The 248,333-nt window shown below is 42.5% G+C and overlaps 1 protein-coding gene across 14 annotated transcripts; it reads right to left on the reverse strand.

Annotated features, from left to right (window-relative positions):
• Nucleotides 1–21,562: 21,562 nt before the first annotated feature.
• On the reverse strand, nucleotides 21,563–234,968 carry UNC13B (unc-13 homolog B). Of its 14 annotated transcripts, XM_048290569.1 has the most exons (45): nucleotides 234,864–234,968; nucleotides 208,626–208,655; nucleotides 198,568–198,667; nucleotides 194,601–194,718; nucleotides 193,536–193,659; nucleotides 185,657–185,727; nucleotides 182,460–182,517; nucleotides 171,725–171,760; nucleotides 165,308–165,530; nucleotides 152,111–160,885; nucleotides 150,150–150,476; nucleotides 148,132–148,222; nucleotides 106,554–106,600; nucleotides 102,177–102,255; nucleotides 101,402–101,407; nucleotides 100,381–100,455; nucleotides 99,510–99,729; nucleotides 91,410–91,637; nucleotides 90,960–91,101; nucleotides 82,118–82,287; nucleotides 81,124–81,239; nucleotides 79,136–79,299; nucleotides 76,988–77,138; nucleotides 75,900–75,968; nucleotides 73,586–73,675; nucleotides 72,015–72,149; nucleotides 71,085–71,218; nucleotides 70,085–70,170; nucleotides 67,130–67,165; nucleotides 65,060–65,101; nucleotides 62,500–62,626; nucleotides 57,792–57,888; nucleotides 56,842–56,985; nucleotides 56,618–56,695; nucleotides 56,008–56,085; nucleotides 48,917–49,005; nucleotides 45,673–45,825; nucleotides 43,629–43,752; nucleotides 37,096–37,152; nucleotides 32,539–32,619; nucleotides 31,998–32,145; nucleotides 28,569–28,625; nucleotides 25,972–26,064; nucleotides 24,741–24,900; nucleotides 21,563–23,573 (listed from the first exon to the last, which is right to left on the reverse strand). In XM_048290569.1, exons 1-45 carry the CDS (start codon nucleotides 234,883–234,885, stop codon nucleotides 23,288–23,290), a joined length of 13,737 nt encoding a protein of 4,578 aa, XP_048146526.1. In that variant the 5' UTR covers nucleotides 234,886–234,968; the 3' UTR covers nucleotides 21,563–23,287. The 14 variants fall into 14 exon arrangements, with proteins under 14 accessions (XP_048146526.1, XP_048146528.1, XP_048146527.1 ...); XM_048290571.1 differs by lacking the exon at nucleotides 171,725–171,760; XM_048290570.1 differs by lacking the exon at nucleotides 101,402–101,407.
• Nucleotides 234,969–248,333: the final 13,365 nt, after the last annotated feature.

A 248,333-nucleotide genomic window follows, 5' to 3' on the forward strand; every position in this document is an offset into this window, starting at 1 on the left:
GTTCTTGGTTAATGAAAAGAAATTCATCAGTACCACTGTTCCCTGCAGCCTTTTTCAAACGAAATCTATTCTTTGGCTTTCAGTGCAGCAGATGGGACTGCAAACATAGCAGTGAAAGCTTACGATTTTATTTAAAGATCTCCCAGTAGATAATGGGCCGTGGTTATGACTAATAGGGTCATGTGGACACGACCTAAAGAAGGAAGGATAACAGCCCGAGCAACACTGAAATGAGACTCAAATCCCCTCTCACATCTGTGACAGATCCTGGATGAGTCAATAAATGCTGCTGTGCTTCTCTTTCCTTATTCATAAAAGGGAATAATAATTCTTCACATCATCAAGAGACCAAGTAGGAGACATTGGCAACTACAAGGTGTTTAGAGACACACCGGTGACGCCTCAGAACATGAGAATTTCTAAGTCTCTTTCATGTAACAAAGGCAGAGGCTGTCCCAAAGTCCTGTTAAACACACTTTTATTCCCCACCCCCCCACTCCAAAATGGGAATAATCACATTTCTGTGGGGCACAAATAAATAAGATCCTTTTCTATTTACTTTCCAGTTCTTGTGTTGGTTCATGATACTTTTATTGAAACAGAAGGTCTTAAGGGAAAAAGGTGTCACATAGTGCAGCAGAAATATGACAGCCTCCCCTTTTAGCGTTTTGCCTCCAAGCACTACAGCTATGAGTCAGCGAGCTGATAGGAAGACTTTTACATAGCACTCAGAATTAGTCTTGGAGGATACACGAAATTACAATTCTTTCCTGTCTTTGCTGTGTTGGTCACTAAAGTAAAAATAACTTCAAATTAACAATGGTTGACAGTCTGGAGCTGAGAGTACAACTTTAGATTAAAGTTTGTGTAGCATGAGAACTCCCTTCGTTTGGAGTTAAAAAACTACTGTTTAAGAATGATGCAATTTTTAAGGGAAAAAGAAAGACGTGCTGCTGCCTGATAAAAAGCCATGTTGCAAGAACTGCTTACAATATCTGCTCTTCCCTTAATGACGCTCAGCACTTTTCCAGAAGATTTCTTCCAGAGGAGTTCTTTCAAAAGTCGTTGTCCCCTTTGCAAAATACAATGTTTTGGGGAGCATTTCCCCTTTCTCCCATCTTGTGGACTGTGGGTCGCACCAATAACCTCTTTTTCTCGTGCTGTGTGAATTCAGTGTGTGTTTGTTCAGAGCTACTGAGGGAGTTTCTTCACCCTCAGTTTCTGCCTTAAAAATATCCTGCTGTGCTGTGGCTTCCTCACGTAGCTGTCATGTGCTGGGAAAGAGGAACGGCAACGGACAGACCTCTCTTGATTTCTTATGGACATTGATCCTGCCAGCGATAAGCACACCAGACATCCTCGAATACGAAAATTTAGAATGACACTGTGACAGTGAGTTACATCTTAGTTAGCCAGGAGTTTTGTGGCTCTAAAAATTTTGTAGTGAACTATGTTTAATTAGTTAAGGAATGTTTGACTGTGATTTTAGCTGCTTTTGTTTTAAATCTGTGTTGGCTGAGTGTCAGAAAATCCTGAGAAATTACCTCACTTCACCTGCAGAAAGGAACTCCATGGATCCATGCCTCTTAGAGAACTTAATAAATAGCTGAACAAAATTCAATAAAGAATTGTTTAATGGTTATCATATAACTAGAAATTAATTAATTAGATGTCATAGAACAAGAAAGATACCTTGAGAAAGTTAAGGAGTCAAAGGCCTATACCCCCCAGAAAACTTGATTAATACACTGCAGGTGCATTAAGGGACCCACTTCATGGGCTTATACACCTCAGAAAACTTAATCAACGGTAATGGTCTAGCCAGGACAGCAAATTTAATGAAGCACTGTTTAGCTGGATAAAACTTGGGTTATTCATTAAACAAAGATAGATGAGATATTGTGGTAGTAATTAAAGAAACAAAACACCTATACCATGATGCAATAAATTGGGCAGACTTTTGAGAGTGTCTATAAAAAAATCTTGGATGTTACAGTGTATATAGGTGCCTGAAAATTATTGTTTCTTTGAACATGTCTAAAGCAAATAAATTCCCAATATGTTCCAAATTTTGACTCAAAATTGTTATTAGGAATATTTATCCAACAGGTTTTTTTGCTGTTAGATTTAAAACTTTTTGTTTCAACTGATACATGAAGCAGCAGGTATTTGGGTTTGGCCCTTCTGCATATCCAAAAAGAAGGATAAAATCTAACAGAAGAACAGGTCCTGAAACACAGATGCATTCATCAGCCATACCATTTCATTCATTTTGGACAAGGACTGTCCCTATTTCCTTTTCTAGGTCTTGCCATGCACGCCACAGAGACCATACAGGTCATCAGATATACGTAACTGAGTCTCTAAGAATGTGTATTGGTTGGGCGTGAAGAAAAATGGACACTTTGATTTATGGCCACAAAACCTCAGATGAGTTTGGCACACAACTTCCTGCAAACGTTAAAAGAGAGGTTCCTCCAAACCATCAGGGCAGTTGCATGGGGCATCCACTTTAACACAAAACCCACCCCCAGAAGCTTATGTTTGCCCCCATCATCAGACTGGAAGCTGATCTGGGAAAAAAGAAAAAAAGATGTAAAAAAAAAAAAAAAAAAAAAAAAGAAGTACATTTTTATTAGATCATTTCCCTTGTGGTATTCCCCTTAAACACCAGGAAATTATCTCACGGGAATTAAGGGGCGTTGCCCTAGGAAGGTGACATCGCTGACAGCCCAGCTGAGGTGCCTTTACAGCAATGCACACAGCCTGGGCAACCAACAGGACGAGGTGGAAGCCACTGTGGTGTTGGAAAACTATGACCTTGTTGCCATTACTGAAACTTGGTGGGACAAATTCCATGACTGGAGTGCAACTATGAACGGCTGCAGGCTGTTCAGAAAGGACAGGGCAGGAAAGAGAGGCAGGGGGGTTGCCCTCTGCATCAAGAGGTGGATTGAGCGTGAAGAGCTGCCTTTGAAGAACAGTCATGAGCAAGCTGAAAGCCTGTGGGTAAGAATCAGGGACAGAGGAAACAAAGGGAACCTTGTGGCTGGTGTTTACTACAGGCCCTGATCAGGAGGAGCCTGTTGCGAAGCCTTCTTGCTGCAGCTACAGGAGGCATCACACTTGTAGGCTTTTGTCCTACTGGGGGTCTTCAACCTCCCCAGCATGTGCTGGGAAAGTAGCGCAGGGAGCTGTAGACATTCCAGGAGACTCCTGGAATGGAGGATAACTTCTTGAATATACAGTCCTACCAGAGGGGCTGTGATAGTGGATCTGTTGGTCACCAATGCAAACTAGATAACTGGGGACATCAAGTCTGGAAGCAGTCTGGGCTGCAGTGACCATCTTTGATGGAGTTTTAGTCCAGAGGGATGTGACTAGGTAAGGAGTAAAGTTAGGCTCCTGAACTTCAGGAAAGCAGAGTTCCAGCTCTTCAGGGAGATCCCCTGGACACTGCCCACAGGGACAAGGTATTGGAACAGAGCTGTCAGATCTTTAAGAGCATCTCCCACAAAGCACAAGAGCTAGCCATCGCCAGGAGCATGAAGTCAGGCAACAAAGGCAAGAGACTGGCATGGCTGAGTAAGGAAATGCTGGTCAAACTAAAGGGAAAGCAAATGCACAAGCAGTAGAAGCAAGGGCAGGTGAGCTGGCAAGAGTATGGAGACAAAGTACAGTTTTGCAGGGATGGGGTAAGGAAGGCCAAGGCAAAGCTGGAACTGAACATGTCAAGGCATGCAAAGAATAGCAGGAAGAGCTTCTACAGGTGTGTTAACCAGAAAAGAAAAGTCAAAGAAGGTGCAACCCCCCTGATGTTCCATATCCCCCCTTGACCTGGACAAGCTTGAAGAGTGGGTCCATGGGAACATCATAAAGTTCAAGACCAAGTCCTGGTGCTGCACCTGGGTCAGGGCAACCCCCGGTATCAGCACAGGCTGGGCATGAACAGACCCAGAGCAGCCCTGCCCAGAAGGACTTGGGGGTGCTGGGGGTGAGAGGCTGGACATGCCCCGGCCATGGCACTCACAGCCCAGAGAGCCAAACGTGTCCTGGGCTGCACCCAGAGCCCCGTGGGCAGCAGGGGAGGGAGGGGATTGTGCCCCTCTGCTCCGCTCTGCTGAGACCCACCTGGAGCACTGCATCCAGCTCTGGGGTGCCAGCACAGGAGGGACAGGGACCTGCTGGAGCCACTCCAGAGGAGGCCACCAAGATGATTAGAGGGCTGGAGCATCTCTCCTATGAGGAAAGCCTGAGATAGTGGGGGTTGTTCAGCCTGGAAAAGAGAAGGCCCCAGGGTGACCTAGTTGTGGCCTTCCAGTATCTGAAGGGAGCCTGCAAGAAAGATGGAGAGACTTTTTGCAAGGGCATGTAGTAACAAGGGGAAAAAGGGGGAATGGCTTCAAACTGGAAGAGAGTAGGCTGAGATTAAACATCAGGAAGAAATTCTTAACTGTGAGGGTGGTGAGGCACTGGCACAGGTTGCCCAGAGAAGCTGTGGATGCCCCATCCTGGCAGCATTCAAGGCCAGGCTGGATGGGGCTCTAAGCAACCTGGTCTAGTGGAAGGTGTCCCTGCCCATGGCAGAGGAATTGGAACAGGATGATCTTTAAGGTCGCTTCCAACCCAAACCATTCTATGAGTCTATGATCTGACTCACTGGCATTAAAGCAATGTCTGCACAATGTAATGACAACTGGTGAGGTCTGGTTATGTCTGCATGAAGTTATTGCCAAAAAAATCAGACACAAAGGCTTTCAAATTTTCTTTCCTTCTTTTTTTTTAAAAAATACATCTTTCCAGCCACTGAGTTCAAAACAGAGTCTCATAAAGGCTTGCACCATTACAGTCCACATCAGAGGAACTGTGGTGCTGGGGTTAGGTAGAAGTTAACTCCTTAAACCAGCATTATGACTGAAACCAGTGTCTCAGGGGAGTGTGACTTCACACATGGCAGAAATAACAGAAATAGCAATCTCCTAGTGGTGCCTACAACATGGGCCAGAGAGTGGATGTTACTGAAATGAGGGAAGAACAAAATATCTGCTGTCGAATATTCAGCCTGACCCTTTGCTGAGAACCCTATTTCATGAAGAATATTTGCAATAAGGCAGCATTAACTTGCCTTCAAAGACATGACTTAAATCTCTGGAGGGAACTCCCATGTATATTCAGGACAGCTACCCAAACTCACTTGCAGAATTTAGAAGTCTCCTACTGAGAAATATGCCAGCAGATGCTTCCTGACATTTAATGCTAAACATGTTACAATGGGGCTATAAACAACCTTTCACTCTGAAACATATGAAGGAATAGCATAAGACCCCAGGGAGGGACAGCTCTGTAGAAATGGGTTTGTTGTTCCTGATTAGGATTCAGACAGCCCTCCCTGGTGTTGTTAGTACTGGTTTGATTTGTTCTAAGGCATGTCAGATGTTTGTTGCACAAACAGACTCCCTGGTGCTTTCATCATGATGGAAAATTAAAAATAAGAGGTGTTAAGTAAAGAACGAGTGCCACAATATGAGTCTAAAAGCAGCACATGGTCATGTAGTCACTACAACCCACTGCTGTCATGAGAACTCCTGACCAAGGTTTCCATTTTAACTTTTGCTATAGTGTGGTTGTCACTTTCCAGTGAATTTCAAGACTATTCATGTTCCTGCTTCCCTTCGGCTGCTGTGAAAAGTCTCAGTTTCCCAGCAGCTTGTGAGAATATCAGTGACATAACCTTCAAAGCAACAATTTCTAAGGCTTCAAGAAAAACTGAGATTTTTCAGTCATGGCTGAATACCTGAAGCGAAACCTTTTGGCTCTCTGACCAGCAGTTAAATGTAGAGAACATTACAAGAAAAGGACATTAAAAGTCATGAGAGGCATCTATATAAAATAGCAGCTAGAGAACAGTAACAGAATAAAATCTGGCCCCAGTGAAGGTGAAACTCAACATCACTTAGGGGTCAACAATGTTCAGAGCTCATTTTGTGAGAGGTAGGTCAAGTCTTGTGCAAGGTTTCTGCTCAGCTTCATCTCACTTTTTCTGCAATTGAAATAAACATGATCCACATTTAACAATTAAATGTGGTTCATAGGTAACATCATTAATGTGATAGGACTTTGAATTTACAACAGGATCATAGATTAGAATTTGACCCTACGTGCCTAACTGTGCAAACAAGCAAAAGATCACAACACGTGTTAAACTTGGACTTGTTCAACACACATGAACTTCTACAATGAAAACATTTAAAATATTATTGCAAGTGATTGCTGACATATGTCTGTCTGGCATCATCCACCCTGAACTGGTCAGGGAGCTCTAAAACATCACAAAATACTTTTATTTAACATACCCCATATTCAGTCACAACAGTGCTCATTAAGAACAACACAGTGCGTAGAGTTTTAATCCCCACAAAAGCAGACTCAGATATACCAATACCCATTCTGCCCGAGGAGAAATTTTGGTGAAGGACTTCCAGAAACATAATGGCTGACAGGTTTATAATAAAATATTAAAGTTAAAACACTCCCTCAGCATGACAGGCAAAGCAGAATACATGAGACTCAGTTTCCCCTTGCGGAATGAGTTACTAAGGGCCATTTTCTGTCCCAGCTTAAGTCAGAAATTAAGCTAACATACTGTGTGCTAACTGAGGATTGGCCCAAGCTTTTGTATTTTCCAGGCCAGGTGGTTGTTTCCTGCCTGCACTATTAGGCAGTCAGTGCCAAGGGCCCTCAGTGAAACTGACCTACAGCATCCACCAGATGAGAATACATCCCACTGCTCAAATTTCCCAAATTTGCTTTACTGAAAACCTTATGCAGATTTTGGCTTTTCATTATTTGATTTGTCCCAAGAGGTGCTTGAAGGTGCCAAGATTCTGGAAAGGCTTGGGGAGGAAAAACTAGGCAGGAATTATATTTTTCTAAGATTCTCACATATTCCCATATTCTGAGAATGTGAAGAGCTTTCCATCTCCTCCCTGGAGAATTTGAGTTAAGGCAATATCACAGCCATACCTAAAGGCTTCTGTTTAACCCAGCAATATTATTTAGGCTTTTGAAAAAGGCATCTGACAAATAAGAACAAGAAAAATAATTTCAACAGTGGTAACCCCAAGTAGAGTTTAAACTGTCAGGGGAGTAAGTTAAACAAAGATATTACCTTGTTAGCATTGTTTCCCCTTTTTCCCTACATGTTTCTGAGTGCCTGAGTTTGTTCCTTGCATGCTGGGGACATCAGATGTTGAGAGATGCAAATTCAAAACCACTGTGAAAACGTCTGATATCCCCCAGCTACAGAAATAAAATTTTGGTCTAGGTTTGCAAAATCATCAAACTTCCTGCTCTCTCCCGTCTCCTCTCAAGAAAAGATAAATGCTTGCTATAATAGGTGCCCTACTTACCTAAGGCTTTGATCTCTCTCAACTCTCTGTTCACAGATTTCTGGAGGAGCCCCAGCGTACGTGAATTTACAACGCAGCGAGCTGCTGTGCTTTCCAAGAGGGCTGGTTTCAGCACTGTGTCTGCAAGACTTCAAAGGAGAGGGGAAAGTTATTTTTCTACTTATCACTCCAATTTCCCTCTCCACTGCCTCTGGACACTGTCAGTCCTAGGAGATCATAGAATGGCTTGGGTTGGATGTGATGTTTTTCAGGACAGGCTCTATGCTGAACTTCAATGAACCATATCCAAGGAGAAATACTCTCGTGAGATGCTTTGGGGTATTTTTTTATTTCCTTGCAGGAGTCAGAGTGTGAAATACTATCACTAGATATACTGCCCTTTGCTTCAGACACACAAACACACATTTATGTGTTACCTTTCACTTTGAAACAGCTACCTGAGCCAGTAGGCAAGCCCATGACTAAGCCAGCACTCTCCTGCAATCTCATGGGGAAGGTGCTTAGACCTTGGCAAAGTATGGAGAATATTTTGAGGGCTTGGATTCCTGCCCCCTCATTTAACTACAGCGGCCAGTTCACAAAGATTATGTCAATTGGTCACCTGAGAGCCTTTCCAGGTCTCCAGTCATAAACTGTGGCTGCATACCAGCTCCTGCACTGCTGGGTATTGCCCTCACCTGTAATCTCTCACCACCCTGAGAAACCATGGATGGTTCACGCCTGGAAATGTTCAAGGCCAGGCTCGGTGGGGCTCTGAGTAACCTGGTCTAGTGGAACGTGTCCCTGCTCATGGCAGGGGGGTTGGAACAGGATGGTCTTTAAGGCCCCTTCCAGCCCAAACCATGCTGTGATTCTGTGATGACAGAGCTGCCCTTCCAGTTGTGTCTTCAGTTCTGGTGGTTGATTTCATGCCAGGCATTCAACACATTCAACACAGGGATACACGCTGTGATTGCACAGCCTTTGGCACCACTACAGGCTGTCATGAAGAGCCAGAAAAATCAGCTTGCCCGACAGAGTGAAAATTAAGCAAAGTTTGTGTTATTCTTCTGTTAAAATAGCATTTAATGCTATTTTAACAATGATTATATATATGTAGCATGCTCTATCTTTCTATTTAAAGTATTTTTTTCCCAGACAATTGTGATTTCTCATGATTTTCACCATGTGTCATGAGCCTTTGTTCCAAGTTCTGTGTTAATGAACTCATTGTGCTATACTGGAGCAATACCCTGCCAGACCTAGGTCCAAAGAAAAGCAATACAATTAACCTGGCAGGGAGAAGCCTGTGGCTGGCTGGAGTGGCAGTGGACCAGCAAAACCACAACACTTGCAGGATCTCATCCCTGTATGTCTGCACAGTCCTGGGTTGTGCAGTATCAGCCTGCCCAGGGCAGTATCCTAAGGGAGGCAGGACCTTAAGCAGTGGTGAAGGATGTGTTAGTCCTGGCTGAAGGCCCACGAGCAGACCAGGACTCAGGCATGCTGGAGCAGCAGGTATGTGGGAATTCTGCTTACGCTGCCATGCTGTAAAGAAAACAAGGTTTGCTTTCCTGACATTGGGCAAGAAAATGTTATCTTCACCAAATACCAAATGTCAGTGTTTCTAGTCCTGCAAAGTGGTCCATTACCTAATTGCAAAATACCTACACCATGCAAGTGACAAACCTGGGAGGCTATGGGGCTTCCAAAGGCTTCCCAGAGACCTGTGTAGTCTGGGTAAGAAACCCACCCAGATCAACTCCATTCTTCAAAAGTGACAAGTTAGGAAAGAAATGGAAGCAAAATCTCTGCTGGAGGAAGTTTTGCTTCCCAGATTTGTAGACCAGTAACAATTTTTTTCTGTTTGGGAACACTTGAAAAAAGAGAAAATTAAAGAATTTTTGCCTAGGTTTCCTGTTCTGCAGAACTCTCTAGTCAGATCAGATGGTCTGAGGAACAGGCTGGATGTAGATGAGAAGGTGATAAGAACCCAAACCACTAATTGACAAAAATACCTCAGTCCTCAGAGGGCTGACTTGCTCATTACAGGCAGTGAGATTAATTGAGAGGCCTCCCACAGGCAAGGCCTTTTCATGGAGAAAGCTTTACCTGGGACAGGAATGCCAAAGGAGCTTGGAAAGTTACTTGAAGATGAGCTGGGTGGAAATCCCTTGAATCTCCAGTTAACATGACCTGAAAGAATACTTCTGCTTGATCCCAAATCCATTAACCAGCAGGACCCTGGGAATCTGAGTGAGATGCTTGGTCCTGGTTCCAGCCGGGATCAGAGGGAGGGAGCATGGCCAAAACATTGTGGAATTCGATACCTCCTCACATCATTGCCAGGGATGAGGAAAAGGGACACTCACTTCCAGGAAGAAGGATGTTCCTTTCCAGTCAGGAGGAGGCCTGGGGTGGTGGGGAAGACATGGTCAGTATTTTGCCATGGGCTTTCTGTGTATATTGTTTCTTTGTCCCATACCTTTTGTTATTATTGTCACTGTTACTGTTCATTTTCTTATCTCGTTGCTGTTTCCAGTAAATTGTTGTTATCTCTTTGTATTTTGTGTTTTCTGGAGGGGGAGTGGAAATGAGTGGGAGTGTGGTTTTTGTTGGTGTTTGGTTTTTTGGTTGTTTTTTTTTTTTTTTTTTTTGCAGGACTACTAAATTGTGTAATACCATTCCTAAACCATGACATGCAGCAACCAAACACTTAAGAAAAGGGAAGCTTTGAGGTGCCCATAAACCATGGAGGACTGTGTAAGATCAATCTCTGGTGCTTTACAGGAAAGATAGGAGAAGGAAACTTGTATTTATTTTTAGCTTATTTCTAACCAGTGTTCAGTGAGATGGAGAAGATGGGATACTACCTGATCCTTCCAGGAGGCTTCTGAAATACCAAAATACATGACCTGGCAATGGTGTGTTATCTGGCATTTCTTTCTTCTTTGTTCTGGACCGATTGAAACATGTGGGTTCATTTCAGCAACTAATTCTGCTCTGGTAAACCTGCAGATAGACAACACCAGTTAAACCCCCCACTTATTTGCTCTAAACACCTGACCTTCTGTCACAAATGTGTAATAAAGAAAGAACCAGTGTCTGGAAATCTTAAACCAAGTAAATGAGTATTAGAAAACTAAAAACTCCCAAACCATTAACCAACAGGGCAAAATGCCAACAGCTGATCTCAATTTCTTAGAGTTTCAGCAGCAAGATAAAGAATATTTTTCTGGTGGAGTTGGCAAATGCATCCAAAGCCACTGAGCTCAATACAAACTTCACAGGTGGTGCACTGTGGCCTGGGCAGTGCAGTAGATGAGGTGAAATGATGTGCTGGTCCTTCCCTGGCTCTGATTATATGGATGTTACACAGAGAGTCATAGAATCACAGAATGGTTTGGGTTGGAAGGGCCCTTAAAGATCACCTCTTTCCAACTCCCCTGCTGTGGGCAGGGATGCCACGTGCTAGGCCAGGCCCTGAACATCTCCAGGGATGGGACATCCTGCAGTCGTCATTGCTTTGGTGAATGTAAGAAAAGTCTGCAGTGAGCTGGGCAGATGGTGGGGTGGTAAATGACGAGAGAAGTGGTGGGCTCTTCTCTCACAGAAGTTGATCGCCTTTATTAAAACTCATGCTAGCAATGTCTTCTGCCAAGTCCCACTTCTCTGTCAGTGTTCTCAAACCACATTACATACTAAAGATGAAACCTACAGCATGGACAAAATTGGCTGCAGCATCATTTGCTCTTGCTTTACTGATGCTCGTTATGGTGGTGCTCTGCAGAACAGATGTGAGCTCTTACCAAGGGTGAGCTGCTTCTGCTTTGGCACCAGGATGGCACCAGACAGACACTGGAGACTGAGATGTATCAGTGTCAAGAGGCAAAACATATCTCTTTATTTCCCATTTCATCATCCCACACCATGCAGGGAAGACTAAAGGTGGATATCCCCAAGCCATGTTACCTTCTTGTTCCTGCTTCCCTTTGGTTCAATCCTCATGCATATTAGGTAAAAATTTTGAAACCTCAGCAAAATGACTGATTGCTACAGTTAGTCCGGATAGCACGGAAGAATCCTGCACGCTTTTTGACATCAAAATGAAAAGACTGAACACAGGTACAACTCACTTTGGCTATCTGGGCAAGAAAAAATGTTGTGACATACAAGATAAAGCCAGTAAATGACTAGTCAAGGATGGAGAGGAAAAAGACTTCCCAGGCAAAATGTATCAGTTTCTGTATTGTTTATTGCTATTTTTAGTGGAAAAGCATTACTTGCCATCACTAGAACTATGAAATTTAAGGGTTGTATATTGCTTAAAGAGGCATCTTTTGATTGTGATAGGGACCAAATCTGACTAGGGAAGGGTGATCACCAAGTGCCATCATGCCAGTTATCAGATGGCTCCTGGGAAGTGTGACTTGTACCTGCTGGCTTACGGGAATATGTGCTTTTGCTGGCACTGAAATGTAGGAACCATTTGAGCATATGAGGCTGTGAGCTGACCCAGTGGGAGGGCTTTGGTTTGTTATCCTGGAGTTGACACACTCATGTTTTCTATTTTTCAAGAGTGCTCCCCCCCAAAAAAAGTCCTAGGGCTACAAATCTGTGAAGCAAAACTTCCTCTGACAGAGATTTTGCTTTAATTTCTTTCATAACTTGTCGCTTTCAGGTTTGATGGTGTGCAGCACTCACCCAGTGACCAAAGCCTTCACAACCTCCTTCATTTGGGGAATAATGGCAGGAGTTTAGTTAATTTGGGCTCCAGCTGAAAGAACAAGGTATTGTTTTTCCTGCTTCTAGTGTCTAGGCTGGAGTACAAGCTCTCCTCTGCAGAAAAATGTGTGGGGGTTTCTCTGTAGTGCTGTCAGGTGTTGTCAGGAAAAGGTGGCTTGCAGGAATCAGCTGTAATACAATAGCTTCATATCCAGCATTGGCCATGGTGTCCCACTTCTGCTCATGGCTGTTTTGCTACTTCCAGTGGGGGGAGAAAGGAGAGGAGGAAAATGCCCCAAAAATTTCACATCTGTAGCACATGGGGATTGAGGGTTTTTGTAAAAAACTGCGTGGGTTTGTTGGAAAGTGTTTCAAAACTGAGCAAGAAACTTTCCTGAAACACAGAGGGTATTTATGGCTTCAAACTACACACACAAAAACATACACACAGGGGAATAAGTTATTGCTGCTGCCAAGCTTTGAGAGAAAACCTTGGTTTCTATTGTGTTTTTATTGAATCTGTGATGGTCATCCTCAGAAACTTCCTCCTTTGATGAAACTGATGACCTAGGCTTGACTCCAGGCACATGAAAATAATTCCAAATAAGGACCTGCAGTCTGACAAGCTGCTGTGCTCCAGAGAAGGATAAACCGACCATGTTTATCAGCAACTTGAATTAAAGGAGGCTGTTTGACTTCATCACATCTTCCAGCTGCCAAAGCCATATACCTCTCTGCACCTCTAACTGTGATTAGGAAGGAGGCAAACCACTGTAAATTGTATTTTCTGCTTCTGGAGATGCTGACAGACAAGGCTTATGTTCCTTAGTTTGCTAAACACCAGAGGGTTATGAGACAGCCTTGAGAAAGAGCGTCTCAAGGGCAGAGGGCAGGGGGGGAAGAGAAAAAAAGATTCTCAGTAGGCAGTGAGAGCACTTCTTTCTTTGCAGAATTCAGTTAATTCAGGTTCATTCACAGAGTTGGTGTTCTCACTCTGAATTATGGAAAATAGATGAAAATTCTTTTGGCTGACAGTTGTCATTACAGGAAAACAGTATCTCAGCAATTGGTGAATAGCTTCTATTAATCAAGGCACTACCAGATATGACAGGTTTTGGTCACTACACAGTCACAGAGATGATAAGAGGAGGTGTTATTCTGGGTTTACTTCCAATAAGAAGCAAAAATACTAGAAAGAGTAACTTATAAAAGCACTATTGTCCAGTGAATAGTTACCTGTAGTTTATATTTAAGGATAAATAAAGGGTTTTTGATTTCTGAAACAACAACAAAAGACTTCACAAAGCAAAATCAAGTCAAGATAAATAAGATCAGGTTAAAGTTCATCTGAGTTAATCTTGACAAGGAAATAGAGGAAAATATAAAGGTTCTTTGAGGCACATTGAGAGTACTGAGCACTATGTACTTTATCGTGACAGAACTTGAGGCTAATGCCTTTGTCTCAAAGTGAAACTATTAGTGGACTGGAAGAAGTCTTGTGTGAGTTTGTGATGAGTACTGCAGGCCTGTGGACATGCCAAGTGCTTAGAGGTCCAAATTTCATGTGGTATTCATTGAACTTTCAATATGCTTACATTATTTGTCACACAGTGTTTTATATTGTACTGAAATAACCAATGTTACACTTCCAGACTTCTCCTTGTCACCTGCAGGCTGCCAAAAATCATCAATCTTCTTTCCCAGTGCACTTCTCTGATTCTCAGTGTCTTTTGCAACACACAAAATGTGCAAAGGAATCAGCTCAGGCACCTCACAAACTTGCTGTTGCTCAGTGTTAAGCAGGATTGTTGTGCTAGAGGTCCCCAGGTGAGACTGACAGATGTCATCAGAATCTGGATTAGAGAGGCACAGTTCACCTACCTGCTCTTCTGCCCCTCTTTGACTTGCACACATTTAGGAGAGAGGAATTTGCAAAGGTGGTTTGCAGTGCTGTGGATCTGGTTTGCTCTCTCCTCATAAGTCATTGTGGTTTCTTGAGATTTTGAGCTTGTTGGTGTGATGCTGGAGGGTTTCCTTGGTGTTTTGGTGTGAGGCAGTTCCTGGGGACTCTGCTGAGTCTAAAGCCTATTTCATGGTCATGGTGTCTTCAAAAGAGGCCTGGTCTCCTTTCTGTCATATGCTTTTGTCTTGGTTTGAAAGACCAAGGCAGGAGCCTCCCTTGGAAGGCAAAATGTAACCCCTCTGCCCTCCGAGTTATTATAATTTTGAAATCAAGGGGCTTTTAGGCAAAGATGTGGGAAATAGGAATAACAGTTCTTTACTATTATATATCTATATGTGTATAACCAGTCAAACAAACAACAACAACTATGGCAGTAACAGCAATCACAAACCCAGTGCCAGCCTTCTCGGCTGTCAGGCCCTTTCCCCTCGGGTGCAGTTCCGCTCGCAGCCGGCAGGGGCGCTGGCGGCTCCCGGTGAGCAGGGCAGGTGCGATGGTTCCCCCGCGGCTGCAGGGGGCGCTCCGGAGCGAGCTCGGGGAGCACGCGGCACCGGTGCCCTGGGATCCCGGGAAGGGATGGGACAAAGGCTTCACAAACCCCTGGGCAGCCGATCCCGGTGTCCGGCCAGACCCCTGGGAACAGCAGGCTGGAACGGCAGGCTGGAACGGCAGGGACGAGCACAAATCCCAGGTGGCAGACAAGATGTATCGAACTCCAGAACTGCAGTGGGAACCCCAGGACCTCTGGGCAGGCAGGGGGTGCAGAGCTGCAGTGTGGCGAAGGCTCGGAGCAGCAGCAAAGGAACGGCGGGGGCAGAGCGGCCGTGGCCCGGCTCCCAGCGGGGCAGGGAAAGGCGGGCTCGGGATCCCGGGGTTTTTCCCCTGAGGCACCTGAGCAGATGGTGAAAAGTCCCTCTTTTAGTGAGGTAGGGTGTTAAATAGGGTCCCAATGAAACATCCGCTCCAACGAGCAAGCTCCACTCATGGTAGAAGGAAGGAAGCAGAAGGCAGAACCCCGCAGTGGTGATGAATTCTCCCCACAGCCACCGCAGCTTCTCTCCCCTCCGAATGCCGAGAGAACAAGAGGGCTAGGGGCTCCACCCAGCTCCTTTTCCCCAGAATCTTGTGGCATGTCTGCCCTACATGAGAAAACCCCAGGTAAGAGAGAGTAGCCAGCTGGACTCCTCCCCTGAGCTGTGGCCGGGTCTTTTGGCTCTCTTTAAGTATCCAGTCGTTATTGTCTCGTAGCAACATGTATGGGGTAAAGTTCCTTAAGAGGAAAAAAAAACCAAAAGGAGAACTCCTAAAGCCCCAACAGCTTTTTGTCAGGGAAGGTGGGCAAGGACAGGCAGATGAAAAATGTACCACAAAAGGACTTCACCTCAGATATCACCCACAGGGAAAGAAACTGCCCAAAACAGAAAACAAGGAAATAGACTATACTGTGCTATGGTCACTAGAAGTTCAGAGGGCTCAAATTCCCCTGATCTCCAGGAAAGGATCACTTCCATGCTACACTTCTGGTAACACACGTGGAACTGAAGGAAGAGGGGGTCTATTAATCTGTGAAGGTGGAGCTCTTGTCCCAAATATGTGCCATATCCAAGTGACTTGTGAGTGTTGCAGCTGACCTGAGCAGCATTCAAGGTTTTAGAAGTCTTGAAGAACAGAAAAAGGAAGGATTGAAAGAGAAGTGAGATGCAACATGGATTAGGCAGAGCTAGAATGCGCAGAACCAGCTTAATCCTGGCTGGGGAATTAGAGATTTCCCAACTCTGACCTGTTCAAGGTGTACATTTCTGAAAGTTTGTCCATTGCTTCTGAGATGACGTGGAAGCAGTGGCCGCTTGCAGGAATAAATACATGATAGTAAGAGGCATTCAGTACCATTTGTGAGCCAGCTGAATCTTCCCACAGGTTGTAGGTGGGCAAACTTAATTTCTAGGTACATATCTGAAAGCTCAAATCTAGGTGGACTCAAAAAAACCCCTCATTGAATACAATGTGAGATGGGAATTCCTGGTGAAAGGACTCTGGGGTGACATAATAGAAATGGGCAGAGAAATATGAGAAGGGACTGATAATGAGAAGTACTTCTTAAAGCTAGGGGAAAGTGATGCTAGAGAGGCTGTACATCAGAGAGAAACAAAAACAAGTTATGCACGTGGGACTGGAAATGGAGAGCACTGCTTATGAGCAAAAACCCAGCTCTTGCCTGGTGTAGCAGAACAAAGTTTAGTTAAGATGACAATGTTATCCAAGCACCAGGAGACTTTACTGTGATAAAAAACACTGGTGCAAGAACAAATATTTCTACATTGGACATAAATCTCAGGCAACAACTGAGAAGATAAAATACCAGACAAATGAGATCCTGAAAAAAATCCTCCAGCATCCACACTCCTAGTTTACAAGAGTCTGAGGGATTATATACCACAACCCCCAGGGAGGGCTCAGACCCACAGTGAATGTCCCACCAAGCTCCAGGCAATACTGCCAGCCTCATTAGGCTGTTGCAGATGTTCATAGAGCCACGTCCAGAGATTTCTCTAGAAGGGAGGAAATGAGAGCATAAGAGCAGAAAAGGAGGAAGATGACATGTCTGGAGGAAATCCCATGAACAGCCTGACCTACTCCACTGCCACAACACTGCCTACTCCCTCCCTGATGCTGTCCAGAAACCAAATCCCACATTTCAAGTGCCATCTGCCTTCTCAGTGTCTATGCTAGTCACTCCCAGTCTTCTCATCTCCATCCATCAACTTGCTAATCTCTTCCAGGAAGGCTGATAAACCACCCTTCCTACTCCTGCCCTTGGGTCTCTGCTCTCATCCATCACACACCCAGAAACACAACATCCTTTCCCATATGGACCTTTTATTCCCACCCTGTGCACACAAGCACACATCATCCCTTTGAGTCCAGCTATCTCATCCCACCAGCAAAGTTTTCTGATGATGTCATGGACCCAAGTTGGCCACAGCTTTGAAGGTGATTTCCCAAAGATCAAAAAGTCTCTGAAGTCCAAAAACCAGACTTGTTCTCCTTCTCTCTATTCCTACAAAATTAATTAATATTTTTAAATATTAGAAGTCTAGAAATGAAAGGATTGTCAGAAGGTCTCAACCACCCACCAATTCTCATCAGGGTGACTTCTTTTGTTCTCTGGGTGACTTCCCAAGTTGCAGCAACCCCTTGAACTTCCCCTTTTGGGATCCTACAAAAGGCTTCTGTGGTTTGGCACCATGTCTGCTCCTCCCAGCAGCCTTCCAGCATGCTCTGAAGAAAAACAAGGGTTTTTTTAATTACTGACCATTGCTCTTAAGATTAGGAGCAAAGAGCAAACTCTTATCCTCAAACAGCTTCCTCCTGGAGGCTGGTCCACATTTGGAATGCTGGATGCTGTTCTGGTCCTCATATTCCTGGTCCTCACAGCTCAGAAATGATCCACTTAAATGGGAAAGGTTCAAAGAAGAACAAAGACGATCAAAGGTTTGGGGAAAAAGAAACCAAGACACTGCCACCCCACAGAGCAGGATAGGGTGGGATAAGACAGAGGTCTACAGTATCTCCATTGCCAGGAGGGCAGCACTTCAGCATCTCTTTGAAAAAATAATGGAGGGTGTCAAATTAATTAGCTGGAATCATGTTTAAAATAAAAGAAGATATTAATATTCTAGAAGCACTTGTAAATCCATGGAACTACACAGAATTTATTAGAGAAATCATGGAGTCAGGAACAGCCCTCAAGTTAAAAATCACCAGCACCACAAAGAGCATCAGAAGGAAGCATCATGAAGTTTACCTTGTTCTGACTCTTCTCTGGACAGCTGCTTTAACCACTCTTGGAGGCAAGATTTGTGGTCTGAAACCAGTCTGCTGTTCCCATAGACCTCACCGAAAGTTCCTGGGCAAGAACTGTGAGAACACTGGCAGAATTGACCCACCTGCTTCCAGCATGCAGCTCTCACCTCCCTCCTGTGCTGCTCTAAGTTGGTGTCACTGCGTTCCGCAGATGATTCTTGAATGGGACAGCAGGCCACTTACCACTCCCTGCTGCTTGTCATCTTTGCCACAATGTTCTTGGAACAGTCTTTTCCAATTCAAGACAACCCTTTCCACCCCAGGTAGACCAGCATACAGATATTTGTAAAATAAGTATTCTATTTGTTCATTTATTATTACATATATAATAAATACATTTACAGTGCATATCCTACATCCAGCTGTTATTTTGAGGAATATTCGACTAAAGACATTCATGAGCACGCCACAGTATTGCTGCCATAGGTACCAGCAGAAACATGAATGTTCATAGCTCGGATCTGCAAGGTTTTTCAGGCAGAAAGGAAAATTTCAAAGCATCACAATTACTGTAAACCCAAGAAATGAAGCAAGATGGGCAAACAGTTTTAGGCAAACATGTTACAAAGTAACGCTTGTGGAAACCGATGTTGTGATTAAAAAGCTCACAAGCTTGGATGGCAAGAGAAGTGCTAAACTAGTGGATAAGCAATACCTTCAGCAGAGTTGGGTTCCTGGCTCTGTTGTAAAAGCCAGACCTCTTGCCCTGCCCAAGCCTCTTCACCATGGTTACAGGCAACACTTTTTTCGTTGAATTGCTCTGTATTGGTTTCTCTTCTCTGCAGCACTTGCTGAAGCCATGACAAGCAGGAATTCTGATGAGTGAAAAACCTGTGAACCACCTGACCAGGTACTGAACTGGGGCTTTAAAGTCATGCTTTAAGCTACACACCATGCAGTATATGCCACCAACTTCCCCATGACGAAGCCAGGACTTTGAGTTGTACTTGAGTTACCGGAGTTACTCACATAAGAATTGCAGAACTATAGAACCATTTAAGTTCGAAAAGACCTCTAAGATCATCAAGTCCAACCATTAACCCAGCATTGCCAACTCCACCATGTCTCTGGACAGCCCTGTTCCAGTATTTGACAACCCTTTCAGTGACCAAATTTTTTCTTAGCATCCAACCTAAACCTTCTCTGGGGCAACTTGAGGCGATTTCCTCTTGTCACTTGTTCACGTGGGAGAAGAGACCGACTCCCACCTGGCTACAGCCTCCTATCAGGTCACTGTAGAGAGTGATCAGGTCCACACTGAGCGTCCTTTTCTCCAGGATAAACACCTCCAGCTCCCTCAGCTGCTCCTCACAGGACTTGTGTTCCAGATCCTTCCCCAGCTCTGTTCCCTTCTCTGGACACGCTCCAGCACCTCAGTGTCTTTCCTGTAGAAAGTGGCCCAAAACTGAGCCCAGGATTTGGGGTGTGGCCTCACCAGTGCCCAGCACAGGGGGACAGTCACTGCCCTGGTTCTGCTGGCCACACCATTGCTGATACATTCAGGATGTCCTTGGCCTTCTTGGCCACCTGGGCACACTCCAGCTCATGTTCAGCCACTGTTGACCAGCACCCCCAGGTCCTTTCCCCCTGGGCAGCTTTCCAGCCACTCTGTCCCAGCCTGGAGCTGCAGGAGGTTGTTGTGACCCAAGGGCAGGACCTGGCACTTGGCCTGGTTGAATCTCACACAACTGGCCTCAGCCTATGGATTCAGCCTGTGCAGATCCCTCTGCAGAGCCTTCCTGCCCTCCAGCAGATCAGCACCCCCACCCAACTTGGTGCCATCTGCAAACTGACTGAGGGTGTTCTCAATCCTCTCATCCAGATCATCAATAAAGATAAACAGGATGGGGCCCAACACTGACCTCTGGGGGACATGTCTAGTGACAGGCCACCAACTGGATGCAGCACCCTTCAGCAGCACTCCCTGGGCTTGGCCATCCAGAGAGTTTTCACCCAGTGAACAGTGCACCCATCCAAGCCATAAGCAGCCAGTTTCTCCAGGAGATGCTGTGGGAAACAGTGACAAAGGCTTTGCTGAAGTCCAAGTAGACACATGCCCAGCCTTTCCCTCATCCACTACATGGGTCACCTTGTCACAGAAGGTCAGGTGGGTCAAGCAGGACCTGCCTTTCATAAACCCACGCTGGCTGGGCCTGATCCCGTGGTTTCCTGTATGTGTCCATGATGGCACTCAGGATGATCTGCTCCATGACCTTCCAGGGCACTGAGGTCAGGCTGCTAGACCTGAAGTTCCCTGGATCTTTCTTTTGGCCCTCCTTGTAGATGGGCATTGTTTTTGCCAATCTCCAGTCAGCTGGAACCTCCCTGATGAGCCAGGGCTGCTGGTAAATGATGGAAAGTGGTCTGGTGAGCACTTCCACCAGCTCCTTCAGTGCCCTTGGGTGGATCCCATAGAACCTGTGTGCACCCAAGTGGTGCAGCAGGTCCCTTATCATTTCCCCTTGGATCATGGCAGCTTCATTCTGCTCCCCATCCCTGTCTTACAGCTAATCAGGCTGAGAGCAACTGGTCTTACTGTTACAGACCGAGGCAAAGAAAGCATGAAGTACCTCAGCCTTTCCTTCTCCTTTGTCACTTTGTTTCCCACCACACCCAATAAGGGACAGAGATTGTCCTTAGCCCTCCTTTTGTTGCTGATGTACTTACAGAAACTGTTTTATATGGCAGTAGCCAGGTTAAGTTCTAGTTGGGCTCTGGCCCTTTCAGTGTTCTCCCTGCATAATCCCACAACGTCCTTGTAGTCCTCCCAAGTTGCCCCTTCTTCCAGAAGTCAGAAACTTCCCTTTCTTCCCCAAGTTCCAGCCCAAGCTCTCTGTTCAGCCAGGCTGGCCTTCTTTCCTGCTGGCTTATCTTTCGGCACATGGAGATGCCCTCCTCCTGTGCCTTGTGCCTTTAAGATTTCATTATTGAAGAATATCCAATGTTCCCTGATTCCTTTGCCCTTCAGGACTGCCTCCCAAGTGACTATGTTGCTAAGCATATGTTAACCAAGGAAAAAATGGCATTTCAGATCACAGAAATTCAGATACCCACATTATCATGAAATATGAGTCTCTGAGTTATCTGACCTGGAAATTGGCAGAATCCCCAAAAAATGGAGAGGGGGAGTAGTTTTTTTGCCATCCAGAAGGCTTATTCTTTCATCTCTTGTGCATACCATCTACAGAGAATTAATGTTTGTAAGAGGCTGAAAGTTATGAATCAAGCTTGGTATGTAATTATTTTTCTTCATCTGTTATCTGCGAAGTATCCAGCTGCCTTGGTTGAGTCTTTCCATTCAGCACCTTCAGGAGACTACCCTGAGTACAAAGGAAATGTGGCTTAAAGGCCAGACAGGAGAAAAAAATGTCAATAAGCTATTCTTTATGCTTTTCCGTGATGTCTCAGAGTGTTATCAGAAGCCAAGGACTTCAGGGATAGATGTCCCAGACAGAGGCACCATGGAGGAGGGGGAAACTGACTCATACTCCTTGCCAGGCATCTAAAGCACTAAAGAAAACTACATACTGAACCTGAATAATTTCCGAAGATGCAGCAGTGATTCTGTCCTCCATGGTTTAGGAAACCCAGTCACAGTTACGCTCCAAAAGACAGCTCCAAATGCTGCTAAAAGAGTTTATTAAAGACCATACTAACAGTTCTCGTAACAATGGCACGTACAATGATTCAAAATCATGACAAATAGCATGGAGTTTTGAAGAGCATTATTACATCATGGACAAGAACAAAGCAGATGTGCTGTCTCAGAACTCTACAAGCAGGCCCATGAAATACAGGAGTCACATCATACAGCTGCACAAGTGTCAGAGAAAATAGAAAGAAAAAAAAAAAAAAAAGTCATTCAATATGCAGTCCTTGAATTTATTGACAGTATTACAGTACTTTATGGGCAAGGACTGGCTTGTTCCAGCTGCACTTTCCAGAGCACAAGGGCAGCTGGAAAAGCAAAAATATCCCCAATAAAAACCCTCCAACAAACATGCCTCAGGTGCAATCACCACTCCAGACCTTCCTTCTTGCGAATTTTCAGTCAGAAATTCTGACCTCCCTGCAATTACTTTGCTCAGGACAGTGTTTTGTTTTTTAAGAAAACAAAAGCAGGACGCTTCTTTAAGACAGTGCAAAAATATTTCAATGGTATTGTCAATGGTATTATAAGATTAATGACAATCAGCATGGGTCAATCACAGCACGGCCAACAGCATCTCCAAGATCAGAAGCGAATGGACGTGCTGCCCCTTGACCAGCACTCCAGACTGAGGGCTTGCAGAGGGGAGGTGTGCTCCTCTCTTCCAAGCAAGCCGTCATTTCTGGGTTCATAGTGAGGAATGGTCTTAGCTACTCCAGGGTAATAAAATGCTACAGAAAGCCTGCGATATTAAATTATCCAATCTTCTGTCAAACACTAACAAAAGAATATTGAAGTGGAAAAAGCACATAGCAGCCATGTGATTCGCCATGGCTCTAACTCTACGATTCTAACGCTGATCCCTTCCCGACCGTGTCGGTCACGGCAGCCCGAGCGTGCCTTACGGAGCTGAGCAGCTTACAGCACCCCCACGGCCATCAGGGACTCCCAGCAGCACGTGGGGATTTGTACTCTCCGAGACACACCAGCTAATTACAGTGGCAGGGCAGCTGCAGCCTGCTCCTGGTGTGCTGCCTTATGCAGCTTTTGGCTACGACATCTCAGGCCCCACCCCGGGCTCGTGGCCCTGGTCTTGCCCGCGCTCACAGCAGCACATCCGTGGACATACATTCATTCGGTGTGCATCTTCAGAGCCATCTGCAACCTCTTTTTTAAGCAGATGTTGAGGTGTCTGTATATCACGTTGGCATAATCTGTGTCAGAAGATCCCCAGGCAGCTCCACAGTACGTGAATTCAATGAGAGATAACTGTGCTTTGTCAACCCCTCCAAATCATCTCCTCCCAATTTCCACACAGTTGTGTGTTTGCATCGTAGTGTGATTATGCAGAACCTTTTTAATGCCTGCCAAATTCAGAGGATAAAATCACAGTGCTGCATATCAACAAAACCCAGCAACTCCAGCCTCCAATATAAAATAATTTATATACACAAAGCAGAATTTACATGTTAAATAAGAAGAGATTGTCTCATTCTCTACGGTGTCTTACCCAGCTACTAAAAAATAAATAATTCACATCAGATTGATGGATTTGTTTCCTATACAGCACACGTGCGCTATCGGAGCTGACAAAGACAACATGAAAAAAACCTTTTGCAATTAATAAAAGAGAATTGTTGAACACTTGCACATATTGGCACAAGGCAGAAGAGGAAAGGGAACATTACACAGCTCAGCTCAGGTGCCTTCCTCTGTGGAGCGGGACTCAGATTTCAGCTTCACAAATTCCTTGGCAACTTCATCATTGGTTCTCTGAGAGAGAATCCTCAGGATTGTGAGTCCAGTCTCATCCATGTGAATCCTGCGCCCGAGGGGGCACCAGCAAGCACAGCTTCCTTTGTCTGCTATATCTCTGAGCTGCATCACTGCTATCCCCAGAACCCGGTCCTCCCGGGCAAAGCAGTAATCCTTCACACAGACTTGGAGCTCGTAGGCATCGGGGCCATCTTCATTCCCCAGGATGCTGGAAAACACACACAAGTTCATTTACAGTGTCTCGAGTGCAAAACAAAGGTGCCAGCAGCTGACTGGAGGGCTCTGGTAAGTCACAGAAAACTCCTTTCTACAGAAAACCCTGGTCAGAAAGAGAGAAGTAAAACCTACAGCATGTGGGCATTTTTTCCGATTTACAGCAGATAAAGTAAACCTGGTTACTCAAGAAGAAAAAATGAACAACCCCTTTCAAGCTGCCTTTGCAACTTGCGTGTGTGTGTTAAACTGTGAAATGAGAGGAGCGGGAAGCATTAAAGCCATGCTAATAGATTTTCAACTCAGATGACTTTAAACATTTCTGCTTCTGCTAAGGGTTGCTTCATTTCAGAATTACTATTTTAATTAGATGAAGTCTTTGTTAAAGATTCAGGACCTTCCATTAATGCAAAAGCTAATAAAAAAAATCCCCAGCCCTTCTGATGTTTCTAAAATTAAAAGAATAAAAGGAACAGTATCTCTTCACTTAGAGGGAGCCTGCCTTTCCTCACAGAACAGAACAATTATATGAACACTCCCTTCTCCCCCAGACATTTACAGCCTTTTGCTGGTCAGTTCTGCTCATCTCATTTTTATATGTACAGCTGAGAGAGCTCAAGCCTGCAGCTCCCTCTGTTAAGCCTCCCAAGAAGGAATATGTCCTTATAATAATGAAAGAAAATGAAATAAGAAGAGATCAATACTCAATGCTGAGAAACACTGCAATTTTAGCAGAGCAACTTACTACCAATTCCAAGGGCTGTATCCTTGGAAACAAGTTCCAAAAGCATGTCCTACAGGTCAAGTTGGGATAAAAACACACATTAAGAAATAAATAAACTTTTATCCTCAACTCTACCAATAAAAAATACAAAATTCATTAAAATGACAGAGCACAGTAAAATACGTTCACAGGACACACAGAGTATTTCAGAAAGAAGCCGAAGGACACTGCTGGTATAGAACAGACCTCAGCAACCCACCCGCAGCAAAAACTTCCATAATCCAGCTTTTCTGCAAAGACACCAAAGACAGGACCAAGCTACTGGTTCATGTACTCTTCTGGGCCCTGAGCAGGCTGTCTGGGGACACTGGAAAACCCTAACTGTCCTCTGCATCTGCACTTGCCACACCAGATACCCAGGATATTTTTCACACTTACAAATGAAAGGTTTCGTTGTATTTTGGAGCCCAGTTGTTGCTCTTCGACTTGGTTGTGAACTTCCTCTTCTTGTCACTCTGGTGGGGCCCAATCATGGTGATTTCAACAAATGGACGGAACATGCCAGATGTCTGCCACTTCAGGTCGTTGGCTGCCACAACTGGAAGAGAGAGTCACAACCTTGTTTACAGTAAATACTCATTTGTGCTCATTGCTCTGGACATCCTTCAACTCTGCTCTGCTTTCAGTTTCTTGTTTCTAACCTGAAACATGACAGTGTCACAACACACATGAGCAGGACTTTTTTGTAATGCAAGGATTTGCTTTTTTGATCTAGTTTAAGTTCTGTGAAGGGAATTTAATGTTTGGGACACCATGTAGCTTCTGCCATATGGATTGTCAAGAAATAAGCCCAAGAAAACAGGCACTCCTGCAGCTCCAGGCAGGTTGCCCTGACAGTTCCATGCTTACATCATCACTATGTGTGGGATAAGAAAAAAAAGGGGCATTTTGGAGGCCAATATTTAGGTATCTGTTGAAAAGGGAAAATGGGACTGCAGGTAAGACAAACAAAGCTGTGGGTGGTTCCAGGATCCAGACTTACTAGCTTTTAATTCTCATTCTATCTCAGGTCACTGCAGGGAACAGACCGAAGCAGAGGAAATAGCTCTGAAAATCAGCTTTTGCACTTCCATGTAGATTTAACCAGAAGAGAGGCCTGAAGAACTGTTTACATAAATCTTCAGAGGAAATTAAAGTAGTTAAGTATGCTGTATTCAAGCGAAGGAGATGAAGGAGGAAAAGGAACCCTGGGATGAATCACTGCTTTGGTTATTTTCAGAGTGGCTGTTCAGGGACCAACATGGCCTTCAGGACGGGGGAGAGGAGCCTCTGAACTCTCAGTGGCTCTGTGATGTCCGGGTGCACACTGAGCAGTTTCGCAAGATCAGCCTGCCCTGTTCTCTGCAGCACAGACTAAACTGTGGCGCCTGGCGAGAGCCATCATCTGATTTCTGTTTACTTGCATAAATCGCTGCCAATAAACAACTGGGCTGTGCACTGCCATGTCACTGGCTGCACAAGCTCATTTGCTGTTTCTCTTCGTGTCCCTGATGTGAAACAGAGAAAACAATTCTGGCCTGAGATCCCATGAGCTAACACAGAAACATCCTGACTGCCAGCTGGAGATTTGCCCCGGCGAGCCTGAGCAGCAGCATGTGCTTTGCCATACCTTTCACCGTGACCTTGTGCTCCCCAGTTCCTGGGTGGGTGTACAGGTCAATCTGGATGGACACTTCTCCCACGGGATCATCAACACCAGAGCCTGTGGGAAGAAAATCAACACCCCCCGCCACGCACACATGGATTACTTGTTATTGGCCTAAGTCTTTATGGCCTCAGGAAGACAATGTGGTGTTTTCACAGCACACCTCCCAGAGCCAGCTTCTCAGTCAGCACCGAGAATGTCACGGTAGTGCAAGATAACATCAGGCTCACATGCCCAACACACATAAACACCAGCACTTCTTCCACTCCACTCAAGACTGCATCCTATTGAGGACACCAGTGAGGATTTTAAAAGAATTTAAAAGACCTAATGCTCAACAGTGGACCTTCACAGGGAGCAAGAATTTTTCAGAGGTTCCTGCCAAGCTGCTGTGTGTACATGCAGGCATTCCAGTGATGGGCATTGGCATTCTTGTCTGCTCAGGGAAGAAGGGAGGACAAAAAACTCAACAACAACAGAAAAAGGAGGAGAGGACATCACACAACAGAGGAAATTTAGGGGGAAAAAAAGATATAGGTATTAGTGATTTGCACGGAGCCATAGTGCAGTCTCACCCTCCAAGAACCTTTCTGCATGTTGTAACATCACTTAAAAGTTGTCATCTTGACTGCCTATCTGCTTCTCTTTGGAGCACAATGAGAACCCCCCTTCTTTGTTGTGCATCAAAAATGTTGAGAGAGAAGCACTCACAATTTGCATACTTATTTCCCTTTATCAATTAGCCATGGAGAAAATAAGATGTAACTTCAGAAAGGAAAGACAGTATGTTGGTATCAGAGGGAGCTTTCATGAACCTTACAATTATGACTTTTTTCAACTTTTTAACTGTTAATCACAATTATCATCATGTAGTATATGGAAATGACATTTCTCTGGGTAATACAATTAAGATGTCACGTAAATTACAGAAAATGACTGCTGTGCAAAATGAAGATCAAGTTTTGATAAGAGAGTGAGATTGATTTGACTTTCTCTTTGATAACTGCCTGACCTCAGTTTGACAATTAGCAATGCTGTTGTAATCGAGATACTTAGAGGGTAATTGAGTACCTATGAACAGCATTTTTTTTGTCAAATCTGAGGGTAAGATACATTACTAAGTGAAAAACTGGTCTGTTTGAAATTCTAGATAAGGAGCTTGAAGGATATCATTAAACAAACATTTTGAGTAGACTGATCTAACAAGTTAACTTCCACAAGAATGGTCTGCAGGCAGCAAAACCACTCATTTAAAAACCAAGAGGTTGAGAGCCATGACACTGTGCAATTCTCTGAGGCAAATTACATGCCACAGAACTGTAGGCAGTGAAAGTCACATTAATATACAAGTATCTGAGCAACCAAAACACAACCTCAAATTATTACCTCAGGGTAGGTTCTCATTCTTGACCTTTAGGCTGTAACAAATATAATCTTGAAGGTACTGTTTCCTCCCTGGTTAGAAGTGCAATGCTGCTTTTTTTTCTGTATATAAGCACAGAGCTTTAAAATTGGTAGGCTTAATTATTGACCTGACCCATTTGATGGTGTGGATCTGTCACTTACACTGTTGGCATTTTCCACAGAAACAAACAGAATTACCAACAGTATGGCCACAATCCACAGAAACATTAGCCAACAAACACTCAGGTCTTCACTTTATTGATCCTTAGTGTAATTAATCGGTTATAAAGGAGATGCTGATGCCTCAGAAGAATGGCAGCAGAATCATTCCATTACCTTTGAAGAAGACAAAATTTACACTACAGTTTTTCCTGCCTTCATTCTTGTCTTTCTACACAAAAATCTTGTTCTATGAACTGAAAATTTCAGAGACAAAAAAGCAATCTGAAGACAGCCAACAAAAAAATATTCTGAGCATGTACAACTGTGTGCATACACATACTTGTACATTTAGTGACAAGCAGATTTAATTCTTGACATGAAGGCCTCATTGGTATTGCAATACTGAAAGGTGAAACTGCAGAACTGAGCTCGTGCAATGGGTTATAGATGTGTTTCACCTGATATAAGAAAAAGACTTTGGACAGCAAAAAATAAATTAAGAGATGAAACACTGCAAGACTTAATATATAGGGGTCTCCAGAGCATCCAGACCTTTAGCTAACCCTGCTTCAAGCCAGATGGTTCAAGCTTGGCCATAGCCTTGAGTGCGTATCAGACATTCCCATGTATTACAGTAGCCCTTCTCAGCAGACCACACACATGCAAGTTCAGGACTTGAAACACACACCTCATGGTAAAGGGTAGGGAACAAGTCTGCAGCTTCTTCCAAAACCCAGTCCATTTTCAAGACAACTTTCACATCCCATGAATAAATCTCAAGCTTGGGAACAGGCTCTCAGGCAAGGTACAGACTTCCAAACCACACCACTTGTGGCTCAGTCTGTGGGATGCAAGCATTCGGTGGAAGTTCACTTCTACAAGGGAACTACAGGGAACAGGACTCTGGAAAAGGTTTCTGAGCATGGGCAAGATGACTTCAAAAGCAAGGCAGTTGGGTAATGTTGTTATGGTAACAACATTAATCTTGAACATACCCTTATCAGGAAGAACGTCCTCATTAGTGGTAAACCTTATACCTTTCCCATCATGCACTGAGACATGAATTCAAAAGGCAAGAAAGCAAGCAGGATAAAGAGAGAAGAGTATGAATTACAACACAATTAGCAATGTCACTTAAACACAAGGCAAATATTCTAGCTCTTAACAGACAAAATATCCTCCTAGATCTTCTGCACCAGGCTTTGGAGAGCAAGGCTGTCTGCAAGTAAGGCATAGTCTGGGTTAAAACAGAACAGAATTTGTGCTGGCATAACTGAACTGCAGCCCTGATCCTGCAGAGCAAACATTTAGCAGCAATAGAGGTAGTGCAATAGAAGTCTACTCAGTAATGAAATGAAAGCAGTAGGTACTTCACAAACTGGAAGGTGCAACCACTGAGCACAGAAGTAAGAGAAGCAAACAGCATTTAAATGATTCTGCATGAAGCCATGTCCTCCCATGGCTCATGGGACTTATGCAAAGGGAAACCTCAATCACAGAGCTCTGGTAAGCAGATGTCAGCTGTAAACAGTGGTGCTGCCCCTTCTGTCCCTTCAACCTGTGTGCAGCTCTCCAAACCCATATACCAGCCGTGGTTAATAAGAAGGGTAAGAAAATATCCTTCTTTAGCCCCAGTCCTGGGACAGAGTCACAGAATCACACAATATGCTGAGTTGGAAGTGACCCACAAGAGACATTGAGTCCAGCTCCTGGCCCTGCACAGGACCACCCCAAGAGTCACACCTTGTACCTGAGAGCATTGTTCAAACAGCTCTTGAACTGTCAGGCTGGTGCAGTGACCACTTCCCTGGGGAGCCTGTTCAGTGCCCAACCACCGTCTGAGTGAAGAACCTTTCCCGACTATCCAACCTAACCCTCCCCTGACACAACTTCAGGCCATTCCCTCAGGTCCTGTCACTGGTCACCACAGAGAAGAGATCAGAGTCATGCCTTTCTCAGAGATGTCCTAGCACTGATTCTGCAGATATTAGGTGGCATAGCTCAGATCTTTTATTCCACAAACAGGGTCCAAAATTCTCAAACCTACTAACATACAAGATGCTGATTTGTACCAGTGGCCTACCATGCCCAGTGTTCCCCACAGTGCCTTAGACTAAGTCACAAAAAAATGTCATCAGTCAGCTATGAGATTTAATTGATGATCTCACAACGTGTGCATATTATGCCCTAACGCCAGAGCTTCATTCTTTCTAAGCTTCTTAAAAAATACATAAATACCCAGGCACCCACTTCTGTGGGAGCCCTGTATATTTCTGCTTCTGAGAGATAATGACAATGTTCCATTATCTTTGTGTTTCTGCTAAATACTTGCCCTCAGCGAAGCTTTACAGCCAAATCATGCATTGCATGAAGCTGCTTTTTCATATCAGCTTTGAATTTGTCAGTTTTGTGACTTCAGTGGAGCACTTTCTTTCTGTAGTTTTAAGTACTCCTGACTGTAGCATGGACTGCAGAACATCAGTGCTGCCACACTTCCTTGTATCTTAGTTCATCATGACAGTTTAACAGGATCCACACAAAAAACTAGCGTCAGTTCATGGTTTGGATATATAACGGGAAATATGTGCACAGGACAGCAAAGACTGTAAGCACTCAAGTGTGCACTCAAGTTCCCCGTTAAAAAGTGGTTTGCGTAAGTGATGGCAACAGCCAGGTTCCTGGAGTCCCTAGTGGATGTAGCAGTCTTTGACCCGTCTGGCCACTGGATGTCATCGTTGCTCTGCTGGGACACAGCGACAGGACCATTCTCTCAAAGGTACTGATTTTTTATTTAATGCAGTATGTTTCAACATAAGGAAGACTAGACTGTGCTGCTAAAGGCAGGGATCATAGAATCACAGAACCATCACAGTTGGAAGAGACCTGCAAGGTCATCTAGTCCAACTGTCAACCCAGCACCATCAAAATCATCCCTAAACTATGTCCCCAAATGCCACATCCAGACACCTCTTATACACTTCCAGAGATGGTGACTCCACCACCTCCCTGGGCAATTTATTCCAGTGTCTAGCCACCTTTTCAATGAAAAAATAAATTCTACTATCTAACCTGAACCTCCCCTGGCACAACTTCAGGCCATTTCCTCTCATCCTTTCACTTGAGACATGGCAAAAAACACTAACTTGCACCTCACTACAACCTCCTTTCAGGTAGTTTCAGATCCCCTCTGAGGCTCCTCTTCTGATGATTCAACCATCCAAAACTAAACCAAACTTTTCTCTCTAGAAACAAACCTTGTTTTGTTCACGAAATCTCTGAACTTTCCACACTCCTAGGGGAATGCCAGTATCAAGCAGCCTCATTGGCACACAAGGGAAAGTGTGCAAATGGAGTGCTTTCCCCTTGATCCTGAGGCTCGGTGTGATGGCATGCTGGCAGAGTTAGTACAGTATGTGGGGTCGCCAGCTCTCTTAGGCTTGGAAGGAGTAAAAGAAAAAGGATTCCATGCAAACAGATGGCAGAAGGACACGCCCATGGAGTTGTATAACTTTGCATCTGGGATGAAGTAGCTTAATGGCAAGGCTTTTAATTAAACAGCCTGAAAACTTAAAAATACCAGTTTTGGTTTAGACCCAACCCCTAACAGCATCTGTCTCCTCTTACTGCAAATAGTGAGATTCACAGTCAGCCAGTGAAGGTCCTTGACTAGAGACCAAATTTTTTCAGTACAATAATATGGAGATGTTCACATGAAAGAGATGAAATTAACTGTTTATCCCTCCAAAATCAATGAAACAGCACTACTGAGCCATAAGGCTTCTCAGAGAGTCACCAAACACTTTGGTGACCCATCCCAGCAGCTTATTAATATGTTGTGGTGATCTGTAATCATCTAGCTCCCACATACCCTGTACTGGCTTGCAGACAAAACAGTGTATTTGTTGCTCTCCTGAGAGATTTCTCCCTTTACAGGAAGCCTGTAGCTCCATAACTCATCAAATTGCTGTCACTCAGCCTTAGTCAGGGCCACATGGGCTGTGCCAGCAGCTGGTCTGTGACCCAGGCACAGGCCACACACGTTAACCACTGGTTTCTGCAGTGGTGTCTTGCTGAAATGGTACCTCACACCACTGTGCAAGTCTCAGTACAGTAACTTCAAATTTCACTTAAGCCACCCACCCACATTAATTCATGAAACGTGACTGTTAAGTGAGGATTGCAGAGAAAAAAAGACCACAAACACCCCAAGCCTTATGTTTCACAGAGTTCTGCTCTCTCAAAATGTAGTCAATAGAGTGGGAAATAACCCCCTTTCCCTCCTTTCCAGTTTCAAAAGCTCTGAACTGTCACGCTTTCAGAAATGTTACTGCCAAAAGCACTCTACAAACTGGCAGTACCAGGGAGAGAAATTATGAACAGATCCAAGAGCTCCATTGAACTCTGCCAATACAAAAGAGTCTTACCCTGAGCTGTCTGAGATTGGACAAACGTTTTGATGAGAGTGTCCGTGGTCTGAGTGTAGAGGGAGAGAGCATATCGAAGTGACTGCAGGTCTGGGCTCTTCTCCAAGAAGGTTTTCTTCAGACCGTTGCCACCAGCATGGAAATATTGCTGAGAGTGAAAAGAAATGGGAAAGGTACTGAGCAAGAATTGCAACCAGCAACCAACAGGTATGTGCAATTGTATGTACGGATAGGAAACAGCTGGAAAAATTCACAAAACAGCTTCTGTACTGGAAACCCAGCCCTAATACCAGCTGACACCAACTGCTCATGGCATTCCTGTTCCAAAGCACTTAAATATGAATATGCTGACTCCCAGCATACCAGTCCCCTGAACCTCTTCAGGTGTAGACAAACATGGCAGTATTCCCTTAGAGCCTTTATCACTGTGGCAGTAGGGACAGACTCCTGCCATCTCCTAAACCAGGACAGGCACTGTCCTCCCAAAACGGATTTGAAGATGGAGTTAGAGAACAGCAGAGACAGAAATGGAATCACTTACTTTGATTGTATCCAGTGCCAGGTCCAGGACAGCACACTGCTTTGGAGTGAGGCTCCTGGTTTCTTCTCTCACCATATGATCCTGCAAACAACCATTGTATTTGACATGAGCATGCTGTCAGAGGCTAAAGGAAAAGGAGTCCCCAGTATCATCATTTTCTCTGGATTCACGCTGTATCTATGTGGTGACAGCATTAATTCAGCTGTTCGAGTAATGTTTAATGGAGTCTCTCAGAATCATTTATTACAGCTTAACTTGAAAATAAACTAATTTTCTCTCTTTCTTGCAGGCACAGAAGACATAAATAAGGAAAGAACTGGACAAAGGTAAGTGACAATTTAAAATCACAGTTTGTCTCTCAAGAAAACCCAAACAGAAGTCTGCCTGCCACCACTGTCATTCTAGAGCAGCCACAACAAAACTCTCCAAATACCACCTTAATCAAGGAATTCTGAGGACCAGACATTAGTCAAAGTCGTTTTATGTCATTTATGGATTTTTTTAACTCTTCCAACTACAAAGGTCACTAATTCATTCCATCATTTGCGTAAAAGAAGAAAAACAAAAGAAAACACGTTTGCTAAAAGAAGACATTGTTCCCATTGAGACCCACCAACTCTAATAGCAAAAAGCCAGGAATCACTTGGGAAAGAATTCCCTTTCCTGCAGTGGAAGCACATTCCTGTTAGACTCCTGCCTGACTACAGGGATGTGCCATCCTTTGTCATTTCACTAAGCTCTTTCTCTCTGATGCTTAGTCTGGGTCTCAGGGGAAAACAGCGTATTTTAGAAGTCAAAGCTTTGCACAAACACATATTCTAACTGAGCTGCTGAAGGTCAGGCCAGTTGACTTCAGGTTGGGTCCTAAAGCATTCATTAAAAAGCTGCAGGCCAATCAGGCAAAGGCTGTTTATCCCTACTCTAAACATGTCACAGCCCCCCTAGACACTTTCCAGGAGACATGCCTGCTAAATTGCCTCTGCGTAAAACACACCTAGTGTGTGGCATCATGTGCATGTTTCACAGGGACAGACCTGCTGGCTATTTTGCAGCTTGCTGATTCTCCACACTGCCTGGTGCTGTCCCCATCCATTATCCATTGCAATCCATCTCCTGCCTGACAGAGACAGGACTCTCTGCAGTCTAGGGCCAGCACAAGGCATTTGCTACACTTCTCACAGACATCTAGCCATCAACTTTACACAGTGCAGCCTTGAACTCCACAGAAGATGCCTCTCAAGTTGTCAAGTTTCTCAGACAAGTTCACACCCTGCTTTCTTGAGTAGCAGAGCTGTGCCTCGACACGCCTCTTCCCCCACACAGGATGTCCCTGGTCTGGGGACTGTGTGCAGGGGCACAGTACTTGGTGAGCTGCAGCGTGTCTTCTGTTGTGATATGCTGTCCTGAGGGAAGCAATAGCCCTCCTCCCTCTTCTTTGTGAGCTGGGGGTAATTCCGTTGAAGATGATGTGGCTTCACACTTCAGTACACAGACACTTCAGCACACAGAGGGTAAAGCATTCTTTTCTCTGTCTGACAGTCAGATTAAGTGCACAATCAGCCGGAGCCCAGGGCCATGTTCATGGGAGACGCCAATTTAGTCAGGATAGCTGTGTTCCCGAGGCAGAGCAACTTTCACTCTGCTAAAATGACTTTCTAGGCCTGCTTGCCAGATTCCCCAAACTGCCACAGAAACCAGGTGGTCAACACTTTTCTCTCAAACACCTACAGAGCTTTTCAGCCCCCTGAGCGGTCACTCCACCTGTGCCCATGCTGTCAATGCACAGCAACACATCACTGCTTTCTCCGAGTTTCCCAGTGTCAGTTTCTTCAACACATTATGTAAAAATAACCCAGAGACTGGACTGGTAATATTTGCACCTACTCAGAGAGGAGCCCACGACTGCCATTCCTGTGCATACCTGCCCTCTGCAAATCCCACGCTGTTCCTATAAAGAACTGTACACGTGCTACCTTGCATTTCCCAGACTGCCAGCCAGGAGCAAGAAACAAATATTTACATCAAATAATTATGCAAGTTCAAGCAGAAGAAGTAAAAAAAAAAAAACAAAACAAAAACTAACCAAACCAACCCAACAAACTTTTCATGATCTCTCAGACTCATCCTTGTGTTCTCCATAGGTATTCTCAGAAGAAACTCTGTGGTCAGAGTTTCTGGCTGTTTACTCTGGGGGCAGCACAAGGGAGAGGAGGCAGCTGCTCCCTGCACCAGTTGCTGGCTATTAAGGAAACTGAACAGAAAGAGTTTGATAGTAAGTGGGAGGCAGGTATGTGGCACCAAGGAGCCAGATTTATGGTTGGTTTTCTGAGCATTTTAAAATACACTGTGAAATTGATTTGTCATCAGGATGAGAGCCTGTGCTTGTCAGGTCTGTCAATCTCAGTTTTCAGCTGAGTTATCTGATTCACTAGGGCTCTGTTCTCCCTGGTCTATTTAAGACCAATAAAGCTTAAAATCCATCCCATAATTTTCCCAGGTTTTTAGTGGAACTGCAAAATGCAGAGGAGGAGGGCTCTGAAGAACCATGCCTTCCTTCCCTGTTAGCTTGTATGTGCCTGCAAAAACAAAAGGACAAAAACTGTAATATCCACACTTCTTACAGGGACTCAAACAATTTACACTCTTGTAACACTCCTATTCTTCTGGAAATTTTTGGACACAGTGCCATTTCCCTTATGGTCTCCAAAATTCCGGTGCTTTCACACTTGAGCACGACTGTCTTGCCACATAAAAAATCCTGTGCACCTGTATTGCTGCTGTTCTATAGGTGGATATGCAAATAAAGACCTGAACACACACCAGGGCTTGCCTGATTTGCATGATTATGTGCATTTCTAAAATTGCAGTCCAGAGTCACCAAAGCTAAGCTCTACAGTAACGGCACTGAAGACAGGCTGCTGCTGAGGGACGGCATTCACCTGACCAGTGCAAATGGAAACCAGCAAAGCTTCCAAAACATTCTCAGCAGAATGTGCCCTGTACATGCTCAGAAATTCCAGTAATGAGAAAATATGGAACAAGTAAAAGATAACAGTGAATTTCAGTGGCCATGCCCAAGAATGCAAGCAAACCACAGGAACTCACAGACTGTCCTTGTGACCTGGGGGAAGAAACAGCAAATTCAGAGCTCTGCCCTCAGACACCAGGAGTACATGTAAAAGGCAGGGATGGCTTCTCTTCCTCCACTTGATGAGTCCTTGCTGATGTTTTTGCAAGGAAAAGGGGAAATTCACAGGAAACAGGAGTCACGTTTGGATGCTGCGGTTCTGCTGCCACTCTCCCAGGCTGGCTACAAAGCTCCTTTCTCCCCATTTTTCCCATGGAAGTGACACACAGCATTGCAAGCACAGGAAGCAGGGAAGGAAACAATCCTCATGAGCCACCATGTCACCAGGGATAACAGCCTGACTGTGGTACTGCATAAGGCCATCACTCAGCACAAGTGACAGCTTGGGAGCCACACTTGGAGTTTATGCTAGGTGACTATTAACTGCTATTTTACAGCCTCAAAATGTAGCTGGAGAACAGGAGCATGTCTAATGACACACCTGCATGCCATGATCACTTGCTAGGACTGCTAATAAGCGCTGCCTTAAATGAGCTGTGTACTGGCCACATAAGCGTGTATGGAAAACGTATCTGGTGGGCAAGGGTCATAGGTATATGAAGACAGCTGTATTAAGTATGCAATACAAACTCAAAAATCAACAGGAAGGGACAAATCCATTTTGAAACGGCACTAGTCACTTAGAATAATGTCCTTTGCACTGGGAAGATTTCCTTGATCACGCTCTGAGACAGAGTTCAGGTCCAGCTCCATCTCCCTCACAGCAGACTGTGCACTGTGACACTTCAGATTTAGACCTCCTCCTCCTCCTGCACCATACCTGTCTTGTAGCACAAGACCAACCACAGCACAGTGCAATCTGAGTGCTGTAAGGCATCACTATTTTCATACCATTGCTGTCGTGATCAGTGAATTAGTGTTTGATTCGCTTATGATGAGGTGGCGTGCACTTCATAATGCTCATGTCATGCACTGTCAAAACACATCAACAGAGCCTTCATGCTAAATGCCAGCTTGCCTGTGAAGGGAGCCCACGCAGAAGGAATTTACAGACACAGGCTCTCTTCCATAAGCAACAGTTATTTTTGTAACAGTCCATGTAATTCATCCATATCTAGCACAAGTGTCTTTCCAACCATTAGGGACTCCCTTTTATAAATGGGGATACGGAGGAGCTGGCCAGATATTGAGGAGTCTACTTTTTTTCATTTTAAATCGATGTACCAGACTTATCACCATGTATACAGAAGAGAAAAACTACACTGATGATTAAACCCACAATAAGATTTAATCTTAAGTACTATGCTAATGTTAGTAGAATGCATTTAAAAGCACATTTAATGCATTTAAAGGCATTTCTCTACAAATGCATTCAGCAACAAACCACTGCAAGCACAAGACATGCTATGCACTACCACACTTCCATGCTTACACACAGGGACATTAACACAAGCCATGCAGGACAATACCTTCAACTTTGACAAGTGTCCCAGTTCCTTAGCAGCACTGAAAATCAACTGTGTGCCCTATGGTTGCAAAAGTTAGAAAAGAAAGGAGGGGGGAAAAAAAAGGTTATAAACAAACTTCACATATTTCTTCTTTGAGCAAGTCAAGTCAGTTCACAGCAACTTTACATAACCACCCCAAGGCCAGGTACAACAACTGGACTCCTCGCCAGTTTATTACCTAGTATAAACACTGGCATTTCTGTGGATACTACATCAAGAGCTACTTCAGAGCACAATGTCTTGCTAACCAGTTCACTCTTGCTTACAGCAGCCACTCACACACGATGAACCTTCAAATGGATTGCACAGGCTTGGGGTACAGGCCATCTCCAAACACTCCTTTAGATTTCAGGTCTAAATACACATGAAGACAGCAAAGACTGGCCAAAGCAAAAGATCACACAACCCCAAGATGATGAGAATCCCTCTACAGAGGCTCCGTCATCAGGGTGGGGGTAAGCACAGATCAGATCAGAAACAAAACTGGACCTCAGCTGTTTAGGCCTGAGAGATTGCCAGTCCAGTGAATACTACAGCATTGCCTTCAAATGTCCTAGAGCTTGGTCAATGGCTCTTCTCCCCCATTGTGCCTTCCTGAAGCTGTATAACCAATGAAGAAACATAAAGGGAAGATGAACTCCAGTGACAGGAAATCTTGCTTCAAGTCACTTCACCACTCTCATTGTAAAAAAGTCTTCCTTTTATCTAGCCTAAATCTACCCTCTTCTGGTTTAAAAGCATGCTAGCTACATACCTAGGTACCAATTGATTATTTAGGCATTTGGAAAATAAATTTTACACGTAAAATGTGTTTCAACCAAATCAGGTTGCTCAGAGTCCCATCTAACCTGGCCTTGAATCTAGGGATGGGGCGTCTTGTATGAGGACTGTTGGTTTCACAAACTAAACGTCTCCAGTAAATCCAATTCTTCCTCCCTCTTCTTTACTATCCTTTCTTATCTTAGCAGTCTTTAACCCTCCCACTTCACCACAGCAGCCATGACCACTCCCCACCCCAAAATACCTCAAACTGTAATGAAGCAAGATGTAAACCCACAATTATTACACTGCCCTTTGCCCCTGCCTATGTCACTCAGCTTTCCTTTGCTGCCTTCTCTGGTATTTGTTCATTTGTTCCCTGACTATTTGTTCATAGCCAGCCTTGAACTGGCTACTGCTGCAAAGATCACTGCTGAAATAACTCTTTTTTTTAAGGATTAAAATGAACATCAGCCCCTCTAAAAGTCTGCCCTCAGCATAAAGTCTCTTTATACCTGTTGCTTGGGGTAGCAGAAGAAAAACAAGCAGTTTATAGATACAACACTGGAAAACCTGAGACTTGCTCTAGGGCAACTGGACACTCTCTGCCCATTAGAACAGCAGCCTAGAACTGAATTTTTAAGGTGAGGGGGCCTTTTCTTTAGTTTTTCCAGCTTTGGAAATTTATTCAAGCTGAAAAGCTGTGACCTGAAACCACAGATCACCTCTTGACTTTCTCTACTTGTAACCACCAGCTAACCCTCACTGTTTCTCAGCCTTTTATGTTTGCTGAATACAAACTGACACAGAATGAACATTATTGATTTTGTAGCTAAACAGAAGCTCTTGATAAATGATTAAATTCACAACTTTTGGCAGGGGTGGAGGGGAAAGTGCAGGCAGCACAATGAATCCACAAAGGAAAGCTTCTGAAATGAGACTGAGAGCTTAACCTGTTGTCAGTTTCCAATGGGTAGTGTTGAAGAGTACAGCTCTCTAATCTGAAAGAGCACAAATTTCCATGTGTTTCCAGCAAGGAGGGTTGAACATGACTGCACACCAGCAGCAACAGAGAGATTTCAATGTGGGCCATGCCAAATAACCCACCAGAATAAAGGGTTTCACCAGCCTCTGTTACCCAATGGATGTGCCTGCTGTTCTGTATGATTTGCCACGAAATTTTGTTGACTTACAGATCTTAAAATTTAAGGGTTTTCAGTCTATTGACCAAGCAGGAAACAAAAACCAAAACATTTTTATACCCAGAATTTTGAAAAAGGGAGTAGTCCCAAAACACGGTAATATCAACATTTCTTAATTCAGTATTTTCAGCATTCACTGGACACTTTTTTATGTATACATTTGAACAACATTAACCAGCCCAGGCATGTAGTCTTGCTGCCTCAGGCTTCTAAGGAGGGCAGGTCAGTAACACTGAGCAATACCCAGTGACTGGATACGCTCCGTGGAACAAAGCTGCTCAGATAACTCCCAGTTCTTGCACGCTAAGAAAATCCTCATCCATCAGTGACAATCTCTGTCAATGCATCTGCAAGGAGAGATTATTTTGCTGTTACACTGAGTTTGTCATCAATGCTGGTAACATCTAATGAAAATCTGGACAGCTCCCCTGCCAAATGGCATTCTTGTAAACAAGATGCCATACTCCTCAGAAAAGTTATTTATGCATGGAAAACATACCACAAAGCTCTACAGACAGCACTTATTCCAGTTGTGCCAGGGAGTGAAAACATCTAAACTTAAATTATCAGGTAGCTTTGAGAAAAGCTGCCCACAATGGATTTGATTAAAATGTCAAGGATAGAGTATGAGGACAAATTAAATTCTTATCATGAATCATGCCTAGCTCTGTGGCAAACGCAGCTGGAAAGGGGATGGTCCTTCATGCTGGTTTTTCTGGCTCTTCCCGTAATACTAGTTTTACTTTCCTAAACTCCTTAGAAACAAGAAACACATCTATAGTCCACAACACAGAGATTTTCAATTCCTTGTTAATGGTCTGATGCTTTTTTGTCCCTTCAGTGAAAGCATTTAGAGAAGGATCATCAGCTCACTGAAGTCTAATTGTTGGAAGCCAACAGAACTGCACTGATTTATACTCCAAGTGACTCAAATCCTTAAAGCTTAACTGTCCCACTGCTCAGCTGACAAAGTTAGGAAACAAAAGCCTGCTGCAAGTTTTTTGGATTCCAATCCTTTTTTGGAAACCATATTATTAGCGATGCTTATTTTTCTGAGACATAACAGTGAAAGGAAGTTTCATCTGGTATTGTACATTCTTTTCCCATATTTTTTTAGTTCCTGTGTTCAATAACAATGAGATCTGGTAATTTAACTTAGCATTTAAGTTCATTTAAAAAACTCAATCATATCTGGTAATGTTTGTTAGCACACATAAAAAAACTGTTTTTTAGTTGTTGTCGTGTATTAAACCACAAAAATTGACAAAATAGGCTTAAAAGTGGGATGAAAAGAGGAAAATAATTACTTGTCAGTACAGAGAACTAGGCACATATGCAGTTCACAGACCATAATTTTATTCAACTCTAAGAAAGTTTTTTCTCCTCATCACAGAGGCAGCCTTGAACTTTTCTGCTCCAAGCTAGCACAAGGAAGAGGATTCATTTAAACTAACAGAAGTTAAGAAAGGTTTCAGAAAACCTTTTGAAGCCACACTCTCCTCCACCACAGAGTAGGTCTGGAGCAGCACAGGCAGATGAGCCTGAAAAACAGTCTGGAAGTCACATGCAAATTCTGTCCTCAGCTTGAAGAAAATTTAGTTCTTATCCTGTTCTCATTTAGTGAAGAGAAGTCTGACAAGTAGAAAAAAAGCACAGCAGAAGCAAGCACAAACAGAACCTTATGTGAATGGCTGCAGTGTACTGTGTGAAATAAATAAAGGAGAGACTCTAGAGGAATCACCTGGGTGTAAACTGAGCACCTCTTCTCTCACCTGACTAGTCACTGATGGCACGGTACAGTTTCATCCTAAGCAGCAGAGAAAGAGATGGATAACTAAACTGTTAATATCCCCACGTGTTGTGCACTGAACCCCAAAGTAAGGATTCCCAGAGTGTATATCCACTTAGCCATGATAGAAGGTGTTTAATTACATGCTGGATCTTAAAATTAGTGAGGTGTGAATTACTTAATGAGTTACTGGAGACCACATTGCTGCTAATCTTACAAGCCACAGGCAGAGAGTGCTCAGAGAAGTTGAAGTCACCCATCTGAAAGTCATGAAGGACCAGCAGCTCAGGTCCTCAGAGTGGGAGGTTGTGAAACTGCCCTGTCCCCACTGGATTCCTCACAGAGTTAACACTTTCTCACCTGAGCCCCACACAGCAGAATCTTCCAGAAGCTAATTTAAGTGGAATTGTTAAGTCTGGAGAGAGGCATTTAAGCACTATGCAGTGGCAGGGCCACACAAGTGACAGGCGAGGCAAACTGCAGTGTGATGGGAACCTTCTACCCGAGTATGCTTTCCATGCTCTCCATCAAAAAAAAGACTTCTGCACCTCCAACAATTTTGCAGAAAGAAGAGAAAATATTTCATAAAAGAGATTCTTTTCTGCCATGAATATCCTCTACTTCTTAAGGGCTGCACATGAATTTTAGGACAGAAATTCCCATCAGTGGTCGTTCAAACACGGAGAGGCACCACCAGGGCTTTCTGTTCCTGAGGGCTGGGAGGAAAGCATGTTACAGTGCCTGAGGCTATTTGTGTCTGATGTGCTTTCAAAAGAAAAGAAAAAAGCAAGAAAATAAAAAGCCAAATTAGATAAGAGCTGCTTGGCACAGAAGTAGAATACCAAAGAGAAAGTACTGCTTCTGTCCATGCTGGCAACCTTGTTCTGCCTTGCCCTGCTGGCCTTCACTGCTGGGAACGATGAAAATCTGGTGGTGACAGAATAAACTGCTATGCCCCAGAGAACAGTGGAAGCAGCTCTTCGTCCTTGCAGCTCATCCAGCCTCACCACAGGTTCCCTGCTCAAGGACTGCAGACAAGGCCATTTTAATCATTGCATTGTTCCTAACTGTCCTTCTGGAACAGCAACTCTTTTCCAGTTTAGACTAGTTCAGCCTCCTTGCTACCATACAACTAATTAGACACCAAGAAATCCAGCTATGAGCATTTTGCATTATCTCAGACAAGTGAGTATGTGCTTCAATTTGCTTCATAATTTGAAACTGAGATGATGGCAACAAGAAACTATGAAAAAAACTTGAAGTGGCTTATAGCAACATCCTGCAGGTTGCAAGAATTGGCTGATCACAGTTATTGCCTCTTTCACAATACAAGTACTGAATCACTCTCCTACTCTGCCTTTGAAATCCAAAACTAGCAAGCATAAAGCTCAAGCAGCTCCTCCCTAGTTCTCTCTAAGGCCCTTGATCTCACTGATTCCATTCCAAATGGGTCATGTTAATGCTGCTCCTACATGATGATTTTAGCACCTGTCCCCAAAGACTCCTTTTTAAAAGCAATTCAACCAAGACAAAGAAATTTTGTCTTCCTAAATTTATTTTCTTTTTCTTCTTTACGAATCACGAAGGCAACTAGAAATGATTATTCCAAATCTGAGCTCAGAGAAAGCAGTCTTTAGCAAATTATGCCTCACGGTAATTTTATGGTTGTAGGTATGACAGCACACTTCCTCTCAACAGTTTTATTTAAAGTCATCATCATCAATGCCAGGGACAAAGGGCCCTCCCTCTCAGAGCAAGAAACACCTACAGCAGGAGGCAGGTTTGAATCACTTCCCTGGACACTGCAACCCAGGAAGCCCAGTCCAAATATGTGAGGGAACTGCTGAATAGTGAAAACCACTATTGTTCTACTCACCACTGGGAAAAAAGTAAGGCTACATAAATGAGCTACAGACTGCAAGTTTACTCTTAACAGCAAGAAGAAAAGAAGTTCTGGATCATCTGCAAATAATGAGGTTACAGACCAAACTTCACACTGCCTCCAACTGAGTGTCATCCCCCAGAGCAGCTGGGCATGCATGACTGACATTTAATCAGTTTCTGTGGTTTCTCAAAACTGGAGAAGAGTTAATCTTCCATTGTTAAAAGCATCACTACATTCATGACACAGATTCATCCAGCATGTCCACACAGCTGAACAATTATACAAAACCCTGCCTTTGAAGGAAAACTATCTGGACACGCTTCCAACTCCCCAGCATCACAAAGAGAGAAATCCTGCCAGCCAATGCTGGTGTTAAAGACTTCTGGGAGGGTTAAATTGGGGAATGGGTGATTAAAAATCACGCTCAAATTAACCACGTCTAATTGTGAGAGAGACACTCTGGCTAATAAATAATCAGGCAAAAGTGGCTACAGATCATGACCTAAGCCCATGAAGCCTACCTGTTCCATAATCCCCCCCCACACAGAGCTCTCCTGAGAGGATTGCAAAGCCCTAATCAGTGCAAACTGATACACTGGACAGAAATTCCTTTTGGATCATGGATTTTGAATTGTGGTTTTTTTTCTAGAGCGTGCTCTGTATCTTGCAACCCTACCATAAATAGAGATGCTCTCTTTCTTTACCAAGTTTATGTCTTACCAGACATGTTTTTCCATCCTCAGGCAGGCTACAAGCAGACAATTTTACCTGTATGGATGACTCACTAGGTCAGGGGGATGAGTTACACAGGCAATGGCAACACTTTCTGGTATGAGTCAGGAAGGAGAAAATGCTTTACCGTATGGTCTGTAAGAGGAGGCAGCACAATCAGCTTCTCCATGGTGTTCATTACCACCCTCCAGAGCTCTTTCAGCACCCGTTTCAACACTGTCTTTTCACACACAGTCGCAAACAATGTCAGGCTGCAGGGAGAGAGCAAGAACTGAGTAAGTACAGCGAGCACAATATGCAATGAAAGAAAAGGAGCTGCATATGGAAGATTCAGTGCCCTATCCAAAGCAGTTTGTCATAACAATTGCTTTAAGGGTAAAAATCTTCCCTTTTCGTAAAGCAGAGCCTGTGTTCACCCTTGGAGTTCTAGCACTAAAAACACTGGCGAAAATGGATGATTGACATTTCTGACCCAAATAATTTCTATATATTGACCTGGGGATTACAGAAGTTATCGCTTGGTGATAGGTGGTTGGGAATAATATATATAATCCAAGTAAGTGCAGGTACCATTGAACAGGATCCCTTTAAGATGTGTCTGGTTTACAGATTATATAGAAAAAAACTACAAATATAGAATAATTGGTTTTAAGCTTCAAGGGGTTACTCTAATGATTTTTGATGGATACCTAAATTAATACTTCCCAGAGTGCTGTGCAGAAATTCCTGCACAGCTTCTGATAGCTGCTGAAGTATCTAAATCTTTCACCTCTAAAATCACCCCAAAGTATTTCTTGGACAACTCCATATTTTGTTGTGATTGCATTCACCAATCACCTGCCATGTGTTTATCTGCTTTAACACAAAGAGCTTTATCTCCCTAGCTTTTCTTCCTTTTTTATTGTCCAGGCTATGAAAAAGGCCAAGAACTGTTAGAACCTCCTTTGAAACATTTGTTGAACTTCGGGATTTACCAATCACACTGTGAGAGCTACAGAACAGGAACTCTGTGGCCAGCAGCACTCAGACAGCTGACTCTTCTCCATTACGCACCATCTTCTCCCAACCTCCCTTCTTCCCACAGCTGGTTAGACAGTAAATGAACAAAACCAAACAGGGACAAGACTGATGTGGGTGGGATGCAGGAAGCATTAAAAAATACTCTCCTTCTGTAAAGGAGGAAAGAAAATAAACCAGACATGCATTATCATAATCAAATTACTCGCTCCACAGCTGGATGGCAAGCCTGTAGCATACAAAGCTCTCGGTGGTACAAAGGAATCTGGCTTTTCAGGATTCATGACGGCATGCATGGAAGATGATCAAATGAGAAGGCTTCTAGATGTAATGACTGCTGCAGAGTCACTTAGTACACAGTGACCCAAGAGCAAGATGGGATAATCAACACTAAGTGCAACCAACCCCCCTATATTTTAAACTTGTAAAGCTTCACATCTCTTGCAGCATTTATTATGAAAATTGCTGGCCATTCCTTACTAAATTAAGAACTGATGTAAAGCAGCATTAAGTTTAACTACTACAAGGATTAAAAACCATTTCTATTTGCAGTTCAAGACTTGACTTACAAAAATTATGTCCAGTAGCCACATTTAGCTGTCCCTGACCAGCTGAATCATGCTGCATGGTATTAATGCAATGGTTAATTAAAGCAATGGATCAACCTTGGGCACATTCCATGGTTCAGAAGCTTATTTGCTAGTCAGAACAGCAGCAGGTATGACTAGAACACACATTTGACACGACTGTGATACTGAGTAGAATATGTACATAAGCAGTACATAAGCACTGTTTGCAATATGCTTGCAAATTGTCTACAGTAAAATCTCTATAGGACAAAAACCCACAGCTAGAAAATTCAGAATTTCAGTCTTTTTCACTGCTTGATCAGCAGTGTGTTTTGCTGATTGCTATAATTACTGGAGGTAGATGAAGAACTGTGAGTGTGCTTTGGCTCTGAATGAAGGCTAAAGAGCCTATTCATGGCTTGTGAGAGGCAGATAAGGGAAGAAAAGGTATTAATTCATCTTGAAAATTTGGAGACTGAAAATCTCAGTAACAATTCAAGAACAGAGAGCTATTTTCCCCTCTGCCTCATTCTTGTTCCAATCCAATGAACCGTATGTATAGCATATATTTGAACACTCCCTTACTTTCCATCCAGGAAGTCCATCAGTGGTCTCAGGACATTATCTGCATCTTGTGCAACTGTGTTTCTGGCATTAGCAGCAGAATTTGCTGTCCCTTTCACTTGACAGAGGATATCAGACATTTGCTTGACACACTCATCAATCCGAGTCTGAAAGCTGCACAGATAGGAGAGAGGCAAAACCCAAGATTATTAGTGGCAGAAACACAAGGTAAAAAATTTCAAGTTCACTCAGTTTCACCCTCTCCTTTCACAAGACTTGCTGTTCTTTTCCTTACTGTATTTGTTACCAAGGGGCATGCTCTCCAGCTCCTTATGCCCACCACCCACACACCTGTGAACATGAGACATGAGCACATTTGAGAGGAGTTTGTTCATTCATCTTGCAGCAAGAAATGATCCTTTCCTGACTTCAAGAAATGCTGTTAGTCTTAGCTCAAAGCACTCTGCTCTACCCTTTGCTTTCTCCACCACAGAGACTGGGATATCACACAAAGCAATGACACAATGCATGCCCCACTCTAAGCACCCAGGAGCCCATCAGCAGAAATCCAGTTATGACCCATCATAGGCTAATTCTTTAAAATAATGGAGACAGCCTGAAGGCAGGCACCAGCTTAAACCAGTTCACTGCCATACAGTCCACACCAAGTCTCAAACTGGGATGTGGGGCTCAGCTGCAAAGTGCAGTGTCCCTGTAACGAAGTGACACACAAGGCATTAAAGCACAATTACTTTTCCACCTCTTCCTGCTAAGAGGCGGTTCAAAATTAAATAATGCAGTGATTAAAAATTATGAACAGATCAGCAGAGCTGACAACAAATCAATTCAGCAAATAAAGGAAAATGCTTTGACATTTAAAAGAACAGTTACTAACAATAGGCACTACAAGTGACATTTAACTATCCATTAATGGCACAGAGGTTTGAAAACAGGAAGAGAAGCCAGTGTTAGGAGCTAGGGTAAAGATTTAAAAGCAGGTACAAAAGTTTGGAAGTCAGCTTTACAGCTGCAAAAAGGCCCTGAACTTCTGATGTGCGAGCCACTGGGGACACCTGTGGGTTGGGTGTGAGTGTGCAACTTCTCTGCCCCATGGCTCTCATCCTCTTTCTCCACCTGGTCACCTTTCCTGCTCTGCCAGCCTCATGGCCCCTCTTCCTCAATTCTAGCCTGCCTCTCACTGGAAAAATTCCAGAGCTGTCTCCCACCTGCCCTGTTTCTAGCAGAAAGAGTCCTGCAGCAGTCAGTTGTGGCTGCAATGTCAGTTTAACCAGAGACCTAAGCCACATCAAGTAAAAGAGCATAAAAAATTTCCTGTGCCATTAACAGTCCCTGTTCTGCCACAGACCAATCCCACCCCACAGTTCTCCCATCACTACATCAATTGCAGGACCATGCTTCAAGATGCTTTAAACCCCCCAGTCAGGGATGGAAAATAACAATGCCTTCATAGATAAAAAGTAATACAAGCCAAAATGGTTACCTATTTTATGAAAAATAATAGATCAGTTACTGTGGCAACAGGTTCACCTGAAAGTGAAGCTTGTGTAGATGTACAGCCAACAGGAACCCTTGGCAGCAGCAAGCTAAAAAACACTTCACCTATGCTGTCAGACAGGGCCTGCTGCTCCTTAATTCCTCCAGGAATTCCTTCCTTCTCTCCTACAGCCTCCAAGAACAAAACATCAGTTAGCCTTGCATGAAGGATAAACCCTTCCAAGACTCCTCTCAAAGTAGAAAATGCTTCTGTGTCCGGACAAAATCCTCTCTCAGCACAAAGGTGGTGAGTCTCTCAGGACATGTGCTGCCTTCTCAGCAAATGCAATTATCTCACATAGATGAAGAAGAGTTAAGATCTGCACTGTCAGGTGTGCGCAGTGTTGAAGGAGCAACTGTTTACAGACTCAGCACAGAATCTTTTGGATATCGGTCTTATCTCCCCAGTTTATATCCTTTAGGACATCATGCTTATATAGTACACTGCAGCTCTGCTTTTCACTCTCTGAGACTGTTAAGGAATAAATGAAGCACCTGAACCATCTGACTGCCTAAATCTCTGGCTGGGTCATCTCTCTAAAACACTCCCCAGTATGTATGCTGATACTGGATAATCTCTTTAATCATATTTGCAAATGCTAAGATTGTCCCCTAATTGTTTTGTAGCAGTGACACCATGGAGAAAATACTCAGATTAAAAAAAAATTCACCTCCCTAATCATTATTTCTCAGTCACCCTTCATCTAATTATGAACTTCATTGATTCCATTCAGTTACAGTCTGAGTCTTTCCATTTCTTGCTGTAGCATCTATTACTGGCAATAGGAACAGCTCACTTATCTCCCTGTTTAGCTTTGTGTGTTGAAATCCAGTCATTGACAAATCCCACCATGATTTTTTAGCCATAAGAACTGCGTAAGTCAACCCTGGGAGGCCAACTTGGTACAATTTGCTCTGCCTTAACCATGTTCAAGCTACACTACGGCTCATGCCTGCACTAATCCTGTTATGCAGCACAACATGAAATGAATGGGGTTTGTAGTGACAAGTGGTTGTTTTCGAAGAACATTCAAGAGTTCTGTATTTTTAGATTTCGCTTAATTGACATCCTTTATAGTTCACTACAGAAGTCTTATAAAGTTAAGCACGTTTTTATCCTCAGGTAAATGGTAACATGATTTCCACGTCAACATGCAAAACCTAATTGCCATCAATTACTTCAGCAATACTTTAAAGAGCTCCTTGAAACACTAGGTAACATTTGCAGCAGTATTAGAACAAGTCAATCTCAAATTCCAAACCTGTTTCCTTCTTATTCCAGTATTCATTTAACAATCAGAAATCAGTCAGCTGTTTCATATATTTAGAGCACAATGTTTAAACAAGAATGTTGCTTCATAAACACTAAGCTGGAAACAGCTTTGCGAGCAGTAAAGGAGCAGGCAATTCTGTTACTGACAAGCACTACTTACTGAAAAAAAAAAATCACTCTGTGTAATTCAAATACATTTCACAGTTGAGGGATCTCCATGTTACATTTCCAAGCAGAGAAATACAGAAGAGAAAAATGTTAATATTAAAAATGTTTCTCACTTCCCTAGATGGTCTCTGTATTTGAAAGGCCATGAATTAAGGACAAAAAGAAAAATATAATGCAGTTCACAGGAGTTTCTTTTCTTTCTTAACCTGACTGAATGAGGTTAGACAAAAGAAAGGAATGCACCAAGGACAAGGACCTTGTAATACTCACCTGTTACCAAACACTGCACTGAGCTCATCCAAAACATTGTTCAGCTTCACCTGGAGCTCTTTGAGATGGTCACTTGCTTCTGCATCCAACTGTGGATGAAAAAAAAAGCATTTAGTTTGAATCCAGAGGGCAGTCTACTGTCCTTTGCAGTGCTTCTCTTCACTGTTGAGGCTACACTTAATAAGCAGGTGAACTATGCCCACTGGACCCTGCCAGGTAGGATGCTCTCCTCCACTGCCTGCTGCTGCTGCTACAGAAGCTGTGAAATCATCAACAGGTACTTGCTTAAAAAGCAGCAAGTAATTTCCCCAGGCTCCTATCCCTTTCAATATTGTTCCCGATGTTTGTAAAGTTGAGCAAGAAAGGGAATGTGAACTCCCTGTGGCCAAGAGTGTATCTAGGCTGAGAATCCATCAAGTAGTGGGCATTACCCTGGGCTCACAGGTAATTTCACCCCTCTGAGTCTAGAAGGACACAGGGCTTTTCAGACTGGTTGTTACTACTCATGCATTTCTCCGTGCACGATCTTGAATGAAGCTGTTTTGCCTTTCACCCTGCTGTCAAATACTCCAGCTGAAGATTGACCCAGACACTGCTCTCAGAAGGTTGGGCCCCAGCTATTTTGAAAATCCGGCCACAGTATCATGGCAGGAGCTGTTTCGATCTTTTGTGGATCATTTTTGGAAAGTAAAATCTCAGCTACTGGTATTGAGCAAATGTAGCTCTACTCTCACATGGAACCAGACAGCTTTTTGTATGCAAGTGTTCAGAGGAAAACAAAAAACAAGTGCCCCAAGCACTACATGAATGCTGCTGACACCTTGGCAAGTTCTGCAAGAAAGTGCTTCCTCCATTCTTATCAGTCCAAATCCACCTGTTTTAAATGGAACATGATTTATACTGTCTTGTATTCCAGATGCAGCCACCCCTCCAGCCTCAAAAAAGCCACTTCTGAGCAGCATACCTGTGTGTACACATAGCAGCACTGAATGAATGCTTTCAGATCATTTGCTCATAAAAAGTAACTTGTAGAACAGATTTGCCTGTGTATGCAGGCAGACAAGATGTTTGTAAAACAAAAAGCTTCCTCTAAGGCAGAGCATCTATTTAGGAATGCAGTGAGCCAGGTACCAGTACAGTGGTTAAAAATCAGTTCAGATTTTTATGGTATATCCATCTATACAGGATTTGAACACGACAGGAGCCCCCACTTCTAAAATCAGTGCTGAAGCCCTCTTCATATTCCTTCAGCATCTGGCAGAGAAAGCCAAGCCTTAGGGGATTTGGAATCTGATCCGTTCATTTTCCTGTTGTAAGCTGGCATGGAAAATTGACTCTATTACACATTTGAACCTGTGCTAATGAAACTTCTGGATCAGAATTTTAAAAGTAATTAAAGTAAGAACCAACAACCAAGCAAATGATGATTACTTAGGCCTTGTAACTTTAAGCATTGCTGCCTCCGATTATTTTTCCCTTATTAAAGTAAATTTCTTTTCCTATTATCTTTACAACACCTCTTGCTCTATGACAGCAGAAGGAAGCTAATGTCATGCCAATCAGCATTCATTCTACCTACAAGCCAAGCGTATAGGTAACAAAATAAAAACAGCATTTGGTGTTGGTGGTTTCTCTTGCCCCTATACTAATCCTTCCCTCCTACTGCGTAAAGGCACAATGAGTCACAAGCTGTCTGATTTGCTCTCTACAATTAATGGTACTGAATTGCCCTCTGATTTCAGTCATTTCTGACAGATTTGAGGTAGGACCAGTTCATGACTCATGAAAACATTCCAACTAACTTCTTTTCCAGTCAGGAAAAAAAAAAAAGACAGAAGAATTTCGCACAAGACAATTATTCTTTACAATTTACTTCTACTTCTTTGTAAGTTATCAGATGCACAGTCTAGAGGATATTTGAGGTCAGGAGCAACAACTTGTTGGCCTGGTTCATGAATGATGCAACCAGTGATTTATTTTACTGTGAGGTGGCCTGGAGAGCTCACTGGTTACCTCTAAGCTTTCCCTCACTGCTGTATTTTACTGCGAACTGATCTTCCTCATAGCAGACGCACTGCTGTCCCACTACTGCAAGAAGAGACAGCTGGAACAATGCTTTGCCAGGGGGATGAGCTCCATTATCTGTGGTAAGGAACTCTCACTCCTCCAGAACATCAGCTCACAACTCTCTAGATACAACTGGCAAGACAGCTGCCCAGGCTTAACTTTGAGGTGCCCAGCCTCATCCTCAGGAAGCCAAACCCTGGTGGTAAGCATTCTGGTTCAGCATCCCCAAAGCCCCTTGTCACACTAGAAAAGCTGTTGTTTTCTGAGCAACTGCTATGAGGGAAGAAGGACTCCACATAACACATTACTGATGGTTAATACTTAGGTATTGGCCTGCTCTGGCTCGAAAGCAAGTTTTGGGGAATTACCTGAGTGTGATTTAAGTTCATTAGGAAGGTGCTGGTAGGTGTGTACTGCCATTTCCCACGCATAAATCACATGCCAGTAACAGAGTACTGCAGCATCTGGTATTAACTGCAAATGTGGCCAGTGTGGTGAAGCACTGATAAGAGTGCTCAAATGAACCCACAACGGTGTTGCTGTTGCTGCTCACTCAATGAATTTTAAGCGTATCAGCTATCACTGATAGCAGGAAATGCTACTTGGACTGCACGATAAATTTGGCTGGTATAGCAGAAAACAGGATTAGACAGCTGGGTCACTGCCACATGTCACATCCACACCATTTCTCTCAGCAGGCTTATGATCTCCATTCTGTGGGTGTATCAGAGATAATTCAGAGGAAGAATGAAAAGTTCTCTGTGCAAAACATGGGACAGTGAAGTGGCTTCTGATCTCTGAGCAAATGTTCCAATTCCAGAGGAAATAATGGCTGGCACAGACACAGTTCTGTGTCTGAGGCTTAATGTGTGATGCTGAAAACTGAGGTGCAAAGAGGGAAAGCTAATCCCATATTTAAATTTCAGGGGAGAAATCAAGTCTCTGTTAATTTTCTGAAAATATTTGGGACTTGGCATTTGAAAGAATCTCAGCCTCAAAGTCTCATCTAGGGGTTCCATTTAGGGCTGGAACCTCAAATTCTCTGCTAATCTGAATGGTGGCATTTATACAGAAGTGCTATTAACTTGAATTTAGGATGATCTTCTCCTCCTTTCCTCATGCATGAAACAGAACCCCCGACTCCAAGAATCCAAGTTTTCCAAGAGACTTAATTAGTTCTTCTTTGGTTTCCACACACAGTGGTGAAGCATGAGTGGCCAGAACTGGAAGGCTTTTCTGTAGGTGGTGTAGGTGGAGAGACATGACTCTTGCCTTCTAGAAAGCTCAAGATGTTAACCAATTCACACCTAAAAGGCAGAGACACTGTGAAATCATCAGGTCTGATCTGGCATATCAGTAGCTAAAGAATTATGCCCTGATACTATATTTTAGCTTTATGAAAGTTATGGAGTTCATCTGACTCTAGTTTGAAGCTGCTGGCTTTTGTTGTGCCTCCCTCTACCAGCCCCTGGGAGCTCAGCAGATCCAACCCCCCTTTAAGGACTCACTTGCACTGAATTTTCGGGCATCTCCCCACTTTCCTACAGGATTCAAGAGTAAGGAACATGGAGCACTGAATCCAAACAATAGCTGCCAACTTCCCAAATACTAGGGTGGCCTTAGCTCCGGCATGTGGGATGCTAAAGAGCAGCAAACAGTAGATACCACAAATCCTTTGAGAACATTCCTATTTAAGTCTTGGCTGTTTCTAAGCTGTCCTGCAATTTGTTATTCAGGTGGCTAACTTAGGATTTAAAATGTGGGCTAACCCTGGCTAAGCATTAAGAGGAGAGTTTCCTGAAGCTTTAATTGTGCAGATTAGCTTGAAACCGAAGGCATGAAAATTGTATGATGACAATACGCTGCTACTCAGCAGCTAATTCCTTGGGTTCCCTAGGCAGTGCTCGTCTTTGGTACTCACCTCACATGCTTCCCTTGGGGAAAAAAGGTATAGAAATGTTTTAAACTACTCTTCCACACTACATCTAGATTCCAGAAGTGTGCAATGCAGTATAGCACCTTTTAATTTCACTCCCATGAGTTCATTACTCGTGAAAAGCTAAGCAAAATAATGGATTGCAGGCTGAAGTCTGCTGGAAAACCACAGAGGTGGGTAGAAAATACAAGTCATGTTTGGTTTTATTAGGAAAAGTAATGAATGAACAAATAGGGCTAAATTCAGGCAAACACTAGCACTGAATGTGTGTAGTTCACCCTAGCAGAGAGCTAAATTATAATCTCCATTCTGCTGGTGTAATGGAGATGATTCAGAGGAATCAAATGTTTCAAAAGGTATTCATGTACCCAGTTTTTATCCAGGACTCACCCCCCCATTTCACTGTTCATTATACTTTTAATGCTATCTGCCACTTCATAAACACTGCCCTTCCAAAACATGCTTTAGGGATGTCTGAGAATACGCCTGGGTCATGATGAAGCTGTTTTGATCCCATGAGATCAATACAGCTTAGAAGGGAAATAAAAGTATTAATTATATTCCTAAAAATTATTTAAGGTATTTTTCTCTGCGTATGCATGTGTGTTTATGTATTTGTGTGTATATATATGTTTGCCCTGAGTTCTCAAGCACAGACCCAAGGGAATCCCTCCAGAGCTCTCTAAAGCTCATTGTTTCTAACTAGTAATATTCAGAGACCACATGATGTTGACACATTAAACTCAGAGATGCTGGGCAATTTTTGCCCTGTTTTGAGTACTACAGTTCAGAAAATAATACGAAAAGTGAGGGGAAAAGACACCATAACTCACTGGGGGCAGTGGGTGGAGGAGAAAGTAAAGAAAGGCACTATATCCAGGAGCCCAATCTCAATAAATAGTACTGGGCAAGCACTTCTGCTCCATGTTATGCCACTATACTGCAGGGTGACCACAGGTGAGCCCTGTCCGTTCATTTCCCTTGCTGCAAAAGGGAATAAATGACCTGGATTTCCCTAGGGATGTGCTCTGGACCCACTGGCAAAGACCACCAGGTAGCAGCAGTATTTCAGAGCTTTCCAGAGCTGTGCAGTGCTACAGCTACAGCTGTAGATGGAGATGGATCTGGGAATCAGAAGCAGATGAAGCCACAAGCACACATTAACTGAAACCAGTCCCTGAGGTCTGGCTGCATATATGCCACAAGTAACAATGCCACAGGAACAATGGAATATTTGGTACCTGGCTCTCAAAAACACCTTTAAGAACACAAGAAGTTGAACAGTTCAAGACCAGGGCATACCACTGTGCTAGTTTCTTACATTCCCAAGGAGGCAGTTCCTTTGTCGATAGTCAGGATAATGCTTACTTTTGTGCAAGCTTCCGTGTCATGTATAGATGAATATAGAACAAATCTGCCACAGAAAGTAAGAACTGTCCCTCCCAAAGGAGGATAAACCCCACAGATGCATTTCCAGGAAGTTCTATTTTCAAAGCTGTTGTCTCACCTATTTGTTACTCAATAGTCAGGTTTGATCTGCAGCAGAAAGACTACTCAAACTAGGACAAGACCTTGTTTACTCTAGCAAAACAGGGAACCTGGCAGGTTTCGAGTCAAGAAGCAATGTACTACACAGTCACCAAGTGGGAAACCCCTGGGGACAGCAGATAATGCAAGCACCTAACACAACACTTATTTCTGGTGATCAGTGGCAGCCCTATGAAGTGCAGTAAGGAGCATTTGAAAAGAAAATGAAAAAAAAATCACTTCCAAAAACCAGCTTCCTAGTGTGCTTGTCACACTTCTTCCTGTGTGTTTTACTACTCACTGCCTGGGTTTCTCTCCCCTTTCAGTCTTTTGTTTCCACAGTACAGGGGAAATAGTGGGTTCATTACCCCATTTTTACCTTAGTTACACCTCCCGTGGAAGGTTTTAAAGGGCAAAATGCAGAGAAGAGATCTAGGCTAGGGAAAGTAGCCAACAACCTCAAGAAACACCTTTTTTCTCCACTTATTTCAGTATCAGGGGATATTTTCAATTTGAAACATAGGGAAACCCTACTTAATAGCTACCACTATGGAAAACAGTAGCAAATTGATTCCTTAAGGGAAATGAAATGCACAGGCATTAAAGTTTTATACGCCACTTCACAAACATTTCATCACAAGTTTATTTTTTCCCAAAAATGAGCATTTAGCTACTGCTGCTATTACAGCAGAAAGCATATAATGCTAGTTCTTGATGCAGGGCTCAGAAACTAGGATTACTGAGGTGACATGCGAAAGAATGACAGCAGTTTTCCTTGCCTCATGGGGCAAATCTATTTGTCAAGATTTCTGTCACTTCATAGAGTTCTGCCACTGAGCAAAAGCAAGATTTAGAAAAGCAATACAGGCAAAAACTGAGCTGTCCATCAGCAAAGCTGACTTTCCTCTTGGCATACAGGTCATAGCACAGGTTCTATCACAACACAACCAAAGAAAATGCACTTGAAAATAATTTTTTCCTAACATCAGCATCATCAGGCTTTTCTTCATCTTCCTGAATCTTGAAAAGCAATGAAAAAAGAAGAGAAAAAAAAAAAAAAGAAGATACATATATTACATCAGAACAGACAAAGTGATCTGGAGGAGTAAAACATTATTTCTGTAAAAATTACCATCTCATAACAAATGGACACATCTTAATATCCCTCGAAACATGACTAGAGAACTCATTTGCATGTCTGTAATCTATTAGATATTGGACATTTCATGCTAAAGGCACTGCTCCACATTTATATGCCATATAAAATGATTCAATGTCCACAGCTCTGAGAACTCCACCAGCCATGCCCACATGAGCACAACAGGCAATCCTTCCTTTACTTTCCTATGCTATTCTGTGCTCCAAAACATTTCCTCCTGCTTTTTATGAGAGATTTATCTGGGAAGCCTTCAGTCATGGCTGTCTCCTCCCACTTACAGTGCCAGGTGTCACAAGGCTCTCCTCATGACTGCAGTCTTCAAGAACCAGTATGATGCAAACAACCCAGTAACAACAGTGCAGGAGGAATGAGGAATAACACTCATTCTCTGAGCTCTCTTACCTCTTTACCACCCATAGCTTCAAACATCTTCTCCAGCTGCACCCGCAGTTGTTGGATGTTGTTCATCAGGATGCAGGGCTGAAGGGACAAAAGCAGGTTATTGTTACTGCTCAGGATGCCAACACATTGTCACCAGTGGGAGACCTTGCATCTCAACACCCTTCCCAAGCACCACCAGATTCGAGAGTTACAAAGGAGGCAGAGAATGTACATATTTCAGCATTCAAACATTAAAAAAGGTCAGTTTTTCTCCAGCTTGAAATGGTATGGTCAGTTGCCAGTTCCAGAACACCCAGATGAGCAGATCTCTCTAAGTACCAGATCTACAGAGTAATCTGGACCCACTCTTATTATTTTAAATCACACAACACAGGCAGTGTGGAAGTTAATTTCAAGGGGACCTGGTAGCATATCATCTGCATATCATCCTCAGGACCTATTCTTATTTTAGGTCCAATCCAGAATTCAAACTGCAAAAGCATACAAATGATGATAAAAACAATACTGACAACATTTACATCATCACCACGGTCAGGTGCAATGTGAGACTGGTTTCATCAGGACAAATATGTGATTCTTTGAGGGAAAAGAGAAGCTCAGCGTAACTCACCAGTTTCTCCTTGGAACAGTAGGACTCAAAGCTCTTGGAGAGTATGTCAGCATACTGCATCAGCACTTTACCAATAGTCTGTGAAGACAAGATGTGAGCACTGTTACTTCCTCTGTTACTGTCCTCTACCACTGCAGGAGAACTCCAGGAAACAGAACAAAAATAATCATACTGTTTTACACCCTATTAAGAAAAGATAAATATCTGGATGCTGAGGGTATTACCTTAGCAAACCTCCTATTGTAGTGAGCAACAATGACAGGGTCTGGGCACTCCAGCTTCTTAATGATCTCAAAGCTCTGGTTGAGCTGGGTGAACACATCCACCACTGAGCAAGAGAACAGAGCGTGCTCCGATGTTTGCTGGAACTAAAACAGAAGTACAAAGAGTCACTGTCAAATGGAAAGATCTGAAATATAGCCACATTGCATGGGTGTTTCCATCATCTGTCGCGTTGAAGGCAGGGTAACTTTACCAAAACCTACATCTTCCTCAGAATTAGTCAAAAACTCTTCAAAAGCCCTAGAGGAGCTAAATAGCCTTTTTTGGTTGGATTATAAATTTACTGTCCTTCACTAACTATGATCGTGACAAGCACCAGGGAAATGTACCATGATGTTGAGATCCTTAATGCAGTGCATGGTTTGCCTGTCAGCTAATGAGGAAAGAAGGAGAGAGTAAAGAGCTATTTTAATTTCTTTTTAGATTTAGCTGTTAAAGAGAATGTTTGCATGAGTATCACAGTCTACAGTGCCAACAGTCACTGAATAACAGGAAAGCTCTTCCCTCCATTGGCAATACTCAGCAAATTAAGAGTAAGATTGGTCTCTCACTGGATTAAGGTCACATTCTCACTGCATGACTAAGTACATGCAAAGTGCCTCAATTTTCAATTTCAATTACTACTCCCAAACAGAGACAGCTGAGAGAGCACCAAGCCACTGGCCGACAGATTAACAGCAGCAAAACATACAAAAATGAATGATATGCACCTTGCTGTTAAAAAGTTCTCTGTGACCTATAAAGTACTAAAATAAACGAGTTTCCCAAGTGTTTAGCAAGCAAGAAGGACCACATCCTCCATTTGTATGACAGCTGAATTTATAGTGTTTTATTTGGTTCTGTGCACTGAATGATGCAGCACCAAGCTGTGCATTCAGAGTGGCCTACATACCCCATCTTTCTTATCTCTCTCCAGAGCACCATGCAGGAAATCTAAGGAAACATCTTCATTTTCATCCAGCCACTGCATCACAAACTGCTCAAACCACCTGCAGGGGAGGAAAGACAGCAAGTTACAGCAGGAAGAGGAGCACCCTAACCCCAGCAAGCCTTGTGAAAGCTGTCAGATGTCTGAATGCTGCTGTCTGTGTGCGCAGTCAAAGTTCCCAAATATACTTGCACCTGTACATAAGCTACAGGTGCACAGGGCCTGTACCATCACCTGGGCTGGTTCTGAGCTGTTCTTGTCCCTCTTCCTGTCTTTTCTCTTCTTGGTACCTTCCCCTTTCCCCGCCCTTGAGAGCCACCTTGAACTTTGCTTCACCTCAAAGCACTTTGTAGTTTCTTTCCCTTCCATCTGCGTGCCAGAGAGCACAAGGGAGGCCTCCACACCCACAGGCACCTGTCCTGCCGCTCAGCTGGGTGTACCAAATAGGCAGTGTGAGAATAGGCAAGCTGAGAAGCAGCTTCAGTGATGGGATCTGACAGCTGGTCCCTCTGTCCTCTTCTGTGAGGGACACACACAGTACAAAAGGGGGGGTGGTGTTTTCACCGCCTGTGTTTAATCAATAACATAGCACTTACAGCCTTATTTAAATGTCTGTCTAGGCTTTGTTGCATGCAAGTGCCAACACAGCACAGCTGAAGCAAATCTTAATTTCAAATATTACTAAACAGCATTCACAAACAAGAGAAAGAAGTGTCCATGTGTAATTTAGTCCATACAAAAGATTATTATATGAGCAGTACAGAGTACAGCTTTCTCTACACAGGCAGCTGTGTTCATAGAGATTGTGCTAATTGTGGGCTGAGTTTGCAAAGAACATGAAAGCATGTGCCAGACATGAGAGGGAGATCAAGAGCAAATTCACAGGCAGAGCATACTAGATAGCCTTAAATAATCTCTACACTTTGAAATATAAAGCACATCAGTGCTAATATTGGAAACTGTAACTGACACAGTGTTAAAATGCCAAAAGCAACCTGTCCATGCAGCCCTATTTATTATAGACAGCAGCAGTGGAACACTGTCACAGACATATGGACTTCCTGTATTCTAGAAGAATTCCTTTTGAATGGCACTTCAGGCTCCTAAAAGTCAGCATATGTTGAAGTCTGCTGCAAGTTTCTCAAGCTTTCAACGTTTTCTTTTAAGCTGCAATAGTGTATTTTAAACAGCTCAAGCCTTAGAAAGGAACTCAGGCAGTTAACAGGGAAGCAACTATACATCTTCCACCTGTTTCACAGTTACCAGGCTGTGAGTTGCTGACTGCTTCACATGTCACAGGTCAGCATGCAGGGAGGATTACTTGTTCGTGCTAGAAGACACAGTTTTCACTCTGAGAAGCAGAGCAACTTCCTGATTATCATTCACCCTTAGTTATTGCACCACATTCGCAAGAAAGGGCCATTTGCTGTTGAGAACACTGCCCATTTTTATGGATACCGTATGTTGCTACACGAAATCAAGTGCCTAGGTATACCTAACTGTCTTGCCAAATTGTCTAAGCAAAGGGGGAAAAGAAAACGGCACTGCTGGGCGGGTGGGAGTGGTGTATTTGTTCTCCCTCTCATAAAAAAAAGCACTACCTTCAGGAAGAAGTTTACTATGAGTGTTGAATGAACGACTTAGTTCAGGAAATTACGCAAGTACATCTGCAGAGCCAGCCTCAATTTTGTCCTTTGGCTGACAAAAAAAACCTGAGAGATGCAAATAACTTACAAATACTTCCAGTCCATGTGTACATTCAGGGCCAAACTATGCTTTGAGCTGTAACACAAACCTAAGCTATCTTAGGCCAAAAACCCCTGACAGTGTTTTACTATCAGGTCTTGGACTGCCGAGCAAGTCAGGGGGACTCTGAGGACTACAAAGGCAACAAATCCAGAACAATATGCAAAATTATTTAGCACAGAAACGAACAAAAATAATCTGATTTCATAGGGAAATAGCTTCAAAATGTTGTTATATGGCAAATATCTTCTCCCTCATCTGCTTCAATTATCTGTCAGGAAGCAAACTCTGCAATGACTCACACACCAGCACACACGGCAGTGGCTCACGGTGCTGCTTCAGAGACGTTCTGTGCTCACAGGGGTCAGCACGGCCTGGCTCCAGACAGCACAGCCAGACTCTCCAAACAAGGTCTGCACAGAATACACTTCAGTCCTGCCTGCTGGGAAAGGCAGTGGTGCTTCAGGACTACCTATAAGTTCACCTCTGTTGGCTGCACAACAATGAGGTAACACAAAAGGCTACCGTTTCAGCTTGGCCATGAGCCTGGCTCCCTCAGGGTCACACTTTGCAGGTGGATTAATCTTGTTCATTTCCTGTCAGTATCTAAGGAACAATCTCTGGGCCTTGGCAAAAGCTGAGGCAAGAAGGCAGGCGGGGTTCCAATGAGTAAAAGAATAAATACCGTGTTCGATGAAGAGAGCCAGAATATGCCAACAGGATCTCAAAGGAAGGAGTATCTTCCCCCACCAGAGAGGACACAGGCTCCAGTTCAGCTACATTGCTAGCTGCATGCTAAGATCAGTACTTAAACAAAACATAGAACACCTATTTACACACCTAAAAAGCTGGGTTTTTTCAGGAACTGTCACTTCACAGCTTTTAGCTGGCAGAGAGGATGTTTTGAAGATTCACTCCCAGTTACATAGCTACTTCCATTTCAGAAAATGCTTCTGAGTTTCAGAAAATAAAGGGAGTATAAAAACTTCAGCTTCAATACTTTGGACCCTGCACTTTGTTCAATTACATCTCAAGGCTACCAGGAACACGGTTTCTCATAGTTTATAAACAGGAAAAGTGAGTTTGTGGATAGCCTTCTGTCTGATAAGTAGACAGACAACCCAACCGCTGTCTGGACAGCAGCAATTTAGCTTCACCTAATGAGTTTACCAATGTGCAAATCTGATGCGGTGACTCCTTTGTTTAAGGAAGTTTTGAGGCTAAAAATACTGGTGATGAAGCAAATCAAAGGACAATTCATATCAAGGGAGTATTTTGTGACAGGTGAAGGTTACGGTTGAGATAATCATCACCTATGTCTGACAATGTGGCTTTTGTACTGAAACACAAGGGTGAACTAACAAAGCCAGTGGCTGCAAATGCACATGAGCACTGAAGCTCTACCACAAAGGCCAGCAGAGCAGAACAGACTGCAGAACAAAACTGAGCATCATTATCCTGATTACACAGGAGAAGAAGAGAAATTAAGAATATCTGATGGCTTGCATGAGACTGCCCTGACTCAGAGGCGCAGCAAAGAGAACGGGGCTTCTGAGACTGTCACTGCACAGCACCCTGCTCACTGAGTTTATGCCTCTTGCTGACCTGATTTGTTAATCAAGGCCCACAGCTCACACCGAGCAATTATGCCCAACTGCCTCAAGTCCCATTAGTATGCAGCTAGCACCAGGCTTGAGGGACTGCATGCATGACAGCATGGCAAGAGAATTCAAAGTACCAAACTGGAAACAGAGTCCAGGAAAAATGTGTTTGTCAAGAGGGGCACAGTGCTGCTTTTAGACAGCACTGAACAGTCATGTACAGGGTGGGAACAGCAGCATGGGACACAATGCTGAGGGTGCCTGCAGACTGACCAGTGGCCCACTGGAAGCATCCCCTGTCAGCAATATCTCTGAATAGAAGAAAAAAAAAGAGGTTGCTGTCAACACAGCACATGAGAGCTGCAGCACAGCCTGCAATGCAAGGCATGGTTTAGATGAAACATCAATATTTAAGGCCAAGTATTCTATGACACAAATCATTTGGAAAGAGGTGAGTAAACCTCACTTAGATGGAAAGCTAGGAACAAACAAGAACCAGCAGAAAGCCACGAAGAGACACAAGCAAAGCATTTTACTCTTGCAAAGCAGGAACAATTTATTCTCTATGCGCAGCCTATAACAAGCTCAAACTGAAGCAAGAAAGATTTGGAGGGGGTGAAAAGGAGAGTGCATGTTAAATCTCCAAAACCTAGTGGAGGGTTAACAGTGAAGCACATGAAAAAAGGAGCTGTGCAGCAACCATCACTGAAAGCTTTGGAAAACCAGTTAAAGCACTGGTCAGACCCAGGATACCTGTTCCTGCATGAGGCAAGTGTGGGACTCTAGCTACAGCATTATCTCCAGGTTGCTCAGACAACCTTTTGGTCTCATACATCTTCTCCAGGTCTGAAATCTATCGTTGCTCTTTTACAGTTAAAAGTTGCAAACAATTGCTTAGAGCTCAAGAGCGACAGCTTATCTCATGCTTCCAACTAAACCACCCAGTCTTACTAAGAAAGAGAAAACATTATCTTTACTTACAAATCCTGTAATGTATATACGCATTAAGCATATCTGTAGGCATACATCATCTATTCAAGAACTGCTCACACTGCAGGCACAGAGTAGCTTAAAGTCTGTCCATGCTATTGCTAAGGCTTTCGAAATGTTGGGAGGTATTGTGCAATAATGGACTGACTTGGGTGAAGGGCAGTGTCACAGAACACTAGAGGGGACAAACATGCACATAAAGACAGAAAATCAGGAGGTAAGAAAGGATGTATCTCAAAGGCAGCCACAGGAGAACCAAATGGCCCACCCTAACCCCAAGGTAACAGAAGGAGGCAAATAGTGGAGATTTACTACAGGAGGCATAAAACACTCACGCTGGATATTCAGGCACTTTTCCCTTGAAGGCAGGCAGATCACAAACGTATTCATTGTACAGCCACTTCACTTTGAAGTGTAAATTCATATAGTCTGCACTTTTACACAGTCTGTGTTTCTCATGCTCTGTAAGGAAGGGAAAAATAGCAGTTAGGTCTGAATTCACCACTGTCACCACACCAGGCACAGGAAGAACTTCTAAAGCATGACTGCAGAGTGTAAGGGTGTTGAGGATGAAGCACCTATAGAGACACAAAATATTCACAACACAGGATTTTGGCAGCAGGCAGGAGCTCTTGGAGATTGGGACCACTGGGGCTCTGGAGTTTTTTCTGTAGCTCCAATTAATGCTTCCATTTGTTGAACATTTTTTTCTTGTCAAAGCAATAAAAACAGAGCAATCTCTCATGGCCTTTTCATTTAATATATCACAGTTGAGACTCCATCTTTGCAGGAGAAAAATCAAAGCGAGCAAATCTGTTCATTCTTGGATATAAACAAAGGCAATACCAACATGTTACACTACATCCCCTATCAGACAAGAGTAGAAAGCACCAAGAGCTTGACAGTGTGACTCAAGCAAGATCAAATGAGCTACATAGGAACTGGAGCCTTCCCTGCTCCCATTTGAAGAAATTAATGATATTTCTCGGGAGACAAGGCAGGGTCTGCTGCTGAGCTTCTTCCTCCTGCCAGGATTCCTTATGTTTTTATACCCAAGCAACGCTGGGAAAATGCAGTTTGTCCCTGTATAATGCCAATACCTCCCTCCACAACACAACTGTTCCCACACACCTACACCACTAAAGCACTGGCCATAATCAGACTGGTGTTTCCGCAGAGAATCATCTCCACAGACCACTGTTCCCCTTCCTTATCAGGAGAAATGTACAGTCCATGTCTTCACCCTCAAGGCCCTCCACAGCCTATATCCACACTACCATCTTTCAGCAATTGACTCCCACCTCTGATCAGCCCACAATTCTATATTTAAAATACTTGTTAAGTTCTCCCAAAAGCAGCTCAACGCTTTCTCCCAAGCCACGCCTTGTGCTTACACAGGCAGCTCCTTCTACTGCACTGCTTTTCTTCAAAATCCTCCTTGAAGAGATTAAAATTAATGCCTTTTTCACAATATGAGGACTCAGCAGCTGGCTTTTGCCTGCACTGTGACCCTGCATTATCAGGTTATCAATTCTGCACTGCCGCTCCCCAGTGCCTCCTGTCTGTATCCAGCTTTCTACTGCCAAGCTTCACAGCAGGAATACACTTTGTGCCAAGCTTCTTTGTTCACCCTAGCTCCACAGCAAGCTGCTAGCCCATGACTACAATGTGAGATATTATACTAAAACATACATGATTTTGGCTTAGACTCAGGTTTTTATCCCAGTATTTGACTTTGGACTCTTCTTTCTACCTTTGATGTGGAAACCTCATCACTGATGTAACTTTCCAAGGGCACCACTGCTGATGTGCAAAGAGGTTTCAGCTATGTTAAAAAGTGGGAGTCTTTTTCTCAATTTTGAATGGCTTATTAACTGATAGGCATGCTTATCTTACAACATTACCTATTTTCAAGTAAATGTCAATTCTTGCAACTAATTGAAAATATGGAGAAACTTCCACATCTCGCCTGAAGCTTCATTAACATGCACAAGAATAAAGTCCAAATCAAGTGTGAATTATCCAACTGAAAATACAAAATCCAGAGTAATGTTCATGCAAAATTTTTCCATAAACCTTGTCAACTGCCAAGCAGTTGAATGTTCCAGTGATTTGCCGGCAAGCTTTTGTGACAGTGTAATACAGACTTCCTTCTAGTTCACATGTCACAGATCCACACAGATACAATCTCAAAAAAAAAAAAAGAGAAAGAAACCCAATCTTTGTTTAAAAGAAATTAAAATGCCCAATATCTGAGAGACATAATCCTCAGGGGTGATGGTTCAATGGACAAGTTACATGTTCTATGGTCCATTTCACTCCACAGGGAGCTGTGTAAAGTCCATTCCTGCTTTATATTAATAATCTCATATCTTTCTTGAGCACTAAGAAAGCAGGAGTATACTCAGCATCTGAACTGCTGACCCTCTGCTATCCCTCAAGCAACGGTAGAAGAAAATGAGAACTCCCTCTGCAGACCTAAAACTGGAAACAAATAAAGCAATAACTGTGCCTGCTCTGCTCCCTGTGAGTGAGGAAACCGATGGACAATTATAACTTCATTAACTCGGATGTGTGCTGCCGCCAGTTGCTGCTCCCGCGTGTGGAAAATGCTATTCCTGCTGAGGAAAGGTCTGACTTGGATGTAAAAAGGACTTAAATCAGATTTAGTTCCTCAAAATTAAACAATGCACTAAAAGCAAGCAATTCGAGCCTTTTCCTGTTCTCTATGACATCTGAAATACTTCTAAGTTGCAGAAGAAGATGCAAAGCAGCCACAGAAGCATAAACCCAAGTACAGCTACTAGGACTACCTGGCCATCTAGGCACTAAAGGAGACACTTGACACTAAGGGAAAAATCACATGAAACTAAAAGAAAGAAGGAGAGGTCTTACCACCATAAAAGAGAACTTTACGTATTCGAAAGAAAGGAGGGGCTTGTGATAGAGAAAAGACAAGAATGAACAGCTCAAACATTCTGGAAAACCAAGAAAGCCAACAAAAACCCAAACCCCCCTCATCCCCAGTTTGCACCATCTGCCTTTCCCCATTTAATGGACCCCGCACAGTTTTGATCAGTTGCTTCCTTTGTAAGTGGAAATGTTTAAGACCACCTGAAGGTGACATGGAAACACATCAGTCAGAGGCATACATTGAAAACCCATTTTAGAAAAAGTAAAGTGAAGATCTTGGCAGCCATCAGTCTTAGAACATTTCTGTTCTGCTTTATAACCTGCTGGCTTTTAAAGAGCTTAGCAGCAGCAGCAGCTGCAGAACAGCACACAGATTTGTACAGCAACTGCTGTGTTTTATCCTGAAAAGACCACAGAGTTCTCTAAGTCTCCCACACTTCCTTAGCAGATTTCAGCTGCAAACAGCCTCCTACAGAGAAAAGCTTTTAGAGTCACCAAGGCCATATTATTAATGCATTAATAGGGAACTGCTCCCTAGCAGCACACTTTCTAGTGTTATGTCCAGTTCTACTTTTCAGGCAGACACTCTTTAATCACAGATTTTTTTCTTGATTGTAAAGCTACTTTTCATGGGTTAATTTCTAGCAAATAATGCCAAGTTTCTGTAAAGAAACTCTAACAGGTACCAAGGCTGTTGAAGCGCCAACACTTTAGATAGCTGGCATCTGTGTGTGCCTCTGATCCCCTTCTTATTAGAAGTGAGAAAGTGGCAGAATGATTTATTTCAATCCTGCCTGCCAAGTCTACTCAGTCTCTCTTCCTATCAGAGGTGTTTCCAATTTGCAGCTCTCCTAATACTGATGTGTCCAAACTAAGATGAAACGTTGCTGTCAAGGATGATGTTGGTTTTCTATTACTGTCTTTTAAGGTGTTCCTAGCAAAGGAAGAGCAGAAGCCTCTTTACTTGGGGCGTTTGTGCTTTCCGGGTGACAGAGGTTTCAGAAAGGACAGTAAGAAAACTACTAACTACAGTTAGTGTGCTAACAGAGAGGCTATCCAGCTGCTTGAGCACCAGGCAGTGTCCTGGGGTGGAGCCAACTGTATGGCTTGGAAAATCATCCTCTACCCTACACGGACTCCAGGGTAACATGAGCCTTCCAGCCAAGTCTGGGACATGTGTATCTGACCTATTTTACTCTTGGGCTGATGGGGAACAAGGGACACTTCTCAAAGACCCAGCAAACAGGGAAGTGCTGGGTCTGTTGTGCATGGTGCCTTGAGCAGTCACTGCTTTAGAAGAGAGAGAAAACAAGTGGGGTAGATACTGGAGCTTCTGCTCTGTCTCAGACACCGAGTCTCCTTAGGACAGTCAAAGGAATAAGATCCAGCAGTCAAACACACCGCTGTCATGACTACTGCTACCAGTCGCTGAACATATCTTATACAGAGAATAGGCGTTTCATTTTTATGACTCAACATTTTACACATTAGCAATCTAACTCTTCAGAAGGTGCCCAAAGGACACATTGCTGCAGCATCCACAGGCTGGCACGAGTTCTGGATCTGAAGCCCTTAATATTTCAGGTGTAAATTAGGATTTATGCATTGTCCTGCACAGGCTGCATGGTGCATATGGGGTTAAGCTCCAGCTGGGAGAGGCACAATGGGGAAAAAGGAAAACAACTCAGTCAGCCAGGCACCGATCTCCAGCTCAGAGAAGCCATCTCCCACGTGAGCCTCCCAACTCTCTTGCACACTGCCTACTAGAGAGCAGTGTGGAAGCATCAGGCTGGAAGGAGGAAGGGGGCCATTTCATACAGCCAGGTCTGCACTCTTTCTAATCCAGAGCCTCCTTAGAGCACATACCCTCCATTTCTACAGCAGCAGTATAGTCTTTCAAGTCTTCTTTGCAGATCTGTTTATTGCTGGCATAAAAACTACTGAACATTAAAGCTAGTGTTACACACGACATCCAAAGTGCTAAAACTACGGTTAACAGATGAAAGTCTTTGTCTACTCACAGCTACGCTCCACCAAGGAACATGAACTTACCACTTGGTGAGGTGAATGAGCTCATGTTATCCAGAACTTAGGAACAGAACATAAGGGAAAACACCATGAGGAAAGTTCGGGGCAAGTGTTATACTCTGTGTTCATGTGCACATATCTCAAAAAAAATAGATTAGCTTTTGTTGCAGAGAGCTCCTGATGCACACAGATCTCGAAGCAGACAAGAAATGTACCCAGGGATTATGCCACAGACTGGGAAAAAGAATATAAAACTCTTGGTGCAGGTTAACTGGTAGAAAAACCAGCAACTGAACCTGAGAAATGACAGAGCCAAGAGCTGAGGCTGGCAAATCTAATTATCATTCCACACATCATTTAATCAGTTTCATTTAATCCCTTTTTCCCTAGTTTAAAAAAAAATGCAGTGAGCTAATCCAATCATCTGTATTTAAAATATATGTAGTAAGACCTGTAATTGAATTATTGTAGAGCTTGTTTTAAAGGTTATCTTCACAAGTTTCTGAAGAGCAAAGCAGTGAGGAATCACACTTGCCTCAAATAGAATTCTGCACCCTAAGCATTTCTTGAATATATATTTGGAAAAGACACATCCTAACACAGACTCTATCACTGTTCAACTCTCCTGTAGAACTTCTACAGTTAAGACTACAAATAAATTACCATGCAGTTTTTAAATTTTTGTTCAAAATGCAAAATCCCTGTCCACCAGCTGCATTGGTATGAACATTCATCACTAATAAATATTTTGAAGAGGGATGGTCTTTTCATCAAGTATTTGGTATGCACTGAGGAACTCATGAGTGATACCAATGGTTGTTTTAAGAAGCTCACAAGTAACCAGAAGGATGTCAGGAAAAGGTAAACTAAGCCCAGAGTCATCAGTGGGGTCATGGTATGAGACACCAACAGAGAAAACCTGGGAGACCGAGCTAATCTGGGCACTGGCAACCAAATAAAGCAAATAAAAAACCCAGAAAAACATTCAAATTCATGTCCCCTTTGACAGTCATGCAATCTGTAACCTTTTTACAGCTGCATTTTGGATGCAACAGGGAAAGGGAGTCTTAGGGAGGTGAGCAACCAGATCTGGAGACATCCAATTCTCATGGCTGCAGACAAAGGAGGAAGTTAGGGTGCTTTCAACATGCAGAAGTGCAAATTCCATTATAAACTCCTGAAGGTGAGCATACAAGAGTAAAAGGAACCGTAGATCGGCTTCAGTTGCAAGAGACTGTAAAGCTCATCTCATTTCAAACCCACTGCCATAGGCAGGGACACCTTCCACCAGACCAGGTTGCTCAGAGCCCCATCCCACCTGGCCTTTAACACTGCCAGGGATGGGGCAAAACCAGCTTCTCTGGGCAACCTGTGACAGTGCCTCACCACCCTCATCAGGAAGAACTTTTTCCTAATACCGAATTTCAACCTATTATCTTTCAGTTTGAAGGCATTCCTCCTTGTCCTGGCACTACAAGCTCTTGTAAAAAGTCCTCTCCATTGTTCTTGTGGGCTCCCCTTCAGGTATCCCAGTTAGATCACCCTGAACATTAAACAAACCCAATTCTCTCACTTTTTCTTCACAGGAGAGGATCTCCATCCCTCCTATATAAATAAGGACAAAATTGAAAGGGGAGCTAAAATGGTCTGCAGGAGCAAACAGTTTCTAGGGAAAGAGAACATGAAATTATCACCATTGCCTTATCTCTAACACATGAGCAAGTAGCGACAGTCACTATAAAAGAGACTCCTCAACATAGTAGGTCACAGTCCTTCTTCCCACTGCCTGTTCTTACATGAGCTTGACCTCACAAGACAAAGGCACTGTGGGGTACAAGCATATATAAAAAGTTCCTAATACAGAAGTGAGAACATTTCATCCAGCCCTGCAGCCTGTCAGATTCAAGCCTACAGCTGGCAAAGAGTGTCCCCCCCACAGCACAGTTTCTACATCTGTTGCACTGACAGAGATTAATAAAATAAATGGAGTAAATCTTTTTCACCTACAGAGCAACCCCACAGACTGTTTCCAAAGAACAAAATGCAGGCAGCTCTCTTGCTGGCAGCATTTTTTTCCTACCAATCTGAAGAGTCTAATTGGCTGTCACTCCTATAAGTGAGCTCAGATCAAAGTGGGGACAAGTGGATTGAGCAAAATTTTTTGAGTGCCCAGAAGCAGTAGCTTGACTTGGGTTTGGAATGTAAATACAGCTAGCATGCTGCAGACAGCAGAGGCATTTCTGTTTTATCACAGTATCACCTTATGAATGATCATAAAGCCCAACCCTGCAGAGACAGTGCGAGCCGGATGCTCTCTGAAATTTTTGAAAAGTTGGTGAGATTGTGAAAATCAATGTACAGAACTAAAATCAAGTTCAGAAACCCACCATCAGAACAGTACTGCAAGTAGCAGAATTCCCTTCTGGAAGTTTCCTGGGTTTTGCACGCCTAACTCATCTTCAGAAACAGTAAAATTTCTTCCTTACTAGGAGGTGGAATTACGCAAAGACTAATTCGAAATGAAGATGTCTGCAGCAGGAATTGTTCGAACAGCATCTTTCTGCTGATGGCATAGACAATCAGTGCTGTATTATCCAGGTAACTGGAGCCATGGCACAACCCAGAGTCCACCAACTTCTCCAACCATTTCTACCACAGTACAATGAAAAATAAAGCTGCTGCTGGCTGCTGATCCAAGCCATCATATCATCAGGCCAAAGAGAACTTCTGATTTCAAACCAGCTGGGATGTCAATAAACAGCCTGCAACACAGCCTGACGTGCAGGCCTACGCCTCATGTAGATCTCAGCCTCAGTTCTGACCCATAAAGCAGCTGTGCACAGACAAACAAACCACTAGAAATCCCTGCTCCGGTCAGTGGTGCTACTCATGAGCTTAAGCCTCATTTTCACCAAATGGATGGAGAACAAGAGATCAGCAAAAAGTCAGCTGGCAGCAGTGAGACATTCATTCTCTTACCTTCCATGGCATATTTCATATCCTGGGCAAAAAGACTCCACATGACCTCTGCACTGATCTTCCCAACTGCAAGCTCCTGAGGAAACCTGAGGGGACATTTAGAAAAGGCTTTGGCACACATCAAAGCAAAGGGCTCTTTTTTATTTAGCTCTGAGCTACACTACAAGCTGAAAAGCTCAACATTATAGATGCTTCCTTCACCCTAGATAAAGCACCAGATGAAAATTGGAGATCATGGACTGTACTCTGTGGCATAGATCAAGTAACCTGAAAAACTGGTTTTAACTCAGAAAGACAGGACCTGGATTCTTCTTTCCTAGAAGAGGTGTACACAGTCATTCTGGGAATGTGATCTCAATGCCCTTGCACCTTTTTCCTCTTCCTTGTCCATTTTTTTTTTCTTTCTCCTTTTAGAGGGTTAGTAGGCTGACAGGTGATTGCTATTCATGCTAAATCAAAGATGATTAGGGCATAATCCAGGTCTTTGTGTGTAGTACATTGTAGGATCTCTGTCCCTTTCTGCCCTGTGGGACTGTAGGAGGGGTATCCACCGGTTAAGCAGACCTATTTCAGAGTCCTTTCCAATGCTGTGCTGACTCCACCCAATGCAATCTCCCAGTGCTGCGCTGAACGCCACATTCCTAAACCACATTGTAAGACACCTCAGCACCACTATGTGCATTAATGTGCACCCCTGACTGCTCAACATCAGAAAAAACCAAAAGAACTCTCACCCCAGTTTCAGGTGCCTCCCTGAGTTCAGGATTGTAATAACCAGGGTTTGTGCTCGAACGCCATCGTAACTGAACCTTTTGAAACTCTTCCATCCCAATCAAAAAGTTATTTATATAGACAGAGACAGATAAGACAGAAAGACAGACAGACAAGATAAGTACTTCTATAAATGCACAAGTGACAGAAGAGATAGAAAGCAGTTTAACAAATAAAGCAGAGCACACACAGACTAGCAATAGTCATACATGACATGGAGGATTCTTACTGATTCAGGACTGGGGTATAAGAGTTCTTATCCTCTTCTATGATGGAAACTATCAAAGTGATGAGCTTGGGCCAGAAATCAAGGTTCCTTATGCTGGGGCCCTGTTCCTCGGGAGGAAGGTCCTGAGTTTTGTTCTGGGAAGGAAGCAATTGGAAAACCAGCATAAAATTTAAGGGGAAAAAAAAAAGCTGGCAGATGCAGATGACGATGCGAACACTAGTCACCTGTGGACCCTTTCTTCCAAAGAGCTTAACATTATTAATGACTGCTGGCAACTTGTCTGATCTAATGCAAAACACGGTAACATGCCAAACCATGTTGCTAGCTGGTAGCCTCAAACCCAACTAATCCCTGTTCTGTCATCTACCATGCCAAGACCAGGCCAGGCTCCAGGAGACCAGCTGAGACATCATTTGCCCTAAGCCTATTCCAAATACTTGCTCTTTAGGTACCTGGCTGGTGACTATATCCCCGCTGACATGCTGTGTGTGCATTACTACAGAGGCCAGTGGTGCTTTCACGCATTTGAGAAGAGTTTGTGTCTAGAGGCACCTCCTAAACCCAGTGCAGGATACTGGGTTCCTGAAAACAAGGTAAAATCTCACTGCTTGAGGTTTACATATGCTAATGACAGTTTCCTTGATCAGCCTACATTTGCTGTAATTGGCTTTTGCTCGCTCAAAGCTACATCAAACCTTCTCTTCACAAATAACTGCTGAGGCTGGCAAAATGCATTGTAATTAGTGTAAAACAGTTATCATCCTCCCCTTACTAATTAGTGCTCATTAATTGATTACAAATTTTGTGCACTCAGAAGATAAAAAGTCACGCAACTTTGTTTGTGCTGGCTTTTTGTATCAATTAGTATTCTTGCTATTATCTTAAGAAAATCAGAAAAATTGCATTTCTGCTTGCTTATCAGCTACTCACAGGATCTGTCTGGTACTCCCGACTATACAGCTCATGACAGTTGTTGAAAATGTACTCGTAGGTGGAGTTGAGGCAAGCCTTTACACAGTCCTTCACTACCTGGCTGGCTCGGGGTGGACTCTGCAGCTCTTGGACCTGGCAAGGGTATAACAAAGAGTGTCAAAGCAAGCACGGTTCATAAAACAAACAGGGAAAGAACACATCGCCATTTTGGAAACCACTCGGGGCTTGGTGGATCTCCTTCCAGCAACTTGTGACCTGAAACCACAAATGGGTCACTCCCCCCAGGCATAAAAAAGCAATAACAACACTTATCTCCCCACAGGACCACTTGAAGCATGAAAGAGATTTTGATGTGCCAAGGAAGATTCCCCAGAACAGACAGATCATGTGGCTTGATATGTATATAATCTGAACCAAACACACAATTTCTGCTGAATTTATAGGACTTTGTTACAAAGCCAGCGGGCAATCTTCCCCAGCATTGGAAGAATGTGCAACAGACCAGTGGAGCAGTTTACATCTGATCTGGAAAGTCTTGCTGAAGACCACTTGTCTGCCTTTAAATACAGAAAACTTGCATTAAGTACATCTTTCATCACAAACTTTATTAAATTTTAAAGCAACCAGAATCCTTAGGGACATGCCAACTGATACGCCTTGCAACAGCAGCTGTTTTCATTATTTCATTGTTACGTTGTTTTAGAAAAATGCTGCAGGGGTACTTTAAACTAAACAGACAGGCAATCATCACCCTGCAAATACAACTATAACCTAAAAATTTTGGTATTTTCAGTACCTCTAAACTTTTCAGAGTATTTCTATAAAGCAAACTTCCAACACAGACAGACTGTCTGAATTAATACTCTTAAAATAAAGTTCTAAATCATCATTTACCCTAGGGCTTAGGAGTAAAATTTTAAGCACTTCCTGAAGTAGCTCAAATTAAACACTTGCTTTGTTTTTGGTAAGACAAAAATTTTTAAGTGACATGTACTAACTGATAATGTAAGGTTGTAAACTTTTAAAAAAGTTTAGAAGCCAACAATCAGGAATATAAAATAATCTCATTACACACTGCTAGGACAATAAACTTAACTACGAAACCAGCACATTAGCATTCATAACAACTCTCCTGGATCTCTACTGAGAGATATTATCCCATTTCAGTATCTTATCCTCCACGAGAGAAACTCTAAAATATTTACTAGATAAAGGTAGTGAAAAACCTTCCTAAAGTTATTAAAAAAGCAAATTATCTTCCTGAAACTAGACAATTTCCTTTATTTCTCCTCCTCCTGGTTTTTTTTCTTTTTTTTTGGGGGGTGGCGAGAGGGTTGTACCGTCTTTATGACTCGAGAACAATAGGGAAAAACAATTTACATCCTCATAATGCAAAATACACAGAGGTAAAGACAAAATGTGGATGTTTATACATGGTCAGCAGATGATTTCCATTTTCCTTAAGTGTCTAAAGCACAGAAACATGAAACAATGGTTTGAAAATAGGAATCAACTCCTGGGGGAAAAAACTGCAGAGATGCCATTCCCATCCCCACCCATATCCCTACCTTCATCCTGAAAAAAGTGATGCTGGTGAGCAAATCCACTGTAGACTTCAGGTCCTGCAGCCGTTCACGGCTGCTGGCTGGGAAGTTATTCTGTTGACAGAAAAGGGAAATCCTGTTGGAAAGCACAGTCAGATCCATGCAAGGCTTCAAGCATGTGCTAAATAAGGAAACTGTCTTGGAAACATTTCCTGCTCAAGAAGCTTGCACCAGTCAAAACAATGCTCAATAAATAAGGCCTTTTTGCTGCAGGAGCTTATCTGTTTGCTTAATTAAACAGCTTCTCATACAAATAAACGTAAAGTCTGTGGATGCCAGGAGACTGACAGCCCTTGGTGGCAGGAAATCTCTCCTTGGCTGTAGAAAGAGCAGGCTGGGAACAGCCTCACCACTGGCAGACCTGGCCTTTTGCCTGAGATTGTGTGAGCACTTTCCTTTCTGCACTCAGTGCTTGGTTTTTTGGCTTCTCTTCTGAAAGGCCAAGGGGTGTGGTGTATTCAACACCTCTCCAGAGAAGCAAACAAGACCAAGAAAGAAAAATTAACACTGATCCCCTAAGAAGGTATTGGAACTAGCCAGAACCCTGTGAGATCCCATATGTAAATACATATGCTGAATGCAGCTAGCTTTGCTTCTTGCACAAAACTCTTCCCTTTCCGACCTCAGGCACTGTGCCCTTTCCTACATTCCCACTGTCTCCGACCTGTGTCCTTTAACAGCATTCATGTTCCTCAGCATGTCCTTACATTCAAGCTGATGTGAATGGTTTTGCTGCAAGTAAAACAGCAGGGGCAACCTTCTCTTGGACAGACTCTTCACATCTGCACTTTCAAAAATTATTAGATATGAAGGTGAAAAGGGTGGAGAGGAAAAAGTTTTAACTTTTTACTGAGGACTTGTAGAAAAATATGCTGTCTCTTGACAGTAGTAACTGAATATTACTGCAGTTCAGCTAACCACTGCAGGCAATTTGATGCTCTTTGCAGTCATTTGTAGATGTCCTTCTGAGACAACTCTCCTTTTAGAGTTAAGGTCTCCACACACGTACTCTCTGGAACTTAGGGTATTTATCGAAATCGAAGACTTCCATGGGTCAAGACCTAAATACAAACCATCTGACGAATGTAAATTGCCATCTCCTGTCTGGAAAGCTGCAAACTAACAACTTTTCTTACAGAATTTAACTTGCCCTATAGGGGTCTTAAAATAATTACTAAGTGCTCCCGTAATGCTTCAGCCATTTCTCTAAATATAATGGCAATTAGATTACACCTGAATTATTTAAACTACACAAATCTTTCCTGGTCCTTTATGTAAGATCTTACTTTTTTGTGCACAATCCAGTTGCATTAGCCACCAAAAACCAGCTTTTACTGAATACCAAGCAAACAAAAAAGGCAGCACAGCTACAGATCCCTATTGCCATGGGTTGGTAATTTTCTCTCTGCTACTCAGTGGATCAGCACTCTATTTAGACCTTCTCTTATTAGTAATGTAGCTTTAGAATAGCTCTTCCCACAATACTCCTTTTATCTTCTTTTGCACCTTGCCCCTTTTCCTTTTTGTTTTGTCTTCCTAATGCACTTCTCTTAATCTCCTTGTGTTTTTCTCCTCTGTATGTTTTTCTGTGTTTCAGGTAAATGCTGAAATCAGAAGTGGATAACTAAATAAAATCAAAGCTCATATTTGGCCACCATTTTCAAAATTTTCAATGAATTAGTCACCAATTGAAATAACATAGCAAGGAATTTAAGGGAAAAAAACCAGCCAGGTCACATGATAAGACAATGCTGACTCTGGAACAGCAAAGAAAGAAAGTGGAGGTTTCATGAAGCCTGTTGGACTAATGTCAACATTTGAAATTAATCTGCTGAAGTGGGGGGGATCTCAAATCTGACAATACATCACGATTCGAGTTTGCCAAACCTAAAGTAAGTGACAACATGGTCCTCTAAAATATTTCTGTCCTACCATAGAACAACTCTATTTTCCCTTTTTAGATAATACCTGAAGTAGCAGATAAGAGTAATTCAAATTATTTAATCCAATCCAATTTCTGGGAAAATAGCAGAGATAAGCACAGTTCACAATCCTCAAATTATTTCAGAAGTCTCGAGGAATTATAATGGAAGAAAAAAACAAGGTGTAAGTTCTATCCACGAGGAAAACAAAATGGTACATTTGAACAACAAGCTTGTCATGACAATTCCTTAAGACACAAACTGTGCAACAAGTTAGAAATGCAAGAGAAATCCAAATGGTGTGTTTCCCCATGCCCACTGGAATACCTGTAAGGATTCTTTTTATTCCCACTCACCCTGTACATTGAGAGATCAATCCGAAGTGAATTATGAAGCTGGTCCAGAAGCTTCACAAATCGTTCTTTCTGTTGAGCAGAAAACACCAATAAACATTCACATATCACCACTGTCCAATCCCAATTCAGAGTAAGCAGCAGGGTATCAGGTAATCAGTGTTACATCTCATGAGAGCAGGAGGAAGCAGTATGGATACACAGCACTGTGCAAACAGTACTTTCATTCGATTCTTGGATTTACTTTTAAACTGTAATTATTTCTGAAGTCTGTGAAACATCAGAATTGTCAGAAAAAACATTCCATTATCACTCTGAAGTTAGAGGCAGAACAGAAACCTCTTTGATTTTCTATCTGCAATTTACACTGAATTCGTATTTGAGAGAAAATGCTTATTCAGAGATTAATAAAGTACCAGCAGAAATGGGTCTAATTCAGAGCAATGACACAGCTCCATGATCTTATCTGTATCAGTGACCAGTACTACAGGCTTCTTGTGACATAACTTCTTGAGGTCAGGTCTCTCCACTGAAGAGGTCAGGTCTCTCCACTGAATTCTGATTTGGCATTGTGAACACCTCTTCAATCTATTTATAAATTCTCAATCTGATGGGAAGTATTAGCTTTTCCAAATACTTTTCCAGCATGCTCAACTCCTCCACAAGTTATATACAAAACATTTTAACCATTAGGAGGACAGACTTCTTTTGTGGTGGTGGTGATTTTTTTCTTAAAGCAGTTGCTGTTTTTAAAAACAAAGTTCTGAAATTACCAGATCACACAGTGTATTTTACCAACAGCACTAACATGCAGAGTTAGTATTGTTTGCTCATTCCATACCATCTGTGCTCCACTGCAATGTGAACACAAAGAATAAACATCACAATGCATTACACTGATTGATATCTGAAATGTGTGATGATCAAGACAATAAACCCATGCTCTTTGTCTGGTGTAAAAGAGTTCCACTGCTTCCAACTCCTCACAGATTTAATGTTCCTTAACAGAACAAGTTATTTACTGAAGGGTGAAAGCCCTGTAGGCAAATGAAAGAATGCCAATTGCAACACTACCAAACACACAAACCTACCCCAAAATTGGAGGCTGCAAAGCGGTCCGAAGCAGACACATTTGTGGAGGCAGTGGTGTGTGCATAATAAGCATTGATATTGGCAAGTAAGGTGCTCATCACAGCTGGCACGCCTGGACACATGTATTTAGAGGAGAGACACGCAAAATGCCTGCAAAAGGACAGCAATATAAGTCATTCTGGTCTCTTTTGTGCAGCAGACTTGACTTTATCCCTTTAATAGACCCCTTTTGCTGCTGGTGGGCACCATGAACAGATGGAAGTTACGTTTCATCCCTTTATAGAACTCCAGTATCTCAGAGCTTTTTTCAGAAAGATGCCATCTAGACAACAGCTCAAAACAAAGAGAAATCCCTTCACTGCAGCCATTTCCAGATCATAAAACAGCTTCTCAACCATTTGTTGCCAGCAGTACATGGCTTAGTGATGCCCCGGGTCCTGATGCCAATTCCTAGAACCAAGCCTGACACAAGGAAATTTACACAATTTGCTGCTGCTTGAGGCAGACACAGGTTGTGAGGGGTCATGAGGCAGCAGCAACTGGAAAGCATTAATGCCCAGTGAGAGTACACATTAGTATTTCTGTGCTGCACTTTTTATGGCTAACCCATTCAGCCTCCAAGAAGCATGCACATTGATTTGCATTTTCCCATTCTCTCATTAAATGCAAGGAACCCTCCTCCAGGAAATCTCAAAATTATGCTAGGAGCATCCAGGCTTGTGAAATGATTAAAAATTTTTTTTAAAAGTCTGTTAGACCTTAAAAAAAAAAAAAATTAGAGCTTAAGAGGTCTTATATCATGGGAAATGGCAAGTAAAGTTCATTCCAAGAGGCAGAAGAGATGGGCCATTTTTATGCAGAAATACTCACTAAATTCCCAGATTAAATCCAGGAGCTATTTTCCAAATGTAACTTTCTCCCTAAGGGACTCATAGAATCATAGAATAGTTTGGGTTGGAGGGGACTTTTAAAGGTCATCTAGTCCAACCTCTTCAGTGATCAGGGACCCCTTTCACCACATCGAGTTGCTCAAAATCCTATTCAACATGATCTTGAACACTTCCAGGGATAGGACATCTACCACCTCTCTGGGCAGCCTAGCCTATCCATCCACTGTTTCACCACGCTCATGGTAAAATATTTCTTCCTTTTATCTATCCTAAATCTAACCTCTTCAAGTTTAAAACCATGCTTGCTGCATGACACTTATGTACCAGTTGGTCATTTAGGTACTGGGTAAATATAAGCACATGAAATGGCTTGGTTTAGCTTTGAGAAGAGAAGCCATGAGGACTGGGGATCTAATCAGAGAGGCAGTAGACCTTCATCCTTGGAAATTTTCCACACCCTTGAGCAGCCTAGTCCAACTTTCAAGTTAGCCCTGCTATAAGCAGTGACTAGACTTCCAGAGAAATCTGCCAATTCTTTTCTATTTTGGCTTAAACCAATAGGCAGAAAAGCTGCTTGCAAGGTGACATAAGTACAGCTCATAACTCATCTAAGGACCCGTAACCCAAAACTTTCAGCTTCTATGTGAAAAAGTTCACTTTTGTCTGCTACATTTTATATTACATTTGAAAAAAGAAATGAGCTAAGCATAGCAATACTAGTCTTTAAGAGGAAGAATGACTAATCCCAAATCCAAGCAAAAGTATACAGACAAGGAAAAGGTTCTTTGAAGATACAGCACTGCATTAGCCTAGCTCCGAAGAGGACAAATCAGTGGCACCATTACTCAAACTTTCTTCAAATGCTTTCAGCAGCACCTGGGAGATCAGTCACTTCAAAGGACTGTAACACTTGCCACAACAGACACATAGGACAAATACTTCCACAAAACCTCATCCCTTCTCATATCATCAGAAATCTCCAGTGGGAACCTTGAGCAACACCTTTTTAACAGAAGAATTCTCAAACAGGGATTTGAGAGTCTCAAAACAGAAATGGCAAACAATAATTTCTAGACTTCGAGGACACCAGTGATTCAAGGACAGGCGGTCTCTTCCCTCGCGCAGTAAACCCCATAAGGAGCAGCTGTCACTGCCAAGCTTTCCATTACCGATACACTTCATCTTCTAAATAGTAAGAGTCACATCAATTAGTTACACCAATTATCAGCACTCAGGAACACAAGAAATGCATCTTACGTCATGGCCTGGTATATTGACTCAATGCCATAACGCATTGCAAATTCATCCACGATCTCTTGGGCTGTCTCATCAAAATACACCTTCCATGCATCATCTCCTTTGGCATCAGGGATCTTCACCACCCCATTCCCTTGCACATCTGTGAGATGGTGAAAGAGGTTCTGAAACACAAAACAGGAACAAGTTTGTATCTGAGGCTGCTGAAGCCTCTAAGTAAGATTCATGAAGAGCTTGGAACTGCTGAGGTGGTGGCACTAACACAAATTTCTTCATTTTCCTCTTTCTTTCCCCCTGCCCACTCTGTATTTTCTTTTACCTTCTTTTCTTCTTGTAAGAATCTCATAGCTGAATTTTTCACATGCTTACCTACAACTTTACCCAGCAGACATTGTGAACAATGCAGAAGAGTGCTTCAGTGCATTGAAACTATACACTAATTAGTTTGCCTGAAACCTACGCATTTCTGTCCTCAAAATGAAAATGCCTTAATACGGACAAGCTATTTAAACTAGCTGACATTACAGCTCTGTATCAGTGTTGTAATTATTATTATATGGAACAGTCCAAACAGATTTTTTTTTTCCTGAAAAGAACACCCTTAAGATCACCCCTAACAACTAGACACTTGCATTATTATTCAACATAACCCTTCACTTTATCCAACACTGGAAAAGTTTTCAGCTATCATTGCTATGCAGAAACTGCACATTCAGCTCAGTGGGTTACTCAGTAATCCTCAAATTCATGTCACTTACAGATTCATCACCCTTTCAGACAGCTGGCTCCCTACAGTAAGGGATGCAAAAGTCTAATGATCTCATTAGGAGATCGAGGACTCTGCTTTACACTACTATTTTTCCTGATTGTATTATTCTTGTTGCAAATCATCTTCATTTTGGAATACACAAAAGAAAGAAGGTGATAATAAAAAGATACCTATTTGCAAAAAAAGAGCAGCAAGTGATCATGCATGTTCAAAGGACAAAACCAAAACAGCTTACCAAATAATAGCCATCACTGAATTAAAAAACAATAAATATGTACTGAAGGACACAACACAGCCTCCTAAAAGAAGCCTACTTTCTGAGCTTCATACCTACCTTACAGAGAGCTCCCTGGTAAGGCTAGAAGACACCACAGAGCTCATCCAGCTCAACGTCTGGATAAATATGTTGTTCCTGTAGATGAACATTCCTCTCTGTGATACAACTGTCCTTCTCTGTCTAAGATGAACTTGCTTAACCCTCACTGACCTCAGGATATTCTTGTATACAGGACTCTGACTACTCTTCCTTCTTCAGGCACTTTTGAGACTGACCCTGCTGCCTGCCTTTTCTTTGACACAGATAGACTGGGCATCTCTCCAAGACAGGGTTTTCCCTTTAGTCCTTCTCATAAGTCATCTTTGGATTTCTCCCCACTTCTGCAGCACTGCCTGTGCAGCTCAGTCCATCCTGAGACAGGTCAGTGCCCAGAAACCTCAGTTTAATCTTCTGTTCCCCAACAGTTGTTCATAACTACACACCACTGCAGCAGCACCGAAGAATTTATGCCACCAATACCTGCATCACTTAACAGCCCAAGACAGAGACTCCCTCCTCAATCAGAATTTACTCATAATGATTTTAGTATGCTTCCTCTAAAGAAAGACAGAGGTACAGCACATGTTGAAAACATCAGTCAAGGAAATTCAGAGGTTTCTCATCATGGGCTCTGAGTGAAACCAAAGCCTGATCTCTGCCTGACAGTAGCACAGCTGTGATAGTGGGACAGACTGAGCCAGCCAGTCCCCAGTGTGGGGGAGACAGCTTAAATCTGCCTTTGCCTCCCTGACAAATGTGGGTTTGATGATTCAGTGTGTTACCAGGCCTGCATGGGAGGGAAAAGAAGGCTCATCTAGGGCAAAGAGGAACATTTCAAGGAAATAAAGGTCAGAAGATTGCTTTTTCAATAGTCAGAAAGAACAGTGTGATATTCCCACTTACCTCATGAAGGCAAGTGTACTGAATATGATATGGAGCCACCTTCTCCTCGCCTTTGATCTCCACACTGATTTGCAGGCGGATAGCCCCAGACACTGCAGACTTATCTGTTCGCTTCTCTAGAAGGCAAAAACATCAGCAATTATATGCATTGTTCATGTTCAGAGCACAGCCATCTCGGGGTGACAACTATGGCACGAGAAACTGCTGGACCATCGGGCTGAGTCACCACAGAGAAAACTTTCTCTTTTCTTTCAAAACACTAAATAATACCAAGTAGACATCAGCAAAACAACTGCCATGATACACCCTCAATATGACATATCTAACTACAACTACGCACATTTTTAGACATAAGACAGCCTTTCTGTCAGCAAATGTGCTACAGGGTCTCGGATTCGGTCAGCTGAACTAGAACCACCAAGGACAGATTCCTTTTCTGAGAACAGTGCTGACTGATGTGGAATTTGTCCCTAACTTCACCAGAGCCCTGAACTCCTTGGAACTGGTGGTTGTCCCTATCAAGAAGATTTTGGATCTCCTAGGAGATGACAAATCCACAGTGCCTGTCAACTCAGCACCATCTGGCTGCTTGCTGGTACTTTCTACAACAACCACTGGAAAAGGTCTCAACAACTTGGCAGCCCAGTGCAAGGCACCTGATAGCCTTACAGACTGGTAAAATGCTTCTGTTGACACTAAAAAAAAGAACACAGTACAGCATGTCTCCAGCAGAGGGGAAGTAGAATCCTGCTCCAAGCATTTCTCCCATTGTACTTTTCAAAGGCTGACAGAGAAAAACCATCAACCTTCTGACACATTATACTCCATTTTAACTGGGATCAGCTTTGCAGCTGCTCTGCAGCAGCATCATATGCCCCTGAAACCATGTAAACTTTTTTTTCCCTTTCTTGCCAATTGTCCACATGCATCCAAGTGCTCTCAAACATTCCCAAACCAACAAGCGACACACTTGCAGTCCCAAGGCCCTGCTCACCAAGGTTGTACCACACATCCATTTCTCCACTCAGAGTGCGAACTTCAATAATTGTCTGCCCCAGGAAATCATCTGACTCGCGTTTCAGCCTCTGCTTGACACGAGACTTGATGTCATCATCTTCATCCCACACTCGCACCTTGATCCGGTCAGAGGAATTATGGCACTCACTGCAAACAAGAGAAAATGTAATTTCAAGAGTGCGCAGTGCAGGCAACATTTATATGCTACACACTCTGCATTCCTCATGACCCACTCCTCCAACATCAGAGAGATGTATTAGCAAAGTGTAAACAATGTGTATTTTTTCAAAAGTGGAGTGTCTGATACGAACCATGTAACAACTTTTTGGTGCACTCTAAATGCTCGTGTGACATGGCAGATGCTGCACTCCAGATGCACGCTGAAGCACTGCACTGCCCTGACCTCAGCCACCAATTTCTGACTTCCTAAGTGGCTGTGACTCTGCTACTTGTCCTTACTCTCAGCAGCAGCTCACAGAACTTGGGAATTCTCTTCACAGCTGTCAGTTTTGCTGTAAAGCCCACAGAAGCCTGGGGATAGCTAGGCTGGTTAATGCCAGCATACACCCCCGCCAAAAATGACAATCAGCATCTAACTGGCTTCAACAGATCTCTCCATCAATGACCTCCTGTTCAGCTGTAGGCGCTAAGGACCACCTGTCTTTATGCAGTTTCTAGGTTAGCACAGTGAAGATCTGTGATGAACACCCTTTGCGCTGGTTTCTAACAAAGGATAAATAGCTCAGATGGAGGTAGATCTCTTACTTCAAGACAGTCACAAAGCACTAGCGTATCAATTCACAATACATTACAATCAGATGATACACCACGCTGCCTGAGGGGAATGGGTGTGATGCAGTAGTTACAGCATTGGTATTTAATTACTAGAATTGATTCTGCCTATTATTCACAGCTTAGACTGATACTTTGTGCTCCGGGCAGATCAATAAAGACATTTCCATTAAAAGAAGCAGTTTACTGTTTGATGAATCAGCACCTTCCAGTTTAATGCACAGACAGAATTTCCAGCCTCTCCCTCTTTTTTAGGTGTTCAGATAACTTTCGTAGATCCAAACAGGCTCCAGGATGTCAGAAGTGGGTAGAACCGTATTATAACAGCTCTGCTAATTTACAGAGCATGCAATAAAGCAATCTGAATGCTCATATGAGACCATGACAAGGGTGATTACTCACCATAACCACTACAAATGTCTACCCTCAAGCAAATAAAACCTATGAAAACAGGCAACTGCTGCTGAAGGCCTGTTTTCCAGCCTTTTTAACATTAACATGCTGCATCTGTTGCTAAGCAACAGGGAGAAAGAAGAAATGGGTCAGAAGAGATCTGCTAAGCCTGGTCAATAGGATGTGGCAGTGGCTGGTTATGAGCATGCTCTCTGCCAAGAAACCATTTGGGCTCTTACTGCCACCACCGTGATTCAGGACAACATTTAACAGACATCCATGCAGCTCCCACTGATTTTTCCAGTACAGAGGAATAGCTAGGAATTATATGGACAAGGTTAGAGGCAATTCCATGCAGCTCTGATCACAGGCAGAACACATCGCTGCTCCCTGCCTTTGCTGTGCAATCAAATCTGTACTTAGAGTTCAGAATAAAAGAGGTTCGATGTTTGTCTCCCATCTTCATTCTCCTCTCCTTCCTCCTTTACTTCAAGAATGTCTTCCCAACAAAACCATGTGAACAAGTGTTCACAAGCAGGGAATGGTTGGAATTGCTGCTCTTTGTAGCTCTCAAATTTATCTGAGTGCTTTGCCATGTCTGCCAGCAATACAGCCTAAGCATGTAAAAGTAATCCTCTGTTCCTGACATGGTGCACTAATGTACAGCCTGTCAGTATTGTAGAGGCTCAGTGCTTAGAAATGCATGCGTGCCTCAAAATACAACTGGCACACAGAGCCATTTACAAAGCATCAGTAAGCTAACTCCTGACTTCTTCAGACATCACCTCCTGGCTCATAGCTCTTTGCTAGGACCACTTTGGTCTTCCTTCTTTGCTTCCAATGGTCTTTCCTTAAGGAAAACGTTCACTGTTCAAACCTAAATCTAACTTAAGCAGTCCCACACGCATCATCCCCCGCTCCTGAGGTGCCTGGCTATCATCCTTCACTCAAATACAGCAGCATAACTCACTGCAACATCCTACAGGAAACCTTCCAATACCATTTACTGAGCTACTAAAGCTTCTATTTTAGCACACCTTCCTTTGTTCTTTTTAAGAGACTGCTCAACTTGTTTTCTTTGTGCTGGTCCCATGCCAGACAGTGAGCTTTATCACTTGCTCACAGCAGCTGAAAGCCTTCAGTTGGTGGCTTAGCATCAAACATTTAAGTCTGTAGAACCACAGTCCTTGATCTGGTGAAGCAACACAGTTGTGTGAAAACTAGTTCACTTTTCAGTGAGCACCCCAAAACAGAATCATGAACACTGGAAAACTTGGTCTTGCAGACAGGTAACAACTTTCTAACTAATGAGAAATAGCTTCCAATTTGTGACAGTGACACGACTCCATAAGACTGTGGCTAACAAGCTCTGCTGCTAGAAGCTTTCCCCCTCATTAATACAGGAGTTGGCACATTTCTCAAGATGCCTGCCCCACTTCTAGCTATGTTTTTATGAAGCTTGATTTCACTGTGTGCACACATATGTCTGTCCACCCCCCCACAGCTGAGCTCTCACAGCTTTTCCCAAGAGGATGCAGAGAAAAAAAGCACTCTGTGACGCCACCAAAAGGAAGAAATTACCAAATACTTTCAGGTCCCTTTCAGAGAGCAAGAGACTGGAAACCAGGTATGCTACATACATGGCTCAAACCCTTTCTTTTTTATCCATATTGTCTCAGTGTTTGGAGTGGTGCCATTTTTATAAAAGAACTTACTTTTACACTTTAAGCTACCAAATGAAGTAACATTTTCCAGAAACAGCATACAAAATCTTTAAGAAAAATTAAGATTGAAATTTTTTTTTCCATTAAGATTTTCTGCCTAAAGCCAGTGGTTCCTGCATTGGAAGCAGCTGAGCCTGGTTCTGCTGACTTGCTCACTACCCCACTCTCTACCTCTATCTATTTTGCCACGTTCCCCTTTAGTCTTACACAGCACTGAAGCCCCAGCACCCACACACGTCCCCTGCACTGTCAATATTTGGGTCTCTTCCCATGCCCAGCTGAGGGGAAGCACGAGAGCACACGAAGCTGTGGTTAATTCTGGTCTGCTCACACAGTGACATGCCCACACACACGGTAATTAGTATATTGGTGGCTAAACAGAACAAGCAACTGTTGAATTTACACTGTAGTTCCTCCCACAATGAAGTTAGCAATTTGTATCCCTCTAATCTAGCTCCAACTTCTGCAAAAAAATTGTAGGAAGTGATTCTTAGTTCTGAGATCTCTGCTGATCTGTAAAGACTGGGCCAGATGGGCTTGGATGATGTCAGGGGTCTGGAAAAGGACATTGCCTGTGCCTTGTCTGCTCCAAATGTGGAGAGAAAGAAAAAGGAGAAGCGTCTAAAAATGACCAGAACACTAGCTCTGAACCAATTCATACAGAGAAACAAAAACCCCAACAACATTCGTGCTGGATTTGCTAATTTTGCCCTGCAGAGCTGACAGGATAATAAAGACGAAACACATCATGTAGATTTAAGCAAGAACATACAATGAAAGTAAAAGACCAGAGGAAGAAACAACATTTTGCAGATTTTAAAGTAGGTCAGTCAAGCCCAGAATTGAGTAGTTTCATTGTATTTTGATACTAAAAAATATTTATGGTTCAAAGAGTCTAGTGAATGTCTGTATGTCCATATTCTGTGAGCAGTTTCCTTTCTGCCGACACAGTTCTCAAGAGTGGCCTGTAAAGTTCCAGAGTCCAGTGCAGGGAATATTTCAAACAATGGTAGAGAAAGAGAAAGAAAGAGAGTGCACAGCTGCTTGCAGAAATAATGGATGAGAGTAAAGGAGGTAGGAAAATGCGAAGGAGAGAACAGATCAGCAAGACTTCAGGACGTGATCATTTTAGGAGGACAGCTCTGCTTCTGAGGAGCAAAGCCTAAAAAAAAAAGAGTGATTTTCTGGAAAATGAGAAAGGAAGGAGTAGTTGTAGCAACCAGTATGAGAAAGCCCAGTAAAAAGTTGCAACAACATACAGAGAGGGAGCAGAAAAAAGGGTTGTTTTGGGAAATGATGTAGCTGAAAAAGCAGGAGGATTCAAATCTGGTTCAAATGAAGTGTCATAACATTGCAGGGTCCAATTGGCAGCTCAGTTGTGGCCAACTGCAGTGGGAATGGAACGCAAGAAACTTCTCAGAAGAGGCTCATTTTTAAACAATGACAAGACTCCTCTTTTAGGGAGAAAAAGGGACAGTGGAGAAAACACTGAAGGCAAAATCAGAGTGGAAAGAGAACAAAGGAAAATCCTCAGTACCTTACAAGTTAAGCATGACAGCACAATAATATGCCCGGAGAGCCTGCTGTTGCTGTCTAAGAATAAAGAAATGAGTTTTCTGTTCTTACTAGCATGAAGCTCTTTTCTTAGGAGAACAAGTACAATCATTTGCTGTTACCCAATGTTACAACACCAACTGACAAATTAATGGTGCAGCCCTTCTAACTACAAAGAGCAGATAAAGTGATTCTGCATTTTACATCCCCAGCTACATTAACTCGGCTTTCCACCAGATGCTTGCCACAAGGCATCAGGTCTGCGTTCAGATTTAAGTCTCACACTGGTAACTGAGCAGGGAAAAAAGTGAGACTTTATCAGAGTGCCAGTTTCAGTATCTGCAGTACCTGGAGATTAAAGAAAGCAAGACAAACTGGATGGCCCCTGCCACACAGTGAAGGGAGTCTGAGGGGGGAAGCGTTACAGTGGTTATAAATACAGTGATCTCAGAAGGGGAAGCCTAAAATACAGCTCTGGAACAGTACATATAATCACAGAGACAACAGAAAGATGTTGAGCTTGACAACACGCTCAGCAGCTGAAAGGAAAATTGCAGAACCAAATAGAAGTGTTTGGGTAACTAGCCTGTGGATAGCTGAGCAGCAGCGCCATTCCCAAAGGATTAACAGGTATGTATATCATATGGGCTCCGCATGTCCCAGTAAAATACTGGCTATCTGCTAGCAGGAGGCCCTGCATTCATTTTAACTCCATTATTCTTCTGAAGTGAGAAAAAATAAACATGTCTCTTGCAACCTGTTCAGAGACAATGTAATCTGTTCCAGGCAATTATTTCACACTCACCGTTCAAAGCTTCAAGACATAGCTGTACTCAGACCATACAACTTCAAGGGGACATTACTGTAAAATGAACAAGTAATTTTGCACCTGTGCCAGGAAGAACAGCAGTGCCCTGTTTGAATCCAATAATATTTAGTGGGCATGGCATTCTCTGAATAAAAGATATGGACAAGCAACCTCCAAACAACCCCAGAGCTCTCCCTTTAAAACTGAAATTGCCCTGTGGTCAGGTTTATCCTCCTAAGCACTGTCTGGTATTGTAACCCATGCAAATGCATGCTTAGCTTCAGCCTTTACAGAAAAAAAAAGATTCCAGGAATCCTGTAATTTCCACTGACCATCTAAAACATGTTGAAAAGGGGAATTACTGTCTTGTTCTAATTGCACTGAATATGGCAAAAATAGATTCCTTCTAATATTACTGGACTGCTTCGTAAGGAAATGAGAGTTATGCAGACTTGTTATGAAAGCATCTACATTCCAACAGGTTTTGTGAAAAAATAACAGCTAGATGGAGAAGAGAAACCCATACCAACTGCTGTCCCTGGAAAGCCTGGAGCCAGCTGGCTCTCATGTACCAACCACTACAGACAAGTCGGAATCCAACTGTAGGCAGGACAAATGCTGCCTTCTGTCCAGCCAGAGCTAAGGGCAAGGGAAGAGAGCTGAGGGCACAAGGGGAGAAAAGTAAATGGCAAATGGAGAAGGAGATCTGTAAGCCTGCTTATCATAACTAGAGGAAAGATATTGGCATTTACTGCGTGAGGGAAGGGGATGTAAACCCAAGTAAAGCAGGGTTTCCTTAGTGCACGCTCACAGAACATGCTTGTGTTGCAGCAGTGGCTGGAGTCCCCCACCAAGCTTCCTGCTGCCAAGCATCATATATGCAAAATCTGCATCGAGCCTACAACACTTTGAACAGAGCAGAAAAATCAACACCTTATGCTTTCAAAGGTCTTCAAACTCTGATGCAATATACAAATATCTCTCCATAACAACGTATTTCCTAAAGCTATAGATGTAAATATACAAAGAGATAATTCTCAGAAAGAAACAGCCTGCAAATCACTTGCTCAGGCAACATGAAAACACTGCAAGAACTCATGATTAATCTAAGCAGATGCCTACAGTTACACAGGCTAGTAACGACCTAAATAACACTTAGAATGGAAACCCAGAGCATTTTCAACCTTGCCTTTTCTAAAATATGATTCTAAATCTGGACTTTAGAATTGGGTCAAACCTACCACACTATTTTTTTTCTGAAAATATATGGAAAAGAACAAAGCCATTTTTAGGAGGAGATATTTAAGTTTATATACTTTTCTACCCATCACCGTAAATAAGCACAAACCCCCCTATTTAAAATAGGATACCAGAGCCTTAAAAATTTTTCAACTTATTTAGGCTGCTTTAATAAACTTTACTGAGCTTGTAGAAAGAGTTATATCACTCATCTGTACAAAGTGTGCTTCATTCATGCCACGGATTATAATAACAGTGTTATAATTCTAATGACTGATGCACATAGATTTCTGGCTCTAAATTCAACCTTTGAAAAGATACTGGAATTGTGATCATATGAAAGGCACTAGGCATATAATGAACATCAGCTACAAACAAGTCCACCAAGCCAAACAGAAAAGAAACAGCACTGCTGACATACACATTAGTAACTGACCTGACCTCTCTACTTACACATCTTGCTCCTTTTGAATTAACCATTTTGAACACCAAAGCTTTCATATGTCTACTGCAAGGCTTTCAGTAACTACCAGCACACCTTTCTCTCACTACAAGAAATTAACCTCATTCTAAGAATCAGAGACACCTCCCCATCGAACCCTTTAAAATTTGGCAATCTCTTGATTGACCTGACAATCTCTTCTAAAAAAGCCTGGTATGTAACAGGTATTTTGGGCCTGAATGTGTTGATTTAAATTTCCATTTGATTATGGGGTAGAAAATTTTAGAACTTAAAGAGCTGTAAGCTGCAAAAAGATCCATAAATGCAAAATAGAAACATGGGTGTGTAGAAAAACAGTTACAAGAAAAACTTGTAAATGACTCTCTCCTCATCCAGCAGAAGGTGAGCTTTGACATCTACTAATGAAACAACACACTGATTCCAGTATTGAATGCTCTCCAGACATCAGTGTGGACACTGTGCTCATTCCCTTCATCTCCTGCTATTGCAAGACAATGAAGGGAACCACCACAGGCAAGACAGAAAGTAGCATCAACTCTAATGCCCAAGAGCATGCTATCTGCTGAATCACAGACATGGCGATTAAGTCTAAACAGTGTCACCGTTAAAACTGTGACATTTATCACACTCTGCTATCTATCTTTAAACAGAGTATTTGTTGAAGCTCCTAAAATTAGAAGGGAGCACACTGCAAATACCATGGTAACTACTTGGCATGGTAAATCAAGGTCCTTAAGGCTCCCACACAGATTTGCTCCTATTGTAACTACAGTTATCCAAATAATAGGCACCTAAGCATTCTTACTACTTACCAAGCAGCAATGTTACCTTGGATTAAACTAAGAATAAAGCCAAGGGCTCACTCGCTCAAAATAGCAGTAAGATTTTTCTGACGTTAATGAGTAGCTCAAAACTGCTTAAAAATAATTTTGTTTGTACTGTACATTGTAAAGACAAAGCTGGACTGATATAAACCTGATTTTAAAACACAAACATATTGCACGTTGCAGACAGAGCTCTCGATAAGCAGTTTAGGAAAGAGCAGGGAGGAAAAGAAAGGAAGGAAAGAGATGGAAGACCTTACACATTGAAAGAAATAAAAATTGTTGATGTTGAATGAGAGCACCCAGAATCTTCAGAAAACACGTGTTGGATTTCATGTCTCCATTTTGGTTTATAACATCTTCAATGACAAATGGAGGGTACTGTTTGCTTATTCAATAAAAGCAGGATGGAACAGTACATTTTCAGTGTAGCTGTTATCCAAGGAATTGTGCCTCCAGTCTTTGTTTTCAATTCAGACATCAATACATTGGTCACCTTGAAAGCTCCCATTTGCAACAATAACTCCTTTGAGTTATTGTTACATTGATTTTCCAAAACTGAAAGAAGAGGCTGCCTGTGTCACAGACAACTGACAACTAATTACCTTAAATTTGGTTGCCAAACACTAGCAGCAGATCCAAGAAATAGGTCACAGAAGTTTCCTTAGTCTTTTAACAAATTTTACTCTCATATTACAAGGAATTTTTTTAGCCAGGAACAATAGCTGCGATTTAAATATTTTCCTTTCTCTTTAGCATTCTCTAGGAACATGACTATAAGAGTATTCATAAAACAGATGATTTGTATATACACAAGGAAGACAGATGGGATAACTATGTATGCACTACCTACATTGTTAAAGATGTCAACCCTCCACACACACACAATGCTGAGCAAAAATAGAACCATCCCAGATTACAGGTGATGTGGGAACGCATACTGAGAGAGAAGACACAGCTGTCAAAGCACAAATCATACAAACAGGTGACATGGGGCTAAAAATCCTTGTCAGAGCACTTACAAGTAAAACTTCTCTTCCCATACAGGGTTCAGATTCCCAAAGATCGTTTTTGTCCTCTTCTTTGTTTTACCCACTTGAACAGTCACGTATGGATCACTGGACCCAGTCTTGTCTTTGGCCTGCAGACCCTGAGCACACACCACTGAAAGGAAAAGAGAAGGGTTACCATCACCCTGGAACAAGACAGCGTGTCTGACCACCACATGAAGCAGCAGCTCATAATGGCCAGAGAAACAGGAATATCACTCATGAGAGCATTTCTGATGAGTCTCAGCTCAAGGTGCACCACAGTGCCTGCAATAGGGGCATCTCCACCTGCTACCTGTATGTGCACTCAGCAGAAAGACACAGATGTCAGAGAAGCCCTTCCTCTCTGTTCTAATTTCACACCAGCTCTCTTACTTGAGGCTCCCAAGCGAGGCCAAGAGAACCCACAACTCTCCTACTCACCTGTGATTGTGATCTTTGCTGACCATTTTGAGGTACCATCAAGCACGCTCTGTTTCACTGTCTTCATTTGCTGAGCGTGTGTCATTTTGCTCTCACAAAACACATCTCTGATCAAGTCAAAGATCTCAGGCTTGTTCCGCTCCCGGATTTTCATGCGATCCTTCATGGCCATGATGAAATTCTGGGTCCGGTCTTCAGCTCCATGCTTTGAGCTCTTCTCCGCTGCTCCTGTGCACCAGAAAATACAGCATGCTCATCAGAAACAAACACACACAAAAAATCATGTCTCACTGAATTTGGACAGGGGGATCAAAGCTACAAGTTACCCTTCACATGGTGGCTCCTGATACTGACTTTTACACTCAGTCCCCGCTACTTCAACATACACAGAGAACTTGGACCATTTGGACGCAGAGGGGATAGTTCCTCTATAATATAGGATCAGATTGCCCTCCTAATAACAGATTGATTTAATGTCGTTACAGCTGAGGAACACCCAGGAATGAGGTTCTTAAATTAACAGCAGCATCAGCATGCCCTCTGCTCTCATATCCTTGCTACGAATAAATAAATCTTTGCTTGGGCAAGTGCTATGAAGAGGACATAGGACCTCCATTACAAATAGTACCTACAAGCTTATCTCAGTGCTGCACTTCAACACCACAGAAGAGCAGAAGTTTGTAGCAGAGTCTGTAACTGAGAGTAGAGTCTATAACTGCACAGCTAGTCAACTGCATCTGAAAAAAGAGAAGCTTCTGGTCGCTTGCTTATCTCTTATAAAATTTCAAAATTCATGTAATTATGAGATAAGACTACTCCCACAACCAAATACTTCCTACTCAATTCTGACAGTCATTTTTACTGCCAAAATTCAGAAACTGACGACTGTGTCACATGTGAGACATGCATCAATAAAAGCACCAATGTGAGCTAATAGGGCAGGTAAGTCAGGTGTGAAATGAAAAGCAGGAACTCAGGACTGCACACAGTCTCACCATACACAGTCTGCAGCAATTTCAAATTATGATCTTAAATCAGATTAAGTTAAACCAGTACAAAAGTCCTGTGAACACATTCAATCATAACCTTTCTGTTTAATGTAATATGCTTTTGTTTGTTTTACTTCTCCAGGATAGTTTAATTAAAGTAAGCTCAGTCCTAGAAAAAAAGGTCCTCATTCAGGTATTCACCAAATATTAAATTACCTTAAAAATATGTATTAAAGCAGGTGTGTGCAAAGGGAGCCATCAACCACAAAGATACATGAAACTGTTTTCTTCCAGAAGTGGGCAAATATGATATCTGAAGCACCTCTGGTATAAGGAATTACAGTTTTGCATACAAAACTGCTTCAACAAGTAGTGACTAAATATGAAAAAACTCTATGAACACACACACACACACACACACACAGGAGCCCAGCAGTACATAACCAAAGAGAATAAAACCAATTTGCAATAGACTGTCAGAAGTTCATTAAGGACACCACATACCAAGGCATATTGTTAAGGACCTGGGTGTAAAACAAGCCATAATTTTACATTACCTGAGTATTTTTTCATTTTTCTTGCTAGAGGCTTGATATTTATCAGTATTTCATTTAGTACAATAAAAAGTACATGCCCCAGAATTTCCTGCTGTTGGCTTAAGATGAAATAAAATCAAAAATACTGGAATTAATTACACAGTCCCTGCTGTTTCTACTCACCAGTGATGCACCTAACATTTATTAAAGGAATATGAAACTGAAATGGGGGCTATGCTTTGAACTTCAGAAAAGAAGTGCTATTCAGCTTTAACAGAACCAGGTCTCCTGGGGATGGAGACGGACTCTATACTATATATGCAGAACTACAGAAAATTACTGGGGAATTGGGAAAGGCCAAACTGAACAATTTGCCTTTCCTAGCTGGAATTCTGAAATCTGTCATGATCCAAAGAAACCAACTCTGCCCTGACCTTTCTGACTTTAAGGAAATTAAGAACCAAATTAAATCTCTCCTTAATGCAAGCATTGCAGGAGGACCAAATGAGGCTTTAGAATGCAAATTTGGACAAATGGAGGAATTCTAATTAAAACATGTTTAACATCCCCACAACCTCCAGAGACCTTGATTTATCCCTCTACAAGCCTAGCAGCAGTCCAGGGCACCCTGACCCCTAGACCCCTAGAGCTCTCCAGTCACCTCCAAGGCTTGGCTCTGCCTTGTGACTCCAGAGGAAACCCCCCACCTGTATCCACGCTGCTTCCCCACTCTGCCCAGGTAATTTGCCCAGGTAGCTCCATTATTCCTTCCCTGGAAAACATTCCTCTCTCCCTGCAGAGATTGTGCCCGAACTGCAGGGCAAAAGCCAGTATCAGATAGACACCTTATTTAACAATACAGACTAACAAAGAACAGACAATGTCTATTCTGCTGTCTCAACAACACACTCTTTCTTAAATTTGACACCTGCTTCTTGGTACAAAACCAAAAGGGTTTCCAAAACAACCATTGGGGGACTAATTAACTATGATGTAGGTGTTTTAAACACAAAACATATTGTTATACTGAATGACAGAGGGTGCTCTTCCTGCTCTTGTACTGGGATTGTGTTTCTTCAAGCTGCAAAGAGGTTTTTGATGAGTGCATCAGCTTTTCAAGTCCTGTGAATGGCAATAGAAAGGCACAAGTAATGTGTACAGGTTCTGGGCTTTCTTTCTTCCTCTCTAGGACTGAATTATTAGTCAATTTATGACTGGAAACAGAAAGCAGATGTATCTATATTGGGAATTGTACTGATAACAGCTATTAGTACACCACCAGTGCTGTTATTCCGTGCTTTAAGAAGAAGAATTCAAGAAAGCAACACTGTCAGGATAGAAGGCAGCTGTTCAGTAGGCGGATAATGCTTAGAAATTATATATTCCTGAAACTTAAAATAGATATTCAAGTTTCAAATAAAGGTATCCTTCTTCCTTCTGTGCAAATATTTTCCTACATAGGACTCTGGGAGCAAACAACTATTCATCACCGTAGTGTCTTAACTATCATTCAACTCAGAAGCCAAGATGGTTAGTACATGACTTAATTGGTCTGACTAGCCCCCCACTCACTGACTCGGTCTCAGGACTGTAGCCTCTGAACTCAGAGTACAACACATGCAAGTTTCTCATCCAAAAAGCAACAAACACAACTGCCTCACAGTCCCGAGTCAAAATGCTTTGAACAAAAAGGCTAGCCCTCAACTGTGCAGGCCTCTTACTAGGCTCTTGCTCACATAATGTCCTTCCCTTCCACCCTCTTGGTAATTACTTCTCTGCATTTGTTCCTTGGTCTCCTACACATCCATCCCCAGATTTACTCTTTCTTTGATACCAGAATTGCTAAGCCCACTGTAATTTATTTAGTACTACACCAATGCTCAAGGCAAGAGATAAAAGCTCAGTTTCCAAAAGCTTTGTGTGCCATGGGGATGTTAAAGAACATCCTCTGTCCACTCTCAGTCAAGTAAGAAAGGAAAGGTACCCATTCAGCAGAGATTTCTACTACAACCAAGAATAGCAGTCAGCTAAAAAGAGAGTACTGTCCCTTGAGCAAGTATTTATGAGCTTATGATAAAAAGGTAAGTGCTCTATCATCAGAATAATAACTTCTAAGTGATGCCATGAAGATTTTTTGCTTTTTATTTTATATCCCTGTTATACCCTTTTACAACCTCTGTATTCTTAGTGCTTTTTGCCTACATTCTTGGACTTGTTTGTCAAGCTGAGAGACTAAACATTTTAGAAGCTTCATAGGTAGGGATCAGTGTGCCCCAGACCCCAGGGTCCTCTCCAGAACACATTCTGTAAACTAAGATAGAACCATCCAGGGGAAGGCTCCTTGGGGAGGGGGTCTCACTTGAGCCTCTCATTGGGGAATTTTTGATAGATCTGCTGATTAGTAAAACCTATAATGTTATACCAGATCTTCTGTGGGGTGTGCACTGCGGGGTGCATTTCTGTGCATATGACCTGGACGTAGTGCACCTAAGGATCCTTAAAATAAATACCAAGGTAAAATCCCTTTTCCCCTTCTAACCGTGTATGACTCTTGATTTTAAAACCAGGAAAAGGCATCATAAGTACCTACAGTACTATAAACCAGGAGGCTGCAGTGCACATACTACAACTGATTCCAGTTTACTGCACTTCAGACACCACCAATTCATGGAATAACCCTGCTGAAGCAGTCTGCAAATGGGTTTTGATTCAAATTGCAACAAAGCATTGTTGAATTTGAGTATTTCACTAGTGCAGTCCCACACTGGTGGTAAATTTGTTGAGTGTATCAGATAATAAGTTTCTTAAAAACACAGAGACAAAGACAAATACCCTCAGAAGAGATAACCAAACTTAATTCTAAAAGACTTGGAGAATTATTTTCCCCAGAAAGGTATGAAGAACAGAAGATGGATAAACAGCACATTCTGATTCTAAGGAATAAAACCCCAGGTGTCTACCAAAATTTTAAGGCATAAGCAATGGGAAAGTATTTGTGACCAGTCTGAAAATTCATTTTACTCCAACACAATGTTTTCTGGAAGACTTACACAGATTCAAGTGAATATATATCCTGAGGCATCAAGGTATAATCAATAGAATTGTATTTGTTACCGGTCTGAAAATTCATTTTACGCCATTGTAACATTTTCTGGAAGCCCTAAATAGACCTAAGTGAAGATATGTCCTGAGAATGTTTTGGGTTTTTTGCCGACAGCAACAATAAAGCTTCTGTTAAGAAAAAATCCGTACTGAGTTCAGTATACAAGAAAGTTCAGTGTTGAATTTATGGGATCTCTAAACTGTTGTTTGTCCCCCAGACACCCTGTTTCTCATTCCTCAACCACAGATTATGTTCTTCAAACATACGTATAAAAAGAAATTAAACTTCTCCATTTTCCTCCGGCTTGATGGATTCCAGTTAGAAGGATTTTAGCATGAACAAACCGAAGCAAAGAACACAGTTGCCTGAAATTGCCTTTCAATACATTTCTAGTATTGATAATTATTTTCCCATGCTAGAGGCACATTCACCCCCTTCTCCATCTCCCAGGACTATTCTCTGTTTTCTCTGTCTTTTCAATTACCATCTTCAGTTTCCTCTACATCTCCACCCCAGCTAATGATACCTTCCAGATTTATAGTGGGTAACCCTGCAAATCATGCACACAGTCTATCTTCCTTGATTCTGGACAGCTTACAAGTAACTCAGTAAGTAAAATTTTTGTTTGGTTGGGTTTTACCTTTCTACATGCTTCACACTAATTTTAAGCCTGGTGTAATCCCAGTTGTTTTCTCTCTGTTTCTGTAATTCTGCATGACAAAGTACCCTGAGTTTACATTTTGAAAGAAAATGTGAAAACATCTGCAGCCCCTGAATAAAACAACAAGTTCTTACTTAATGCTTTGCCATATATGAAAAGTAATTTCCAGTTGTTTCTTCTATGGAAAAACACATAGTATTGCCATCATCACATCCCACAGCCCACTGCATAAGATTATGTAATTACAATTGGAGATAAGAAAACCTTCCTCCATGGTTATTCTTCGGAGTCTCAGCTCCAGAGACTCCCTGCTCTCAGGGAGTCTGAATCACTGAAGTTGTCTTCTACTTCCACCTTTAATTTTCTCACAGCAACTCCAGCCCATTTTCTCTTTTGTAAACAGTAAGCTTGAAAAGATCATCTTTCTCCCTGTTGCTTATCTCCCTCTTCTCCAACATGGTGCAAGCATAAACAGGTTCAAACAAGGATTAAACCAATTCACAGAGCCACCGCTGCCAGCTATGAAACAGTATCTACTGCTGCCCAGAAAGGCTTTAAGCCATGGATATCTGTAAGCTGTAAGAGTAAGCCAGAGTCATAGCAGGTGCACTATATGCATGTGCCTTACACCTCTGCCTTGGGCTCCACAGCATCCCTTTAGAAACAGTCTGTTAGGACAGACCTAGTACAGCTGTTTGTATTTTTTTGAACCGGCATGATTCCTGTCCTCCTGTTCCAGACTGCCAAGCCTCTCTTTTGGAAGATAACAATCTCCTATCATCCTCTCTCGAGACATTCTCATATTTTTCCCATTACTATTGAACTCTCTCCAGTACTCATTCCCATCTGAAGTCTCCCTTTTTGAACATGGATAGCGACAGCCCTCCTCTGCAAGAACATATTTCCTCTTAGTCATTAGCTATTTCTTTAATATAGAGGTTTTTCCCTATTGTTTTCAATTTCAGGACCACTGCTCTGTACAACAGCTTTGTGCCTGTTCCCCGTCTGCTGCTAGTGTAAACCTAATCTTCCTCTGCTCTCCACAGATTTCCCCCTCACTGAGACATCACAACTCCCTTGCAACATTACAGCATCATGGGTATGCATCTGAATCAAGCTTGGATGCACAACTGTTCACCTCAAATACTGAAAATTACCAGTTAGCAGAGAGTTCTGGTGAACTCCAGAAATAAAAAAGTTATTCTCAGGAACTGACCCCGTGCATCAGACTGTGACAGAAAACTCAGCTATGACCGAACTACGTTCTCCTGGACCAAATGCAACATCACAGTTCTTTGCTTAGTCACAAAAAAGTCCCAACAAAGCCAAGGTGCCAATGATGCAACAGTTCAAACGCTATAAACTCACCTCCTAACCCTCAAAGACAAATCTGGAACCACTAAGCACATGAGGGACAGAGGTGTTTGGCCAGGATCAGATAGATGTGTCTTACAAATAAGCCATTGCAAACAGCCCTAGATCTAACTATGACAAATTGAAGACCTGCACACATCAAAAATACAAGTATAAACAATATCCATTTGGGGTGTTAAGAAAAGCAGTAAGAAAAAACAAATTACCTATGACTCCCTGTTGGTATCCCTTGCCAAATCAGCCTGGCTATCCTGAACAACCGCAGCCTAAGGCAGACACAAGATTTAACTTTTTATATTCCTGTAATTGCTGACAGGAACCTGCAATAGGTCTGTTCATCCTTCACAAACTTTTCTGATTCCTTAGACTTAGTCCATCGAGTCACAATGACAAGAAAAGTAAGAGGGAACAGAAACAGCCCCACCTTCCTACGCAAAATTTAACACACATGGAAGAAATTTATATTCCATTTAGACTCCGATAGTTTACTCTCAAGCAGGAATATAAATGTGAGACCAAGTTAAGAAATGGTTTTACAAGCAAATAAAAATAACTGGACCAAGGCAGATGCCTAAATGAATACTTTTTGCTCTTTTTTTTCCCCCTTTTAATCAAATTCCTTTTAAATTTCTCCATAGTTTGTGTAAGGTGTCATTTATTCTCCAAAGTCACAGAGTTCCTTGATGAGATGACTTAGTCTTTTACACTGCAGAAAAAAACCTCAACAAAATAATCAGAAGTGTTAGCAGGAAGACGAAATACTGCCCATATACTTGAACAACACCTTTGTATGTGACTCACCATCTCTGCTAACTCACTTCTAGGTCTCTAAAGTGATTCAGCCAAGCAGGCCTCCTGTTGAAAAGACAAAATGCCTTCCCTAGCTGCTGTTGGTACAGATAATCCAAGGTAAATCCAGGGACTCTATTCCCTAAGCAGGAACCTAGTGTTGCTTTAAAAAGCTTTAAACAGTGGCACAGACTGATGGTTGGAACAAGCAATCTGACTGCAATACAGGACAGGAGGGACAGAACAAATGTCAGAATATTCAGCCTCATATTCTCTTCACCCAACTCATGCTTCAATGCAGGATATGTTGGCAAATACACAACCTGAGCTGACTACAAAGAGAGCAAACAAAACAAAAAAACCAAACCAACAAACAAAAAATCAATGAAAACCAACAAACGGATGTGAAAAAGTCAAGAATTAAACCTTCTTTTAAAGGACATCAAGCACAATGCTGCAAAGTTCTTCTGCATCAGTGGAGCTGTCTGCGCCCATAGGGGGCAGGTTTAGCCCAATGGCACCTTTTCAGAAAACACACAGTCACTTTAATCACTGCAGCTTCACTGATCCCTTAGATATCAACAATACATTTAGGAAGGCTCTGGCAACAATTTCTGGAACAGCCACACTCCACTGGCCACTACTCACTCTGCAGGCAGTCAGCGTTGAGCAAGTCTTGGCACTTCTCGTGGCACTTGACCCCGCACTCCCCGCAGCGCATTCCCTGCCGTGCGATGCCCCACAGCAGCCCCTCACATTCGTAGCAGTAGGTAGGAGTTGTGGCTGTCCACACTTCAAAGTTGTGTGGGGTTGTACAAGAGATGGGGTAAATTAAGGCTTGCAAGGTCTTCTTATAGACATGAGATTTCTGAAAGGCAAGAGCACATGTAAACCAACATCCAGGAAGGTGACTGAGCCTATTTTTGCTGGTTGACACAAGAGTTTTACAGGAAAAGGCATGACCAGTGCAATAAAGCTACACATTTGAGGTGGACAAACCTATCAGGTATTTACATGCTGTATCAGAGGACACACAGCCCCTCGCCTTCCAAAAACGTCTCCCTAGTCATTTAAAAAAATCGGAAGACAACAATTAACGTTTGTGAGTGGGAAATATCTTGAATAAAACAAGTTTCACACATTGTCCCTTATGGCAGATAGCACAGACAGAAATGGTAGGATTACTGAGATCAAGAAGAGTTTGGACAATGGCATCAAGCAGATGATGTGACTCCTGGGGTGTCCTGTGCAGGACCAGGAGTTGAACTCAGTGATCCTGATGGGTGCCTTTCCAACTGTGATTCTGATATTCTGTGATTCTGCGTTTCTACATTTTTCAGAATTATATTGATACATTAAATATTATTTTTACGTGTTTAGTTTCTATAAACAAATGATACAGGAAGCTTTGCATCTATATTTCTAGACATCTGTGAAGCTGGCTCTGCACCTCAGAGAGCCAAATCTGTTTAATTTGCTTACTAAGAACTAAGAGAAGCCAAGCAACCCTCCTACTTACCAGCTCTTCATCTTTGAGAGATGTTCTAGTGGCCATTGCTGAGGTAATTCCGGCTTTTCGGGACTGAACCAGTGACTAGGGAGGAAAAAAATTTTTTACTCACCACCAATATTTACAAGTGCAATGGCATTACGTCCAGAGATGTGAGCAAAGGGACCCTGTCACGCCTGACACTAAACCAACCATCTACTGCATTTAAATTGGTTTCTTAAAAATGACTGCTCATATCTCAGAGGAGTCAAATGAGTACCCTGAAAGGTCTCCAACTTATTTCCATCTGTCCATAACCAGTCTCACTCTAGGAAATTTCTATCTGTTTCTCTGAAAGAAATGAAAACCTGGGTTCCCATCTCCACTTCTACATTACGGTAGCGACAGTAACCCTTCTACTGTCTAAGGTGACTACAACAGACTCACTTTTCTATATCGAACTCCACTTATATCCAAAAGGAGATTACTTCATCAGCTTTACAACACATAAAACACCCCAAAATGTGACAGTAAAGAGTTGCAAGTAACAAGGATAAAAGAAAGGGGAGTGAGTTGGGAGCAGAGGTTTGAATGTGACAGTGTATCACATTCATCAGCCATCACTGAACACAATGAACTACATTTTCCCCTCAAAGAACTGCCCTTCACACCATGCCAACACTGCTCTGCAGCTGTGGACAGCACAGGGCAGTGCTCTTTGCAGCACCTCACAGTGGCATACAAGGAATTTCTGCAGCCACTCCAGTAACATGAAGGCAGAGAAGGGTCTTTAAAGGTAGCAGCATTTGCTATGAAATCATCCAACTCTGTCAGTTTTTGTACCATTTATGTTCTGCTTTATGCTGTTTCAACAGAGACTGAAAAAGTTCATTCCAACAGTGATGGAGCAGGACAGAGTGCTGGATATGCATTCACTGCAATAGTGTAGATTCAAAACAAAAAGCAAAGAAGTAAAGGGGGAAATAAGGTAAGTAAGGGATTTTTTTTTTTTCTGGGGAAGACTTGATGGATAGTCTTCACCTCGACTTACCATGGCCTGTGAAGAGAGAGAATGAATGCATTCAAGGGAAGTAACACAAGTTAATGCCATTATTGCAAAGATTTAAGATACAAGCAGTTAGCTAGACACATACCAAGCTGCCCATGCATAAGCTGGCAGACAAAATTGTATGCATCTTTTCACATGAATTACAGGATATAGAAACTTCGGTCTTTCAGCTGTTACAGCATTTCTCTCAAGTATGAAATCACTACGTGTACTGAATACAGCCAACAGAAAACCATTTGTCCTGCAGAAGCCTCATTTCACCATCTCATACAAGCATATGAAAGTTGTCCTCATTACTCACTTGGTTCTCATGCTTCCTTCAGTGCAGAAGTTTACTGGCAATATTGCAAATATATTTTAAAATCCAAGCACATATGCTCGTTTATCTATCCTCTGTAATTCCAATCTTCTGGTAAGCTGCCAAACCTCACATGGACATTATAACTTCCCCTAAACTATGTGATTTTTAGCAAAACATTTAAAAATGATGCAGGCCTAAAAACAATCAAATATTTTGTGTAGAATAAAAAGGATAAAGAACATGAAAAATACCCTGTTTCTGTCAAATGATTGAAATTGTCTACAAAACCAAAAACTCATTCTCACTGAGATTTTTCAAGCACTATTCCTAACTCTTTAGCTTAAGAATTAATTTAACAAAATGCTTGAAGTGACAGTGAATGTGCCCATGTATTCAAAAAGTAAAGCCAGCTGCATAAATGCTGTGTGGCAGAAGAGAAACAAACAAATCTCTTACCAGATCACTGACAAGTGGAATTGGCTTTTTTTTGCGTAGATCAGGCATGCTATCGATGCCATAGAGGCCACCGGCAGGCCTGGAAATTCAGGAGGGAAAAAAAATTATTAATTTAGGGTTGAGAGGGGTGAAGAAGGAGATGCTTTACTGCAGGAAGAAAAACAGCCAGAAGATTATACTTAAGAAAGTGTAAAGTTAATGCTAAAAACAATTAAGTGTTTATCTTCACACACAACAATCCAGACATTCCTGCCTGGCGTTGGTGGCTAGGAGGGAGCACTCAAAGAGGATCAGCCCAGGGGCAGGATGCTGCTACCCATCTTCTGATTCAAGTCTAGAACACACTTAATACTGGCCCTTGAGGTCCATATAATTACTAGGAAAAACCTTATATCGAAGGAAAAAATATATTATTTTTAATTCTATAAAAGAGACTATTCACGGTACTCAGCATTTCAAGCCATGTAGACCTGTACACACAAGAGATGGCATTTGCTGGCAGAAGTGACAATGGAGCAAAAAGGCCATCACCCTAGCAACAGTCACAGCCTGATGAAATAAAACACTGTAACCTGCTTCCCTCCTGACGAGACCAGGCTGGATAATTATACCTGGATCCCGCCACTCACTGGCAACACCACATGGATGTAACCCTGTACTTGAGGAAAGTCTATTAATCCAGCTTAAAGGCCCTCAGTAAATGCATTCATTTCTAAGGACTTTAGATAATGCTGTTTCCTAAAGCTGGAAACTGAGCATACACCTCTCTGCTGTGGCTTCCTCCCTGCAACAAACACCCAGTCCAGTAGGCAAAATCCACAGCACCTCTCAGTGTCTCTCTCACCTTGCCCATCTCCACTCTGCCCTCAGGTCTTGCTAACATTAGGAATATGGTTCCCGAGGCCTTTTTCTTGATTACAGAGACTGCCTCTCCATCCTTAGCCATTTGCCTTCACTCCCTACCACTCTGCCTAACACATTTTGGCATTTGATAAATTGGCTGGCAATTTCAACCTGGGTATTTTGTTGATTTGGTACAACATACCCTGTCAAAATGCTTTGCAGGAACATTACAGGAAAAAGGAGTATGGGACAAACTGTTCCTACAGCCATAAAAACCACACGTGGACCTACCTTTCAAAACAATCTAGGAAATCAAACTGCCACTACAAATTTGCATACGCCATGAAAAATTGTGGGGTTGATAAATGACAAAAGGCAACCTAAAACCATCAGAAAGCAGGGCCTACTCAAGCCCCCTTAAATACAGCCAAATGTAAAAAAACCAAACAATAGAACATCCAACGTGACCAAACCTATACTACAGCTTGAGGATGGACAAGGATGTCACAACACAGCCTAGCACAAGGCTGTGCCAAAGAGGAAAACAGTCCATTATTACAGAAACATGTGACAGAATTGTAATAGTAAAATTGGCTTTTTTGACGGGGTGTAGGAGGGTGACGTGTCCGAGCCATGGCTGAGCTGACAGCTGCTGCTGGCTGAACAAGCCTGGTGGGAAGGTGTAACTGCAAGAGCCATGTCAGCTTCGCAGTTTTCCAACAGTGCAGTTTACCATCACTGGAAATCCTCACAGTGAGGCCACACTGTGTTTTTTACCAGAGGCTATCACCATTTCGAACAGAGAACTCCAGAAAAACTTTCTGACCAAGTCATACTGCAAAAATCCCTCCTTATTATAGAAAAAACTCACCCACACCAAGAAATAAATACATTTATATTCCCAGATTTGTCTGCTGCCCTTATGTTATAAAACCTTTCTGATACTGGTGGTACTGTTTTGGGGTAAAATAGGTGTCATGGCAGACTACTCAGATGATGCAAAGAATCCCAGGATTACTTAAACTACAACACAGCTTACTGATAAGCTTTGGGTCAGGGATTTGTGTGAATCACTTGAATTATGAAAGCATATACAAAATAGAAAGGGAGAGACTACAACCTGAAAAGATGCAACAAAATGATCAAGTAAATGAACAAGAAAAGTTCCAGAGTCAATGCTCCTGCTAACAGTCTTTTCCTACATGATTTCAAAGTACTTTTTCTCTAATTTAATTGAAAGGAAACTGTGATACTCTGACATTTCCCAGGAAAGAAAAAGAACATAAAAATTGCATGCTTTATAAATTCAAGATGAGCCTATATAAATGATTGTGTTTGAGAAACGTGTCTAGTTACAACTTGATTTGTTGCAAAATACTTTTGATAGATTGAGGTTTATGAGAGAACCAGTGGTAAGCCAGGATGACAAACATATTTGAAAGGTGCTTGTATTCATCACTGAAGAAAGGTGTCCTAGTACCTACATAGTTATACACCCAGATGACCTGCTTTTAGCTTGTTAATATTAATTTAAAAAAAATTCAACAACAATTCCCAGTTTTCTAAAGTGTTGTGTTTTCAGCTACCTCAGCCTCTTTATTCAAGCACAACTACTATCTCGTTTAATAAAATTACTGTGTTTGCACAGAGAGAAGAATTGACAGTGCCTCAAATATGCACAGTGTGGCTTTCTATGTAATAAGGTAACTCTCCTCTGCAGTGGATGTAATATTTATAGCATTATTATGGAGAGCTGTATGGAGGAGTGAATAGCATTTCTGTATGAGAAGATGATTTGCACTAATAAATAAAAGATACAGATACTACACCCAGAGACTGATCCATAATACCAATTGTACCTTTTTTTTTTAAAGTGATCTCTCCAAAATCCATGATTACAGACAGGGAGCTACTGTTGCCTTATACTATTAATGAAAATTGCTTGAAGCATGTATTCTTCTTTTAATACAAGTTGTATCACACAGAAGCCTCCATTAGATCTTGACAATCTAAGAAAGCTAAGGTGATTTGCAATGACAGAGGACGACTACTTCCTTCAAAGAAACACAGCTCTAATCTTCACATTAAAAGAACAACTCCAAACATAAATGCTTTCATATACTTCGAAGCTAATAAGCCAAAATATGGCTAAGGGTGGAATTAAAGGTTTACCACCCACAACCACCTTCTCTGGGAATCCCTTGCACAGGGGATACAGTGAGTATGACAAACTTTTGTCAAAACTACATTAGCCAGACTGTTTAGTTATATCTTGCATAGAGGAAAAAAAAAATTACAGACTAGAGCAAACAATGCCTCAAATCGACATAACACGTATTTAAGTATTTCAGGACTGCAGGTGTATCCACCTTTCAGACTAAGAAATCATTTTGTGTGCATGAACCAATAAACTGAGTACATTGTCTCCTTGTTAAAGGAAGGTGCTGTTTATAGTTACAATAAATCACTGTGTCCTGCTCCTGCAAATTGCCAGTTCTCCAGCAGCCCGCTCGCTAAGTCCCAGGGTCCTTGGGAAAAGCAGGGGGTTGCTAGGCAGCTCCAGGCATCCACAGGTGATGCTTCGAGGGAACATCAACACCACAGAACAATGACTCCAAAAGCAGACAGCCATATACCGAAGCTTCCAATTTAACTTCATGTTTTATTAGGGAAGCTTCCTTCAATAGTATGAGAATTAACTTAAGCACGTAGCAAGCAAACCTCTAGCCAAGATTTCAGGGCAAATCTTGCTGCTGCTGACTGATAGCTCCTCATGGGTGCCCCACCACCAAACCAAATCATCCTGATCGTGGTACCAGGCACATAACCTGTAAAATGTGTCACTGCCTTTTTCCTGCCAGAGGATCTCAGGGAAGCTGCCGTGGTGGCACCTATTATCACGGAGTGTCATGCCAAAATTACAGTCAGAATTTGTCTGCTTCATTTGCTGCAAGTAGTGTGTTGTGAAGAGAATGCACGACTCATTCACAAGAATCACTCTCATCTGTGCAAAACAGGCATGAGGAGCACTGCTTTAAAAATACAAATTGCAATAACTTCTAGAGTTAGGGCAGTTTTAGCTACTACAAGGAATCATTTAAAATACAGAAGACTTCCCCAAACCTATCTTCTTCTTCTAAGAGCAAAAGACACAGCACTTTCAGAGCTTCTCTTCCCCCCCTCTGCTGCCACCAATGACTGATCCAAAAGAGAAGATTTCATCCAGACCACTCCGAGGTACTCAGTAGCAATTATTTAATACTGCTGCCATAAGCACTTGCCACCAACACATTACAGATTATACATTGCAACTATAGCCTTGTTCTTAACCACAGGTCTGGAAGAGCTGTCCACCTACAGCTGCTTAAGAAGAGACTGAAATATAGCAGCAGCCTGGCCCTCAGTGAAGTCTGGCCACTTGATTACTTCATTAGAAACATCAGAAATGCTATTTTTACTTGGACTGAACTGCACACCTCTGAAGTACACTGTAATCATAAATACAAGGATAAAAGGTCTCAAAATACCACTTACCCTCCTTTGAGCCAGGGTGGTTTCGATGGATCAGCCTCATCTTGGCCCTGAAGTGGGGGAAGAGAAAAGAACAGCATGAAATTACTTTCCAGGAACACCAGAAAAAGTATTTGTATTATATTCTGTGGAAAGGGTAATAGACCACACTGCATGCAGGCAAATGCATACAGAAACTCACTCAAGCACCTCCAGTGACTAAGATGCCAGGATAAGTCATACAGACACAGACAGACTATGCAATTTCATTGAATAGCTAGGACTGGAACCTGAAGAGCCTGTTCAGTGCAACTCCTCATTCAAAAGGCAGTCTTGAAGACAAACGTTTTATTTTTTTCAAACTCCAATGAGTTATTGGAGAGCTCCTCTTACTACAGGTCACTGCTTAACATGAATGTTGTCATAATGAAGATGTTATAAATTGAAAGCCCTTTATGAAATGCACAAATGACAGAGTAACATGAACCTCTGTATGAACACTTGGGAGTTTTGCTCGTGCCCAAATGCAAAGACTCTTTAGTCCCCTATGCAGAGAGGTCCTATTACAGAGTCACCCATTTATTTGAAAGTATTTCATTTCCAACAGGCATGAAACAAGGGCCACCACATGCAGGTCAACTGGGATCTCATGGTGTGATGGAAAACACAACAGACTGCAAATGTGGGGATTCATATTTAGGAATTCAAACCATGTTCTTATGTTCCTATTTAGGAGTGCCTTCATAGAGTGATGTTCTGTTTCTCTGCAGATCTTCAGTGGACTAATTAGAAGTGATAAGTACCTGAACACTTGAAATGTACCTGGAAGAAATGGTTACCTGTAATCGGAAACCTCCTTGTTTCAGCTCACAGGTCATATGTTCTCCTGCACTCCCTGAACGAAATGATGCTTTCACACAGGACTAAGCAAGTCACGATGCAAACATTTAAAAATCCAACCTCAGATAATCATATCTGCCAAGAGAATAAGGAGGCTGCAACTTGCACACAGAGAAAAAGTATTTCCAGCCATGGGACTCACAACCTGAGAGTCAACAAAGTAAAGGAGCTTAAGTCAGGAAATAAGATCCAACTCTATGCAAGACAAAAGAACATGGCTCCAAAACAAAGGGTTTTTTTTCCTTTCTTCTCCTCTCTTTTTTTTCCCCTAACCTGTGCTTTGGGTGAGCTGTGCAACCCCAGACTGTTCACAGGTAAAAGACTCCCAAGAAGACCAGAAATAAACAAGGAAAAGGAGTTCTCTTTGAGGTATGAACTTGAACAGAAGCAAACGTCCAAACTTTGTACTTTGGAGTCCTACAATTTCGGGGATAGGCAGATTTAAAGACTACATATTAGTAATGTTTATTATTTTATATTTAAACAGATTGAACAGTATGATGTTATCCATAACAGAATGGACACGATCAGACAGGCCTGCAGAGCAGGAAGGGGCCGAGAGCCACAGCCCAGTACAGTGCACGTTTCCCCACAGCTGCAGCAGCACACCAGGCTCCACTAAGCTGTGCTTCCAAAACCCCTCAGCCTGAAACCTGCATTTCCTCCTAAGGAATATGAACAAACTGCTGGTCAAGAGAGATTTCATAAACCAAATGCAACCAGATCCTTCTGAGCACACAGGGGAGGACATCTCTACCTTTGCATCTGAACACTTGGAAGAGCTGTGGTTAGAAAGCAACACTAAAATGGACAAAAGTTTCATACTGGATTGAGCTTGGCACCAATGGCTTGGCTGTGCTGAATGACAGAGAATGACAAACACTAACGTGGAAACATTGACTGGCAGAAGGTATTAGTAATAACAAAGTTTTCAATCATTTGACATGAGAAACTAAATATAAGTGACTGATATTTGAGACATTAACAGACCACAAAATAGTGTGTTCACTGCAGACTGGAGACCACAACAGCATCAAGAATCTGGGAGAAAGGCGGGAGGGGAAGATGCAGGGAAAGCTGTTACCTAGTTGAGCAATTTCTTACAGGCAACCATGAGTCAACAGAGAACAGTCAGGAATGTAGATGTGGGGAGGCCAGAAAGTATGATCAGGAAACAAACCTCCATCATGTCCCAGATTTGTGACATGCAAAGTAAAATTTGCCAGGAGCTCCAGATAATTAAAATAAATGAGTAAAAGTATAATTTATTTTTACCAAGCCTTTCAGACACGCAAATAAAAAGAAAAAAAGAGGCAGAGCTTCTCTAGGGTCAAGATTAAAAATCGTCTGGGTATAACAGCACAAAACAAAAGAAAGGGCTTTCAGTAAGTGGCAATATTGATGCAGGGCCAAAGCAGGTGATGGCTGTGTGAAAGCAGGAGTTACCACCTGCTGAAAGCAAAGTAAAGAGCTGATTTGCTCCAGGCAGCCTTCTCCCTGAGAAAATGCCAAGAGAACCAGCACCTGACATCCATCAAACAAGGGCTAATGCCTTGAGACTGTGGAAGAGTCAGTGCAGTACCCACAGTTAAAGTGTGTGTGTGTGTGTGTGTGGAGGAGGGAAATGTGATCCAGATTAGTGCAGGACCATTACTGGCTTCAACAGCTTGAACGGGTTCTGAGCAAACATGAAGGAAAGAATTAAGACGGAGGCTACTGAAAACCAGGAAAAAATATAACAGAGGCACAACCAATCCTGCAAACATTCTGTGCCTGTTTCACAAAGGAACTCTTTTTCTCTAACCATAAAATAAATGATGAACTGAATTTTCATTTCAAAAAAACCCTTTTGATGCAGAGCCATGTGACGTTAATGAGGCCGGATAAGTTGAGGAGGAGGAAGGAGCTTTCAGGTGGATAAACAAGTAACTGTAACTGAGCCAGCCATGGACAACGCAATAAGGAAGCTAGTGGGAGTAAGTAGGATCTGCTGATAAAATCTGGTTGGTTTGAAATGACAAACCCAGCGGAATTATTGATCCTGAACTCATAGGTCCAGTGGAAAGAATTGATGACAGTAAACACTGTAACAATGGAGGATTAAACATGGAACAAATGGCAAGGCCAAAGCCCCGAAGGCTGCCATGAATTTGACTACATACAAGCTGTTCCTCAGTGGAGAAGAGCATGTGACAATAGATTTGAGTTCTAGTCATCACACTGACATAAGCTTCCAATGATACAGCCAGGTAGAAAGAGAACATAATCCATAGAATATGTCCAATGAAATGTCTCCACAGAAATAAAAGCATAAATACCTTTGTACTGTGCTGGCAAGATTCCTTCAGAAAAGTATATGAAATCTTTTTATTCTGTACCAAAGTAAAAAAAAAATCACAAAGGAAAACAGCAAAAGCAGCTGGAGGATATAAACACAATACTATAGGAGAAGAACAAAGCATCCTGCTTACTCTAGCAAAAAGAACCTTTTCCTGTGTTTGTTCAATAGGTAGGTGAATGGGAGAAGAACTGCAGCTAAACAGAGGTTGAAAATTCAAAGGTGTCTCACCACAACAGTTCTGTAGAAGCCTTTCAAAAGGAGAAGCAGACACCAAACCTAATCAGTTCTAGAGAAGGAAATTGGGAGGTTTACATACAAGGAAATGGCATCATATCACACAGTGGCAGTCACCAAGAAGTCCTCTGCAGTCCCTTCTTGTGCTGACATACGCAGTCAAAGAACCAGAGGCTGCATTAGCTACAAGTGCTGGCATGAGGGTTAAGACGCCTCCCTAAGTGGCAGTTAAACACAGTAATCCAGAGTTTGCACCCCTGTTGGGAGTAAGAACTCTTCACATATTCCTCCTCATTTAAAGAAAGCAAACAGCAATATTGTCCCTCCAGATGGATTTGCTGCAGGTGGAGAGGTTCCAACCCTCCAAAGGCACCACTCGTGCCAGGACACAGCAGGCCTCCAGTAGCTGCCCTGGGACTTGTCACCAGCCATGGGTCTGCTCAAGTTCAGCCCATGCCAGGAGCCTGACCTGCTCAGAGCCTGGACAAGTAGCAGAAACAAAAGGCAGGTGAGAAGAGCACTGGAACAACTGCTAGAGTTTTTAGCACTGTCCTTCGCAGGGACAAATGGGAGGGCAAAGGGAAAGCAGACACATTTAAAACCCTGCCATCCACATACTGCATGTCACAGAAAGTGTTTTGCTGGCTTATGGCCTTCTCTGCACAGCTCTATCACTTGATCTTTCCTTGAAAGCAGCCACACCAGGCTGAATCTGGAATGTGATTTTTTTTTTTTTTTCTGATGCTGGTGGATGACATTTTTATACGTACTGTCCAACGTATACTTTCAAATGGGGAAGTGCTTGTGACCCCTAGTACTGCAGTATATTCACTCACAGTAAAGTATACCATAATCAGGCGCTGAAAGGTCTTCTCTAAATAATTAAAGTTTCTTGTCAACCAAGAACCAGTTAGCAAAACAATGCCAGTGACAGAGCAGCATAAATTTAAGGCCCTTAAATTAAAGGGAGGCAACAGACATGGACACTCAAGGCAAGTATTCAGTCATAGGAAAGGCAATGTTTGGTGAAGCCTAAGAAGGAAACAACAGTTTTGCTTACTCAGAAAAAGCAGCAGCTGGGCTTACAAGTAACTTGATAAGTTATTTAACAAAGTTGCAATTTTCAAATTTTTCAAATTCTCTCCTACACAAGATACTTTAATAGAACAAACAATTATGCACTTCTGTAGAAGAGAAAATGAAAGTCCATTAAAAGGACAGAGGGGCATAAAAAGAAATAAAAAATCATAAAGTCTGGAGCAGTACAAGGGAAAGGAAGAACATCCACAGATGTGTTAGCTCTCCATATAAATCTAGCTCTCCACATAAAAGGCTTCCTAACAATGTAATTTTCCATCACATTTAAGTACTGTGTCTAGCACATTATCCTCTTAAGATATAAAACAGATGTAAAACATGTAAAGCTGCTTTATGCTGCTTTATTTAAACAGATAAAAAGATCAATAATAACTTATTTGTTTTGAAAACCATCCTAACTTGTTTTCAAATACCATGCTTTATTATTAAACCTCAAAAACCTCAGTTAGATGTAGGTTAATCTGAATCAGGCTAAAACAAGGAGCAACTGTTTCACTGACTAAATTAAACTTCTGGTCATGCCTAATTAGAGCATTTCTTCAGTGGCATTAACAGAGTCAGACTGAACTAAATCTTCCCAATTAAACAACTCAGTCTTGTGTTTCAATGTCTTCATTCAGTCAAGTATGCTACATTTTACATGGAATCCAAAGCTGCAACAAGTCACGGGATTATTTTAAATTCATTCTGTATTCTGCAACAGCATCCATTTAATTGACGCCTGAAGAGCCCCAAAGGAAGCTCCTTCTTGCTGATGGATCACCTGGAGCCACTCTTCCAGCTGCCAGATGGGAAGTTTAAAGGAGGTTCCAGTGGTTTTGCACTGAAGCCAAAATGGGACTGAATTTAACACTGATATTTGACACCAGGTATCTCTGCATTCCTGAAAAAGCATTAATGGACAGATATTTACCAGTAAGAAGGAAACAAAACTGCTGATACATGAGCCAATAAAGCTTAGAAAAGCAAATTCATCAAACTCCATGGATGGCATTTGCACGGAGGCCCAAAATCCGTTCAAGGTTCAGCTTCTCCTGGAAGCCAGTTTAGCCTCATTCATACAGCTACGAGAGAGGGGGAAGCACAGCAGGCACTGAATGCATATAGCACAGAGTCATGAAAATAAAACAGCTGAGGATCCGAAAGCCAGTAGTTTCTCTATGTGAGTTGCTAACGCAACTGTTGACAAAGCACACAGCAGTCGACAAAACAATTCTGCAGATCCTCCTAGGAGGAAAGAGTTACCTGTTGCCCACAGGATAATGGGCGGAGAGGTAGCCAGTCCACGAATAGAAAGACAACAGCTATAGGTATTAAGGAAAAAGTTCTGCCCTTCCCATGGGGCATAGGGCCCTGCTCAAAGCAAAGTGACTATCTAAAAAGGCATGGGACCTGCAGCAGACCTTTCAGCATCCAGTCTTGATTAATCTCACAACTACAGCCCATAGATATACTTTCAATAGATGTACTTTTGACTTTAATTGATGAAAGTGGACAAGCCAGACAGATGAAATGAAATAATACAACTGAAGAAAAATGAGGAAATACTTGGTTTAAACAAGATTCATAAAGAGTAGACTGGAATGAGCAACTTGTCCTCTGCACACGTGGTGCCTGTGCACATCACACACACCCCACAGAACACTGAAGGGAGATCACTCCAAGCATTCATGTTTTCCTCTTTGTACAAGGTCATAGGCACTGAACAGACTCTTAACTTATACACAGTGTTAACAATGCCCCAGACAACCATGACATGCTAAACTGAATCTCAGAGCCTCAGTGGGAGCAACTGGCTACAGAAAGATGAGTCATGCACACACAGAGGTTTCAGAAAGAGATGCTGGTTACAAGGGACAACATGTACAACCTGGAGCTCTCCTCTACCTCCTTCTGCAAAGAAAGAAAAAAAAAAAAAAAAAAAGAGAAGAAGGAGAGGAACAAAAGTTAGTAGACCAGCTTTCTGCCATGAGTTCTGTAAAATGATTTTTACAGAAATTGGGGTAAAGGTTTGCCACAAGTTGATAACACATTTGTGCAGCAGAGAGTTTTCCCATGCACTTCCTGGGACATGCACCAGTCAATTAATCACTAACAGACAACCTTGAATTAAACTAATCAGATTTCATCCATAACTACACATGCATAAAAATATATGCTTTTGAGAGCTCTTTTTAGAGTTACCATTCCTGTTTCATTAACTGGGGATTTTTAAGTAATCTTAATACAGAACTGGAGCTGCCGTTTACCATACAAGAAAAAAACCCTGTATTTATTATAAGGAGGGACAAATTTGCTCCCCTCTCCCCCAGACTGCATCCACTGCCTGCATCTGAAACATATCCCCTGCTCCCTTCCTCACCCCCTGTACATTTTGCCCGGTATGAGGAAACTGGCAGCTCCCACGGAACACATTTTGCTTTTGCAAATACCATAATGCAGAGAGATATTTTCTGAGTTTATACATCTAGGCAATTTTCCTCTGAGCAAAAAAAAATCCAGAAGCCTCCTACACTAAATCTCATGTTTATGGATAGGCAATTTCAAGGCTAGTAAAGTTACATGAGAGTCATACTCAAAACTTCCGGTACAGACATGGTATTTTTTAAGTCTTCCAATCAGATATTTCTCTATCTGCACAGAAGAACCGTATTACTCATTTGTGTATGAAAGATGGAGGGGAAGGAATATCTTCATGGCAACAGGAGACACTCAAATTGGTGTAAAAGCAAAAATAGTTTTTGAAGTTACTGTCTATATGGGTGTAATTACAGACATGCAATCACTAAGACAGGAAAATAGAGAAGCTATTTTAACTCAATCGCTAAGGAGAAGTTGAATTACTTTAGCAAACGAAGTGCTGGATTGTAGCTAAAATAAAAATCCTATTTTCCACCTTAAGACATGCCTGCATGGATGCTCATTAGGGGAGGAAGCCTCTGGACCACCCTGGAGGTTTCTCCTTTGGTGCTAATGGAGGAGAAATCACAAGCAGCAGGATGCTGCAACCACCGGTGTGGCACAAGTACCGTGTTTTGGCAGTCTGCTCTGCACAGACCTGCTGACCTGGAGAAACTGAGGAAACTTGGGGTCCCTTCAAGACTCAGATGGGAACACATTTTGTTGGGCATGGACCCTTCTGACTGTTCTCTCTAAAGTAATTTTCTGTACCATCTTCCTGCCTGTCCTATTCAATTAAGCCAAACTTTCTCACCTAGACAGACACAATTTCACTTCAAGTCCTCTGGTTTTGTCCTCCTTTTTACACAGTCACTCCAAGCCCTTCCAACCCAAGCCAAATCTCTCCTGACTTGGTCCCTGGAGCGGTTTCAGTGAGTCTCAGGCAGACCCAGACACCCCTCATTCCTGGGTTTTTAATTCCTTTGCATTTAAACTCTAATCCTTCTTAGCATCTCCTGTGGAGTCTCGAGGCGCAGAAGATGCAGAAGACCTGGACTCGTCCCCTCTCAGGTCTGCTGTGGCTCTCAGTCAGGTCGAGCAGGGAAACCCTGCTTCTAGCCCCCAGCTGGAAAACACTGGGGACAGATAGAGTCTCTGGCAGTGCAACAGCTCAACAGTAGCAAGCTACCAGTGAGCATATGCAAACTACACATTTTTCAAAAGTGTATTCACTCTGCTCATTCAGGGTTGATTTTCCACAGAAAATTCCTTGACACAGACTAGCACTGCCAAATTTTAAGACCTCAGGGCACCAGAGCTTCTCAAATATAGGTCACGCTTATTTTTATACAAATGCAAAGTTATAAATCTTGCATTAGACTAATTTTTGGATAATTACAAAAAACTGAAAACAACAAAACATTTTGTATTAAAATCCATACATATCTTTGACTTCGGAGCACCATCAGTTTAAGGTTGTTAGGGACACTTTCAGGCCAAATGTAAAATTTGGCAAAGCTCTGGGTAACTGCAGACACAGATTTAAAATCTTGCATCTCATTACAGCAGGTGCACTCAGTTTCATCAATGGTGACTAATTTGGTTAAACCCTGATCACAGAATTCTTTCACCATTTCACTTTTGAGCAGTCACCTTAAATCTCAAAAAATCTCTAGCATTTCATGGCTTTTCTTTAAACAAATTCAAACTATCATCATCTTCAGTTACACTTTTTGCTTTTTCTCAAATTCAAACTTCAAAAGCTTCTTCAGATTTTCAGGGGATATTTTTTCTCTTTTGACTTCCAATTAAACATAATTATTTATATGCATCTGCCAAGTTCCAAGTTCTTCTGGTAATTTGCATCTGTGTTCAACTATAAATAATTTAAACTTTTATGCCAGTGCATCATCTCTGAATCACCAAAACACGCATATTTACCAACACCTTCAAATTTATCTTCCATTCCTTTGCTGGAGGCTGCTAACAAACACATTTAAGAAAATACCTTGAACTGAACTTCCGAGCAAAGTGAAGTTCAGGTTCAGAACCAAAAAAACAGCTCCAGAACTGGGTTTTCAGTGGACCTTATCTGGGAACTGAAAAGGCTATTAACAACAAATTATATTTTTAAAGTAAGACACAAACACTCATCTACAGCTGGGACAAAAAAGCAAACCAACAACATTTCATTGCATTCCAGGTACGATCCTTTTTCCGAAGGAAGAAAATAAAAGCTTGGCTCTCACTTGAGTACATTGAAACAGGATGCAGCTTCTCTTTCTTGAAAAATGCATGCCAAAACAACACTATTTCAGACAGTCACAGAATCACAGAATGGTTTGTGTTGGAAGAGACCTTAAAGATCATCTAGTTCCAACTCTTTCCTGTCTAGCTGTCAGGATCTGGGCTGCTTTGCTCCCTGACATCTCCACCGTTTTTTTCCCAAGGTCTCTCTTTTCTTACCCTTTATCCACTGATTTCCACTAGCTTTGACTTCTTCCATCTCTCAGAGCACATTTGCTACATCGTGACTTCATCACATACTTATTTTTATAGCTTCAGTTGCCAAATCTACCTTATAGATCCACCTTTATGGGAGTGGCACACAAGTGCCACCAACTTTTTGTCACACTGGATGATGTTCAAGAGAACTGATTCAGGGAGGATCAGAAATCCCAATTCACCTTGGGGCCAGATCTAAGGTACAAAGTCCAGCTCTGCTGCTCCTCCTCCTCCTTAATTGTTTTGGCTACTTCTTGCCTTGTGAACGTGCCTGTGCTGCTCAAACTCTGCTGCTCAAACTCTGCTGAGATGAGCAGCCTCCTCTCACATTCAGAAACAGGCTATTTCAGTACTTCTGCTGTACTGTGGCAAATGCTAATCCCAACCACTGTCTGTTCCCTCAGGTTCTAAAATTAGGACATATGTCCAGGACTTGAGCACCACACAAACACCACCAAAAAAAAAAAAGTATCTGTGCCAAGCCTGCTAACAAATCCCAGTGTTTCCCTCATTAAAAACTTACTGTTTGAGCCAACTCAACAAAGACCTTGTACAAAATAAGAAAGCAGAGAGCTCATTACCAGCTTTATGATCTGCATAACTGAGAAGAATGCTGGTACAGAAATCAAATACGGGTTGACAGATTGTTTCTTCACAGTGAAAGCAGAGTCACTGGAAAAGCACTTGGCAGATGACTCCTTCAGTTGGGAGAGGATTATCTCTGATTATTCTGACCAGCTTTCATGATGGCAAGAAGAGTGAACACAGTATTTGATACAAGGAAGTTCACAACAAGTATGTGAAGATTTCAAGCTGTAGTTAAAATAACTTCCACTCTTGAAACAATGCCTCTTTCCTGAACTGTGTAGTGATTTGTAGAGATGACACTGAGAAAGCCTTCTCACCGCCTGGAGAGGGACAGGGAAGATGGACCTACACTTCAACTTTAGGTTCTGTCTTACTAAATTGAGGCCTATCAAAACATGTCCCATCAAAAGATGCCAGTCAGCTCTATCATCACATCCTCAGGAAATGGTTTAGCAGCACTGCTCCACCACTGTATCAGTTCCCATCTGCTGCGGTCATACATTTCAATATCTGTGCTGGCAATAAGAGATGTATTTTGTTTCCCCAGAAACAAAAAATTTTCACCTCATGGACAAATTATGGAAAGAATACAAAAATACAAGTCTCAACTTTCCAAATTTTAAACTATTATTACTATTACTATTACTACATTATTATTATTGTTATTATTATTATTACTATTATTATTATTACTATTTTCTTTATTATTTTCAATGCCCTCTACTAGGATAACATCTAGCAGTGATTAAACACTGAGAACTCCCACTTTGTGGGATGTCACTTTGTGATGGAGTCACTTAAAGTCTAGATCCACTCAACTCACAAAACTGCAAATCTGGCTACTTATAGCTCAAATGCACACTTCGTTATCACATGTCTTAACTATTATATTTAACAAGAAACCAAGTCACGAATTATGATGAAAAACCTTAACACCTGCTATTTCGAAGAAGCTCTGCAAATCTCTCTCTCTCAAAGAAAAAAAAAAGGTGAAGCTTGCTAACTGGCATTTCAGTGTGTTACACAGTAAATTTCAGGGGGTTTTGTCAGTACTGTTGTACAGTGCATGTACTTCTCTTTGTAACTATTTGCTCACAACTTTTAATACACTCACAGAATATTCACAGTTCACCCACAGAATGAAGTGTTGGCCGCTGGCTGCACAAATACCAGATTTTGACATCTCCTTAAAAACATTCTTTTCATTTTACCTGAATTTGTCTCCTCAGCAGAAATCCAGTTTCCCTCCTGTGCTAATTCTTTTAAGAGTCTCCTACGCATTTGTCTCTTTTCCCTCAGCACATTTTTGAAATTGTTGATGCATTTGTTCAGGTAGATGGTCTCTGCGCACACCTTGTCAAGGCTCATGGGCCTACATTCCTTTGCTGGCTCAGCCAGACGGTTCACATCTTCTCCAAGCTCCTCAGGAGGTAATTGCTGCCCAGCAGGGACTTCACTGACAGATGATGGCATCACACTGGAAACAGGAGGCTCATGTGAAACAGAGGAAAGACTGGAAGGAGCCAATTGCATCTGAGCAGATGTTTCACTGTTGACATTCGTGTTTGCCTGGCTCTCAGAGGACTGACTAGGAGGGGTTTCTGCAAAGTAGTCAGAGCTGCCACCCATACCTGAACTGGTCAGCATAAGCGTGTTGTCATCATCCATCTGTAAACCACTATCATTTTCCAAAAGGATTTCAGAATCACTTGTTTCCAGTTTATGGAACACCACTTGCAGAGCAGACCTGAAGTGGTGAATAGCTTTCCCAAGCTTATTAGTGTAAAACTTCATGTCTACAAGATCAATGTTGTCCCTGGAGTGGTCTAGGAAATACTGGGAATTTTCCAGGACATCCCTAAAGACCTGATCAGTTGGATCTTGATCATTCAGGTCCATCTGGATCATATCTTTCAAGCTGTCACTACTATCAGCCATTTCATCTGTTGTATGATCATAGCTAATGGTTGTCACCCCACTAGAAACATCTTCTCTTTGAACATCACCTTTCTCTGCACTGGTAAATTTGCAAGAGTTATCATAGTCTGTTTCAATTTCTTCTGTGGTTATTCCCTCATCTTTTTCTAGAAGAGAAGAAGAATTCTCAGTGACGCTTTTAGTGTCAAGCCTCTGCTCACTACCATTACTTGAAGCACACATCTGGCTTGCATGGCCCGAAGAGTCAGATGAGCAGCAGTGATTTCCATCACCTGATTTGGGCGAATTGGTCACCTGTGAAGGTTCAGCAAGGGCCTGGCAAATGTCCCTGTCATCTGAAGGCTGCTCACTGCAGCTTACTGTTTGTGCTTCCTTTCCAGTTTCAGGTATCAAGGTGTCTGTCTTGGTCAAGGCTGACTTCTGCACAGAATCAAGTCTCTCCCCTGCACACTGTCCTTTCCTACTCGTGCTTTTATACTTAACCTGGCATGAGTCCATCTGAAGGTGCCCAACTGCATCAGTTCTCTGAGCTCCATCAGGATTCACCGAGTTCTGATTATTTTTCTTGAAGCCAGACTGCGAAGAGACGGAATCTGTTTTCTGGCCCCTCTGGCCATTCTGCCGCTTTTGCTCCTCACTGGTTGCAATCCGGACCCCTGAGCTCTGCAGAAGGATAGACTTCTGTAAAATAAAGTCTCTCTGTTCACAACTCACAAGTTTCACAACTGCTGGTCTTGGCATTAATGGCTTGCCTGTACCAATATCTGACCTATAAGCATCTTTTATATACTTACTGCACTGAATACCATTGAAACAGTGATATTCAGACAAAAAGCTGCAGATAAGCTCTACTGTGTTTTCACCATCTTTCTCTGGGATGCCATAAAAATACAACACTGGCTCTTCCTTTTGTACCTCCCTTCTTGGCTCTCGAGCATGCATACCCTGGGATTTGCCACCAGAACCACCTTGCAAGCCTTCTATCTCACTCAAGACCGTGTCCACACAGCTGGAGACTTCATCCACAGAGCCTTTTATCAAGGTGAGGTGCTGACGGAGCTCTGCAATCTCTGTCTGGATTCGACTTATACCCTGGAGCTCTTTAACAATGTAATCAACCACATCAGCTGAGCGGTCTCTTGATTGCCTTCTACGACTCTTGTACCCAATGGTCTTTTCCTGGGGAAAGCATCCTTGCCTTTCAGCTGCATCCCTCCAGCTCATGGTAATGCTCAGGGAAGAAAGGTCCTGCCCCTCAGACACTCTGCCCTTTATTTCAGAAGAGGTCTGCGTGATACCACCAGAAGAACTCCCCTGCAAGTCCTTCTTGTTCTGTTGAACTGAACATGGTATTTTTACGTAGCCACCCCAGTTCAGTTCCACTTCACCAACACACACTTCACTCACTCCCTTGGAATCACGTCCTCCATCCTGATGAAAGTCCCCTCCAGCCGTGGAAAATTCAGTGCTTGGAGAGCTCCTCTTGATTCCACAAACAAACATGTCTGATTCAATCTCCACCGGGGAGAGCTGGCAGCGATGTGCGTGGTTTGAATTATCATCCACCTGGCCTTGGAGAAGCCTCTTCATTTTGTCCCACAGAAACAAATGGAGTTTTTGCTTCCGGAATTGCTTCCTGCCCTGCAGTTTTACAACAGGTTTTCTGTGCAGAAGTGAAATTTCATTTTCTTGCTTTTTCAATCTACTTCTAGCAAACATCATCAGCTGCACCTGTGTTTCTCATAGTGCTACAAGCTGCACAAGCACACATCAATCACTTCCCAATGCACAACTTGCATCCAGTTTTTATTCTGTCATGAGGCAGCTACCGAAAGAGGGGAAAAAGACATTACAGTTTGGTTCAGATAGAAATATCCGAGGTAACTTAAGCAGCAGAACAAAAAAACCCCAAAAACCTAAAATCAGCATACACATAAAATCAGACAGAAAGAGGATGTGCTGTTTAAAGTGTACAGACATTGTCTTGGTTTTGGCCAACTCCCCAGATCAGGTTCTTGTTGTAATAAGTGTTCCTTGCTCCTTCTTCTATTCAAGAAAGTGAAGGGGAAAAACAAAAAAAAAAAAGGTCAAATTCAAGAAGCAATTCTGTGGCCATTTTTCTACCAGGTTTGCAAATTACTCTCAAGTTTGAGCTCCTGCAACTGTGCACTGTGTGATTTAATTACCCCTCTGAATACAGAATTCTGACATTAGAAATTCTATCCTTGCACGTTTCCCTTCCTTTCAAGTTCACAATCTTCATCCTTTCTTTTTTCAAACCAAAGCAGAAATCAAATTTAACTTGGCGCAGTACCAGCTAGCCCACAGGAATTGCACAAAGTGCTGTAAAGTGGCAAGAACACTGGATGACAGATTTTAGGAGTAAAAGCCTTTCTGCTATTTTAGTATTTTCATCTTAATATTTTGCTACAAAGCAGTAAAAAAAAAAAAGAAAAAATAATCCAAAAAACGAACCAAACCAAAAAAACCTCAAAGCTTGCAAGCTCCCAAGCTAACCTGCAGTTAAATATGCCACACTCAGCATATGCACAAACAGCCTGCGCCGACAGCATGAAGCTTCTGCATGTCACTTCTACTCCAGCTCTGAAGATTTTGCAGTGGATTATTTTCCCCTATTTAAATCCCCTCTGCAATGAGCAAAATAAAAACAAAAACCACCATAATGTTAACTACTTGAACTTCCATGTGCCTTTACTGCCATACTTACTAAGCAACATACAATCAGTTTTTTCCTCCAGAGAGTAGGGCACACAAGAGACCCACACAGGATCCTCCTGGAGGCAAGGTGACTGGAGAACACAAGTGTGTTTGATGATTCAGTTTGGACTTGCTGCCTGAAGCACATATTCTTTCTCATATTCTTGTTTTATTTAAGACCTATGGTAACTGTCTTTCATTTTTATTGTTTCACTTTGTGGGCAGGAAGGGAAAGAGTGTTTTTTGATCTGGAGGAAGCAGCATTGCAAATACCAATCTCTGTAATAAGAGCTTAATTAATATGCTATAAAAGATGTTGCATCTGTGCTTCAGGTTTAAGTCCCATCATCAAGCATCTCAGCTGAACTTCCATAACAAAGGCACTACCTGCCCTTGTGCAGGCTAAACAAATTCTCTGTGGGATTGATTATCAGCTTTTTTAGAGAAAGCAAGCTTTAATTTTCTAGAATTTTCAGGCCATTGATCCAGAAAAATCTGTTGGGATTTCTGTGAGGTTTTTTTTTTATCTAACTATTCCCTCACAGAAGAGGGCTGACATAAGGGATATTTTCTCAGACTCTCTTCTTGCACCACTCACACAGTTTAGTCACTTTTACTTGATTGGGTAACTGATGTTTAACATCAAAAAATCACTTCTGTACCAGTCGTAAGAAGTGAACTCTTGGAGAGCAAGCAACTGGATTCAATGGCAGCCAAGAAAAAGAGCTCCACAGTTGTGGCTCCCTACATGCGTTGCTTGAGGGTAGCACACGGAAATGCTCATTTCAAGTATTATCCAGCATACTGAACTCCAAGTGCAAGGAGAAAAGCCTACATACGCTTGTGCAAGGCTTCCCTCAGAAAGCTCCATCTTCATTATGTTTCCTTCTGTATGCAGCTTTCAAGGCATCAGAGGGGCATAATGATCATTTTAGTTTTAAAAAAAAAATCAATTCAAGACAGAGCTTGCTCTCACTTCCTTTGTATGCTACAACACTCAAGAGCAGCAGCTTGTTACAGAAATCACTTTTTCCTGTTGAACACTTACTTGCAGGATTGCAGTCGTTCCAAAGCTAGCAGCTCAGTGCAAACAGTACAATGCTGTCATTTTTATCTATTATATATAGTATTTGTGGCATATGTGTACGTATTTATGAATATATAGATGTGTATATATGTATGTATGTGTGTGTGTATATATATATATATATACACACACAAGAATATCTACTTCATTGGAGATTTTCAAAAGCACATCTTTGATTTCATGAAATACCAGCAGTACCTTTCCATCTTTCCCCAAGGAGGACAGAAACTGTTTCCTCCAAAGCTGGGAACAAGGCCAGAGCAGAACACGTGGACAGCAGCTCTGGCTCAGAGGGAAGCCTTTCTACCTCTCTCTACAGTGGGTGGAAATGAACGGAAATCGCTGTTTACCACCAAAGATCAAATCACTGCCCACTGAGTGGAATGCCAAGAATCAAGTAAGAGAATCGCCCTCTTTGTAGCTCTCCCACAGGCTTCCTCCCTCCATTCCCCATCCCAAGCCCACACTCAGACCTGAAGCTCTGGGCATTCACTCATTCTGTGGGACCACTGGCTGATCCCACAGTGTCTCTGCACCTCCTGCCAGATCCTTCCCTCCTCCTCTTCAAGGGCTGTGTGCCTGCTCCTGACCCCCTCCACTGCTCCAGACTAGGTGCTCTGCAACATGTCCCCTATAAAGTTCCCTTATTTCTGTCGTGTTGTCTGTGTTAGAGCCGTGCTTTTTTGTAGCACAGACATCTAAAGTGGGAATAAAAGTTAATGCAGGTTCACCCAGAAAAAAACCCCAAAACCTAATCTAGATGCAAATCCCTGCTGAAGTCTTTTTCTCTTCCAGGATCACTCCAGGAGTCACACTAATACATAACAAGAAAGCAAGTCTTTAAGGAAACAGTATTTCGATCCTGGTGTCCTGCCAGATGCTGCAAGCCTTCACTGACTGCACAAGCTTTGTTCTGACTGCCTTGTTAGGAGGCATCTCCTTCCAGGAGAACTCCATGCTCAGTTAAGGGCAGCTGTCTCTGGATGTGCAGGAGAACAGCATGCACAGGCACCACCATTTCTATGTTCCCCAACTTCCCAAAATAGAGCCAGGCTCAAGCTCAACATGAGGAATACATTGCTGCTTTACTTGGGGATGTTTGGGTTATTTTGCTATTCCCGTGAGAACAAAGCTGACATATTAGGATTTTAGAGAGGGGAAACAGGTGAGCTACCACAAACACTGCACAGCTTATTACCTTATCACTGGACGTACTTCTGAAATACCCTTGTAATGCATGAACAACAGAAACTTTTTGTCCTGACATACAGATTTGCCATGACAACAGGAGTAAAAGCATGTCATATGCCAGCATCCATAATGAGAAAAAAGAACATGAGACATCCCATGAAGGAGTAACATGCAATTATGTAATCTCTGCTCATCAGCTGGGGATCAGCCATGTTTTATCCTTACAGCACTCAGGGAAGGCAAGGCTCTCACCAGGGAGAGGGGAGGTGACTGCAACCCTCTCTGAGCAGTACCTTCAGTTCTGCAAGACACTGGACCAACATGGTTCAAAACAAAGGTAGTATTGTGTGCCTTCAGCACTACCCCACACTGCAGTGGGCTGGCTGCACTCTGGTGGAAGAAAACAGGGTGAGACTACAAAAATGAGGTAGGTTTATCGTACAGAATCATAGAATTGTTTAGGTTGGGAAAGATCTTTAAGATCATCAAATCCATCAGTTTACCCAGCATTGGCAGGGCCACCACTAAACCATATACCCGAGTGCCACATCTATACGTCTTTGAAATATCTCCAGGGATAATGACTCCATCACTCCCACGGGCAGCTCATTCCAACGTCTGATACCCCTTGTTAATGGCTATCTGGTTTTCATCACACTAAGGTAAATACTGAGACACCTTCACTCCACAACTTCATGTTAGAAGGTGCTGGTACCTCAGGGCAGATGTGATGTTCAAGGTCCCCAGAAAAGAGATATAAAAACAATTAACTATGATCAGAAGAACATTTCACAGCAGCCTCTCTGGCTACTGACTCATGCTATTGAGTGAAATCTTTTTTATTAGATTATATTTGCAGTATCGTCCACACAAAGTGGTATTGCATTACCTGTAGTAGCAATTACACTAGGAAAAGCAATAAAATGTCTAATAAATGGTCTTGCTACTTTATAAAGTGTGATTTAAACATGAAGAATACCAATAACTAAAATGCAGGACATTCTCGGGAAAAAGATTTTGGCATCAAAAAGAGAAAGAAATCACGGCTAAGGCTGCCATAGCAACATCGCCCCAGCACTCAGCATGCTGAAACATCAACTCTTCCTGAGAATATTATAGCATTTTTAAACACAATAATTGCTGAAAGAATCTTAACAAGGCTTGACAGAGATATGAAGAGTTATCATCAGTTTTGCTGTTTGACTTCTGGAGATGAGCCTGCAATTTTCTAATTAATATCATTAGACTTAGTTTTGGGTTGGATCATACCTGAACATGGCATTGTTGCTTTGCTTCTGAGAATGTGTCTTTCTTCAAACCTTCTCCTGATAATTAACAAAAATTCTAATTTTTGACTCCTAGCATGGATGATCAGAATAATAAGGTACTGAGCTGAGCAATCCCAGGCAAAAAGCAGCAGAGATGGGGAACAAAACATACTGTTGAGAAACACGTTCACCTCAGGACATTTCGGCTAGAAGTAAGGTGCAGAAGAGACACGTGGAACTCCATGTGGATTAAAGAGGAAATACATCCATGACATTGAAAAGACAGTAGTTACAAAAGGATGGAAATAATTTTACAAAAAACAATGCGAGGAGAAGAACTTATTACTCAGACCCTTGGTAACCCTTTCACAGTCTCTCTGCAGCCAATGTTTCCTGTTCGGGAACTACTGCACAAGCTGCAAAACCAAATGCCAGCCCTAGCTGTAGAACTTTCTTAAGTTTTTTAAGCACTTCCCATTTTTTTTTCCAGGTTGTATCTGTACCTACAACATTGGTTTCAATACAGCTAACCAAAAACTATGACAAAACACTCCAATGCAGGTATCAATGACAGCTGGCCTTCCCACCTGACACATTTCAGAAAAAAAACCCCACACTTGAAACCTTTCCAGAGCAGTTTGATAGAAGTGACAAAAGGTCAGGTGTAGTCAGTCATCTTCATGGTGGAAAACTGATCCGGGGAACACTGCATGTAACACAGTTCTACACCTCCCACATCACAGTTATTTCTCACCTTTTATACAAGGCCATCCAACCAAGGAAAAAAACCACATCTGAATAATATTTTGCTGTACCAGCAAGTTATCAGGCTAGCTACTAAGTACAGGAACAGTAAAAATCACAAACTATGAGGGTAAAACACCCACTGAAGTGTTGTGGGTTCACGGCATTCACCAACGTAAAAACTTCTCTTGTAAAACAGCATAAAATTAAACTAATGTAATTGAAGAGTATCACTGTGTAGTAGAACAAGGAGATGGCACTTCTTGCCTTAACTTCTTAACACCCCCTACAAACTTAGGGGACACCCCAGAAGTTAAGCATGTCTCAGCGTTCTGTAAAATGGGACTAATGTCTGTCATCCAGACAGCACCCCTTCTGTGAACACAGATGGAGAGGGACTGAAATGTCCAGGCTTTAAGTCCATCTGCCTTGGGAAGCCCTGGAAGGCACCTCAGCACCAGGCTTCCATTCTTCAGTGCCTCACTGTGCTCATTCCCTCTGCATCCTTCTATCCCAGCTTTTCCTGCAGGCTGGAGGCAGCAGCGCCTGGCACAGCGATACATTGCCTGCAGTAACAAACGAGGTCTGTCACCACCTGGCAGCCAGGAAAAGGCAGCATCCAGAGACAGAAATAGGGGTTGTCCCCAAGCACAGAGGGAGGCACAGGCTGCAAGCTGCCGACCACGGCACTGCAAAGGCTCATGCCCAGTGAGCAGCAAGCTAACTCTGAGGCACCTACCTAGTTCTGAGGCAACCCTGTGCTGAGGAAAAGGCAAAAAGGGTAACTGACTACTCAAAACAGACATCACAGCTGCTTCTGTCTATCTTATGTAAAAGTTACTTCACTCCTTCCCAGCAAATACAAAACCTGAGCAGCAGCTATCAGCAGTTTAAGAGCAAATGGGAAAGTAATTAAGTTCAGCAGTACCCTGAATTGAGTATTTCCAGAGCATGGGGTTTTGTACACAGCTGAATCCATCAGTAGATGGTTTGCCCAGCACTAATTGCTCCTTAAAACAGATTTATCCCAAATCAGGATCCTAAGAACAAAGCATTATACTGAACACAGGGGCCAGGATCCAGAATCAACTTCTTGTTTAAAGGAAAGAGCTCCAAGAACTGAAACAAAATTATCAGGACATGCTGACAAGTTGGCTGGCCATGGGATGAAAACTTTAGAAATACCTGCCAGACTTTGGGGAAAGGTTTCTGATTATTCAGCTATCTCTAACCAGAAAGAAAACAGACAGCACTGGCAGTACAAACACAGTACCTCCGGCTTAAAGAAGGTTTGCATGCACCATTATGAAAATGCTGAATGATGCTAAGAGCTCTGACTAGACTAACAGAAACAGAACGTGCTGTACCTCTCCCCTACTTGTAACCCAGCTTACAGCCCAGTGCTGAATTATTGCTCAACGAATAGTGTGAACTCTCCAAGTTCTGCATTTCTGACAAGAACCACCACGAAACATTCATCTGTAAGAATTTTCTCAAAACTCTGATGACTCACTGAGGAGGTCTGGAGCTGGTTTTCCAGGTGACAGTGCCTCAGCTCACAGGGACTTTCAGGCAGGGGAGGGACAGGTAGCACCCACCAGTACAGGGTGATGAATTAGGAGACCCAATTTCTGTTGTCAGGGCAGAGAGAGCACAGCCCTGGTACAGACTGGTGCTACACGATCTTACTCACTGATTCTGCACTCCCTTAGGGCAGACACTTAGCAGTGTTCAGCCAGACTGGGTGAAGGTACCATATGCAGCAAATAGAGTAATTAGGGTTTTACAGCTCATGATACTAAAACCTAGCACGTGGCAACTAAAATCTTCCTGGGCTAAAACTGCAGCTTTACTTCTATAAGCTCTCTCCTTTTCATCTCAAGGACTGAAGACCTTAGCATTCTGTATTAAGTCTTCGGTTTATCCCCCAAAGGCTTGCTCCATTAGCAAAAGAAACCTGCCCATATAAATGGAATGAAAACTGAAAAGATATTTGAAAACAGTCACACCATCTGCTCTGATTCACGAGCTTGTACAGCATCCTCATAGCTCCTGCATGCCAGTCATTCCATCTCATCAACTCACAAGCTTCTCAGCACAAGAAATCAGGCCAATGACAAATACTCTGTGTTAAAAGAAATCCTTTCTTAAGTGATATTTAAGGAAGAATCAAACTAGTAATTTAATTACTTTAAGTTATTTGCTTTTCAAGTGATCAAGTTTAAATTTCCCCAAGCTCTTTTCCCTTTAACTCTTTTTCCCATAGTGATTTTGCTGTCAAATTCCAGCTGAGATACAAACCCTCTTAACAGAGAAGTATGAGAAGTAAACAGACACAACCTCAATTATACCAGTCATAAGACATCTACAATTAGTGTCTAATGGGTGAGAACAGAAACTAAGAAATAGAGCATACAAATGAACATACTAAGTGTAAATTGTTTTTACAAAGCACATTCTTAAATCCAGTCAGCTTCCAATGGAGCTATTGTATTGTTAAAGTAAACACACACACACACACACACACACACACAGAGCCCACTCTAAAAATAAAGAGCAATTCTCCTTGGTTGCTGCCTACTTGCAGTTTATACCCAGGCACTTAATTTGTTCCAATCTTTCACTTACCTCACTGCTTCAAAATAAAACAAAAGGTTAAAATGTAAAGGAAATGTATAGAATTAAAAGAAAATTACAGAATACAACAGCTTGTTCTCATAGAAAATACATGTCCTGAAGGATTCCTAATGTTGTTAAAGGTTCACCGTATAATGAACTTTCACTATGGAGATTATCAACATATTGTTGATGTCCCATCTGAGGTATCAGGGAAAGCAACGTTAAAGGCACCGTGAGTTTCCCGTTCCACAGCAGCACTAGGATGAGAAATCATGTAAAGTTGAAGGCATGTTGAAGGGAATAAAAAATGCAAACAGCTACTAAAAATCCAAAAAGCAAAAAAACAGCAGAAGCTAATGATTGCAAAATCTAAAAATGCAGAAATCCTTTTGGTTTCCAGGAGCATCCCTCAACAAAAATTCTTTAGTTCCCCACCACAGTGCGTCTCTTCCCTTTCTCAGGCTGTACCAAGTACAGTTAAAACTTCATCCTTCTCTTCAGATGTGACTCAACAGAAAATATTGTACTTCAGAGGCAGAGAGAAAGCTGTGCAGCTACTTTACTCCTCCTCGTCAGCTGCCTACTGCCTAGCTCCTCACACACGCAGCCTCCCCGCTTCACTCCTCGCCTCAAAATGATTCTCCACTTTATTATCCATTCAGAAGGAAATACGAACTGATGGAGCCAATCTGACTAAAGACAAAACGCACTCCTTTGGCATTATGAGAGCAGGCAGTGCAGCGCAGCGAGCGGATCTCTCCTGGAAAAGCTCTCTGGCATCCTGCGGGACTGTGGAGAAGGGGGGCTGAGGAAAAAAGCCCAGGACTCAACATAATTAACCAGCTCCAAGAAGATTTTTTGCCCAGCTCTGAGATAGAGGTTTATTTTTATCTCTCCTGTTCACCCCCTGACTAACCCACAAGATTCAGCTCTGCCCTTGCTGAAATGAATCCAGTTTCCAAGGAAGACTAGTACCAGCTCTGCTACAAGTGTGGGGGATTGAACACCCGTTGATCTCTCATTTCCCAAAAATAAAAGTCACATTGTTACATAAAAGAATGACTGCAGAAGTGCTGTGCACAGAATCAGATCCACTCACGTTGTACTGACACTTCTCTCCTGGGAGTGAGCAGCAGCAGGCACTCATCCTGCAAGAAGTGCCTGAATTAAAGGCACCCTTTATCTGCCCCACAGCCTGCTCCAGAAGCATCCAACAAACTGCCACCAAAAAAACTTGCTGGCCAGTTGATCCATGTTCACATCCCCCTTCCCACAAATGCCCCCTTTCTCCTGTCCCCCCTCTTCGTGCACCCAGCATAAACACCCACCTCCTTCCCCAATACTGTTTCTCTGCCTCTAGCATCAAAGGCACTGTGTGAATGCTGGTGTTGCTCAAGAACAACTCACTGCATCTTTCAAAACAGTGTCTTTTCACAGTGTGGGGTAGGATTTTGAAGAGGCCTATATGACTTAGCTATGGAAATGCCACTATCCTCCCATCTGTTCAAATACCTCCTACCTCCTCGTGAGCCAGCCTCGCTGTGAATGATACTTCCCCTTCAATATCTTACCTACACCAGTATCAACTTTTATTCAGCACTTCCTCCGCAAGTATCACTGTGCTCCAGTGCTGCCCTCACCACAGTGGATATTCTCCTGGCACCTTCAACCCTCTGCTCCCACAGCTCCATCCCAGCACCTGCCAGCTGAGAACAGCCAGGCTGGCATCCTCCCCAGTTTATTTGTTTGTTTTGGGTAACAAGTTTCACATACAGCCTAATGTCACAGTTCACAATACTTTGTCTCAGCAGCACCACTGGTGAACTGTATCCTTGCTCTGTCCATGTGCAGCCACAGCACTGCCCCTTTCAGCCAGGCACAGAAATCACCAACCTCCTTTCAGATCCTCTGCAAGGCTGATGTTCCTCATGGTCACTCATATCCTCCATCCTCCAGAACACCCTCTCATTTTTGCTCTTTCCCTTGCTGCAGGGGCAGGGAGTATTTTGAGAAGTGATTTAGCTTTAAAGGATTTTAAGAGTCTGACCCTGAGTTTCTCATTATATGTTCGCATTCTGCCAGGAAAGCAGGGTTCCTGCCCAACTGAGAGCACTGAGTCCAACTGCAATAAGAATGATTCTACTAAACACAGCAATTACAGCCCTTGAGCTCAGAGTTGAAGCTCTACATCAAATTAATCCACATAAGGATGAGGACTGCCCAGCTGAGAAAATAAAATGCAATCCAGGATTTTAAGAGCACTTAGAATCTTCAAAGCTCTGCCTACAAGGAACATGAAAAAAATCTTGAGAGAGGTCTCTTACATAGCAATAGTTTAAAAAGATTATAGTAAGTATCCATCAGACAATTTTCTATTTACATTAACTTGCTACAGCACCTGAAATATCCACTAGACTGCCTCACAGGCTTTTACATGCCATACTCTTTCCAAAGATCCTACTACAAGTGGAGCCAGTGTCATCTTGGCAATCACTGCCTCTGTCCCTCCCATCTGTTCCTTCCTTGGTCTTTGCCCATCACTGTAGTCATCAGTACCAGACAGTAACATAGCAAAGTCAAAATTGTACTGGAGTCAAACACAATGCTCCAGCCACAGTTCCTGAGACCCAAAGAGCCTGTGCAAATTTCCAAACACTGCCACATAAAATCCCAATGTTCCCATGGCTGTCTTACACGAACAGAAACAGAAAAACACATGGAAAAAGTAAGCAAGTCTCATTAGACAGAGCCAGGAGACATTACTAAAGGAGGTCATGAGCAATGAAGTGCTGGGAAATGTCACTGCCCTCACCAGAGCTCACAATGTGGCTAAAAAAGATAAAAAACCAGGTGCCCTCAGAAGAAAGGAAGATGGCACCTTTCAAATGTTTAGAACCCCTTACCTAATGCATGGGATATTGAGACAGACTCTATTTTTCAGAGATCTTTTCTGAAATAATGAAGATAATTTCATGAGTAAAATAAGCATGACTTGCACATAAAAAAAGTCTATGAGAAAGTGTATGCTTTACCTTAAGGCTCAGAGCACTGAGTTATTTGCTTTCTACTAGAGAAATAAATTTCCACTTAAAAATTTAAATACTTCTTACTGCAATTTTTTAATTCACCACCAGATTTTAATTTTACGTTGAGCCAGCAGGGAATTATTAAAACTGATAAAGCCTGGCTCAGCTATATAGGCCAAATGCTTTGATGTCTGCGAGGTATACGTTACCCTTTCTTCTTTTTTAATCCTCATTATCTATTTCATTCCAACTTCCTGTAAAGTATTGAATTACTGATAAAATTGTAAAAAGTAAGCAATTCCTTCATGAGCACGAGTGGATTAACCAAAGGAAAATGAGCGCTCTTCAAGCACAGGTCCTGCCCCTCCCTCTCGCACACTTACACCCCTTCTCCCTGCAGGAAGGCAAGCAAGAGCATTTCTACTGGATCTGGGGGAAATACAAAAATGAGCGGCTACGGAAATTAGAGGATAAAAACGTTACACAGAGAGATGAAACAAAGAAACAAAGTGGGGGGAAGTCAAGAGAGAAAAGTCAATGGAGAGAGGTTTGTCTGAAACTGCAGGGCGAAATGCCCAACTCACTCTCAGGTTTAATTCATCTCACAAATGGCCTTGGACATCTCTGAGCCAAGAGCTCACTAAAACAAATTTTTTATTTCACTGGGAAAAATGTAAGAACCATCTGTCCCAAGTAAAACTGTCTGCTGTGTCTCCCTAAAGACAGAGTTCTCAGTAAGGCAGCTTGAGTTCAGTGCTGCACTAGACCTCACAAGCTCATACACACAGTGTAAAGTTTATAAATTTATACAGCAGTGATAACATGCTATTTATTATCTTCTTCAAAGCCACAAGAAGATTAAATCAATCAGCAGTCTAAAGATGAAGTGTTAATGAAAAAGCAGTGACCTCCTGCTGTTTGGCAGCTGTCCTCAAAGAATATCAGCTTTGAGGAGCTGTGCATCACACAACCCAAGCAGTGCTGCTGAAATAGAGCCTGGAAGAGAGGAGACTGTATATTCTCAGGCATTCAAAACTGCCCTGTCAATGATGCTGTTGTCATTACAGCAGCTCCAGAACACACTCACAAAACATATACTTAAGATGTCGCTGTCAGATGAAAGAACAACCTTAAGAAGGTGCCACTCAAAGCACTAATGGCTTTCTTTTCCCCCTAGGAAAGGCTAAGGCAAGGGCAACATACAAACTTGGAAGGGAAGAAAGGCACAGGTACCTCCCACAGCACCTTGAGCATCTTGGAAACTCGCAATAGCCTGAAATTACATTGAAAGACTTGAAGAAAAGGAAGGAGATAATCTTCCCCAAAGTTTCCAAAGTTCTCACTCTTTAAAAAGTTTATTTTTTCCTCTCATACAAGTTGAATTGTTTACAGAAAGACAATGACAATGGTGCTAGCTCATTGAAAAAAATGCTACAGATGGGAGGTATTAGGACTTTTCAAAGGAAAGATGTTGACACTCCATGTGTTATCATCTGACTGTAAGGACATCTGCTGAACCATGAGACATCAACATTTCTGAACTAATAGAAGGAAAGACTTTCACATACCTGGGAATAAGGGATATTTCCAAGGCCAAGAACATAGTAAGATTCAAAGAGTGGGATTTTTGTGAGGTTAATGAAAAAATTAGTTAACATAGCACTAATATTTTTTAAGAGCCACAAACTTTACAACTTCACAGTTTAGGCCAATCTTTATCAGGCAGGGAGTAATCAGACACCTTTGAGTTGCCTGCAATGCGTTCTCCTATATCTGTCCCTCTGAGGCTGCTGCTGCCATACCAGTCAAAAAACTCCTCCAGAGGCTGAACAGATCTAGTCTCACATGGGAAGTCTTAAGGTGCAAAGTCCTTCAGGGAGTATTGGTCATATAGAAACCCTCATATTATCATCCTCCATTTAATATGTTTACAGCCATTGCTACTCACAATGGCAATGCCTTTCCTCAGAGATGTGAGGCAGATGCAGGTGCTAAACTTCCTTGTCCGTTTCTTGTCTTGATAGATGTTTGCATTCTTGATTTTGGGATACAAAAAAAGAAACACTGTAAACTCTGCAACCACACACTTCATAGAAAAGGCTATTTTATTCTTCTTTCAGTAGGTTCCAACCACTCTGGGGCACAAACAAGCCTTGCCTCCCAGACACCACACTCCCTTCAGAAGCCGCTGTCGAGACAATGCCAACCCCACTCGTCACATCCCACACCAGCCTTCAGAATCAGGGTGGTGAAACTTTAAAAGCAGAGCTGTCTCAGGTGACAAGCTGTGGGAAGCACATTGTCTCCTTGTGCTCCAGCAACGACAGACATAAAACCTTCTTTAATGTACTCCTGAAAACATCAGGATAACCCCAGAGCTCCTGCCCTGGGTTTTGGCTGCCCATCTGAAAGCATGGAAGCCCTTCTCTAGCTGAATGGTCACTCTGTGTTTTTAATTAACAAGTACAATTAGAAGATGGACTCTTGAAAAAACATGGTGCCTTCAACTCAGATGACTTGAAAATTTTAACCAGCTAGATGCCCCCATTCCAGAAACAACTATTATGCTGGCTTTTAGACTAGAGTCAGCTTAAGTACCTTCGGTCAACAGGCAGCAAGGAAGCATTTACAGCAGAGAAAACTCTCCCTCTGCTGCCTCCTCCTTCAAATTACATGTCTCACTTTCCTAACAGCATCCAAAACGTAAGGACCTGATATCTTACGAAATTGGAAAATTACAATCAATGCGTTAATTGCACATCTAATTAAATAATCAGCATTCCTAAAATGCAAAGGCATCTGGGCGCAGACATGTGCTGTGAGTAGAAAAAACCTGTAATTATACTCTCAGTTGGAGCTGTAATTGCTTTTTTGATCAAGAAGCCTGGGAAGGAAAGGTTGCAGATGATATGAAATGTAGACCTCAAGTAGACATAACAGCTTTCCAACATGAACTGGTTGAGGAAAGCACAAGGGAAATAAACTATTCAGAACTTCTATTATAAACACAGATAAAGAAATAATAGACTTAACTTGCAGCAGTGGAAAGCTAGGTTAGACTCCTGGAAAAGCTTTTAATCAGAAGTGAGCATGGATTATCAAGGGAAGCTAAAAAATCTCTATCCCAAAAGGTTTTAACAAGTGGAAGTGCAGACATTTTTAAGGGATGCTTTTGAAGAAGACAGATGGTTTAGTTAATCTCTTCACATCTCAGTTTTATTGTTCTTTATCCTTCCAGAGCCTGTCTCAGGTAGGAGACTACATGGTAACACATATAGCAGACTAAGAGGCATGAGGGTACATTACTCCCCACAGATGGTCTGCAGGACAACCCTGCCTCCCACAACACAACGGCTCAGTTCAGACACTGCAGAGGACGTTTTCCTACCTGAGCTTGACAGTGAGAACATGCAAACTATCTCTCACAGAACTGTCCATGCATTCTGCAAGGTCAGTCCAACACACAGGGATTTGGCTGAAGGAACTAAGTGCCTTGATCCTACAGGGTAGCATTCTGTATGAACTTCCACAATTCCTTCTCCAGCCGGAGGTAAACTCAAGCTAGAAGAGGGTGTCCTGCTCACTAAACAAGAAACTATTTAATATTGTTTCTTTGATGTTACTCAAAGCAGGATGGCATGCTTTATTCATTGTATCACAGACAGGCCCTATCATTACATGCAGTTACATCACCATTACATGCAGAGAGCTAAGGGGTACTCCTCATCATATTACTGAGGTAATTCAAGCTTAATTGGTGTTTTGACAGCATACTTGTGAAGTCAAAAAGTTCCCATTTCAACTGAAGAACGTGTGCAATATCAGGTCAAGAGCTTCCTCTCTGAACACTCATCTCAGGACAACAAACCCCAGATTTCTCAAAGTAATTAAGTTGGGAGCATATCAAGCACTAAAAATTCTGGCTTTCCAGCTGCTTCATTTACTGCTCTGATGATTCATTTCCAGAATCTTAAATCAGATAATCAGAAATCAACTCATGGATCTGAGAGAGAGGAAATGGAAAAGCCCTTTCAAAAGACACAGTGGCTTGCCCAGCATCATGTAATAACATGGCAGGGGAATAACAACTAAAAATCTTAAAGAGCAATGAATGCCCAGCTACCTCTGCTGACAGATTGTGTCCTCTACCAGCATTTTCCTTCTCATTGCTACAGATGCCCCAGCTTTCAAAAAGTATGAAGAAAACATTTTTTACTATCCCACCTTTGCCTTTATGTCTCCTGGCTTAAGTACACTTTTCTCTTAGGTGGGAATAATTTTGTGTATTTATACTCCTTGCAGAAGGCAGCAGTTGATTAATGAACCAAAATGCCCCACAAATACTTGCTGTGAACCAAGTACAAACCTCTGCCAGTCTCTGAGGACACTGTTAGCATAGACACTGAACATGAAAAAAAGGAGCACTGCCGCATCAGGGGTCTGACAAAACCAACTCCAGCAACCACCCCCATATTACTAAACTCAGACACACTTTCCACACTTCCAGTAAAGGTACTTGACAGGCTCATATTGGGCCTGAATTAAGGGGCTCTGGAAATCCAGTCAGTCTGCTTCACTGACTGGGAGGGACAGAGGAAGAAATTAAATGTGAAAAAATGAAAATGCCTGGACTTAGAAAGCCTCTGCAAAGGGATGAAAACTGCACTACAAACCAGGCTTTGAAAATATAGCTGACCTGAGACAAGTCACTGAGAGGCCAATTAGCCCCTCTGGCAAAAGTCTGTGATGGAAGAGGCAAGTACAGCTGGCCCAAAACACAAATACTGAGCAGGGATGGCGAGCTTATTTCAATAGCTGCTGTCACTGTTTGGTGCTCTCAGGTCGCAGAAGCCCACTCCACCTTCCCAGAGAAATGGGTGTAAAGGCAAGATTAAAAAGGCATGATTCTAGCAGCTGTAAACAGTTGTGTATTAACAAGCTATTACTACTGCAAGCTAAAAATAGAGTGATATAATTTGGATGAGTAACATGTATCCATGTCACAAAATATGAAGGAGAGTTGTACTTGATTTAAACTGAGTTCCTTAAATTAGGCATAACGAAATTCAGAGTGAATACACCAGCCAATCCATAGGTATTTGTGTAGACAAAACTGGATCCCTTAAGTGCCCGTTATATGAGATAGCACAAAAAAACTTGCATGCATTTCAATCTGCTGCACTAACATAATACACTGAATAAAAATAGAAAAATATAAATAAATTGCATTAAAATTTAGCACTCTCAGTTTCTCAATAACAGTTTCTCAAAAATGTGTTTGCTATCTTAAAATACAAGGTGAATATTGACTCATTAACAAAAATAAAACCCAGATGGAGGCATGGTTAAAATAAACTGATCTTTCACATAAAGCAATTTCTATTTGTATTTCAAATATTCTTGTCTGCAACAACCTAAAGTATTAACCAAAGTGAGGCTAAATGAATTGACTCTTGAACTGATTTATCTAAATTCACTTGCAGATGGACAGCTCTATCATATCCTTTTTAGTGCATATCCTTGATACTGTCTCTGCTCCTTTTCAAGGTCTCCTATAAAATAATTTTCAAGTGCTAACTTTTAAAAACTTTTAATGACTGTGAGTTCAATTGCAATTTACTGCCTAAATAAGCAACTGAAATCCCGTGGGGAATTTCAAAAATCTGATTTAAGAACAAACCTGTTTACAAACTACACCATATTTTCTGAGCTATTACCACTTGAACATTCATCGAAAACAAAATTGTATCTATGACAGGTTCATTACCAGGCATGAGTCACTAAGAACAACCATTCTTCAAGAAACCCCTAACACAGTCTAGCATCCTTAATATCTGCTGTGCAACTGCATGGAAAAGCCACCATCCAAGAGGGGCCGCAATATGATTGTCACAATTTCATTTCTGTGAGAGCTTCTAAGCAGCAAATACCTCTCCTACACCCCTCAGGCTGTGTTTGGAAGCCCACAGGGTCCTGTAATCTGGCACAGCTCGACAACAAAGGCAGGCAGGTGGGCAGAGTGAATCCAGGGACGCCACACTATGAGGAACAGTGAGGGAGGCCGTGGTTCCATGGACATTTCTGGCAGCCTACTTAGAGGCTTTCTGGATGATGAAGTCCCACTCTTTGTTCCCACAGACGACTGTCATATAATAGCATTCATAAAAGACCTGGTTTTAGACTAATTAGAAAAGGCAAAGAAACCAATTTGGAAGCTGTTCACTAACAGTTAGAAAAAGCACTTTCTGATTTCTGCCTGGGTTTGTTCCTAACTGGTTTATGCCCTTCTGTTCTTGTGCTAACATTAACCTCTCACTTAAATAGCTATAAACTTGGCAATGTTTACTCCCATGTTCTATTAGTACATGGCAGCAGTGTCTGCTCTCAGCTTCCAGTCTACTAAGCTGAGCCATACTTGTTTGGTGTCATCTCACACAACCTCAGCCCCTTCTCTCCCTGGGCTGCCTTGATGTCCCCTCTCCCACTTCTATTCTCTGATGTTTGCAGTAGTCCTCATCTTCTCCAAATAATTTCCTGTTTTCTCACGTCATATTAGAAATACTATAGAAACACAGGCAGAAGAGACCTATTGCCTACCTGGTTTGCCACAGCATAGCATGCAGCATAAAGCAATTAATAATTTTACTCATTTCCCATTTGCCAAGCAGTAAGGCTCTCTTTCATAACTATTTCTACAGAACCACTAGTAAGGGCAGACTAAATAAGTTTGTAGATACCCAGAATAGCCCTTCCTTCCCCTACTGATCCAATGCATAAGCGTGGCTTAAACAGGATCCTCCTATTTTGAGCAGATACTCCCATAGTCCAGAGGACAGCACTACTGATCACCTGGTACTACATCATCCTGCAAACCTGAAGGCAAAAGCCACCCAGTACAGCAAGAGACTCACAGCCTACAGCACCCCAGTAAACTGGCACTCAGATTCACCTCAGCTCTTCCGGCATCTGGTAACTGCACACTTGAGCAACAGATGAGAATCTCAATCTACATTTGGGATTTCACCCCAGCTTTATGCCTAAATTATCTTTAGTTTTACAGTACACAAAGGATGAGGCTGTCAACAACCTCAGGAAACTCTTCCTGCGAAGCAGATATTGATAAACTGATGTTCTCAAGTGCCTTTCAGCAGAGGAGGTGTGTTACAAACCCAGCTCACAGACTGCCAGGAAAGGCTGCAGGCCTTTTCTTACAGATTCAAAAGCCAAGAGGAAGAACTGGTCCCACCTTTATATCTCCAGGTTTCAAATCAAACCCATGGGAAACCACTAAAAAGCCCTTTTTAAAGTGTCAGTGATTAACCATCAAAGCAGTAGAAATAAACAAAGCCCAGATCTGGCTCATCTGATCAGTCCTTCACAACCAAACCATCACTAAACCATCCAGACCCTAAATATCAGCAGATATGTATGTGTCCATGATACGGCTTAAAAATCCTATTTGAATGCCAAGAAATGACTCTGTATGCAAAGCGAGTTCTTGTTATCACTCAGTAAGAACTACATGCTAATAGGCAGCATTCATTTACTGCATCACAAGAGCTTGAATTCTATGCAGAAAATAAAAATGCAACTCTATTTCCAGCTGACACACCTGAAGGACAGGATGCCATCCAGAGGGACCTGGACAAGCCTGAGGAGTGGGCCCATGGGAACATCATGAGGTTTAACAAGACCAAGTGCTGGTGCTGCACCTGGGTCAGGGCAACCCCCAGTATCAGCACAGGCTGGGCATGAACACACCCAGAGCAGCCCTGCCCAGAAGGACTTGGGGGTGCTGGGGGTGAGAGGCTGGACATGCCCCGGCCATGGCACTCACAGCCCAGAGAGCCAAACGTGTCCTGGGCTGCACCCAGAGCCCCGTGGGCAGCAGGGGAGGGAGGGGATTGTACCCCTCTGCTCTGCTCTGCTGAGACCCACCTGGAGCACTGCATCCAGCTCTGGGGTGCCAGCACAGGAGGGACAGGGACCTGCTGGAGCCAGTCCAGAGGAGGCCACCAAGATGGTTAGGGGGATGGAGCATGCCTAAGAGAGTTGGGATTGTTCGGCCTGGAGAAGAGAAAGTCCCAAGGTGACCTGATTGTGGCCTTCCAGTAACTGAGGGGACCCAAAAGGAAGATGGAGAGGGACTATTCACAAGTGACAGGACAAAGAATAATGGTTTCAAACTGAAACAGAGTAGGTTTAGATTAGATATCAGAAAGAAATTCTTTACTGTGGGGGTGGTGAGGCACTGGCACAGGTTGCCCAGAGGAGTTGTGGATGCCCCGTCCTTGGCAGTGTTCAAAGCCAGGTTGGATGGGCCTCTCAACAGCCTGGTCTAGCAGAAGGTGTCCCTGCCCATGACAGGGGGGTTGGAACTAGATCATCTTTAAGGTCCCTTCTAATCCAAGTCATCCTACGGTTCTATTATTCGATTTTACATGCTATGTAGCACCATGCAGAACTGGAGTACTGATGTCTTCAGGCATTGTATTATGCAATATTAACAGCTTTTTGACTTACAAATACCACTTTTACAATGGGGGAAAAACAAAGCAATCATCTTACTTGAATCTGGATGCATAGCACTGGAAGACTCTAGTTACACAACCCTTACATGACTCCAAAAATCAGCTCAGAAGCATGCGAGCCAACCCTGCCCTACATCTAAACAAGTTGTGTAACAACACAGCTTGGAAAACAAGAAACAACTGAAAGAAAAAGCAATACTAAAAGAAAAAATTGAGCCTAGCCCCTTTTTTCTGACCTTCTGGCTTTTCCTATGAAGTTATGTTATTATTCAATGCATTTGCTAACATTGCATGGATAGTTATTGTTCCATTTATGATGCTCTCAGCCAGTGCTGTTTAGCTCATCTTTTCCTCAATTCTTGTGCTTTGTAAGCTGAAGCCCACTGCTATCTCTCCGGTGCAGCATTTCTTGTACAGATTGCTTCAGTAATACACAGCACTGGGAAATATCCCCTCCTCCCACACAGATCCTTAAAAATAAGAGTGTGAAGTCTGGCTCTCCCAACAGCCAATGCTATTTTTAAGGGCTGCGTATGTGGCAGGTAGGAGTCCCCCCACCCACCTCTCCCATTGCACCCCTATTTTGAGCAGAAGCAACTGGCTTACTCCAGTGTCAGATGAAACTCTTCACAACTTTTCCTGATGAGCACCACGCGTAAGTGTCATGTCAAGGTGATCAGGACACTGCACATTTCTGTGCCCCATTCTAAATCAGACACAACCTCTACCACGAGAGCACACTTCCTGTAATTCTGTCTGCCATTATATCCCCAAAACAAAGTGCAAAGAGGGGAGTTTTGCCTAAGGTGGCAGTGGTTGTCTCAGCTCAAACACTTACAGTGTTCTTCTACAGCCTTTAGTACATACTACTGAGAGAACTCGGTCCATTCTTCAAACAAATCTGGGTTTCATTTTTACAAAAGCTTCACCACTGCAGCAGGTCCTGAGAAATGACAATCACTTGGTCAAGAAGGTTTTCTGGAAGAGTCTTGGTACAAGTGTGAATGCAAGCTGGGCAGCATCAGACAAGGAAAAAGAGCCTACTGTAGTTCACCCCAGTTCAGAGGGATAAGCTATGTGCACACGGATAGCTCCTCCAGCCTGCAACACTCAGGTCACTTTTTGACATAACCACCACAGAAACTTCTGTGAGCAGGTAGCCTATGAGAAATGTTCCCAGCAGAAAAAAGGCAGAAGTCATGGATACACTGCCTAATCAAGAATCTAGGAGTTGTACAAGACACAGGTCATCTATCCACATCACCAGTTCACTGCTGCCACCCACATCTTATCTCTGATCAGCAGAGGTACACTTGTATGGAGAATAAAGAAGGTGACTAAGATACCTTTTCCTTCAGAAAACATCAACTTGTCAGAATCAAAATCTGCTTTACAGGACCATAATGCATTTGAATGAGAACATTTCTCTGGTCTAAGATGTCCAAACAGTTGAGGGAGTGCAGAGAACAGTGATTCCCTGGAGGAGTTGTTAGTTGATCTTAGCAGTCAATGCACTTCCTAAACCGTGGGAAACCTAGGTTAAAATCCCAGTATTGCTCAGTTTAGATCAGGAACAAGAGTCCTATTCCTCCCTTACTCTAGACATACCTACCTTAAAAAAATTAATAGGTATAATGACAGTCTATTCACAACCAGTGCTGTCGTTATGATCTTAGAGAAGCACAGAGTTCAGCCAAACCGGATTATTTGAACATAATGTGCAGTACTGGCACAAAGAAAGAAATGCATCTAATTGTGGAACACATCATGCGTGTAAACTATATCCCAGATGTTGCTCAAACACCTTCCCTTTCTTTTAAAGAAATCAATGGAATAAACTTTGGAAGAAAAGCAAACTTCTCTTGAATTCCCATTTAAAGGCTTCAGAACAATTTTGACTTACAGATGTGTATGATTTACAATACAAAGTCTAGAGAAGCAAAACCCCCTGAATTTGTCTGGGGTTTTTTTCTAACCAGCAACAAGAAGATATGGAGAAAACTGAAGGGGAAAGATGCCCGGTGTGCCAGGGGATACAGACCATCAACACCAAAACTGGCTTTTAGCAGATATGAGTGTCAATATATTGATATGTTCAGAGAAGCTTTCAGAAAGCCCTGTTAGAAACTGACCAGGCTCAGGGCTGCTGTGCTCATTAAAGAAAACATTGCACGTTGCTTCACAAGAGAGCATTTCTCTTACCTACTCTAAAAGGGGAAAGGCTGCTGATCCTTTCCACTGGAGGTAAGGTTATCAAACAGCTGCTCAAAAATCACAACAGTAGCTAACGAAGGCACAACACTATTTTCTGGTGTGTACGTACAAATAATTATCACTTTCCTCTAGCATAACATTCACTGTAAAGCATATTAAAAAATTATGGTAGTTCTTAGGGAATCTCAGAAAGGATAAATAAAAACGGCTTTTATCCCAAACAGATGTGAAAATGCAGGTATTTTATTTAAGACACTTGGAGAAGAAAGAAGCTTTCCCTCATCTGAGTACAGTATGTCAGCTGAACCTTCCCTGACAGAGGCAACAACAGACACAAGTTGTTCAAACACCAGGGAATCACCCCACACTAAAAGCTGCCTCAGGAAAGGCACAAAGGACTTTGGAGAGTCTCGCAAGACTTGCTAGCTTGCGAACTCAGATGCAACAGAGAGAACCAAGATTATGGCATAGGGAGACAGTCTCTACTATTTTGTATTTGAATGCTTTCTAAATAACTATGGTTGTGCAATCCCTAAGAGATCTGAAAGCTGCACTTGCAGAAAGGATTTGACTACCATAGCCACCTAACACCAGTCTCCAGTACAGCTGGCAGAAACCCCCGGTTCATGCCTGACCAACATGATCTCCACCGGAGTGTAGGAAGAGCAAATTCTTGACCACAAGAATGTTCTACACATCCCCACCAACACTGATCCCTAGGACACTTGATCAGGAATGCTCATATTTTGGTGGAGGTTAAGATAACCTTTATAAATCATTAGATAGAAAAGAAGGAAGACATTTAACTGGAGATGTACATTTTGTGTATGAAAAGAAGTTTCTAGTAACTCTCTGTTAGAGTCACAGTGCTTCAGTTTGCTTCTTTGCCACTGTGTGGGAGGCTTTCAAAATGCAGAGCTTACTCATCTTCACAGGACTGATAAAGAGACACCTAGGCAACAAAGCCAAAGGGAAATAAAATGCCAAAAGCAAACTATTGCACGGACTGTAAAGTCCATGAGAGGTGGAAAGGGACAGCTTCCAGTCTTTTGGTGACTGGCTCAAAGCAGTTTGCTCTCCACTAGCCGAGTGGGCTGGTGCACAGTACATGGTTTTACTCATCAGAGGGCCTGGGTTCACATGTGGGGGTTGATTTCAATCACACAGGGATAGGCAGACAACTTACAATCAAAGTTGCAACCAAAACTGGCACCAAACCCTGCTGGTCTCTCCACCATGAGTTTAAGTCCAGCAAGGACTTTTAGGGCATCACACTGTTGCTTATGAAGGGAATAGTAGGGCTTGGCACCAACAGCTTGCTGTCTCAAAATCAAAACAGGGCTTCACACTACAAAATCACCAGCACAGAACCCTCCCAGGACCAGCGCTTTTAAAACTGAGACCCTCATGGTTCTTAAATATTTGCAGGTGCTTGATCAGAGGTGAAGCTATAGAGCATGAGAAAATCAGACCAAGGATATGACTGGGTACCTGTAAGACTAAAGCAAAACCCCCTTTAGTCCCTGCTACTGCAGGTGATCATCATATTCCAGAAAACCATTGTCATGAACTACGTCTGCCATCTCAGTATGTGAACTGATTACGCATCAGTCAAAAGGAACAGGCTATTGCCATTAAACAGGGAAAGACAAAGGTTAAATCAAAATAGTTGGTATAAAATGGCATTATAAAAAGAATGAGGAAATAGTGCTCCAGTTACTTTGGTTTTGAAAAAAAATAACTCAATTGATGTATTTAATCTGCTGACATAAAAGAGGAAAATGCTGCGTAAGACTTTTTCCCCCATAAACAAATTCAATGTAAGTGGAGAAAATCCGAGATCCCATACCCTCCTCTAATACTTAAATATACTTGAAAAAGTTGGTAAGAGAGGTAATTTGATGACTGGACCGAATTTTTGCTCTTCCTCGGTCTGCCTCCTCTTCTGTTATACAAAAGTCAGATTCAAATTTGTTTAATTTTAAAAGTCACACAGCCATGTCCCTAGCTGGAGGCTACTTCAGTTACTGAGCACTGCAAGTTGAAGGTGCAATAGATACATGTTTGTTCTTCCTCTGAAAAAGTCCCACTGAGGGACTGCAGCAGATGAGCTATCAATTAATCCCTCTTTGTAGTCAAAGTTCTAAGTGTGAAGGTGAGGATTATTGAGTCATTCCTTGAAAAAAACTGGGCTGAAAACCCTAGTTGATTCTGGCATAATTAAGTTTCCTCTTCACAGAGAAAGAGAACAAGAAAAACAGCAGAAGTGAAGAACAAAACGTACGTGCATGCTACAACAAAGCTTTTTTAACATGCACAGTTACAAATTTCTGTGTCATTTTGTAACTGTCAAGTCTTAATTAAAACACTACATTTCTCTGACTCATGGTCAGAATGTAGGATGCATGTACATTATTCACATGAATATTAATCTTTTCCCAGGTAGGAAGCTGAATTGCTCAGGGGATTTATAATCACATCACGTATGGAAACTTCTTGGGTGTCTTTTTCTTTTTTGGACTTTTTCTTTATTCTTTCAAATTTCAGTCTGATCATTAACAATTAAGGGCTGCAAGAATCATTTCAGTAGTCTATGTGATAGGAGTCCAGCCCCTCAGATCTGTGCAGTGGAGCTCTATGTGTATTCATGAAATGTTATGGTATGTGGAGAAAGAGGAATTGCGAGAAATGTGCTGGAGACATCACTTCAAACACTAAGGACATAACCACCTGCTCTGAAGTGCTAGAACAAACAAGGATAATCCTCTTGAAAGCTCCTAGGTAATGACAGAAGATGGAAAGATGTTAACACAGTGACCAGAGAAATGAGACATGATCTTTTCTAGCTACCAAGAGAATCCCCAGGTTAGACTATCACCACAGGGACCTTTATAATCCTGATCCTCATCTATAAGTCTGTGTTTGTATCACTGACTTTAAAAGAAAATCTATGAACAAGCTGATGACTCAACTTGTGCGGAAAGCAACTAGCAGAGATGCTCTTCCTAAGATTTAAGCACAAGTGCAGAGAGAAATAAGGATGCAAATGCATCTGAAGAAACTGTGAGAGTCGTCCTGATACCTTAGAAGGAAAGGAATTAGACAAGCTAGAAAACACTACGCAATTCAAGAACACAAACTAATAAGAACTCAGAAAATCAAGTGTCTAGAGCTCAAGAGAAAGAGGCTTAAAGGACCAGGGACTTCAGGAAGCTGTTAACAGCTAATGAAACAGCATTACCAGACAAAAATCAGAACCTGCCCCAGTGAAGAAACTTCCTGCCCTCTAAGAGGGCTTGAACTCTCTTCCTGAGGAAGTTTTTAAGGACAAGAATGATTGCACAGAAAAGGAATCAAAAGGCTGAAGCACAATATTAAACATCTAGCAATGAACACACAATATGACAAATAAAGGATGGATGTCACTCATCATCATCAGCTGGCATTAAGAAGGCTGGAAATTTGATGCCTTAATTGCTTCAGGTCTTCAGTGACAGGGACAAATGCAGTCAGGCAGCTGACAGAATTAATACTGGATTGTTGGGGGGGGTTTAAAGCAAAAAGGTTTAGAAAGTTATAAAATAGAGGCTCCAGTAAAGAAAAACAAATTTGAAAGAAATAACCACCTTATCTATCTGTTAAGTCAGCCGGCTCTGATAAATACTTATCCTCAGGTTCTAGGTTGCAACACTGATAATCAGTAAGCACTAAGAACTTGAGAAACAGACAATGCACTTGAAGACTTGAAAAAGGCAAAGTAAGTATTTATGCTTAAAAAATAGTAAGAGAAAGCCTTGGTTAATTATAAAAGCACTAAGTTGACACACACATACACCCGCCCCCCAATTCCCTGGGGATTGAAGACTGGAACAAATAACCAAATTATCTGCAAATCTTCTAGAACATAAAAAGGAGAGAAATAACTGTGAGCATGGTTTCTTCAAGAGTAGAACTGTGTCAAATGCATTTAACTTCCTTCTATGACAAGGTAAATTATTCTAAGGGGTAGCGAGAGAATAGTAGAAGTTTTATACCCTGTGATCTGGATGAAGCTGTTAAAATAGATGCAAATATACTGGTAAAAAAATGATAATCATAGTAGCCAAATTCAAAGAATGTATCAAGCAAGATCCCTCAGGCAACTCTGCTAGCACACAGGACATCAGCTTGGATACCACACAGCTTTGTAACAGACAACTTGAATGATTTGTTCATGTAAAAGGTAAGGAGGAGACAGACAACAAAGTGCTTACAAAATGAAAAAAAAAACCCAAAATGCTGTAAGAACAAGTGCAAAGCCATATTCAGCTGTAATCCAACACAAATATAGGCTATGCAACAACTGAAAAAGTCCTTTTACAGAAAGAACCTCAGCGCTGGAACATATAAAAGGCTAACTATGCATCAGCGATAGCCTGTGATAAAAAAAGCACCATCACAGCAGGACAGCCAGTATATCTTGGGATATCAGGATCACAGGAAGGAGAACAAAGTCTTGGTTGCTGTATAGTGCACATGAGCAGGCTCTCAGCTGGATTTTTACATTCAGCTTTGGACACTGCACTTCAGGGAAAACAAAGAAAGGAGTAAGAGAGAGAAGAAAAAAAAAAAAACCAGCCTGACTTGAGAGTGCCTAAAAATCCTGGCAAGAAAAGGCTAAAAGAAAAAGGGTCCTCTAGTGAACACAAGAAGAGCAAGTGGAGCTTTGTCCTGTTTTTGCAGTAGCTCTTTACTATTCCAGTATTCCTTATCCTAATCATGAGACATGGATTTATATGGAACAAGAGAGACCTAGAGCAGAGGTAAGGAAAAAGTCTTTGGACAGTAAAGGCAGCTAAGCACCAGAGCAGGCTCTTGGAAAGCTCCAATTACTACATTTTTTGGTTTAAGAGAATTTTTGATCAATAGCTGTCAGCAGTGGTCAAGACAAACCAAAAACGACATTTTGCTATCAAAACTAAACTACTGTTTCAGTAACAACAATCTCAAAGCATGTCTTCCTCCCAATTCAGGAGAAACACAAAATTATGCTGAACTACCTCATGGACCTTCTACTCTCTCAGAAAACGAGAGACATCCATAGATAGGTGGTGTTGAATCTCTTGTCCCTTGTTTTGCACTTTTTTCCATAAGGCACAGAACGAAACTGTTTTGTTTGCATACTCTACAAAATAACAGCAGAAGTTCATTTCTTCTTATATACTAGTAGTGCTCTTCACTTTCCATGTCATACTGAGGGTTTTGATCCAAATCCTTTCTGCTCAGAAGTGAAGCCACCGTTAGATGAAAAAGCATTTACAATCCAGATAAGAAAAGAGAAAAACTATTTTGCCTCCCCAGATGCAAAGCAACAACAATCACTTCCTTGAAAATATGCAAAAATCCGGAAGATAAAGTCCTGATTGTGACAGATACTGTAAAATCTCTCATAAAAACAAAACAAGTCACCTCTAGAAGAAAGTAGTATTTCTAAGTGAAATATATTAACTCTGCACTTAGGGTAGTAGGCAAAAGTTTATCATCTATGGAACATGAACACCATATGTTATCCTTCTGTGGGCATATAGATGGATAAAACCATAAGACTTTTTTTTAAAAATCCAACTTTTTGGTTCTTAAACACTGTTTTCTAAAACAAGAGTGTTTATACTGTTATAGAAAATGTCACAACCTTTTCCTTTTGACTTCCCAAATCAAGACTATTTATTTTTAAATCTTACTTTCATGAGATGGAAATATCAAGAGTTACTATACACCCACTTTCAATAAGTATATATAAAAATATTTGATGCAAAGTTTCCCAAGGAACATTTTCACATGACAAATAATACAGATAACTCCTACTAAACTAACAAGCTATCCTCAAGTTGCCTTGAGAAAAAGTCTTCATTTCAAACAATTTAGAATAAACCATTTAAGTTCCAGACACCATTATTACTATTTACAAATTCAGAGCTAATTTCTCACATTCTGCATCTTTTCTGATATTCATCTCTAGTTCCCCACAATGATGTTAAAAATGTCTGGTAGAATCAGAGAGCTCTAAAAACATCACAGCATACTGCAGTCCTACCTAATACATTTGAGGAATTTTTTGTCTGCAAAACATCAAAACTGCAAGAGGTGTCTTACGATGAAGAAGAAATGAAACCTTGAGCCACAGCAGCTTGGAAAAGGAACAAAGCAGTACTCCATCCTACCTGTTGAAGCTGCAGTCGGACTTTGCTAATGGCTCTAATCCAGTGGGCTCTTGCTGGAGGAAACGGTGGTGGCTCGATGTCACCCTGGTAGCTAGAAAGCAAGAAACAGGAAATCACTATATGAAGAACACCTGTAGCATTAAAGATTCGACCACATGGTGCAATCACAGCTTCAGCTCTGGAAGCTGGAGGAACCAACAAGCTCCAGTCAGCACAGTCCTGCATGTGCTCTGGGAAGTGAGAAGCTAAAGTAGAGGTCTCCTTATACACAGAAGCCACCTTGAAAACTGATGAGCTGAAAGATATGAGCAGTACACAATCCAAACTCAGGAGGAAGATGATGTTTGTGAGAACATCAGGAAGGCAGTCCACAACACCACATCAAGCCAGTGGAACACAATGGTACCATAACTGTGTTACCATACCATAACAGACACAAAGAGGTAGATCAAAGATTTTATATCCCCATGCCTGTTGCAGTTCCCTTCTAACCACTGCCTCTTCCTACTCCTCCTGCTACAAATTTACAGCCCCTCTTTAGGGGAAACACTGACAACAGGGCTCTGCCGTGAGTTTCCCCCATGCACTGAACCTTTGTCACTCCACTTTCCTAAAGCTTTTCAAGATGGTGTGTGAATCCGTCAGCAGAGCTCCATCTCAGTGACCCACAGCACATCGTGCAATCCCTAACCTTGTGATACCGTGGGCTTTTGGTTGCATTCCTGCTTTTTATGTTGCTGAGGTGTAAATCACAAAAGTAAACATCTCCTCCTGCCTGCAAAGCACCAACCCCACACTGCTGACTGCATAAAAAAACCCCATAGCTGAGAGCAACACACATCCATACTACAGGTCTAGGGCAGGTGTGGCCCTAGGGATCAACATTCAGAGCTCAGTTCCATGCATACTCCATGGAGACAGGAGAGCACTGCCAGAGGGTGGAGGGAAAGGGAGCCAGTGAGGCAGGAGCATCCAAGTTAGATGCCTAAATTAGCCTGAAATAGACTATGTGAATAACCTTTCCTGTGAACAAATATAGGCCAGCCATTCTGGGACAAGACTCCTGCTGCTCTGTAAGGAAAAGAGGAAAGTGAATCAGAGTTTAAAAACAGTTTAACACTTTTCTAGTCTTGTTTTCCTTTTTTCATCTTTAGTGTAAGGCTTGCCTACACATGAACTCCTGTAGTTAATTCTATCATCCAAGCGCAGTGACACCAGCTGTACCCTCCAAAGGGCACAGACAGGCAGACATCTTCCCATGGATCCAACTGAACCAGATAAAGAAAAAATCTCTCATACTTATGAAAGTATAACCACATCCAGGGGCTGCAATGACGTGATTACCTCAAGGAAAAATGTCACTCCCAAATTTAAGTAGTGAAATTTGAATTCCTGCAAAACCTGTGCAAAACCCAGTACTCTACTCCCCCAAACTTAGATGAAATACTTTTGAAGCCTGTTTTCAATACTGTTGACAGCTTGGAAAACCAAAGTACAAGGACAAGAAAAGCTGCCACAGTGAGTCAGAGCAACATGTCTATTCATGCTGTAATTCTACAACCTACAACTACATAAACACTAGCTCTAATGGTGGTAGTCTACTACGCAAGAATGGAACTAGTGAAGCTCTAACCATGAAAACAAATTCTTGGTTCCTCAAGCATAAACTTGATCCCACATGAGCAATGAAGCAGCTATTTTGGGGCCAGAGTACGTTCATCAAGCCAGAAATTCCAGCAAATGAGCTCCAAGGCACTTGCTGGTGTTCTTCCCTACACACGCAAAACCCATAGTTTTAGCAAGTGTTCCTCTTTGCACACAAGGCAAACATAGCTTCAGCATAGCCAACGTCCCCTCAGTAACTGGTCCTGCACAACAGATGTTTCACACATCACAACATCAACTCAGTTGGTCAGAGAAGGCTGCAAGAACAATGTACATTATTTGCCCTGGGAAATAGCAAATAGAAGAATCCTCTCTGAAACAGCTGAAAATAACTTGGTAATAGTTTCACCTACCTCATTTGGACTCCTGCATCAGCGTCCCTGGGCTTCTCAAGTTCCAGAGGTAACTTAGCTGCAGAATGGTCTGCAGGTTTTTCCTCAGTCTTGCAGACCTTCTCCTTCTCTCCTTTGCCATGAGGCTCCTCTTGCTCCTTGAGGCATGCCTGACCATCTTTTTGGTAGCTGCCCGAGCTGTGGTAAGAATGATTTGACTGCCTTTCCTGGTGATCATCTTCCTGCTCAGAGCCATGGGCACTTTCATGGGAATGTTCCAGCTCACTCAGGTGAGAGCTTTCCTGGCTGACATTGCAAGAGGAGCCGTATCTACTACTGCCAGCAGGACTATGAGAGAATAAGAGAGTCCATCAGAAAAAACAGTGGCTTGGAAAAACACAAAACAACCTGCACATCCAAAAAGCTGAGCAGGATGCTAAATATTACTGAAAAGGCATGTTATGAAGACATACTTAACTATTATATTCTTATGATTATTACCTAAATATAGACTTGTGAACCTCAAAAGTTTGGTAGGCAGTAGAAATACTTCATACACAGTCTACCAGTATATAGACCATATATACAATTTTTGTGTATATAAATATATATATATACACTAATATATGCTCTATACATCAGCCTTTCTTGCAACTACTTACATCAGCTAGAAGCTGCAGTGAAGACATTCTAATAACCAGACAGGAATAAAAATGGAAACACAGCAATTCAAAGTGAAAGTGTTTCTGTCTTCTGCAGTTTTGCTGCAGCTGGGGTCTTTATCACAACCATTTACGATTACTATTACTAAAAAATATGGTTGAAGTTTATTTTTATATATTAAAAGTCTCTGATAAAATATGTTGCAGTCAAGATTAAGACTGTCAAGACCTTCAATTTACAACCTTTTACAAAAGCGGAGCAATTTTTCAAATGAAAGCCACATGTCTCATTCCAGTACAGCTCTCTCAATAATTTATTTTATATATAATCCCCCAGCATCACAGAGGTATGACTGCTGTGATTCAAGACACCCCTTTAAGGACTGAATTCTTAGAATCCTCAAACAAAATACAGCAGATGGAAATTTCTCATGCAGTCAGGAAAACTGTGGCCAAGAATTAAGCAACACTCATATTTTTCTCTTGCAGTCTTAGGAGCATTTGGAGCCAGGAAGTTCTGTGAGTGCAGAGTTGCAACTGTATGATCAGAGGAACAATTTCACTTATGTTACACACAAATGCGTAAGTTTAGCAAGTCTCTGGTTTGATTTTTAAGGGCAATTGTAACTTAGCACATGCACAGGACTGAATACAGACTCATGAAATACTGATACTTTCCTCTAGTAGTTTTCATAACTGCATGAAACAAATTTTGCACCAATTTTAGGAAGACCAAGCATTAGAATACCTTCACTGATATTTCTGGAAGTGTTTTAGTATCTCCAGTAATGTGAAATCAACCTAAGTAGTTGTATAATGCGTCATCAGTAAGTTAAATTTCTCTCTAAAATCAAAAGCTTTGACCTTGCATTTTGAAAACAAAACATTCCTTCCTACCAATACATTCTACCTGTTACTTTTTTCTTAGCAAATGTGGTATTATTATCACTAAACAAGAAAGCAAAGTGAATTGTATGCAGCAGAATTAACACACAAAGACTACAACTTCTGAAAGGCTAATGAAGTTAGCACTAAAAGCATCTCATTCAGTGGGACACATTATAACAACATGGGAAATTCAATTACACTTACAGAAAAGGAGTGGGAAAAGGTGAGAAAACAGTCTAAAGGCTTGCACATAACTAGTGACTGCAGTTTGCCATACTGTCTGTGACAGCCACCAGTGATATCACAAACACTGACAACAGGTAGGGACTGGGACTGAGCTACAAACATCAGACACCAAGGCCACTGTCTACTGCTGCAGCATTGCATTATAAATGGTCAAATCCCATTTATTATGCCTCATTTGTAACTAGCCTTTTCTCATTCAGTTGTTCCACACTATGCAGATCTGGAGCCAGTGTGTCAGGATGCAGTACTGCTCCATCAGAAGCAGAATCAAGCCCGGTTTCTTTCTCTTCAGGCTTGTCCAGCACATGCTCCTCTGCCTGATCCTCTTTCTGCAGTTCACCTGAAATCACGTTCTGCCGATCTTCTGACTCTTTGTCAAGGTTTTCTCCCAGTTCTTTGTTGGATGTATCATCAACAGTGCTTGCACCAGATGGCTCTTCAGAACATTCATTGTCTACAGCGTCAGCCTGCTTTGAAGACAACTTTACTTCTACATTTGCATCAGTCACTTGATCCGAGACTGCAGATTTTGAGCTTTCTTCTGAACTGACTGTTCCTAACACCTTGTCATCTGGTTTTGACAAAGCCTGTGGTAGTACATGTGGTTCCTTTTTGGCAGAGGTCTCCTTGATGTCTTTTTGCCAGGGAAAGGAGAAATCCAGCTTTTTCCCAAATACTGCTCCTTGGGCACTCTCTGGCTTATTCACCTTTTCTTCACCACCTCCTTCAAAGAGAGACATAGAGAGTTTCTTAAAACTGGACACAAGGCCCTCATCTGTTCCTGTTTTATTAGCAGAAGGTGGCTGCTGAGAGAAGAATGACCCAAAAGGTTTTCCACTATCAGATGACATAAAGCCAAATTTTGGCAAACTGGGTATGTTCGGTATTTCAAAGACAGGTTTACTACTGCTTGTATCTGGAGCAACATTATTAGTTTTACCCTGTTTCTTCAAGTCAGATTTGGAAGCAATCCCTTCTGCAGGCGGCTCATCAACTGTTAAATGTTTCTCCAAGTCAGATTTGGAAGCTATCCCTTCTGCAGGCACCTCATCAATTGTTAAATGTTTCTCCTGTTCAGCAGTTTGCTGTTTTACCTCACTTGTCTTCTCTTCATTCAGCTGAGGCAGATGAACACTGGGCTCATCAGCTAGAGCTGTGAGTTCTTTGTTATTACTACTGATCAAGTCCTGCTGATCAATACCAACATCGGCCTGATCCCCTGTAACAGCAGGCTCTGACTCAAATGTAGCACTCTCATCTAACTGCAAAAGGCTTGTGTCTGCCTTGTTAGTTTGGACTTCCACTTCCAGCACAAGCTCATCAGTAGAGCCAGTGTGAAGGATGTCAGTGGCTTCCTTGTCTGCAGGAGCAGCTTGTTCCTCTGCTACACCTGAAGACCCCACATCTGGTTGGTAAGTACCTACATCAGCCTGGTCAGTGGCCTCAGCCTGCACTGCATCAATTGCACCACTGAGATCAGACTGGCATGGCTGAGTATCTACCACCTCAGAGGGCTGTGCTTCACTATCCTGCTGCAGAACCTCGAGGGCTGCATTCCCACTAGACACTCCCATTTCTGGAGCAGCCCTCAAAGGTTCCTCTTTAGAGGTTTCCAAGCTCTTCTTCTCCTCAGTTTCTGTTTTCATAGAAGACTCTTTTGTGGAGTTCTCTTCTGTTGAAACAGGTACTACATCCTTCTTCACAGAGCTAGAGACATCTCTTTTAGACTCTCTGGCTGCAGCTGTATTTTCACTCTCCCTAGAGTCTTTTGCTGGAACAGACCCAGTGACATCCTTTACACTAGTGCTTTGAGGTTTAGGGGTGAATTTTGGAGGCATCTCTTTTGGAGATTCTTTTGGACCTTTGAAGATGCCAAATATATCATTTGTGAAAGATGGTGCTGGGCCACTTGGGAGGGATGAGAAACCAAAGAAAGAGGAGCTCCTCTTCTGCGCAGAAGGAGGTGCAGCAGCTTGAGGTTGAGAAAAGAAACCAGAAAATGTTTTAGGTGGTTTCATTTTTGTCATGAAACTTGAAAACATTTCAACTGAAGAATCCAGAACTGATTTATCACTCTCAGGTTCCTTTGGTTGGCTTTGCAAATTAGGTGCCTCTGGCATTTTAGGAGGAACATGTGGCTGTTGCATCCCTTGTAATCTGTCCGTTTGTACAGGTACTTTTTGTTCTGGCAGCTCATTCCGTACACGTACTTCTTCAGAGACCACTTCATTTTTCATGTCACTCATACTCTTTAAGTCACATAGACGCTGGGAATCCATCTTATCACCTGAGGCCACACTATGATCAACCTTTTCAGAAGTTTGCTCTTTGGAAGAATAAAGCTCTTCATCAGTAGGAAATGCAACACTGTCCATTTTCTCTGTGTTACCCAAAGCATCTTCTACCCCTAGGGAAATACTCTGCTCATCCTGAGAACCCTCCTGCACAGTGGAAGTCTGAAGGCAAGGACCAGGAGCAGACAAACTGGTTACTGCATTGTCCTCGGTCTGTGGAAGCTTTCCTAAGTCACTCTGTTCACTGGCCTGTGGAAGCTCTCCTAAGCCACTCTCTCCAGCGGTCTGTGGAAGCTTTTCTAAACCACTCTCTTCAGCTACTGCAGCAATACTTTCTGCATTTTCCACTGCCAGCTTTTCTGATTTATTTTCTGGGATCACGAGGTCATTAGACGTTTGTTTGCCAGTCACTGCTGCAATAATGTCATCAACTTCTTTTCTATTGTCTACATCTTGTTGCCTGGTAGAACTGCTGGTTTTGACACCAGAGTTGGTGGAAACACTTTGTTTCATATGTGGCTTAGCATTCACTGGTTTAGCTGTTTTTTCCTGTCCTGGAGCAGTTTGTGGCTTTTCATCCAAAAATGATGACAAACTGAAGAAGCTAAAACTAGTACTTCTTTGAGGTACACTCTTGTCAGGAGCTGGACCACTGGAGAAGAAGGAGGGCAGATGAAACAGCCCCTCTGTTTCCTGTTGTTTCCCACTAGCAGGAGGAGCAGCAGGTGCTGAAGGCTTTGGTTCATCTGATCCAGTGAAGAAGGAGAATATGCTCTTACTGGCTGGCTGGGATTTCGGAGCAGTGATATCAGAGAAGCTGAATGGCAAACTGAAACCCGACTCTTTGGGTGTCTGGTCTGGCTTTGGTTTTGCCTGATTAGCTGTGTCTCCTACACGACCTCCTTGTGGCTTTGGTGTAACCGTGGGTGTGCTGCTTTGCTGCCCAGCTGGCTGGCCCAGCCAGCTTACTCTGGGACCTGCACCCACTGGCTTCTGTGAAACGTTTACAGGAGGCACTTTTTTATTCTCAGGAGACTCCTCCACAGCTTTTTTGCTTTGTTGTTCCACTTGCATCCTGGGGCTAGGAGAGACATGCTTGTCCATGCCTTCAGTTCTCACCCCTTCCTTAGGGGTGGAGGACAGACATGGCATACTGGCACTCTGAAGACCCCCAGACTTCTCAGGTTTCTGTCTTGGCTCAGCCACAGTTCTGCTACTGGGTTTTGGCAGAGTCGTAGTACTTGAGGGGGGTTGAGAAGACATAGGCTCCACTTTGAAGATATCTCCAAGGGATCCAAATAAAGATGAGATGCCAGAGGTTTCCTTCTGTTCTGGCTGGTTCACCTCTTCTGGTTTATTACTTTGCCTTTTCTCCAGTTCTGCTGATGGTTGCGGTTCTTTGCTTATTTGTGTTTTAAAGAAATCAAAAAATCCAGAAGATTGGGGTTTGCTGGAAGTTGAGCTTGCAGGAGAATCTTCTCCAAGACTGAACAATTTCAGAGCACTTTTAAATAATGTCTCCTCAGGCTCAGTGGCTGGTTGGCTCTGATTTGGGTGTGGCTGACTTGGTTCATTAATGGTTGCATGCCTTTCAAGACGCCTGGAAGCTGGTGCTGCTTTAACAGGTCTCTCTTCTCGTATGGGCCTGCCATCCGCAGCAGTTTGGCTCAGTGTAGAAGGAGATCTTGTTAATCCCGGCTTTTTAACATGGATGTTTTCAGTCTGGTGTAATTCTGGCTTTTCATTTCTAGCAGCCTCCAAATTAAGTTCTGACGCAGTATTTCTTCTCGATTCTGATGTAACAGGAAACTTCTGCCCTACTTGTTCTTCATCTAATTTTTTATTTGGTGTAAGTGATAAAACACCAATCTTACTTTCAGATGATATCGACTGTGTGTCTGTTCTCTTCAAGGTAGAATCTTCAGATGTCTCAGAGCCAGGGCTTGTAGACTTTCCAATTAGTCCACCCAAAGCAGAAAATAAGGAGCTAACTTTATTCACTGGTGTTTTCTTATCTTCCTCAGTCTTTTTTGCTTCTGTTACTCTTTCAGTCGATGCTGAAGTTTCTTCAGCTTTAGTAGTAGACTGGAACAGCTGGAATCCAAAGAATCCTGATGACCCGCTCCCAGAAGTCGTCACAGGGACAGCCTTATCAACTTCCTTGGTGTGGACTTCCTTACTTAGCGATTTACTGACAGCCACTCTGGAATGTGTTCTGAGATCAAGGGTTAACGGAGGCTCCTCTAAATGATTCCGGGTTTCCTTCTCAGGTCTGAAATCTACTTTGAGTTTTTGAAGTTTATAACCTGAGAAGTCTAATGGCTGCTCTCTCTGATAATAAATAGACTCCTCAAACATTTGTGAAAAAGTTTCCAAATTCATGTTCATTAGCTGGTCGCTCCTCTGCAAAGCTACTGACAAATCCAAGGGTTTATTTGTTGTATAATCATCTAGACATTCTTCTTCAGCAAACCAAAATAGCTCATCTTCACTGCCAAGAGGGACTTTGAAACCACAAACGGCAATTGTGTTGTCTTCTAGTACAGCTCTTGGAATGGAATCCATCTGGAAATTATAATCCCAGCAGTTCAGGTAGGAGTCAGTTTCAGGAGCACACACATAGACATACTGTCCAGTGGGATCAGTGAGCAGGGAATACACATACTGGCTGTCACTGTACATGTAGTATCCACAATCACCATCTTCTGATGGCCACCACACACCCTGCTCAAGCATCATTATCCACTCCTGATACTCCTGGCTATAGGATGAGTACATTAACCCTTCATCCATACTTAAAGTCTCTTGGTCAATTAGAGTCCACATCGTTCCATCACAGCCAGAGGAGTAGCTCAAATCCATGGGCAACTCTTCGAATGAGTAACTGCTGTCTCTTTCAAAGGGTGGAAAGTTACTGTAACTTTCATTGAGAGAATCAGCAGTCCATGCATCGTTTTCTTCCAAATAAATGTCTTGAAACATTAACTGGTCAAATGACTCATATGATACCGCACTTAAATCTAAACTCTGTCCATCAAAATTGGCATTAGTCTGCCAAGCCATCACATTTGCATTCCCATCCTTTTTACAGAGATTCACTACCACATCATTTTCAGGCCAGTCCAACAACTGAGGGGGCAGAACAGAGTTCTGGTTTAACACGTAGTAAACTGGTACTGCTATTCCATGAGTGTCAGCCAGTCCCCCCACTTCATATTCCCATTCAAAGCTAGAATGGCTCCTTGTTTCTTGATAAGCTGAGTACTGCTCCATAGGGTTATAGCTTTTATTAGTCAAATTGAGAGATTCATTTGATCCTTTGTTTAAAGTAGTAGGAAGAACTCTAGATTCTGTATCCTGTTGAGGAATATGCCTACTATTTACAGGCTTTCCAGATAAGTCCTGTACCTTGGCTTGCAGATTTAGGGCCTCAGGGAGCACAGGATGCCCACCACGGGGAACATGGGGCTCAGTTGTTTCATTTACTCTTGCACTGGATGAGTGGTTGGTAGTGGAAGATTCCCCTGTTTTCACATTATCCTGCTTCTCCTTTGGTTTGGGCAGCAGATTTTTTAAGAAGCTGGAAGATTCCTGCTTTTCTCCAGTGCTGCTTTGACTGTCAGAAGCCATTCCAGAATTACTGGGTTTTGTCTCCGAGCTAGAATCCTCACCTCTATCAAAAAGCTTCATGAAGCCCAGAGAATTTGGTTTTGCCTTCTCTTGCTTACACTCAGACAAGTTTTCACTTGAGGCAAACCTAAATAAGCCAGAAAATAATCCAGGAGAAGTGCTTTTCTGGCTATCACCCTCGCTTTTAGCAGTCAAGTCTTGATTATTGGCTGTGTTTTCATTGGAAGAAATGTGAAGAAACCCAGAAAGAAAACCTGGTGTGTGCTTCTTCTGAGTATCATCTCCACTTGGAACTTCTGGTCCTTTGGCTGAAGAGGTGGATTCAACTGAGCCTTTGCTTAAGTCTGCTGCATTTACTCCTTCTTTCATCAGTCCTCCTTTTACATTTCTAGGTTCTTCTTGAGTACTCTTAGCTTTCTGCTGCTCTTCTTTGGCCTTAAGGGTAACAGAGGCACTCTCCTGGTGTTCTTCTCTGTTTACCTGGACAGTAGGTAGGTCTTCTTTATTAATGTTTCTCCTTCGTAAAAGTTCCTCCTTATTGTCTGATAAACTTGGAACTGAGCTCGATTTTAGTGAAACAGCACTTCCTGAATTACTGTTTCTGCCTTCATGCAAAGAACTGCCACTAGAACCCTGACGACTTTTTTGGTCCTGTGTAGGTGCTAGATTTTCTGCAGAAGAAAATTTAAATAACGATGAAATAAAGCCTCCCTTCTCATTCCTCTGTTCCTGCTTTGCTGAAGAACCCAGCCCACTGATAAAAGGAAGTTTTCCAGTGAAAGGAAATGTGTGGTCTTCCTTTGATGAACTATTTTGTCTTACATCCTCCACAGACTTATGGCCTTTAAAATGTTCAGAGGTACTTTCTTTCTGCCCTTGTTCAGCAGAAGGAAGCAACAATTGACTGAAAGACTTTTTGAGTGGGTTGAAAAAGCTTTCAGATGCTGTACCCTGATCTTGAGGCTGTACCTTAGGTTCCACATTACCTCTGTTTTGCTTGTTTGCCAGTCCATGGCCTGCAGGATGCTGATCCTCTGAGCGATTTGCAGGAGACTGCTCCCTGGCAGTGGGCGTACCCTCTACCAAAGTGGCACCTGGCTGACTTGTAATAGGATGCGAATCTGGCTGCTTCTGTGGCACATCCTGCTGCTTGGGAGCCAAGAGACCATCAAGATTGGCTTTCAGACTGAAGGAACTGACTGAGTTTGTCAGCCTGCCAAAGATCGAAGACACAGAACTGCTACTTGCATTTACCTCTGCCTCACTTCTAGTCTCACTTTTCTGTGCCTCTGGAACAGTGCTGCTGGTCCTGGCTGACATCTGTCCAGATGGTGTTTCGCTCCTTTTTGCCTCCTCAACTTTGACAGCATGGCTGTCCTTGGTGCGCTCCTCTTTTGAGACTTCTTGTTTTGGCACCTCCTTCTCAGAGAAGATCTTTAAAGGATTAAACATGCCTAGAACTGAATTCACAACTGAATGCTGGTTCTGCTGGCTGTCGGCAGAATTTCCTTGCATTTGCTGGGGAGGATGTGGTGCAGAAGCCTTACTGTCTGTCTCAGCGGCTTCTGGCTTGTTGGAGTTTGTGTTCTGGGCTCTTTTATCACTGCTCACCTGGGATAGTAGCAAAGACTGAATGGAGAACTTGGCATCAGATTTATTATCTGCTGCCCCTCCAGAAGAAGAACTCTCAGTTTTAGACTTACTAGTAAATACATTCAAGATTCCACCTTCTGATGAGTTTTTGTTTTCTGTATTTTCTGGAGTGGAAGAAACAAGTTTTTCAACAGAGGCTGTGAGCTGCTTTGTGCTCGACCCCACCTTCTCTGTGAAAGAGCTGAACAGGGAATTCACTGTATTTTTCACACCTGACAAGTCTGGAAGAGATTCAGATTTGCCTTTGGTACTCTCCTCTGCAGCAGGATGTTTGGTCTGCTCAGACTTTTTAGCTTCTGATGAATTATCAGCATTATCCTGCTTCAGTGGCACACTCTCAATATTTTTTTTTGTTTCTGGCAATGTACCAAATTTGCTGATTTCTTCCTCCTTTTCAGCCAAGTATTCAGAGACTGATTCTACCAGACACTGAAGTTCATCCATCGTGTCTATGTACTCCTCATTGGGTTCTTCAACAGGAGACAGTGTTAAGTCTTGCACAGAATGACCACGCTTGCTCTCTTTAGTTTTATGGTTTTTATCAGAGCTAGCCTTTAACTGGGAACCTGCATTTGCAGGGAAATTAGCAGTTATGTTTCTCAAATGGCTGATGTCAGAATCACACCATCTTTTTGAAAGTGTATCCAGTTCCTCCATTTCATCATCTGAAACAGGAGAGTACTGGAACTCATCAGAAGCACTGCTGTCAAATTCCTCAAGGACGTCGACAGGCACAAAAGTGTTCTCTACCATCCCCATGTGTTTCATGTCCTCAGTGTTACTTAGGTGAAGTGAGTCCTCATGGTTCATCCCCTGCTTGTTGGGCAACTTGCCACTTTTAACCATTAACCCATTTTTGTATGGACGCAGGACTGGGTCTGGATAAGCAGGCAACCGTTCCTTACTTTCAGAGTTACTGATATATTTTCCAATTCTATCATATACTGGGAAATCATCAGTGGGTTCAGAACCAGCTGCCACACCATTGAAATAAACTGTTTTCTCCCCAGGAAACTGCAGACCTCCATTACTTTGTAGGCTTATTCGTTTTCTCTCTTCAAAATTGTATCGCAGCTTCTTTTTCCTTCTTCTGTCAATTGTATCATATTCCTGAGGATATCTAGGGACATCTACAGACCTTGACCCCAGATACACATCTTGACAGCACCTTGATCTCTCACAGTGATTGAAATTTTCTCTTTTTGAGAGAGTTTGCATCTTTTTCATGTTTTTCTCATGCCAATTTCTAGTTTTATGAGTTTTTTCTAAGAACTCCTCTATTAACAGTTTTCCTAGCTCTTCATAGTTACTATCCTGTTCTTCTCCATCTTCAGTGTCAAATGGAATGATCCTGACTCTTTCATTTCTAGTTAGAGATCCTTGTCTAAGATGAGAAATAAAGGGAGTGGGAGGGAAAGGAAGAGAGGCAGCAAAAAAAAAAATAGGAAGGGAAAATAATTTTTTAAAAAGCTATAGAAAGGACAGAAAAAATAGTAATGGAAAAACATGCATTAAATAAATGAAAATTAAAATCAGAGACATTCAGAAATAACAAAATTGAAAACCTGCCAATCTAACACCATTACATTTCAATCAAATAGTCAAAAAAAGCAGCTTGGGTTATAAGATTCCATCGGTTATGTCTGCACAAAATTTAGAAATGCCTTTTTGAGGGAGAACAGCTTTTTGTGATCAAGTGAGGGCACACAGCCTTGGCTGTACCAGTACTCTGCTGCTGCTTTTTTAGGCATGCTGAAAAGAAGCCACTTATTGCAGAAACATGACTACTTTGAGATACAGTGCCCACGCGCACCGTTCCACTACCCTGTTCCTGCATTTCGGTCACTCTGGGCTATAGACTTTGTTCTAGCAGTATTCATAAAGAACACAGGGACCCTGTGTCTCCCAGGGGTGGCAAGAGAGCAGAGATTTCAACTGGAGGCTTAGGAGTCACTGGACTCCAGGCAAGTGAGAACAGGGGACAAAATGCAAACGGTGGGCATCAGCAACAAGAGGAGTTTCAGCTATTTCACCATTCCTCTTTGCTGGGAGAGCTCTTGCTGTAGCTAATGGCCTCGAGGTGCCCCTACCAACACAAAATTAAGATTCTCAGAGCTGTTACTGGACCAGAAGGCAAAACAAAACACTGGCACTGGATATTAGCCCATCATAAGCCTCAGATGCTTTTCAGGATCTGTACTTCTAATTTATAATGATCTGCACAGATCCAACAGTTCATACTTGTCCATTGTGGGAGAATGGATTAAGCTGTGAAACAATTTGACGCTTCCTACAAACCCAAGTAAATGACCCTTGGGATTTTGGATTTAATTGCTATCCCTTGGTCAGTAGTATTATCTTGATTGTTCAACAGCCCCAAGAGTAGTAGCAAGGAAACTTCCTCTTGATCTAAATCTCACAAGGACAGCTTCTGACTACAGTCTACATACAAACAAACAGGTAGAAAGTGGATGTAAAAACATCAAAATGATCATCTGAAAGATGCACCACAGCTTTGCTTCACATCACCAATTGCTGAGAACTAAGGAGCATGAGGACATGTCTGTCCCTGACCCTGTAAGAGGAGTGCCAGAGAAGGGAAAGCACAGAGGGCACAAAGGCATTTTTATGGATACTGCTAATCAAGTCTTCACCATGAGAGCTGCATGGAGCATGCCAACATAGGATACAGATGGGATAGCCCTGAAAGAGAGATGGGTCATTGCACTTTCCACTGCTGCTTTAGTGCTGCATTTCCAACAGTACTAGCTAACTTACACTAATTGGAAAGATGCTCATTACTTTAAATGAGTCCTGTTATACACAGTTTAAAACACGACACTTCTTGCTTACAATTTTAAGCCAGTAATTGAAATAATTTTCTTTTAAAAGCTAACAATATTTAAAAGATTCCCAGGGCCACCGTAGTTACTGCATCAAGCCCTTCCAAAACTCAGCTAAAGGCAATGGGAGCTACATGAATGTCTGAAGGGCCATTATCTGCAAATGCTGAACCAAAAAAATTGGCTAATTTAGACATAAAGAAAATTACTTTTCTTTCTAATTGAGCTTCTTTCCCTGTGTTTCCTCTGCTCTTTTACAAAGCATCCCATTTACTAGAAATAATGAGAAAACCAACACATGAAAGTAGAAAAAGACATCAGCCCAGCATTTAACTACTACAGACCTAAAAAACAGCTGAGGCAAACAGCAAATATCAGCTGAAATGTACCACGGGAACGCTGCATAGCAGCAACAGTGGGGAGACAGGCAGAGAGGTGCAGAGAGGGTAAGCCACTGATCTGACAGATCTAGAGACTCAGATTTGGACTCCAGGTCAGTGTGGCCACTCACGGTGGAATCTATGCTATCATATTGCCTTGAAAGTAAATAGAGCAAGACTAGAGAGGCATGGAGGACAAACAGTTAAAGAAAATGAGCTTTGAAAAGAAAAGTTAGTGCTTAAACAAAAAAACCAAAACAAAAAAAAAACAACAAAAAAAACCCCCAAAAAACAAACATACAACAAAAAACCAACCAAAACTGAAGGGAAGATGTCTGCTATTCTGAAGCCAAACTGGCTGTTGGCAGCAAAACACACTCCAAGGACAAGTAAGAATATTGCTTGTCATCACTAGGAATTACTTCTCTCAAAGGAACATGTAACAGCTAATAAAGAGAAGCAGAACTTTTTAATCCAAACTCAAATATTGGAAGAAAGAAATACAGGTGTTAGACAGTTTCAACGGAGGCATTTTGGCACTGACAACCTTTTGCCCAGTTCAAGACAGTTTTTAGCAGGTTATTGTCTGGTTCTTCTGGGTGTGCCCAGGAGAGCCTCCTACAAGCCCTCATTTCCACAGTGACCATCAGCTGCAATCTGCCAGGAACACTGATTTCATCAGGTGACTGCCTCGTCCACAGCACTGAGAGCTGCTAGGAACAAAAGTCAAATACAATTTGTTTCTGCAATACTCATTACAACTTTGTTTTGAAAATATTTAAGATCTACCCATGTGCTTCTTTTCAGCCAGTTTGTTAGAAACACCTTTCCGGTAAGTAAGAAAATCCCACATAGCTTCTTTGGAAAGCTTATTTGCATATTTTATGTTTTAAGACTAAATATGCAGCAAAAAATCTTGTTGGGCATGTGGAAAATGCACATGGGAACAGGAATGCTCAGATCACCATCAAGGATTTGCGTTTCTGGACTGAATATAATTTTAGACCATAGCAAACTACAAAGCTCACGGTTTTTAAGTACATTTTATGAGTCAAAATCCTTTTACATCAATACCTTCAGGAAATCAGGAGAAAAAAAAAAAGAAATCTATTCCAGCTTGGTATTCTCTAACAATTCAAATCAGCAGTGCTTCTTTGGAAGGTCTTACATTTGTCTTTTAGATACAGATAGAAATGCACATACACACTAACTACAAGCAAAGTGAGCCATGACAAACTACCCGTATTGTCAACACCACTCCAAGAAATCACACAACTACAAAAATATGCAGCCACCACTGGCTTCCCCTGACTGGGGGTCCAACACCACTGTTCAGCTCGGCTCTTCCATAAAGAAAAAGCCTCAGCACATCTTCTCAGTTAGATCTTCAGCAACTTTACCAGGGCAAACCAGCAGCAAAGACTCACACGAGAAAGGGAATAACTTGATTATATAAGACATTTAATGAACTAGGAATAGAGTACTAGGAATGACACATCACACTGCAGTAAATGCATTTTGTTGGCACATTTGCTTCTATTCTTGAAACCTCAGTAACAACATTAGATGTTACCATGAGATTTCACCCTTTACCATTAATGATCATACATCAAGCAGAGAAAAACTTAGCCTAAGTCACCCATGAGAGTAACTGAATTCAGGTTCAGGCTTCAGGAAACAAGAACATTCTCACCAAGGGAGATAAGGTAGAACAAATCAGTTACAATACAAACAAAACTCTGCACCTCTAACTGTGATAGTGCGTAAGTAGCTGCCTCCTCCTCCTTCCTCACCAAAGGCAGAAGCAGCCGCTTAGCCTGTTCTACACAACCACTCTAATCAAGCTGACCAGCACTGTCCAAAATCTTCTACTTTCACCTTGCACAACCAGCTCTAATTCACTTGCATTGATCCTAGTAAGTTAGTGCTGCAATGCTCAACACTTAAACAAGTTAAAAACACTTGTGAAACTACTGATTTATGGTCAAAAAATAATTCAGAGCTAATCAACTATCTTTTACACAGCTGAAAGTAAATCTAAAGAGAAAGCACACCATTCAACACTGTTATATGATAACAGGAACAAAAAAGACAAAAAACCAACAACTAATCTGTTACAAACTTTCTTCTCAAATACATTGTTTTGGCAGATCTAATAGAACTGGAGCTAATCCAGAAGATAAAATAAATCTGCACCAAGAAAGAAGCTCCCAATAGGATAACTCTGGTAAGAAGGTGCTTCACTGGCTTGGGAGGCACACCTACGCCATGGTACCAGAAAGAGCAACTACCAACTACTCTGGCCTTCAGAAGGTAAGGGGAAAGTACAACCAAGAGTAAATGACCTCAGCGTTGAGCATATCTTTTAGAGGTAACTCCCTAAACCGCCAGATCTGTAACACATACCCTCACGTGTTTTTCCTGGTTCATGGCAGAATCCCAGTGTCAACAACACACGTAACACCTTCCTATCAGAAGACTTTCGGAGTCCCTGATCTGCCCTCCCCTGCAAGCACAGCACCTTCATGGTCTGCAGTGGAAAAACAATGGGGAACGGAGAGCTACCCATGAAGCAGCACCCACCTGATGGCCACGGGCTCCCGATAATCCAGATCATAGTTCTGGAGGGAGTCAGCACAGGAATCCCGCAAGACCCCCTGCTTCTGCAGGCGAGCGGGGCCCGTGAACTGGTGCACGGAGGCGTTGGGCTGCACAGTGGTGTGGTACGGAGGAGGGATGCTGTTGCTCGTCTCACTGCGGTAGTCGCTGTCCCGGTCATCCACGGCACTGTCAGCGTCTTCAAAGGCTAAGAGACAAAAGCAGTTTAAGGGCACAGCTCTCTCAAGTTGCCTTGCTGGGACAGTGGAGCCGTTTAGTTTTGGAAGAATGACAAAAAAGCCACTATTTCTGCTGTGGCTGTATCTCCATCTGGGAGCCGGATATAACCTCCAGTTCTCTCAAGTGTGCACCAAGGAACTGCAGTGATCGGATCCACACCCTCCTTTCCCCTCTTCCTATTACAGGAGTTTATTTCTCTTTAGTCATTACTAATAAGCAGATTAAGACATCTTTATTTAAAACAAAGAAAGAAACCCCACACAAAAAAAAAAAAGGAAAAAAAAACAACCACAAAAATGCCCAGCACCCAAAATTTCAGGTACTTTGCTGCTCCCAAAATGAACCTTTAGATACTGGAAAAGAAAAAAAAAAAACCACAAACCCAAAAGCACTTCTTTGCAGAAAGGAGCTCTTTCTGAAAACTCTTCAACCTTTAAGCTGTAATGCTGTCCTTTCTTCTCAGCATTCCTAACCCTAACTAATGGGGTTCTGGATATTTTTTTTAATTCAGTTTTTTTTTCCTATTATTTTTTGTAAAGGTATTCGTTTAAGTTAAGAGAAATCAACGGAAGGTACTCAGTAGAAAAATCAGAAGAACATTTACACTACTTCTTATAGGAGAAAATGGCTACCTTTAACACATACAGGTAAATTAGCCTAAGTATAGTACTTAACACTAATAATAACCTTCACAAAGGAAAAAGCTCCTTTCCACTAAGTCCCTCTCCCTGCAGAAACACTTCTGCTTGTTAATTCTTCAGGAAAGGAGAATGCCAGGTTATAGTGAGGAAAGGTATCAAAAACATATGGCTGTGTATGGCTGTGCAGGATGCAAGGTTATCTTTGAAAGCTTAAAGTGAAATACACACACCATAAGACAGTGGAGTGCACCATTAACATGCTTGAAACAAAAGAAAATAAGGATCAGCCATTATTCATTCTCTCTGCCACCAAGTCTATCTAAAAAGGACAATCAAATTAAAGCCCTCTCTGCTAAGTTATCCAGTGGGGTGTGTCCTACACAGTCATTCATCATGAGGCTCAAAAATAAAGTGAAAGTGCTCTTTACAGGCCAGATCCTTAAACCTGTATTTAAACTGCTGAAATTCCAAGCAGATGGAATGCAGCATCAGGGAACCCCTTTTCTTGCATGGGTGCTTCTCATACTTCTCATTCAATTTCCTTTTTTTTTAATCTGAGGTAAAATTTGCTCTTGGTGATCTTTTCAGTTCCTTCACAACATAGTAAGATTAATGCTCAAAAGTGGATGGCAGAGAAGAAAAGAACAGCAGCAGAAAACATCTGCAAAATACAGGCCACTTGAAAAAGCCCTGCTCTACACTCTTAAGTGGAACCAATTCACTTTGATTGTCCACACTGAAAATGGAGTTAAGCCTCCTACTTTTTAGTAATTTAAATGCTGCAGGGTTCTTGTCAGTCTCTAGTCAACTGAACAGAAATGAATAGTAATCATATGCTGCTGTATTCAGCTTTATTAAAAGCACAGTGTCCATCAATTTTATCACAGTTCAGTGCTTGGGAGAAATATTCAAAATTTACTGCACAAAAATGATTTCATATGCCAAGGTGCCAAACCCTACTGAGGAGCACCAAACTTCCAGCCTGTAGAGCAAGGGCTGATGTATTTGTCAATCACGAGGCTCACACTGTCCTCACAAGAATAACAAGCTATTACTCAGCTGAGCAATGTCATTGTGATTGCTCAACACTTGAGCCATTACTATCTAATGAACAGTAATTACTTCTATTGGGTCAGAAAACACACTGCTTCAAAGAGCACTGCTCACTTTGCTGCTCAACTAATTTCTTCGTCCCATCAGATGCAACTGTCATTTAAGGTAAAGCCTAAGTAGCTCTGGTATGATGGAAAGTTCTTCAGCTGTGGCTGCATAATTATCACAGCACTTGCAGAGGCTGAAGGCAGCCTAATTGAGATACAGCCTTGGGATCCGGTAAAAGTCACCAGGACCAACAGCTATAGGGATAAACAATTTAGCTAACTTTGAACGTGTAACAAAAAATACAAATCACTAGTACAATTACCTGGATGAAAAATACGGAATCCAGTGACTCACTAATACTGGGAGTGCAAATACTTACACAGTTGTGGTTATTAGGAAGCAGGACACTGCTTCTATGAGTCAGCAACCCTGCAGGCTCAGAGAATTCCAAATGAACCAGACTGCTGCAGAAGCACTATCTGGATTTGCTAACCAGACATTTGCTAACAGACATGTCTCACCTCTGCACCATCAAAAGAAGATTTCCCACAAAAACTACAGGATCTCTAAGCAACATCCAAAAACACCTGATTAGCTTAAATGTCAATCAAACATATAGAGCGTCTATGTTTATAAAAGCTGACACCAAAACTTCTCAGAGTTCTTACTGGTTTTTAGCATGAGGAAGTTTCTTTGAGGTCACGACACAAAATGCCTCCCTAAGTCATGTTTAAAGGATGCAAGGCTCCATGAGGCAGGAACATGTTTTTTCTCTGACATATGCTCCACAAACCTAACAGCATCCATAGACGTTAATACCAGACAGAAATCCTCAACTGACTCATAAGTAAGAGCCAACTCAAAAAACTCTTATTCAGGCTGAACTGCAACTACCCTATGAGCAATCTCACTTTATTTAACAGAAGTGTTCTCAAATGAAGACATTACTCAGCCTGATCAAAAGCATCAAAACCTGGCCCACATGTGGCATGTAGCACGCATTTCCTTTGCAAGAAAGTATTTTGTGAAATGCCAACATATAGTGATGATCCCATTCATTAACATACTTGACGCCTAAATTTTAATTAAGAGACTGACAAGAACGTGCAGAAGTGGCTTTGGAGATGCAGCGCCCCTTCAAATGGAGGCATTACGGCCCGTGTTTCAGCAAAATATCCCTCTCAACACACATGGTGTGATAAATTCAAGTACTGTTTTCCTCAAACAGGTGATACAACAAGTCTTCCATAAGCAAAGTTGGAGCTTAGCCTCAGTCTCTGAAGACCAGTTAAATCAATAACAAGACACATAACAACAAACATAAGAAAACAGAAATTTTTCACCCCAGTTTGAGAAATTTCACATATACCAAAGAGATCTCATGGGATCAACTGTTTCTTTGTCACTGGACCCACTGTGTAGAGAGCTGTGGGTAAGACTGAAGGGCAGGGTAGAAGCATGCTGTTCATGTTTCATTATTGAATATTCATGCATATAGGCAGCATAAGAAGAAAACCCACAGGGGCAGTCACATCACACAGGTAGGATTTCACAAAGTGGGGAAAATCAAGGAAGGAGATACCTTCTCTGTTATTCCTCCCTCTAACTCCTGGCCCCAGAAGTTGTAACACAACTGCTGCAGGGTAGAACACATACAGTTTTTAGTATCTTGACCTCAAAACCACTTTGACAGTCCTGCTATGCCAGCCCAACTAGCCCCCTTTAGCCTCTGTCAGCTTTCTTTATATCAAACTTCAGGACAGGGAGGAAAGCTAGCAACAAAATTATTTCAGGTGGCTGGATGAATGCACTTGAAGAAGTCGTTTTGCTTGTTTAAGATGCCAAGGCACAGCAGGAGCTCCTCTCAAAACACTGTATTCAGTTGAAATTGCCTCTTGCTTTTCTAGCACAATATGTCATCAGCCCCTGGGAGCTGAGGTCCAGTCCCCCAAGCTTAGTTATCCTCTACAAACTTGAGAAAAATCTTGGACAAAAGCAAAATCCTCATTAGTTCCCCAAACAAGCACTGAACTTTTCACAGCTTTTGTCTATTTTAATAATGGTAGAAGAAAATCAAGTGTACTAACTGAAGGAATAACTTCCAGGTCAGCAAAGATCTCTGCCAGCTCCACATCAAGGGCCGCGCAATTCACCTTTCCCACCCATCATCCATTTAAACTTCTTTTCATCATAGCTGCCAACAGCTTCTTTCCTTAAGTCTCAGACCCTACTGTGCCATCATCTACTGAACCACTGCTCACTTCTAACAATTAGATAGATTTCTTAAAATCTTATAATCAAAATGCATACTAGCTTAAAGAGGACCACTGAAGTAAGAAAGAAGGAAAAAAAATCTCCAAAGGGCACAGGGGTGTTTTTTGAGGCTCTTCCATATCTTTTCATGCTAAAACCACCTAGGTTTTGAGAAATTACTTAAATGCAACTTTGCAGGTCATTAATTCATTGTATTGCCCTCATCACTTAAAAATACATTAAAAATTAGCGTATTTTTAAGACAGCATGTTTGCAATATTAAGTCTTCAGTTTAAGAGCTTTCAAAATCCTGTTCTTCTCACTTGAAAATACTCTTCTGCTGAAACACTCGACAGCCAAGAACAGAACTGACAGGCTGAAGTGCAAAGACTACTTTGAACATCTACCCTACTTCTTCAAGCCTTTCCCTTCCCTAAAATGAAACTAGGTCAGCGGTACAAGATGTCCCTTTCCTGAAGTGCAAGTGCTCTCTGCCTAGCTAACGAGGGTCTGGGCTACAGCACTCCTCTTGCAAGAAACTCTCACCAGGAAAAAGTCTTCCAGCTACCAACATGCTGTTTCTGCTGCTTCCTTCTCAGCTGCTGTTTAAGAGTTGCAACTAGAAGTGTGTTTTTCATTATATTGTCAAGCTAATGGAGTTCACTTAGAAACACCATTGACACTGGCCCAAGCCTGACTGTAAGGATGCTAAAATGATTTCAAAGAGGACAGCACAGCAAGGATGAAGGAGAAGGAGGGAGCCTCATGAATACAAGTACCTTCTAAAGCAAAAACACCACACACCGACTCTCCAGATAAACAGGAAAAATACACGTGCACAGCTCTCCTAGACCTCTCACTAACTACAGCTTAAACACCCCATTTCCCTGGAAGATGAAGCTATTTAGGACACTAGTCTTTCTTTTAGTAGTGTAAAAAAGTTAATTAGTTACCTCTCCGTTATCCTACCACACCTCTAAGAATAAACAATTGAGACATCCAGCATTGACAGCACAAGCAAGTTGATCAACACTGCTGATGCATAAAGAACTTTCGTTTGATCAAAGACAGGAGAACAAGGAGGACAAAAAATTTTGTGGGAGAAGAAATGGGAAGTCACTAGTGGAAGACTTCTAAAATGCAGAACAGGTCCACATAGGAAATGCACTGTAACATTAGCTGGACATTAGACTCAGAAGCAGTAAGAACGTCCTTTCCAAATTCCATTATGTCAAAAATGGAAAAACACGAGGCAGAATCTCCTCCCTGCTGGATGCAGTCACAGTGATCTCTCTCTGCATGCTTCCCTAAGCAACACTCTTGTTCTTGTCTTTTACACAGGGAACACCTTTAAGACTAATGGATCAACTGTCGTATGTTCTATAGACTGTAGAAGCCACACACTGTATCTTGAGCAGAAGCCATGCCTGTTGGCAGCTGCAGCACTTTCAGAAAGTGAAGACGTTTCATGCACATTTTCTGGAAAAAAGAACAGAAATTTTGCAGCCTAACCAGGAGTTGTTACACCAGTCTCCAGGTGTGGCATCAGCTCTACTGATCACAGACAGGTGCAGTATCTGAATTTCACCTGTCCAAGGCTGGTCAGCACTAGTGAAAGCAAAGCCCTGCCACTTTTGCCATGATACTGTCTCACTGAGGTTGCACATAACACAACACTTACAACCCCACTGGCATGCAACAGTAATTTCTTCTTTCAGATTTACTCCTATTTGTAGTATTTGGAATATATTTCCACCATATCTTTGTATCTTAGTAAGACAATGACTACAGATTTCCTTGTGTTTTTCCATTACTGCAAACATTGATTTGGGCTTGCACAGGTATGAAGAGCAACACAAAAGGCATACACAAGCAAAAAACTAGAACCACCTTTACAGGAAAAGAATATAGTCCAATTCTGACATCATGTCCTCAAATTCCAGTAGAAGACACAAGCAACTCATTTAAAACATGACCAAAACAAAGCTAAAAAGTGAAAAAATTAAAAGCCATCCATCTACACAAATACGAAGACTAAGTGAAAGTAAAAGAAAAAACAACAGAAGAGATTTTCTATATGCATGAATATTTCCACTTCTCCTTGTACTGGAGCATGCTGCATCATTATATGATCAGAAAGCTTGCAAGAAATCAAACTGTTACGTACTCAGCTGCTCTCCCCATCCGAAATAACTCCAGTTGCCTGCATGTAACACAAATGGCAGAGAAGAATAGGAATGGAAAAAGAAAGCTTAGAAAAAACAAACCACAAGCATACTTTTCATGTATTTACAATGCCTTACAGATTGTGAGCTTGAAAATGTAAGGGATTTTTCTTTATGAATATAACATTATGTTGAGGCTTATTCCTCATGTCCAGTTTGTTTATAAGACATTCAGAAGACTAAGATCATTATAAACTCTTGGAATTGACAGACAATCATGCATGTATTAACACAAGTAGATAAAATACTTATCAATCAACCTAGCAAGAGCAGTTAAACACCGTTATTTCCTAGTACACTCAAATGTCTCAGAAACCAGAGTCCAGTTTAGAGCAGTATCCGATTCCTACAGGCTAGACTCTGCAAATCAAGTGGCAGAAGTCACTTCACGTTTCCATTTCTGCCCCCTTTCCGGAACAAAGTTAACCCAGTGGTGAGAGCATCACTTCAGTAACAAGAGCATGAAAAACTGTGTCCATATAAACAACGTGAAGAGTACTTTGTTAGGCAAATATACACACTGGTAAAAAGCTTTCGAGCTCTCACAACATACTAAGGCAAACAGCCATGAGTTAATTCTGCACAAGTAAGCGAACCTTTCCATGTTAAAATTGAAGGTGAAAACAAATTCATGCTAAAGCTGCACAGCAAATTGGTAAGATGTTAAAATTTTTACTTATCAATACCTATGCTGTCATCCCAAGGTCATACTCAGTACCATGGAGGCAACAAACCAGTACATACAGCCCTCAAAGCACTTCAGAACCATGCACACAACTTGCAACTCCAAGAAATGCTTCAGAACCAGCATTTCTGAAGACAGCATGTAAAAAATGCTTTGAAAAGTTACATTTACAGGAGAGTTGATGCATCAAGTGCAGCAGACAATAAACAAATTCATCATATGTAGACAGAGAACAAGCAAGAGTTTTCTGTCCTGGCCACCATCTCTAGCTACCAGCCAGGCACACAGATGCATCAGAGCTACAACCAGGTTGCTCCTTTCTTTTTGGAAACAAAAGGTCTACAAAGCAACACAGTCCCTCAGACACACATCAGTACTTCAAGGTCCCTGGATAGGCTCTGACAAACACACGTGGCACTTTGCACAGGCACAGGCATTGCTCAGGTTCAAGTGGCACTTTTATAGCTGGTAGAGTTTCAAAGGTATGCCATTACCTTCTGGTTCCTATGATAGTAGTTAGAGAGGAAAAAAAAAAAAGTAACACACGTATGTTTGCTTTGGTCATTAAAGGAAGCAGCCCTGACTAAGTGGAACAAACTGAATGACAATTTTTATGGTGCTGATTTAGAAAGAACCACTGGTATAATGCTGAACACATGCAGTTACCATGGAGTATAAAAGGTTTATTCCCCTCTTGTGTACAGAAGGTTCTTGTTTGCTGAATTTAACAACAGAAAAAACCTGAAGTCCATGGAGTCGAGCACCAGCAATTTACAGCCTGAGACAAGACAAATGCCACATCTCTGGCCCACAGCAAGAGTGACAATGCTGGGGTGCTGGTAAGATGAAGATGTACCCAAATGCATCAGAAACCTGCCAGGATCCACCCAACAGTGTTGGCACGACCCTCACCACAAGGCTATCCTCTCAGGCTTGTTTTTCACAACAAAAAGCCTGAATACCAGCTTTGACAGACATGTGAGTGTTACTTCAGGGGGGAAGGAGAGGAAAAAGAGGAACTCACAACCAAGCTGGCAAAGAAAACAAAAGTAAAGACATGGCAAAGAAATGAAAAGGGGAGACAACCAGGAGAAAGGGTAGGAAACCAGAAGCAGGAAGAGCAAAAACAGTAGAGAGAGACATAGGAAAAGGGACTGAGGAAAAAGATCAAGATGCTGACAGAACTCTGCACTGAACTTTAATTTCTTGTGACCAAGAGTTCCCATTAAAGACAATTTCCTATTAATGTAGCAGTTGAACAACAGCTTACACGTATCCCATTCCTGCAAATCTCAAGACACTAACACATGTAATAGCAACCCCAGCACATCCTTCCATCACAATGTCTGTATCTCAGGTGCACAGTAAGAGGCAAAGGAAGGAACATTCAAACATTTGCAGCTTGTATTACTATCAAAGATCCAGAAAAACTGTAGTGATACAGCATTATTGCAATCAGGCCACATGCTAGTGAAATGCATGTCATTATTAATAAATGAATGCACATATAAAACCCCAGAGCAACTGGGGAAGAAACACCAGAAGGTAACTATAAATTTCCAAAGCTGGTATGCAGATCAGAAAAACCACAGAGGAAATGGAGCTTATGTCCTCCAGATTTCACAAAGATAAAAATCCCAGACCCAGCCTCTGCACAAACTACTGTATTCAGTCTGTATTGAGGGAATAAGTGACCTCTGAAACCAGCTGAGAATGTTCCTAACCACTACTGCTTTGACAGGAAAAGGCCTCATGGTTGGCACAACACTAGTCATCGTTTGAAACTGCAACAAGGAGAAAACCAAATGCTAAAACAACCCTCCTGGATTGTTTTGTTACAAGCTCTGTCCTTGGAGGAGAAGCTTTACCACCTCCCATAGATAAAAGAGTCCTCAAACTGACAGTGCCAGCTACTTACCTGTCCACCTCACCACTACCAAGTTCCTTATGAACAGCATGAAAATCCCACAGACTTTCCACACCCAAGGCAAATAGCAGTCAATGCCAAGCACGGCAGGGCGAGGAGAGGAGCAGCTGCCCTTAGACAGCAGCTCCTTACCCTGCACATGTTCTCAAACTGAGAACCAGGATATGCTACAGCTATACACTGGGGAAGGTAACGCTGCAGGAGCAGAGAGAAAGAGATGCAGTAACAGAGAGTAAGGGATTTTCAGCCAGAAGCTCAAAACTCCGCTTTTGTTTGTTTTTACTAACACCCACTTCACTTTAGTGTCTAACATTTTGGAAAAAAAGATGACTTTATTAAAGACTCAACACATATGCTGCTTCATTTAAGATTCAGGAGCTAACAGTATATATCTCAGTCCTTCAGCATAATCGCAGAAGACCTGGGCTGACAGTCTTGATATTTTGAAGGTTAATGAAAACAGAATTTCTTTTTAGCCTTTTCAAGTTGTTTTTCTGCTCTATAAAAATAATACATATAACCACGATTTGTTAAGAAAAAATCCCTTCCAGATCACCTTTGGGAACAAATTTAACCTGTACAAACTCGAACTAGAAACACCAAGAGTCCAGACAGAAAACGGAAAGTTGTAATTCTAAAACCATACAACAACATACACCAATACATGATACAGACAAGTCAGACTAGTCACTCCATGTGCTCTTAAATACCAACTGTGTGTGTCTTGGTAATCACATTATTTTGTATTTGTAAGTTTCAGTACTCAAAAAATGAGGTTTCATATAAACCTCCAATTAAGGACTAAGCAATGCCAGCAGCCTGGTGTCTTGGAAGCTACAACGTTTTTGTCATTAACACATTTTGCAAAGCACATCTAAGTTCTCACTGTTAGCTGAATATAACATATGCTTGTTCTGTGCCTCAGTTATGCAACTATTCAGGGAGGAACTCCTCCTCCCCACTTCACACTGTCAAGCCTGGATCAGCAGGGACACTGTAAAAAAGCAGAATATTCCAAGTCTTTAATGCAGTCTAATTTTACTGCCCGTGTGCCATTTTGTTTCATTTCTGTTTACAAGCCTCTCAGATTGGCTGAGACCGACTATCCCTGTCAGAACGTTATCATTTGCTGCTGTCCATTGCTTATAGTCATGCTTGTGAACTATTTAATCCTCCTGTTATGAGCTTAGCACAAATGGAAATAATCTAAATAAGTTTATAAAAACAAACTAAACTCCAGGTAGTATATTTGATTCTGATGAAGTACCATTTGAAAAATGTTCTGGTCAGCTCTTTTTTCCTAGGTTTAATAAACCTCCTTTCCCCCTGGCTAATACCCTCAAATACAGTGTGAATAGATCTTAGATTCCATAAAAATCTACATTCTTCCACTGTTCAATGTACTTTCCAAAACTAAAAAGGTGATATTTTAGTGGAATAACCTTCTAAAATACAAAACATACATTGAATAGCTTTTTAGAAGGAAGTCAAGTTTTCAGTAAGCACGATGCCAAAGAAGGTTTCGTAACAAGTACCACCATTTCCAGTTCAGTTTTAGAACACTCCAGACAAGGGCCAAGGCCTCCGAACAAAAGGAGATGAGAAAGCACAGGAGGCAAATGAGCTAAAAGGATCTGACAGAGACAAGGACAGGCACTGGAGAGTGACACTGAAGTGCTCTCCTTGCTCCTCAATTCACCACATTCAGCTTATGTTGAAATTTTTGAGTATTTTATTTCACTAAATGAAATGGCCCTTCTGGCGACCTTTACTTTGGCTAAACAAAATCAGACTGAGATCTGAGAATTTAAGCAGGGCTTGGATCACCATCAAATCATCGAGAGTACTCATTAAGTTATTACAAGCTTGTGCAACTCCTTAGTAACCATAGTAAAAATGATCAGGCAGAGTGCCACCTAATTTTATCTTCAATGGAAAAACTGTAACATGTCTATCCTTGCACTGATACCTAACATGGCCGTCTTTGTCTTCCAAATTACCAGGCTACCAAATCACACAGACCATGTAAACACAGCTACAGACAAAAGATTTATATACCCTTTCCTGAGATACAATTCTGGACTACAGGTGATAACTTAACATTACATATATGCATAATAGCAAAGAGGAATATAATGTTCTACAGCAGCTGAGATAAAAGACTTGGTGTCTTTTTTTCTTCTGATTTTTAATCTTGGACTTTCAGTACAAACCTCACTGTTCAAGGACACATATTTATGGCTTTTGCATGAAGTTGGGCAATCATTTTTCTATCAGTTTAAAATTTAAAATTTTTTAAAAAGTTTTTATTTCACTGTTGTAACAAAATTCAAAATATTTTGCTCCTATTGCTATGATACTAAATGATGACTAATAAAGTTCAAAGTCCTTAAAAAACTGAAATAGAAAAAAAGAGAAGCTTTCATGAAGAGCACTAGACAAATTATGAAAGCTAGAGTGTTTAAATGAGCATTTGCTTTGTTTGATCACCTTTTATAGAGACACTTGTCAGTACTGGCATTTAATATTGTCAGTGTTCAGCATTTCAGTAAGAATTTTACATTAGGAGGGGTTTATTTAAAAGTAAAAGCTTTATTTCCTTGTGACCACCTTTCAGAATGCAGCCCATACTCTACAAAAACAACAACAAAAAAACTACATTTAGACGATCATCAGCAAATTCAAAGCCCTAGAATTCTCTAGAGTTCAGCAGTACATCAAACTTTGTTACTGTATAATCTCCTAATATAGCCAGTATTTTTATTTTTAAATTCCATATGCCGAGTACTTTTCCTTAGACATATCCAGTCCTGAAGTAGCAGCTTTATCCTAAAATTTTAGCACAAACCCTTGAATCTGTGTTCCTTTTAGCAGAACTAACATGCCTTCAGCCAGCCCAGACAGTGAGTGCCACAAAGCCACTAGAAAACAAATATCCCAGAGGGCATTTATCCTAAACAAAGAGAAACAGGAGCTGCCAGTCACCCAGAAGCAGAGAGGCCAAGGATTTAGCTTTCCCAGCCCATCAATAAACTACCACAAAAAAAGCTCATACAATGGTTCCCCTTGCATGGACTAAGGCAGTTTTCCTTGGCCCAGCCTAAATAAATAAAGTCATTCATATGTGCTGTTTTGAATTACACTTCCACAGAACAGTCTTTCGAGTTGTAACTGCACTGTGGCCAGAAGTTCTACTCTTACTAGAGCACAGCTATTTAATGAGTGCAGCACGATCTTCAGCGTCACCTACCCTTGAAAAGGGTAAAATAATCATTGACTTCTTTCTCACCCTTCCCAAACTGGCGTGGACTAGAAATGCTGTAGGTGGCTGCTGACCTCTGTTGTCTAAGTGCAGAATCAGGCTGGTAACCAGAAAAAACCAGCAACAATCCTGATGTATAGCACACACCTCTACAACAAGGAGGGTAGTGTCACCTACCAGTATTCTCAAGACAACTATGCTGCCTGACCCTCCACTATCACAGATCATACAGCTCTATGAACAATTAGGAGGGTCATGTTCTGGTCTTCCTGATGCACCAGTGGAATTTGAGCTCCCCCCAAAAAAAACCAAAAACAGTGAACATCAGAAATGAAACCTCTCAGAGTCAGCCTCTGTGGTACCTTTGAAATAGTAGTGCATGTGAAGGTATTAGAAGAATTTTGCAGAAACAGATTTCTTCAAATATCAGCGGCAAAGAAGGGTCACCACGACAAATTGATCTGGCACCAAATAACAAACAATCCTATAATGTGTATAAAACATTTTGCCAGATTTAAAGTAGATAAAAAGCTGCTTATGTACCTCAAACAAAACTAGCATTTTTTCCTGCATGCATGTGCACACACACGCTCCAGAGAGCATTAAGAGATGTAATCTTGTTCCTTACTCTTTCCCCTTATGGCAGGCCAAGCACACGCTGGCTTTGGTTCTTTCTGCTGGTAAAACAGTATATCAGAAGCTATTGCTTCTTTTGTTGCTCTTACCAACCTACAATCCAGAGCCAAGTAAAAAATTTACCTTCTTCTGGTACAAAAGAAGCACACCAAAACCTACAATAAAATACATACACATGCACAAAAAGAAAAAACAAACAAACAAACAAAAAAACCCCACAACAAAATGTTACCACCCACCACAGCCCTGGTAACTGGGGATTTTACAGAGCAAAGGATTCAAGGAAATAGAACAAAAACATTGAAACAGAAAAAGGACAATAAAGCACTCTCAAAAAATTATTAGTCAATGATAAGAGGACAGACATAACTGGTTGATTCAGTGGCACTTAGGTTATCTTCCCTGAGAACAATATTGAACAAACCTGCTCTCTTCCAGATTTGTAAACTCCCTGACAAATGGTGTAGGGCAGTATTTAGAATAACTGATATTAACCAAGTCTGCCAAATTGATTCTGCAAAGATGCAGAGTATCTTTCTCATCCCAGTTTGCACTGTGACTGATCCAAGTCGGAGCTGCATTTAAAATATTCACAGTGTGACTCACTTGTGGATTATAATGGACTTTCATGTGTCCAGAAATGGTCTTGAGCATACAAGGAAAACATATCTGTAACTCCTCACAATAACTAACTTAGAGCTCATTGACTCAATGCCAAAGTAATCAAACAATATGTTTTCAATCTGCATATTTTAAAGTGAATTTCCAGACAAAATGTCTTGCTTTCTTTTCAATTTACATTTAATTTCAGGTCACGGGTAAAAGCCAATATGGAGATGCTGCAGTTTTCTAACAAAAAATTAATAATTATGACTACATTTAATAGAAAGGCAAACAAAACTAGATCCATGGACTCTACAGTGCTTTGGTTATTGCTTGGGATCACTGAAAGTTAAGTCAATTAGAAGCATGTGATCTTTCTGGGGCAGGAGGAATGTATAGGGAAGCATAGCAGTTGGGAGTTAAAAATTAAATGGTTAAGTATAACAAAGGAAAGAGGCAGGGAGTGCCAAAATCAGCAGGACTTAGAAAAGATTGTACATACAACAGAACCACCCGCCTCATTTAAGAATAGGTAGGAAGCCCAAATCCCACATTACCTCAGAAATTATGGGTCAGACTCTTCTAAGAACAAAACAGCATTTGAGACTGTGAAAGGAGGCCTGAAAGCTCAATAATCTCTGGAAAAATTAGAGCTCCCAGTAAGGGCTGAGATTTCCCATGGCACCATGCCCAAGCAGCAGCCCATATACGACCAGAGACAAAAACCCACCCTCAGATCAGAGACTGGCTTTCACACGGGGCCACCTCTCTTCTCTCACATCCTGCTCCATCCTTCTCCCCCTCTCTACTCAGGGGAGATAGAAGAACCAGCAGCATCCCTGCAGGAAGTGGGAAACCACCACAAGAAAAGATGGTTTGGAAAAGGTAAAAGATGTGCAGAAAGTACAGATGCAGAAGAGGGCAGAAGTGTAATCTAATTTTAACATGCAAGGACATGTATTTCGCTAATTAAAGAACCTAATCCTGCCTGCTGGAGTAGGATTTTCTCTAGCTGGAACAAGGACATCAAAATGGTCTTCTGAGAGCTGCCAGAGTGGCTAAGCAGGATGCCAGTGATACGTGCAGTTATGTACCATTATGTTTTTAAGTGCAAGCTATATGAAATGTTTTGCAGCACTTTTGCTCTATAGAGCATCAGGTTTTAAGATAATTTTGTATTTTTTGAAGGATTGGGAAAACATTCTTGCGGAGTAAAACCTACTCACATTGAGCATGTTTTTTCCTCCTTCTAAATAAATACTTAGTCTGCTGTCCAGCAGACTGTGTCCTGCTCCTAGCAGTGACCATACCTCATCTGGCATATCTAGATGATGAAAATGAAAATGTTGTGATGGAAAATTGGATGAGTCTTAAAAGTGTTCTTGAGGGTCATTTTTATTATATCTAAAAATACACCTATCAATTATTTACCCACATGGTAAGTAAGAACACTCCATATTGAACACATTTTAGTGTGGTGAAGGACACTCACCCTGCTGCTGTGTCACATGCAAAGGCCAGGTCAGCTTCCAATAGAGATACAATCTGTGCATGTTCTGAGTTGAACTCTTGAGTCTCAAAGTATAGTGCTGTATCGAGGCAAGCTGACAACTCTTACGCACAAGTTCATGCAGGCAGAGTTCATTTTTCAAAAGTACCTCTATATTAAATGTCTATTTTGTATTTTTTCCATGTAAATAGATATTCATAGACATCAGATACTTTCAGGCAGTAAACAAGCCAAAGTACATGCAGTGCCATCAGCTTTATTGAAAATTCTTCAATACATTAACAACAGACTGCTATGAAATGTTTAACATCCATTCTAATGAGTGTTTTAATCTCATGAATGATTATATTAATTCTTATGTGACATTAATTGTTCAAACCACGGGGCCTTCAACTGAATATTGCAAAAGGTCATTTTCCAGCAAGATGCAGGCTGTTAACAGCCAGCACAACAAGGATGGCTGTAGGGCTGCTCCTCGCTGTGTCTGTCTGCAAGAGCCCAGCTGGTTCTCCAGGGGAGAAACCAGCTACAGGGGGATGTAAAAGCACCCTGCTGTGGGAACAGGTGCAGCTTATTTTCCCTGCACAGAAGCATTCCCTCTAATTTACCCATACATCTCAATACTTAGGAGATTCAATCAAACCAGCCTCCCTCAAACAAAAGCAAAGCCCAGGGCATAGAGCCAGGAAAATAATTTCAGCAAACAACATGTTCATTTCTTGGACACTTCATACATCAGACAGTTTTTCTTTGACCTTTTGACATTAGGGGTTCTGCACACTATGTTAGTATGATTTAATCAAATATTAGTTTCTCCCAAAATGTTTCTTATTTGTTGGCCTAACAAATCAATTGTACCCTTTTGACTATTTAAAAAACAAAACAAAACACACCAAAAAACTGAAAAACACAACAACAACAACAACAGCACAACTAAGAGGAAAAAAACCAAACTAAAAAACTCCACATACACCTATTTTTTTTAAAAAAAAAAGGAGGACACATTCAGTGTTACCAGAATGAAAGTATTACTGGAATACTTTGATATAGAGCTGTACATGTTCCAGCTACACAGCACAATCAGATTTCCTAGGCAATTGGTTAATGTCTATAGTTGGTTGAAGATACTTTTAAGATAACGTAACAAAAAGTACACAGAGAAATTAATTCTACTCAAAGAAGGTAAACAGTAATTAGCATTTCCTAATGTTATCAGTTTTGAGGAGATCCTATAATCAGCCTAATGGATAAACAGCTTGCAATGTGTAATACGCACATCTTACAGGATTTTAAGTAGAGGATAAAAGATTTGTTTAAATTATGAGACTTGAATTTTATTAATGTTGTTGCCAAAAGTAGATAACACATTCACAAGAGACATCACTGAGCTTTCATCTATTGTATGTTAAAAGCAGTGTTTCAAAAATCTAATTTTGCAGATCATCAGATACATCAAGTGCTATGTTATTTTTCCATCCATGTTTTCATAAGCATAAAAAATGCAAGACAAGATAAGCAGAAATTAGTAAAAATATTTTTTCCATCCATCAACGCAGCATTGAAAAGTAATATTGAAGAAATTAGACATCAAGTACACAAACCTCTGGTGCATTTTAAAAGGCTACCAGTAGTACTGGTCTCCATCTATTTTCTCCCTCTTAAAATTTCATTAAACAGTAATAAAAATTATATTTAACAAAGGAAGTTTTAAGAGAACATAGTCTAATGTAGTCAAATAAATAAACACAGCATTTTCTTACTGGTATAAATATTACAAGGGCCTGACAATCTCAGGGACTTTGAACACATTTTCTGTTCCTATTGCACACAAGGACAACAGCAAGTTAAAGACTCAATGCCTGATTTCACTTCCTGGCATCAGAAGCTGCAGAGCAACATTTAGAGGAGGACAGCTTTTCATAACTGCACAGAGATTTAAGTACTTCTAGTAAGAAATATTCTTCAGATGTACCATCACTTGATAACTGACCATAGAAGGAAATCAAGTACACTGAAAGAGGAAAAAATATTGAAAATAAGTAAGTCTAACTTACAACACTGGGAGGCAGCACTGGGCAATGGTTTCTTCTGGACTTCCTCCTGAAAGGAATACTAAAGGAGGGAAAAAAAATAGGAAGGAACATAGACAGATAAGAAAGCAAATAGTAACTTTATGACAGCATGCCACACATAAGAGAAAATATCCCTAGTAGTATCAAAGTACAATATCTATAAGCATAATATCCATAATATATTCTCCTTTATAGCTGCATTTAAACACACTCCCAGAAGTCTCCTCTTTTCTCATGCCAAAATCACATGTTACAAAGTGCACTTCTGTTTAAGGTAAAGTCTGCTTTAGAACAAGCACAGGCCCTATTACCAATTCTGAGACCTCCAATTAGACATCTGAAAGACCTGATTCTCCACAACTTAATGCCAGTGTGACAGGGAGCTCCAAACTGGGAATACGCCTGTTTATATCTAGACACTCCAGTACAGCTTTAACAGTTCAAAACTCATGTGGGCTCACAGCAACTCTGCAGTATGAGATGGAAGCAGTAAGGTAATTACTGTGCCTGGCAGGGCAAGAACACAATGTCTGCCCAGCCAGTACTTGCAAACTCTCCTGTGATCCACTTTACATCCAAAGTGAAGAATTTTTCATCTCATTTAATACTAAATTAGAGAACACTGAGGTATTTAAATTATTCAGCTTTGACTTTTTACAAAGCGGTTTGTTACAGCATCAAAGCGTTCCCTAGGGGAATGCCAGTGGTTTCATTTTGTTATTCTCTCCTATCTTGTGTTACATAGAGATATGAGAAAATTAGGACAATTGACCAAAATAATGAGAACAGTCTTTGCTAGGAAAAAAAGATCTGACAACAAAGGAAGTGGCAAACTTATCAAGCCGGTGCTGCAGCCTGTGGAAAACGCAGCCACCAGACAGTCTCTCCTTGGATTTGGCAGGGATTAATGACCAGTTCTGTGCATGGAAGGTGACAACCCGCAGACTTCCGCTGCGGTTATCTTCCAATCTGTGCTATTTAAAATGCACAAGGGATCCTGAAAGGTGGTTAGTCTTATCATCAGCAAACTGCCAACCCACTGAGTTAATCAGGATTGTGAAAACAAGAACTGCCGGATCTCACAGCACTGACTGGTTGACAAAGTGGTGAAAGGAAGTCTGCTGATGAGCAATTTCAGTAGCACAGGACAGCAGTGGGTTCTGAATTACTATCCTCAGAGATCCCAGAATGGCAGCAGTTTGTTATTTTTAAGGCATCAGCCCGACGGCTATAAGGAGTCCCAAAATGAAAATGGAATATTAAGTGTTTGTAGGAAGAGAGGCTGGAAAGCATTTCTGTGACACCGTATGAACTCTAAATGAACCTGCTTCTTGAGTACTCCTGTGCAGCTTTAGTCTGTTCATTCATCGTCTCAAACAGAGGTAGATGAACTTAAAACAAAGAAGACAAAGGCACAAAGTTGTCCTGTGCTAAAAAACACTGTGCAGACCAGGACTCTGCAGCCCAAAAGGTGAGGTCTGTAAAGCTCAGTGGCACAGACTGGATGCATGAGGATCAGTCATTTAATTTCTCCAAATAAACCTGCCTCCAGCTAGTTTCTCAAACACCAGGTTTGTTTGCTCAGCGCAATTAAGATATTTCTTCAGGCAATGTACAATTACGGTGCTGAATTCCTTTGCACAAACATAACTGACCTGGGTGCATTTAAAGGGCAACTGGCATCCACAAAAGAAACTCCACTGAGTGCTGCTCAACACAAGGATACTGCCTCTGGCTCTGGAAGTTCCCGAGCTACAAGTCACTGCCAATTAGGGGAATATGCAAGGAAGATCTCATCCCCTTTCTGGGTGGTTGGCAAATGTGGAGAACTTTAGAAGAATCACCTTAGGTCAGGCTCTGCACAGGTTTTTTTCTCCTTGGTCACAGGAAACATCCACAATAAATCTGAGACCACTAGGTCACAAATACAGAGATATTACTTTGTTACTAGTATTTGAAAAAAGCATGCAGTTACTGGTACTTGATAATGGTATTTGATAAAAGCATGCAGTTAAGCAAGCAATGCATGGCACTGCAGGAAAAGGAGAGACTCGGAAAGCTCAGGATATCTTTCAGCAAGTACCAGCTTGGTGAAGCACTAGAGGGCACCTGAGCCTCGCTGAAGTACCTGGACTGCTGCTCCAGCCCACAGAAGCAGGGAGGCACTACACCATCATCACTGACAGGACGACTCAGACTGAGCTTTTCATCGACTCTTAAAGGCTCTCAAACTTCTAGGAAGGCAGGAGAGCCTGCCCTAAAGTCTTTTCATTTTTATCCGCCCAAATAATGGTCTGTCCTCAGTCAAAAAGAAAATCCACCTTAGTCTCCTTCATCTGCACAGTAAACCAAATCACTGATATAATGAACAGAAAAGAATAGATGAAGGATCCCAGAACAAAAACCTCCTAAAGTCATTGCATTGGGAGAATATTTTGCAAGTTATCTTGCTATGGAAACTCTTGCTATGGAAGGAGACTTGTCAAAGAGTTTTCACCAGCACCATGTTCTTACTCGATGTTCAGATCAACACATGAGTACTGGGCTTTGTTAAATTCTTCATTCCTGATACAGGTATTAACATGCTAAATCTTGTTCTGCAAACAATATGAACTGCCTCTCTTAAAAATAAAAAAAGTAACCTTTATTTTATAGCTGCTTAGCCAAGTACACACTACAGCCCGGAAACCAAAGCCATAGCTAGCATGTATTCTAATACAAGATTCATATAAACTGAGCTTTTAACAACTGCATTAGGATAAAAGCCAACAGCTCCAACAGTCCTCAGTTCAAATAAAGATTCAATATTTTGCTTTGTATTCTTCAAGGAAACAGTCAACTGCAAAAAAGTCCTTTTTGACTTGATTTCACAAAAAGAACCTGCCACAGCCGGTCAAAAATGCTTTCACTCTCTACTCTGGTAAAGCATGGTGTTGCCTTTTCTTTGAACATATTCACATCAACAAAACATTATTCGAGCACTTCCAGCATGAAGAAAAGTATTCCTCTCCTTAACACTAAAGAGTACACTTGAGAAAAGAGTTCTCCAAGTAGTTCATAGAAGACTTGTAAATAACCAACATTTAGCAGTTACCCTAATCACAGGGATTTAATACAAAGAATAAAAGCTAGTTATAAGACATTCAGGGCTAAATTATTCTTTCCGTTTAGATATTTACCTCATCATCTCCCAGTGAATTTACTTGTTCTAATTTTCTGGTCCAGTATCTGGCCTCGTCTTCGGGGATATCTAAGTCAAAAGAGTAAGTCACACCACCTTATTAACCAGGCAACTTTGTATTCATCACCATTAGCAGTACAGATCACATGCACAAAACTCACATATGATTTTGAAGAAATAGGACTGTCTTACGTTAGCACTCAGATGGAAAATAAACATTGTAAGTAGTAGCACAGTTCAAGGGCTTACACTGCTTTCTTGTTTAAAGCTGATTAACCAAATGCACACTTACACAAAGGTAAGAAAGAGAAAGACAGACTGGTTCACATTTAATTCAAGTATTAGTTTGATGGAGAGCCATTTCACAACAGTATTTTAATACACTTGCTTATGCTTGATAACACATAACAAGAGCCTCTCCTGGAGGCTTTTTGTAACCTCAGCAGAACACAGGCTGCCTTTGAATAGCAGACCTTATGCACACCAATAGCACACCTCCTGGAGTAACCCAGATTAGGTACCAAAAAATAAATGGTCTCTTATTTCTCTGCCAGCAATAAGCCAAATCTTTTGAGTGAATCAACAGAGTTACAGGCAGTCATATTCACATGAAAGCACATTCTTACTTTTACATCACACTGAAGCTTCATTGTGAAGTGAATCACAACACTTTTACCGTCTAGAGGAGTTACCAAGCTGACAGCAAGTAAAAAGCATTATCACTTTTATTTTGGTAACTATTTTCTTTTTCACACTTTGAAGTAATAGAGTGTCCTAATGGAACACTGACTTCTGCCACTCAAAATTTCCCCTTCCAAAGCACACGCCTGGAGATGCAGATAACCTGCTGTGAAAACCTTAACACAAAATTATTTAGGGATGGGGTGGTGTGAAAACATTGGAAAAGAAAAAAAATTATTTGGGTTTCTTTTGTTTGGGTTTTTTTCTAGCCACTCAACATTCCTGACTGTAGCAACTTCTGAAATCTGGCTATTTATGGCCTGAAACTGCACTACTGCAGAAACTTCGAAGCTCACAGAGGAAGGAAATGGAGGGAGTGTTCCAGCTAAAAACACCACCAGCCCTGCAAGCTGACAGGAAGATAGTGCTGTACCAGTTCAGCTGGTTTTCCCATCTCCTGCAACTCTTTACATTTTCAGGTGGCCTCAGGAGGAGCCAAGAAGTTTACATCCAAGAAGTTTGTTTCCCTGCAATGAACTGTACCCCATGGACACCACCACAATGATATGGTAAGCTATGCACTGGCAAGAATGGGAGAATCAGGGCAGGGTGGCCTCCTGATGAAAATGTGATTCCAAAAGTCACATCTGCTCTCACTCCTCACAGAAAAAAAGAACAGGATTTATTGGCTTTGAGGGAATGTCTCTTCTACATGTGTCTTCTCTCAGCCACACAAACCATCATCTTATGAAGGCAATGACCCCAAAACACTGCAGATAATAGAACACGAACCACTCTTAACAGGTACATGTCAGATTTAGTGGAATTGCAAGCTTCAGCAGTAGATATTTCCTTGGACTATGAATTCGTGTCTACATCTCTGTAACAGAAACACCACTGAATTTTTATGCAACTAATCTCACCCACACAAGGGGTTAAAATACTCCCCACTTGAGAAAGTATTATGGAAGCTTAGTATCTGTCTCCAAAAAACCCGCACTAAGTAGAAAAAAAGACAACCTGTTTCTCCTTGCTTGGAGGGAGACCAAAATAATTTATTTTAACCAAGACACACAAAGCCAGCTGCTCTTTCTGATGTACATTACTTTGTTGTTAAAACCTATTAGAAAATAAGGTAGGAGAAACATGAGAGAGTCTTCCACAACTACAAGAGTTGTAGAAATACATACATGTTTTGATCATCAGGGCTGTGGATCACAGCTGCACAGATTTATTAGATAGTCTCTGCACAAATTAGGGTTGGCATTCAAAGCAAATCTGGACAGAACTGATCTAGAAAGAATGCATTAGTGAACTGATGAAGTTTAAGAGGACAAACTCCAACAATGACCTGAAACAATCCAAAAATTACCACAAAGCCCATGGAATTGTCTTGGAAACACATCACTTCTCTAAGAGATAAACTCATGAAATGAGAATTAAAGGTCAGAGCCCGAACCACTCAAATCTGGAGCCTGAAATCAAGACTAAAGAGATTGAGGAGGGGTGAAGCAATGATTACCATCAGCACGGCAAAAATTGAGGATGTCTCTTAACACTTTCACATACACCATGGTGCAGCGGCATGCCCAGGCAACAAAGAGCAATACTTGTCTCTTGGATTTACTGGTCCTGTCTTACATCCCAGATGCCCATTTCATAAACAGAGCTATCAGATTTTTACTGCAGGATTCCTGCTTCTATTAAAACAGCTGCTTATGCAAGTCAGAGATAAAAATCAGCTATTGTCTAGATAACAGCTGCTTTAAGGACATCTTCTTGATCTCAGAGAAACTCTTGTCATCAATACTAATATCAGTAAAATTACTGTACAGCAAACTTTAAACATGAAGCAACTGGCCTGTGATCCTGAGTCAAGCTACCTGCTCAAAAGAAATGAGAAATTCTATCCCAATGAGATACAATTTTCAATTTTTTGAGGAAGCTTCCATTACATTTCGCCTCAGTCAGTGGTTTCATTGAAGCTGCTTCTTTGGAATGCACAGAGTGGAAATCCCTAGTGCAGAGACCACAGACTGCTTGCAAGGCTACATCCACTGCCGAGCTCCTGCATCACTGCTCAGCTTTTGACTACAATGGAAATTACTCCACTACCTTAACTGCTGCTACAAGATAAAAAGATGAACTAGTCCAGAGAGAGGCCACATGATGCCATCTCAGGACTCCACACTTGGTGAACAAAACAAGCAAGGCCATGTGTCAGTGAAACAAAACTGCTGAAAAATAACAGAGAGGAGAGATGGGCAGATAGCTTCAATAGCTTTTGGTGCTTATTAATTTGAAACCAACAAAGAAACACTGCAAGCTTTACTGTCCTTGCCCTTACTGCCATCCTCAGCTGGAAGCTGAACCCCATATTCTCCGAGCTCCTGGCTTTCTGGGCCTGAATCTGTGGGGTCCATAAGCAGACAGAGACAAGGCAATAGATGGGGTGGAGGATCAGTAACTCCCACAGCATTACTCAGGATTGAAGGCTCCAAGCTAAGCTGAAGAGAGATTCCTGGGGACATGAGCAGGGGTGTGGGTGGAGGTCCCAGCTCTGAGGCTGCTCAGAGCAAATAAGCGTCCTGGAATTGGTACACAGCAGCACAGTGACTCGTCAGAATGAGGAAGGAAATAGAGGAGAATTTGGTGCATCCATACAGACCACTTCACTCAGTTAAACTCCCTCAAGTAGCTAAATATGACAGCATTCCTGCTTAGAGACCTCTAGCTTGGCAACAACCAGGAATTTCAGCCCTAAAGCTTTTCTTCTCCTCAGGTTTGGTGGTCCTTGCTCTGAGCCTTGCACATCACCTTGTGCCTTCTGAGTTTTTCCAAGCTAGCAAGTACTGGGCTGGTGCAACACCCAGCTTGGCAGGAGTGAGAACAAGAGCTGAAAGCAAAAGTGATACCCTCCCCACTTTCCTACAAGTGTTCACCTAGCTTCCCCTCTTCCCAGCTCCAAATTCTTCCCTTTCCCAATGTATGGGAATCTTCACAAGTTCTCACTGAAATGACTTTGCTGAACTGAGTTTTTCTTTCTGTTCGGTTCCCAAGACACTGTAACGAAGCACATTTACCCCACTGCATGGTTAGATGCAGAGCAGCATGCTCCCAGCCTGGGAGTGTTGAGAACACTAAAAGCATCTTCACTCCAATTATGAACTAGAAACTGCCTGGCACAGAACCAAACTGCGGTAGTTTGGAAGCCAAAAGCATTTTTGAGTACTGCATCCTGTGAGGGATTTGTACACAGTCACTGCACTTCTAAAAAAGAGGAACAGAGTAAAATTGCTATCAAAGAGAACAATTACACTTGAAAAGAAGCATCCTGAAAAGTCTGTGCCAACACACACTCACTGCATCAAAACAATAATAAGATTGTCTTCTCCCTACCAGAAAATTTTCTAAACCAACCAAGGAAAGCTGTATCCCTTCCTTGTCTGTCTTGTTCCAAAGAAGAAACAGATAGGATCAGAGGAGAAAGTGGCTCCAGCCTGTCTTGGCTAACAACCACTTCTTGCCATGAAGAAGGCAGTTTATTGCTACTTTTAAAAGACTACCAGGCACAAAAATGCTTCTCACCCTAAAGGTTAATATCAACTCTCACTAATGTTTCACATTTCCCGTCCTCTTTGTTGCACTTTCATAGCAGAGGATTTTCAGTTGTTCTGTTTCTGAGAGACTGAACATTCAAGAACATGGGGCTGGCAGAGAGCATGAGATGACAGCCTGGTCCCCAGCACTGCAGGCCATCATACAGGTATGCAACACAGAAGGGCCCACGGATCTGCCCTCCCCTGTACAGCATGTGCTGAAGTCACACTAACTGACCACAAGGCAACAGCTGCATCTGGAACGTGCAGTGGGACACACAGGGGACATATGAAGGCCACCGTCAATGTTCTTTGTCCCATTACAAATCTGGCCATGGACAAAGTTTAACTCCTGCATGACCTCAGGAAAGCTTATCTTCTGTCACCAGGAGCAGAGACTAAACTCCCACCAGTCTTTGTTAGGAGACAACTGCTTCCCAACTCCAAGCCTGGTAAATACTTGAAAACAAATTCATATGAAAAAAAAAAAATTTAAAAATCCCTAAGTTGCCTTCATCATGTACTACTACTATGAGCATCAGCATGTTTTGCATTAATTTCAGCTTTAGCAGTTGCCAGTCTCCAGAATACCAGGAGACGAGATACCAGGAATGAAGAACCTTGAATGTATCAGGTGGAAGCAGAAGCAGCAAACTAATACAGGATAAATATAGTGCAAACAACAAACCAGTTTCTAAATCTCTTTGCGTACCCGATCATGTTTTACATTAATGACTTCAGCTTTTCTGGTTTTCAAATTCATTTATTCTCTTTTACAAACCCTTAAAAACCTCTCAAGCTCCACCTAATACAATGAAATATTTTAAATACATCGAATAACCTGGAGTACTGCATCTGTGTGCATCTAAACGAGACAGCAGCCAGAAATGATAGAAAAAGGACAGAAGCACAGCCAAACAGGAGAACACACAGGTTTTTTTAAAGCTGCTATCCCAGGCAGCAGTGTTTTACCCAACTTGAAAAGCAGCACAAGCTGTACATGAGCCCACACATCACTCTCATTCTCATGTATCTACAGTAGCCAGGAGATCTTCACCTGGGAAACGAAACATGATACACAATGTTCCTAAGTGTCACTCCAAACCTCCTGTTATTAAAATCTTGCCTCTACGGCCCAGCTGCTGACTTAAGAACTTCCACAACACATCAGTGATCCATTTAGTTCCCTGTGTAGGTTTAAAGCAGCAGTTCCCAACTCCTATGACAGAGAATTTTAACATGTAGGGCACTAAGAATCCATATTGCTGCCATCCAGCTGAAGGGAACTGACCTGCGAATCCATTGGGAGAGATGCAGAGGCAGTGCTGTGAGCTCCATGCACCCCTCCAAGTCCCACAGCACCAGGGCAAGGAGACAGAGCCTAATCCATGGTGCAGAGTCCTTCTCTGTCCCAGAGATGATGGCAGAAGACACTTAGTCATGGTTTGAGGGGAAACACCACAGGAGAGGGTGACATGGGTAGATGCCAATTTCTAGAGGAATATCACACACCCTTAGCGTCTCCTGCTTTTCAACCCGCTTCTGACCTTGCCATGGCACCTCAGACTGAAAATGGAGATCAAAGCAAAAACTGCAGCACTCTTCAAGAGAAGAGCACCCTTTGAAGAGCTAACTCATCCACTCATTTTTTCCTAGACATTATGCAACCCTGGACAGGCAGACAACTTTTCACATTCTAAAACAAAAACCCTTCAACACAGTAATATGGAATCTGTGTTATTCCACTATTTCGCATGGTAAGCAAAGAAATAAGTAATAGGTGTGCTTTAAATGATCAATTGTGTCAAAACCAGAAGAATCAGGAAGTCTTTTTACTTATTTACTGCTCTGAATGAAATTCTACTTCTCCAAATATAAAAATGTAAAATAGTAGTATAAATCACCCCAAAATAAACAAAGAAAAACTCCTCTGAGTATAGCAGTAGGGAGAAAACACATGATTACCTGAAGTATTTTGATTTTTAAAATTCAGATGTTCTAACGCATCTACATGGAATCTGTTTTCTTACACTTGAAAAAAATACCTCAAAATGCAAGCAGTCCAGAATATGAATTGCAGAACAAAGCAAATTCTCTTTTGGACCCTCTCTGAATACAAAGGGAGACACCAGAACTTCATTTTGTTTTAAAGCAGTAACAGTTTACAAGCAAGCATGTCAGAATGAACTTAGATGAGAAGGCAGTGGCTACAAGCCTTGCCTTCAGCTCCATGTGCTTGTTCTGTCCCTCCCAGAAGCCTCAACATTTGTCCCAAAGAACCAAGATTTCCTTGTGAGGTGAAACAGGCTTGTTCCTCCTCTTGCATAACAAGTAATTTCAGTAATAAACTTCCCATGGGCAGCAGCAGTGAAACACCAGGATATTTCCATGGGGAAGAGGGATGGCTCCTGACCAACATCAGACAGCTGTCAGGACAGCTGTGGTGTCAGGGTACCTCCTCCCCTTTGCACACTGGACTGTAGTTAAAGAGCAGTGCCACTACATCTACAGAACACTGCTCCCCCCTGAGGTACATCCATCCAGGGGACTGTGCACTCACAACACAAAAGACAATTTGTACTGACTCCCCAACTGCAGGGCAAAGGCCTGCATCCTCCCCTCCACCAGGAAGCGGGGTATGAGACCCACAGATGTCCTAACTTCTTCCCACAACAGATGGACAATCCTGACAGGGGCTGACCAAACGCCAGTGCCTGCACAACTGCTCTACCTCTGCTTAGAGCACAATACAAATTGCTCACACTGACTGGGGCTTTGCAGCAAAAAGGATGCACCAGGCAGAGGGAGAGGGATGAGCCTTACAATGACAGAACACTTTGAAACACTTCAATGCTCAGTGCATGAAAAAAAAATAGCACAAACCCCAAAAACATCACCTCTGTTCTTGATCCCAAGCATCAGGTGAGAGCTGGAAAGAGAAGTTAAGCCTGGGATGCATTTTGGCTAAGGACTTACTTTTGGGGTTTATTTGGTTTGGGGGTTTTTGTTTGCTTAAGTAAAATAAAATTTTAAAATTACATACAACTTTACTTGACATCAGTTTGCTCCAATTAGCTGCTTTTCCATATTCTGTATTTTTCAACCACAAGTAATTGCCAGAAAGGCAGTTCTTACAACATTAAGTTATTTATATACTCTGCTAATGATGATGCTCAGGAGCACTAAGCATTAAAGTTTCACTAACTGAACTGCACATGTCTGAGAGGCCTACGTGCATTCACCACAGAACAGCTCTAACAACACACTCTGCCTCTTCTACAGTCAAATTTGTCTAGATTCAAAGAAGCAAATGCTACCTGCTTAGGAAGAAAATGTGTGAACACAATCCTGAAACACTATCAGAAGAAAAAACTGCTGCTAGTCTAAATATTCCAGCACTCAGGGACTTTCAAATATTTTGTACTTATTCAGATCTTTTTAGAAAGAAGCCAAACAAAAAATGAATACGAGCCACATGACCTCCACTAAACTACACTGACAGAACTGAGAATGAACACAACTTGATTATAAACCTCAAGTTGTTCCCACTTTCTCTCCACTGTCAGCATCCTGGGTAAGTTATGGAAATGTACTCACCAAATGGTAATTCAAATCTTGTGTCCAGCAAAATTTTATGAGGAGTTGGGTTTTTGGTTCCACAGATTTCATCATGTTTCATTACAACTTCTGCCTCCAGCGTAGACCACTCCCCAGGACCTTCCTATGAATCAAAATCCTTAAGTGAACAAACATTCAAGTCTGAAGAACTTTATGCACCAACTCTCACACATTTGCTAAAAGAGTTCAAAAAGAGCTTTACGACATTATCAACTCTATTTTAACATCAAATTACATCCATTCAGCATGCACTGGCTTTTTCCTTCAAACTGGATTTTTTCCAAATCTCAGAGGCATCTACCAGGGCAAGCACCAAAAAGAAGTACTGCCTTCTCAGTGGAACTGCAAAGGTAAACCCTCAAAGGCAGGACTAAGGAGTGCCTGGACAGCAAGAGAAATTGAGCACCAGCAGACCTCACAGCCACACTGCAGGGCACCTCCACTCTTTTCCTTTTATGGAAAATATAATCTATCTCTCCCTGTTCAAATCCAATAATCTCCTAAGTAAATACCCTGAAATTTGAGTTAAAAATGCTTAGCTGCAACAACTGCCAAACTCAGTAGTTAGGGTAGTCACAGTCATTGGCACATCCTACTTCCTACTTCTGTCCATATGTATCAGCACAGGTAGACACCTTTTAACATTGCAACCAGAAGCCGTACGAAGATACTGCAGATATGATCTGGGCCTACCTTGTCAGCTGGAAAAGGCAGAGGTCTTTAGCAGTAAGTCATAAAAATCTGAGCATCAGACTAAGCAGTCAGTCCTTAATATTTCAGACACTTGTCTGTTATGTGCTCCTAAACAGATTAGGCCCTAATTCTTGAGTCCACACAAGTGAAATGACCCCTGTGTAAGCTCAGTTGTGATCTCTCTTCAAAATCAAAACCAATGTGATGAGACAGCCCTCTCTGCTCACTCAGCCTTTCTGACTTTCCAAGTGGAAGTTTTGCTGAGGAGCTGAGTCTGGGCTGCATCAGGCCAGATTTTTAACACCTTGATTATCAACACTGGAACAAATAAAGGTTCTCTGTCAGCTTAACCTCATCAGATTGGTGAATGGCCTTCAGAGCAATCCACACAGTCCCAACCAGGGTGTCCCATATCAGTCCTTTGTTCCATACTTCCACAATTAGGCCCAGGTCCAGCCGACTGATCTCACTGCAAGAAAAGTAAAGGCAGCACAGATGAGAAAAAAGCAGAATACCATCTAATTTTGTTTAATGTTCTGCATTACCACCATGACTATACCACTGAACTATTTCCACAGAGCTGTGTCAAGCTACACAGAGCTCCTGGAAGCGTGTAGCTGAGGCTGCTCATACTCACAGGGAACACCAGTTTCTAGTAATTCACAGTTTAATACTAATTACACAAAGAGTGCAAACTAAAACCCTGAACTATGTCATGCATGAGCTGCCAGTTGGGAACTCATCTCTGCAGCTATGTACACAGGAGGAGGAAGTGTACCTTGGACCAAAACCTAGAGGTGAGCTATTCTTTGTCATCAGGCACCCCATTTCTAACAGAGTGGGTGTCTCCCTTGGCAGCACAGCAACACAAGTGTACTCTGGAAGGTGCAAACATGCCAATACTTACCTGTGAGTGGAGCTACTCCGTGCCAAAAGTAACAGTCCCAAATCTAACATAGCTGCATCAGAAGCACTAACTATTGCTCGGAGCTCTGTTGCACCACTTCTTCTCCAGCACCAGCTACTTCCACATGGCCACTGAGTGACAGGTTCTTGGAAAAACTGATCTGAAGGTTTTCACAAACATCTCTCCTCTCATTAACAAAAGGATGCATCTCAAATTTGCTCCTTCTCAGTGTTTTATAGCATTTATGCCTCGCTTTTGCATGCTGGTTTATAACATGCCTACGTCAGAACAGCCTTATACATACACAGCAGACACGCGTAAAAACAACAGAGAAGAATCCTGAGCTGTCTGTTGATACCACAGCTGTCTCCCACTTATGAAGAAAGGCTATCCCCTGTAATTTTTCGATCTCAGGGCCTCCCTTTATTGCAACTGTTAATCCCCTTTATTTTAACTGTTAATGTTAAAAAGTAGCTATCTTGGACAGTCAGTGCTGCTGCCCTCTGCCCAAATATATCCATGTTACAGCTATCAAGGAAATTTAAAAAGCATTTTACTCCCTTATAGACTGTCACCACATCCAAAATAAGAAAGAACTGCTGCGATAAATCCAAGCATCCACTTGAACTTTGCCTCCTTCTTACAACTAAAAGAGAACATCATATCTACAAGGTTCAAGACAAACCCTACAGCTACAGTAAAGCACATTAATGTCTACTTTAAATCCAAGTGCTTCTGTTCTTGTTTGAGATGCAGGAATTGAGGTCAGCAGTGTTCAGTATTTGGGTGGCTCAGTCTGCAACAGGTCAAAATCAAGCTCTTACAACCCTTCTATGAGTTTACTGCTAGCATCTTGTAATCAAGTCTCCAGCATCCTCTGTTCTGATAGGGTTACTCAGTATGGCCAACAGCTCTACCAGCACTGCTCTGCCCTCACCCTGCTTGATACTCATCTGATTTGCAGGCTGATGATGACTGGCTGTCTGCTGGTTGGAATACTGTGAGGCCAGAAAGGGAAGGGAAGGAAGAAATACTCTGTTTTCAGTCACAGTGTCAAACCACGTACTTTGCCTCAACATATGCTGTCAGAGCAAGATATTGGTCATGATACACCCGGAGAGAACTCCAAAGGACAGGTCACCAGGTTAGAATAATAAATAAAATGCATTTCTGTACAGTGGCTTTGATTGCCTTTGTGTCTCCCTTTCTCCACCTTCTGGTTAGATGCAGAACAGCTTCTAAGAACAAAAGAGCTGAGACTGAAATTTGGTATCCCTCCCTTTCCATACGCACAAATAAATAAAAGCATTTCTCACAACTTCAACACCAATTTAATCACTGCGTTCTAAACATCAGTTTGCACTTTCACTCGAGGTGTTTCCTGCAAATATGCAGCAAATACGCAGCAAATACGCAGCAAATATGCAGTTCTTTTAAAACGCCTTCAAAATTTGAAGATGTCCCCAAGGAATACGTGGAAGTGCTTCACTGGTCTGGTAAATAACCAAATCTCAAACAACCCCAGAGCCCCAAATTCTGCAGTGTTACATCTCACAAAGAGTTTGGAGCAAAACCAACAAACACAGACGGGAAGCATTTTTTTGCTTTTAGTCTATTCTTCCACTATGCTTCATGAAAAAGGTAAACACTGCACAGACAGTGAAAGCATCCTTCCCTTGGGGAAACACTGCTGTGCTCAGAATCCTCTTCCAACTCCAGAAAGAAAAACAGCAAACTAGAGAACAGCAGTATTGGAATACCAGCGCTATTTCCCCTAGGACAACTTGATGTACACAGGATCATGCAAAACACATTCGTTCCCACATGTAATATATCTGTTATGAAGAGACACCAGAACTACTGTGCAGTTGCCTGGCTAAAGCAGGGACAATAATGGCGAGGTAGTTCAGCTAATATTCTGCTTCCATATCCCCTAGCAACTAATTATGGAGCGTCTCAGTGACCTTACAGCGCGCTAGCTAAGCTCCCAGCTGATACCAGAGTGCAGCTTCAGGAGCTGCTTGAAAGGAGGGAGGAGGAGCAACCACAGGAGCCTTCATCCAACACATGCAAGTGCTTTCCTTGAATCACAGCTGAGAAGTCTCCTCTGTAGCTGGCCATACTGTTTAAAGTCAGCTCCTGCCCACAGGATGAGCACAAATCACCAGCAAAAACAGTTAGTAGTTTGGGTATGGGTGTGTGATTTGGAGGACAGGTACAATTCCTTATCCCAGCCTTACCCAGCCCTGAATGTTTCACATCAGTGACAGCCATGGCCTCTGTCTGACCAGGAGCTGCAGAGCTGAGCAGATGGTGGTGTTCAGGAGGATGTGTGTTTCACCAGATCCCAAAGGACAGGCTCCAAACTATCTGTGCAGGAGCACACACCTCTCGTGCTGCTCCAAAAGCAGAGTGCCACCAAATAAGGGAGGCGGGAGCACAGCTATGATGGAAACACTGTACTGACCCAGGTGACCTCCTTAACCCTGAGGTAACAACCTGCCACTTTCAGCTGAGGAGAAACAAACTGCTGCTGGATTAGGAAACATATTCACAAAATTCCGTGGGTGTCTCTTCGTACAGATACTATGTAAATACCTCAAACCCACTCAGAAACAGCAGCACTAGCTTTGACCCCACAAGAATACAACATCATTCCCCCCCATTTAGTAAATTTAGTTCAATTTGCCTTACAAAGCTATAGAAACAGAAGCAGATGCAGTATAATCAATAAGTCATTCATCCACCAGAAAAAAAAAAAAACAAACAAACACCATTCTAAAAGATACTGGGAAATCCTTGGCTACATGTGAGGTCTATGAGGACCAAAGCAAATCAGAAGTGCCAACTGCAGCAGAAACCCCGGAAAAGCTGGAACGAACTGGTTCTGCTGCTCCCAACTGAGGTAACCAGGATTACCGACTAGAGGCCCTGCATGCACTAACAACAGCCCTTAATTGCCCTGACCAGCCTCTCCAGGGGCCGACACCCTCTTCCCACGCCCATTTAAACTCAGCTATGGGCCTTTGGTCCTTGCCTAAGCTGTGTTGTACGGGCGTGTGTGTGTCTCTCGAGTTTACAGGCACAGCTGTGCATATACTGGCCAAGGACAACATCAATCCAGACCCAACCCACACAGTAACTCCCCAGCTCAACCTCACACTTGGCTCCTCACTACAGATCTGACTGGCAACTGCCAGTCCATGGCACCTGCAGAGACAATCTCCCAACACACATCCTCCACCACAGGACAATGTGTACAACAGGAAAGAAAATTATTTAGGTTGTAAGTATTTAGGCTTATTTACCCAAATATTCTGATTCATACACACACGAACAGCTCTGTATGAACACCAGGGCTGCGGAAGGATCCAACCATGAGCACCTTGTGCTGTGCACCACCATACTTACAACATAAAATCCTGTTCCCAGCAGGGTTGGTCACCTCGCACGGCCACTGTCGTGCTCTTCACATTTTGCACTTTCAGGGTCACATACGTATTGAATTTATCTGGGGAACAAGACACAAAATGTTATCTCCATCGTTATACCCTTTCATCACATCACCTGCAACACTGCAAGATTTTCAGTTAGTAGAGTACATCCAGAGAGACTCCAAATGAAAAGCCTGTATGGAAAGATACCATTGGGTTTCAAAAGCCAAATGTTCAAGATGTTTTTCACCTGCACCAAATTTTCAGTCACAGTTTTTTCAGAAATCCAAGCACAAATGAACAAAAACACGCAACTGTTCATTTGCAGTGACACATGGACAAAGAGTGTAAAATCCTAAAGAACACACTTAGTATGATGCTGCTCCTGAAATGCAGACAAGAGGAAAAAGAGACAGTCTGAAGGCACAGGACCCATCATGAATACCAAGCAGAGTGAAAAACAAACTCGCAAAACATACAAACAAGAGGTTGAGTTGGTCATACCACATCTTCCCTTCTGACTCAGTTGCTCTCTCAGCCCCAACCCAGTCTTCCACCTATCAGTCCACAAGAACTTTACAGGTCAGTCAGGGGCAGAAGAAAAATACGGACTTATTGTTAAGTGGGCTGAAACTGACCTGACCTAGGAAAACCACATTACACTCGCATCTTGACAAGCCGGCCTCTGTTTAGATCTTTTGCTTTTTATTTTAAATCTGAAGAAAAATTCTGGAAGAACTTTTTTCCAAGCAGCAAAGCACAGACACATTCAAAGTTTGAATATCAGCACCTGTCTCGGTTTTGAAAGACAGGTGTCTGCTAAGGAAGGCAGAGGCCCCCCTTGAAGTGGCAGATATAACCCCTTTTCCCTCCAAGTTATTATATTTTGAAATCAAGAGCCTTTAGGCGAAGATGTGGGAAATAGGAATAACAGTTCTTTACTATATATATATATGTATATAACCAGTCAAACAAAACAACAACAACTCTGGCAGTAACAGCAAACACAAACCCAGTCCCAGCCTTCTCGGCTGTCAGGCCCTTTCCCCTCGGGTGCAGTTCCGCTCGCAGCCGGCAGGGGCGCTGGCGGCTCCCGGTGAGCAGGGCAGGTGCGATGGTTCCCCCGCGGCTGCAGGGGGCGCTCCGGAGCGAGCTCGGGAAACCCGCGGCTCTGGTGCCCTGGGATCCCGGGAAGGATGGAACAAAGGCTTCACAAACCGCTGGGCAGTTGATCCCGGGCTCTCAGGAACAGCAGGCTGAAACGGCAGGCTGGAACGGCAGGGACGGACGCAAATCCCGGGTGGCAGGCGAGATGTATCCAGATGGGAGAACCCCACGGAGGCCCAGGCAGGCAGGGCGAGCAGGGCTACAGCGTAGCGAAAGCTCCAAGCAGCAGCGGGGCAGGGCAGCCACAGCCCAGTCTCCAGCAGGGTAGGGAAAGCGGCTTTTGGGGTCCCGGCGTTGTTTCCAGCAGGAAGAAAGAACGGCCAAAAAGAAAGAAGCAGCAGCTCCTTTCTCTGCAGCTTCTCTCTCCGGACGCTCAGAGCGAACTGACCCCACACCTAGGTGTAGACAAAGGAGTAGCCAGGCCCGCCCCACTCCCCTTTTTGTCTTTCTTAAGTACAGCTATTTGTCCCCTAGCAACATGCATATGGGAGAAAATTCCTTTAACAGGAAAAAAAAACTAAGACTAAACTAAAACCCCAACATTATCCACCCCGAATTTTTTCCCATACTAACATGTTACGTGAAACTTAACTTTTTTAACCATATAAATCTATGCATTACCCAAATTATATACAAATATACATGCTGATACTGATACAAGTACAGAGCCATGGGTAGTTCACCCTAAAACAAGGTCCCCTTGAGGTAAGCATCGGGTCTCTCCATCCTTTTGCATCACCCACCAGGTGCAACCTGGTCCCTGAGCAAAAACAACCCCACGGATGGGTTTGTCTTTGCTCAAGGCAGACTTTACCCAAACAGTTTTTCCAAGCATACCTCTCATGTGCACCACTGGAACCTTATTCCCGTCTGTTGTTTGTAGGGGTTCGGATTGGGCAGGGCCTGCTCGGCTGGTGGAACCTCGAGTGTTAACTAACCAGGTGGCTCTTGCTAAATGCATCTCCCAGTTTTTGAAAGTCCCCCCACCCAGTGCCTTCAAGGTGGTTTTAAGCAGTCCATTACACCGCTCAACCTTCCCAGCTGCTGGTGCATGGTAAGGGATGTGGTACACCCACTCTATGCCATGTTTTCTAGCCCAGGTGTTTAAAAGGCTGTTCTTGAAATGAGTCCCATTGTCAGACTCGATTCTCTCAGGGGTGCCATGCCGCCAAAGGACCTGCTTTTCCAGGCCCAGGATGGTGTTCCGGGCAGTAGCGTGAGGCACAGGGTAGGTCTCCAGCCACCCAGTGGTGGCTTCTACCATTGTGAGCACATAGCGCTTGCCTTGGCGGGTTTGAGGCAGTGTGATGTAATCAATCTGCCAGGCCTCCCCATACTTGTATTTGGACCATCGCCCACCATACCACAGAGGCTTCACCCGCTTGGCCTGCTTGATCGCAGCGCATGTCTCACAGTCATGGATAACCTGGGAGATACTGTCCATGGTTAGATCCACCCCTCGGTCTCGTGCCCACTTATAGGTGGCAGCTCTGCCCTGATGACCTGAGGCATCATGGGCCCATCGAGCTAGGAACAGTTCTCCTTTATGTTGCCAATCCAAGTCTATCTGGGACACCTCTATTTTCGCAGCTTGATCTACCTGTTTGTTGTTACGATGTTCTTCATTAGCCCGGCTCTTGGGGATGTGAGCATCTACATGACGGACCTTCACGGATAGCTTCTCTACCCGAGTGGCAATGTCTTTCCACTCTTCAGCAGCCCAGATTGGTTTTCCTCTGCGCTGCCAGTTTGCCTTATTCCACCTTTCCAGCCAACCCCACAGAGCATTGGCTACCATCCATGAATCAGTGTAGAGGTAGAGCTTTGGCCACTTCTCTCTTTCAGCTATGTCCAGAGCTAATTGGACAGCTTTGAGCTCAGCAAATTGGCTCGATCCACCTTCTCCTTCAGTGGCCTGTGCAACTTGTCGTGTGGGGCTCCATACAGCGGCTTTCCATTTCCGGCTAGCGCCTACAATTCGGCAGGAACCATCAGTGAAGAGGGCGTATTGTCTTTCACTCTCTGGTAGCTCGTTATATGGTGGGGCTTCTTCGGCACGTGTCACCTGCTCCTCTTCTTCTTCAGAAGATAACCCAAAAGTCTCACCTTCCGGTCAGTTTGTAATTATTTCCAAGATCCCAGGGCGACTTGGGTTTCCAATTCGGGCACGCTGCGTGATGAGGGCAATCCATTTGCTCCAAGTAGCGTCGGTGGCGTGATGCGTGGAGGGAACCTTTCCTCTGAACATCCACCCCAGCACCGGTAGTCGGGGTGCCAGGAGGAGTTGTGCCTCTGTGCCGATTACTTCTGAGGCAGCCTGGACTCCTTCATAAGCTGCCAGGATTTCCTTCTCTGTGGGAGTGTAGTTGGCTTCAGACCCTCTGTAGCTTTGGCTCCAGAATCCCAGTGGTCAGCCCCGAGTCTCACCAGGCACCTTCTGCCAGAGGCTCCAGGACAGACCATTGTTCCCGGCTGCAGAGTAGAGCACGTTCTTCACCTCTGGTCCTGTCCTGACTGGGCCAAGGGCTACGGCGTGAGCAATTTCCTGTTTGATCTGAGTGAAGGCTTGCTGCTGTTCAGGGCCCCAGTGGAAATCATTCTTCTTGCGGGTAACCAGGTAGAGAGGACTCACGATCTGGCTGTACTCGGGAATGTGCATCCTCCAGAAACCTATAGCGCCTAGGAAAGCTTGTGTTTCCTCCTTGTTGGTTGGTGGAGACATTGCTGTGATCTTATTGATGACCTCAGTGGGAATCTGACGTCGTCCATCTTGCCACTTTACTCCCAGGAACTGGATCTCTCGGGCAGGTCCCTTGACCTTGCTCTTCTTGATGGCAAAACCAGCTTGCAGGAGAATTTGAATTATTCTCTCTCCTTTCTCAAACACTTCGGTTGCGGTGTTCCCCCACACAATGATGTCATCAATATACTGCAGATGTTCTGGAGCCTCACTCTTTTCTAGTGCAGTCTGGATCAGTCCATGACAGATGGTGGGACTGTGCTTCCACCCCTGGGGCAGTCGGTTCCAGGTGTACTGCACACCCCTCCAGGTGAAAGCAAACTGAGGCCTGCACTCTGCTGCCAGAGGAATGGAGAAGAATGCATTGGCAATGTCAATAGTGGCGTACCACTTCGCTGCTTTGGACTCCAGCTCGTACTGGAGCTCCAACATGTCTGGCACAGCAGCGCTCAGCGGTGGAGTCACTTCATTCAGGGCACGATAGTCCACAGTCAATCTCCATTCCCCGTCAGACTTGCGCACAGGCCAGATGGGGCTGTTGAAGGGTGAGTGGGTCTTGTTGACCACCCCTTGACTCTCCAGCTCGCGGATCATCTTGTGGATGGGGATCACAGCATCTCGATTTGTCCGATACTGCCGGCGGTGCACTGTCGAGGTGGCAGTTGGCACTCGTTGCTCTTCCACTTTCAGGAGCCCAACTGCAGAAGGATTCTCAGATAGTCCGGGCAGGGTGTTCAATTGCCTAATGCCCTCTGCCTCCACAGCAGCAATCCCAAATGCCCACCTGAGTCCTTTTGGGTCTTTGTAGTAGCCATTCCGGAGGAAGTCTATGCCCAGAATACACGGGGCCTCTGGGCCGGTCACAATCGGATGCTTTTGCCACTCCTTCCCAGTCAGGCTCACCTCAGCTTCCAAAAGGGTCAACTGCTGTGATCCCCCGGTCACCCCAGCGATGGATACAGGTTCTGCCCCCACATGTCCCGATGGCATTAAAGTACACTGTGCCCCAGTATCAACCAATGCATCATATTTTTGTGGCTCTGATGTGCCAGGCCATCGGATCCACACCGTCCAGAAAACTCGGTTCTCTCGTGCCTCTTCCTGGCTAGAGGCAGGGCCCCTCTAGCCCTGGTTATCATTCTTTCCCTGGGCGTACATGCTCGAGGTACCTTCAAGGGGATCCGACATATCATCCTCCCTTCTGTAATGCCTGGCAGCTCAGTCACGGGAGGCTGAGGCTACCTTCACCTTAGCGGAACCCCCTCGGTTAGTGCCTCCCTCCTTGAGTTCACGCACCCGCGCTGCCAGGGCAGAGGGGGGTTTCCCATCCCACCTTCTCATGTCTTCCCCATGCTCACACAGGAAAAAACCACAGCTCAGCTCGTGGGGTGTATCCTCTCTCTCTAGCAGGGGGACGACGGGCTCTGACTTGGGGGCCTGTGACTCGCACTGGTGCCACACTGACCCTCCTCATCTCCTCCCTCATCTCCTCCCTCATCTCCTTCATCTCCTCTTTGAGGTCCTGGACCACAGCAGAGACATGAGCTTTCAGCGGGCCATTGATCATGCTGTCATAATGCCTGAGCCTGTTGGCAACAGAGCCCACTGTTTCTCGGGTATTGTCAGCATCAATCGTTGCAATGAAGGTGGTGTATTGCGATGGCCCTAGCCTTGCCAGGTTCCACATCATCTGTCCTGTGCACCTGACCTTATCGGGGTCATTATCATGCTGTCCATCCTTCCCAAAGAGTACCTCTAATATTGCCACCTCTCTTAGCTGTTGGATCCCTTGCTCGAGTGTCTTCCACTGCATTCTATGATGATACTCCTGCATTCTTTCTTTGTGAATGAACCTTTCTCTCACACTCATTAAGAGCCGCTCCCAAAGAGAGAGAGGCCCTGGCTCCCTCACAAATATCTGGTCCACACCTGGGTCCTGGGTCAACGATCCCAGATACCTTGCCTCACCACTATCCAGTTGCACACTTGTGCCCATAAGGTCCCAAACCCGAAGCAGTCAGGTGGTATAAGGCTCACGCCCCCTTCGCACAATGTCGTTTCGCATAGCACGGAGACTGTCGTGCGACAGGGACTCAGTGATGACTTCTGGCTCTGGCTCTCCTGCTGGTTGTGAGGGCCCTGGTTGCCCATCATCATTAACTGGTCGTACCGATTTGGTCTTATACTTCCTCCTTTGCACAGGGGTGACTGCTGCTGGCTGTGGTTGTCCTTGTGGTTCAGCTGAAGCCTGGACGGTTGTAACATCCGTGGGTTCCACTGCTGCACCATCGGACTCACCCTCTTTGGGGCAGGGAGAGGGTTTTTCACTAGCTGAGGAGGTGTATTCTCTTAGCAATTGGCACATCTCCTGGCGCACCTGGCCCATCTCCTGGCATATCCCCTGGCGCACCTGACCCATCTCTTGGCACATCTCCTGCATCCCTTTTGCCAGTACCCCCACCCAGTTTGGGTAGTCCATTTCTGAGGTGGACTGTTGGGCAGTATCAGTCTGTGGGGCGGGATCTCTAGTGTCTGGGGCTGTGGCAGGCTCTGGCTCTGGGGTAGGATCTCTAGTGTCTGGGGCCGTGTCAGGCTCTGGGGCAGGATCAGGCTCTGGGGTAGGAACTCTACTCTCTGGGGTCATGTCAGGTTCTGGGGCAGGATCTCTAGTCTCTGGGGCTGGTGTCCGGGTAGATATCCAAGCCAATCTCAACTTATCCTTGAATGCTAAATAGAGCAGGCCTATCAGCAGCAGATGGTTAGTATTCAGAGGGAATTTAAACCCTTCGAAAATTGATGGAGTGGGCCCAAAGAACTGGTTGAGGGGTTGGGAGAAAACTTCCCCTGGTGTCATTTCCTCACAGAAGGTACCATTGTTAACATAACCCCAAAAACATGTGCTCAGTGTGTGATAGCTGTTTATCCATGTGCCCACGTTCCGGAGGAAGTTAAAAACCCATGAATTCCTCACCTTCTCGACCCATAACGCAAGCTGGATAACAGCAATGGTAGCCTTAGTCAGAGGACCCATATTCAAGTAAGGAGCTGCAAAGGGGAAGAATATAGCCACGGCTACATGCCACCCAAACCAGGGTAAACTAGACCACATAGTGCTGCCTAACAAGGTTCCAATATCCAGCACACAAAATAAAGTTATCGAGGAACTGTTATTCCTTTTTCACCTCTATCTCTTAATGCCCTCAGGCCCCACGTTGGGCGCCAAGATCTGTCTCGGTTTTGAAAGACAGGTGTCTGCTAAGGAAGGCAGAGGCCCCCCTTGAAGTGGCAGATATAACCCCTTTTCCCTCCAAGTCATTATATTTTGAAATCAAGAGCCTTTAGGCAAAGATGTGGGAAATAGGAATAACAGTTCTTTACTATATATATATATGTATATAACCAGTCAAACAAAACAACAACAACTATGGCAGTAACAGCAAACACAAACCCAGTGCCAGCCTTCTCGGCTGTCAGGCCCTTTCCCCTCGGGTGCAGTTTTGCTCACAGCCGGCAGGGGCGCTGGCGGCTCCCGGTGAGCAGGGCAGGTGCGATGGTTCCCCCGCGGCTGCAGGGGGCGCTCCGGAGCGAGCTCGGGAAACCCACGGCTCTGGTGCCCTGGGATCCCGGGAAGGATGGAACAAAGGCTTCACAAACCCCTGGGCAGCTGATCCCGGACTCTCAGGAACAGCAGGCTGAAACGGCAGGCTGGAACGGCAGGGACGGACGCAAATCCCGGGTGGCAGGCGAGATGTATCCAGATGGGAGAACCCCACGGAGGCCCAGGCAGGCAGGGCGAGCAGGGCTACAGCGTAGCGAAAGCTCCAAGCAGCAGCGGGGCAGGGCAGCCACAGCCCGGTCTCCAGCAGGGCAGGGAAAGCGGCTTTTGGGGTCCCGGCGTTGTTTCCAGCAGGAAGAAAGAACGGCCAAAAAGAAAGAAGCAGCAGCTCCTTTCTCTGCAGCTTCTCTCTCCGGACGCTCAGAGCGAACTGACCCCACACCCAGGTGTAGACAAAGGAGTAGCCAGGCCCGCCCCACTCCCCTTTTTGTCTTTCTTAAGTACAGCTATTTGTCCCCTAGCAACATGCATATGGGAGAAAATTCCTTTAACAGGAAAAAAAAAACTAAGACTAAACTAAAACCCCAACAAACATGCATATGGGAGAAAATTCCTTTAACAGGAAAAAAAAACTAAGACTAAACTAAAACCCCAACAGCACCCAAGAATGAATAAACTCCCTTTTAAGGGGAGTTATCACCTCAGGCCTATCCATCAGTTTCAAACAGCCTGGAACAACATGCTAAGTACCCAGAAAGCAGTGCACGTATTTTAATACTTCAATGTTCTGCTGCATCTATTCCCAGTGTTTGATCTCAGTCAATTTTAATACTGTCAAAATTTCCCATGGAAAACAAACATGTAACAGCCAACGTGGCTTTACAAAGGGGAAATCAGGGCAGACAAATGTGATGACCTTCTATGACAGGGCTAAAGCACTGGTGGATGGGGCAGAGTAACTGACATTGCATGGACTTACGCATTTGACATTGTCCTGAACAACATCCTTGTCTCTGTATCAGAGCGCCACGGATATGATGGATGGAGTACTCTGTGGATAAAGAACTGGCTTGGCTGGCCCCACCCAAAGACTTGTGGTCAGTGATTCGTTGTCCACTTGGTGACCAGTGACAAGTGGTGTCCCTCAGGGGTCAGAACTGGGGCTGATACTGTTCAGTATCTTTGTTGGTGACAGGGACAGTGGGGTCAAGGGCATCCTCAGCAAGTTCACTGATGACACAGAGCTGTGTGGTGCAGTCACACTCGGGAGGGAAGGGATGCCGTCCAGAGGGACTGGACAGCCTGGAGAGGTGGGACTGCGCAAACCTCATGAAGCTGGTTGATGAGTAACTCAACATAAGCCAGGAATGTGTGCTTGCAGCCCAGAAAGCCAAATGTATCCTGGGATGCATCCAAAGGAGCATGGGCAGCAGGTCAAGGGAGGCAACTCACCCCTTCTACCCTTGTGACATCCCACCTGGATTACTGCATACAGTTCTGGTGACCCCAACATTGAGAAGGACATGGAAGTGCTGGAGCAATTCCACAACGTTGGTAAGAAGAGTGGAGCACCTCCTCTATGAAGACAGGCTCAGAAAATTGGGGCTGTTCAACCTGAAGAAGAGGTTATGTGGAGATCTCACAGCAACCTTCCAGTATCTGAAGGGGCCTACAGGGAATCCAGAAAGGGACCCTTCATCAGGGACTGTAGTGATAGGGAATAATAGATACAAATTGAAAGGGGATATTTAGTTAGATATTGGGAAGAAATCCTTTATTGTGAAGGCGTTTATTGTGAACACTGGCATAGGTTCCCCAAGGAGGTTGTGGATGCCCAGTCCTGGTAGTGTTCAAGGCCAGGTTGGATAAGGCACTGGGCAACGTGATCTAGTGGGAGGTGTCCCTGCCCATGGCATGGGACTAGATCATTCTTCAGGTACCTTCCAACTCCTTAATATTCTACGATTGTATGATTGTCATGCGTCATTGCTGTGGGTTTCTATAGCACACTTACTTCTGAACCACAGACTGTAAATTCTGGGTGTCACCAGCTGTTTGCTTTTGTTTTATTATGCAGACACAAAACCTAGCGGAAAGGATTTTAATTCCAAGCACAGCCATTATGGACTGCCACGTAAGAGAACGATTCACTTCTGCAGTTCCATCCAGCAATCCTAGTCAAGATCGAGAAGGCACTAAATCCACAGAAGCACACACCAGTTCTTCTTACTGGACTTTTTCAGACCCTGTTTTGAACAGGGACAGAGGCAGGATGAGATGAAAGGGCTGGGTGGGTGCGGAAGGGTGACAGTAAAGGAACACATTTTGACATTCATCACCTGTTCAGGTCACATATAAAAGACAGATGTTTCTTACCACCGTGACACCAGGTCACAGCCCCAAGTTTTCTACTAACTCAAGCTGCCTGGATTCTCAAGGTAGATTATGTCACTCCTAAGGAGAACATGGAGGAGCTGAGAGGAGGCGGAGGAAAACCAGAGGGAGCAGCACAAACAGCAGTGAGAGAGCAGGGGTCCCCATTGCTGCAAACAAGCAGGAGAGCATGGCTTACCTGGTGGTCCATGGAGTTTAGCTTTTTTTACTGTAAAGAGAAAAAAGGAAAAGAACAAAATAAGAGGCTGTTAGTGATTTTGTCCTGCTACAGTCTCCTTTGAGTTAAAGCATCACAGTGCATCATATTAACTGGCCAACATCCCCTGCACAGTCCTGGCAGCTGGAAATCCACACTCAGTTAAACAGATCTGGAGACAAAAAGTCCTTTGTACCCGATGGCACCTCTTGAAAGTGATGCATTTAAAAAACAATCACAGGCTTAATGTTTGGAAAGCAGTGTGATATGGTTAATGCAAAGCAATCTCAAAATCCGTCCTTTGCAACCAGAAGTTACTGCTGCCTAGCAAGAGGTCATTTCATACCACCTCACTTACAAAGTTACTTATAAACACTCTAGAAGAAAGAAACATTTCTTTGTATACAAAGAAATTCTCCTAACGCTGTATAGCAGACTTTCAACCACAAATTGAAAATAATCAAGCCAGAATAGCAGCTCCATAAGTAACTCTACATTGTGACACTGTCAATTAAATTAAATAAGCCAAACAAACAGCAGTGTAAACTCAAATGTCATTTTTACAAGCTCTACTCTGTTAATTTAATTCCAGGACAGTATTTATACATAAAAATAGAATTGTTAAAACATAAAACAGTATTGGCTCTTATCTCACCAGATGGAGAAGGTCCATGTCTACCTAGGGGAGATTTTGTTTACATTTCCCTTTTGCAAGCTCATATCCTCACTAGAATTGCTAAGTGTAAGCACTAAGAGAAGACATCTCTAGGCTCCAGCTAGTTTCCCCACTGGAAAACTAACACTAAGATGAAAACATATTTAACAAGCTAGGAAGCAAGATATACCAGAGAGCAAAAATACTTAAAAGCTGGTGCAGTGAAGTTTCCTTCAGAAAACAGAGCTGCCAATACTTATTAGAGGTTCATAGTGTCCAACTCACAAGATAAAAGTTCTAGAAAGAAACATCAAAAACTTAAATTTAAAAAAAATGCCCTGACACAGTTACACGCAGAGCTGCAAGGGAGTGTGATGATGGAGAACAGTCTTGCTATTTGAGAAATTCTCCTTTGTGAGCATTTACAGTCCAGGTAGGTGTTTGCAAGAAGGAAAATGCTGTACCAGGTACAGTACAAACTGTACTTTTAAAAGGGCTATAGTTTTCACCTAGACTGACAAGGCCAACAAGCCTTTAGGTCCAAAATAAGTTGGTTCCTTTTTTCCCAGATTCAGGGCCTGAAGCATTCCTGACGCTAAACCTAACGGTGCAAGCAAAACATACAATAGTGTGGGCCAGTGTTCTTGCTGACTGAAGATACAGATGCCTTTTAATCTCCAAATCAGTCTGTTTAACCTTTGAGAAATATGCAGGACAATCTACCCACTTTCTAGGCTCCTCTGCATACCACACAAAAGCAGACATTTCATGAAATACTGCCCTGGAGTGGGCAGGCACCAGCTTATCTGTGAACCTCCCCTCTCCCCTCCTTTGCAAGAGGCAGGAGACAAAGAAGTGCATGTGCTAGGGGAAGAAAAGGCAAAGGAGGGCAGGGGACACACAGGAAGCTTCAGCTCCACTACTGTTAGCAGGGAAGCACAGGTAACCCCACTGCAGAAATTTGGTATTATTTGCTAAAAAGGCAGCTGGAGTGGGCCACTGGCTCCTAAACACAGAGAAAAGACAGCCTCAGCAGCGGTAATAGGCAAACTAAGAGAAAGATGCCGTTTGTACATTGCAGTCACAGCCTCTAAATATTCAGAGGTTCCTTGGATGAAAGGCAGCAAGCCTTGCACTGCCTCGACAGCTGAGAGGGGTGTCTGTGTGGGGCTTCAGCAAGAGCTGTCTCGGGGCTTGAAGCAACAAGGATATCCCAGCGAAGCAGCCAGACTAAACAAAGATCTGAAGCCTCCTACAGACTCACGTGACAAAAATGGAATCTTTAGTAACTCCCCGGAATGAGCACCAGACCTCTAGAAAAACTGCATGTAACAAATCACACCTTTAGCCACAGAAACGGAGCTTATAACTAAGGGCTGAATCGCAAACCTGGGAGTCTCATCTCACCAGTAATTCTTTCACTCTATCTGCAAGCCTGCACAGCATGTCCAGAAAGTTCCCATGAAAAGTGACTTGGACATGGTTTTGTTTTGTTAGCCCCACAGGAAAGCATTTCCTAGGGGTGCAGAAAGCATTGCAATGATGCAGCTCCCAGAACATCTCCCAGGACTGGCTGGGAGACTGCAGGATTTCCCATATAAGAGCTTGAATTTCTGGGAGTTCAGAGCTGGAATGGGCTTCTAGGCATGGCTAAGGCCCAGCCTGTTTGCCAGCCCAGGGAATTTGCAGGTCAGATGCATTGCACTGAAGACCATGAACCATGCCATGAAGGACCACAGCTTTCCAAAAGAGCACTACTAGGAAAACTTGTCTACACCCGTTCCTTCTCTCTGGTTAGAGCTCCTCTATGCCAAGCACTCAAGGAAGGACTCAAAGGTGTTATGAAGCTCTACAGAAGCCTGATGCACCAATTAGTCAGCATTACAGCAAAGGCTGAAAAGTCATTGCTACATGATGAAGTACGACAGTACTTTGAAATCAAGCCATGTGTAACAGTACATTTTTATAATATAAAATCTCATTTTTGTAATATAAAACCTGTACCACAAAACGAAACCATTCTCTAGAGCACCCAACAACACCAGGTTTTACAGGTACAGTCGCTCCTGCATTGCCACAAAGCAAAAACCTAACATAATGTAAGTTAATGATCTAGATGAGGTATTTCCTGACTCACTCCCAGTTATCCCACAGTACTCCTAGTCTCTGGGAAAGGAGCATTTTTAAACCAGCTGGAGATGTCAAGTTCTGTTCAGTTTCAAATAGCTTCTCTCAGCAAACTGGGCAGCACACAAAGTCCATCCATTCAGATGCAAACATCCAACTATGCCAATCCTGTGCCACTGCACAGGACAAGCAGGATACAAGGGAGGGAATGAAAATTATACCAAATTAGAAAGGAAGGCAAGACCTAGTGCTTTGCACTGCCATGTGCAAGCACTTCATGAAACAGATGCACAGGAATGCACCTGATCTCTCTGCACAGGAAGATTCACTTAATCTCCAAAAAAGACTTGAGCGTATCAGAGATACAGCTATTCCAAGGAGCTCTTAGAAAGTAGAAAAAACTTGATGTAAATATTAAATTCATCCAGAGATTTTTTTCCCTCTGAGCATCTCTCACCATTTTGGCATTACTCTAATAAAGAGACAAAAAAAAAATTAAGTTTAAGTCTTGCCTGCAACTTAAAAAAGCAAAATAAAATAAAATTTAGTAAAAGCCACAGCAAGACTCCAGATGCTTTACAGCCTTCACTTACAAAGGACTAGAGGATCAGATAAACTCCTAAAGACTAGGAAAGGAAAATAAAAGCCAGGAATTGCAAAAAAAAAAAGGACCAGAGTCACTGTGGAGGATGAAAAAACAATAGCAGAGCATACATCAGAGTATTCTTAAACTCACTTCTAAGGAGAAAGCCTTATCCACATATTTTTCGAATAGTTTGAATGATAGTATTTTTTCCTGAGCAGGTGCTACACACACCAGTAAGACAATTAAAATTAAGCATGACAAATTACTGCAAGGCTCAGAAAACATCCTGCTCAAACCTCCTCACACAGTCATACTAAGTTAAAAGGGAACCGAACACCTGCACATCCCAAATCACCTTTAACGCTTGCAAGTGAGAGGAATGCAACACAGGGAGTGCCTGAGCAGATGGCCAAAAGATTACATTCTAACTAAATCCAGCACATGACTTACTACCCGATCACTCCCCACACTAGAACAAAACCTACATCCCTTCGCAGGGGACAATAAAGTGCCATGGAGGAGGGGCTGTGGGAGAAATTAGAAGAATGGAAAGGTGCAGTTTTAATTACCGCTTTTAAAAAGAAATGCAATGCTGAAAGCAGAGCATTCGAAAAGCATTTTCCTGATCAGCTATTTGAAAAATATCTTCCTCCTCCCTGTGAAACACAAATGCAGTATTAATGTGTTTTCGAGTGCACCCTAACTTCTACAGTAACTTTCCCAGCTGAACAGCAGAATCAATACATATTTCCATTTCACTCTGCTTTTCTCACCTTTTCCAGGTGCTCAGACTTCAGTGTACAGTGACATGTAGCACTGGGTGCAAAGGTTGCTTAAACAACAGAAATAAGAGACCACAGCAGGCTGCTGATACTACCCAAGGCTAGCTCAAAACACCGAATTCACAGCCTGTGCAGCCTCCAGCAGGCACATAGAAGGCAGGGGAACCCTTCTGGGAACGATGCAATGATTAGGCAGTGCTGCAGCCCTTCACATGTGTTACACTTTCTCTAACTGAGCCTTTGGAAACAATTTTGCTGCCTGAACCCTGAACTAGCAACTATAGCACAAGTGCCTCATGGCAGAGCCAGAAACTCAACACCTCCCACTCACTTCTTGGAAGTTATTGATAAAATCCATGACAGGGTGGCAAGTGGCTCAAGACTGGCACTTTTAACAAGGACTGCTCTGTCCCTGGAGATCCCACCCTGACCCACAAGGACCTTTCACAGAATCACAGAATGGGTCAGGTTGGAAGGGACCGCAAAGGGTCATCTGATCCAACCTCCCTGCTCAAGCAGGGTCATCCCAGAGCACATAGCACAGGATTGTGTCCAGAGGGCTCTTGAAAATCTCCAGTGAGGCAGACTCCACAACCTCTTTCCCTCCTCTGGAAATCAAAACGTGCTCAGACTCTGCACACTCTCATCTTCCACCTGAGGGTGAGGAACCCTTTTCTTCTCCCCTACTTGAACCCAAAAGGTGCTCCAGGCTGGAGGAAGCCGAGGCCATGAAGTGACCTCACCTGTGATTTTAACTCAGTCACTGTTTTGTTTCACATGATCCCTATTAAAGCCCAGCAGCATCAGTTATGCCATTAACCGCAACTGCAAGTGCCATAGTAGAAAAGCAGTACAGACCGTGCCATGAAACTCTTCACCTCCCTTCACAATTACTAAGAAAGGAAAAGCTGGATAAAACAGCAGTTTAGTCGTTTCCCAAGTCTGTTACAAAGATTCAGTGTGACACAGCCATCTTGGTATTTCCAGCCTGAGACAGGCATAAAAAGAAAGGCTCCACTGCATTCTCATACATTCAGAGTTAAATTATGCTCAGAAGGAAGAGATTTCCCTGACCTACCTCAGAGGAAGGACAATTGCACAGGAGGCCCCAGGGACCCACCAGCACTCAGCAGCACCTCAACAGCTTCTGCTATAACTGCAGAGCCCAGAGCAGGGTCTGCTTGGGCTCTAACTTCTCCCAGCAGAGCCCTGCGGAGCTGGGGTGGTTACTGCAGGCAAGGCTCCTACAGCCTCAAGGGCCACTGAGAGACACAGGACCTAAGTCACATCCATTACTTCATATTTTGTTTTTCTGCCAGGCAAAACAAACTACTGGTTTACATAGAAACATTGTTCCACTCAAGCAGGGAAGAGAGTACTTTATGCCTCAGTGTATTCTCTTTGAGAATGACATAAGGGAAGCACAGTGGGTACCTTCATGGACCAACAGTCTTAAAAGCTGAGACTGAATTCACAGTACACAGGGGATAACATTCTGTAATTGCTTCATGTGAAAGGAGGGCTGGGCTGATCGGAGAACTGCTCTGCTGCCAGAAGAAAGAAGAGCCAGTGTGAAATGCCACTCTGCTTGGTAACTGGCAAAGAGAAGGAATATAGTGCAGATTTTCAACAGTATCCAAAGAACTGAGGTTGCATCTAAGGACAGAATTTTTCTGACTTAGTACTTGAAACGGTTGTTCAAAACCCATTACCTCTCTGATTGAGACAACTGTGCAGGAACCCAGATATCCAAGGTTACCTCAACTGAACCGAGGGATCGAACTGCTTTAATAACTAGTCCAGAATAAATGGAATAGACGTGATATGAGTTCATTAATTTTTAATAGTTCGTAGAAATGGAAAAAAAACCACAAAAAACAAAACAACATACCACAAAGCAGAGTTAATATATTGCAGTTTTCAATCATGTAGCAAAGAACTTTCTTCAGTTTGACCACTCTGAATGCCCACAGGACAGATCGACTTGCCCTTCCCAAGGCCTTGGGAACCACATCAAACAAAGGAAAGGTTCCCTTCAGCAACCAGCCATTACTCAAGGATTCTTCTCAGGAAGGGGGTGGGCAAAAGAGAGATTCTAATCTGTAGTCTGTGATAGCAAATTGATCTACCCAAGAGATTTCTGTATTGCCAGATGTCTTGAAAATGAATTAGAATTCTTCCTAATTCACATGAATTAACATCTTCCTGATCAGATGATCTGCAGATTTATTACCCTGTCCAGAGGGTAAACACAAAACTACTACGTTTATTTGATTTACAATACAGTTTCCAACAAACAGCTTTCTACCAGCCACTCCACCCTTCCTGCCCACTGGACAGTGACTGATAGCAGCTGGGACATGTGACTGCTTGCAGGGTTTTCCACATCTCTGTGCTAAGGAGACACATACTCAATACTCCCATTCAAGGTTCAGCACCATTTCATAGAGGATTTCCAGGAAAGCACTACATAAAGTACACATCCCAGCGACTCCCCACACTGCCAAACCTCACTAGATGCTTCCCTGTTCCTCTGTAAATTCTACAGTCAGTTAAGATCCACGCCTCACACACACACAAGAGTCACAACCTGCAGAAAGATAGCATCCCACTTGCTCCCCTCCCTAGTCCAGACACTCCATAACTTGGGGCTGACAGATCAGTCCCAAAGGGATATTGCTGCCTGGCTCTCATTACTAAACTTGACCCCAACATTTGTTTCTTGACAGAATTTTCACTTGTATGGGATGAACTTTGGCAAGCAAAGTATCGAAATCTAAGCAGAAAATGCCTAGCTTTTATACGTAAAAGCTATATATGTAAATGTATCTATATATATAATAGTCTTGTCTAAATCTCTATTACTGCCATAGCCCATGAACATCAGAGCAACACAGCACAGTGACTCAATATCTGGACTATTCCCCAGTATTTCACACACATAAACTTCGGAGCACTGGCAGGACAGCATGATGGCAAATCTACACAAACCTGAGCAAACCCACAGTTAATGCACTGTGCTGATCCAGTTATAAAATGAAAGACACCTGTAGCTATTCTGCTCAGACATCCAGTCTGATCCCCTTAGTGAAGCAGGTAATTTCATGCCTCCTGCAAATATTGTCACTTTTCAGCTCAGCTTTTGCATAAAACTTTGTAAGTGTATAGAGCACAGCTCAGCTTGCATCAGAGCTTGTGTTTCATTTCTTGCATCCCTATCAAAGTTACTAGATAATGTAAACAGAACAAATTAAAAAACTGTGTAGGAAACTCTTTCTGGTATTTGCACATATTCCCCACATTCTCACAGCATACCTGGAGGAGCAGATAAACTTTGCAAATCCTTTGGCAAGAGTTGTTTAACTGTGGGGGTTATTTCATAATAAAACTCAATCCTCATCAGCACAAGTATCCTTCTTTTAAAGGGGTCTACTTCTCTAAAATGTATTTTATGCGACAGAAGGGGTGACAATTTACTTTCTATTCAGGTTTAATGTACTAGGCAGTTAATGTAAGTAGACTTCTAAACACTTTCAATGACAAAATTGATTTAGACAGTTAAGAGACACATCTGGGTCTTGTTTACAGGTTAATCTGTTACCAGATCTGATTTGACACACTGACTTGACATCACACAGGTTTTCAACTTCCTGAACTGAAGGGTTTCATATGTATTCTTGTTTGTTGCATAGCTCAGGAACTCACCTGCCTGAAATACTCCTTGAACTATGTCAGCAACAGAAACTCACAGGTGATGAAAACACTACAGCAATTAAAAAAAAAAAAATTAAAGTCGTGCTGCAGACGATATGGGGATTGGAGATGTGAACAGAGTTTTGGACAGAAAAATGAAATGTATTCAAAACACAAACTGAGTTTTACTAGGGAACTACAGAACAGGAAAAACGGAACTTAAACTATGTATGCAATTTGTAGAAAGCAACGGCCACAGGGGACTAAATGCAAAGGGAAAATTAAAGAGGTCTGCAACTGATTCCTTCCTTCACATAGATATCAGATTCCTCTTCCGAATTCTTACACCAGCATTTCTCAGGAAAGTAGTATCAGGATGCAAGGTCAGTCTGTTTTTGTTGGTTTGAAAACAATATCTGAAGTAGAACAACTAGGATAGGGTTCACAGAGAGGAAAAGAGGGAGGAGACTCACAAAACAACAGGTCCCAAAACCTCGAAGTACCCTCATCTCTGAACTTCTAAGTAAATACATTGATTTTACTAAAAATCTAGCACAGAACACTGGCAAAATATATACAATACACCATGACCATTCATCACTGAGAAAGGAATCCAGCATTTCAAAACATGCAGATCATTTTATCCAAAAAAGCCTCAGGAGATCATAACAATAAAATGCTTAAAACATTGATAAGCTATTTGGTAAACCACAGCTCAAATCTTTATTACATTAAACATTAGCACTTAGTGAAACTTCTGCTTTGCAACAGAGGCTGCAAGAAGTTTACTTACAGCTGATCCCAGAAAAAGCTTCCTGAAAGGCAATAGGAAGCTTTCAATTGATTCAGATAAAGAGCAGCTGAAATAAGCTTGACAATACTGTTTCTTCTCTCTGGGAGGGGTAAAAACAGAAGTGTATTCATGAACCATACAGCCAAGAAAGCTGGAATCAGATGCCGGAAGCGGTAAAGAAAGTAGGAACGTGCAGGTCTTGAACCTTAAAACCTCCTGAAACAGATTTGCACTGCCAGTGAATCCAGAGTGTCAAAAGCCCATTAAATATTTTCCAGTTTTTACATGAAATGTACTTGGAACCAGAAAAAGTGCAGAAGCTTCTACATCCAGGCAGCCTGTGTGGTGAAATGCTGAGCAGGAGAGAGAAGGAGGAAGTGGCACTTGAAGAGAGGAGAGGAACTCCCAACACCAGAACACTGTTCCAGAAATTCCCATCACTGCAGATGCTCTTCCAGTCTTCCAGAGTGTATCTATCCCCCTTTCTCCTGCATGCATGGTCCCCCAGTTCAGATGGCTGGCAGGTTGTCCAGGACACTTCTCCAACCAGCACAAAACAGAAAAACTCCGTGAGTTCAAGTCATCTTTCAGGTACTTAGAACAATAACTGAGAATCATAAGCCATCTTTTGTCCACTTTGGGACTTGCTGAAATGACAGCCTCCCACAATGCATCTCATTATTGTCCTTAAAGGCTGTGCAGAAAATATGTGCTCCAGCTCTCAGGAGCCCCACAGCCAGTGCTGGAGTAAAAGGTGCATCCAGCCTGCACGCTGCTCTGCAGGGAGCCCTTCACCTCGTTACTCACCTTTTCAACTAAGCTGGCAACAATCACAATCTCAGTGCAAACTGACAAGTTAATTCTTGCAAGGCAAGAGTCAGCATCCTCAGATGCTTATTCAGAATTGTGCTTTGCTCCTTCATAATCTTTCCACAGACATGTTAATGTCTACCTGAAACTTCACTTTGCTCCTAGCTGTCACCTCAACAAGCATTTGCCCGAGCAAAGTGGAGCATTCAAACTGTCTTCAGATGGTTTTCTTCAACGAGAAAAGGCTCTGAATTGTCAGTTCTCCTGTCCTATTTCTCCACGAAGAACCACAGCCAAGTAACACAAGAATATTCACAAGCAAGATACCAGAGACCCTTTTTGCTGTCTCACAGATGTTTGCCTTCTGGTTACTGCCTCTCCCCCTACCAGCACGATGACAAAGCCAGTCAGATATGCAAATCATTGCTCCCAAAACATCAGTTGTTTCAGTAAATCTGACAGTCCCACTGCTCAAATTAGATGCTGGAATTCCCAAAGAACCACTTTGACATCAATGACATCTTGCACTTGGGTCCCAAATCAAATGTCTTCCGTCCTGAAGACCAAGGGCTCTTTCCACACCTTCAGCCGGAGTTTGTACTAAGAACAACCATATCATGAGAGTAAGGGCTACAGAAGAAGCCCACTAGCCCATAGCTTATCCACACAAACATCTAGACAGTTCCCAGAAAAGACCATGACATGATGATACAACAGTACCTACTCTACAAATTAGCATGTCCCTAGGCTTAGGATCCAGAGGTGACATTTTAGAAACCAGAGTTTCACACGGTCTATTCTACCACCAAATTTCCTTCATCCCCAACATAATCAAGGCTTAAGGGTACCAACAGTTTCAGGTGAATTCAACAGCAAGGGGGAATGCATGCTTCAACTACCTCACTTCATAAGTTTAGCTATTTTGCTATACACACTTGCTGTCACTTGACAGCAGTATCAGATGTTTTAAAGTAGACAACACAAGCAAACCCATATCACTCTGCATGGAAAAGAAAACTATCAGAGAGAGGCAAGATGCTTTGCTACTTGTCTGACACAGCAAACACAGTCTGGCTTTTTTAACACTGAAGAGCCTCCCCCTAACAACAATATACAAAAGAAAATCCTCAGTTTTGTGGGGCTCTAAGCAGAGAGCTAAGTACCTTATTACTACCACCACCAGTCCTCAAGGGCAAATACATACATCTCAGCTGACTGCATAATCCCTCCTAGCTTTGGCCTGACGTAGCACAGGCAGGTGAGCATCACCTCCAACTGACTGGTCTGGATCAGTTACACTTTTCTTGAGAAGTGGGAAAACAAACACACACTGAAGTTTTGTTATGATATGCTTACAAGACTCTGTTTTTGTCCAAAGTTTGGTCTCCAAGAGGCTGGGGAAGCAGAGTGTGGTGATGGAGAAATGGATTTGATACTATTTGTGTAAGAGAACACCTTGCAAGCAAACAAAAAGGAAACTGAGGCTTTAGCCAACTTCCCTGATTCCAGAGAACAGTTAAATCCACCTATACACATTTACCCTACAAACCCTTCAATCAGTTGCTAAAAAGAAATCCTTGCAACATCTATTTCTTCCTTTTTTGGCTGACCAACACAGACACATTTCTGAAGATCCACTGAATTTTCTGCTCAGCAGCTGCTTTGAACTGAGCAGTGAGGACAGGAACAAAATCTCTTATTCAAATCACAGAGATTATGTGAGGTTAATCCTCCTGACGCTGGCAATACAGACAGCTCTGTCAGGCGACCTGGTTCCCCAACCAAGAGGTGAACTAAACAGTAATCCAAGCTGCCACGCCTCTCCAATATTCTCCTGCAGCCTTAATATTATTAGTCAAAAAGCAGCTTGGGTGCAATGTACTGGAGTGAGTTATTGTGTGTCTGACTCTCTCAGAAGAGATACTCTGTCAGATTGTGCTTTGGTCACTCTGCCTTAAGGGGTTCCTTATGGGTTACAGATTTCTCCTGAACTTTTAACTGTTTTATGATCAGAAAAGAGAGCATCCCACTCCTGAATCTGTGCCTCATCATGGAAAAAAAATTAAAATCCATCAAATCTTACAGAACTCTTAAATGTGTAAGATAAATACTACTAAACAGAGTAGTAAAGGAGGCTTCCAATTTTCAGCGCCCTTCTTTCAAATTCTGCAAGGTTCAGAAATACATTATTTTAAGTAAGTGGCAGAAATATATTAAGTTATTGGAAATGCCTTGATTAAGGGAACAAAACCCACGCTACTTAATTTTACACAAAACAGACTGCAACTCACATATGCCTCCAGCTGCCAAAGACTAAGGAAATATGCATAATGAAAGCCATATCCTTGCACCAGAAGGCAGGAAAAGAGACAGACTGATAATGTATCAAGTCTGCTAGGAGACAGTCTGAGCTGGTAAACTGACTTGATGACAAAGCAACAGCTCAACTAGTTTATAATAAAAGCTTCAGAGGGGGAAAAAAAAAAACAAAGAGAAAATATAAAAATTATTTTAAAACCCCACACATAACAAAAACCCCTTAATAGTAATTCAGAAACCAGATGAATGGAGAAATTGGTTTCCTCAGGTTTGGGGGGTTGGGGGACGTATTTACTTTGAAAATAAGATACACCTCCCTATAGAATCATTTCTTCCAAAACACAGAGCACATGCAGCTTCTGCTCAGACATTGTACACAGAGGTAAAGGCCACTTAAATTACTAGAATCTTGCCAGAGTTATTAGCTCAAATCACACAGCCTGGTCACAGCCAAGGTAACAGCTGCTGGAAGACACAAGTACGGTGGTACCAAAGAGGAAAGAGCAGAAAAAACAGAACAAAACCACTTGTGTGCTTGTCCTTTGGCATGTGCTTTTCTCCTGTCAACAAAAGTCACCTGAACAGTCTCCCCAGTGACTCAGGTTTCTACACTCCCTGTTCAGACTTAGTGTAAACAAGATGCACCCTGGAAAAAGAGTTGCTGACTAACCACACCAGTAGTGATTGGCACCTAATCACAGCCTTGGTCTATTTTCTGGTAGTTTCGATTTAAGTTACAGGATTGCAAGCACTCAGCCAACTGGAACACGGCTACTTGTCAAGCAGGATTGAGCACAAGCTTGTCCTGAAAGGCACCAAGATAAAAAATGATACTAAAAAGTATCACTGTTCAACTTCAGAAGCCTAGTATATTCACCGAAAGAGAAACACAAAAATAAAGCACCATCACATTTGTGGTGGTTTCAGTAAATTTTTATATATGTATTTTTTAAGCAAAATCATCCCACCACCGGCTTCCAGGAAAAACAGGACCTGCGTTTTCCCCACAAATAATGAAGGAGAATTGGTCTAGCATGAAAAATATTTTAAACTGAAATATTAATAAAATCTTATTGACATAAAATATCAATCAATATTATTATGTTTGGCTTCACAAAACAGAGAAAATACCAATATAGAGGAGACAGAAATAAGCTTGACTGGGAGCATTAAGAAAAAGTAAAAGAACTGGTTAGGGTATGAGTAATGGTGCAACTGAATGAGATTCCAGGCAGGAACAGGAGATCTAATAACAAAACACTGTTGGCAAACTATACCTTTGGCAGTCTGATTTTAATCTTCACATTCACAAACTGCTCAGACAATACTGGTTCCTGGAGGACACCCACAAATTGCAGAAATAGGACAGTTAGATTGCCATCTAAAAGAGCTGCACCTCACAAACACATTTGCACTCACCTGCCAATAATTTTGTTTTGACACAGCATGTACACAAAGAACTGAACCATAAAAAGGTCTTACTAATGACAAGGAGTCTGCCCAAGACTGTCCTCCTGAAAGCCATGCTGTTTGCTTGCATTTGGGCCTCCATAAAAAATAAGGTGAAAATCCACCAGGTTAAATACTCTAAGAATCAAAATCATTAACCAAAATAAACAGCCTTAGGTAACAAGAGTATGAGCAAGTTCCTTCACATGTAGGTTCTTTTCCTTATTATTAACATTTAAAAATAAGGAAAAGGCTACATCAAAATTTTACCTTAATATACAGTTTGTCTATAGCAATTAGTTGTCAGAACAGTAACTCACATCACAATGAAGTTAGTGCAGTGAAGATCATAAGAATGGAAGGAGTTCTTTGGGATCACCAGCTCTAATGTTGCTTCTCCCAACACCTGGACCACTTATACCATTCAAAATCATTCCTACCTTCCAGCCAACACTTTAATTAATGGCATGAGTATACCTTCTATATCTTATGTCAACATTATTCCCCCTCTCAATGTTTTTCCTCACCCCATGTTTAATTTCCTGTTGTTTTTAATGGACACAAGTCACAGATCCCATCAGATTCTGTTTACCAGCATAGTGCAGAGACACAAGGACTCACCAACATATCTCCTTTCACTAAGTTTCACATTTTTCAGAAATGCTTGTCTCTAAGTGTATAGTTTTTTTACAGAATATCAACTGATTTTCATTCTCACTTTCCTCAGGGGTCATTGAGTCCTTCCTGCATTATATTTATTTGCTTCAAAATTTACTGTGTAATTAGGACTTTTCTAAAAAAAACCTTTGACACATACATTTTTATTTTTTCTTGCCATGACACAAGTGGAACACATCTATATGCTTCCCCTACTAGTCTTTGCAACATTACTAGCTTCTGCTACAGGCAGCTCCTTATACTCTTTACATGTCTTTTGCCAATTCCAATTTTCTTTAAAAAGAAGTCTGCTACAGGATTTGCGAGATATTACAGTAGTACAAATAGATGTATGCTTTCATCTAGAAACAAGAGGCTAGCCCAGATTAATCCTCCTCTTGCAAACCCATGTCACATTTCATACGACACCCTTTCACACTTCTTCCACCTGTCTATAAAATTTTTATCATTCTCTCCTAAAAGTTTATTTTAAACCTTACATATTGTTACAGTCCTGCCTGCTTTTGAAGACAAGATCCATATTTACCCACGTTTATCACTCATCTCCTTTATCTTCCTGCCAATCCACAGAAATCACCTCTATTCCTCTCTGGCAAGTGTTGCATGTTTCAGCACACTGGGATACGGATTACCAGACTCAAATTCAGGGTATTAAAATTTTTCCTTCTACCCCTGTGCCTCATTTTCAGTTTCATAAGAAACAATTCCTATAGTCCAGGGACCATACTCAGCCCATCTTTACACAACTCCCTGTGCCCATGCACAGAAGGCTGATTCCATCCCCTGTTGAGGCTGGCTGTTTCCCCTTTTCGTGTGACCAAAGCGCCTTGTGTTACCTGTTTTACTACCATTTGCAAGATGCCACATTGTCTGCTGAGGTGGAAGCCCCTGCCTTAACCTTGGACTTCCGGATCCTCAAGATACACTTTCCTTTACAAACTTTTTTTGCCCACACCTCTCAGAGGTTCTCTGTTTGCTTAGCATATCCTGACGCAATGAACAGGTGAATCATCAGCTCTGGGGTAATTTCCTAGGTGGAGCCTTTTCTGTTATTTGAGATGCTAATATTTACCCCTGTAGCTTCCCTGAATTTCATGCCCTCCTCCGTATCCAACCTCCTCACTTCACCAAGAAGCCTCTTCAGTTTCCCTGGAGGATTGACAATTGCTAATCTACATCTGTTTACCTTAACTTAGTTTCAGTTGTGATCATTCAAACCAAGTTCACTTCCATGTCCAACTTCCCTGAAGCATCTTCTGTGCCTCTCAAAGTCACATCTACAGTTCACTCCACCAATTTTGTGGCTTTAGTCACTGTCTGATGGTGAAACCGTCAGATAACATAGCTCTCTGTACCCCAGCCACGACCAACAGCATATATTCTCTGGTGTGGGGAGTCAGTCTTTCACAGTGAGAATATCCAGAAATACTTTGCTCCTATCCATGTTACGAGATTTTTATCCACGTTTAAATCCTGGACTACGTGCAGTAGATCTCTTGTGCTATCACAGCAAAATCCCTTATCAGCTCTTCCCAAAGCAATTTCAGCCCAGCTGGTTCTCTTTTATCCACACTAATGCTGCTTTACAATTTTGCATCACCAAACCACAGTGGAATTTTCCCAGTCACCTCTATTCCTCTTTCTAGAGTAGGACATCCCCTATATCATCTCTGTTTCCCTCATAACCCCTACTCCTCATGACTCCTGCTCATCTTTTGGGGGGTAGTTCTGAGTCCTAAACTAAGAGCCCCCTTCCCACCACTTTAGTCACAAGCTTCCCACTTTGCTTTACAACACCAATGTGTCTGCACACTCTTGGAAAACTATCTCAACACTACTAATTCAGATGCTTAACATTGTTTACTTCATATAAGTGTAGCACTTGTCATATCAGGATCAGGTAACCCCAATTTCATCCCCAACACCAGCTCTTCCCCGACATTCTATGAGAAAAAAGAAATATACAATGCAGGCCCCCAGGAAGCGTACGTACACAGGGTTAACCCGTATATATTCAAACTTCTGTCACGTGCTGCTCTCCTCCAATACAGCCTGAACACGTTTCTACATCATCACACTGAAGTGTCAGGTTTATATAGAACAGTAACCTCAAACTCAAGTTTACAACAGAAGTAAAAGTTCCGTTGGTCGAGCTCTGTTAAACCACACTCCTCCCACCTAGCAGAAGTGTAACAATATCCTGATTTAAAACTGCGACCTTATAGGTCACGGCATGTCTTGATCTCCTTTTAACCATGGAAAAATACGTAAAAACTTTTCATTATAGTGGGATTAGTCATAATATAACATTCAAATGCCTCTGCTCAAGTAACAGACATTACCAAACTCCATTTTTCCTAATCCTTAAGTACTGGAAGAGATAGGAGTACAACTTTCCTAATAGCTTCTTCAACTGAAGGAAAGGCACACCAGCTTCTGCTGTTCTGATGCTGATGCTAGTAAACCATTTCAGCATAAAAAGCAGAAATTTGTCACATATGATGATAATCAACATAAAACTGCTGAGAACCGTAAAAAATCCTTCATCAATTTTAGTTCAGAATCTGATTTTTTTCTGTTAGACCCTAGGTTGTTATAATAAAAAAACCCCTATGTACTACAGAGGGTCATATTATATGATTACAACAATCCATTCTGGCCTTATAACTATGGAGTTTCTAAGCAGTTAATCTCCTCAAAAAATCTCCTACTAAAATGGAGCATACACAGACTCCACTTACTTAATTTGATAGGTCAAAATCTAATAATATTCTGCACATGCAGCAAGTTATACCAGGTAGGAAAGGCTGAGATTAAACTACTGTTTCATATCCATTTTTCCCTCCCTACTAATCCATATCCATGTTGCATGCCAAATTCAAGCAGCACACTACAAATTTAGGTTCAGATCAGGAACTCAAAGGTTGGGGATGTCTGAACCACAAAATATTGAGAATTTCATTTAAAACCAGGACTTTACTAATCTACGAAATGGCTTTGTGATTTTGGTAGCATTAGAAATCCCAAATCCAAGAACAAAGACAATCTCGGCTTTCTAGTAATTTATGACCTCTCTGACTCTCAAAGAGGAGCCACATGAAGCACGAAGAGGCCAAATAATCTCCTGAAGAACACCACCTGCTTGCTTTTAACGAAATCTTACAACGAAGAATAACTCATGAAATTTGGAAGAGGAACAGAAGAAGAACGACAGTTTTCTACAATGCATGTAATAGTTTACTCAGCAGTCAAATTCCTTCCTCACACAAAGCTGACAAACTACTTTGGCACCATGTGTCTGGTACTCCTGGCCCTCTAGAAAGAAACAATTACTAAAGATTTCCAGAACAAGGGTTTGTAGCTCTCCAGTGTGTAATTGCAGCCGTAACACTCCACAAGGACTTTGTTTGCAGAGGACTGAGGTTGCTGAAACAGAAGAGTCTGTGGTAACTACATGTGAATAATTGCAGGTACTGAAAATCTGAGGACTCTGGACATTTTCTGAAAACTTGTTCTGAAGTTTATACAAGTCTTTAGGAAAGAAAAATGTCTCTAATAGGTTTCTGTCTAGAAATTCACTATCTACATATTCATCAGCTTTACGTTGATTACAACATGTGACAAATTTCTTCTTTTAACGCTGAAGCTGCTTACTAACTTCAGCACCAGAACAGCAGAAGTTGGTGCGCCTTTCCTTAGGTTGGAGAAGCTATTACAAAAGTTGTATTCCTTGCCCTTCCAGTACTTAAGTATTCAGAAAAATGGGAGTTTGGTAATGATGTTGGACAAAAGCCCTACATATGCTTCAGAACAGGTTCCAGGTGATGCAGTTCCTCCACAGTTCCCTTCACCTTATCCAAGCATGCCTGAATCCCTGGCATACGGACTGCACCACTGTGCTGCCACAAGGGCTCAGAAAAGTGAAGGGTTTTCATGGCCCACCACACTTGGCTCCAGATACAAAATCCTTTCCGTAGATGCCACTGAAGACAACAGCAGGCTGGTTATATGGTGAGACTTTGTCTGAACAGAGGGGCAACCCAAAAGCCAAGGGACAAAGCATATTATTTTTTTTTTTTTTTAAATGATGGTTTTTAAGCTGAGTACTACTACACTGACCTGAGCAGAGAAAACAAAATACTCAGAAGCGTAATTCTGCAGTTATTTTATACCTAATAATTAGGTCTCTATGCTGGAAATGTTGGAGTCTGTTTAGCAGAGCATTGAGGTTGTAAAGATTTAAGAGAGTTAAGTCACAGGAGCTTTAAGTAATAAGGTTGAAACCAGTACTCCTTAAAGGGACACGGTCAAGGCTTCAAGCCAAATTTCTTTTCAAACTCACCAACAGTTTTAGGCTAAAAATTATCTTGAACAAGACACCTCCTCTTACCCGTCATCAGACAAGACATCCCAGTCCAATCCACTTTCCATTTATACATATGCTCAACTGCAAGGAAGAGCATCAAGACACCGAGGCCAGCACAAAGTTGTTGAAACAGCATACCTTCTTTATGTTTTTAAATGCTCTGACTCACCAGATGCAGACAATCCAAAAGGGAACAAAATCAGGATTTTTAACTCCTTTAACACAGTTTCTACCCCATGCACCCTGTCCAGCAATATTAACACTTTTACAAATTTAAGTGTGGCGAGCAAAAGTAAATCCTGCAAACAAAGCAGGCAACATTTATTCATACCTGACACTCCCTCAATTTAATTCTCTCTCAGCACGGGGTTTTCGTGAACTGAAACTCTCTCAGCATGTGCTTCCATGTTGAATGCATGGACCAAATTCCCGCACAAATTCTGTCCAAATCCCACCCCAACTTGTGTGACAGAATTATGAACGTGCACTCGAGAGCAGTACGCCAGAGGGAACATAAACTAAGTCACAACCATTAGCTGGCAGCAATCCCTTTCATTTTCAGGATGCCCACATCCAGCTATCAGAGAGGCCACATACCTGCCAGTACTGTGCTCCAATTCCTTGCCACTTTCCACAACAGCAGGACATGAATCCAGGCCATAATATGGTGCTTAAGAAGTTCAACCTGCATCAGTCAAAAGAATTCCTCAACTGAGGACTTCTCATCATCTAACTTGATCTTCTAGCCACAGCTGGTCTCTTGCACTCCACGCTACACAAGAAGGGAAAGACCACTAATATCTGTAGGTACTCAACGTTTTGTTATTTTGAAGCGTAGTTATTCAATTATTCAAAGTTCATAATGGGGAAAATAACCTAAAAGGACAGTAAGAAATCTGTTTTGAAAGCCTGATCAAAGAGTTGGATATCTCAGATGTTTACGATGCACCAAGTAAATCACATTTCCATCTTTTTATGAAATTATCAACTAGAGATTTCTCAATTTAACTTTTTTTTTTAATCTGGATTAGACTTGAAGCTTTCTTCCTGGCTGAAATAGACACATAGATGCACATACTGTATTTCACAATGTATTTAGCTGAAGTCTGCTCATCACAGAAGATAGCATTACTCATATAAAGACAGTTAAACAGAGAAATGCTGGAGAGCTCATATGCCTGCCAGCACTTCTTCAGTTCTTTCAAAACTTGCACACAGCATTCCAACTCAACAACTGTTAAGCAGCAGAACAACTGTTTCGGATCACCACTCCAATTTTCTTCTACAAAACAATTATTTAATAGTCACCTGCAGTAGCTGTGATCAAATCAAATGCAACATGGGCTGTCCAAAAACAATCCCTAGCAATACACAAAAGACATTTCAGAGAGGGTAATTTCATAAAATTGAGAGTAATTACTACCAGTTGACTGAGAAGAATAAATTTGAACCAAAACTGTCATAATCAGATTCAGGAATCATTTATTAGGGGTCTTCCAGGGGACCAAAAAGCCACTACTCCTCAAGGAAAAGGAGAGCTGAATGTCATTCTACCTGAAAGAGCTATAAAGCCATGGTAAAATACAAGAAATAAACTCTATTGACACAGGTTATGTGGCCTGAGACGTAGGAAGTTAAATGCAGGGAAAAGCAAGAGAGTTAAATACAACAAAAAATCTGAATAGAGAAAAAACACCAACAAGGATGCTGCCCTCCCAACCCACCAGCTAATTTAACGGCTAATGGTGAGAAAGCATTAGGCATCCCATAAACATTTGCCCCATTCTCAGGAAGATGCAAGCACCCATGAGATCAGGTACTTTCCAGCCCATTGGCAAGTGAAGATAATGCTAAAAATCCAGCGTGAAAGTAATAAAAATCAGGAGGTCTAGAAAACTGCAATTCACATGTCAGTGAACCAGTCTGTAGGCCAGTGACCTTTGTTTTAAATGCATCCAGAGAGATTAGAAAAGAGGCTCCAAGAGGAGCAGAGTATGACCCCCAAGGTGACACTCGGAGCACACGTGTAGGTCAGCTACCCACAGATCACTGAGCACTCCAGACAAATGTCTGAAATGCCTAAGGAGTTCAAGTTCTGGGGCAAAAAAAAAGATGCCTGCTATTCAGCACCGGCTTGGAAAGACTGATCTAAACTGTGCACACATGGAATTTTTTGAGACATGCAACTTGACGAGGGTAGGACAGTCTTAATAAAGGGTAAAATGCCATAGTACAGTGGGTATCCAGTGAAACCGCAACAGTCACTTGAGAAGCTGGCCATGATCAGTGGTGTTTCCCACTCCAAATGCCTGCCATATTTCACTCCTGCTCAATTGGGCATTTGCCATTTACACAAAACAAAGCAGGACACATAAGCCAGTGAAAAGGCAAATAATAAAAGCAAGAAATATGCACAGCAGCCTCATTAGGTATAAGGAGGGCCTAAGAGAAAAGAAAATCTGTCTGAAATCCTGCTAAATGCAAAGAGAGCTGATCCAAACACCCAGGATATACCTATGGAATAGGAATCCATATCACAGAAAGCATCTGCCAAATTTTACAGGTCACAGTATACAAGCAAAACATTACTTCAGCAAAGCTCTTGGCAAACATGGCTAAAGCATGCACAGATAAGCACAAGCCAACAATACCAGTAAAGCAGATTTTACTTCTCAATTTAACAATGATGAGATCAACACAACAATATTAAATGCAATTTTCACTACTTCACAAACTTTAGAAGTACAGTCAGAAAATAAAGACTGCAAAGAAAACCAAATTCAAGTGCTAAAGAGAAACCTTTTAAACTCCTGACTCCAGAAATCTTTCTCTCAAACAAGAGGCAAGAACAGCAAGCTGCTTACATACAATTCCACACCAAGAAAATGCCAGGTACTAACTACTAAGCTTTAACCTAAGAAAGAGGCAGAGTTAGTGAAGACCCTACACACTTTCACAGCAGCTCCTTATCTGTCTGCAAGACCACACAGGGAATTATCAGGAAGAAAAAGCAACAAAGAGTTATTAGACACATCCCTCCAGTTCAACATCTCTGAGAAGAGCAACAAGAACAGCTTTCAATGAGTGATTAAAGTATTTTTCAAAACACACAGTAAAATTTGACCACAAGGCACAAAAAAAAATATGCAGGAAGAAATTTCACAGGAAATTTATGGGAATACCATTTGCCATCAGACATATGCATTTCACATGCATTCAAGTCAAAATTTGAATTAAGGTCCTGGATTTAAAAAAGCAGTTGAATTTGCTTGGACTTTCAATGCTGCTGTGTAAGCTGCAACTAGATCTCGGACTGTCACAATTTAAAACTAGGTTCTTTCAGCATTTTGATTAAATGCAGCAGTTTATTGCATATTAAAAGAATATGCTAATAACAGGTTTAACAAGTTTGGTCTGGCAGATCCCAAACTGAAGGAGTCAGCTCAGAGTACACCATGAGAACAAGGAGGAAGCAGACATTATTCAAATTTGGGAAGCATCTCTGTACCGTTCCTTTATTGCACTGAGAAATATAGGGAGGCTTCAAGTAATTCATCATCCTTAAATACTTAAAAAGTAGATTCCACACTGTTTATTAAAACCTGCAGTAACACTGCCCAAAGCTGACGGAGTGAGGATTTTAAATGGGAAATCAAATGATCACCTGTGCATCAAAAGCGTGGTTTGTAGGTTTTACTGACCAACAGAAAAAACTAGAAATCTTAAAAGTTCTCTCCAATTACAGCTTTATACACTTCAAACTTAACTCACAATGCAAAAATGCTCTTTTAGTAGAAAACACTTTTATCTTAGCCTTATTATCCAAATTTCTAACACACTTTATTTTGTTCCAACACTTACCTACACTGGTAGCTTCCGTACTATGGACAACTACAGAAATGGAGTTCATAATAGTCACACAGCAAATTCTAAATGAATCATTATGTTATTTTAATATCCTACTGCTATAGCCCTGCTTTTCTGCTACCACTTCTAATGCCCAATTCTCTTCTTCACCATTTTGACCTACAAAAAGATGGGTAGGGTTTGTTTTTTTTTCAATTCTACAACCATTTGAGAATACTGTCACAACACAAGGCTGGAGGCACTTCATTCAATCTTACAGAGAACACTGAGGTGAATCGAGGCCCTTATATCAAGGTAGGGAAAAATCCTTTAAAGAGAAGCTCCTGACACTTGCCCACTGGGCTTGCAGGTACAGGTATTTCTAAGTACTTCACAAGATGAACATGTTTTCATTTCTGTTATCATTAACATCCATTCCCATTTCCCTTATTTGCTTCTTTCACTTGAATGTCAACGGAGTTCAGTTCAGTTACGGAACTCAAATTTTGCTGACAGTACAGGCATGGACAGTTAAGTTCTCTGAGCAGTATTCCAACACTCCAGCTGTTTTGACAAAAATGTCACAAGCTCTTTTAACTCTTCAGAGCAGCCACAAGATAACAATTAGGCAAACAAAAAAAAAAAATCATTCCTAACGTCCAGTGTCATTTCACACAGCAGCCAACTTGAAATTCTACAGTGCAAGAGCTCACCCAAGTCAATCTCCCATTTACCTCTGGCAGCCAAATCTCACATAGCTACTGTGGATCAGGCCCCAAGATAAAAGCAAAATTACACAAAAGCACTATGCCCTGACTAGTCAGGTACCGTGCACAGGGATGAGGGAAGAACCCCACTGCTAACATCCTTGACATTGTAATTACCAGGTGGACAAGGCAGGTCAGGCAGTTTGAAATACAGTGACGGCTAATTTACAGCTTAAGCCACGTTGAAGCACGGAGGAGAAAAACTAGAAGAGAACCATCGGTCTTGAGATAGCAAGGGCTGGGGACAAAGTAGGATGCAATAAAAATGAGCAAGTGAAAGGGCATGAAGCATGTGTCAGGACAATGACAAACGGAGCCAGTGACCGGGTGATCCTGCCTCAGCAGGGTCCCCTTTGCTATGACCCCTGCAAGCTGTGCTGAGACAGCAGTTATTCCCATCTCCCCGTCAGGAGACAGGAAAGATCAGGAGAAGAAATTTTATTAGGTTGAGATGTGAGGTAAAATCAACACTTACAAGAGAAAGCCAAGAGAGTTAACAATGCAAGACTGATGTGAAAAACTAGACTGCTTCCCTGGGATTACTTTTATTTAATATGTGCTATTTTCACAAATACAACACTAAATGCAAACTAATAAAGCAAACTATGCCAAGAGAAGATTATCAGACATAATCCAGACACAGCTGCTCTGAACAGGAGTGTATGCAATCTCTCTTGCACTTAAGCAGTGGAATCAAAATACAAAGAAGTCCCCTAAAAGCCTCAATCATGTAATATTCAGGATTTCCTTTCTCCTTCACTTCACTTACACTCACTGCATATCTTCCTGCTTCAAAAGAATCCCTTAATTTGCTCCTACAACAGCCCATTACCACTGACTCATTTCACACATCCCCTGAACAGCTGCAGACAATCCCAGATTCACAATTCCTCTGAGCTTAGATTTTCTGTCAGGTGCTTCCTATTTCTGTGGCCAATATAGTTCAATGATTCTGGGAAAAAACAAAACAAACAGAAAATGCCACATAACAAAACAACAACAAATAAAACAAACAGCAAATCAAAACAAATAAACAAAGGGGAAAAAAGGAAAAAAAACACACATAAAAATTACTTCTCCAAGAAGGTAAAAGAAATGTAGCACTCAACACAAGATCAAGAAGCCATGTGCGCTAGCTGATCTTTCAGGAACAAAGGCAGTACTCAGACATGTTTGGTGAGCACTGTTTTAGATTAGCGATTCATTAAAATATTATTAATGTGCGTAATTCAAGAGGGGTGAAAAATATATCAATAAATTAAAACACTATTCTTCTGACTGCCAGGCTTCTTGTGACACTGACACTTATGGCTTTTTCCACATTTTCCTTTATCTGTAAAACTGCAATCCAGATGCTATTAGCAGTGTCCCAATCACCTACATTTATTCCACGGGGGTTTTGTTGTCTTTGTTAGTCTCAGCTCTACACCATCCAACCCCACACTATTATTATGTAGTCTTACATGCGGACCATTTTGAATGGAAAAAAAAAAATCAGCTTTTTCAACTTTCTTATTAACAGCTCACTGCTGTCTCAACAAGATTAGTTCACTTCAGTGTATAGGTAAAAATAAAGAAAAGTGACATCTGTTGGGCTTTTTAAAGAAGTGGCAATTAATAAAGTCGCCTCCTCCTTGCCCCAGTTGTTTTATCTCAACTCCTGGTACCTGTTTTGTTTTTCAGACTGCTCTACCTCAGCATACTTCCATTTCATGTTTGATGGTTTCTGCTTGTGAGATCTCATCAGCTAATTCTTATAGTCATGCCTATTTCAGAAAACATGTTTCTTGATGTAAATTGACTACATTCTGCAATCTTATCATAAAGTTGCTCAGTATCATCTATTTAAATGAATGCTGGTGTCTTCTACTGTCTTCACACAGTAGATGGAAATGGAAGATATAATTTTCACAGTAATTCTTCACACAGAGTCACCAGCCACTTCAAGTTTCTTCTTTAGCTCTTTACACATAACCAAAGAATAAATCAAACACGAGAGCGCACCATTCCAGGTTCCTGAAATGCTTTTGTCCCAAAACCCCTACAAACCAAGAATAAACACCCTGAAAAGAGAAGATACTTTCAGCAGGTCAATCATTCAGTTCATGTTCTTTCACTATTCCTCGTGAACACTGTGTAAATACATTTTTAAGACAATCAGCTTCAAGTGGTATCAAACCCACATTTCTTTAAAGAACACTCTGATAACATTTTGAGGATGAACCACCAAAAAGAATAAAGAAACACCTGTAACACATATAAGCATCCTTCAGCTAATCAGACTCAACTTCAATGAAGAGATTTTGGCAAAACCTTCAAAATGGGCTAGACAAGTCTACGCTTCACAGTTTACACAGAATTGTACAAAAAGCATTTTTAAGATAAACTTTGCACTTGTGCACCTCTCCTAAGCCCTTAACACAGTATGTGTTTAATAAAAGGGCTGCAACTTAATTCAGACACGCTCCCCAAGAACAGCGCTCTCCCCAAAATAACACATGTCGAGATGCTTCAAGATACTCTCCTGGGCATCTTATCAACACCACCACCGACAGAGGGACTTTGACTCAAAAAGGTGACGAACAGCTGGATAAGGAGCTGCTATCAAATAAACCAGTGTGCGTGAAAGAAGAGCTGAACTGCCAGGAGTGCCAGTTTTTTTATCATACCTGGCAAAGGAGCTGAGAACATTAAAACTACACTTTTAAGCCGCAGGGCACGACTGCGCTCGGGGACGCCCTGTGACCACGGCGTTCAGTGCAGGGAGACACGTCCCAGTAGCGTGAGCCCTGGCAGATGGTTTCCCCCAGGGATTTCTTTATTATTATTTTCTAGCACAAGGCAGCAAGAAATGGGAAACCGGAGACAGCACTATAACCCACTGCGCAGAGAAAGTCTCGGCTTCCCGCAACCTGTTCAGCAAGGGGACGAGGCTCACAGCAGGATGAGGAGGTAATTAGGAATGTATCTGAAATAACAATGCATGCTCTAAGGCGAGTATACGGAGTGACAGCAGACTGCTTCCTGCCAGCGCCGTTCACTGGGCGGCAGCGATTCAACTCGTGTCCGAGCCAACTCCCAAAGTCAGCCACGGCTCCTCAGGGCTCCCGAGGATCCGGACCTCCCCGGCCGGGACCGCCGCTCCTGGACCCGGCACCTGCTCCTCGCCGTGCGGCACCTCTCGCCCAGGGGTGCAGGTGGCGGCCCGGGCCGCGGCCGCCCGTGGCTCAGCCGGGAGGCACCGGCACGCCCGTCCCCGCTCCCGGGAGACTGAGACCCACTTCACCCAGGACAAAGCCAAACCATGCCCAGGCGTGTCCCCCCGCTCGGCCGCCGCCGCCCCGCTCACCTCGCACGCACAGCAGCGACATGGCGGCCCCGGCAGCCGCCCCCGGCTCTCCTCATGCCGCCCCGCGGACACCGGGCGGCGGCGGCGCCTCAGCCGGGGCGGGGCCGTCCCGCCGGGGCAGGGCCGAGTGACGAGGGACGCGTCAGGGGGAGCCCGCGGCCGGGCGGGCTGCGCTCGGTTGCGGGGTTTTAGTGCTTGGCCTCTCTTCTTTTCAGGCTTTTGTTTCACTCCCGAAAGGTGAGGGAACTCGCTGGAGGAGGAACGCCCTGGATGTGTCTTCGCTGGAGGGTTTCATACCTGTCCTGTGCTCGGACAGGTTCTGGTTTGCTAGCGTAAGAATCATGGAATGTGTTGAGTTGAGAAGGACCCTTAGGGATCATCGAGTCCAGCTCTTGGCTCTGCACAGGACAACCCAAAAATCCCACCATGTGCCTGAGAGCATTGTTCAAAGGCTTCTAGAACTCTGTCAGGCTTGGTGCTGTGACCACTTCCTTGGGGAGCCTGTTCCAGTGCCCAGCCACCCTCTGGGTGAAGAACTTTATCCTAAAATCCAATCAAAACCTCCCCTGACAAAACTTCAGGCCGTTCCCTCGAGTCCTGTCACTGGTCACTGGAGAGAAGAGATCAGTGCCTGCCCTTCTGCTTCCCCTCATGAGGAAGATGTAGACTGCTGTGAGGTCTCCCCTCAGTCTCCTCCAGGATAAACAAGCCAAGTGACCTCAGTCAGTCCTCATACAGCTTCACCTCAAGGCCCTTCACCATCTTGACTGATGATGAAAGACCTCAACTGATGATGAAGAATCTCGACGTATGCACAACAACAGCTGTCTGTATCCCCCCACATGGAAAAAGCCATAAACCAACACTTAGGGAAAAGCAGGACAAGCAGATGTGATTACGGTGTCCTAAAGCCCTCCCTCAATACCTTTCCAGCTACAAAGGGCAACCAGGTCTGAGGCTTTCCAGAACCTGGTATGTTTGTGTGGTTGGTACTACCCAGTCCATCTCTCTGCTTGTCTAGTCTATCTCAGACCCCTCCAAAGTTTGCATCCTCATATTTTGATTGAGCAACTCACAGGTCACCTTGCCTGTTGCAGAAAAAACCTCCTGACATGGTTTCCCTTGAGCCCAGTTCTGGCAGTTTTCTCTAATGCTTTTACTGCTGCTTCATCCCAAACTATAAATAGCCATAACGCTGCAGAATGTCCTTTTAGTTCCAAACAGAAGATCCAGCAAATAATTTCTGAAATTGAAATTCAACAGCAAAATGTCATATAATGTGATTGCTATCCCATTAATATTTAGAACAACTCCAAAGTCTACACAGAGTGTGGAGGACAATACTCCTAGTTGGGTGTTTCAAAGACCAACCAACCTTCCCAAAGTTCACGCCTAGACTCAGGAGATTTAATTTCTGCCCTGTCCAGCACAGTATGTTTTTCTGCCTTTACATCTGCTGCCCAGAAGTGCATCACTGAAGGGAATGTGTCAAAAACATACATATCTCTGAGATACCAAGAGGAACCACTTGAAAGGATAAACCATGATATTACTGCAAACAAACAACCAGACTGTGTGCTAAGGGTGTTACCAAAGGCAGACTCAAGGGACTGGGAACACTTCCACTTAGCAGTGTGAATGGGAACTGTCAGTACAGGGAGCTGCAAGTGCCAGCACTGAGGCAACCCGGGAAGAAATCTCTTCTTGCCCCTGATGTGGCTTCAGTGCTGCTGAAATGCTGCTAGATTCCGCAAAACCTCTGCTTTGCTTCTCTACGTGTTCATCACATGTAGCAGCAGCAGACTGTAAGAGCTACAGCACACCAGCCTTTGCATTTTGGCTGTACATCATCCAAGCTTGCCCCACCTGTGAGCTGGGCACAACACTGACTTTCCAGTTAAGTTGAAGGGAAGTTAGTGTTTCTCTCTGTAAAGTCATTATTTATCTCCCATGTGTCTCAGGGTAGAGTGGCAGATCCCTGGCCTTTTCAGATCTCCATCACTCCTTTGCATTTCTTCAGGGCCTCAGAGCTTTTCATCAGCAAAAGATGTGCTTGGGGGTCCCTGAGCTGTCCTGATGCCTTTCCTTTCCTGCCTTGTTTGCAGCCTTGTTGCAAACAAAATCCCTTGAACTGTGCATAAGCTAATTTCTGCCACAATCACACAATCTCATCATGACTGCTTTCCTCCCTTTACTGGGCCCCATTGCTCTGCCTGTCCTAATTTAAAAATTAAAACATTCGAGGCCATAATTGTCACAGACTGCGTCACACGGCACCTGGTACAGCAAGTCCCTATCTTGCCCACAGCTTGTAAATACTACCAGAATGGGGAAATTATCTCATCAAGGGCAGATGATGTCATATGCATTTTAAAATTGTAGTGATGGGTTATTAGCAAGCGTGGCAATTAAGTAAGTGTCTTGTAGCTAGGATGAGATCTCTTACCACCAACAGTAACAGTGAACATTGGGATTATCACAGATGTTATAATTTCCCTGCAGTTCTGAGGTCTAATTAGATGCAAGTGTTTTACCAGACTTTGTCTAATCAAAAGGAATAATTTGTACTTGTGTGTCTGTCCATATCTCCTCTCCTTTCCATCTCAGATAGGCTGGAAGAAGGATCAAGCTGCTTCTGTGAAACTTTTGCAAGGTAGAGTTACCTTCTTCTAAATTATGTTTGCTCTTTGAAATCAACTTCCTTACATTTTCCCAGCTGAAGTGAGACTCCCCAACACATCTTTCTCTGCTATTGTTTCTAGTCCTTCCTCTGGACATTGTTGTCATAAATACAAAAATAACTTAGTGATAAAAAAGCTGCAGTAGAAAGAGGGAAAAAAACCCCCCAAGTTCTGTGCTGTTCTCAAGCTATTAAACATGACTGATCTTTCCAGATTTGTTTCTAAAAATCCACAAAAGGGAATGCCAGGTTCACAAATGCTTAACTAGAAGCAAAGCCCTAAAACCTGTTGTAGAGGTCAGATCTAAATTGTCCATCAGCCATGTACTTTTTTTGTTGGAGAATTCTACTGAGAATGATGAGTTAAGGAGGAAAAACAAAATGCAGTGAGCACACTATAGTAACTTCCATATACACTGAGACTATCTGCCTTCCTGAACAACAAATGGTACTCTGCAAACTCAGAACTGAGGCATTACTCTCAACTCCAAAGTGACACCGGATTTTTTTTGTTCCCTGCAGAGCAAGAGTTAACTTTCTCTGGCTACTCAGACCCCAGCCATTGGTCTCGGTTCACCTGCTGTTGAATAGGAAAGTAATAAATGGGTGATACTCCAGTCACTGCAGCTTGCCAGCTGTTTTATACCTGCCTATTTACTGTAGTTTCCCTGTTGAGAGAGCAATACTATAGCTATATTTGCAGTCTACATAAACTGTGTTTGCTTCTTCTCTTCTTGTTCTTCTGCATTTTTTGAGTTTTGTATTTGTTGCCAGAGAATAGGTCAAGCTGGAAGTTAGCGTGTAGCAAACCCACATGGGCTTTATTTTAAATGAAAGGGTTTAGATCTGTTAAACCATTTTTACTGTTATGCAACTGACAAAAAAAAATCATCTCAGACCTGGGGTTTGGGGCTAAGCTCTAAAGATAAGGAAAAAAAGCTTTTAATTTACCCTATGACATTTGGCAGGAATTCAGTACTGAATATAGACTAAGCAGTTGATTGATATTCTTATATTGAGAGGCAGTCCTCAGATTTATTTGGCTGTAAGACAACAGGCTACTGAAATGGCTTTCACTGGTATTTCTGATTTTCTTTATTAATAAAATGTAACATTTGCACAACCACTAGGGGACAACAGGATCTCTTTCACAACCCTGTGTAGTGTCTTACCTCTGTGAAGGAGATATTTCAATAACATATTGAAATGCGCCATTCTCTGGAGTGAATTGCAGTCTATAGTCAGTGCACTAGCTGAGAAACACCCCAGACATGCACTGAAACGTACAGGGAAGCAGCCTGCTCAATTATACATGAACTAGAATGTTGCTTTTAACACTCAAAACTTCTCAAAAAATTTTAAAGATCAGGGAATGGATAGGATTTCTGCACCTGTAGGACAGCAAGGTGGACAGGGCAGCAGCCCCTGCCAAACAAGCAGCCAGACTTTGGGCTGCAACTTGGAACATCCTCTTTCCAGTGTCCCAGTCTCGTCCTTTCCTAAAGCTCGATGACATCTGGAAGTGACAGTGATCTGGCATTTGAGGCACTAACCAGTGGCTTAATTTTAAATGCCGCTCCAACTGTCCTGTCTAACCCACCACCGTGCCACTGAAGGCCCTATAGTGAGCCTTTCCTTTTGGCAGGCTCAGGAACTCTCTGCAGCCATTTAGCTTTCCCCCATGCATAGCATGACCGCTTGGGTAGGCTTCAGGTTTTGTGCCTTAATTCTCCACCCACAACATGGAGGTGATTATAATTCTTTAAGGAAGGATGTATCAAAGGGTGTCCTGATTATAAATACATTAGCAATGATGAGATGCATGGACACTGTCACTGCATAGCCATTTAAAATAGCACAAAGAGATCTGCCAGCTTTTAGATTACAAATGCATGTTCAAAAGGCTGGAGGGGCAAGAGGGATCCTTTCATCTCAGGGACAAAACCCTCTACATGAGAGCAGCTTCCATGGGAACTGATCTTTCAATTACAGCTGCTCTGCAGAAAAGTCTTTCAACTGCTCATGGCAGAGTTGATAGAACTGAAGCCATTTCTCTTACAATTATCCCAAGCATCCCAAATATGGCATTTCGTGTTCATATTGGGGGAGTTTGTCCTTAAGAACACAGCAGGATTACACTGCGGGCTACACCCAGGGCTACACATGTGTAGTGTGAGTCTTTGTCTGTCCAAGCAGTGAGCAGCAAAGCCAGCAACACAGGGTCTGTGAAGTAGAGAACCTAACAGGGATAGCTCCTTAGGATCTAACCATGCATGCTAGGACTGATGCTGTCTGCCAGTGATCCCTCACCTAGCCAGCATGCACAGTGCCACTATTGCTGCTTTCCCAAAAGCCTATGTTGAAGAATCACAGAATCATGAAATCAATTAGATTGGAAAAGACCTCCGAGGTCATCAAGTCCAACATATGGCTGAACACCACCGTATCAACCAGACTGTGGCACAAAATGCTATGTCCAGTTTTTCCTTAAACACCTCCAAGGATGGTGACTCCACCCACTCCTTGAGCAGCCCATTCCAGTGTTTAATCACCCTTTCTGTGAAGAAATTAGAAATTTAGACATGAGACAGCAACTCTGTCTTCTAATTTTGCTTTTGCAGATTTAAAAAAGGCATTTTTTTTCCAAGCAGTCTAGAGATCACTATTTCTGACTGTATTATTTTTGTTTTGCACCTTTTCAGTTTGAGTTAGGACTTCTCAGGTGTAGGTGGCACGTATTGTGCCTGGCTGGTCGCATCAGGATCAGACCAGTATTGCCTGGTCACGGTGCCACAGATCAGCTACACATATCTGTGGAGTCCTGTGAGATGGTCACCTTCTGATTCTATAGGAACAGGTGACACCCATTCTGCTCTTCCATACTCCTCTTTGACTGGATTCATTTTTAAATTGAGCCATGGCTTCCCTCTTACAAAGGGAGTCAATAACTATTTTATTTTAAGTAAATCAGGTATTTTCCCTTTCCAACAGGAGCCACTTGTAACTTGGCAAGGTGCAAAACACCCTTACCCCACCTAGGTTGTTTCCTGCCTTACAGATGTATCTTCATTTTTTGTTCTGTTCACATTAGCAGATATTTGAGGAGTGCAGCAGGTTATTCTTCAATAGAGAAGCTGAGGGGGGTACCTCTTCTCTTGCTTTTGTAGTTATTATTCTTTGAATATGAACATTTGTCAGACATAAAGGGGAGCTATTTGTCAAAGTTAGAATTGTTGGCAAACACAGTAGAAGCAATCGGCTCTGAGGAAGAAGCTGTGAGACCACAAAGGGCTCTTCTGCCTGCTTGACTGGCATCACCATCCCAACACCACAGTCAAAAAGCCACTGAGTCAGTCAGTCAACCTCTAGGAGAGAGTATCACAGACGTAAGAGTTACCCCTCAGAAATATTCAATATCTTTCACTTTGCTGTGGGAGCAAAGTGAAAGACAGAGTTTCTCATCTCTGGCGTGATTTTTTATCGTAGTGTAACTGCTACCTGAGAGCAGCAGGGACAGAGGAGGAATTTGTACGTTAAAACAAAAAATGCCTCAGTAAGACCTATGAAAAATACAGGAGGCTATTGAACTGTATTTATGTGTAACGTTTTTTGTCAGAGAATTTTTGTGACGCACTTGTAAAATTACTTTCTAGAGGAATAAAGTACACAGCAGGGAAAGGCCAACCTCACACAGTTGAGGAGAGACACCAGCCCTCTAGAAGAGCCAAGTGACTGACACTTCCTATGGAAACAGACTGTTTAACTTTCCAGCTAAACTTTTCCATAATGCTGGGGTTCGACCAGTGTGCATGTGTACCATGCCTTCCTGCTACCTGAAGAAAAAGGGAAAAGCAGGCAGGCAGGCAGGCAAGCTGGCCCTCCCTCCTCCAAGCTTCTGGAGCTGCAATAGCGGAATAAAAGCCCTGTTGTGACATTTTTCACCACCAGCCTCCTCAAAGGGGTGTGCAGAAAGCAAGCATTTTGCAGTTCTGTTCTTCCCAGTTCACCAGGAGTCTCTCTAGTTCACGTTTTCACTTGCCTTTTTGTCTCTGTTTCCAAAGGATTTAGAAAAATCCTTTTCAAAAGAATTTTGAATGCAAAGGTAAGAGAAGCTTATCCATTTCATTAAATGCCCGTGCAATGTCTAGCACTGTGCTGCCGATTGCTGAAGTGTAAGACAAGCAATAGCAAGTAATTAAGAAATATCTCACCGTCCGTATTGTAATTTTTTCCCCATTACTCCCTCAAAACTCCTTTTTTAAGCAACAAAAAATAAAAATTAAGGACTCTTCAGATTTTATGTACATGTGTCCACAATATAGCCTGCCTGGCAGCTGTGGGGCATGGTTCCCTTAATAACAGAGCAAAATGCAGGTGAAAATAAGTCACAGAAGATGCAGCATTACAGCCTGAAAGTTGTTTTATGGACCATAATTCTTTATTACCATGTTGCTGAACTTCACCTTGTATCCCTGATGGCAGGTCTGAGAGGGTGAGTCTTCTAGAAATAACTGAAATAGAGAATCCTCTTGAAATCTTCCCTTCAGGAACACTCTGAAGAGGATGGACATCATCTGGGGACTGTTTCACATCTTTGAATGAAATAAGTTGATAAAATGCAAATACAAAAGCAAAATTCAAAACTGTAGTTAACAATCCCAAATTTCTTGGGCTGTATATTATAATTTTATGTTGCAATAAGAACAGACGTCATCCACAAGTTCTTTGAGCCTCTTCTGAAAGCTGAGGATAAAAAGAAATAAAATGTAATTTTTTAAAAAAAGGAAAATACTGCTCTTCCAACTTTTTCTTCTATCATAAAACAGCAAACGAGGTCAATAAGCCTTTGCTCTACACTCATGGAAATCCAGCCCAGCTGGTTACATAAAGTTGCTTAGGAAAATCAGCAAAGGTTGGAGGGAAACAGCCTGGGACAGATAGGGTGTTTAAACATTGGCACTGTGATAAGGGGTCTGCAAGGATCCTGCCACGGTCACAGTTTGCCTTGGCAGGAAGCTGTGAAAGCTGAAGGGTGAGCAGTCCCTGGTCACTGGATTATTGACTGTGGGGTGATGGGGCAGCCCGGTGCCCTCTGCAGTACACCATGACTCTACAGCCATCCCTCAGCAGACCTAGGAGACTTATCCGAATCTGAACCCACTGAAAGGGAAGAAGCAGGGGCCTGTGACACCCTCAGCCCCCATCTCCACTCTGAAAAACACTTGCTTGGTTCTAGGGCTGTCATTTCCCTCCCTGCTTCTCTTCTTCCTCATCTCTTCCCATCTCTCCTCATCCCTTAGAAGGACTCAGCTGAAGCTTCTCTCAGAGTTTACAGTCAGAGCATGGATGCAGGAAATGCCTTTAACCGGCATGAGTTTGCCAGGTCTTGCTTTGTGCAAAGAAACTGGTGATTCTCACTGAGGGAAAGGACACACACAAAAGCAAAACAATCCTGGAGGAAAAAGCAGCAACAGCGTAATGCCACTGAGATAAGGGCAGGTGCAGCCGTGGAAAGCAGAGTGGTGTAGGAGGGATTGGAGAGCTGCTCAGGTCTAGCCTCCCATCACCTATGGCAAACAAACTTTCCCAGTCTGCTGAAATGCCATTCCCTCTCCCCATCTGTAAAGCTTCTCAAATCTGGGTGCTGAAGCCACAGTCTGTAGTGACATCCATCAATACAATTGGATAGGATCACAACAGGGAAGCCCAGCAGAAGGTTAAGCCAGGGCCCACCATCTGAACCAAAAGCTGCCCCTGCCAATTAACTGTTGAGGTGTCTAGGAACTGGTGCAAGGCAGAGGTGGCTGTCTAATATCTAGAAATATGAGGCCATGAAGAAGTAAACCTACCTTCAGTATCATTTGTTCAGCCCAGAGTGGTATTTTGGCAGTACCAGGCATGCTTTCTGCCCCTCTACAATTCCTGCTTAGTGTACAGAGCCAAGATCCCAAGTGTGTTCATTCACCAGAGACCCTAAAATCCTTTTCTTAGGGTACTGCTCTTAGTCTCAGCATCCTGGCCAAATTCCAGTTGTGTAATTAGACTGTGATTAGGTAACCACTTGCATATGCCATTACTCTTCCCTAGGGAGCCTGCCTCTAAATTATTTGATAGTTTTAGGATTTCTAGTCATTATCAAGGCTGTTTCCATTGCCAATGGGAGACTAAATGCTGGCAGAGCTTGGGGAATCAGCACCGGCTGTGGAATGAACAGAGAGCAGCCCTGCCCAGAAGGACTTGGAGGTGCTGTGGGTGAGAGGCTGGACATGCCCCGGCCATGGCACTCACAGCCCAGAGAGCCAAACGTATCCTGGGCTGCATCCAGAGCCCCGTGGGCAGCAGGGGAGGGAGGGGATTCTGCCCCTCTGCTCCGCTCTGCTGAGACCCACCTGGAGCACTGCATCCAGCTCTGGGGTCCCAGCACAGGAGGGACAGGGACCTGCTGGAGCCACTCCAGAGGGGAGGCTACCAAGATGATCAGTCTGGAGCACCTCTGCTATGAGGAAAGGCTGAGAGAGCTGGGATGGTTCAGCCTGGAAAAGAAAAAGCTTAGGGGTGACCTAATTGAGGCCTTCCAGTACCTGAAGGGAGCCGACAAGAACAATGGAGAGGTATTTTTTACAAGGGCATGTAATGACAGGACAAAGGGGAATGGCTTCAAACTGAAAGAGGGCGGGTTTAGGTTATATATTAGAAAGAAATTCTTTACTATGAAGGTGGTGAGGCCCTGGCACAGGTTGTCCAGAGAAATTATGGATGTCCCATCCCCGGAAGTGTTCAAGGCCAGGTTGGATGGGGCTCTGAGCCACCTGGTCTGGTGGGAGGTGTTCCTGCCCATGGCAGTGGGGTTGTCTGGGTTCTGTGATTCTATGAATGGCTTCACTTTACATGGCTTTCCTGTAGGATGTGCATAGGCCTAGGCCCTATCACCATGTCCCGCAGCCATAGGGAGGAGGAGGAGAGAAGATCCAGCAGGCAGGAATTGTGCAGCAAGAGTGATTTATTTAATTATTTTACAAACTCTTTTATAGACTTTTTCTTCATAGTCTAATTGGACAAGGATCAGCCACCCTTGGGGTGATTGGCTAAAATCCTAAAACATCCATTGTCAAAATATTTTTCTACTATACCATAAACAAGACTTTTCAAGGTCGCAGGTGTTTGGTTGTTTACGTAACATTGCTACCTCTTCTGTGAGAGAGAAAAGTCTCTCACGGACTTAGAAAATAGCAAGAAAATCCTTGCTAGCAGCATTTTTGGATCCACAGCCTGTGGTAGTGGGAGTCCTCCTGCCATCTCTCTGTTGGAGAGATGCTGATTCTAGCCTACTCATAAAGCCGAGGTAAGCAGCAAGACCCCCAACCAGGAAAAGAAACATAGTGTCATTGTTATGCTTAGTGGGTAGGAAAGAAACAGATTGGCAGAGTCATTTACATGTTCTAGGGATCATTTTGTGGTTTGCAGATTGAAATTCTTAATGGCACTCATTATAAGTAGTTTGCTTCCAGATGCTGTTTGCTTTCATGTTCAGAGCTACATGCATTAACACAGAAAATTCTGCTTGGAAAAATGGGGACTTGCAACTACATAAATCTAAGAAAACTCGGAGTCCAAAATACAGGAAATGTTAGTCAGATACCATAATTTTTCGCTGCCTTTTTATCCTTAATTGCCAGACATTTATCTACTGTGGAATATTTGTGTGTATACAAAAATGCTGGTAACGCAATTTTTGCTTCTATCATAGGATTTTTATCCATCATGTGAGAAATGAGACAACTCTTAAAAAGATTAATTTATTGAAAACAGAAAAATTGAAAAATTACAGAAATTAGAAAAATATAAAAATTTGGGATCCTATGGCTCAGTAGATGGTATGCCCCAGGAGTGCAGGGATTTGAGATCTTCTGGCTGAGACAGCACTAGACCTCAGGTAGAGAAAAAGAACTTGCAGTGCTGGGCTGACTTTAAAAAAATTACTAAAGGCCCCTTAAAAGGAGTAAGGCTTTGAATGCCCAGCACCGACATCTACCACAGCTAGCCTGCAGAGAGAGAGAGGAAAAAGAGGCCCCACCTCTCTGCCTTGTTGTTTTTATAGTGTCTTTGCTCCGCCCCCCCCCCCCCCCCCAGTCTGCCCACAGCCCACCCCTTCGGTTTAAAGTGATTGGTTCTTTCCCTTTGATAGATCATCTCTGTCCACCAATGGCTCATCGTTGTCGGAGGGGTGGTATTAGTTGAGATAAGGGAGCTACAATGCCTTCATTAAAATTCAGGTATTCAGGTTGCCATGGAGCTTGCCTGCAGAGTAATTCCTCTGTGGCTAAAAATAGCTGCTGGCTATTAGAACTGGGGTTTTTGGCCTTGGAATCAGAATGCAAGTGAAAACACTTAAAAAAGGTCTTAAAATACATCCAACACATCTTAAAACACTTGTAAAAGTATACAGTAAACACAGGAAAGGTAACTCTTATGGTGTACCGGTGGTTTGAAGTTTGAAAGGGGCAAGTTAGTGATTTTTAACTGGGGAATTTTTAACTGGGAAGGGTGCAACTCTCTTAATAAACTACTTTGAACAATTGAAAACACTGATAATGGAACTGGATTTTTGTATCTGGGCTGATGGGTTAATTTTAAGATTCAACTTAAAAATATTTAACTCAAAATTAATTAATTAAAGCACTTAATATGCAAAGACCAAGCACAAATAGGGATTTCATGTATGACAATCATCTGCCTCTTCCCATACCCAGCAATTCCCCTCTAGTCTGCAGCTCTCATCCAGCCAGCTATCACCTCCTGTTCCCATATGGTGACACTGGTGCTTCTGCATCCAGAAGCTCCTTAAAGCCAAGCCCTGGCTGACACATCCACGGGAAAACCCAGTTCCTCAGGCCGATGGCAGCAGGCAGCATCCGTCACAAGGCTGACTGCGGAAAAACCCCAGATATTCTGGCACTAGGATACCCTATAGAGACAACACAGATGTAGAAGAAAAGCATTCCTTTCTAAAAACACCTTCCCATAAGGCAGACAAGTGTCTCTAGAGTTCTCCTATCAAACTACCGAGCAGTCCTATTTCTGCTTTTCTGTGCAAAGATCTGCAAAGACAGCACCAAGCAGCAATAAAAGGCATGTTTCCCTGCAGGATCTGGAGGTTTGAGTGGCTGGAGTTATCCAGGAGCCTTGTAGGTTGAACCTAATGTATTTCTTGGGGGTTGCTTGTAATTTGAGGATTTACCAGAAAACTCTACAATTCTGATGTCATTTAGTGGAAGTTTCTCCCTGTGGCCTCACCAATTCCATGCTGGCAGAGTGAGTTTTTACAGACCAAAACATATAACTGCAGGATGCTCTGAAGCCAGTCCTGAAGGTACTAAATTTTAGTACTAATTACATCTGATTGTGGGGATTGGGGAGCTGCCATCTGTACCATGTCTCATCTTTCTGTAAGGAAGAGCAGAGTTTTTCCAGTGCTTTAGGTGTGTGTTGGGCCATCAGCCAAACCAGGAGCCCCTCCCAACAGCAGGGAAAGGGGGGCTGTGATGCACTCTGGAGTCTTGGCCAAAAGCCAAGCAAGCAGCACAGCTGGGAGCTGGCAGCTCTCTCACAGAATCAAACGAAGACAAAGGACTTCCCCTTTTCATGCAGGGGTTTGTCAAAACTCATCCTTGCACCTTATTCCAAGGCCATCAGCTTTGGATGCTCTCAGCCTCATCATTTCTACATTTTTGAGTGCTTATACTGCCACTAGGCAGCTTTTGCTGTTCGGCAGATGTGGGATGTGCCACTGCCTTGGCCATGGAGCAAAAGCAGGAGAGCTGGCTTTATCCTGACACTGAGTTTGTGCAGACCTGTACAACAATTTTGGACAATGCTCTCAGGCCCATGGTGTGACTCTTGGGATGTCCTGTGTAGGGGTAAGTGTTGGACTCAATGATCCATTGTGGGTCCCTTACAACTCAGCATATTCTGTAATTCTTTGATTTTGTGAACTCCTCTGCTCCTTGGCAAGGGTCCTGAGAGCATTTTCCAGCCCTGTCTTTGTCCTGCTGCAGTCCTGATGCAGTGTTAGAGGGTGAGCAGATGCTTTGTCCTCTCTGGTTTGTCACCACTGGGTCACTGGCCACAGTTTTCTCCTGGAGACCCTGTTTTCCTTCAGATTCAGTGTTCTGTGTCCTCATTGCTCATTCCCTCTGAGTGTCCTTTGGAGCAGGAATGCCCTTAGGCTTCTGTGAGATTCCCTCGGGGTCAGGATTTAGCTTTGCAAATGCAGATGTCTGCAGTCTGGATGTCTGTCTCTGAGCTCTTCCCATTGTGTCCCTCTTTATAATCCATGCAAACCCTTCTTGTTAATAGTTCTCTTCACCCTGAAATATTTATTCAAATTAGGTTAAATGTCCTGAAAATACCTATTTTTCTCCACTGAGTGTTAGGGAAGCCTGGGGACATTAGCATAGGGGAAGGCAAATGTCAGATGAGATGAATCTCATGCTTTACCTTTGAATATGGGCACCACCTCACAAAGCATCAAGCTCACAATTTTGTCTTTTTGTCCCAGACCAAGATTTCTTTGTCCAAAACAAACCTTGATGTCTCACAATTTTCTCCTCACAGATGCATCCCATGGCCTCAAGTTCAACTCGGCTAGAGCAGAGCTCTTCATATTCATGAAGTCCTTCCACAGTGTAGTACAAAATTATTATCCTGCCAGTTTTTCAGGCCATAACCAATATGTCAACTTCAAATAATGTCCTCCTGACCAAGGTCTTGCAGAGCCTCCCTGCAGAACA

This window comes from Corvus hawaiiensis, chromosome Z (genome assembly GCF_020740725.1).
Source record: "Corvus hawaiiensis isolate bCorHaw1 chromosome Z, bCorHaw1.pri.cur, whole genome shotgun sequence".
Taxonomy (NCBI): domain Eukaryota; kingdom Metazoa; phylum Chordata; class Aves; order Passeriformes; family Corvidae; genus Corvus; species Corvus hawaiiensis.

Excerpts from the sequence above, each read along its gene's own strand:
- UNC13B (XM_048290569.1), bottom strand. The coding sequence starts at position 234,885 with ATGTCGCTGCTGTGCGTGCGAG. Across the intron at positions 57,889-62,499 it reads AAAGTGCCTGAATATCCAGC|GTGGTTTGAGCAGTTTGTGA; the intron begins GTGAGTGTTTTA and ends CCTCCCCTGCAG. Across the intron at positions 23,574-24,740 it reads TACAACGAAACCTTTCATTT|CATCCTGGGGAATGAAGATG; the intron begins GTAAGTGTGAAA and ends TGTGTTTTCCAG.